A 278413-nucleotide genomic window follows, 5' to 3' on the forward strand; every position below is an offset into this window, starting at 1 on the left:
ACTTCAACCACAGCCTTTGGTCTCTAATACTTGGATTTAAAAGCTGCTGCCAAGGTCATGGCCTCAAGAGCAGGACATGACACTGCAGAGTTGTGGGGAGCAAACCACTCCTTACCTCAGCACTCACCAGGCCTGCAAAATGCCCCAAGGCCATGGCACAAGGCTGTCCCGCCTCTCCTGATCCAGCATAAAAGCCAGCCCAGAGCCTCTCTCCCTCACACACTCCTCCTGATTCCTGCCGACAACCAGGTGAGTCTCAAGCCCCTGACACTCCTGCTCCTGCATCCCTGGGCCCTCTCTGCCACCACGCTCAACCCCAGCCTCAGCAGCCCTCACACCTCCCCACAGCCCCACAACAGCCCCACACTCCTTCACTGCCCCTTGCTACCCCACATCCCTGCCCTGCCTCACCCCCCTCTCTTCCAGGACCCTCCACACCACACCCATGGCCTGCAACAGCCTCTGCCGACCCTGCGGACCCACCCCGCTGGCCAACAGCTGCAACGAGCCCTCTGTCCTGCAAATCGCCCCATGCCCCTGCCCTGCCTCACCCCTCTCTCTTCCAGGCACCCTCCACACCACACCCATGGCCTGCAACAGCCTCTGCCGACCCTACGGACCCACCCCACTGGCCAACAGCTGCAACGAGCCCTCTGTCCTGCAAATCCAGGATTCCCGTGTTGTTATCCAGCCTCCCCCTGTGACGGTCACCCTGCCAGGACCCATCATGACCTCCTTCCCCCAGAGCACCGCTGTCGGATCCACCTCCTCGGCTGCTCTGGGCACTGAGCTCAGTGCCCAGGGACAGCCCATCTCTGGTGGATTTGGCTTTGGCTTTAGCCTGGCAGGCCTGGGCTGCTCTGGCAGAAGGGGCTATGCCTCCATCTGCTAAGGGCCCTCAGCACCACCCCTGACACCACCAGCTCTGGCCTCTGGCAACAGCTCCTGTAACCAAAGCACCTTGGCTGATGGCTGCCCTACTTGAACTTGACATTGGATCTCTTCCACTTGCTGCTCCTGTCTATTCATTCTTTTGCCTAAATAAAATTTTCCTTCAGCATAGCCTCAGATGCCTCCCATTCTTATACCAGACTTCTTGCAGCTACACCCAGCACAGACACTTTGCTCCCAGCCTAAACAGCTGCAGTCTCCGTGACACCATCTTCACTTTCAGAGGGGTGCCTGGACCACCCAATGAAGGTCCCATTTCCTTGTCCCCTTTTCCTGCAAGGACCTTGGTTTACCAGTGTTTCCAGGCCATCACACCCCGTTCTGTGAGTTCCTCAGCTGATCCACATGATGGTCATTGTTGCATTCTCCACATGGCTGGACAGTCCCCATTCCACCTCCCTGGGACTTTCCAGGTCAAGATCTCACCTTGTTATGATGTCATCAACTGATCCCTGATGGAGATTCCCCTTTCTCTCCTCACTGCAGGGTCCCATGAAGGGAGCCTCCAGGGCATTCTTCTCCCTTTTCATGGTCCCTGGATCATCTGTGCTGGTGGCCCCAAGCCACCAACCCTCTGCTCTGAGGTCACACATCATGTGCCCATTATGACTTGACTCCCACCAAGTCACTGTGGACTCCTGAGGTGTAGCATGGAGACCTTGGAACAAGGTGGAGGAACAAGCCTGTGACCCTCCTGAGAAGATGGTGCCCCTTGTGCCACCTTCATGCCTCTTTGCCTCCCAGTTTTGATACTCCAACGTGGATTTTTGGGTCATAAAGATCTTTGGTCTCCCCACATTGCTTCTCACCAGTGACGTTCACTCTTTCTTCTCCTTTGATGTGTTTTTTTTTTTTTTTGTCTGTACAAAGGCTCCCGGCAAACAGGTGAGCTCTGGGCTGGCACACGAATTCAAAGTCTCCAGGGCTATTGGCAGCACTAAAATATTCATCAAAAGCAAATTAAAATAACATCTCTGGAGCAGCTGGAGCCCAGAGAGGCAGAGAACTCCATGCACAGCTGGAATCAGATTTGGTTCAAAGAGAAAGAGTTTGCTGAGGAACAAAGCCCTTCCTTAAAACCAAAACTAAACAGCCCCTGCAGCTGAGCTGGGAAAGGAGAGAGGGAATAGGTTTGGAACTGTTTGGCCTTTTTATTTCTCAGTTTAGTTAAATAGTGCATTTCCCCTGGCTGGCCTTGAGGCACCAACTTCAGCTCATCTTAAAGTAAAGTCTAGCCCACAAAAAGACAAATTTAAGTAATCCGTGTTCTTATACTCATTCACCTTGGAGTTCATCCAGCTTGACATCAACACTTGGACTGAAACAAGAGCAGGATTCCACCTTCCCAAGGTCCTGGGACATGCCCAAGCAGCCAGGCCCAGCGGGATGTCTGCCTCATCCCAAACCTGCGCCAGAGACGCTCTTTTTGGGCACAGTCAGCTCACGTGGGTGCCAGAGAACACTGGGAGGAGGCTCAGATCCACATCCACAGTGCCCTGTGCCCACATTCCTCTCTCCCATCCACCCTGGGAATTCCAGGTCCCCTGGGTCCTGCCCAGTTCTCTGTACTCCATCCAAAGAGACCCCAAGCAAATGGAAGAGGTGACATCTCTTCCAGTACTTCTCCCGATGGGATTCACACCCACCTAGCCAAGATCCCACTCCCAGAATAACCCCAAACCCCAACATGGAGCAGGGGTAGGTTCACCTCCCTCCTCCAGAGGACTGGACTCGACAAGACCAAATCTAAAATGATGGTGGAAGGGACATTCTTGTGTGGCAGCTGTTCCCAATCCCATGAACAGGATTTCTTGGAATATCTGTAGCCACCACCCCCATCCCAGTCTTTCCCCTCTGTGCTTTTGGATAAGTCCCATTGCCAAAGGGCTGCACATTGTGGGGAGCAACCCCCAATCCCTATGGAAATTGGCACAGGCCATCCTCTGGGACAAGGCCTGGAAAAAGGGTCACTGCTGGTGTGCTACTCCCTAAAAAAGAGCCACAAAACTGGAATTTTAGCAGGGAAGAGATGCTTAGAGTTGTCTCACCTGGCCTCCTGGAGCTTGGCTGCAGCTGTAAAGCATCATCCTCGGACAGCTTCCACCTGGGAGAGGCTCTACCTGGGAATCTCAGACCCATCTGCCCCACTTTCCTAGGAGGCACGGGGAGGGCAGAGCAGGGAGTGGGGCTGGACCCAAAACCGGGCCCGTTCCAGAGAAATAGGTCACCCACAAGGAAGCTTCGTTACGGAAACAACGCCTCACACGGAGCAGCGGTTCTCCGACAGGATCTGGCCAAGCCACCCAAGCTTTATCCTGCCGGCTGGAAGGTCCTGGGATGTCCTCTGGATCGTGTCACGCAGACGCCCTGCCCAGATGAGCTAATGGGTCTGCTCCAGGCTTTGATCCTCAAATCCCAAGGCCTTGTTAGATAACATCAGGAGCCTGGGTGATATTTCATTAACAAACGAGTCCATCCCATGTGGTCGCCGCAACTTTATCCCTTTCCCTTGTGATCTTCCCTCGTGCTCCAACATTTCTTTGGTAATTAGCCCCAGAATTAGCATATTTAAGCTCCAAAATTACTACATTTAATGCAACACCGTGGTTATTCGAGTGCTGTCACAGCAGCTCTTGGCTGCGCCACCTCCCAGCAATTCCTTGGCCGAAACATGGTTTTATCCCTAATTAGTCTCCCAAAACTTGCAGGAGGCAGCAGGAAGATCTTATCCTCCCACCAGCACGTGGAAAATCTTCCTTGGCTTTCCCCCCCCATCCCTGGGAGCATTCAAGGCCAGGTTGGAGCAACCTGGTCTAGTGGAAGGTGTCCCTGCCCACGGCAGGGGGTTGGAATGGGCTGACTTTTATTTACGGGAATGATTTTTTTCCAACCCAAACCTTTTTTTTTCCATAATTTTGCCGTGGAGTGAGGTGGAAGCGTGGATGCAGCTGGATCTGACTCATCCCAACATCAGCGTGAGGTTTCTTCTTGCCAAACCTCAGTGTCTCATGGAGGATGCAGGAGGGACGTAAAATTAGCTGGCCATGGAGAAGGAGCTTCAGCGTCCATCCCTGGCTCCGTGGGTGAGATCAGCCAGGGAATCCTGTAAAACATCAGGTGGGAACAACACCAAGACCCCCAGGAGTGGGATTTTGGAGCTGGGAAAGGCCTGGAAGGGCTGAGCACATGGTGGGGCTCAGCTGGGAGAGGGGATGGGCACTTCCAGGGGACAGAGGCACAAGGTGACATCTTTAAATATGCAAATTTCCAGGTCTCAGCCTGGAAAAAAGGAATGAAAAACTCCCATTCTATTGCTCCTCGACACTGGGGTTACCCGGGGCTTTGGCTGGAGGAATGTGGAAATTCCTGGCTGGGTCTCCCTTAATTCCACTTTTAAAATTTTAATTTAGGGCAAAGCCCTGCCTTTGCCTCGCAAAAATCCCGAGGGGAAAGCCAGCTGGATGTGGGGGTGGAGAGGGTGCCTTCGAAACCATCCCCCACACGCAGGAAAGCTCTGCTCATTTTTAATCTTGGCTTAAGCGCATTAAAAGTGATTAAAACATTTTCATATCGAAATCCATTTTGATTAGTCCCTTTGGGGGGGACACCTAGGATACCCCTTTCCCTGCATCCCCTTTCTTTCCTGCGCCCCTTTCCTTGCTTCTGCACCCCTTCCCATGAACCCACTTAAAAGCCCTGCAGCCTCTTCCCTTCTCCTTTCCTTTCCCCTGCACTTGCACCCCCTTCCCATCCACCCTTTCCTGTCCCTGTACCTCCATTCCCTACCCTGCACCCCATTTTCCGTGCACCTCCTTCCCTCCCCCTGCATCCATTTATCTTCCCTGCACTTCTTCCTTCCTTGCACCCCTTTCCCTCATCCCTTCCCAAAATCTTCTCCCCTGCGCCCTCTCCTTTCCCCTGCTCCCAGGCACGGACTACATTTCCCGACGAGCCAAGCGGCAGCGCCCGGTGACGGCGGCGGAAAAAGCCGAGTGTAGCCGAACCTTCACCGGGCCGAGACGAACCGAGTCGAGCGAAGCCGAACTCAGCCGAGACACCAACGAGCCTACCCGAGTGACTCCGAATCCAGCCGAGCCCCCACCGAGCCGAGAGCAACCGAAGCTAGCCGAAACTCCACGAAGCACTGCCGAGCAGCCCCGAGCGCAACCGAATCCAGCCGAGCCGAGCCGCGTACAGCCGAACATAGACGAGCCCCTCCCGACTCAACCCGAACTCAGCCGAGCCGAGGCGGCCGAACTCAGCCGAGCGGATCCGAGCGTACCCGAGTGGCCCCGAATCCAGCCGAGGGTGAGAGGCTCCCCTCACCCCATTAAGGGAAATTTGGGGGGACAGGAGCCCCCCCAGGCCTGTGGGGAGGAGAAGCGGGGGGTCCCCAGAGTGGGGGGACAGGGCGGTGGGGAGGGCAGGGAGACGGGAGGTTGTGGTTTGGGAGGGGGGACGCGCTGCGGGACGGGAGGGGGTGCGGGGAGACGGGGGTGCAGGAGAGGGATTTGGGGTGCAGGAGAGGTTGGGGGGGTTAGGACTGGGTTCAGAGCTGGGATCTGGGGAGCAGTGCTGGGGTTTGAGGGGCAGGGGAGGCGTGGGATGCAGTCCTGGGTGCGCAGCTGGGATTTGGGGTGCAGGGAAGGTTTAGGTTGCAAACACAAGATTTGGGGCGCGGGGGCAAATTTGGGCTTCAGGGGGAGATCTGGGGTGCAGAGGGAGATTTGGGGTACAGAAGGAGATTTGGGGTGCAGGTGGAGATTTGGGGTGCAGACACAAGATTCTGGGTTCGGGAGTAGATCTGGGGTTCATCCCCTGAGGTGCAGGGGGAGATTTGGGGTGTGGGAGGCAATTTGGGGGTGGAAAAGGAGATTTGGGGCACACACCTGGAGGTGCAGGTGCCCCTCCCTTTCCAGAGGCCGGGCAGTGCCACGTGGCAGGTCTGGCCCTGGCCCAGGTGGCCTCCACCTGAGGAGTTTCACAGCCAAACACGCCCCTTTTTGCCCAGAAACGCAGAAATTTCCCCCAAAAACCCCGATCCCACTTACCTGGGGCGTGGGCGATGCTCGTGGCTGCCCACACCAGGGTGGTCCATGCCGAGGTGATCCCAGCTTGTCCCCCCGGCTCCTCCCTGCAGGGTTTTGGCCATGACGGAGGTGACCAAGCGCATCCTGGTGACAGGTGGCACCGGCCTGGTGGGCAGAGCCATCGAGAAGGTGGTGGCCGATGGAGAGGGGCAGCCGGACGAGGAGTGGATCTTTGTGTCCTCCCGAGACGCTGACTTGACGTGAGTTGGGGTGTTTTCCCTTGGAAACCCCGGAATTTGCTCTATCAACCCCAAAAAAACCCATCCCTGCTCTTGGTTTTTCCTTGGAAACACCCCAATCTGCTCTGGTGACCCAAAATTTCCTATCCCTGGATTTGGTTTTTCCTTGGAAACACCCCAGTCTGCTCTGGTGACCCCAAAATTTCCTATCCCTGGATTTGGTTTTTCCTTGGAAACACTCCAGTCTGCTCTGGTGACCCCAAAATTTCCTATCCCTGGATTTGGCTTTTCCTTGGAAACACTCCAGTCTGCTCTGGTGACCCAAAATTTCCTATCCCTGGATTTGGCTTTTCCTTGGAAACACCCCAATCTGCTCTGGTGACCCCCAAAATTTCCTATCCCCGGATTTGGGTTTTCCTTGGAAACACCCCAATCTGCTCTGATGACCCCAAAATTTCCCATCTCAAGATTTTGCTTTTCCTTGGAAATGCCTCAATTTGCTGTGTCGACTCCACCAAATCCCAAATTTTCCCATTCCAGTGTTTGATTTTTCCTTGGAAAAAACTCGGTCTGTTCTGTTGACCCTGACAAACCCCAAAATTTCCCATCCCAGCATTGAGTTTTTCCTCAGAAACACCCCATTGTGCTCTGTTGACCTCACTCAATCCTAAATTTTCTCATCCCAGAATTTGGGTTTCCCTTGGAAACAGCCCAGTCTGCTCTGTTGACCCTGACAAACTCCAAAATTTTCCATCACAGAATTTGGTTTTCCCTTGGAAAGACCCCAGTCTGCTCTGTTGACCTCACTAAACTCCAAATATTCCTATCCCAGGATTGGGTTTTTCCTTAGAAACTCCCCAGTCTGCCCCCACCAAACCCCAACATTTCCTTTCTAAGGACTGGGTTTTTCCTCAGGAGCACCTCCATTTGCTCCGCTGACCCCACTGAATCCCAAAATTTCCCATTCCAGGAGCAGCTCTGAGACCAAAGCCCTGTTTGAGAGGCACAAACCCACCCACGTCATCCACCTGGCCGCCATGGTCGGAGGCCTCTTCAAAAACATCCGCTCCAACCTGGATTTTTGGGTGAGCACCCAGGGAATTGGCACTGCCGGGATCCCTGTGGGTGCTGCGCTCCCTAAATTGGGATATGGACACACAGGGATGTGGCTTGCTCTGCTCCCAGAGCCAAACCAGAGCTCCAGTGGTTTCTGGAGTTTTTAATGAGTTGTTATGAAGGGATCTGGGGATCCCCAGCTCCACGATCCTGATAAATGTCCCTTTTCCCAGAGGACAAACATCCACATCAACGACAACGTGCTGCACTCCGCCCACGAGCTGGGAGTGCAGAAGGTGGTCTCCTGCCTCTCCACCTGCATCTTCCCAGACAAGACCACCTATCCCATTGATGAGACCATGGTGAGAATCCCCATTCCCACACAAAATCCAGGGAAAACCCCTCCCCTGCTTAATTTATCCGCTCTGATATTCCCAGATCCACAACGGGCCACCTCACAGCTCCAACTTTGGCTACTCCTATGCCAAGAGGATGATTGATGTCCAAAACAGGTGAACTGGGGACATGGGAGCACAGCCTTTGGTTTTCAAGGCAAGGGGAATCCAGTGGGAATTCCAGGTGGAAGTTGGGGAAATACCTGGGCTCAGCAGGTGAAGGTCCTGCTGGCCGGCGTTTTTTGGGCACACATCAGTGCTGGAGGAAGGGGCTTGACAGCCCACCCACCATCCCTTCCCTGCTCTCATCCAGGGGTTATTCCGAGCAGCATGGCCGACGCTTCACCGCCGTCATTCCCACCAACGTCTTTGGGCCACACGACAACTTCAACATCGAGGATGGCCACGTCCTGCCAGGGCTCATCCACAAGGTCTACCTGGCCAAACGTGAGGGTGGCAGGACTTCCAGGGATTTTCTGGGGAGAAATGAGGGGTTTTTTTGTCTCTCACCTGCTTTGTGGGGTGGTTAGAGGTGGCTCTGGTGGTCATGGCTCCTTCCTCCTTCAGAGTCCGGCTCTGCTCTGACCGTCTGGGGAACGGGCAATCCCAGGAGACAGTTCATCTATTCCCTGGTAGGTGTGGCCTTGGGAAGCAGGGAATGGGGCTGGAAGACCCACTGTCAGCACCCCAGAGGGGTCTGAACCCCCCTGGCTTGTCCTGGGACATCCCCAGAGTTGTGTCCCCTTGGGATGGGAAGACTGGGAGATATCAGTGACCTCTCCAGGAGTTGTCTGCTCTTCCACAGGACCTGGCACGACTTTTCGTTTGGGTGCTGCGGGAATACGATGAGGTGGAACCAATCATTTTGTCAGGTAAGCCCTGGCTGTCCCCCAGGAGTCTTCTCTCCATGAGGGAACAGCCACAATCCTTCCCTTCTCCACAGTGGGAGAAGAAGATGAAGTCTCCATCCGGGAAGCGGCAGAGGCCATCGCAGAGGCTATGGAATTCAGGGGAGAGCTCGTTGTATCCTTCACAAAAGTCTAAGCCCCTCTTCCCACCAGCTCCCCTGGGAGATTCCATGATCCAGAGGATCCTTCCCACCCAAGGAGCAAAAGCAAGATGTGTTTTTCCTCCTTAATCATTCCCATCTCAGTTTGACACCACCAAGTCTGACGGGCAGTTCAAGAAGACAGCCAGCAATGCCAAGCTCCGGCGGTACCTGCCTGGATTCCAGTTCACACCTTTCAGGAAAGGTGAGATAGGGGAGTCTCCAGAAGACACCGGGGGTCCTACCCTGTGCCATCAGCCTTGGTGGCATCAAGGTGGTCCATCCTTTCTGGATGAGGAGTGGGGGTGGTGAAACGCTGGCACGTGTTGCCCAGGGAGGTGGTGGTTTCTCCATCCCTGGAAATATCCAAGATCAGGTTGGATAGGACATGGAGGAACCTGGTCTCCTGAGAGGTGTTTCGTTGCATGGTGGTTGGATGAGAAGACCTAAAAAAAGTCCCTTCCAACCCAACCTATCCCATGATTCTCTGACCAAAATCAATTCCCAATCCCAAAACCTGTCCCATGATTCTCTGACCAAAATCCATTCCCCATCCCCAAACCCATCCCACGAATCTATGACCAAAATCCATTCCCAATCCCCAAACCCATCCCATGATTCTGTGACCAAAATCTGTTCCCAAAATCCATTCCCAATCCCCAAACCCATCCCATCTTCTCCCTCCCCAGCTGTGAAGGAAACCTGTGCCTGGTTCAATGCCAACTATGCCAGCGCCAGGAAGTGACGGCACTGGGACCACCTGGCACCGGGATCATCCTCTTCAACTCAGGGTTGTCCTTTGCTGGGGCAGAGGACGGGGCTGGGTGGGGGGTGACAGTGACATTTCCAAAGTAAAAATGGGAGCCTGGGGAGCAGCTCCCACATTCCTGCCCCACTGCTGGGAGCGGCGCAGGACGCCCAGGGCAGCGGGGAGGAAAGTTGGGGCATCCCAAAAAGATCCCAGATCAAGTGGTAGGAGCCAACTGGAGCCATCACCATGGCTGTGTCCAAGAGGGTGGTGGCTCTGAGCTGTTAATGAGCTACACTAATTACCTGCAATTGGGTGTAATAAAGGGAAGGCAATCAGGAATCCAGGGCATGGAAATGGCAGCAGGGAATTTGCTGCTGTTCTTGGCACATGGGGATGATCCCACAGCCCCCTATCTCAGGATAGGAATGGGAAAGACTCCAGCTGTAAACGTGGCATTTATTAAAATATATGCAAATAGCATAAAACTGGTGGGATAATGAACATCTGCCCTGTACCCACATCCAGTGGCATCCTTAGGCTCCATGTTCTCCACCAGGATCTGGAATAGCTGTAAAAAGGGTTAAAACCCCTCAGGGAGGGGGTGGAGGGTCAAAAATGGGGGGATGAATCCATAGCCAAGTTACTGCTGGTGGTGTGGATGTGGCAGAATTCCAGCCCGGGAATCGCTTTCTTCCGGCATCGCTGTCCAGCCCTGGTGAGCCCCTGGCACAGGGACCTACAGAGGAGACACCCATCAGCACCCCAGGAAGCCACCAGCAGCAGGGTCTCCCCCTGAAGTGACACCAAGCCATGGAGAAGGGACATTCTGGGTGGTTGGTGCTCACATGTTGGCTTTTGGGCTGCAGGGTTTGGGCTCCCAGAGCTTCCCAGCATCCATGACCGGCTCCAGTGTCACCTGGTTTGGGAAGAAGAGGGTTCCTGCAGATGTCCCTTGTCCCCTGGGGTGCCTTGGCCATCCTTCAGGACACCCTTTTCCACCCCAAATTCCTCCCTGTGTGTCATGTCCCCCACCCTGTCTGTCAAGGGGTTGTCCCACACCCAGAGGTGCCACCATGGTGAGGACACCCCAACCTTGGAGGACCTGACCCTCAGGGAGACCCAGCTGGCCCCCAAGAGCAGGTTTTGGGGGACAACACCAACATGGGGACACCCCACCCAGCACCTTACCTCACATGAGCTCAGTGTTGTCCTCTGACCACCGGCGTCAGGTGACACCTGCCCTGTGAATTCGGGAATGTCCCTGGCCACCTCTTGGGGCTGCTCCAGGTGTGAGGGCTCTGCAAGAACATGGCAGGGGTGGAGATACCCTCCCACTGCTCCCAGGTGGAGGATGGGGACACTCTGGGGTGGTGGCATATGCCCTGGCAGAGCTTGGGGACACTCTGGGATAACACACATCCCAGCACAAAATGGGGATGTGGATCTGTGGGCTACAGCCATCACACCTCCCACCTTGTGGGCACCTCTCATTTTGCAGGCAGCTCATCTCCATCCTGTCCAGCTCCTCTTGCAGCAGCTCCATATCGCATTCCCTGTGTGGGAAGAAGGAAAACCGGACTCCTGTCACCTTGGTGGCTTCTGTGTCACCACCACCATGGAGACATGCACCTCTCCACACCCTTCTCTGAGCAGAAATAGGTCAGGGAGGTGGGAAGAGGTGCCCAAAAGCCATAGGAAAGCCATCAGGATGTATCCTGTCCCTTCCTGGAGACCTCTGCTAGATGGCTCCAGGATGGGACACCCAGGGATGTGACATTGAGCAGAAACAGGACATGGAGTTGGGATGAGATGCCCCAAAACTACAGAAAAGCCATCCAAGACATGTCCTGTCCTTCCCTGGAGACCTCTGCCAGATGGCTCCAGGGTGGAACATCCAGGATGGGAAATCCCGGATGAGACACCAAGGATGGGACATCCAGGATGGAACATCTGAACAGAAACGGTGCAAGGAGTTGGGATGAGGGGTCCAAAAGCTGTAGGGAAGCCACCAAGATGTGTCCTGTCCTTCTCTGGACACCTCTGCCAGATGTCTGCAGGGTGGAACATCCAGGATGGGAAATCCTGGATGAGGCACCAAGGATGGGACATGCAAGATGGATGAACAAAAATGGTGCAAGGAGTTGGGATGAGATGTCCAAAAGCTGTAGGGAAGCCACCAAGATGTGTCCTGTCCCTTCCTTAAAACTTCTGCCAGACGGCTCCAGGGTGGAACATCCAGGATGTGAAATCTAGGATGAGGCACCAAGGATGGAACACCCAGGATGGAACATCTGAACAGAAATGGAAGGAGTTGGGATGAGGTGTCCAAAAGGGAAGCCACCAAGATGTGTCCTGTCCCTTCCTGAGAACTTCTGCCAGATGTCTCCAGGGTGGAAAATCCAGGCTGGAAGATCCAGGGTGGGACCCAGCAGCTCCCCAGGGTTCCATGCCACCTCCTCAACCATCTCCTACCTCTCCGGGGTGGAGGTGAGCCGGTACCGAGCCTTTTCCCGGGGAATCACTGGCCGGATCCTTCCAGCACCACGGCAGGTGGATGCCAGCAGCCAGTGCCCTGTGGGAAAACGAGAGGTTGGGAGAGGACAGAGCCCTCCCCACAGGGTGGTCTGTCCCCCATCACTATCCCCACACTTGTCCCCACCTGCTGCAGCAAGGACCAGGAGAGTGAAGATTGCTGGAATGCTGAGGGCGCTGGAAGCGAGGAAGAGGAGGAGAAGGATGGTCTGGAATGGGGCTGGCACCAGCGGGAGAACCAGGAGCATGAAGAATGAGCCATGTGGGATGCAGGAAGAGGTGACACTTTGGCTCTGACCTGTGGGATGGGGAGGAAGAGCCCGGTGTTGGCACCCACCAGCTCCCATGGATCCTCCAGCCCCCATTCCCGCTCACCATCCAGGTCAGGGATGGCTTTGAGGTGCTCCAGGTGCTTTTCCAGCTGGCTTTGTGCGTCTTCCAAGGCCGTCAGCATCAGCTCCAGGCTCTGCTTGACCCTCTGCAGCTTCTCCAACACCTCCTGAAGGACCAGGATGCTCTCTGCATACAGGAAAGATGCAAACAGCAGTGGGATGAGCTGGGGAAGATGCATCCTGGTGTGAAAAAAGCTGGGAATGGGATTCACTGTGTTCCCACCTGGTTGGGGATGAACATCCTGAGGTCTTTCCTGCTCCTGATGGAGGTTGGATGGGACAACCTGGTGTCCACCCCAGAGCTCTGCAGCCCAACGGCTGCTCAGGTTCCCTGTGGGGTGGGAAAAGAGGTTGGATCAGTGCCAAAGTGGGATATGGGAATGTTGCAGCATCCCAACCCTGGCTCATACACATCTGGTGGGCGATGTCCTGCACGAGCTGGGCCACGGGGGTCTCATCCAGTGCTGACCTCATCCAGGTCTCCCAGAGCTCCTCCTGAGGTGAATATTTGGGGGGTGATGATGGGGGAATGCTGGATTTCCCCATGGACACCCCAAATGCACTCCTGGGTGCTCCCAGCACAGGATGGGGAACAGAGGAGGGGTTTTGGGGATGCAAAATATGGAAAAAGGTGTGAGCTCACCCCAGAGTTTGGCCTTCACCCCCCAAAAAACCATCCCAAGCAAAGAGACTGCCCAGGATGGGGGATCCCAGAACCCAAATTTCCCAGTCAGAGGGATTCCCACAGCCACCCGACAGTAACAGGAGTCCAGGTGTGACACCTCCTTGGATGTGGCTTCCTCCTGGAAGCAGCTGTCACCCGTGGTTGTCTCGAGGAGGATTTGTGAGGGGAACCCCAGCTCTGGGCGGCGGGAGGGGGGTCCCCACCTTCTCTGGGGGGGCAGCAAGGCCCAGCCACCCCAAAAACCCAGCAGTGGCGCAGAGGAGCAGCACAGCCCAGGAGCTCTGGAGCAGCATGATGGGAACAGAGGGGGTCCTGTGAGGAAAAACCCCCATATTCATGTACAAATTACAAAGCCCCCCCCTCCCCAAATTTCAGGGTTGCACCCCACTGAGGGAACCTCCCATAATCCCAGGGATGCCAGTGGGTGAGGAGCACCCTGGAGTGGGAAGCAGCTCCCACATCCACCGACAAATTAGGGGACACCCCCTCGGAGAGTCCCCCCACACAAACCCAAGGATGCCGGCGGGCGGGGGACCCCGTGGGGCCAGGAGAGTGGGAAGCACCTCCCACATCCACGGACAACTTTGGGGACCTCCCCCAGGCCAAATTTAGTCCCCCACCCCCGTGGTGGGGACCCCCTCGCGGTCCCAGGGGTGCCGGGGCTCCGCTGAGCCCTGCGGGGAAGGTTTGGGAAGGATTTGGAAAGGTTTTGGGAATTCCCTCCAGGACCCCCGCGCGTGCACCTGCGCAGACCACGTGGCGCCGGCGCCTGCGCAGTTCCCCCCTTTACACCGTTCACCCCGCCCCTTAAAGGTGGGTCCACCAATAGGAAAGAGGGGTGTGGCTGCTCGAGACCAATCAGCGCCGGGGGTGTGGTTGTGGGGGCGTGGCCTCGCGCAGCGATGGAGGCGTCCGAGCTCTGGGTCGGGTTCGTGGGCGCCGGGCGCATGGCCGGGGGGCTCGTCCGGGGGCTGCTGCAGGCGGGTACGGGACGGGGGAGCGACCGGAGGGTCCGTGACACACGGGCAGGGGAGGGGACATGGGGACAGTCCTGGTCTGGCGCCTTCCCGGCGTCCTGTGGCGCGGGGAAGTGTGGGGGGACATAGGGACAGCGCTGCTCTGGACGCTCCCTGCACTCCCTTCCCTGCTGTCCAGTGGAGGGACATGGGAACAGTCGCGTCCTGACCTGTTCCTAAAGTGCCAGCCCGCCCCCGGGTCCCTGTCCTCCAGCGCAGGGACGTGGGGACAATCCTGTCGTGGCTCGTTCCCAAGGTCCCAGCCCTTCCCCAGGTCCCTGTGCTCCATTGGAGGGACATGGGGACAGTCCTGCCTTGGCCTGTTCCCAAGGTCCCAGCCCTTCCCTGGGTTCCTGTCCTGCACTGGACGGACGTGGGGACAGCCCTTTCCTGCTGCTATTCCCCGGGAACCCTGCTCTTCCCTGGTGTCCCTATCCCACAGATCAGTGTGGGGACATGAGGACAGCCCTGTCCTGCCTCTCTCCCAACATCCCTGTCCCACAGACAGTGAGAGCATAGCCCTGTCTCTGCTCCCCGTGTGTCCCAGATTGTCCCTGTCCCATAGCACGGTGTGGGGACAGCCCTGCCCATTAGGGCCACCTCCATTGTCACTGCACCCTGACACGACTGGTGCCAGCCACACCAGCAGCATCCATCCCCAGCCCCCTTTGCCCCATGCCCCTCTTCGGGATCGTGCTGGGATTGTAGTAGTCACATTCCGGTGGAAATTGGGGTGTCTGGGCTGTGCTGGGGTATCCCCCCAACCCTGGGGCCACCCTGGCCACTAACCCCATTCCCTGTGTCCCCCCAGGGAAGGTTCCAGCCAGCAACGTCCTGGCCAGCGCTCCCTCGGACAAAAACCTGGATGCTTGGCGGGTGAGTGGAGCCAAGGGGGTGGGAGATTTTGGGGTGTCCCAAAACTGTGGGGTCAGAGCACCCTTTCTCCACACTGAGGTTTGGCTCATCCTTCCCAGATCTGGGTGAGATCCAGGCAGAGCCTCGGTGGCTTTGTGACCAGAGCAGGTCCCCAGGCCATGTCCCTGCCTCTGGACGTGCTGTTACCATGAGGGTGCTGGTTTTGGGATGTTTTTGGGGGTTCCAGCCTGTGAACTCTCTCCCTGTCCCTGGGCAGGAGTTGGGCTGCCGGACCACGCACTGCAACCTGGAAGTGGTGTACAGGAGCACCCTGGTCTTCCTGGCCACCAAACCCCACATCCTGCCGGGTGTCCTGGAGGAGATCCGTCCTGCTGTGGGGTCCCACCACATCGTCGTGTCCCTGGTGGCCGGCGTCACCATCCAGACACTGCAGCGGGTGAGACTCCTCCTTCTCCTTTTCCTTCTCCTTCTTTTCTCCTTCTCTCCTGCTCCTCCTTCTCTCCTGCTTCTCCTTTTCTCCTTCTCCTTTTCTCCTTCTCCTGCTCCACCTTCTCTCCTGCTCCTCCTTCTTCTCCTCCTTCTCCATTTCCTTCTTCTTCTTTTCTCCTTCTCTCCTTCTCCTTTTGCTTTTGTTTTCCCTTACTCTCCTCCTTCTCCTCCTCCTCTTCCTCCCCATCCACCTCCTACTTTTCTCCTCCTTTTTCCTTGTCCTCATCCTGGTTCTCCTTCTCCTCCTCCTCTTCCTCTCTTTTCTTTTTCCTCTTTCTCCTTCTCCTCTTCCTTCTCCTCCTTCTTCTCCTCCTCCTCTTCCTCCTCCTCCTCTTCCTCCTCATCCTCCTTCTCTCGTCCTTTTTCATTGTCCTCATCCTGGTCCTCTTTCTTCTCCTTCTCCTCCTCCTCCTCCTCTCTCCTTTCTTTTTCCTCTTCCTCCTTCTCCTTCTGCTCCTTCTCCTCCTTCTCTTCCTCCTTATCCACCTCCTCATCCTCCTCTCCTCCTTTTTCCTTGTCCTCATCCTCTTTCTCTTCCTTTCTCTCTTCCTTCTTTTTCATCTCTCATTCTCCTCTTCCTCCTTTCCTCCTCCTCCTCTCCTTTCTCCTCCATGTGCACCCAGGCCCACACAGCACACACCGCTGTGGCCTTGTCCCCACCCGGCTGCCCCTCCAGCTCCGTCCCCGTGCTCCTCACTTCTCCGCCAGCCTGATGGGTGACACACACCAGTGTCTCCACTCACCCTTGGGTTCTTCTCAGGGCTGGCACCCCTTCTCCCATCCCCATCTTTTCCCAGCTCCTCCCGCCCTGGACCAAAGTGCTGCGCATCATGCCCAACCTGCCCTGCGTGGTGCAGGCAGGGGCCATGGTTTTCTCCCGGGGCAGCAACGCGGGTGACGAGGAAGCCGCGCTCCTCAAGAGCCTCCTGTCCTCCTGCGGCCTCTGCGAGGAGGTCCCCGAGTCCTACATCGACATCCACACCGGGCTCAGCGGCAGCGGCGTGGCCTACGTAAGCCAGAGGGACAGGGGATGCTGTCCTGGGATTTGGGGTCCCCCCCTTGCTCCTGGCTCACCGCTGGATGATCTCCTTTTCCCAGGTGTACCTGTTTGCCGAGGCGCTGGCCGAGGGCGCGGTGAAGATGGGAATGCCGGGAGCCTTGGCCAGCAGGATCGCGGCACAGACGTTGCTGGTGAGTCCTTGGCATTGCCCCCCTTCCTTCCTGCCCCACAACATCCACTGGGATGAGGGAGGAGGTGCTGGATGCTGCTCTGCCTCAGTTTCCCCTCTTGGAAGCAAAAATGAAGCCACCAGAAGGGCGAAGGGCATGGTGGTGGGACAGTCCCTCTATGGTTGTGTTCAAGGGTCCCAGGATGAGGGAAGAGATGAGAATCTTGACTCCATGTTCAGAAGGCTGATTTATTATATTATGCTATTATATTATATTAAAATACTATACTAAAACTATACTAAAAAGAATATAAAGGATCCATCAGAAAGCTGGAAAGGAATAGAAAGGAATGGAATGATAACAAAAGCTGGTGACTCTCAGAGAGTCCAAGCCAGCTGACTGTGATTGGCCATTAATTAGAAACAGCCAACATGGACCAATCAAAGATGCACCTGTTGCATTCCACAGCTGCAGATAATTATTGTTTTTCTTTTCCTCTGAGGTTTCTTAGGAGAAAAAATCCTGGCAAAGGGATTATTCAGAAAATATCATGGCGACATTCCCTCACAATGGGGGTATTGGGATGATGATGCCATCCAACCATGGAAAGGGGAATTTGGGAAGTCCCAAATCTGACCTTCCTGGTGTCCTGGTGTCCCGCAGGGTGCAGCCAAGATGCTGCTGGAGACGGGAGAGCACCCGGCGAAGCTGCGGGGGGATGTCTGCACGCCCGGGGGCACCACGATCTACGCCCTGCACCAGCTGGAGAAGGGAGCGCTCCGGGCCACCGTCATGGATGCCGTGGAGGCGGCCACCAACCGGGCGTGTGACATGGCCAAGGACTAGTGGACAAACCCCTTCTGGGACAGGAGGGGTGACGGGGACCAAAGCGAGCTCCTCTGAGGAGCAGGATCCTGACATCTTCAGGAGAACGTGGATGAGGGTGGGAGGTGGTGTGGACACGTGTTACCTCAGCAGGGCTGGAACCAAATAAACGTGGCCAGAGCAATGGGGAGGGTGTGGATTTTTGTGGTTCCTCTGGTCCTGGGGGGCTGTGGAAGCCACCACGGGGTCACTTCCGTGGGGAGGTGACATCCATGATTTCTGGATGCCACGCTGGCTCCGTGGTCATTGAGGCCGGTGCTGGCACCCAGGTCACCAAGGACGAAGCTGGTGTGGGATGTGTGGCACTGGGGAGAGACTTTTGGGAATGAGGGGATCCCAATTTAACCCTGCTGGGGCTGGGAGAATGGCTGCATCCCTGTGGTCAGAGCCACATCCATGAGGAGGCTGCCCACATTCCAGAACTATGGGCAAGAGCTCAACCGGCCAAAAAAACTGCACCATGATCCTTCCCTGGCAGCAGGGAATGGGATGGAAGCCATGATCTGTTCCCATCTCCAGGAATATCGAGGGTGTAGAAACTCAAACTTACCCATCAGGAGAGGATCTGAGCCTTTTCCATGCCCTAATTAAGCTCTGCTTGCCTCCCAGCACCTGCACAGATGCAATTAGAGATGATTTTGGAACTGCTTTGAGCATGGAAAGGTTTTTTCCATGCAAAACATCACTGGTGGGAACATCTGGATGCTGAGCCCCTGACTTTGGATAAGGGCCTGGAGTGCCAGGGCACAGGAAATGGTTTTCCACTGCCAGAGGACAGGGTTAGATGGGATATTGGGAGGGAATTCCTCCCTGAGAGGGTGGTGAGGAACTGGAATGGAATTCCCAGAGAAGCTGTGGCTGCCCCATCCCTGGAGGTGTCCAAGGGCTTGGAGCACCTGGGACAGTGGAAAGTGTCCCTGACCACAGCAGAGGGCTGGAATTTGATGGCCTTGCAGGTCCCTTCCACCCCAAACCGTTCTATAATTTTATATTCTCACCTCTCCAAACCAGTTCAAAGACCTCCAGCCCAGCACCCACTGCTGATCTTTGCAACATTTTTGTCACACAACTGAAACTTTCTTTCATTCACAAACTCCCGTTTGAAATGAGCCACACCCAAGCTCCAGAATCTTTTTGTGGGGCGATTTTGGTGCAAAAGATAATAAACAGAAATGTGATTTTACACAATTACACCCCATTGGCGTGGAGAAAGCCACAGTGGAGAGGACACAACCCCAAGAAGATCCCCCTGGTGCCACCCCAAATCCCTCTGGGATGGATCCACGTGACAGTTCACAGACGACAACCTCCACATGGGAATAAAAATCCATTTAATTTCCATAAACTCTGCAGCAAGGAGACAAAGAACTGACAAGTAAAAACCCCCACCCATCCACTGACATGGGGCACAGCAGCACTGAGGAGTCAATTTCATTTCCCTCTTCCAGTAATTCAGTTAAATACCTTAAAATTTCATCCAAATCAGGTAAATTCCTATCAGATGCCTCCAATATTCCAAGGCAGTGCCAGGAGCCCTCCCTGCTCCAACCTCCACTCACCCAGATGTGTCCTCCAGCCCCGGCCACCCCACAAACCCCGTGAGGAACACCTCAACCCCATCCCTGGAGCCTTCAGCTCCACGAGGATGCTCCAATGATGGTACCTGGATCAGCAGGTCTCCGTGGTCCAGGTGTTCCCAGCTGCGATGGGAATGATGGAGGTGACTCTCTCTCATGGGTGCCACCCAAGTGTCCCTTTCCCAACCCAGTGCCTGAAGGAAATTGTCTTAAACCAGCCCCAAACCATCCTGATGTAACAGGATTCTGTTTTGGCAGTGGGAAGGGCGCCACCTGCCTCTTCCAAGGTGGAATATTTCCCCTGCAGCACCACAGGAGTGGCCCATGTCCAGCTGGCTGTGCCCACCTCAACCCTGCTCTGGGATCTGGGGATTTTTCAGTGTAACATCCCCCATTATCCCATGGACACTGAGCAGGTTCTTCCCTCACTCCTTCTCCCCATGGAACTGGGGGAACTGGGCAATTTGTGGGGGGGTCATCCACCCTCTTTCTGGCAGTGCCAGTGACCAGGGTCCACAAGGGATGTAAAAAATAGCACCTCCTAAGTATATTTAGGTAAGGAACAACCCTGGAATTCGAGTTGTTGCACAAAAATCCCCTGAATTGTGACCTACAGGCATCTGGGCTTCCTGATCACGGTCACAGAGGGGCGAGTGGCACCTCCACCACCATCCCCCTGGGACAACCGGGGTGTCCCCAGCTCCGTGGCCAACCAGGGGTGGTTGGTAGCCAAAAAGTGGCGGTCACCCCTGCCCTAGGATTGGGGGCTGCGGCCGCGGCGCAGCCGCTGGGCCATGGAGATGAGGGAGCGGAGCTGCACCAGCTTCAGCGGCCCCACTTCCCGGGGGTCCTGTCCCTCCAGCCAGCGCAGTGCTGTCTCCAGACCCTGGATGGCTTCCCGAGCCGTGGGCAGCAAAGGATCTCCTCCTTCCCCGCCCTTTTTGCCACCAGCCGCTTCCTCCTCCTCATCCTCCTCCGCCCCGCAGCCCTCGGCGCCTTCCTCCTCGACGTCCTCCTCACCATCATCGTCCTCCTCCGCACCTGGAGCCGCGTCGTCCAAGTGCAACCAGTCGGACACTTCCTCAGGAGCCAAGCGCTTGAAGGCCAAGGCAGCCAGGTGGGTCAGGTCACTGAAGACCTTGCTGTCCCCTCCACCTTCATCCCCTCCCGGGGTGTCGCCGTGCTCCTCCTCGCCGGGCTGGGGCTCGAAGGCGGCGCGCAGCCCCAGCAGCCAGCACTTCTCGATGGATCCTGGCGGGATGAGATCCCAGGAGAGGCCAGCCAGGTACAACATGTCCTTGAGGAGGAAGGAGCGCACAAAATCCGCGGGACTGCCGGGGCCGCCGCAGGACACGGCCAAGCGCAGCAATTCCCGCTTGTAGAGCTGCTTGAAGGCCGACACCACCCCTTGCTCCAGCGGCGCCGGGATTCGGCCTCCTGCTCCGGCCAAACCACTCCCAGAGGGACCCTTGGAGAGGAACAGCGCGCGGATGGACCCATCCGGAGTCTGGAGCGGCGGGGAATCCTCAGCCCCCGCTGCAGAACGGGATGGAGCGGAGCTGAGCAGCAGCACAGCCTTCTGCTGCAGGCAGCTCCGCCGCAGGTACCGCTTGACCCCCGGCACGAAGTCCTCAAAGAACCAAGCCCTCAGAAGCGCCGGCGCCAGCCGGGCCTCGGGGCTGTAGCGGTAACAAGCCGGGAATTTCTCCTGGTTGTGATGCCTGAGGCTGGCGGGATCGCGGAGACCCCCGACCACCAAGGGCTTGAGTTTGTGGGAGCCGGTCAAGTTGGCGGCCAGCAGCACCGTGACGCGCTCGCCGCGGGCCGGACGCCTCGCCGCGATTCCAGCACCGGGAAGAAGCTTCCAGAAGAGCCGGGTGATGTTGGCGTTGTAGATCTGCTCGTCCCCGTAGCCGCCGGCATCGGGCAGGACCTCGGCGCGGGCGGCCGGGGCGCGCTCGGGCTCAGCGGGAAGGCCGCCCTCACCGTAGATGCGTTGGCTGGAGATGCCGTGGCGCTTCTGCCAGCGCCAGAACCAGCCGTGGCTCGCCTTGAAGGTGCACTCAGGCCCGTAGATCTGCCGGGCGAAGGCTTCCGCCTGCGCCTGGATCAGGGGTCCGGAGAGCGGCACGCCGTGCTGGCGCAGGGCGAGGAACCAGGCGTAGACGGCGCGGTCGATCTCCTCCTCGTTGGCCAAGCGCATCTTCTTGCGCTGGGTGCCCACCTCGCCGCCGAGCTGCTCCAGGAACCAGCGGAGCTTCGCCTCGTCCTTCAGCCACCCCCGCAGCGTGCCCCCCGGCACCCCGAAAGCCCGGCACACCGACGCCTGGCGCTCGCCCTTCTTCACCCTCTCGATGGCCTGGAGCTTGTCCTTGATGGAGTAGGCGCGGCGAAGCGACATCTTCACCGACACCCCCCCGGGTGATGCGCTGCTGCCTCCACCTCCTCCTCCTCCTGCCCGCCGCCCTCCCGCCATTCCCCCGCCCTCCTCCTGCTCCACCCCGGGCATGGAGCGACCCCCGCATCCATGGGAATGGGGGGCGCGTTATAACCGGGGAGGGATGCGGGGATGGGGTGGGGGGGGCTCGGCGGCACCTTTGTCTCCGCTCCGGTCCCCCGCATGCGCGCACCTCACCACGGCCACTAAGTTTCGCCGCTTCCTCCCCCCTTTTCCTCGCCAAGTTGGATTCTTCCTCCTATCTCTACCAGCGCCTACGGGTTGTACCATTTTGCGAAAAGGCGGGAGAGCGACGCCCCGCTGTCCCCTCCCCTCATGTCGCTTTCCCCCTTGAGCTGTTCCACTTGGCTTTCAGGGGAGGGAGAAGAAGTGCGCGGAATGAGACAACTCGCCGCGCGCAGAGTGCGGAGCCTCCTCCGCCCTGTAACGCCCCCCGTGCAACACAGGGGATCATCCTGGGGAGGCAGGGAAGTAGCGTGGAGGAAGCAGGGAAGTGGCATATCCCCCTTTTCGCAGAGTGGTACAACCCACGGGCGCCAGCGGCGGTACAAGGGCGAATCCAACTTGGCAAGGAAAAGGGGGGCCGGCGCATCCTAATAGTTACAGAGGGGCGGTTGGCGCATCCCGCTCCCACCCTCCCGTGCTGTTCCACATGTCTCTTTTACTGTGAGGGGGACAGACCCAGCGCTGTGCGTGTGACACACTGTCTCCCCGCATCGCACTCCCTTCGCCACCCCCTGGCTCGCCACGTGTGGTACGCGCCGCCCCCATAACCCTCCGCGCGGCGCACGCCGCCCCTCTCTATCCCGGCGGCGGCCAAAGGGAGCGGAGGGGCTTTAAGGGGGCAAAGCTGCCGGTGAGTCCTGGTTTCCAGCCCCTTTCAGCCCCTAGGAAGCTTTATACTCCCAGTTAGGGTCTTTTATCCCCCTCCCTGAACCTCGGTAGTGGGAGTCCCGGGGGTCTTCGGGGCGTCCTTTATCCCTCTAGGGCGGGAGGTGGGGGAGCCGCCTCATGATAATTGTGGGGAAGAGGCTCGGGGGCCCTTTAGGGTGTGTAGGGCTCCTTTATCACCTTAGAATCCCTAAGAAGGAGGTTGTGGTCACCCCTTTTGTTCTCTTGAGGGCACTTTTCCTGCGGAAAGAGGGATTTGGGGGTCTGCTCATAGGAAATGGGGTTCCTTCCCTCACAGTGATGGGAAGAGGGGAGTTTTGAGGATCCTTCTTTGGGTGTGGGGGTCTCTCGCCCTGTAAAAACCTCAGAAAAGGGAGTTTGGGGGGGTTCACCCATTGTCTTTAGGGTTCATTCCATTCCCGGCCTGTAAAAACCTCAGAAAAGGGAGTTGGGGGGGGGGGTTCACCCATTGTCTTTAGGGTTCATTCCATTCCCCCAGAGTCCTGAGGGGAAAGATTTGGGGTGCTCTTGGCTTTTGGGATAATTTTTCCATGCCTAGAATCCTATGGAATACTGGGGTGACACCCCCCCCCCCCCCCTTTCCTCATGTTTTCGGTCCCTTTTCCCTTAGTAGGTCTGCAGAGGGGGTCATGGGAGTCCCTAAGAGTCCTGAAGGAAAGGATTTGGGGGTGCCCTTGTTCCTTGGGATTACTTTTCCCACTTAAAATCCCAGGGAATATCGTGGTGTCACTCCCCACGTTTTAGGTTCTTTTTCCCTTAAAAGTTTGGGAAAGGGGCATGTGGAAGCCCCCTCTGCATTCCCTCTGGGGTATTTCCTCCCCTCACATCCCAAAAAAGAGGATGTGGGAGATCCCCTCATTATCTGGGAGATCCCTTTCCCCTTGCCAGGCACAGGGAAGGGGGGATTTTAGGATTCTCCATGTCCTTGTGGTCCTTTTCCTTTCCCAGGATTTAGGAGCTCTCTGTTACAGGTAAGGGGGGGGGGGGTCTCCCTAAACCTTTGTGGACTTCCACAGATTTTTGGGGACATATTCCCTGCTTTTTTGGGAATATTCCTGGTGTAATAAAGCCTTGCCTTTTCAAGTCTGGATTGGGGGTGAGGGGGAAAGGGATCAATGTTATTCCTGCCCTGGTGAAGAAGGGAATTTACGGATCCCACACTTCCCCAGCTGCTCCAGGTGCCTCAAGGATCTGCTCCTCCCCCGATTCCTGGGATTTTTTTTGTCCAGTCACTTGCTGCAAAGGGAAACTGGAGCTGCTGCCGTGTCCTGGCACGGAGCAGCCGATCCATCCCATATCCCAACCCCCCTTGGCTGCCTTTCCAAACTTATCCTGGAGCTGGGAAACCTGGAAAATCAACTCCAGGTACACCTGGGCTCTGCTTATCTCACCTGTCCCTCTTTCCTCGTGCTGCTGTTCCCACATTTCCGTCACCTCGGTGGGATTTGTCCTGTCTTTTTTTTTTTTTTTTAAATCTCAATGCTCAGGGATCCATTTCCAAACTATTTTGGGAACAGGCAGAGCCTGCTGTTGTGCTCCATGGGGTTTTTGAAGGATTACATCCCTGACTAAACTTGCTGAGGCTGCCGCATCGGCGTTCCCAGAAATCCCGGATGGATTTGTTCTGTCGCATCCAGGTCACCGATGATTTGGGATTGATTGGGATCCCGATAATCACAATCCTTAGGGATGAGGAATTCCCTTTTTCTGAGCTGTTTTGCTGTAATTCTTTCCTTTTCCAGATGTGTCCCATTTCTCCCTGACCTTCAGGTAGGATTTTTCCTCACCTGAGCTGCTCGTTCCCAACTCTTTTTTTTTTTTTTCCCTATTTCTCCTGAAGGTGACACTTTCCAAGTCTTTCCCTTCTGCTGATTTCCCATATCCATGATTGTCTCATTAGGAATTTTCAGCTTGGAGCAGAAAGTCGTGGTTTTTAGGTGACCATCAGGGATGGGAATTGTATTTTCCTGGAATATGGAGCTTTGTCTCGTAGCAAAGGTAATGATAAGGGTCTGACTTAGGGAAGAGCCAATTTTAGGGAATGAAACCAGCAGAAAATCTACTTTTAAATGAACAAAATATTAGATACAAGTGTTAGTGTTTCCATTTGATTTCCCTGTGATGGTTCTTGAACTCATCCTGAATTTCTGGGCTGTGACTTTTCCCCAGTGGAGAATATTCCCAACGCCAAGCGTGGTTTTTAATCCTAAAACTTTGTGTTTGTGGAGGTAAAAATGGCAATTTTCAGTGGAAAATGTTGAAAGTTGATGGTTTGTGTGATTAAAATTCCTTTTTCCCAGGTTCTTCCAGGAAAACTGATGGACACAGAAGAGAAATTACTGGGTTTTTTTTCCCCAATTCTTCCTTGTTTAGAAGCTTTATTTCCTTGGAAATTTGGGGTTTTTCAGGACTGAACATAAGGTTTGGCTGCTCGTGGAAGCAAAAAGGTGCTACAGGAATGTTTGCAATCACCCAAAAATTGGGATCCTGAATTCCATCAACACATGCCAGGACTGGGATGGCAGGTTGGGAATTCTCAGGCTGCTGGGATGGGAAAATCCTTTTGGAAAACATCACAATAATGTTCTTTTCCTTGTTATTAAAATGAAAATAAACTCATTTTCTGTGGTGGTGTTCACAAACTTCATGGAGTTCTGGAAAGTTCATCAGCTCCAAACTTAATATGTTAATTAATTAACCCATTAATTATTTGGATGAGGAGCTGTTGCATCCATAAAAATTGGAATTCTTCTCTAAATTTATCCTGTGTTTTTTTTTTTTTTAATGCTGTCATAGGAGCAAAAAAAGTAAGTACCTTCTAATTGTTTGGTTTTTTTGGGAATTCTGGAAAATCCAGCAACAGTGGGATATTTATTAGATAAATTCCTGCAGAATTTTCTTGGAAATAATTAATTTTAAAGAGTTTTTTTAAAATCAATTTCAGCTCTGTCAATGGGAGGGAATCTCCTGGGAGTTCCTCATTATGGAACTCCAATTCCATAATTCACCTCATCCATGAGGGCTGCAATTCCAGGGCTTGGAGCTGCTTAAGAACTGGAGAAAAATCACTTAAAAATTTTTAAAAACAATTTAATTTTTAAAAATTTAATTTTTAAAAAGTGCAGATTTTAAATTTAGTTTAAAAAGAAAGAAATGGTAGGAATTTTTAATGCAAAATCCTATAATTCTTTTATTGTTTGTACTCATTATTTACTATAATAAATTTATTTCTATGTAAAGGTCCTAACAAAAATTTATTGCTCTACAAAATAAAACAAAAAAAACCATAAAATAAATTCAAAATCTGTTTTAATTTTTAATTTTTTATTTAAATTCAGAATTGAAATCTCAATTTTTAAGCATTTTTTAGCTGTATGAAAGTTTCCCAACTCCAGGGGAAAAAAAAGAAAAATCTCCTTTTGCCATTTTTAATAATTTGTCTAATTGGAATCTAATTCTTAAACTCTCATCAATTTAAATATTTAAAGGCAAAATATTATATAAGTTTAAATGGAAATATTGAAGACCTGAAGAAAACATTTGTGTAAATTTTATGTTAAATTTTAAATTCAAGTCCATAAATTTAAATTAAATGACAATTGAAAATTAAATTGAATTTTAAAGTTAAGCCTTGGACTTGAGGCTTCCAAAATCTCCCAGGAATTACTGGAATTATAAACTTTTGGGGATATTTCATCTGGCTGGGAATTTTATTTGGCAGTCTGCCACAGGTCAATTTTAATTAATTAATTATTGAATTAATAATGAGATTTCCAGCTCCTGGACAAGTTTAATTTGCCAATAACTTGGATTATATCCCAAAATTCAATCCTAGTTTTTCAGCAGCTGCCTTTTAGTATGAAAACCCAATCAAGAGTAAACCTCCAAAAACTCAAAAATTGGAGCCAGTTTTCCCAAAATTTTGCCTAATTGGGAATAAGTAACAAACAATTAATGACTAATCCACTAACTTGGAATAATATCCTGTTATTCCCAAGGATTTGAACAAAATCCTGTGGGTTTTTTTCCTGCCTTAAAATTTCAAATAACGAGGGGAATTCTTGGCAGGAATATTTTAGGAGGCGTTGAATTCCTTGGAATTCCAACTTCTCCCAAAAGGGAGAAATAAGTGGAATATTTGCGCTTTTTCCCGGGAATATTGACAGATAAAAACATCTCCTGCATGCCCTTGCTTTGCTCTGCTGCCACTACATTTGTTGTTATTATCTCTCCATGCTGCCCATTTATTTTTGGGAAGATGAGGACACGGAAAAATCCCTGCTCCGTGGACAAAGTTTGGCTGGAAAAACACCGGAACGACGAAGCCGAGCGGGAAGCGCCGGAGCGGGAAGCGCCGGAGCCCGAGGCCGTCAACGGGATCTGCCACGAGGATTCCATCGAGGGGGAGTTCAAGGGGGACCCGAAAAAACCCAGGAATGGCAAAAAGCAGCGGAAAAGGAAGCGCTCCCCGAAACCCAAAGCTCAGGATTCCAAGCTGGAGGCGATCCTGGCGGGAATGTCGGCGGAGCACGTGTGGTTTGACAAACCCTTGTATGACCGCGCCGAGAGCGCCTACAGGATAAAATTAGCGGGTTCCCAGAGTTGGGAATCAACTGAGACTGGAAAAATGGCTCAGGAATCTCCTGCCGTGGCCAGGAAATCCAGCCAAGATATTCCCAAGGTGAGGATGCTCCCGGCGTGTTCCCACGGAAGCCTGGCCGCCTGTCACCACGTTGTCCAAGGGGTTTGGATCAACAAGTTTGACTTCGATAAGGCCGAGAGGGCGTTCATGGAGAAATCCCAATTTTTCCTTCCTCCCAATGTCCTGGCCATCCCATCTGTGTGGGCGAATTCCAGGCTGGGAACGCCGGATGAGGGCTATGGCACGGCCTTGCCCACTCCTGCCACGCCAGGCTTGGCTCCTGGCATTCCCAACTCTCCCGTGGCTTCTGTTCCCAGTTTGCCCAGCTCCGACCAGCAGACGGTCAATGGGAAGCCGCAGATTTCCAACTGGGAAGTTCTGGCATCCGAGGTGTGGCTGGAAAAGCCTCTCTACGATGATGCTGAGAAGAATTTTTATGAGAAGATGTTGGATGAAACCCAACATGGCTGCCTGGAAGCATCCAAGAACCACAACCCTGGGAAGGAAACAGGAATCACCTCCACCAACCCTGAGCTCCCTGATATTCCCAAGGAAAATCCCACCTGCTTTTTCCTGCACAAGGACAGTGAATCCGTGTGGCTGAATAAGGTGACCTATGACAGGGCAGAATCCAGGTATTTTGCCCTGGAAGCGGCCAGAGCAGCGGAGAAAACAGGGATCCAGGAATCTGCTGTAGGAAATCCCTCCCATCCAGCTGCTCCGAGCATTCCCGCTCCGGAAACGAAGTAGGAGAAGTTTCTTTGGGGGTAACACCCATGCAAAAAAAAAAAAAAAAAAAAGCCAGCCAGGTCGGGATTGAGCCGGAAGGAATTTGCATGTGGAGAAGACTGGGTGGACTTGGAGATGATCCCTGTGGGCAGGGGACAGGGGGGAAAATCCTTCAAGGAATTCCCTTTTCCTGAGGAATTCTGGTGGATAAAGGCTGTGTTTGTGTGGAGCTAGAGGTTGAATGTTTAAAGGCAGGGCTGGGAAGTGAGCTCATTATCCCCCTTTTTGCATGGATTCAGCACCATCCTCCTTTCCATCCTCTCATTCCATATAAAAATCAGCATCATAACCGGGATCCAGCTTGAAGAAGGTTTGGAAGTGACTGGAATACAATTTAGGGAATCACTTTGGTGGGAGCATGTGCTGTAGTTTGTTTTTTTGAGGGAATTTTTATCCAGTCTGTTAATTTTTGGAATGCCCTTGCATCTTCTCCAAAGGCTGAGGTAGAGATGGATATTCCTGGAAAAAAAGACTCTTGGAGCATCCGTCCTTATTTCTGACGCTTCTGATCCATGAATTTTGTTGGGATTTGTTGGACAGCTTTTAGGATCTTTGTGTCAAGGGATTTAGGGGTCAGACACCTTTCACCTGGTCCTGTTTGGGATAATTTCCTCTTTAGTTGGTCACAGCTGGATATTTGGGAACATCCATGTGTCTCTGTAAAAAAGTGGGATAAATTTGTCTGCATTTGGGATTTTCTGCGGATGATCCTGGTTGGAATTCCAGCAGGTCTTGGAGATTTGGGTGTGGAAAGTGGTTTTGCTGCAGCTCCTGTGTCTGGCAGCCTTTGGTCTCTTCCGAGTGGGTAGATGAGATAAGGAAGGATTTGATTTCAGGAAAATAATCTCTGGCTACCCTGGAAGTGTTTTTTGGGAAACTGTGGGATTTGGGATGATGAGGAGAGCCTGCTCCAGTTCTGGTTTTCTGCTCTCCACCTCCTCAAACTTCTGCTGGCTCTGTCCCTGTCCCTTGCTGAAATTCAGGGCACTTCCTCTTTCCCTCTTTTTTTACGGGCTCTGTTTCCCTTCAAATTAAGAATTTAACCCACCTTTGGAAGCTGCTCCATAAAAATCCCCTGTTTCCCAGCAGGATTTGGGGTGTTTTTTGCTGTTTTTCCCTGTAGAGCCAGGCCTGTCCCTTCCAAGTATTGCTGATTTTTAATAAAGATTTCCCAGTGATCTTGTGGATTCCCCATCCTTTGAAGTATCCAGGGAAAATCTTGTGGATTCCCCATCCTTTGAAGGATCCAGGGAAAATTTGGATGAGGCTTGGAGCAACCTGGGATAGTGGAAGGTGTCCCATGGCAGGGGGTTGGAACTAAATTATTTTTATGGTCTTTTCCAACCCAAACCATTCCATTATTTCAATTCCCTTTTTATTCTCCTACACAAGACACTTTCCTTAGCATGAACTAGGAAATCCTGGTTTGTTTTTTTTTTTTTTGTGGAATAAAGTCTGGATCAGCTGATTCATCCCATCCCCACTCCACACCCAGGTCAGGCAGGTGGGTGATTAATCTGTCCTGCTTTTTTAAGAGGATCCTGGATACTTAAATCCGCAGCCAAGCCGGGCTGCAGGCACAGAAACCGCTCCTGACGAGCTGTTAACCTTCAATCCTTGCGGGAATTCAATTTTTGTGGATATTTTCCCCCCTCCTTTTCCCAGGAAAATGGCTGTGGATTACTTCCTGCACGACAAGATCTGGTTCGAGAAGTTCAAATACGACGACGCCGAGCGAAGGTTCTACGAGCAGATGAACGGCCCCATGGGTGGCCCCTCCCGCCAGCAGGTAATTCCCAATCCCAGGAATTCCAGAGTAAGTCAAAGGACATGACCCACCTGGATTTTTGTGGGATTTCCACTCTCAGTGCTATTTTTTTCCCCAAGTCTTCCTGGAGCTCTCTAAGCTGTTTAAGACCCATTTGGGGTTTTTTTTTCCCATTGTTTTCTGTGGAATCTGAAGGGATTTGATCCCAAGGAACTGGGAGATCAGTTGTCCTTCTAATAGGTGAATCAGTCCCAGCATCTAGAAGATATTCTTAATTTTGCTGGGATCTGTGGAGGCAGAGTTTGAGCTGGAAATCCCAAAATCCCCAATTTTATTAGCAAAGAGCGTCCCTGTCCCCTTTCATCCAGGGAAAATGCTGCTTTGCTTCCATTTTGGAGCAGTCCTTTGGGATATTCCAAGGGAATGCAAACCTAAAGTTTGAACAGAGGAACAACAGCTGCAAAGATTTTTGGGGGGAATTTTTTTATCCCTCTCTTTGCACTCCTGGAAATATTCCAGGTGTTCCAGTGGAAGATTCTGTTTGTGATACCGGTGAGTTGGAAAGGGGAAGGTGGAGGGGGAAGCATGATCCTGCTGAGCTGAAATATTTCCAGCTTCAATATTATCCCAAAATTATTCCTGTTCCAAGGTTCAGAGCTTTCCTAACCTCTTCCTGCTCCTAACTGCTTGTGCCTTTGGAATGCTCAGTGTTCAGTGCCTCTTTCCAAGTGTTTATGGGGAAGCTTTTTGCTGAAATTCTAACTTTTAGGCACATTCCAGCTATTCCTGCTGCCCATCCTGGCTTAGGTGCTGGCAAAGCACCTGGGAGACTGGGAATGGAAAAAAATTGGGAGCTCTGGATGAGTGCTGGAAGTAGGTTTTGGAGTGAAAACCTCTTGGAACAGTTCAACTATTTCAAGGCACATCAAGAGCTTCCAGTAAAGGAGTTTGGCCTGGGAGGAGAGGTGGTTTGAAAGATGTTTGGAGGAATTTATCAGGCACTTCCCCCATGGAAAAATAGTCTTAAAACTTCCTTGGAAGTAGCAGGAAGTGGAGCCCACTTGGATGTGTCCAGGCTGTTTTTCCTTTATCTTCTGTTTAACTCAGGATTTGGGGATTTGTGGGAAATTTCACATCTCGGATCTTGCTGATGGGAGCAGGTTGCAGTCTGGGAAAGGCAAGGAGTGAGCAGATGATGGAATTTCCAGGGAGGGAATCTTGAAATCCAGGCTAAGGCATGGCAGCAGGAGCATAGGGAAAAAATTCCTGGTGGTCTGGGTCCCACCTCTCTGGATAGAGCAGAATCAGGGTTGTCACTTCCTGCCTGAACTCAGGTAATAATATGGAAAAATCCTGCTGGAGGCTGGGTTTTTAAGGAGTTCTGGAGTCACTCCAACCTTCTGGCAGCATCCCAAACTTTTCAGGGTAATTATAGGGAATTTAAAAGCTCTTTGACTGGATGATCCTTCTGGACACGTGACCAGGGACTGCCCAATTTAGCCCCAATCCTTACCGCAAAAATCACTGAATCATGGAAAGGACAATTCCCAATTTTCCCAATTCCCTCGCTCCTCCTTCCTTTCATTGTTTTTTTTTAACTTCCCTGATGAATTTTTTTTTTCCCCCATGTTTCAATATTTTTTTTAAAAAAGAAACTCTTGGTTCTTTCTGCGCTGTTTGCAGGAGAACGGAGCCAGCACGATCCTCCGCGACATTGCCAGAGCCAGGGAGAATATCCAGAAATCGCTGGCCGGAGTGAGTACCCAAGCTCTCACCAGCTGGCTGCCTGCATCCCATTTTTTCTTTTTATGGAATTCTAATCCCATAGATCGTTTGGCTTCTTGGTTGGAAGCTAGAGGAGAAGACCAAGGTGTGCAGCGCCGTGTGCCACCAGCTCCGCCCCGTCCCCACGCGCTGCTCGCCTGCAGCGCTGCCAAAACTGGATTTGGGTTAAAAGAATTCCCTGAATTGGGCTTTTCCTTCCCTTTTTTCTTTTTTTTTTTTTTTTTTTTTTTTTTTTTTTTTCCTGGTGGGATGTTCCCATGGGTCTTAACTAACAGGTTCTAACTCGCTGAGCGTGTGGCTCTTTTTTGGGATACACTGGGCTGCCACCTTCTCTTCCCTGTTTTGCTTCCAGTTTAGGGGATGTGCAAAAAAAAAAAAAACCCAAAAAAGCTGTGTTTTCCATCCACTGCATCCAGGGAATTCAGCTTGGCTACAAGCTCCGAGGCTGGAGCATCCTGGAGGAGCTCAGGAATGTACTTTGTGGAGGTGTTTTTGTGCTGAGTGCAGACAAGACCGTTAAAAAAAAAATTAATTTTTGTAAAAGGAAATTAAAATACTGATGAGTGGATTTATGGGAAAGGAAAATCCATGGAATACAGTCCAGGTGTCTTGATTTCCTGCTTCTGCAGTGGGACTCCCAAAGGAATTCATCCATTACTTGGCCTCATAATTCCCAAGCATCCTCAGTTTCTGTCTTTGATCAGCCCAATATCAGGCAATAACAAGGAATTCCCCCTTTTCTGAGGGGAATATTCCATATTCCTCCTTATACCAGCAGAAAGGAGCCAGACATTTGGGATGAATGTAAGGAATCAGGATTTCAGTCAACAGCTTAAGGAAAAATTTTCCAGAACTGGCTCATTTTATGTAAAAAAAAAAAAGGCTAAAGGAGGCCCCCATCCCAAACAAGGTAAAAAGTTCCTTTGGGAAGAACTTTTGGAATTGGGCAAGGGGCAGGGAATCTAAACCCAAATCACCTGGAAGTGCTGCTCATCCTCATCTTCCAGAGTCTTTTGCCAAAGATGTGGAATTTCTTTCCTGACTCCTGTTAAAGAGCTTTTTTGGGAGAGAATCCCAGAAGTTTGGATTATCCAGGTGCTGTAACAGGGAATTGGTAAAGCAACAGCCCCAAGCCAGGATAGGAATTTTGCGATATAAATTGTTTGGAGACATTTTTGGGGATTAGTGCTGGATGTAAAAGATTGCTGAATATTTAATGTTCCTGGGAAAGGGGTTGGATCTTCCACATGGCTGAGAAATAGTTGGAATATCCCTCAAGGATCATCATTAATGTTGGATAAACAGGCTGGACTTCAGAGCATTCCTAAACTTCTTCCTTGCATTCCCAAACCCCAAATTTACACTGTGTGATCCAGGGAAAAGTGTGAAGAGCTAAAATCCCAGGATTTTTTGTCTTTCCTTTCTCCAGAGTTATTGTGAGGGCTCTTAGGATGTGGCAAGAGAAAAGCTGGGTGTGAAAAGCTGGGAAAATGGGAGTTGAATGCCTTTTTGCTGGGAATTTCAGGCTGGGTTTGTGTCATAAAATGCAGGAATGAGCACTTGGAATATGATGGGAGTCTGCAGTTCCTCGTTTAGGAGGAAAAGCAGGAAGTAGAACAGGAAATTCCACCTGAACATGAGAAAAAAATTTATTGTCTCTGATATTTAAAATGTATTTTAGGGATTCAAACTTCAGGGAATAACAGATGTTTATGTACCAAGTTGTTCTGCCAACGTCCTGTTTTGTACCCTTCATAATTCCCAGGGATTTGATTTGTTTGGATAATTAAGTTTATGCACAATTCCAGCTTTCCCAAGCACTTCAGCTGTCCAGAATATTTGAGATAGGCTGCAGCTTTGAGGTGGGTTCAGCACAAAAATCATGGATTAAAAATAAAGGATTTGAGGGTTTTCTACAAGAGTGCAGAGGAAGGGAGGGAAGTGATGATGTGGAACTCCCCACCTTGGGAATTTTGAATTCTTATCCCTGATAAAATTCAGGGATGCTTGTGTGGAGCTGGAAGTTGGAAGAGGAAGTGTTTTTTGTGTGCTATAATGGAGGTATGGTGTCCACATTCCCAAAGCTGGGAGCATCCTCTCCTCAGGGAAGACCTCACAGTCTCATAAAGGCAATTTTCCCATAATTGTTGAGGATTTGGGACATGGTTGTGCCTCTTGAATTGTCTTACGGGTTCCAATTAAGATCTCTTGATTGCTTCACCTTGGGACAGGTATCCCTTGTTCTTCCCATGCTTTTCCCTCTTTCTTTTTTTTTTTTTTTTTGGTTTTTTTTTTGAGGAATTATTATTAACAGGGAAGAGAAATCTCCTCTCCCTGTGCTGGCACTACTGGGCACCTCAAATCCTGGGATCAGTTTTGGGCACTTGTGACAAAAAGGACATTGAGGGGCTGGAATGTTTCCAGGGAAGGGAATGGATTGGGAAGGCTCTGGAGCACCAGGAGCAGCTGTGGGAGCTGGGAGGGCGCAGCCTGGAAAAAAAATGAGGTTCAGGGGGGACCTTCTCACTTCCACAAATCCCTGACAGGATTCCCAAGTGGGAATCAGGATCTGCTCCCAGGGAATGACAGGATGAGAGGAAACCACCAGAGGGGAAATTTAGCTGGAATATTAGGAAAATTCCTCGTGGAAAGGGCTGTCCAGCCCTGGCCCAGAGGTGGAGTCCCCATTCCTGGAGGGATTTAACATCCCCATGGATGTGGCACTTAGGGATGCGCTCAGTGGTGGCCTTGGGGGAACTGTTGGACCCGATGAGCTCAGAGGGATTTTCCCACCTCTGTAATTCCATGATTTCCATCCTTGGAGCATCAGGGCTGGCACGGTGTGATGAGCCCACAGCATTGCACGAGCTCCCTGCAGACACCAAGATGTTCCTGGAGAAGATCCCAGAATTCCTGGGGGAATGTTTGCAGTGCAAGGCTGTTTCCCACCGCTCCATAACTTCCCCTTGCATGCGGCTCTTCCCTGCGCTTGAGTTCCCTCTGGAATTGCGAAACCTTTTCCCATCTTCCCAAACTTTTTCCCACCCTGCAGCAGAAGACCCCTGCTCAGAGCAAGGAAGCTCCTTGTGCCCGTCCCAAGAAACAGTCGGGACGCTCCGCCGTAAGTGAGCCATGCATGGATGGAGCCTGTGGAAAAACGGGAGAGGATTTGGTGGGACGAGGATGGAGCAAGTTCTCCTTCCTCAGGGTTTGTCCTTAGGCACTGGGATAAACCTGGATAATGGGATCTCATCCCAGCTCCGTGTCCAGGGATCTGCACTCACCTTCCTGAGCCTGAATCCACAGCTGAGATGGAATTTTTTCCTGCCCCTTTTGGATTTCCCAGCCTCATCCCTTGAAGTGTCCAAGGCCAGATTGGACAGGGCTTGGAACAGCTTGGGATAGTGGAACATTGTCTGGATGATCCTTAAAATCCCAACCTAAACCATTCCATGATTCAGACCTTTCCTTGTGCCTTGTATTCTTCATCTTACCCCTGCGTTTCCGTCTTTCCATCTTACATGACTGCTGAGATTCCACACTGGAATAAAAGAGAATAAATTATTCTCTCTTCACTTAGAAATGACAATTCAAGGGCAAATCCTGTTATTTTCTTTCCCTTTGTTGCCTGGAATTGATGGATAAGGAACCCTCCTTAGCATTAAAAAAAAAAGAAAAAGCTCTTTTTTTTGCTGTCAAAAATCCATTGAAACTAGAGTTGGAATAATTATTCCCTCAGGATGTGTTAAAGCAGATTGAAATTGTTAGGAATTAAAAGCTGGGCTGGGGAAGGTAGGAGTGTAGAACTCCTGGGATCTTTCCAGTTTTCCCAGTGTTACCTTAGGCAGGTCATTCCTGTCCCTCAGTGGGTTGGGAGAGGAGACCAAGGGACTCCCGAGAGTTTTAAGGGGCTTTGTGTGAAATTTTATATAAATTTTATGTGGCTTTAGTGGCATTTTGGGATCTGAGAGTGGGAAAAGTGATTTTATCCTTTGGTCCTTGGTGCCAGCTGAAATTCCTCGGGATTTAGTCCATGCTTCATTTTGTAGAGCTGCTCCATTAGTTTCTATCCTAATTTAGAGAAAATATCCTTGGTTTTAGTTCAGCTCCTGAACTTCCTCTCTCCCTGAAGACATGCGACTGCTTTGCTTCATGGATTTTTCAGGAGGAGGGGAAACAACTCAACTTCATCCTTGTTTTCCTTCTTGCAGAGTGCAAGCACAACCTCCTCTGGAGCTGCTGGTGACCAAAATGAGCTCCTGTCCCGAATTTCCCACCTGGAAGTGGAAAACCAGAACCTCCGCAGTGGTGAGTGGAGAATTCCTTATCTTAGCTGGAGACCTGACATGCAGCTGGGAATTGAAGGTCATTTTTCCTATTTTTCCCTCCTTTTCCCAGTTGTTGCAGACCTCCAGATGGCCATTTTCAAGCTGGAAAGTCGCCTGAACGCTCTGGAGAAATCCTCAACTTCTCACCAGCCCTCATCTGTTCCTCCAACCCAGGTGAGCCTTGGAAAAATGCTGGAATTTTTCTCCAGGAATTATAACCAAAGACCCATGTGGACAAACGTCCTGTTCTGTTACATCCATATAAATCCCACAGCGTTTCCTGAGCAGTGGAGATTCCCATTCCTGAGCTTTTTTTGGCTGCTCTGCTCCAACTCCAGGTTAATTTTTTCCCTCTTTTTCCTCTTAAAAAACCCTGGATCTGGTGAAGAAAGTGGAACCGTTCAGCGTTCCCTCCAAAAAGGTGGAGCTCCCGGCCAAGAAAGCCGAGCCAGCTGCTGCTGAGGATGATGAGGATGATGACATTGACCTTTTTGGGAGCGATGATGAGGAGGAAGACCAGGAAGCTGCCAAAGTCCGGGAAGAGCGGCTCCGGCAGTACGCGGAGAAGAAGGCCAAGAAGCCGGGACTCATTGCCAAGTCTTCCATCCTGCTGGATGTGAAGCCAGTGAGTGGCCTTTGGGATTTGGGAGCTCTGGGAGTGGGGCTGGGAATCCTCTCTCTCGACCATGTGGGGGGTGGTGGCACCTGTGGAATTCCAGACAAGGGCTGGGAGTCAGGTGGGATTTGTTGCCATGGAAGCCTAGAATGGGTTTGGATGGATGTGACCTTAAATCCCATCTCATTCCATAGGCAGGGACACTTTCCACTATCCCAGGTTGCTCCAACCTGGCCTTGGACAGTTCCAGGGATGGGACAGTCAAAGCTTCTATGGGAATTCCATTCCAGGGCCTCACCACCCTCCCAGGGAGGAATTTATTCCCAATATCCCATCTAATATTACCCCATTCCAGTTTAAAACTATTGCCCCTTGTCCTTCACTCCATCCTTGTCCAAAGTCCCTCTCCAGCTTTCTTGGATCTCCTTGAGGCATTGGAAAGGGGCTCTGAGGTCTTCTGGAGCCTTTTCCAGCCAAGAAAGGGCACTTTGGATCAGTTGTGACATTCCCAGAGGTGTCACTTGGATACCTCTTGGAGCTGCTGATGATCTCCAGGAAAACCCTAAAACCTCCCAATTCCCACTTTTCCAGTGGGATGACGAGACTGACATGGCCAAGATGGAGGAGTGTGTCCGGTCCATCCACATGGATGGGTTGGTGTGGGGAGCCTCCAAACTGGTCCCAGTCGGATATGGCATCAAGAAACTCCAAATCCAGTGCGTGGTGGAGGACGAGAAAGTCGGGACAGACATCCTGGAGGAGGAGATCACCAAGTTTGAGGACTATGTAAGTGTTGGAATGGGATGTGGGAAGGGCCTGGAACCCGTGGGAGGGGGTTAACTCAGGTGTGTTTTACTGGGAACACCTGGATGACTCCAGCTTTTGTCCCCTTCCAGGTGCAGAGCGTGGATATTGCTGCTTTTAACAAGATTTAGAAGGGAAAACTGTATCCCCCCTCATCCGAACCTGGAATTAATAAAGATGAACATTGGGAGTGCATGTTGGGTCTTGGGTTTTTCCCTCAGGTGCAGCTTCTCCAGGGGGATTTGATGGGAGATTTTGGGATATTGGAGCAACCTGCGCTAGTGGAGGGGGATTGAAATGAGAGATATTTGAGGTCTCTTCCAACCTAAACCATTCCATGATTTCCCCGTCCTTCATGGAAGGAAAGGTCTCAAGACACGGACCTGAATTTTGGGGTTGGGCTGAAGGTCTCAGGGTGTTTCGTCACCTTTCCCAAGGTTTAGAGACCCCAGTCTCTCCCTACAAAAAACCAGGATGAATAACCAGAAAGCATCCAGGAATTGCTGGTTTGGGATGGATTTCATCCCTCTTTTCCCACTGACTCCCTGCACAGGTCACTTTAGCTGAGTGTGGCCTGGGGAGAGCACAGGTGACATTCCTGAGCGTGGCCTGGCATGGGGACAGGTGACATTCCTGACTTTGGGAACACGAGGTCTGTCCCAGTGCCAGAGTCCAAGGTCTGGGGCCACCAAGGGACGCTGGAAGCTCCATTGGACTGTGCTGTGAGGGGACAGGTGACATTCCTGACTTTGGGAACACGAGGTCTGTCCCAGTGCCAGAGTCCAAGGGCCACGGGAAGCTCCATGGGATTGTGCTGCAAGCCTGTCCCTTGTCCTGGTGGGGCCAGTCACTTGATATGTGACACGTGTCCCTCGCAGGGTCCTGCCACCCCCAGAGCACTGCTAGCAGTGCCCCTTGTCCCCTGTGCTGCCATCCTGAGTCCCTGCCGGTCCAGCCGGTGCCACGTGTGTCTTTTGTGTCCATTTCTGTGTCCCCCATGGACCACCATCCCTGTACCATTTCCTCCGTGTGCTGCCATCCCCTGTGGCCAGTGTCCTGCCTCTGTCACCATCCCAGTGTCCCCCGTGTGCTGCCATCCCTGCTGCCCTGTCCCGGTTGTCCCCCGTGTCCCACTGTCCCTGTATCCCCTACTGCTATCCCGGTGTCCCCCTTGTGCTGCCATCCCTGCGCCACATGTCCACTGTGCACTGCCACCCTGCGTGTCCAGCTGTGTCGCCAACCCTGTCCCATGTCCCCCTTGTGCTGCCATCCCCGCTGCCCCGCGTCCCCGTGTCGCCAGCCTTGTCCCGTGTCCCCTTTGTGCTGCCATCCCCGTGTCTCCCTTGTGCTTCCATCCCCGCTGCTCCGCGTCCCCGTGTCGCCAGCCCTGTCCCGCGTCCCCTTGTGCTGCCATCCCTGCTGCTCCGCGTCCCCGTGTCACTAACCCTGTCCTGTGTCCCCTTTGTGCTGCCATCTCCGTGTCCTTGTAGGGATGCCGAGGGAAGAGATGAAAATCTTGTCTCCATGTTTCAGAAGGCTGATCGCTGCCATCCCTGCTTCCCCGCGTCCCCGTGTCACCAACCCTGTCCCGCGTCCCCTCGTGCTGCCATCCCTGCTGCTCCGCGTCCCCGTGTCACTAACCCTGTCCTGTGTCCCCTTTGTGCTGCCATCCCCGTTCCCCCTTGTGCTGCCATCCCTGCTGCCCCGTGTCACCAACCCTGTCCCGTGTCCCCCTTGTCCTGCCATCCCCGCTGCCTCCCGTCCCGTGTCGCCATCCCCGCGTGCCCCCACCCCGCCCTTCCGTATCCCTCCTATTTCCCCGCTCCTCCCCGTGTCCCCACCCCTGTCCCCTTGTCCCCGCCCCGCCATGGCGCCGCTGGCGGACCTGTACCAGGTGTCCATGGCCTACGGGCACTGGCGGGCCGGGCGACACCGCGCCCCGGCCGCCGCCGAGCTCTTCTTCCGCCGCCCTCCCTTCCGCGGCTCCTTCGCGCTCGGCGCCGGCCTGGCCGAGGGGCTGCGGGGGCTCCGAGCCTTCCGCTTCTCCGCTGCCGGTGCGTGGTGACAGCGGGGGACAAGACGGGGACACGGGGGGAAAGAGACGGGGTTGTAGGGAGGAGCGATGGGCGAGGGGACCGTCCCAGTGGGATTTTGAGGGATAGGGAGCAACTCCAGCGGGCAGGGCGAGACAGAGGAGAGGATGAAGAAGGGACGGGAGAGAGTTAAGGGGGAGGGAGGCGGAACAACCCAAGGGGACAGTGGGGACAGGAGGGAGGATGAGGAAGGGACGGGAGAAGCGTTGTGGGGAGCGGTGGAGGGAGAGGGAGAAGGGAACCTTCCCAGGGAGGTTTTGGAATTACTCCAGGGGATAGGAGGGGAAAGGGCAGAGGATGAGGAAGGAATAGCGGGGAGCGGTGGGAGGGACGCGGGGGAAGGAGGGAAATTCCCCCCGGAGGAGGATGGGGGAGCAACTCAAGGAGACTTGTAAGGGATGGGACAGCATCCAGGGGGACTTAAGGCGGGCAGAGACATTTCTCAGAGTGATCTGGGGATGGGGAACCCCCCAAGGGGACTTGGGGAGGATGGGAATCCCTCAGGAGGACTTGATGGGGACAGAGACATCTCTCAGAGGGACCTGCGGGACTGGGAACCTGCGGTGGGGGAGGGACAGCATTTGAGGGGACTTGGGGGACAGGGGAACCCCCCTGGGGGACTGCAGAGGATCAGGACAACTCATAAAGGGACAGGGACGTCTCTCAGAGGAACTTAGGGGACAGGGAGACCCTTCAGGGGACACAGGGCAGAAGTGGACACAAAGAGCCCTCAGGGAAACTTGGGGAGACACTGGGACACCCTCCAGAGATGTCCCTCAGAGGGGATTTGAGCCACCCCACCCTGTCACACTCCATGCTGGGGGTGCTATCACCCTCCTGCTGTCACTCACCTGTCCAGGGGAGGCTCGGTGTCCCCCCCACCTCCCCCTGTGTCCCTTGTCCCTGGTGTCACCGCGCTGTCCCCGCAGACGTCGCCTACCTGCGCTCTGTCCTGCCCAGCACCATCGACGACGCCTTCTTTGACTACCTGGCCACCCTGGACGCCTCCGAGGTGACCGTCACCGCCATTCCCGAGGGCTCCGTCGTCTTCGCCAGGGTGGGACCCTCCTCCATCAACCATCCCATCTCTCCCAGCTCCCAGATCCCTTTTCCTTGAACCTGGGATCCCCTGGAACTCAATGCTGCTTTTCTCAGTGTCCCCCTTTTCCCTGACCCTGGGAGCCTCTGACTCCCATTCCCACCTTCCCACCTCACAGCACCCCCACACCCCCTTTCCTCAGCACCATGGACTTCTGGCACCCCCATCTGGCCATCCTCGTGTCCCCACCCTGTGACTGTGGTTGTGTTTGAGGGTCCCAGGACGAGGGAAGAGATGAAAATCTTGTCTCCATGTTTCAGAAGGCTGATTTATTATATTATGATATTATATTAAAATGCTATGCTAAAGCTATACTAAAATGAATAGAGAGAAAGGATCCAACAGAAAGCTGGAAAAGAAAGGAATGATAATAAAATCTTGTGACTGCTCACAGCCTTGACACAGGTGGCTGCCATTGGACATCAACTAAAAACAATTTCACATGCTGGGGAAACAATTCTCCAAATCACATTCCAAAGCAGCAGAATGTGGAGAAGCCAAAGCTTCCCAGCTTCTCAGGAGAAAAGATCCTGGCAAAAGGATTTTTCATAAAATCTGTCTGTGACACTGTGACCCCCTTTTCCTTCACACTGGGAACCCCTGGGACACCTTTTCTGGGCACAGGGACAATCTGGACCCTCATTCCTGGGCAAGAGGATCCCCCTGCACCCCCTTCCCTGGCATTGGAATTCCCTTGCACCCCCTTTTCCTTCACCGGTATCCCCCTGCAACCCCTTTCCTGACCATCCCACCTCTCCCAGGCCCAGGCCTTCCCTTTTCCTTGACTCTGGGATCCCCTGAACTCTCATTCCTGCCTTTCCCAGCTCCTCCCTGCTCCAGGGGGACTGGGATGTCACTGCTGTTCCCACAGGTGCCATTCCTGCAGGTGAAGGGGCCGCTCCTGGTGGTGCAACTGCTGGAGACCACCTTGCTGTGCCTGATCAACTACGCCAGGTATTTTGTGATGGGGATGATCCCAAAGCCCCTGGAAGGTGGATGAGGGCAGAGAAGGGAGTGCAGCACCCCGCAGTCTAGAGGGACACCCCAGTCCTGAGGGTACCATGACCCCACAAGTCCCCTATTGGGATTTAACTGCTGGAATTACACCAGTTGAATTTAACTACTGGAGGATGTCCCAGTGTCCCCCTAAGTTTTCCTGAGGGCTTCCCATGTCCAGCCCACCCTGTGGTCCCCTGAAGGGTCTCCCTGTCCCTCAGGTTCTCCTGAGAGATGTCCTGCTCCCCCACAGGTCACCTTTAGGATCTCCCTGTCCCCCAGGTCCCCTTGGTCAACCCCACCACATCCCTGTCCACCGAATCTCGTGGTGATCCCTGCCTCATCCAAGCAGGGAGAGTCCTGGAGCCCCTTCCCTTTGGCTCTGCTGGCTCTGTGTGACCTGTCCCCTTTGTCCTCCAGCCTGGTGGCCACCAACGCTGCCAGATTCCGTCTCCTCGCCGGCCCGGACATGAAGCTCATAGAGATGGGGCTCCGCCGCGCGCAGGGGCCGGATGGAGCCCTCTCAGCATCCAAATATTCCTACATTGGGGGTGAGTCCCACCCCACGGTGCCCGGTGCCACCACGGCCCTGCCATCACCTGGGTGTCCCCCCTGTCCCTCCTCGCAGGCTTCGACTGCACCAGCAACATCCTGGCGGGAAAACTCTACGGAATTCCCGTGCGCGGCACCATCGCCCACTCCTTCATCATGTCCTTCAGGTGCCTGGAGGAGGTGCAGCCACGGGTGAGCAGGGCCTGGGATGGGATGGAATGGGAATGGGAATGGAGATGAATATTGGATGGGCGTGGGATGAGGATAAGGTTGGGAGTGGTGCAGGTGAGGGGATAGGGATGGGATAGGGATCTCATGGGGTTGGGGATGTAGAGGGGGATAGGAATGGAGATGGGAATGGGTTGGGATTGAGTGGGGTTGGGGATGGGATGTGGATGAAGGTGGGATGTGATTGTGATTGGGATGGGGATAGGCACGGGCAGAGGGAAGTGGGATGGGGATGGGGTTTGTACGGAGTTAGGGATGGGAGGAGATGAAATGGAGATGGGATAGGGATGTGGTGGGAATTGGGGTAAAGTAGGATAGAGATGAAGATGGGGATGAGGATGTGGATAGGGGTGGGAATGGGATGTGGGATGAGATAGGGGTGGGATGGGGATGGGAATGCAGACAGGGATTTGAGTGGGATGGATGGAGAATGGAACACTCCACCTGTTCCCACACTCCTGGCACCTTGGATAATGCCACTGGCTGTGCAAATCCCATGTTCCCACACTTCTGGCACCTTAGATGACGCCATGGCTGTACAAATCCCATGTTCCCCTGGCAGGAGCTGCCACCTCGGGCTGGAGGAGATCCCGTGGATCTGGCCGGCCTGGCTGTGTCCTGGCTGCAGCGGGTTTGTGACCTGCTCCAGACTCCTCCCAGCAAGGCCAACCAGGGTGAGCTGGCCGCCTTCGTGTCCTATGCTGTCACCTTCCCCTGTGACTTCCAGGGATTACTGGACACCTATTGTGTCAGGAGGTGAGGGCACCAGGACTTTGCCACCGAGGCACAGGGGATGTCCCTCCTTGTTGGTGGCCTAAAGAAGGCATGTTGGCTCGTGCAGGGCTTGGAAATAATGCTGGATCCACCCTGGATCTGTTTTCCACTTGTCATTAAAGCTTTCCCTGCCCATTCCAGGAGTGGTTTGCCCAATTTCTGTGCCGTGGCCTTGGCACTGCACCAGCTGGGATACCAGGCCATCGGAGTGCGCCTGGACAGTGGGGACCTGGCCCAGCAATCCAAGGAAATCCGGGGAGTGTTCCAAGCCTGCGGAGCTCAGTGAGTCCTATGCCAGCTCTGGGATGGATGTCACTGATCCTTGTCATCCTCACCTGCACCCAGCCCCTCATCCTGCCAGGATTTGGGAGCCCTCATGGTTCTGGGTCCATGGATTCTCCCAAATCCTGCTCCTTGCAGCTTCCAGGTGCCCTGGTTTGGGACCATCCCCATCGCTGTCAGCAACGACATCAGCGAGCAGAGCCTGGAGGAGTTCAGGAGGGAGGTGAGGAACCTGTTGCCACGGCTGGGATGTCACCTGGGTGGTACTGGGATGTCACCTGGGCTGTCCCTGGTGCTGGCAGGGCTGGGATATCACCTGGGCAGTCAGTCCCTGGTGCTGGCAGGGCTGGGATGTCACCTGAGTGGTGCTGGCAGGGCTGGGATGTCACCTGGGCAGTCCCTGGTGCTGGCAGGGCTGGGATGTTGATGGTCTCTGTCTTCTCTGCTGCCTCAGGGGAGCGAGATCAACATGATCGGCATCGGGACCAACCTGGTGACGTGTCCCCTGCAGCCATCGCTGGGCTGTGTCTACAAGGTAAAGGTGGCAGCCTAAATCCCAAATATCCCAGTCCTCACTGAGCCACTTCCAGGTGGTCCACACCTGCTCCATGGCCATCCAGCCCCAGTGGAGTCACAGAGTCACAAAAGAATTTGCCTTGGAAGGGATTTTTGAAGGTCCTCCACCACCATGGGCAGGGACACCTTCCACTATCCTAGGTTTCTCCAAGCCCCATCCAACCTGGACTTGGACACTTTCAGGGATGGGGCAGTCACAGCTTCTCTGGGAATTCCATTCCAGCCCCTCACCACCCTCACAGAGTGGAATTCCTTCTCAGTATCCTATCCAGCCCTGCCCTCTGGCAGTGGGAAGCCATTCCCTGTGTCCTGTCTCTCCATCCCTTGTCCCAAGTCCCTCTCCAGCTCTCCTGGAGCCCCTTCAGGCACTGGAAGGGACTCTGAGGTCTCTGGAGCCTTCTCCAGGCTGGACATTCCCAGCTCTCCCAGCCTGGCTCCAGAGCAGAGGGGCTCCATCCCTTGGAGCATCTCTGTGGCCCGCTCTGGATCTGCTCCAGCATCTCCACATCCTCCTGATGTTGGACCCCAGGGCTGGAGCAGCTCTGCAGGTGGGGTCTCCCCTGAGCAGGGCAGAGGGCCAGAATTCCCCCCTCTCCTGCTGCCCATGCTGTGGGATCAGCCCAGGACATGGGGAAGTTCTGGGTGCCAGTGTTGGGTCATGGCCAATTCTTTGCCCACCAGAAGCCCCAAGTTCTCCACAGGTAGGAGGCAGAATGCCCAACTTTGGGTTGGTTTTAGGGTTTTTTTCCTTTTTCAGCTGATTTGCATCAGTTGCCTCCCCAGAGGAGTCACAGGTTCCCTTCCCTTCTCCCACAGCTGGTGGAGGTCAATGGCTCCCCGTGCCTGAAGCTGACGGAGGATGAGGAGAAGATGACAATCCCGGGGATGAAGACAATCTATCGGCTCTATGACGCTGCTGGTGAGTCTGGAGACCCTTCCCAGAGTCCTGGGGGAATCTCCTGCTCCATAATTCTCTCCCTGATGTCCTCCTGGCAGGTCACCCCTTCATGGACCTCATGGCCCTGGAAGAGGAGCCATCACCCAGTGCGGGGCAGGAGCTGGGGATCCGTGTCCTGGGGCGGCTTGAGGAGACCACCAAGGTCATTCCCACCACCGTGGAGCCCCTCCATCGCACCTACTTCAGGGATGGCCAGGTCAGGGGTGGTCCCATCTCCTGGGAGGTCTCCTCTTCCACGCTGGAGGACGGATCAAGGGCAGTGGTGGCTTCTGAGATGTGCCAACAACTCTGGTGCCAACCCGGTGGCTCCTTGGGATTGGTGCTGGGTGGTGGCTTCCCACACGGATCTTCCCACATGGATCTCCATCCCTGCAGGTGTGTGAACCCCTGCCCAGCCTGCCTGAGGTGAGGACCCATGCCCAGGTGTCCCTCAGCCTGCTCAGCCCCGCTCACCGCCGGCTCCACGAACCACAGCCCTACCCGGTATGTCCAGCACTTCCCACATCCCACCAGCACACACCTGGGAATGCCACTGGATTTGGTGGATTTGGTGGCCTGAGCAAAGTCCCCATGGAAGTGCTCCCTGACCTCTCTTGTTCCCATTCCCAGGTGGCCGTGACGGAAAGGCTGCACCAGCTCTTCCTGGAGCTGCGCCAGGGCAGCCTCTGAGCGGGTCCCTGCTCATCCCCAGCTCCTGCTCCGCTCTTTTTTGGGAAGCCCAGGTGCCTCGTTAGGAATTAATGGCTCTAATTTAGACTTTTCCTCTGCCGGGTGCTAACCCAAGGAACCTGCAGGAACTTGGGAGAGCACCCTGGGGTCCCAGTAGGGAAGCTGGGAACACAGGGATGGGGAAGGCAGAGCTGTCCCTGCATCCCCTGGAAGTGACAGTCCTGTGCCCAGCTTGGTGGCCCTGCCAGCCTTGTGCCTTATCTTGGTGGCTCTGCCACCCTTGTGCCTTCTTTGGTGGCCCTGCCAGCCCTGGAGCTCCTTGGTGGCACTAGAACAAAGTCTGGAGTGCCACCAAAAGGGTGACATGGGACAACCCATGACAGACACTCTTTGCTTTGGCAATTCCAAGCTTCATCTCTGTGGCCACATTCCAACTCTTTCCATTCCGGCCAAATTCCCTGGGATGTGGTGGTTGGCTCCAGGTTGATCCCAGCTCCAGGGGTTGATCCCAGCTCCAGGTTGCCACCTGCACTCTCTAACCCCTGTTCCCACAGGAAACGTGGCTCTAACCCACACTGAGCTTCAGACTAAGCAAAAAAATTAAAATAAAGGCCTTTTCCCACCACGGCTCTTACACTAATTCCAGTGAAAAACCCTTTGGAGCTCCATTGGGAATGGGAAGATGAGAGGGAAATCCCCAGGGATCAAACCTGTGCCTTTGCTGTCTGTCCTTCCCTCCATGGTTTGGATCTTGGCAGAAATTACAGGCAAGAAAACAATTAAGAGCTTAACAAAGCATGGCCTGCTGGTGTTGGATTTCTGGGAATTCCAACAGCATTGCATCCCATTTTAAGACAGGAAAAAAAAACCTCCAGGAAATCCAGGATCAGTTTGCTAAAAATGAGATTTTTTTTTTTTTTAAGCAAAGCACCAAAGATGAGGAGTCCATTGTACCTGAGTACAGATTTTCCTGAGTTTATGGGAGAGGAGGAATGAAGAACAAGGAGAGTGACCTGTGCCAGCATTTGTCACCCTCATGGATAAGATGCAATTCCTGATGTTTAGGAACAGTTTTGGTGGGCAGAGAAGCTCCTGGGTGTCTTTGCACTTTCTCCTCAGTTATTTATGGATATTGAGGAGATTTCCTGAGCCTTTTCTTCTCCAGGCTGGGCAATTCCAGCCCCCTCAGCATCTCCTCATAGGAGATACTCCAGTCCCTTCATCAGCTCTGTGGTTTTTCCTTGGATTTGGGGAGCTCCAAACTGGACTCAGTGTTCCAGGTGTGACCTATCAGAGCTGAGCAGAGGAAAAGAATCCCTCCAGGACCTGCTGGCAACACTTGGAATGCCAGAAAGATCCCAGACCACACAGCCCAAGCCACCAGGACCGATCCAAAGCTCCAGGCTTTGTTAAAATTATTCCACTCTACATTAAAGAGAGGGGGGAAAGAGCAGGAACGGGGTTAAACCTGCACATCTGGGACTCCTGAATGCTTTCCTTGAGATTTCTGTGGAATTTGGGCATCCCACTGACTCAACTTCCCACTTAATAGCCGATAACCCTAAAGTTTACAAACTTATTTAACTGAAGGACACCAGTTCCCACCCAAACCCTAAACTCTCCTGCAGAAAATCCCAGAGTGCTCCTTTCTTTTATTTTTTTTTCCTATTTTTGCCCTTGGAATTCTGGTATTTGACCCCAGAGCTTGGAAGTGGATGCAAAGATGGGACAGAAAGTGCTAAAAGTGAGGGTGTAACACTGAATCCTGTGCAGATTTTGCCAAAAAGAGGAAGCAGCAGGAGCCCAGATGTTGCTCCTCTGCTCCCATCCTCCTTCCAGTTTTGTTCTTGGAAAAATATCTATTTTTAAAGCAGAGCTTCAGCTCAGGATATCCATGACTGGAAATGAGGGTGGGTAAAAGTGCCAGTTAGTGCTGGATAAGGGAAGTGCAGGGAATTGAGGGACACAGGTGAGGAAAACCCATCCTGATCTGATTTTCCTCACTGCACAAATCCAGGTGAGGGTGTTTTAGGAAAGGTTGTGGTTTCTTGGTAAAGCTGTGGATAATTCCTTGTTTTTTGATTTCTGCTGGTCCCCAGCTTTGGAGGAAAGGGATGGCAGGGAAACAAGGATGTGGGGATGCTCCAGAGTACCCAGAGAGGGAGAATTGTGGAATGTGGGGAATGAGAATGAATTTGAGCATCAATAATTCCAAGTCCAGCTGTGCCCAAGGACCAACCACCACTGGATAAAGCCAGGATTTAACAATCCCAGCCTGACTTGGATAATTTGACACCAAGAGAGGCGAGAAGAGGCAGCTCAGAGCATCCAGACTTGGCTGCTTCCACCTTCTGGGATGATCCAAGCTCCCATTCCTGACATTGCTCCGTGCCATGGGCCCGGGATGGTGTCACTTGTAAAGTGCCATTTTCCTGCTCTGGTACAGGTACATGTAGGCATCACAAAAGAGGCGTTTGGCCACCCCATCCATGTCCCGAGGCTGCTCCAGGGCCAGCACAGCCAGGGGCAAGTCCAGGTATTTGGCAACTTCTGGGCACAGCGTCACCGTGGGAATGTTGAAGCCGTTTTCGCCACCTAAGGTGGAAAGGAGGAGAAAAGTCCCAAACCAGATCCCAAAGGGATGGATTCCCTGCAGCTCCAGCAGATCCCAGCACACTCAAGAGTCATGCAGAGCCTCAGCTGGGAGATGTGGAGGCCAAAAGCACGGGAAGAGGCTGGATGGGGGGAGGCCATCCAACCTAAAGGGGCTGCAGGAGAGGTGGAGAAGCATTTGGGACAAGATATGGAGGGAATGGCTTCCCACTGCCAGAGGGCAGGGATAGATGGGATATTGGGAAGGAATTCTCCTTGGGAGGTTGACGAGGGGCTGGAATGGAATTTCCAGAGGAGCTGTGGCTTCCCCATCACTGGAATTGTCCAAGTCCAGGTTGGATGAGGCTTGGAGCAACCTAGGATAGTGGAAGGTGCCCATGGCAGGGGTTGGAACTGGATGAGTTTTAAGGTCCCTTCCAACCCAAACCATTCCATGATTCTGTGATAAAAGCACAGTAGGGAAGGACAGGAGAAGCAATCTGTGCCCACAAGCTGGGATAGGATCCCAAATCTCTTGTCTGACCACAACCAGAAGCTGGAACCACCTGGAAAAACCCCTTTGGCCCCTGTAGAATCTAATTAAAGGAAAGCCAAATCCAGAGAAAGCCTGAATAGGGAAACTTGAGAGGAATAGGTGGACTGAGCAGGCCCAGGCAGCTTCCCACATCCCATTCCCACATCCCTTTGCCATTCCCTCACCGTGCCGGTCGGCCATGCTGTCGAAGAACATCCAGTGCTCGTTGCCAGGGCCGTATTTCACGAAGGACACGTAGTGACTGGTCTCGATGCAGAGCACTGCAAACAGCTCCAGCTTCTCCCGTGGGACCTGCTGGCAGCCCCGGGCGCTCCAGCTCTGGAATTCCTCTGGAATGTGCAGCCTCCTGGGTTTGTGCGCTTTGCGGCAGCGATGGGAGTGAACCTGGGGAGAGGGGACGGGGTGGCATTGGCAGAACTGGCCCTGGCCTGTCAGGAAGGTCAGATTCCCAATTTATTCCCTGTTGATGTGAGTCCTGTGCTCCCTGCTTGCCTGGGAATGGCATTGTGGGAACAGCCTGGCAGCAGGAAGCTGAAATGGGAGCTTGCCACCCTTCAAGAGGCAGAAACTGTGGGAATGCTCATGGAGAAGCAGCAAGGAGGGATCAGCACTCAGTTCCTGCAGGATTACACCTTATTTTTGGAACAGGTTGTCCAGGGAAGCTGTGGATGTCCCATCCCTGGAATCATCCAAGGCCAGGTAGGACAGAGCTTGGAGCAACCTGGGATAGTGAGCAGCGTCCAGGGGGTGGAATTGGAATGAGCTTCAAGGTCCTTTCCAATCCAAATTTTTCTATGATTCCATTATTATTAAGGCTCTGTGTAAGCAGAGGGTTCACAACCTGTGGCTCCTGCTGGGAATGACTCTCAGGAAAGGGCTGAGCAGCTGCAGGAACAGCCAGGAAAATGTGGGGATTTTGGAGGGTTCATTCCTCTGACAGCTCCCAAGGTGGATTTTGGGAATAGCCATGGAATACCTGTCTGGAGCAGGAGCTGCAGAACTGCTTCAGGCCCGTGGCTGCAAACACTTTGTCCTTGAAACACTCTGAGCATTCCAGAGTGGCAACATCCCCACACAGGCAGCATTCCCTGGGACCTGCCAGGGAAACAGAGCTCAGAGGGAGTGTCCCCTCCAGATCCCACCTAAAATCCAGCTTGTCCTGCCAAATCTGGGACTCAAGGAAGAGGAATCCCACCCCAGAGAGCCCAGAGCTGGTTGCTCACAGCCCATCATCATCACTCACTGTCCAGCAGCAGATCTGTTATATCCAGCTCCAAGGAGGGGATGATTTTGCTGAACATTTTATATTCCTTCCCAAAACGTGGCATTTGGATAATGAAGCAAGATGGGATCTGCGGGAAAAAAAAAAAAAAGGGAAAAGGAGTCATCCTGCCAGAATCTGCCAAATCCTCGAGATTTTTTTGCTGTCTAAATTTGTTGTCATTATTCACAGGACAAAAGGGAAACAGGGAAAGCAGAGGCCTTTTCCTAAGTCATGCCTGGATTCAGTGTTGGATATAAAACATCCAAAGCCTCGCAGGTATTTTGGGAAGCAAGGAAAGCAGAAGGAAACTGGACTCACCTCCACCAGCTTCAGATCTGAGGACAGGAAGGAGCGTTCCACCAACTGCTGCACGTCGGGAACCACCAAATCCTCCTGTTTGTCCATAAATATCTGGTAGCAGTAACATTCCTGCTCCTGGCCTCCTGACCTGCAAGGAGAGCTCATGGGACTGGGTATGTGGTGACACAAAAATTGGAATTTCCCAAAGTTTGACCTGGGAGAGCTCCTGGGCTCAATGCACTGAGGGTGTTTTGGTGCAACACAAAGCCCTTTTTCCACCAAAAAATATCAAATTTATGCCAGGGGAGCAGTAGATAAGTAGGAATTTTGACCTCATTATCCTTTTGGAGCAGCACATCCTATAAGCAAAATTCCATTTCCCCTCAATATCAATGTAAAAGATAATTTAGTGTAAGTAAATTTAGTATTTAAATTGACAAACGGATGCTTCGATGAAGGATTAATTTAAAAAGGCATCCAAAAAGCCAAACTCAAGGTGAGTTGTGTGCAGAACTCCCACAATCCCTAAAGAAAGCAAGGAAAGGATTTCCTTGGGATGACCCCGTGCAGGGGAGCTGCAGCACAGAGTCCTCTTTGTGCTCGGCCTTTCCCAGCACTCCACAATCCACGGCTCGAGCGGCAGCTCCACAAAGGAGCACAGAAATCCAACAATTCCCTTTCTGTGCTCACAAACAGCACAGTTATTTTTGGCTTCCTCCAGCCTCTCATCCTCTTTGTAGAGTCCCCAAAAAACTGGGACTGCATCCATGGGCTGCCTGTTTTGAGAGGCTGCGGGAGCTGAGCCAGCTTGGCAGCCTGGACACATCCCAAATTCATCCAAAGGCTGTCGGATACTGCTGGATCTGCCCCAAAGTCAGACATCACCTTTCTCAAACCCCTTCTGGCTCTCCCTGAGGATGGCACAAGGTTTTTATCCCAATTTTCTGAAGGCAGCACCCTCCAGGGAGGGCTAAGAAGCGTCTTTGCCCAGATGGCAAGATCACAACAAGCAGGATCAGAGTCTGTTCCTAAGGAGCTGTGAAAAACTCAGAGCTGCGATTCCAAAAAACTTTGGTGGAAAGGGACAAGTGACCCCCCGCCACCCAGGGATTCTGAGGTGGAAAATTAATGAGCCTGGCCCTGGGAATTGTATCCCTCAGCTGTGGAAACTTACTGGAGTTTCAATAGTGGCTCAATTCCCAGGATCTGCTGCATTATGAGATTGAGGAACTCCTCAGGATCTGGAAAGTGAAAGGAAAGGATGGATCAGACCATGCCAGGAACTGCCTTATCCCACTGCATCCAAGAGCTGCCAGGTAAACATGAGCCAGCATTCCAGGGGCCTGGAATTTCCTCTTCAGGTTAGGGGACAATTGGGATAAAGGCTGAGAGCACATGGTTAAGGCAAAAATCCCAAAGGGAACATGGAAAATGTCAAACACTGGAAAGGGCTCTGAGGATACAGAGAGATTTAAAAGCTGAAAGAATTTTACAAATGAATTTTTATACCAATTAACATCAGCACCTAATTAAAGCACATTCCCAGGAGAAACACAAAGGGAAGTGGCCAGCTGGTGCCTGGATGAGGCAAAACACAGGGAAGCAGCTTGGGAAAGGCCCCAGGGAGCTCCTTACCTTTCTCAGCATTGGTGAAACTGGAGCACTGGCCCTTGTCCGTGAGCTGCTCCCGGAGGTGCATCACACTGCTGGCCCTGACAAAGCCAGTCCTGGGAACAACAACCAGCTGCAGGTGAGGGAAATCATGGAATGGCTGGGCTTGGAAGGGATCTTCAACTTCATCCTGTTCAACCCTCTGCCATGGGCAGGGATGCCACCAACGAGACCAGGTTGCTCCAAGCCCCATCCAACCTGGCTTGGGACACTTCCAGGGATCGGGCAGCCACAGTTTCTTTGGGAATTCTATTCCAGCACCTCACCACCCTCACATGGAAAATTCCTTTCCAATATCCCATCTCAATCCACACTCTGTCAGTTTAAAACCATTCTTCCTTGTCCTGAACGCCTTTGGATGTGGCTGCCAGGTTTCCCTTAGTGCCAGGTGTCATCTTTAGGGCAGCAGGGAAGGAATGAAGGCAAATGGGACAAATTCCAGCATTTCCGACACTCACCTACGGAGGGGATTGACAATCTCATCCCGCAGAATTCCCTGGACATTCCTGTCACACAGTGGGAAGGGCATGAAGAGCATGGAGTCCAGCACGGAGGTACAGGAGAAGAGGCTGTGGGAAGAGTGGGATGGGTTTGAGTTTCAGGGCTTGGAAGCAACAGCTGGAACCAAAATGTGGTGGCTGGTGACAGTCAATGTATTTGATGCCCAACAATCCATGCATGGAATTACAGGGAGGTGAGGGAAGCACATCTGCACAGTGAGGCACATCTGGAACAATGAACACTGGGATAAAGCAAGGGAATAGCTCAGGAAGAAGGAAATTCCTACTTTGCAGCCAAAACTGCTCAGGGAAGGGCACCAATGAGCCTTTTCCTCTCCAAGCAGGGAAGTTGGGACCTCCTGGGTGGGTTCTTTGGAATGATTCCAGCCAGAACTTCCAGGGACAGAGTCAGCACAGTCCAAATCCAGAAAACTACGAGCTCTCAGCACTCTGAATGACAGACACAGGGGCACAGGGTGTCTTCAGGGCTGAAAAACCTGCTGGATTTGGGAAGGAGATCCAAAAGCACCATGGAGGTTGCACCTCCACACAGTTACATCCTGCTCTACACCAGGTAAACTTCCAGCCACCTTGAAAATCCAGGGAAATCCTGCAATTTGGGGCTTAGCTTAATTTAAAAGCCATTAATTTAAGAAGCCTGCACCACTCAAGCAGGTCCTTACCTGAAGAGAGCTGCATCCATGTAGCAGGAATTACAATGACCTTGGATGCCCTTCATCCGCCCTTGGAGAACACGGACTGCTGTCTCATTCCTGAGGGGAGGAAAACTCTCTGGACACTCTGGAAGAACTTCTTGTCCTCCTGCAAGGAAAGGAATTGCCTTCACCTTCTCATCTAGGTCAACTCTGCCCTTCCTTGATGCCTCAAAACTCTCAGACCTAAGGTGGCTTCTCAATCCAGCTTTTCATAAAACAGAATCTTTCAGACTTGAGGGATATTCCCTAAGGAATCATTTAGGTTGGGAGAAGATCACTAGGATTGAGTCCAGCTGTTAATCCAGCCAAAGATTTGGTGTGGGATAAACACCAAAAAACAAGACTTGAAGGAAGGGAAAAAACATTGCCGACGGGGTTTTTCCACATTCTTTTCCCATCCTTCGCCTGTTTTCCTGTTTCCCAGAGGACTCACTGTAATCCCCGAGGGATAGGTCAGAGTTGGGAAAGCTCTGGAAGCGCACGTCGGGCTGGCAGGAGTTCAGCCTCACGAAGAGGCCGCGCTTCGGGGCGCAGTGGAAGTAGGATTTGCCCAGCCACTCTCCAGCTGTGACCCCCTTGTCTTCATCCTGGGAAAACAGCACTAGAGATGAGCTTGAGAGCGGGATTTATGGAATTACGGGTGGAAAAGAGGTCTGAGATCCAGTCTAGCTATGCAATGCTGCTGAGGCCACCATGATGATGCCCCAAATGTCACATCCACAGGGATGGGGACCTCACCCCTGCCCTGGGCAGCTGTGCTAGGGCTGGACAACCCCATCCATAAAAGAATTTTCCCAATATCCAACCTAAACGCCCACTGGAGCAGTTTGAGGCTGTTTCCTGTCATTCTGTCCCTTGTTCCCTGGGAGCAGAGCCCAATTCCCACCTGGCCCCACCATCCTGTTAGGGAATTGTAGGGATCCAGAAGGTTCTCCCTGAGCCTCCATTTCTCCAGGATGAGCCCTCCCAGCTGCTCCAGACCCTTCCCAGCTCCTCAATATCCTTTACCTGGGGATCCCAAAATTCCACCCTCCATATTCAGCCACTGCCACCAGCCCGTCCCAGGTCCATTCCCAACTTTCCAGCCTCACCAGTTCAACTCCAGCCATTTTGTCCTTGATTTGGGGCAGGTAGCCCAACCAGCGGATGATTCCTGAAACTTGATTCCCCTTGTCCAAGGTAATCTGGACCATGGAATTCACTTCCAGGGGTGAATTCCCACCTTCCCCCTCCTCGCTGCTCTCGCTGATCTCTCGTTTCATTTGGTTTGGTTTTCCAAAGCCCACATCAGAGTTGAACATTGGGAAAAAACCTGATGGGCAACAAAAAACATCAGGAGAGCTGGGAACTGGATCCTCTGCATCTAATTCTGAAGAAATTCCAGGTCTATTTTGGAAATTCCAGGCTACACACACAAGCAGGAAGCTGAGCACCAGGGACACAAGGTGTAATTCCCAGTGTGTCCAAGCTGGTCTGACAGGAGGAGAGGGAATGATCCTGCTCAAAGCTTCACATTCCAACCTCTGGCTGACCCTGGAGCTAATCCAGCCCTTCCCAGGCTACTGAAATAGCAGCAGAGGGGTTGTTTCCTAATTTTTTCTACTAATTCCTTGTCTTGTCCAACAATTCCCACCATTGCTGCTGGCACATGAGCCTTTCCTACCAGGATGAGGCTCCTGCTCCATCTTTTACAGCTGAATTAAAGATTTTTTACCCAGTGGTGCCTCTTCCCTGAGGGAATTCTCTGCTACCATCAGCCTCTCCTTCCTGACAAATGGGTTTCAGCTTTAGCTTTGTGTGGAACTTGAGATTTTTCCATAAATCCCAGTCCACTAAGACAAGCTGTAGGTTTTTATTGGGATTTCAGCTCCTCAGTACCTGCAGAGAGGGAATAAATTCCAAATTCCCCCAGAAGGGGATCAGGAGAGACACATCCAAAGATCACCTACTTTGCAAGCTCTCCTTCACAACAGAATCCATGGGGATTTCCCTGAAAATGTCCGTCGTTCCTTCTTCTTCCTGAAAGCAGTGAAAAATCCATCAGTGGGGAAAAACCCACCAGCTAAACACTGGAATATACAGGATTTTTTAAAACAAAATTTGCACAGAACCTGACATCCCTTTTGGATATTCCATCTACTTCTCTTTCACGTCCAACCATAATGTGATTTTTTTTCTTTAAAATCCCAAAAAAACCATGGAAAAGCTGCTCTTACCGGGCAAACCTTCACAAACCACTGGCTCCCTTCCCTGTAAACTGCCATGGCAATTCCTTTGGTGGGGATCTCATCCACAAAGAAGCTGACGGCGTCTCCCACTTTCACGGGAACCACCTCCTCCGTGTCCTGTTTTCCCGGCTTCTGCTTCCCATAATCGTTGTCTGATGTGGGAATAAACTGGATTTTGCTGAAGGGAAGGAAGATCCCACAGTTCCTCTTGCACTTGAAGTACTCGGTGCCGTGGTAGGACCCGTCGCTTCTCCCTCTGTTTTCCCCCTCTCCCTGAAAACACGCCATGAAGGGATGTCACACACAGAAACTTCATGGAAAAACGTGGAATTCTCTGCTTTGGGTCCCCCTTACCTGCAACTCCACCCCGAAAAACACCGGAGTCAGCACAGCCAAGCTGGGCTTGTAGATGCTCCCGATGTAGCGCACGATTCCCGGGAAAAATTCCCTCTCCACCTCCACCATTACATTTTGACCCGGCACGGCTTGGAGAGCTCCATCCAGGCTCAGCCTCTCCAGGAAAAAATCCAAGCGCTCGCTGTGGCTCCCAATGGCCAGGAGGAATCCGGCGGCTTCCTGACGCACGGGCTGCAGGATTTCCAGGTTGATGGTGACCGTGGAGCTGTCATCCAGCATGACAACCTTCAGGAAGCAAGCTGGAGGCCCATCCTCAGAAAAATTCCTTAGGTAGCTCCTCTCGCTGCAGAAGCACAAGTTCCCAGCTTGGAAGTATTTGTTTCCATAGGCACAGTCCTCTGTCAGGATGTAGAAACAATTCCTGTCCGCTGCCAGAGGCGGGAGGTTGGACATGGCAGATTCCCCTGGGTTGGGAGAGTCACAGCAATGGAGATTTGTGAGTGTTGGTGAAGAATTCCCGAAGAATCCGGGGGTTGGAGGAGGTTTTGGATCCAGCCCCGAGCTCAAAGCCTCGCCCAGGTGAGTTTGAGCGTCTCCCAAAGCTTCCCTGCTCCCTTTTTCCAGGTGTTTAATCACCCTCGTGGTGATTCAAAATTCCACCTAACCCGGTTTCCCACATTCCTGCTCGTCCCTGTTCCCTGTGCTTCCATGGGAAAAGTCCAGCTCTGACTTCTCCACTAAACCCTCCCAGGATGAGATTTCACAAAAAAACCCCAAAACATGGAATGGTTTGGGTTGGGAGGAACCTTAAAGATCATCTCATTCCACAACACTTTTCCCTATGCCAAGCTCCATCCAGCCACACCTGGAATAATTCCAGGGATGGAGAGGCTGCTCCAGCTGGTCCAACCTGTTCTGACACCATCCAGCCTCGTTAAATTCCATGTTTTCTTTCCTTACTCACGGGAATGAGGCAAAGGATCAATCCTGCCTTTTAAAATTCCTTGGAAAAGGGATTCCCGCTCCTCGGTGGCACTACAGCTCATGAATATTCATGAATATTTTGAATATTCATTCAGAACACAAGCAAATCACCCCTTGAGGTACTAAAGACCTCCAGCTTTCCTAGCAAATATTTATTTATTATATAATTTATATTAAAAGAAATACAAGTATTTGGAAGCAGGAATATATTTTGGTTTTTTTTTTTTTTTGTTGAATTCTGACAAATGAAAATTCTTGTAGTTAAAATTCCAGTAGGTTAATCTGACTGGTGGAATTCCAGTTAAATTCCAGTGGTTACATTCTAATATTTAAATTCCAGTAGTAATTAAAATCCAGTCATTGAATTCAACTTTTTATCTTCTCCTTTGATGATTCCATGAAAAATCAGGACCCAAAAATTTTTGTTTCAGCATGAAGAAAGGGTGAATAAAAAAAAATTTAAAATAAACCATTTTCCTCACTAAAAGCCCAAAATAAATTGCTTTTTCTCATTAAATTCCCAATAATAATTTAATTAAACAAAACCCCAAGAGTAAATTTTCTTGTACAAATAACCAAGAACAAATTTTCCTCATCAAGCCCATTTTCCTCATGAAAGCTCCAGAATAAACCACTTAAACAAACAATTTTCCTCATAAAAAGCAAAAAATAAACACTTTTTTTATCACAAAACCCGCAAGCCTAAACAACTTTCCTCATCAAAAAGCAAGAATAAACCATTTTATTCATCAAACCCCAAGAATAAACCATTTTCCTCATCAAAACCATCCAAGAATAAGTAATTTTCCTCACAAAAACCCCACAAATAAACAATTTTGTTCTAAAAAGCCAAAAATGAACTTTTTTTTCCCCTCAAGAAAAACACAAAAATAAACCACTTTCCTCATAAAAAAGTACAAATAAATCATGTTCCTCATTTTCAAAAAAACAAAACTAATTTCTTTTCTTCATCAAAACTCCGGAAGAGACCCTTTTTCTCATTAAAAGAAGAGAGTATAAACAATTTTATTCGCCAAACCCCAAGAATAAATAGCTTTCCTCATAAAAATAAACAAGAATAAACTAATTTCCTCACCAAATCCGCCAAATAAACCATTTTCCTCGCGGAAACACAGCAATAAACCTTCCTCCTCATCAAACCCAAGTGCAACACGGGTATTTAAACCAAAATATTCCCAATTTTCTCCGATTTATGGGACTAAATCCCCGTTCCCAGAGCCCTCAGCGGGGTTTGGGCTCGACCCCTCCCCCCTCCCCTCACCGTCTCCTCCGCCGCCGCCAAAGCTCCGGCACTTCCGCGTCCGAGCGCGCCCGCGGCCCGCCAGCCAATAGGAAGCGGCAAGGAGAGGCGGACGACCAATAGGAGTGAGGGGGCGGGAGCACAAGGAGAGAGGGGGCGTGGCGCCGCAATAGGCCCCGCCCCCGGCCGGGCGGCCAAGGGGGAAGGCGGGAACTGCGTGAGGGGCGGCAGGCCGGGGGTGTTTCCTTGGACCCAAATCCTTTGGAATTCGCGTGTTTCCACGGTCTCAGAACCCTATGGACCCTGGAGTGTGTGTCCCCATGGACCCAAATCCCTATGGACTCGTGTGTATCCTAATGGACCCAAATTCCAATGCGTCTTTCCATGGGCCCAAACCCCTATGAATTCGTGTGTGTTTCCATGGATCCAAAGCCCTATGGATCCTGGAGTGTGTGTCTCCATGGACCCAAATCCCTACGGATTCACATGTTTCCATGGACCCAAATCCTTTGGAATTCGCGTGTGTTTCCAGGGTCCCAAAGCCCTATTGATCCTGGAGTGTGTGTCCCCATGGACCCAAATCCCTATGGACTCATGTGTATCCTAATGGACCCAAATTCCAATGCGTCTTTCCATGGGCCCAAACCCCTATGAATTCGTGTGTGTTTCCATGGATCCAAAGCCCTATGGATCCTGGAGTGTGTGTCTCCATGGACCCAAATCCCTACGGATTCACATGTTTCCATGGACCCAAATCCTTTGGAATTCGCGTGTGTTTCCAGGGTCCCAAAGCCCTATTGATCCTGGAGTGTGTGTCCCCATGGACCCAAATGCATATGGACCTCTGTATCCTAATGGACTCAAATTTTAGTGGGTTCACATGTGTTTTCATGGACCCAAATCCCAGTGGATTCACATGTGTTTCACAAAGCCCTATGGATCCTGGAGTGTGTCCCCAGGGACCCAAATCCCCATGGACTTGTGTGTATGCCAATGGACCCAAATTCTAGCGGATTCACATGTTTTTCCATGGACCCAAATCCCTGTGAATTCACGTGTGTTTCCATGGACGCAAAGCCCTATGGATCCTGGAGTGTGTGTCCCCAGGGACCCAAATCCCCATGGACTTGTGTGTATGCCAATGGACCCAAATTCTTGTGGGTTCACATGTGTTTTTCCATGGACCCAAATCCCTGTGAATTCACGTGTGTTTCCATGGATGCAAAGCCCTATGGATCCTGGAGTGTGTGTCCCCAGGGACCCAAATCCCCATGGACTTGTGTGTATGCCAATGGACCCAAATTCTTGTGGGTTCACATGTGTTTTTCCATGGACCCAAATCCCTGTGAATTCACGTGTGTTTCCATGGATGCAAAGCCCTATGGATCCTGGAGTGTGTGTTCCCATGGACCCAAATCCTTATGGACTTTTGTGTGTCCTAATGGACCCAAATTCTAGTGTGTTGACATGTGCTTCCATGGTCCCAAATCCTTTGGGATTCGTTTGTGTTTCCATGGTCCCAAAGCCCTATGGATCCTGGAGTGTGTGTCCCCATGGACGCAAATCCCTATGGATTCACATGTGTTTCACAAAGCCCTATGGATCCTGGAGTGTGTGGCCCCATGGACCCAAATCCCTATGGACTTGTGTGTATCCTAATGGACCCACATCCCAATGGATTCACATGTGTTTCCATGGACCCAAATCCCTGTGGATCTGTGTGTGTCCAATGGGCCCAAATCCCTATGGATTCATGTGTGTCCTCATGGTGCCATGTCCCTATGGATCTGTGTGTGCATTCCCATGGGCCCAAATCCCTATGGATCTGTGAATTTGTGTCCCCATGGACCCATGTCCCTATGGATCTGTGTGTGCGTCCCGACGGACCCAAATCCCCATGGATTTGTGCGTGTCCTAATGGACCCAAATCTCAATGGATTCATTTCCATGAACCCATGTCCCTGTGTCCTTATAGATCCACGTGTGTGTCTCCATGGACCCAAATCCCTACGGATCCATGTGTTTGTGTGCCCATGGCCCCATGTCCCTCTGTCTCCATGGATCCATGTGTGTCCCCATGTCCTTATGTCCCTATGGATCCATGTGTGTGTTCCCAAGGACCCAAATCCCTATGGACCCGTGTGTGTCCCCATGGCATGGCCCTGTGATCCTACACAGCTGTGCGTCCCCAGAGCCCTCTGTCCCCATGGCCTCATGCCCCTATGGCCCTGTGTCCCCACAACCTTGTATCCATTGTCCCTGTGTCCCTCTGCCTTGTGTCCTTCCTGGGTGGCCCTGTCTGCCACACCACACCCCCAAGTGTCCCCACTGCTGCTGGGACAAGGGTGGCACACTGGATCTGGGACTACCAAGCCACCTCCCGGGGGACATCACCCACACTGGAGACACTGAGGTGGCAGCAGAGCTGGGAGAGGACACCAGGTCACAGCAGCAGGGTATAAATATTGGCTAAATAGATTTATTTTCATACAAAGAATACACAGGTCCCCCTGCCAGGACACCCCAACCCTGGGGGACACCCCAAGATGTCCCCAGCCATTGCTGGGCTGGCCACCACCTCAGCTGGCTTTACTGGCAGGATCTGTCCCCATTCCCAGAGTTTGTTGACAACTCTGGGTCACCTTGGGGACATCCCTGTCCCCTCTGGGGCCATCTTGCTGCCTGTATTTACCAGGTGCCTACTCAGGGCACCCTGTCACAGGCCACTCTGCCTTGTAGGACAGCCCCAGACTTGGTCCCCTGCTCCCTTGGTCCCATGCTGGGACATCTCTGGACATTTTGGGGTCCCCCTTGTGCCCTAATACTGTGGCTGGTACAGACATTCCCTCCCCCCATGCCATATGTACACGCTGGATAAAAGAAGAAAATACAGATATTTATAGCGAGGGAGCAAAATACCCCCCTAACCCCCCCAAGAGTGTCCCCTGTGTCCCCATCCTGGTGCCGCACCACCAGCCAGTCCTGACACCTGTGCCCAGGATGGAGGTGGCTGGTCCTGCCCCATCCTGGGCCAGCTGGGCCCCTGTGCCTCAGTTTCCCCATCAGTCATGGGGCTGCCATGGGATGGTGGGACATTGAGAACGTTGGGTGAGGAAGAGCCACTGTGGCCGCCTCGTGGGGACATGGATGCAACCTTGAGCCCCAGGGAACATGGGATGAAGCTGGAGGCACCTGGGATTGAAGCCAGAGCGTCCCACCTCCCGCCTCACCCCTGTCACAGGCACAATTACCCAAGGCCCCCTTTCATCCCCAAATTTGTCACACTGCTGTCACCCAGCCCTGGGCGCGGTGGGAGGTCCGGATGTGGCCACCCCACCTCCCTTTGTGGCAGGAGAGGAGGTGGCTGGGGGAGCTCCTCAGCTCGAGTCCCTCCAGCTCAGCTGCGTTTGGTGACCATCTGCCGGTCCCTCTTCTTCTTCTCCATCAACCTGGTGGGGAGCAGGGTGGTGGCCTTAGAGACCCTCCCCCAAGAGGGACTTCCCGAAGCCACAGGGAGGGGACAACTCACTTGCGGTTGCGGACTTCAGTGAGCTCCATGAGCCGCTCCTGGGCCGCCCGGAGCTCGTCCAGGCGCTGCTGGTAGCGGGAATCGCAGCCGTTGGTGCGCTCGTAGCTGGAGACCTGGCTGGAGAGCTCGCTGGCACGGTCCCGGAGCTGCTGGATGGACGAGTAGAGGTTCTCCTCATCTTCCTCCTGCTCCAAAACAAGCGTGTGAGGCTGGTGTGGTGGGTAGGACACCCCAAAGAGTTGGTTCCCCTTGTTCCAGGTTTCCCAAGCTGCCTGGGCTACCTGCCTTGGCGTTGATGATTTCGATGTGGATGAGGAGGGAGGCAAGCTCCAGGTCCTCGGTGTAGCTGTTCTTCAACGGCACCGACCGATAGCCTGGACACAACATCACAACACAAGCTCAAAACCACAGCAGGGTCTAAGCCCCTCACCATGGCCAAGACCCCAGGGAGATAATGATGATGATTGCAGGGCTTTGCACTGGAAGACTTTTAGAGGTCCCTTTTGACCCAAACCCTTCTATGACTCCATGACTTAATAATGGAGGTCATGATGACGATGACAGTGCAGGGGAGTTGGACTCAATAACTTTTAGAGGTCCCTTCCAACCCAAACCCTTCTGTGATTCCAGGACTATGATGGAGATGATGATGATGATGGTTGAAGGGGATTTAGACTGGATGACCTTTAAAAGCCCCTTCCTACCCAAACCCTTCTATGATTCCATGACTCAGTGATGGAGATCACGATGATGACAATTGCAGGAGGGTTGCACTAGAAGAACTTTAAAAGTCCCTTCCAAACCAAACCCTTTTATGACTCCGTGACTTAATCATCGAGATCAAGATGATGATAATGATGGAGATCATGATGATTGCAGGGGGATTGGACAAGATGACATTTAAAGGCCCCTTCCAAACCAAACCCTTCTGTGATTCCATGACTATGATGGAGACGATGATGATGGAATGACCATACCTGTTTTGAGGCCCTTGACAGGGAAGGTGGCTTGTGCCAAGAAGTTGGGGTCACTGAACATGTCCTCCTCATACACCACAAACCGGAGGAAGGCAAACTCAGGGTTGTTGATGTCAAAGACGAACTGCTTGAAGAGCCAGACGGGGTTGAAGCCATTGTCAGCTGTGGGAGAGAGCACAAAACCCAGGCCCATCACCCACATGTCCTCTCAAGAGGACGACAGAGGGCAGAGTCAAGGTTGTCCCTAAGAGTGGGGACATCACCTGTGTGGTCTCTCACCTACGACATCCGTCTTGTTCTTGCTGTTATCATACTCGGAGCCACAAACCTCCACCTCCACGAAGGGGCACACGATGCTCCTCCCGTTCTTGGGCAGGTGCCGGGCACCAAGGATCTGTGGGAGAAAGGGGAGGAAGAAGAGGGTGAGGTCTGGCCACATTGGATGAAGAATTCTCAAGAGTACCAAGCTCCATGAAGAAAATATGTAGCTGGAACACATAAAAACCAACCCTGGTTGACCCAAAAATAAGGAAGGAGTTCCCATCTTGATGGTGACCACCTCAAGGTGGTCTTGCTGTCCTTGTACACTTGCCTGCAGCTGGACTGTGATGGGCTCCACAATCTTCAGGCTGTTCTTGTCGAAGGGGTCAAAGGTCTCGTCCCTCATGATGTCCGGCTGCAGGACGTAGCCGCTGCGGCCACCGAGCATGAAGAGCGCCTGGTTCAGCTGCATCGGTTTGTCTGTGGCCATGGGGACAGAGCAGATCTGAGTGTGGGGCTCAGGGACCTTCCCAAGGTCCTTGGTTAGAAGGTTCTACCCTGAAAACCCAACTAAGAGCCCCCAGCTGTGGTTGGAGGAGGGATGCAGCCAAGTTTTGCATGAATCACCCAAGGATTGCATGAAGATATCTCATCAGGACAAGGACAAAGACTTGAGAGCATCAAAACCCCCCCTTGTCCCCACCAGGGTAAGGACAAAGGTTGGAGAGATCTTTCAAACCACCCCCTGCATCCCCATCAGGATGAGGACAAAGCTTGGAAAGATCATCCAAACCACCTCCTGTGTCTCCATCAGGATGAGGACAAAGCTTGGAAAGATCATCCAAACCACCTCCTGTGTTCCCATCAGGATGAGGAAAAGGTTTAAGAGCATCCAAACCACTTGTGTCCCCATAAGGATGGAGACAAAGGTTGGGTTGAGATCACCCAAACCACCTCCAACAAGACGACCCAGGGTTGAGATCACCCAAACCACCTTCAACAAGATGACCCAGGGAATTTTGAGACAACCTTCAGGGATGAGACCAACAACAATCCCAGGAGCAGGATTTACCAGGCGTCTGGAAGTTGAGGGCCACGAGTTGGCTCCCACAGATCCACATGGGCAGTGGGTCGTAGTTGGAGGAGTCCAGGCGCTGTCCTTTGGGGTAGATGCGGCTCAGCTGGCGGCGGTTGTACTGCAGGAACTTCTTGCCCTTGCTGCGGTTGGCGTATTTCTCCGCCTTGGTCTCCGGGAAGGAGGACATATCCCGGTAACACGCCTTGTCTGTGCCAATCTCTGCAAGCACCAAGTGGCCATCAGGGAAGGAATGAGACCTGGATAGGTCTTCCCACCTGTCTCTTTCCATGCTTCATGCCTTTATCCCACTTCTCCAGGACTTACTGTCCTCATCGAATGGCACCGGCCGGCAATACACGACCAGCTCCGAGAGCTCCAGGGCGATCTTCTTCCTCCGCTCCATGATCTTCCCCTCTTGCATCTGCACCAGGAAAAACAGGAGCTGCAAGTCTTCCCCCAGACTCCTCTTGGAGATATTAGGAACAGTCTCCAAGAGAAAGGGACCATGCAGACCCATCCTCTGCATCCCCTCACCCTGGCGTCGGCGTTCTGCGTGGCCTCCCGGATCTTGGCCACCCACTCGCTGAGTTCCTCCTGCGTGTCTGCGGCCACGTCCAGCGACTGGGCTGCGTGGGACATCTGCTGGGAATGGATGGTGAAGACAAATGGTTTGGAGCTCCTCCCGTCTTTGGAGATAACTATAAGGACATCAGAGGGGGGCTTTACTCGAAGACATTCCCAACGGATGGCTCTGTGGAGCAAACGAAACCTCAGCGGTCCCGCTCCCAGGCCCCCACCAGCCCCTCCTGGCACCCCACCATCCATCAGGATCCTCCTCCTGTGAGGATCCCATTGTTTTCAATGTGTGGCTTCAGCTTTCCATGCTGAAACACGCCCTTGCAATCAAGGAAAAACATCCCCTGAATCATCTGGACATTCCAATTCCTCCAAATTACCCCCAAATCCCTAAGTAGGGACACTCACCGACATGGCAGGATGGGACATCAATGAAGCCCTTCAGGAAATTCCCCAGGGGGCTGTTTTCTGATGACTGCAAGAGAGGAAGGAAGAGGTAAAATGAGGGAGGACTGTGGGTTACAGGCAGCCACCACCCAGCCCTCCGAGTCGGACAAATCTGAGGAAAAGAAGGGAAAAAACACCCAGGAGCATCACCCCAAGAGCTGGATTGGAGCAAGACCAGGAGAATCCCCCAGCCTCTGGAAAAGGATCTGGGCTGGTGCAAGGCTGGGAGCATCCTCCAGTTTCCAGGCAAGGATCCAAGCTGGAGTGTGGCCAAGATTATCACCCAGCCTCCAGACAGAGATCAGGGCTGAGACAGGACTGGGAGCATCCCCCAGCTTCTAATAAATTGTCTAAGTGGGAGTGGGGCCAAGAACCTCCCTCAGCCTCCAGATAAGAATCTGGACTGGAGCAGGAACACGACCATCCCCCAGCCTCAGGGTAAGGGTCTGGGCTGGAGTGGACCAGGAGCATTCCTCAGCCACTGGATAAGGATCTGGACTTGTACAAGACTTGAAGTATCCTGGAGCTTCCAGAAAAGGGTCCAAGCTGGAGTGGGGCTTGGAACATCCCACAGCCTCTGGATAAAGATATGGGCTGGAAAAGGACCATGAGCATTTCCCAAGTCCCAGGAAGAGGTCCAAGTTGGAGTAGGGCCAGGAACGTTCCCTAGACTCTGGATAAGGGTCTAGGCTGGAGCAGAACCATGAGCATCCCCCAGCCTGTGGATAAGGATCCAAGGTGGAGCAGGATCGTGAGTATTTCCCCGCCTCAGGATAAGGGTGTGGATTTGGTCAATACTCTTGGGAGCTTCCAGTGTCCTCGCTCCCAGGATCCCAGAGAGGCAGCACTCACGGCCTCATCCTGCTCCTGTGCCTGGGTGCCGACGATCTCCTCCACGTAGTTAGCCGGGAACCAGAGCTGCTTCTTTCCTCCATAGTCCCCCCGCCACCTGCAAGGGGTGAGAGGATCAAGGCGAGCGGACAGATTTTGGGGAGGGGGGGACAGGGATGTCCCTGCTGCATGCGGTGCCAGGGGATGGTTGGAGAAAGGGTGGGGGGACAAAGAAGGAGGCTGAGTTAAAACCCGCTGAGGGAATACCCGGGGTGTCCCCTCCATGTCCCGCCCATGGTGACACCCAAGTGACCGCCCTCACCAGCCGCCGTCCTGCTTGTCCACGTTGTGGATGATGGCCTGCTTGCAGAATGACAGCTCGTCCTCCCGTTGTGCTTTGTAGTCATACAGAGCCTTCACCGTGCACTGGGGACACCAGGAAGAGGGACATGTGTGTCACCACCCAGTGCCTGGCACCCCACTCAGCCCAGCCCCTTGAGCCCCATAGTGGAGTGGGGGGGATCCTGACCCCAAATCATGGCATCACAGGATGTTAAGGGTTGGAATAGACCTTAAAGGTCATCACATTCCAACCCATTCCACCATGGGCAGAGACACCTTCCACTAGATACTCCAAGCTCTGTCCAGCCTGGCCTTGAGCACTTCCCGGGGTGGGGCATCCACAATTTCTCTATTCCAGTAGAGTATATTCTCTGCTGGAATATACTCTCTTCTCACCACCCTCGGACCTACTTTTTAGGTGTTTTCCAGTGCAGTGGGATTTCCTTGCTGTTGGGGCAAACTTGTGCCAGGTCCCTGCTCCAGGCTGGGGTCTTTCCAGCCCTGTCCCCCACCACAATGTGACAATGCTGTCACTGGAGCTCAGACTGTCTCCAAGTGATAGTAATGCTGGCTGGGTCCAGCTCCAGCATCACTTGAGGGTCAAAGAAACGGAGTACAACTGAACCATTTCTCTGGTCAGCGGTCACCCAGGAAACCCAGCACTCGAACTGCCATATCCCACCACACACCACCTCCCCAGGACATCAGCTTGGCCCCTTACCCTGGCCATTGGCATCTTGTTGGCCTCTACGTAGAAGTGGGGGGTCCGCACCTCATACAGGGCTCCATAGTCCAGTTCCTGCAAGGAGAAGTACCTGAGGGGGTCACCTGGGAGTGGGCAGGGGCTATGAGAGGATGAGAGGAGGTTGAGTGGGATCTAATATCCCCCTGCAACTTGTTGGAGAAGGGAGTTATGGTGGAGTTTTAATGGTGGGTGATGACAGCGCAACTAGCTTGGCCGGTTCTGGTTGGACTCCAACCAAAATTCTGGAAGATGATGGAGCTGGGGATGGGGCTTGGTTTCCTATGGCACAGAACCCCCACAATCCCCACTGCTGGGAGAACTCACAGTGGTGCCCATCTTCTCCAGGGTCTCCTCGTTGATGGGGTAGCGCAGCTTCATCTTACGGTACAGCGGGTGCTTCTCATAGTAGCTGATGAGGTCCACGAGGCTCTCGAACTCGGCCGAGCTGCCCAGCATGAAGAGCCGCCCTTCCTGCTGGATGCGGCAGTGCTTGATCTTCCCCTCCGCCCTGGGGCCACGAGAGATGGGAATGGGATGGGTGAGGGGTGGCCAAATCTTGTCTCCATGATTGGGATAGGCAGGTGATGTCTGGGAATGCCAGCAAGGTGACCACCCCCAGGAGGTCACAGAGAAGGTTTCCCCTTCATGACACCATCACGTGTCCCACCATGATACCCACAGCAAAGCCCTGCCACCTAGCTCGGGGTCACAACAGATAGGTTATCACAAATCCGCAGCTTGGCCAAGCCCAAGTGGCCTCGTGGTGGCCACACTCACCGGAAGGAGATGGCGTAGGAGTTGGGCTCGCTGCGCTTCCGCACCAGGAATGCTCCATCCCGCGGGACCCGCATCAGCATGTGCTCGGCCTGGAGACGCGTCAAGCTGGCATGGTACCACCTGCCCAGGGAGAACATGGAGACTGGGGGCTAGCATCGGCATCTCCACACCCTGCTGGGGCTGGAGGAGGCTGGTGGACCCACAGGATCAGGGGGATGTGGATTGGAAAGATTCTCACTCTTTGCTCTCGTGGGCGTTGGGTTGGGGGACAGGGTCGGTGAGGCGCATCTCAAATTCGTTGCAGCGCAGCGGCACCTCCCGGTAGTGGCAGATGAGGCTGTAGAGGCTGTCGAAGACCAGGTTGTCTGTCAGGTAGAATTTGGTGGCCCCAGCCTCCTGCCTCGAGTGAATCCTGCAGTGCTGCACCCGGCTGGACCTCCTGCCATGAGGGTGGGAGAAAGCCAAGTCAATCTGGGTCCACATCTCCACCACCCCACATTTGGGGTCTATGAGCTGCACAATAAGGTGACATTTCCCCCAGAAAAGCCATTTCAGCCACCAAATCAGGCGCTGACTGGAGGGTCACCCAGGGAGGGTGGGATCCTGCCTCCCTGCTGAAGCTCCTACCAGAAGGAGAGGGTGTAGTCACCCACGAAGGTCTCGCTCTCGCGCACCAGGAAGGTGCCGTCCTTGCCGCCTGTCTCAGTGCAGTACTCGTGCAGCAGCTTCTCTGCAATCTGCCGCCCGTCACGGCCACCCCCGAGCTTGCCGTGGAACCACTTCTCCGTGAAGTGCAGCTCGTTGTTGTTGAACTCCTGCAAGTTCATCCCAAAGTGGGTGTTGTCACCCTGTCACCCTCCCCATGGAGTTGTCGCCTCACCCTGTGGGTGCGTCCCGCCCCTCACGCACCTCCTTCTGCTCCACCTCCTCTTCATCCTCGTTGAACTGGTAGCGGGATGTCTCCTCTGAGTAGTAGATCTTGTTGCTTGTCAGGACAAAATAATGAGGGCTCCAGGTCTGGGAAGGAGGAAGAGCATCGGTGGAGTGAGGAAGAGGATGACATGGAGGGATGGAGCTTTGGGATGGGGTTTTTAATCCCTTTCTTCCCCCTCACTGCATCACAGTGGTCTAAGAGAGCCCATCTCAAGCCCCAGTGTCTGACAGATCCCACTCAGCCCCTGACGGCCTCCCTTACGTGGTCAATGGGGTCTTCAAGGTAGAGAATTCCATTCTTGATGGAGTTGCTGATGTCGTTCTCAGAGTAACTGGCAGTGGAGACCTCCTCGTACAGGTTCCCTTCGACCAGTTTCTTGTGCTGGGGGACACCCAGGGAGGAGAGCTCAGTGGTGGCCATGGGTCACACTGACCTCCCAACTCTCAGGATCAACCTCCCACAGGTGCCTTCCCACCATCCCTTGTTCCCCTTGATCATCTCTTGGTATAGAACCCAACACAATCTGTGTCCCTCCTGCAAAGAGGGGTTTTTCCTGCTCCACACCTTGATTAGAATTTTCTTCTTGAGTTGGGTGGGTGAGGGCAACTCATCGGCGTTGATGTCCACTGGCTTGGTGAGGAGCATGTCCCCAAAAACCTTCTTGAAGTGGCAGGCCATATTCCTCTGCTGGACAATGCTGCAGTGGTCTTCGATGGAGAGGATGATGGGGAACCTGCAGCAAGCAGGTGGAAATGGTGGCCTCAGATGAAGGGAAGGGAGAGGTTCCCAGAATTCAGAGATCATTGGGGGAGCTGGGGCTTACTCAGAGGTGACAAAGGCGTGCTCCTTGATGGTGTGCAGCACATCCAGGAATTTGATCTTGGAGGTGAGTGTGTGGCCGTGGTAGATGATGGGGAGATCATCTGGGCCATCCCAGCAATCCACTGAGAAGGAGAACACCTTGGTTCATTCATGTTTGCCACCAACTACGTGTTGGGAACCATTTTTTGAGCACCCAAATGAGGAGAAAGATACTCTGCCCTGGTGGCATGGGATGGGGGCAGGGAATGGTCTGTTTGATGGGACATGAGGGGTTCCAGCATCCCTGTGAAGGGCTCGTGGGACTCACACTCAATACAGCGGCAGCCCATCCGCAGGCACCGGGCGTACGCCTCCAGGGAGGACTCACTGGAGAACTGGTCTCCTGTCAGGTAGCTGCAGAGGAGAGACAAGGATGACAAGATGCTCATGGATGTCCCTGAGGAACGCCCATGTGGGGAAAAATTCCTTACGTGTTGTGGGATGAGGAGATCCAGTACTGGGACAATGGGTGGTTCATCTCCTCAGGCACCACACGCTCATACTTAGCATCCATCACCATGTTTTCCTTGGAGAAGAGGTATGTGAGGAACTGGGAGGGGGAGAAGCAGAGGTCAGAGCCTGATGGTGCCGGGGACATCCCTGTAGGGACACTGTGTGGGGACACCCACCTCATCCAGCTGGAAGGAGGGATCCGACGCTTCGTTGGAGCTCTCCTTGAGGTAGGAGCACATGTAGTCCCGCACCACGCCCACGTCACTGGCCCAGGATTCCTGGGATACAAACATGGCTGTTGTTAGGGGAGGAACTGGGCTGGAGCATCCCATGTGGGTTCCTTAGGCTGCAGAGTTCTCAGGGAAGCCCCACCTTCTGGTCATGCAGCAGGAACTTCTGGAAGTCGTAGAGGGACACCTGGCACAGCTCAGGGCGGTCCACATTCCTGGGACAAGGAGCAGCCACCAGTGAGGAGCAGGAGAAGGAATTGGGATAGATCCCACGGCAGAGTTGAAGCCAACAGTGCTCATCTGCAGCTCAGCTTCACCATGACCCCATTCCCACCAGTCCCTCCAAACCATGACTGGGAAAGGCCAGCACCAGCTGGAATGTGCAGTGTTATCAAAGGACACGGGGAGAAGGGCAGGGTGACATGTCCCTCCATCCCTGGCAGCTGCCGCATCTCCCATCCCTGCTCACCCCTTCTCCCATTCCTGCTCCTATCCTTGCTTCCATCCCAGCTCCCATCATTGCTCCCATCCCTTCTGCACCCATATGCCCATCTCTCCTCCCATGCCTGCTTCTATCCCCTGCCCCATCCCCTCTCCTATTCCTTCTCCCATCCCCATTCCCATTCTCTGCTCTGCCCCACAGCCTGGCTGTATTTCCCACTCTATGGATCAACTCTGGGAATATTGATTAGGATGGGAGCTGGGATCTCACCGCAAGGGGAAGGAGAGCTCCAGCTGCTCAATGACCTGGAAGGCAGAGAAGGAGTCGAGGCTTAGCTGGAGTGGGACTCATCCCACCAGGATGGGGACGTTTGGGAGGCCAAACCATGGATCTTACCGACTTCTGGGCATCAAACATCAGGTTTTTGTAGAACTGGATGAAGTGGGAGAAAGTCATCTCATTCCTGGCTTCCACTTCCTGTGGGAGACGGGGCTGGATGAGAGTGGGGCCACTCCATCGGAACCAGGGACACCACGGTGGCCCCAGCCCATGTGCGGCAGGTTGGAGAGCATCTCCCTCATAGCTGGGGTGTCCAGAGGGTCCTTACCACGAGTTTATCCCGCAGGAATCTCATGTTGGGAACACGGTAGTTGACCTGGGGCAGCATCGCCTTCAGGTCCTTCACTGTGATGCTGCCAGAGGGAAAACCAGAGTCAGGGTACTGCCAGATCCCTGGATGAGTCTCAGCTCCCAACACCAAGGGTCCCACCCCAAATCTTGGTGCCTGGCACAGGGATCCTACCCTCCTGGCCTGTGGATCCCTGCAGTGGCACAGGACCCAGGAAAATTGTGGATGTCTCATTCTGGGAGGTGTCCAAGGCCGGGTTGGATGGGGCTTGGAGCAACCTGGTCTAGTGGAAGCTGGAACTAGATGATTTTTAATGTCTTTTCCAACCCAAACCATTCCATGATTCCATGTTTCTGAGATTAATTACGTGGTGTCTAGCATGACTGTGAGCAGAGGGACAAGGAGAGGAAGTGCATCCAAGAACCAACTGGGCACTCTTAAGACATCATCCTACTTGGAGGTGATGCCCATTCCCATTCCCATAATAATTTAAGTCCAAATTCCCTTGGTTTGGGAAGATAATTATGGGCTGCATTAATGGCCTGGCACCTCTGGCACTGATGAAAATGTGGCATTGGGATAGGTCCCAGTGGTCCTCACAGTCACAAGGATGTGACCTGCACCCAATCTCTGATTTTTGGTGCCTTCAAGCATCCCAAAAACCCTGGTGCTCCCTTGTCCCACAAACCTCACCCCTAGCCTGGCTCAACCTGCAGATTTGGGATGCAACAGGGGGAACATGGTTCTGTCCAGCTGAACCCACTGTGCTGGTGGCTCACCTGCCTTCCCTGGCCCGATCCATCCCATCAAACTGCTTCCGTAGCCACCTGGGAAGGATGGACAGACAGTGCTCAATCCCAAAGAGGTCCAAGCCCAGGGCAGGTTTTCTTCCCAAAACAGGGACCAGGAAATGGGATCTGCTGGTCCTTCCTCACCTCTCGATCTGTAGTGGGGTCTGGGCTCTCTGGGTGTCAGCCACCAGCCAGTTGAGCCCTGTTATCCATAGGTTGATGTCCTCCTCGCAGAAAGCTGTTGGAGGAAGAAGAGGGCGATGAGGCTGGGATGGGGATGATGGGATGTTGGGAAGCAGGTGGGACCCCAAGGATGGACACAGGGAATGGGGAGGGACCCAACGCACCGGCCACGCTGAGCGTCCTCAGCCTGAAATCCATCCCGTAGAGGATGATGAAGCACATGGTGAAGTCCAGCTTGCGAGCGTCCTCGGGGTAGCGCTCGAAATCCCGGGAATTCTTCCCCAGGCGGATCTCCTTGATCTCCCGAATGTCGACTGCAGGGAGAGAGGAACATGAAAACCATCCCCTGCCACCACAGCCTCATGTGAGTGGCTCAGGGAAGTGGGAATTCCAGGAGAACATCTGTCCTTTGGAGAGCCTTTTTCCCAGGATGGGATAACTTCAGGAGTGTGTGATGGAATTATGGATGCTATGGCCTTGTGTCTTTGAGGGTGACATGTCCCCAGTGTCCTCCAGTGATATGCAATGGCACCATGGGTATGGCATGTCCATTCAGGGAACTGTTCCCAGGATGGGATGTCCCTGTGGCACTGCCCGCTGGAGTGGGATGGCACCAGGGTGCCACAGCCTTGTGTCCTCCAGGGATCTGTGTCCCAGGATGTCCCCAGGACGGGGTGTCCCAGCAGTGCTGCTGCAGCTGAATGTACCACCATGGATGCCACGGCCATGTGTCCTCCAGGGAATCGCATTCCCAGGATGGGGTGTCTCCATGGCACTCCTGGGCCACAGCCTTGTGTCCTCCAGGGATCTGTGTCCCAGGATGTCCCCAAGATGTGGTCCCTGCAGTGCTGCTACAGCTGTGTGAGAGGACCAGGATGACACAGCCTTGTGTCCTCCAGGGATCTGTGTCCCAGGATGTCCCCAGGACGGGGTGTCCCAGCAGTGCTGCTGCAGCTGAGTGCAACACCTTGGATGCCATGGCCACATGTCCTCTAGGGAATCGTATCCCCAGGATGGGGTGTCTCCATGGCATGGCCCATTGGAGTGGGATGGCACCAGGGTGCCACAGCCTTGTGTCCTCCAGGGATCTGTGTCCCAGGATGTCCCCAAGATGTGGTCCCTGCAGTGCTGCTACAGCTGTGTGAGAGGACCAGGATGACACAGCCACGTGTCCTCCAGGGATCTGTGTCTGAGGATGTCCCCAGGATGACGTCCCTGCAATGCTCCTGCAGCTGAGTGACAGCACCACGGATGCCACGGAAAAGTCTCATCCAGGGATCTGTGTCCCAAGGACAGGGTGCCCCTGCTGCCTTGCTTCCGTGTGCCTGATGGCCCCCATCCCTGTGTGTCCTCCAGGAACTCGTGTCCCCAGGACGTGGCATCCCAACAGCGCTGCCCACTCTTTTCCCAGCTTTGTGGCTGCCACGCATCCTCCAGGCTCATCCCACCCCATCCCAACCAGCAAATCTCCAGCCACCTTGTCCTCCCCAAGCCAGACCCTGCACTGGGATAGGCTGAGCTCGTGTTTTCCTTGGAGAACTCTTCCCTAAAGTGGCAATTTGGAGCCCCAGCAGCTGGGACCGCAGGGCGTTGCTTTCCTGCTGCTCTGCTCCCTCATTATCCCGCTAAATAAAGCTCCAACAGTGGCGGCAGGGCCGGGTTTCCGGACCACGCTCTTCCTCACTGCTACTCCACCAAGGGACATTTCCAATTTTCCCAGTGGACACATCCCACTGGGAGCAAGAATAATAACATAATATTAGAAACAACACACAAAATTGTTCTTGATCCCACAAGCATCACCCCCCGGGCAGGTTTGTCCTCTGGGAATGAGCCACCGACAGCGGAAAGGGCTTTGTGTGACCCAGGGTGGCCAGACCACTTCGCCAGGGGTATTGTCCTGCCGAGGAAATGGGTCATTTCCCGGAGAATTTCCAGCCCGGCTGTGTTTCCGATGTGGTGGTGGGGAAGGCTGCAGACGTGCCTTGGTGGAAACCCTCAGCTGAATCCAAAGGGGGGATCCAAAGGGGAAAGAAAAGCTGAATGCAGGGAGAAATAAGGGATGGGGGAGGAAATGGGCTGATTAAGCAAGAAAAGAGGAGAAGAATAGTTTTTCTTGGCGGAAAAGCACCAGAAAACAGTGGAGGCTTTATCCAGCCTTCCTTTGCTGGATGACTGCAAGCCAAATTTCATGGATCAGGGTGGGATTTTAGCACAAGTGACACACAGGAGCTCTCCACCCCACCACGAGCTTTGTTTTTGGGCAAGATCTCAAGGAATGAAACTGTGTTGTCACCGCATGGCTCCCGTGGCTCAGAGCAAAGTCTCTTCCATAAGAACAGGCAGATTTTGGGGATAAAAATGGGTTTATAGGTCAAAAAGCAGCCACTCAACCTCAAACCTGCCCATCCACAGGGTGCCAGGGAGTGGTGAAAAGTCAGTGGCTACCAAGGCTTTGCTAACAAGTTGCAATGCTGCTACTCCTTGGATTTAACTCCTCCAGGATCTGGCTTTCACCCGATCTCTGGGAGCTATTCCTAATTCCAGGAATGGTTTATGTTGGAAGGGACCTTAAAGCTCATCTCATTCCAAGGTGCCATAGGTAGGGACACCTTCCACTATCCCAGGCTGCTCCAAGCCCCATCCAGCCTGGCCTTGGACATGTCCAAGGATCCAGGAGCAGCCACAGCTTGTCTCAGCAACCTCTGCCAGGGCATCAGCACCCTCACAGGGAAGAATTTCTTCCCAATATCCCATCTAACCCTGCCCTCTGGCAGTAGGAAGCCATTCCCTGTGTCCTGGCACTCCATCCCTTGTCCCAAGTCCCTCTCCAGCTCTCCTGGATCCTCTTCAGGCACTGGAAGGGGCTCTGAGATCTCCATGGAGACTTCTCTTCTCCAGGATGGACATTCCCAGCTCTCCCAGCCTGGCTCCAGAGCAGAGGGGCTCCAGCCCTTGGAGCATCTCCACGGCTTCCTCTGGATTCACTCCAGCATCTCCATCCTGCTGTTGGACCCCAGAGCTGGAGGCAGCTCTGCAGGTGGAGTCTCACCTGAGCAGGGCAGAGGGGCAGAATTCCCATTTTCCTGCTGCCTGCTCTGTGGGATGAACTAGGACATGGGGAATTTCTGGGCTGCCAGCAGCAGTTTTTCATCCACCAACACCACGAAATCCTTCTCCCCCAGGGCAAACAGCCCATTCCCACGAAAAACCAGGGGAAAAGGGAGCGGTGAGGGGCTGCACAATACACCCGAGCAGCAGCTTCCTGGAAACCACATCTGCAGCGGATTTGCCTCGATCCTGTCAGAACTCTGTCTCCAAACTCCTCCCCGCATTGTCTCCATTGTCCTGGGCGATTAAAACACTCTGGAAGTCGGCTCCAGCTGCGAAAATCCCTTTTCTTTTCTAATGCAAAGCGAGCAGCGTGGTGCAAAAAAAGATTTGGAATGGTGGGGAGATGATGGAGGAGCAGGTTCTTCCCAGTGGGATTTTAGGGATGCTCAGAGCCTGGGAGATTTTTTTCAGGCATTAGGAGGGAAGCAAAGGCGTTGGAGGGAATGGTTGTGCTGGGAATTCCTGCTGGCCTGGGCACTGGGGTCATCCCTTTTTGCAGGATGTGGCAGCTCAGACCCTCCTAGACAAGGGAAATTGGAAGACTGTATCCTGCCTGGAATAAAGTATTTCTTCCTTGTCCAACAGTGATAAATCCCAACTGGATTTTCTCCTTCCAAAAAAGTCCTAATTCCAGTTATTTGCCATTAACAAGGTTGGAGGTGTTGTCAAACCACGTCTCCAAAATCCTCTTGGGTTTTTCACACTGCCTTCATCCCCATTTCCTTTAATTTCTTGTAAAGATTCTTTTTTTAGGGCTGTTTTCCACCAGATTCCTTGTGCTGGGAACTGGGGTCTGCTGAGGGCGAGGAGCTGGAAGCCCTCCAGGATGAGGTTAATTTTGGAGGCCATGCTCCAGGCATTCCCAGGCATGGACACGATCCCAGGCATGGACACATGGACACGTGTCCAGAGGCTGCTTAACAAAGCGTGTAATTATCCTGGGGGTCCAGGGGAGAGCCAGGATCTGTGTCCTGGCCCTGACAGTCCCTAACAGAGACATCAGCACTTCCCACTAATCCCTCTCCAAGGAGGATACTGGCTTGAAAGGGGGGATTTAAAATGGTCTGGGCAGGCGTGAGGTCTGGGAGATCCCGACACTTCCATAAAATCACAGAGAGTGGGAAGAGAGGGATGGACCATGGGTGAGGATGCTCCAGCCCAGCACCAGGAAGGGGATTTCTCCCACTCCAGACTAGGAAAAGTGAATGGTGGGATGGGATGGCAGGATTGAACATTTCCAAAAGGATTTTCCTCCTTTTTTCATCCTTCTGGATGACCTTGGAGGATGCCTACTCATTCCCATGGGGGAGATTGGGCTGCTGTATGGGAAAAGACAGATCCTATGGCTCCAGAGGGGAAACTGAGGCACAGCATCTGAGCAACCTGAGATCCTGATCTGGCAGTGCACAGCACTTCTGGAATAAACAAGGAGCTGGAAATGCATTATTTCCATGACTGGATAACAAGTTTCTCTCCATGAAGACCAAAAATACCTCTCCAAAACTGGGTGCCCTTCTTCCCATCACCTTCTGCTCCCAGAGATCTGCTCCTGTATCTGGAAAATCCAGACAAGCACAGATCCTGCTCATGCCTGTGCTCAGCTCTGAGTGCCACCCTCCTTCTCCTGGCTCAAAGCTGGAATTCCACCTCAGGATCAGCACCTCCAAGCAGGAGCTGAAGGTTCCAGGGGATTTTTCTGGATCTAGCACAGAATCAGCAGTAGGTGGTGATTTTTAGGAGAGGTCATTGGTGATTTTGGAGGAGGCTCTCCAGGAAGAAGACACCTCCCAAACCTCTGGGGTGGGTTTTGCCATCACCCAGGTGAGGTGATATCCCAAAACTGAGTTCCTTCCCTGCACAGAGATGTGGGATGATGGTGTAGCTCCAGGGCACCCCAATCCCTTAGTAGCTTCCTTCTACTGGATTTTTTTTTGCTCAATCAAAGCTTTGAGGTAATGACAACTCCCACTGTTGGGATAACATCCCAACAACCTCCTAACCACCAGTGAATCCACATGGAAGGGTGATTTTTATGGGTGCTCCAGTGGGGTTTTGGGGTTAAAAAAGCACCATGAGCAGGAACAGGGATGGCCATTTTTTTCCCTCCTTGCCAGGGAGGATATAAATTCCCAGGGATGAAACAGAAGCAGCTTGATCCCACAGAACAACTTCCAAGGTGGGATGGAGGAGGTGAGGGATGCTCAGCCCAGCAGCTCCTGCTTTTATGGGAATCACCCCATGGCCAGGCACCCTGACAAAGCAGGACACTCCACAGGGGTGAATATCCCACTGTGGTAGGACATTCCATGGGGGAGAACACCCCACTGTGGTAGGACATCCCCCTGTGGCCAGGAATTCCACAGCCAGTCACCCCGTCATGGTAGAACACACCACCACAGTCAGGCACCCCACAAACAGTCACCCCACCACTGTAGGACATCCCACCAAGACTAAACACCCACAACCAGTTATCCCACCACAGAAGGACATCCCACCACAGCCAGGAACCCCACAACCAGTTACCCCACCATGGAAGGACACCCCACCACAGCCAGGAACCCCACAACCAGTTATCCCACCACAGAAGGACATCCCACCACAGCCAGGAACCCCACAACCAGTTATCCCACCACAGAAGGACATCCCACCACAGCCAGGAACCTCAAAAACAATTACCTCACCACAGTGGAACCTCCCAACATGGCCACAAACCCCACAGGCAGACTCCCCATGGTAGGACATCCCAACACAACCAGAAATCCCACAACCAGTTACCCCACCAATGTAGGACACCCCAACACAGTCAGGCACCCCAAAAACAGTTACTCCATCATGGCTGGGAAACCCAGCACACCCAGAAATCCCCCCAACCAGTCACCCCACCATTGTAGCACACCCCAACAGACCCAGGCACCCCACAACCAATTACCCCACCACCACTGCAGGACATGCCACAAAACCCAGGCACCCCAACACATCCAGACACCCCACAATCAGCTTCCCCCACCACAGCAAGACATCCCAACACATCCAAGCACCCCACAACCACTTACCCCACTGTGGCAGGACACCCCCAGCCAGTCACCCCAATACAGCTCAGCATCCCACCAGCACATCCCCAGCCCCCCAACACCGCTGCCGCCACTGATACTCCTCTGTCTCCCCAGTCCTCCCTGTCCCCCTCAATCCTCCCTGTCCCCTCAATCCTCACTGTCCCCCCGATACTCACTGTCCCCCTCCACCTTCTCGGGCGTCCGGCTCCAGATGATCTGGCGAGTCTCCAGCTTCACCTGGAAGGTCCTTCTCTCCGGCCTCTGCGACTTCTTCTGGTAGAACAAGGTGAGGACGGTGCCCATCTCCAGGCAGCGCAGGATCCTGCCCATGTCCCCCGGCTCCATCCTGGTGTCCTCCAAGAAGCCATTGACGCTGTTGAGCCTGGCCATGGACATCTTCACTGCTCGGCCATCGCCCGGCGGAGCCGCACAGCCGGGATTGTCTCATGCAGGAGAGGACGGAACCAAAGGGCCGAAAGCTTCCCCTGGGGATTTTCTGGGATCGCCCCGGGCGTGGGTTTCCTCTACGGACGAGCGGAGCACGGCCAGGACACGCAGCCGGGATTGGCGAGAGCGGGGAGGAAAAGGCCGGGCTGGAGGTACCGTGACCTTCGTGTCACCAAGGCTGGATCCGGCCCTGGCGCTGGCATCCAGCGGCGGTGGGAAAAGACAACGCCGGCCTTGCTTGCGGATGAGTTTTTGGATGTGGGGCGGAAAAATCCAGCCCCACAATAAAAAAATTTAAAAAAAAAAAAAAAAAAAGCCAAGTCACCCCAAAAGTGATGGTGGTGAGGTGGCAAAAATCCTCCTCCCTCTCCCCGGCCTCCGGGCCAAGCGGGGCCGGGGTTGGGAATGGGGTGTGGAGAGAGGTGCTTGGGGAGGTTTGGGGAGCAGCGGGGTGGCGGTGGGAGGGGATGTGGGATGCGGGGTTGGGGTGGTCGGTGGTGGGTTTTTCCCCTGCTGCTCCTTAATTTCGGGCTGTTGAAATGGACGCCCGGAGGAAACTGCAATCACACATGGCCGGAAAGAGATCAGAAAGGAATTTAAAAAAAAAAAAAAAAAAAAAAAAAAAGATCTTGGAGAAAGGAAAATGCGAGCCGGGGGAGGGAGGGAGGGGGGTGTTTGTGTGGAAAAGATGGCTGAGGGTGACATCTAGAGGAATTCCAGATGGGAATCGCATTTGGGGGTGGGGGGTATCCCAGCGGATGGGATAGGGCTTCCTGGGTGGAAAAGGGGATTTTTTTTGGGGAATTTTTTTTTTTTTTGGGGAGAAAAAATGGGTTAAAGGAAAGCAGCTGCCGTGGGTTTAGTTCCTGGCTGTCCCTGCTGTGAGGCTGAGCTGGGAATGAAGCTCCAGGAGGGACCGGGATTGGAATCACTTCTGTCATGAGTTTTGTCCAGCCTCAGCTCGATGGGAAGGGGGTGGGAAGTGCAGGGTGGGGAAGGAACATATGGAGAGAGGGGGGAAGGCAGCAGGGCACAGGGATTGGTGTCACAGCCCCTGTTTTGTCCCTTTGATGGATTCCGGGTGGGAAAAGACCAGCTGGTGCTCTGAGAATTGTGCAGGGATTTGAGGGAGGCAGAGGGTGAGGGGGGACCAGGGTGGGCAGGGGATTCCTTCCTGGCTCCATGCTTTGGGAATTTGGACCAGGAGGGGATTTTGTGGTGCTGGGCTCTCCTGGGGAATATTTGGGATCCTAGCGATGGATGCTACAGGAGATGCTGATCCAGTGATGCACACAAGAACTTGGAGATCCCAGTGATGGAGGTTCAGGAATCCAGAGATCCAGGCTCACCCCACAGTGTGGGCAGAAGGAAAAGATGGAATTCTGTCCCTCTGCCTTGATTAGGTGAGGCCCCACCTGTAGAGCTGGCTCCAGCTCTGGGGTTCCAACAGCAGAAGGACCTGGAGCTGCTGGAGCAATTCCAGAGGAGGCCACGGAGATGCTCCAAGGGATGGAGCCCCTCTGCTCTGGAGCCAGGCTGGGAGAGCTGGGAATGTCCAGCCTGGAGAAGAGAAGGCTCCATGGAGACCTCAGAGCCCCTTCCAGTGCCTGAAGAGGTTCCAGAAGAGCTGGAGAGGGACTTGGGACAAGGGGTGGAGTGCCAGGACACAGGAAATAACTTCCCACTGCCAGAGGGTGGGGTTAGATGGAATATTGAGAAGGAATTATTCCCTGTGGGGATGCTAAGGTGATGGAATGGAATTTCCAGAGTAGTTGTGGCTGCTCCTGGATCCCTGGAAGTGTCCAAGGCCAGGTTGGATGGGGCTTGGAGCAGCCTGGGATAGTGGAAGGTGTCCCTACCCATGGCAGGGGTTTGGAATTGGATGATATTCAAAAATCCCTTCCAATCCAAATTGTTTTGTGATTGCATGACTCCAGTGGGGCTTGATGGCCATGGAGCAGGTTTGCACCACCTGGCAGTGGCTCAGAGAGGACTGGGATATTTAGGATTTTATCTCTATGAGGATTGGAGTTGCAGAGAGAGAGATCTCCATCTTTCCATTGGCTGCCTGCAAATCTCCACTTTCCCAAAGAACTTGGGGACATACAGGGTGGAAAGGAGATCATGAAGGGATTTTATTTCCCTTGCTTTATCCATGAATTAACTTCTGTTTCCCCCTCCCTCCGCGCTTCTCTGGAGCAGAATAAGCTTTTGTTCAGGGCAATAAGCTGCAGAGATAGTGGCTGCTTGTGTTTATGTTTTCCATTTCCAGGCAAATCCCATTTCAGAGCCCCCTGAATGCCAGGCTGGGAACTGAACATCCCGACTGGAGCGAGCTGCGGTGGATGGAGGATCAGAATAGAAGATTGTTTTTCCACATGGGGCTGAGCAGCCGGGGTTTGGCTTCTGATGTCCATCCAAAACACGTGGGTGGGGAAGGAATGCTCTGTTTTCAGTCAGCAATGGAATCACTCGTTTAATTTTAGCCTCTCTGGAGCAAAGCTTGAAGAAAGGAGTTCCCAGAGCAAAGCACCCTACGGAGGCTGGAAGGGGAAGAGGGGCTGGAGTCTCCCTGTAGCCCCCCAGGAGTAGTGGTGTGCCCCCAAACTGGTGCTGCTGAGCACCAAAAATTCATGGTTCTTCTTAAAAACCTGGATATGACTCATCTGTGCAGGGCAGGAGAAGCATTGGGACATCACAGAGCTGTTGGGAGGACAAGGAGAAGCCATGGATGTGCCAAGCTCCATCAAAAGGTGCTTCAACAATACACAGGGAGCTTCAGTGGATGAAATGTCAGGAAAAATTGGTCCCAGGAGGAATCAAGTAAGTTGAATTCCCTTTGTGACTTTTGGATGTGCATTCACCTCTGTTTTGTTGGGTGGTGCTGCCCACAGAACTCCAAAGAACCAGCTGGGAGAGGAATCAGGTAAAAAAAAAACCCAGAAAATTCTCAAAAATTCACCTCCTTCTTCCTGAACATCCTTCCCTCTCATCCAGGGCTTGCAAAGAAGCATCTGATACCACTTTCCCCTCAGCTTTTCCAGCAAAAGCCACGGCTCAGATTGTCAGGAAATTGCTTCCCCTCTCTTTGGTGCTGTTGTGAAATTTCCTGAAACCAAAAGGATTTGCAAATGTTTTTTGACAGGAACGCTGGAGCAGCAGGTCCTGCAAGGTGGGAACATTGCAATGGCAGCTGGTGGTGTAACTGCTTTAAATTGGGATAAAACCAGATCCCACATGCTCGTGGAAGAGCTCTGCTGGACAATGCTGAACATCCAAACCATATTCCCAATCCAAATATTTGCAATTGGCAGTGTATGGATTTTTTTTCTCAACCTTTCCAAGCAGGGAAAAGTCCAAGGCCCAAGCACTTGGGGAGCAAAGTCCTCTCCCCTTCACAGCTGAAGTTGGATCAATACAGATGTTTGCACATGAACAAATATTTTTGGGAATTCTGCCACGATTTCCTGGTGGATTGAATCTATCCTTTGGAATTGGCAAAGGAAAAGCCATGATTCCATTGCCAGGATATGGTGGAGTCATATCAGAATGATGGAATGGTTTGGGTTGGAAGGGACCTTCAAATTCACCCAGTTCCACCCCTTGCCATGGACAGGGACACCTTCTGTTATCCCAGGGTGCTCCAAACCTCATCCAGCCTGGACTTGGACACTTCCAGGGATGGGGCAGCCACAGCTTCTTTGGTTATTCCATCCCAGCCCCTCACCACCCTCTCAGAGAGGAATTTCTTCCCAGTATCCCATCTATCCCTGTCCTCTGACAGTAGGAAGCCATTCCCTGTGTCCTGGCACTTCAGGTCCTTATCCAAAGTCCCTCTCCCGCTCTTCTGGAACCCCTTCAGGCTCTGGAAGGGGCTCTGAGGTCTCCCTGGATCCTTCTCTTGTCCAGGCTGGACATTCCCAGCTCTCCCAGCCTGGCTCCAGAGCAGAGGGGCTCCAGCCCTTGGAGCATCTCCGTGGCCTCCTCTGGATTTGCTCCAGCAGCTCCAGGTCCTTCTGCTGTTGGAGACCACAGAGCTGGGTCCTGTGAGTCCCTGTGGTTTCCTTTCCTCACTCAACAAAGGAATCTCATTTTGCCATGGGGTGTCACATCCCCCACGATCCCATTCCCACAGAGTGGTAGATTTAGGATATTTTTGGATTAATTGATTTGTAGCTGAGGTTTTTGATCCACGGTTGGTCCTTCTGCCTCCATGGAATTGCCAAATGAGCCATCCTGGATTCAGTGGGTGAACAAAGAGGAGAAAGAAGAGGATTTGCTCTCTGTCCCCATTTGAAATACCTTGGAAAACAATTCCTGCTGGGAATGACAACGACATGGAAGCACAGAGGTCATCCCTCTGGTTTCACCCTTTCCCAAACACGTGGATTCAGGTCTGTGTGCAGCTTCTGCCTTGGCAGCGCCACCAGAGGCAAGAAACATCCCCAAAAACCAGACACCACAACAAAAAACCAGCACTTACTCAATAAATGACAGCAGCTTTTCCTTTAGGATCCTGCAGCCATTTCTTCACCTGTTCCTGACATTTTCCTCTCTGTTTTCCATCTAACCCAGGAGATATCTCCTTCCCTCTGGAGTCTTGCTGTTATCAGCAGAAAAATGTGAGTCAAGAGTTTGTTTGCCCTTGGGAAGCCCTTTTTTCCCCCCCCCCCCACTGGAGTTAAAATAGGAAAAACATTTTGTAGAAGAAGCAAATTTTTTCGGTGGTAAATAATTGCTGAGCTCCTCTCAGAGCTGGGGCTGTGTCCATGGATTTCTGTAGGAATGGGAGGAAGGGTTTTTAGTGGGGCCTGGATGGACAGGATGAGGGGTGATGGATTTAAACATAAGGGAGAGGTTTAGATTTGAGATAAAGACGAAATTGTTCACTGTGAGGATGGTGAGAGGCTGGATCGGGCTGCTCAGGGATGTTGTGGATGCTCCATCCCCAGAAATGTTGAGAAGAAAAAGCAGGAGAAGAGAAAGGAGAAAGAGGCAAAGAAAAGGAGAAGGAAAAGGAGGGTGGGGAGGAAGAGGAGGAGAGAGAGATGGGAAGGAGAAAGAAAAAGGAGAAAGAGAAGGAGAAGGAGAAAGGAGAAGGGGAAGGACAAGGAAATTAAAAGGAAAAAAGGAAAAGAAAAAGGAAAAGGAAAACTCCTGCATCCAGATCACATCCCATTATCCATGCCATGGATGGTGCTGGCACAGCAGGGAATGGGTCACTCATTCACCTCCAGACTCTTCCCAATCCTTCAGGAAAAGGATGCAGGGAACAACCACCAACCTTGGGACTACACAGGTTTTAAACCTTCACTCTCTTGATTTTCCACTTCCTCCTGGATTGTCTCTGTTTTTTTTACACTTTAATTAAGGCATCTCCCTGAAATCTTAATACAATGATCCCAGAGACTCACAAGTGCTGGAAGACATTCCAGGAAAGCTGTGGCTGCCCCCATCCCTGGAATTGTTCCAGGCCAGGTTGGACAGGGCTTGGAGCAGCCTGGGATAGTGGAAGGTGCCCATGGAAAGGGGTGCCCATGGAAAGGGGTGGAATTCCATGACTCTGAAGGTCCCTTCCAATCCAAACCATTCCATGATTCCATGATGTCCCACACATGCTGTTCCTGCAAATGGATCCCAGGCAGTACTGGGTGTTTCAGGATCCAGGGATCCTATGGCACACATGTCACTGGATGTTTTAGGACATTGAAAGGATTCATTTTTGGGCTGAATGAGATAATTTAATTCTTCTTCCCTGTGTTCCCTTCCCTGGGATGTTTACTCGCACTCAAAACCTCACACTTGATTTTTTTTCCCCTTCTTTTAAAAAAATTAAATTATTGACTTCCAAAGTGTCATAGAAACTTAGTGCTGTGAATTAAAAGTGCCATGAATTCTTTTTGGATATATTGCTTGTGACAGGAATGGGCTGGAAAGCCGGGGAGGAAAAAAATAAAAGAAGTTTATTTTAATATTTTAACATCTTCATCTGTCCTTTGCCCTCTGCACAAATCCCAGGGGAAATTTCTGCCAGCTGCTTGTCCCGAGGCAGGATGCTCCTCTCTATTCCCTGGAGAAGATCCAGTTCATGCTTAAAATGCTGCTTCTCCTCTGGATACCCCCATCCCAAAGCTCTCCTGATGGAAAACATCCAAGGATGACCCCAAGTGGTCCAAGATTCTCCAAGCTTTGCATTTTCTCCTTACAAATTTTGGCATAAATTGGTAAAACAGCTTTGAGTTCGCCTTTTCCCGAGGTTGGATTTTGTGGGAGTGGTGGATCCACGGCTTCCCTGGGTTAAAAATGAGCTTTTCCTCCACGTGTGCTGAATTAATTTCAATTCAGAGCAGCTCGTTCCGAGCTCTTTTATGCAAAGCACTCCACTCCCCGTGCCAGCACAAGGGAGGGAAGGAGCAGCTGGGAGTGGAGGAGGATTTTTTTTGGCACAAGTGCCAATTCCTGTCAGTTTAAAGCCATTATGAAACTCTGGGTGGGATTTGGGATCTATTGAAGCTGATCTGAGGCTGCCCAAAGGGAGGAGATCTGTCATTCCTGCCTGCCTGGTTCCCAGCCTGTTCCCATGTGTGCAAAACTTGGAAAAAAGAGAGGATTTGGGGTATTTTTTAGCAGTTTTAGGGTCAAACTCCCTAATTTTTTTTGTGTTTTGAAGCCTTTTCTCACAAAATAGTTTATCCTAACAAGCTGGTTCTTCCCACATTCCCCTTTAAAATGCCACAAAACACCAAAAATAATTTACTAAATCTCCCTTTCCAAGCAAGGAAATTGTGGGCTCGTCCCAGAGATGTCATTTGATCAGAGCTGGGACAGGCAGCACTCCCTGGCTGCATTAGGAAGTGAGATATCCCAAGGGACAGCGTCTGTTTTAAAGGATTTGAGGTTGATAATGGGTTGCTTTTCCAAATGTTCCATCCTGGTGTCGTGTTGCTCCAGCTCCTTGGCTCGGCTTTTTGTTCCCTGAATAATTTCAGGCTGGAGTTTTATCTCCTTTGCACACTTGAGGCTCTGCTGCTCTTTATTTAAGGGTTTATTCCCTTGAGGAAGAACGAAATTATTTGGAAAACAAGCTCCTTAAGGATTTTCTTCACTTCCACAGTAAATTTGAAGTTTTGAGACCAGTTTTCCTGTGAAACATTTTAAAAATGACAGCCAAAGTGTGGGAAATAGGGAATCACGAGGCTGATGGGTGGAATTAACATTTCCTTGCTGGAGATTTTCCTTTGGATCACCAGGAAAATCTCCCCCTCGTGCCTGGCTGTGGGAGGACACTGGTGATGGGAGAGGGGACAGGGGATGGGGACATGGACAGAGGTTTGGGACAGCTGGGAGAGATGGATAAGGCTGGAAAGAGGACAGAGAACAGGAGTCAGGGAATGGGAACAGCCAGGGCTGGGGACAGCTGGACCAAATTTACCTCGATGCAGGAGGTCCCAGAATTCTGGAATGGTTTCTGTTGGAAGAAACCTTGAAGATCATCCCATTCCAATCCTTGCCATGGGTAGGGACACCTTCCACTATCCCAGGTTTCTCCAAGCCCCATCTGACCTGGCCTTGAACACTTCCAGGAATGGGGCAGCCACAGCTTCGCCAGGAATTCCATTCCAGGACCTCACCACCCTCCCAGGGAAGAATGTTTTCCAGTATCCCATTTAATCCTGTCTTTTGTCAGTTTGAAGCCATTCCCTGTGTCCTGTCACTCCATCCCTTGTCCCATCTCTCTTAAAGCCCCTTTAAGCACTGGAAAGGGCTCTGAGGTCTCCCTGGAGCTTTCTGTTTTCCAGGCGGAACATTCCCAGCTCTCCCAGCCTGGCTCCAAGATTTCTACAGTTATCTACAGGTTTTTTTTAGATTTCTACAGATATCTACAGTTTCCAAGTAGATAATTTGTGTTTCACATGTCTCGGTAATTGCAGTCTTACTGAAGCCTCGGGAGCTGCAGATGTGGAGAAAGGAGAGAAGAAGAAACTTGGGATGAAATATCACCCAAACCCCAATCCAACTGAACATGGAACCAATGGACCAGGGAGAGGTGGAGGAACAACCAAGGCCAGGAGAAGGAAAAAACAGCTTCCCCTTTTCTGTGCAGAACTGTAAATAATTCCAGTATTTTGGCTCAGTTTGTGGATCAGGCTCTTGCACCCTGTGTTGAAGAACCTTTTTTTGGGACAACAGTCATAGGAAAAATGCTGCAGCCATCTGACCATTGGAGATGGGGACAACTGGGCCAGACTGGGATGGGGACAGGAGAAATGGGGACAGTTCCTGTCAAACAGCAACATCCTTAAAGCTTTACTTCAAATGCTTCTAAATCAACTTAAGACTTATAAAGGTTAATTGTGAACAAAGGATAGGTTCAAAGGCCTTCTTCCATGCTTTACTTCCTCAGTTATTTATTAGAATTCGTCTTTCTAACTGTCCCATGGTCGGTTTCCACACTTAGCATAATCACAAATACACACGTTGCCTGTATGTACCTGACACGAAACACAGCTTTGTATTTCACAGGGACAGGAGAAATGGGGACAGCTGGACCAGGCTGAGATGGTAACAGAGGACAACCAGGCTACTATCCCAGGCTGGGGACAGCCAGGCCGGGCTGGGTTAGGCCCAGTCCAGGCCCAGGCCCGGGCCCAGTTTAGGCCGCGCTGTCCCGACCCCGTTGCCCGGCAACGGTGGCGGGCATCACGTGACCGTTCAGGAGCGCTCACGTGGGTCCGTTGGCGTCGGGCGGCGCCGGTTGATGACGTCACAGCGCCGCGGAGCCGTGCGGGAGAGCTGCGGGAATGGAGGAACGGGAGCGGCTGTGCCGGGAGATCCGAGCGCTCCAGGGTGCGGGAACTGGGGGAATCGGGGGGAATCGGGAATGGGAGAGGCTGTGCCGGGAGAGGGAATCTTTCCAGGGTGCGGGAACTGGGGGGAATCGGGAATGGGAGAGGCTGTGCCGGGAGATCCGAGCGCTCCAGGGTGCGGGAACTGGGGGAATCGGGGGGAATCGGGAATGGGAGAGGCTGTGCCGGGAGATCCGAGCGTTCCAGGGTGTGAAGGGATCGGGGGGACACCGGGAAACGAGGGAACACCGAGGGGAACGGGGGAAAAAGGGAGGGAGGGAGGGAGGGAGGGAGGGAGGAGGAAAAGAGGCCGGGGTCGGGAAACAGGGAGTGGCTGGGAGCAATGTGAGAGGACCTGGAGGAGGGATAAGGGGAAATCTGGGCATCTTGGAGAGTGGTGCGGTGTTTTAAGGGAATTTTGGGAATGTGAGGTGGGACAGGGACAGGTTGTGATGGGACCTGGGGAGTCTCTGGTGGGGGAGGGACGAGCTGTGGAAGGGAAGTTGGATTTTAGGAGGGGAGTGTGAGTGGGATGGGGATGGAGAAGATCCCAGAGTGCTGGGAGAAGGAAGGAAAAGGGGAGAAGAGGGAAGTGATCCAGGGACTACTGGGAAAAGGTGGAAAGAGAAAAGACTCAGGAAAGCTGAGTGGGCCAAGGCAGGGAGGGAAAGGGAGGGAACAGAGCCCATGGAGTGCTGGGGGATTTTGGGATCCCCACACCAGGGAATTCCCACAGTGTTGCTCTCAGCAGGATCTGGGACTCTCCTGGCTTTGGGAAGGGGCTTTTCCCTGTCCCACAGCCCTGGGCTGGGAGCACAGAGGTGGGATATGGATCCATGTGCCCTTCCCAAGCTCTGGAAAGCACCAGAGCTTATTTTAGCACCAAATCCCTCTATGTTTTGTCCTTCAGAGTAAATTTTCCTTGTTAGTGAGGCCAGTCTCCACTCAGGACTTGGGATTTGCCTCTCCAGGAGCTCCTGCGTGGGGGAATGGTGAGAGGGAGGAAAAGAATCCTTGATTTTCCATGAGGAATGTGCTGACTCAGCTCTCCTGGCAGCACCGTGACCCCGGTGAAGGAAAAACTCTGCCTGAAATACCAGGCTCCAAATTCCTTTGGGAATCACTCATGGGAAAGGTTTTCTAAAGACTGAGCCTGGACAAGGGCAGAAATTCCCAAATTAACTGGGGTGTTGGCTTCCAGAGTGACACAACAGCAGAGCCTTGGAGTCTCCTTGTTGTTGCTTTGGAGGGAAGCAAGGAAGGGAACTTGGGAAGGGTCTGGAGCACCAGGAGCAGCTGAGGGAGCTGGGGGGCTCATCCTGGGGAAAAGGAGGCTCAGGGGGAACCTTCTGTCTCCCTAAAATCCCCTGGCAGGAGGGTGGAGTTCAGGTGGAATCAGGATCTGCCAGGACACAGGGAGTGGCTTCCCATTGCCAGAGCGCAGGGATAGATGGGATTTTAGGAAGGAATTCTCCCTGGGAGGGTGGTGAGGGGCTGGGATGGAATTCCCAGAGAAGCTGTGGCTGCTCCTGGATCCCTGGAAGTGTCCAGTGCCGAACTGGATGGGGCTCGGGGAATCCAGGGATGTGGCAGGGACGTGGAACCAGATTTTCTTGAAGGTCCTTTCCAACCCAAACCATTCCTGGACTGTGATTCCATGACTTCTCCTTCCACCCTGGCTCACCATCTGGAACCCGAGTGATGATGCAACTCCGGCACAAGGAAGAGCAGCTCTGTGTTGCTCTCAGATTCCCACGGGATCAGGGAATTAACGCTCTGTCTTCTCTCCCACAGGTCTCATAAACAGCCACAGGAACATGCACGGGAATGTCCCACGTCCGGCGCCATCGGCTCCTCCAAGGTGGAACAACCCCCACCAGCCTGGCTACACCAGGAGAGGAGCCTTTTCCACCAGGTACTCCCAGCAGGCTCCCAGGAATTTCCACCCACGCCAGACTCACTCCTGGAGGAAAAAATACTCCCTGGACAACCGGCTGCCGGGATCGGGGTATGACGCTGGAAGTGCTTCCAGCAATTCCCAGGGTTTTGGGAGCCTTGGGAACAGCCAGACTCCTGAGGCACCGGAATCGTCCCCGGAGAGACACGTGGACTTCACCACGGATGGGAACATCGTTGTGGATATCCAGGTGCCACAAAGGGCTGGCCAGGAAAACGTGGGTCCTTACGGAGATTTTTCCAGGCGGGGAGCGGCGGTGGCTCCTTCGGCGGATGGAAACATCCAGAAATCTCTTCTCCAGGAAGAAGAGAGAAGACCTTCCCTATCCATTTCCTTCAGTTCCACCTCGAGGACTGTGTGCCTGCCTGGCAGCGGAGCCGGGAGCTCCTTTTCCGCCTCTGGAAGCACCAGTGAAAGTGCCGTGGCGCTGAAGTCGGAGCCACAAAAACCTTTGGAATTTCCGGGTCAGGAGCCAGCCCAGCACTTGGTACAGATCAAGGCAGAACCACTCTCTCCAGGGCAGCCAAGTGGTGAGGATGCTTCCCTACATCCCAAACTCTTTGGGAACACTGAGTTGCTCTCTCGACCTGCTCAGGCTGCTGGGGTGGCTCTGGTGAAGAGCAGATTTCCCGTAATTCCCAAAGCTCCCACTCTCCAAAAAGCTGCCTCAGCACCCATCTCCAGCAAATCTCAGAAATTCAGGAAAAACAACTACACCTGGGTGGCAAACCCTGGGAAAAGCTCTCGGATTGTGAAGAGGTGGGCGAGCCCTCGAGCCGAAAATTCCAAGAAGGGAATTGCAGGAGCGGACAAAGGTGCTAAAATCTCCCCCAAAGCGGATTTGGGAGCGAAGATAAAGAAAGTGGGATTGCAGTCCAAGCTGGGGGTTTCTCCCAGTAAATATAAATGGAAAGCCTCCGGCTTGCAGGCTTTGCCTTCCACTTCCAAGTCAGCATTCCAGTGGAGATCCGAGGACCAGAGGAAGGCTCCAGCCCCAAGTATCCCTCGAACCGTCTGTGTCACGCCGGCTTCAAGCGCGGCGTCCGTTGTTCCCGGTGGGATGAAATCCTCTGGAGAGGCTGCACTGTCCAGTTACAAAGTGAAGAGTCGGACAAAAATCATCAAGAGGAAAGGGAATGTGGGGTGAGTTGTTGGTTTGGATTTTGCGTCCGTGGGTTTCAAGTTGTGGCTGTGGGGAGAAATTCCAGTGAGGGTTGTTGTGTGCTGGAGGATTTATGGAATCGTGGAGTGGTTTGGGTGGGAAGACCTTAAAAATCATGGAATTCCACACTCCTGCTATGAACAGGGACACCTTCCACTATCCCAGGCTGTTCCACGCCCCATCCAGCCTGGTCTTGGACACTTTAGGGATGGGGCAGCCAGAGCTTCTCTGGGGATTCCATTCCAGGGACTCAGCACCCTCCCAGTGAAGAATTCCTTCTCAATATCCCATCTATCCCTGCCCTCTGGCAGTAGGAAGCCATTCCCTGTGTCCTGGCACTTCAGGTCCTTATCCAAAGTCCCTCTCCCGCTCTTCTGGAACCCCTTCAGGCTCTGGAAGGGGCTCTGAGGTCTCCCTGGATCCTTCTCTTGTCCAGGCTGGACATTCCCAGCTCTCCCAGCCTGGCTCCAGAGCAGAGGGGCTCCATCCCTTGGAGCATCTCCATGGCCTCCTCTGGATTAGCTCCAGCAGTTCCATGTCCTCCTGATGTGGGGCGATCCGGAGCTGGATCCTGTGAATCCCTGTGGTCACTGACACTTCCTCACTCAGCAAAGGAATCTGCATTTTCCTTGATTTAATTTCAAATTCCCATAGTTGTTGTATTGATTCCTGCTTCTGTTTCCCACATCCTTTCAGTGCTTCCCAGCAGGTTTCCCTCCTTGCCTTGCCCTCCTGCTCTGCGTGGAGAACTATCAGTGGGTGGATTGTGCTGGGAAAATCACTCTGGAGCAGCCTGGAGAAGCTGGGAATGTTTGGGAATTTTTGGCAGTTCAGGGAGACGTCCCACACATTGGTAAATTCCAGCAGAACCAGGGAAGGGATCATCCCCCTGTGCTGGGCACTGCTGAGGCTCCTCAGATCCTGGGGGGAGGATATTGAGGATCTGGAGCATGTCCAGAGTTGGGAATGGAGGTGAGGAAGGGTCTGGAGCACCAGGAGCAGCTGAGGGAGCTCAGCCTGGAGAGAGGGAGGCTGAGGGTTGTGGCTCCCTAAATTCCCTGACAGGAGGGTGAAGTCAGGATCTCCCAGGGAACAAGGGACAGGACATGAGGAAACAGCCTCAAACTGCTCCACGGGAGGTTTAGTTTGGATATTGGGAAAATTCCTTCCTGTGGTGGTCAGGCATTGGGAATCCTGATCCCTGGAGGGATTTAAGATCCCTGTGGATGTGGAACTTAGGGACATGATCAGTGGTGTCCTTGACACTGCTGGGAAATGCTTGGATTTGACGATCTCAGAGGTCTTTTCCAACCTAAACCATTCCATGATCCCATGATTCAATCCCTCACATCTGTTGAGCAGAAGGCAGTGAGTAAGTTTGGCTGTCAAACACCTCATTCTCCATCTGTTCCTTGCCAGGAATTCCTCACGTTTGCCCGTTTCCTTGGAATTTTCTCTTCAGAGCTTCTCCTCTCCCCTCTCAGCCAGAGGAGAATCCTGGTGGGATTTGACTCTCTTGGAGCCCTGGAGAAGGACACCAGGAGCATTTTGGTCACTTCCCTACTCCCTCCTAACTGTGTGACGTTCCCTTTCCCAGTTCCCCCACGGATAAGAAGAACATCTCCCCCACCACAGCTCTGAAGAGTCGCTTCCACCTCCGGAGGAGAAATTCCATGCGGGGAAAACCTTTGGTGACGGTGAAGCGCTCCTCGCCCCGGGGCCTGGTGCAGATTTCCAAGCACCGGCTCTGCCGGATGCCGGCGACCAGGACACAGGCAGCCACCAAGGAAGGTAGGAACGGGCATTCCAAGGGCTCACTGGACTCGGTGGAGTCATTCCAAGGGTTCTTGGATTTGGGAATGTGTTGTTGCGTCCTCCTGGAGGTGTTGTTGGTCCTGGGGCAAACGCCGAGGAGAAGTTTGACTGCATATCTGTGTTGTCCTTTTGGCATCTCCACAAAAAAAAAACAAAAAAAAAAAAACCCTGGGGTTTCCCTGGATTTTCAGGAAGTTTTCCAAGCAGGAAGAGGTTGGCAGAGGCAGGAGTACACAAATCTCTCACCTGTATCCCAGTGTGGTGTCCAGTTTTGATCTAATTTGCTTAAAACACTAGTAATTAGTGGAATACTGAATCCATCATGTTTGGGAACAGGGAATTTGCATCCGTGTCCTGCTGTCTTGGAGCAGAACTCGGGGCTCAGAGTGGCACCACCATGTGTTTGGAATGTTCTTGGGATGTTGGTGGCTCCAAGTCTGGTTCTTCTGTTTGTTCCCTAGGGATATTTTTGTGGCTAAAAGGCTTCCCACACTTGGGATTCAGTTGTTTCAGATGGATATGAGGCACATTTTCCCTGTGGCCCTGTAAAATTCCCTGTGGGAATTGGTGGAGCTGGGAGAGGGGATCAGATGTAGCTGGGATTTGTCTCCAGTTATATTTTGGGATTATTTGGTGTTCAAACAGCTCCATTGAGATGTTGTCGAGTTTTCCTGGATGAGGGATTTTGGACAACGGATGGAGTGCCAGGCAAGGGAGAATGGCTTCCCACTGCCAGAGGGCAGGGATAGATGGGAAATTGGAAAGTAATTCTTGGGAGGGTGGTGAGGGGCTGGGATGGAATTTCCAGAGAAGCTGTGGCTGCCCCTGGATCCCTGGAATTGACCATGGCCAGCTGGGATGGGGATTGGAGCAACCTGGGATAGTGGAAGTTGTCCCTGTTCATAGCAGGGGTGTGGAATTCCATGATCTTTGAGTTCTTCCGACCCAAATCATTCCATGATTCTATGAAAAGACAGAAAGCTCTGGAGACACGGATTTGGGATTGCTACAGCATTTTAACTTTGGAGGGAATTGAGGCAGTGATGATTCCAGGGATATCAGCTTGTTTGGAATCCCAGTTCCTTGATTAAGGGGAATGTTCCCACACTGAAATCTTGATTTTAACTGGATAGGAATGAGAAGATAAAGCAGGAATGTGGTTTTGCTCCAGGCTTTAGGAATTTGGCAAATAAAAAAGGTCGGAGAGTGGAAGAAAAAAAAGGGCATAGGTCTGGAAATGACCTTGGGAAAGCAGGGAGTTCTTTCCCCCCTCCAAAAGTGGATCCAGTTATCCAGCCTTTCCTGGCAGATGCTTCTCTGTGTGGCACCTTCTCCTTTGCAGAGAAATTCAGGAAGAGCCTGGATTTCCGTGAAATTAAATTCAGTGAATTTTGGATTTGCTCCCTTTGATTAAAATTGACTTTCTGGATTTGAATCCTTTTGTACTTCAAGGTTTTTCTTGGAGAGCATCAATCCCAGGCAGAGGGTTTACAGCTTCAAGTGTTGGAATATTCTTAAACTCTGGCTTTGGAAAGCTGTGGAATTATTCCAGGGCTGTTCCTCTGTGTGCTCCAGGACTCCTGTTTGTTTTTTTTTTCTTCCAGGTTTAGTGGGAAAAGATTATTGGGTAGTGGATGGGGCAGGGATATTCCCAAGTCTGGGAGATCCTGGATGCTCACAGGGATTGGGACAACTCCCATGTTCCCTTTAAATGTATAATTATGGATGTGGAGCCAGTGTCTTCTGGTTCCACAGGAAGCTGGGAATAAACGAAGTCTTGTGGATTCAATTCCTGGCTCCCAGGTTATCCAAGAGGTTTTGGGAAGGTTGTTTTGGTTTCTTTTGGGGCAAAGTGTGGATATTATTCACCATAAAGCAGTGGAATTTCCAGTCTTTTCCATTTCCTCTTGGGCAGGTGTGAGGGAAGTAAATGGGGTTACTGGGATGCACTGGGGGCAGAGTGGGGTAGGAATGGAGCAGGGAGGTGGATCCATTTCTGGAGGGAAAGACAGAGGGGAGGAATGCTCCCAACTTCCTGCACGACAGCATGGCTGGAAAAGCTGGATCAACCCCTTCCGTCCCCATGGATGTGGGGCCTGTGGTGACACAGCCTGGCTGGTTTCCTGTTTGTCCTGTTCCACGGGATTTTGGGATCTGTGGCACAGCTCTGTGGGCTGTACAAAGACATTGCTCCTGCTTTTCCCAAGTGCTGGTCTGTCTCCTGACTTTCCAATTCCCTTCTTGGACCCAAGTGGATCTGTTTGGTCTCATCAGTAGGGAAGCTCTTCCAGACATTGCTGAGTCTTGAACTGGGATTGGTGTTTCCCAGTGCTCTGCCCAGTTCCCTCTGTGGGAATTGCTTTTATTTAGGGATCAGAGAGCCAATGGAAAGTGGCAGATTGGCAGGAATTTTCTTGGGATTATTTGGGCTGTTCTATGAGAGATCCACCTGCAGTTCTTATCGACTTAATTCCAAAATATTTGATTAAGTGGGATGTTTAATAACAGCTCAGATATTGGAGTGTGTCCCAAATGCAAGCTTTTCCAGTGGGATGGTGGAGCAGGGAGAAAGTTCCAGGTCAGGCTGCCTCCCTGGCCTCTGGGATCCTCAGGGATGTGATGGAAGAGGGATGAAAGGTGGTGGTGGTCTCCTTATCCAGGGAAAAGCTGGAGGACCAACAAGAATCATCAAGGTCTTGGGTGCCACTGTGTTGGATAAAACCAGGGAATGGTTTGGGTGGGAAGGAACATTTGAGATCATGGAATTCCAATCCCCACCCTGGGTAGGGACACCTTTCACTAGACCAGGTTGCTCCGAGCTGCATCCAAGCTGGCATTGGAAACTTCCAGGGATGGGGCAGCCACATCTTCTCTGGGAATTTCATTCCAGCACCTTCCCAATCTCACAGGGAGAAATTCCTTCCCAAATCCCATCTATCCCTGCCCTCTGGCAGTAGGAAGCCATTCCCTGTGTCCTGGCATTTCAGGTCCTTATCCAAAGTCCCTCTCTAGCTCTCCTGGAGCCCCTTCAGGCACTGGAAGAGGCTCTGAGGTCTCCCTGGATCCTTCCCTTCTCCGGGCTGGACATTCCCAGCTCTCCCAGCCAGTCTAAATGCCAAATGAGCTTTTTGTCCATGTCCTGTCCCGTTGCCTTTGGAATCCTTTATCCGCTTTCTGTAAACCGAAGATGGAGTATTCCCAAAAGTTCAGGGATGGCATCTTTTTCTCATCAGTTTTGAGAGAATATGCCAACTTTTAAATGAGGTTTGACTGATCCAGGTGTGATAACAACAGCAGGATATTTCAGCTTTTCCTATCCTAAAAGTCCCATGCCAGAGGATATGGGAATCCCACACTTTCCCAACAGCTTTTTCCTATCTTTTTCTGGGACTTCTTGCAGGATGAGGCTTATTCCCAACCTATTTTTTGTTGACAGACAAGTGAGTTCTGGTAGTTGGGAACTTTTCCTCAACATTCCTTGGCTCATCCTGCTTGGGCATCCGAGCTGTCATTTCTTATTCCCAGGATTTTTTCCTTGGAAAAAACTGGGAATAAGTGCTTCAAAGGAAGATTTCTTGATTTTTTTTCTGATTCATTTTAACGTCAGAGATGTGGCAAATGTATGGACAAGGAGAATGGGAATGACAACTGCGTGGTACATGTGGGAAAACTGGGATTTTTGCAGGAGAATCGGGGGTTTTTCCAGGAGAACTGGCGATTTTGGGAAGCGCACACAGCCCTGCAGAGGGCACTCGTGCCTCTCCCATCTCCTCAGTCCACCTTTTTCTGGTTATTGATGGCCTAATTTCGTCTTTATGTGAAAGAAAGCAGATCTGGAGTAATTTGCAGCAATAACCTGCTAATGCCGGGCCAGTATCAAAATTCCCATGTTCATTCCCGGTGGCAGATAAAACACTAATATATAATTATCCTTGCAAATTGGATTGTTTTAAATAACCAAAAGGCTACGGCCGGGGAGAAAACCATCCCATTTCCCTGGAGTTCCTATTGCGGGGTAATTGCTGCGTTCAATCAATTTCCTTGGCATTAGAAATTCCATCACAATCAACATTAAGCTTTATTCATTGTGATGGCAAAGAGCCGGATCATTTCTCCTCTTTTCCTTAACTGGCAAAATTAATCAGGGAAAAGATTTTAAACATTTACCCGTGCGAAAGAGGTCAGCTCTGCCACTATATTGCTCAGCAGATAAGGGGGCTAATAAAAAGAAAATTGAATTACTAATGATCGCCAGGAACAGAGTATATAAAACCTGGCAATCGCCCGGTGCAGGAAAAAAAGGGAATCAATTTTCTCCGGACAAGGTGCGCTCGTTTTTTATTTTGGCTCATATTATCAGCAATTTAATTGGAGAGAGCATAAACAGGAGGAAACAGTTAGGGAATAATGAGGCTGGAGGTGTAAAATCCTGCAGGATAGATGCTGGACACAATTTATTTGGCACAACAGATAATCACTTTAATTGAATCCAAAAGTGCAGCGTTCAGCAGCGCCGGCTCTGCGCCTCGCCCGGGGGGGATCATGGAATATTACAAAGAGGCTCCTCCGTGTCTTTTCCACCTCTGTAATGTCCCCTTCCAGGCAGGACTGCTCCAGGATTGCTTCGGCACAGTCACAGCTGGCTGGAAGCAGGAGATGGGGAAAGCAGGAGGGAGGTTCTCCAGGGACTTTTCCTTATTTATGTTGTGTTTATTCCTTACATAATTCGGGGCTTGCCAGGTTGGGTGGGTCCGTGTGAGACTGGTCATGTCCTGCTTGAGATGAACTAGGAATCATGGAATGGTTTGTGCTGGGAGGGATCTCAAAGATCAACTTATTTTGCCGTGTCCTGAGTTCAAAGCCTGGCTCCCTTTTCCTGCTGTGACCTCCAGGTCTGGGTATTAAAGGAACTTCTAAAGAGCTTTTGGATTTTTTTCCTGGGAGAGGTGGGTGGTTCATTGTGGAATTTAGATCCCAAAATAATTTGGATTGGGAGGGACCTTGAAGATCATCCAATCCCACCCCCCTGTCATGGGAAGGGACACCTTCCACTATCCTAGGTTGCTCCAAGCCCTGTCCAGCCTGGCCTTGGACATTTCCAGGGATCCAGCAGCAGCCGCAGCTTCTCTGGGAATTCTGTTCCGGTTCTTCACCACCTTCCCAGGGAAGATTCCTTCTCAATTTCCCACTAAACCTTCTCTCCTTCAGCTTAAGCAGATGAGGAATTTTTGCAATTCCCCATCTGTGGCTGTGCAAATCCAAGGCCAGAGGAGGAGTAATTTGGGAGCACGTCCTTGTCAAATCCACTACATCCAACCTGGATTTTTGTTGCTTCCCTTGAAAATATTCCTTCCCTGCTTATCTTCCCCTTTCTCCTGCTCCAAACTGAGATAAGCCAGTGGTTGGTGTTATCAGCTTCCTGCTTTTCCTGTGTTGCCACCCCAGTATTAAAACTGCCAAACAGAAGGAATCCTGTTTGTTTTCCCATCTTCCTAAAGAGAAATTCCGTAGGATTCAGAAAACCCACTTCACTCTGCATCTGTAGAAGCTTCTCCCAACTCTTTACTGCCAGAATCACCCTCCAAAAAATTCCCTAAACCCTCATTTCTATCCTCCTCACTCCACAGGATGTGACATGAGGGGGTTGGGATGGGCTAGGAGTGTTTGCTTGGAAAAACGCTGGAGGCAAAAGTGGCAGGAGCTGCTTTGCATTACTTGGGCGAGTAGAGGGGGTGTAAATGGTGAGGAGCAAGTTATGGGTGGCATCCAAATGCTCAGCTGCTGATAATTTTATTGACACCGGGTGTTTGGATCCCTCTGGCTGCTCTGAAAATCTCAGCCCTGGATTATTTACCCTCTCCTATTTTTTTTTCTTGATGTTTCCAGCGGGTTGATTCCTGGTGGGACAGCAATTGAGGGAATTTTGAAGGTTTTTTTCCTTGTTTGGTGTTTTATTGTATATTTATTTTATTTTTCTTCTGAGTTGCATGAGGTTTTACTGCTCTTCGAGGCGACGCCTCCGATCGCATTACGGCCGAGTTAAGCTCTTGATCCCTTCCCTCAGGGAAGCCCTTGGATCAACACACAGAACTCCTCAGAGTTCATCACATCTTTTTCTTTGCTCCATCATCACTCCCGTTTTCCCGAGTTCCTTCCAGCTGATCCAAACCCTTCCAAGGTCGCCGCTCTCTGTCGTTCCTCTGTCCCACCTAGGTTTGACCTTGCTCGGAAATCATTCCGTTGCCAGCTCCCTCTTCCCTTTGGCTTGTCCTTGGGAGCCAGGGGTGGAGCGTGGCTGGCGAGGTAGCTCCTCACTCCTTCAGGAATTGGGAAAAGTTCACATTCTTGGCTCTTTGCCGGCCCCGGTTACGTCAGTGGTCGTAAGTAACGGTTTTGGGTTTCCGCCTTGACTTGGCATTTCCAGGTGACTTGTCCCGAGCTGCAAGAGGAGCTGCAGGCGTGGAGCCAGGATTGGGAATTCTCTTTGCAGAGCCCTCTTTTAAAAATAACAGCCTGCTGGGAGCGAGGGGATGGGCCTTGCTCAAGGAAGTGTTCCCATGTAGACGTTGGATTTGGGATCGGGGAAATTGGTGACTACTACAGAGGGAACATCTAGAGGGAAATGGGGATCCTGAAGGTGACAATTCCTGGGTGTATCTTTCCCTGCAGAGTTTGACCTGCACACTCAATTTGTTATGGAAGCCACATCCCTGGAAGTATTCCAGGCCAGGTTGGATGGGACTTGGAGCAGCCTGGTCCAGTGGAATGGTGTCCCATGGAAGGAGATGACCTTGAAGGTCCCTTCCCACCCAAACCATTCCATGTTTTAATGGAAGTCACCTCTCAACCCCCATTTTATGTAGTTTTACCTCAATATTTTTACTTCAGTTCCTATTTTAGAGCCTGTCCTGTGCAGCTCCAGCTCAGTTGGATTGGGAAATTCCATTGGTAGCCAGCAGCTCTTTGGGGAATAGTCTATTTATACACTAATAGGAAAAATATTTGGCTTTGGGGGTGGATGAGATCCTTCCATTGGTTTGACCCTTGATATTTCCAGGTCTGTGGGGGGCTTTGTGTAAGACTCCAAACCTTTCAGGGATGTCATGGTGTGCAACTAAAATAGACAGGGGAAAAAAAAAAAAAAGTCAAAAAAAAGGAAACAGAGCAGTAGGTCCTGAACTCCTCATTTCACCTCCTGGGGCTTGCCTGGCCTTAAATATTTCCAGGGATGGAGCATCCACAAATTCTCTGGGCAGCCAGGACCTCACCACTCTCTCAGGGAAGAATTTCTACCCAATATTCCATCTGAACTTGCTCTCAGTTTGAAGCAAATTCCCCTTTTCCTGTCACTCCGTGCTCTTGGAAACAGATCTTTATCTTGGAAATAGATATTTATTTGTCCATGGAATGGTTTGGCCTGGAAGGGACCTCTAGGAGTCTCCTAATCCGACCAAAAATGAAGGTTTTAAACCAGTTTTGGACCTGCTGCTTGGAATTGGGCAGAATTTCAGTGCTGATCCCTCTTCTCCCTCTGCTCGTCTTTCCTTGGGCTCCTAAATAAAAATAAGGATAATAAAAGTGGGTTAAGGCACTTAAAAAAACCCATAACCTGAGAAGTGACAATGAGCCCCTTTCTCCTGTTTTTTTTTTTTTTTTTTTTTTCCTTCCTTTTGCTATTTTCTCCCACTTAATAAACTGTCTGATGGTATTCCCAGCACGGTCACAGTTGGAATTACTGATGCTGGCGTGGATGATCGGAGTATCCTCCACAGCTCTGTCAGGATTCCCAAAATCCCGCCCTGGCAGATGTTCAATTCCCTGTAAAACCTGTGTAGGTTTCTCTGTTCTGCTTTCTGCTTCCAGTTCTTTCCCAAATCCCGGTTTACACCCTTAGTTTTTAAATTTTCTCATGGAAATCTTCCCATTTGATTTTCCTTGTAACGACTCGGAAGTGTCGGAGGGAAATTCCTCTCCCTGGCTGCTGAGCTGAGTTAAGCCGTTCATTCCAGGACTTGCTGGATCACTCCGTGTGCTCTACAAAGCCCTGGAAATGAGCAAAAACCCCTTGGAATATGGAACAGATGCCAGAGTGCACCTGGAATAAGGGATTTGTGGACTCGGCAGCATCTCCTGAGTCCTACAAAACTCTGCTGTTCCAGCAGCTTTGCCGGAGTTTCTGCTTAAGCCTGAGGTGTGGAGAAATGCCTCGACTTTGCTTGTCAATGGGAATTTTGCTGTCATCCCTCAGGAAATCTGAGTTCAAGGAACGTTTCCTCCTCCCCTGTGCCCCTGGATAATCCCCACACGTGCGGTTTTCAGGGGGCTGTTTCTATTTTGGATTATTTGGAGCGGTGTCAGTAGGGGATTTTGTGTGGAGGTGTGGATGGGATCGGCTCCAAAGCTGATCCCATGTGTTATCAGCCCTTAAGCTGCCCTCGGGGGCTCTCCATTGGAAAAGGGCACGGGAATTCTTGGAGATTTAGTGTGGGCTGTAAACTCCAGTGTTGGTTGCGATGGGAAACTCCGTGTTGTTCCTCACAGCACCAGCAAATATCCTGGGACATCTTGTCCTTGGGTGAGGCAGAGAGAGCCCAGGGAAGGGTGAGGGGGTAGGGATGTGCCGTCAAACTTTTTTTATTTTCCCAATGGAATCACAGAATGGTTTGGGAAGGATCTTGAATATGATCCAGTTCCCATCCCCTGCCATGGGCAGGGACATCTTCCACTATCCCAGATTGCTCCAAGCACCATCCAACCTGGCTTGGATACTTCCAAGGATAGGGCAGCCACAGTTTCTCTGGGAATTCCATGGCAGGACTTCCCCACTCTTGCAGTAAAGAATTCCTTCCCAATATCCCATCTATCCCTGCTCTCTGGCAGTGGGAAGCCATTCCCTGTATCCCTGTCACTCCATTCATTGTCCCCAGTCCCTCTCCAGCTCTCTTGGAGCCCCTTCAGGCACTGGAAGGGGCTCTGAGGTCTCCCTGGATCCTTCTCTTCTCCAGGCTGGACATTCCCAGCTCTCCCAGCCTGGCTCCATCCCTTGGAACATCTCCTTGGCCTCCTCTGGCTCTGTTCCAGCATCTCCACATTCTTTTGATGTTGGATCCCAGAGCTGTGTGCAGAATTCCAGGTGGGATCTCGCCTGAGCAGGGCAGAGGGGCAGAATTTCACCTCTCCTGCTACCCACGCTGCGGAATGAGCCTGGGATATGGGGGATTTCTGGGACGTGAGCACACATGGATGGGGCACATCCAGTTTTTCATTCACCAAAAACCCCAATCCTTCTCCTTGGAGCTGCTCCCAATCCATTCTTTATCCCGCTTTGGGGTGGGAAAATGTGCTTGAATCCCAGGACTCAGGCGGATCAGTGTCAAATGCTCCTTTTGGGAATAAAAAAAGCAAGGAATTCTTTCTTTTTGAAGAAGAGCCCAACCTGCCACCCAAATAATGTTGGTTCCTGGCTGGGTCAAGGTGTTTGCAGTGATTGGTGACCTTAATTTAGCAGTGATGACTTCCAAATGCTTTCCCTGTTATCAGGAATCAAGGAGTGGAGCCCTCCCTTATCAGGAAGCAAATCAAAAGGGAATTTGATGGGGTGAGACAAGTCCATCAGAGATCCCACTCTGTTTTTAAAACAAGATTTACTCTGCTCTCTCCACATTAACTGGGGCATTTTACGGTGCTCCCCTTTCCATGAGCTTCCGTGATCCATCATTTCCCGGCTTGCCTGCCGGAGTGGCTGTTAGATTTTACTACAGCAAACACTGTAAAAGGGCATTAGAGCAGTTAAATCTGGAGTCTTGCTTCCATAAGGAAAAAGAAAATGCTGAATTAGGCACCAGAAAAGGCAACCACAGCGATACTTTAATCTTGCATAAATTATCAGAAGAGTCAGAGGCGAGTGATTTTATGTATTGTTAGAGCTTTGCTAATTAATTATTCCGGAATAATTGATGTTTAGAAGCACCAAAGTTGGGTCCTTTCCTGGCTTAATGGACTTTCAATATGGCAGCTGGATTTTTATTTCTTTCTTAATTTTAACCCTCCTGTCCATGGGGTTAATGAAGTTGCTTTCCTAAATATGAAGAAGTCTAAATAATAATTAATCAAGGAAATACCGCTCCACAAATTGTGGGTCTAAGTCAGTGGTGGTTTTGGAGACATTCCTGACATCCAGGGGAACTTGAGTCCCCAGTGGGAATATCTGAAGGATGAAATGCCCTAAAGAAATGGATAAATGTAAATAAGCTGAAGAAGAGCAGGGTTAGATGGGATATTGGGAAGGAATCCTTCCCTTTGATGGTGGTGAGGAACTGGAATAGAATTCCCAGAGAAGCTATGGCTGCCCCTGGATCCCTGGAAGTGTCCAAGGCCAGGTTAGATTTGGCTTGGAGCAATCTGGAATAGTGGAAGGTGTCCCTTTCCATGGCAGAGGGTGGAGCTAGATGGGCTTTAAGGTCCTTTCCAGCCCAAACCATTCCCAGATTCCCTTTGACAGGAAAAGATGGCCTTCCTTGGCTCACTGGGATTGGAAAGACCTTCTCATCAATTTCTTTATCTCTTTCTGGAGAGTTTGGATTCATTGTTGCCAAAGGAATTCAGATCCTGGTAAACCCAGAGCCCCGAAATGGGGCTTAGGAATCACAGAATTCCAGCTGGCATTAACCCTCTTTGTGGCACTGATGGGGCCATGCTGGTAACCAGTGGCTGCTTTGGGCCATCCCAGTTTGAGAAGGATACAAAGAGATGTTCCCAGTGGATCTTGGATTTACCTTGGGAATGTGACAGGGGATGGAGTGACAGGACACAGGGAATGGCTTGCCACTGCCAGAGGGTGGGGATAGATGGGATATTGGGAAGGAATTCTTCCCTTTGAGGGTGGTGAGGGGCTGGAATGGAATTCCCGGAGAAGCTGTGGCTGCCCCTGGATCCCTGGAAGTGTCCAAGGCCAGGTTGGATGGAAATTTGGACAACATAGTGGGATGTGGAAGGTGTCCCTGCCCATGGCAGGGAGTTGGAATATGATGATCTTTAAGATCCTTTCCAACCAAAACCATTCCATAATTTAATGATCACGACCCTGCAGGGATCCTACCCCTTCCTGCTGCCTCTGGACATGGAGGAATCAGTGATAAAATCCACCCAGGCGAACTGGAGTTTGCAGTTTCTTTCCAGAGCTTGGGAATCATTTGCTTGGTTGGATTTTGTAGCACATCCAGTTTTTTGGGATCGGGGAAGATGGGGCCTGCAAAGGACAGGTGAGGACAGGGCATGAAGTGAACAAACACTCGTTGAGCCGAAGTGGTTTAGGAAAACAATGTTGTATTTAGGACATACAATGCCAGTAAAGCGATCCCTGCTCCTGAGCAATTCCAGCCCCCAGAGCAGGGGGATGCCCAGCCCCAGCGACTCTCCCACTGTCACCACTCTCCTTGTGGGGCCGGGCAGGGCGTGGGTGACAGACATTCCATGGCCTGGACACAACGTGGGGAAAGCAGCTTTGTGGAAAAGCATCCTAAACTTGATATCCTTGTTTATCTCTTCTCAGGCCCTGCCTGGCCCCTCGAGATAAACAGGTGCCAGTGCTTGCGATTCCCAACAGCCGCTCCGCTGCCGGAATAATTCCAAAAGGAGGTTGTGTTTACGTGGGGAGTTATTCCTGCCTCCCTTCAGGGCTGGAGCATCCCTGTGGTAAATGGGCTGGGAGTGGACACAGCCCCAGGACCTGGAGTTGCTCCAAGCTGGCCTTGGATGCTTCCAGGGATGGGGCAGCCACAGCCTCTGGGAATCCTGTGCCAAGGCCTCACCACCCTCACAGAGAAGGATTTCTTCCCAATGTCCCATCTAACCCTGCCCTCTGGCAGTGGGAAGCCATTCCCTGTGTCCTGGCATTCTATCCATTATCCAAAGTCCCTCTCCAGCTCTCTTGGAGCTTCTTTAGGCACTGGAAGGGGCTCTGAGGTCTCCACAGAGTCTTCCCATTTCTCCCAGCCTGTCAGCCCCTGGAGTAGTAACTCCTTGGCTTTGTTTGCTTCCCTCACTTTCTGGACATATCCAAGACATTCCAGCCCCTTGGACTCATCAGTAACTTAAATCCAGGCACTGGACCCTGAGGTTTTTTTTCCTTTATTTCCCTTTTTCTGCTCGCTCCCTGCCTAGTGGGATCCCTGCTCCTTCTCCCTGCTCTGGCCCAGCTCTCACGTGCCTTGGCTTAGCACAGGGAATCCTCAGCTCCTCTCCTGGGAGCTCCCAGCATTGCTGTCATTCCCTGAGGGAACACGGTGCCCTGCTCCAGGGCTGTTTAGTGTCTTGAGTTAGAGACATTCCTGAATGGAACGTCCTTAATTCCCACACAGATGCTGCAGGAACAGCATCAAGCCCAGCAGTAAAATGTAGTGAAGAATTCCAGAGTGAAATCGAGATGGGAAAACTCTACTGCTGCCAGGCTGGAAATCTCCAGCCTGGAGTTTCCCTGGGCTTTTTAATGGAAGTAGGAGCTTGTTTTATTTTGTCTCATGTCATGGGCTCTGAAGTGAAGCTGGGATCAGTTCTGGAATTCTGGGATCAGTTCTGGCTCCTTATAACAAGAAAGACATTGAGGATTTGGAGCATATCCAGAGAAGAGCATGGAGCTGGGGAAGGGTCTGGAGCAACCAGGAGCAGCTGAGGGAACTGGAGAGGCTCAGCGTGGAGAAAAGGAGGCTCAGGAAGGACCTTTTCACTCTCCACAATTCCCTGAGGGTGGAATCAGGTGGAGATTGGGCTCTGCTTCCAGGGGATAGGGGACAGAACCACAGGAAATGGCCTCAAGTTGTGCCAGGGAAGCTTTAGTTTGGATATTGGGAAAATGTTTTTCATGGAAAGGTTGTAAAGCATTGGAACGGGCTTCTTGGGGGAGTGGGGGAGTTGCATCCCTGGAAGCATCCAAAAAATGTGTGGATGTGTGGATCTGGCTCTTGAGGACAGGGATTAGTGGTGCACTTGGTGGTGCTGGGCTGAGGTTTGGACTCGATCTTGGAGCTCTTTTCCAGCTTTCAGTTCCATGATTCCAGACTTAGCTCTCTGTTATTTCTGTTGCTCTCCCTCTCTGCTTTGACCTTGTTCCTGACATCAGTGGTTGGGAATTTGGACATGGAATTTGTTTTCTTTTTTGGAGTATCCCAGAATCACAGAATGGTGTGAGCTGGGAGGGACCTTCAAGACCATCCAGTCCCACCCCCTGCCATGGGCAGGGACACCTTCCACTATCCCAGGTTGTTCCAATTTCCATCCAGTCTGCCCTTGGACCCTTCCAGGGATGGGGCAGCCACAGCTTCTCTGGGAATTCCATTCGAGCTCCTCACCATCCTCACAAGGAAGAATTCCTTCTCAATATCCCATCTATCCCTGCCCTGTGGCAGTGGGAATCCATTCCCTGTGTCCTGACCCTCCATACCGTATCCAAAGTCTCTCTCCAGCTCTCCTGGAGCTCTTTAGGAACTGTAGGGAATAATTCAGATTTATTCCTGTTTTTTTTTTTTTTTTTTTAATTTAATTATTTAACATGTTCCCAGATACTTCTTGTAGTACATGATAGGAAACATCAATTCCAAATTTTTTTTGTTGGGTTATTCAAGCCCCACGATTCCCAGCCAGTTTTCCCTTTCAACTGAAAGGACATTTTCCTCTTTGTTGCATTTCCATTAATGGATTCTCACCATGGATCCACTTCCCATCGCGTGTCAGTCACTGCCTGTTCCAAAGGGCTCATTTCACACTAAGTGGTGTTGGAAAAGACTTTTTCCCTTCCCATTCCATCCTCTTAAAACCCAGTCCTGGACATCACAGCGGCCACTTTGGCTGTGCTGACACTTCCTTTGTCCTGTCCCCTCTTCCCAGGGATCTTAGTGCACATTCCAGGCTGCCTCATTCCCTAATGCTTTGCTTTTTCTCCTTTAAATATTCATGGGAGCAGAGTGGCTGGGTTACTTAATGGAGCAGCATTATCCTTGAAATTCAAAGTAGGAGTGTGCTTGTTGTCAATATGTTTTAAAAACTTTTCCCAAATCTTGAATCCTGTAGGATTGAGGTGTTTTCCCAATTTTTAAGTCAATTCTGGAGTTGATGGTTGTGAATATGCTGTGTTGGGAGAAGGAGAAATTCCATAAACTTCTAGTTTCTCCCTAGGCAAGGATGTTTTATCCTATGGAAAGGATCACTGACATTCCTGAGGGATTTTTAGTGGTTGGCTTTTCCTGTAAAACCTGGATAAGAAGTACCCAGAAGGAATTTAGAATCACAGAGTCATGGAATAGTTTGGATTGGAAGAGACCTTAAAGATCATGGAATTCCAGCCCCTGCTATGGGCAGGGACACCTTCCACTATCCCAGGTTGCTCTGCAGCCCATCCACCCTGGAATTTGGGCTCGAGTCAGGATTTGCAGCTCCAGATGCTCTTGGATATCCCAATGGATTACTGAAGAGCAAAATAAAGGAATGCCAGAGATTTTTCAGGGAATGTTATTTTCCTTCCAGCTTTGCCAACCAGTCAGCTCCCAGGTCATTTAGGTCGCTGGTGGGATGAGGGCTGGAAGTTTGGCTCTCCCGCTGCTTCAGTATTCCATATATTTAGGAGATGGTTCCTGACAAATGGCCAAGAGAGAATAATTGGATGTGGCAGCTGAGTGAAAAAGGCTGGATGGGATTTTTCCTTCCAGTGTGTGCGGACGGATGAAGTTTGGGGTGATTTGTTATATTTTTATTTATGGAAAAAATAAAGGGAAACAAAACAAATTCCTGCAAAACCACCAACAAAACATTTTATGTTCAAATCAACTGGGATCCAGTGTGGATTCAGCCAAGGCAGTGGGAGACAGGAGGGATTTCTTTTCCCTGTTCTGGAATTTCTGGTGGCCTAGAAAGGGGTTTACCATTTGGAGATACTCTTAAATTGGAATACCAGCAATCCCTGGAATACCTGGGGAATGTCCTTGAAATCCATTTTGAGATGATTAAAACCAAAGAGTCTTTACTGTTGATGGACCTCAATAACCTTGGGATAAATTTTTTTCTGCTGTTCCTGGGTTTTCCTGCATGGAAGATGGGAGCAGATCTGGGAAAAAGAGATCTGTGAGATCTGGGAAAAAAACCTTTGGCAGATCCCAGCACTGTGAGATCTGGGCAAAAATCCCACATATTGGGCAGGAATTCTTCCCTGTGAAGGTAGGGAGGCCCTGGCTCAGGTTTCACAGAGAAGCTGTGGTTGTCCCGTTTCTGGAAGCGTTCCAGGACGGGTTGGATGGGTCTTGGAGAAATCTGGGATAGTGGACAGTGTCCCTGACCGTGTCAGGGGTGGAACGGGATGAGCTTTAAGGTCCCTTCCAAAGCATTCCAAGATTCTGTTCCATGTGCTCTCACTCCCTCCTGGGTGTGGCAGGTGGTCCTTTAGGTCCCCATTCCTGTAGGATCAGAGTGTGTTGGGGAGATCAAGCAAAAAAAAAAAAAAAAAAAAAAAAAAAAAAAAAAAGCAGAAAAAAAAGAAAATGGGGAGAAAATCAAAAGGGTTTGGAGGTGGCAGAGGGACGTGGACGAGGGCCAAAGAAATCATGGAATCATTGAGGCTGGAAAAGGCCTTTAAGATCATTGAGTCCAGCCATTGACCAGCCCACGTTCCAAGTTCCACATCCACAAGTTTTTTGAATCCTTCCAGGGATTGTGTATTCCACCACTGCCCTGGGAATGCCATGCCAGGGCTTGTCAACTCTTCCCATGGAGACATTTTTCCCTGATATCCAAGCTGGACCTCCCCTGGTGTAATTTGAGGCTGTTCCCTCCCATCCTCGTTCCCTGGGAGCAGATCCCAACTCCCACCTGGCTCCACTCTCCTGTCAGGGAATTGCAGAGTGAAAAGGTCCTTCCAAAGCCTCCTTTTCTCTAGGCTGAGCCCCTTTCCCAGCTCTCTCAGCTGCTCCTGGTGCTCCAGACCCTTCCCAGCTCCATTCCCTTCTCTTGGACTCACTGCCCTTAGAGGGCTTTTCCAACCTTATTGATTCCATGAAAAAGAGGGACTCAGAATCAGTGCTGGGAAGAGCTGGATCAGTGAGAAATATGCTGAGGATATTTTGTGACCAGGATTTTAAGGAATGAGAGGAAACCTGGAGTTGCCACCCTTCTCCCTCAGGGATGATGGAGGGATTCAGGCGGGAAGGAAAAGCAGCAAAGCCTGGCTTGTTTTTCCTCCCCTCCAGTTTTCTCCAAGTTTGGAAAGTTTATTTCTGAGGGAGAAGAGCAGAGCAGCTTTTTTCCAGCCTGGAGTGGTGTTAATTGGTTTTTGTTTGAAATATTTACGGGATAGGAGCATCAAGGATGAGCCACTCTCCCTCTAAGTGGCCTTGACAGGTGACATTCCCTGGCAGCTCCAAGTCCCCACGGTGCAATCGGGTGGATTTGAGAAGTGCTGACTCTCCAAATAAACCAGGTTTATGGATTGGCCTCAGTCTTGTCCTAAATCTTGTTTTCTTCTGGATTTCATGGGAGTGTTTTGTGTGGACTGGTTGTGGTTTGGGATCTTTGGAAGTTTTTTTGTTCAAGTTGGTTTGTCTAAAATACAGTGCTAAAATCATAGAATTTAGGGAAAGGCTTTAATCTGGGAAGTTGGATCTGAGGATTGGTGGGATCTCAATATCCCACCACAAGGAGAAGGTGTGGTTTTAGGGACTGGAATGCGTTTGGAATGTGGAGTGGCCCTGGAAACAGCTGGGAAGTACCAGAGGACCGCAGTGAGCCAGAGCTGTGTCTGTCACAGCAAATCTGCACCTGGAAATGTGGGAATCTCTTGGAAAGGGTGTTAAAGGAATCTGTGCTCTATCATTTATTTTTTTGGCCTTTTCCAGGCCAGGTTGGACAGAGCTTGGAGCAACCTGGGATAATGGAAGGTGTCGCTGCCCATGGCACAGGAGTTGGAATGTGATGGTCTTGGGTCTGCCTTCCAGCCCAAAACCATTCCACGATTCTGTGAATTTTATTTTTTTTTTTTTCCCGTGGAACATTTTCATCCTGGAGTCTCCAGAGGAAGTGTGTCCCTTCTCCCAGAAATCTGAAAATTGAGAGGCTTGACTGGAGGGATATCCTTGGAGCAAACTTCCCTGTGTGTCCACCAGGATATTTCTTTCCTTTGCTCTGGTGCTGCCCGTGTTCTTTCCAGCCCTGGGAAGTTGCTGTGTGTATCCAGCACGTTCCTCTGGAATGTGGTAACCCCATTCCTTGGGAATACAATTTGAGCTATGACATAATCCCTGGAGCAAGTGAGGAGCCATTAGCAGCTTCTTCCTTACGGCAGTTGGTGGAGCGGAGCTGTGCCTTGGGATTCTGCTCATTCCTGGGTATTTTCTCAGGCTCCAAACTCCAACAGGTGGCACCCGGGAATGACTGGGCAAGGAATTCTGTTTTAAATCATTCAGCACCTCGGAATGGCTTCCCCTGTTTGCCTGAATTATAGCTTTGACCTCCAAAATTCCTTAGGAATATGCCCTTAATTGGCTCCGTGCAATGGGAGAATCCCAGTCTGGAGCGTGGCGTTATGTGTATCCCATCTGCTATCCAAAGGATCCCATCTTAGGAAATGGAAAATAGGGATAAATGAGAAGGAAAAGGAGCTTGAGGTGGTCCCAGCTTGGATTACAGCTGTGTCAGAAATGTTAAAAAACATTTATGGAGGAGATCCGGACCATATGGATGTGCTCCACGGATTCAGCGCGTTCCAAGGTCCATCTCCCAAGCTGGCACGTCCTACAACCCTCAAACCTGTTGGGATGTGAATGTGACCAATGGATCAGCATCTCCTCTCTCTGCCCAGCTTTCCCTTTGAAAATTTGGGGTAAAAAATAAATAATTAGGGATGTTAATGAGGGATCTTGGAGCACTTCACGGGAAGAGCTGCTGGTGTGGGAGTGGGGAAAAAGGACTGGAAGGAGCTGGCATTTCGCGTTCTAATTGGGAATTAGGGAACTGTTGGATTGATGTGGCCAAAATGCTGCTTTTCCCAGCTGTCCCTGCTGCCAACCAGTATCTTTCCTGGGATTTTCTCTGAATTTCCATGTCTGGAAGCAAATACGCATTTGAATTCCATAAGAATCTGTGCTCAGTCCTTCATCATCCCATTCCTGTGGGATTTTTGGTTGCTTCTTCCACAGCTCAAGAGAAAGGGACACGATGAGGTGGTGGTTTGGAACTTTATTACTAAAATTCTTGAATGTTGAGTCCTGAGAGAATGGGAATTGCATATGGGAAGTAAAAAGCTTAAGGTGAAAGTCAAGGAAGAGAGAAAAATGAGATATCCACCTGTGGGATGTTCCTGGTAGCCTGATCATGGAAGCATCACTTGGAGCTGGCTTGGAAGACAAGGGTTGGGAAGCAGCAGCATCTCCACAATTCTCCCTTCTTGCTGTCTCCAGGAGCTCCTTCCACGGGTGAAACAAGAGAGAATGGATTAAAAATTCCATAATTAGCACAGCCAGGGCTCTGCTCCAGGCTGCAGCCGGCATTAATTAGTTATCCCAACAATTATGGCATTGTTAGGAAAAATCAACTCATTCAAGCTCTTTGTTTTGGATTTGTTTGGCACCTCCTGGGATGGGATCCTGGACAATGACTGCAGGATGCTGAGCAGCTGCCAGTGGAGTGATCCCATTAAAATACGGAGATCTCATCTCCGATTCAATTCCAGCTCCAAAGACTATCCTGAGAAGTAATTTTGTTGCTCCCAAGAGTATCTGCAGTTCCAGTGTCACGTTGTCACCCCTTAGAATAGGCTGAGTTATGGCTGTTGTTATTTAAGGAGAAATATTAATGGAGCATTTCCTTTTAATCCCATAACTCTTCCTTATTTTCCCTCCTGTAAACTTGATTTTCCTTCTGCTCTTCCTTGCAGCATTCCCTGCTGGATTTCAGTGCAGGAGCAGGAAATTCACCCCTCTAAAATGCACTTTATTATCTTTATTTGCTCTCAGATTCTGGGTCACTGCTCCCTTCCCTCCCTGATACTTCCTAGGGACAAATGAATCCTTATGTTGTTCATCAGCTCTTGGGAATTGTTGGGAATCCTCCAAGTATTTTATACCTGTAATGGAAAATAATAAGTGTTGCTTTCCTGGGCTTTTGTGGGATTTCAGGGAATTTTTGTGCAGTGGAGGAGCAGAGGTTGAAGTAGTGATTCCTGTGATCCTTGGAATGCTGCTGATTGCATTGCAGCCAAGCTTTGACATTGGGAATATTCAGCATTTGTGGGAATATGTGTCTGTATTTGGTCCTGTGAACAAACCTCCTGTGAATAATTGAACTGATTTAGTACAATTTAGGATTTATTTCCAAGTGTCAGTTTGGCAATCCAGGAAAGTAAAGCCCTTCCTCATCCACAGGATGGGCAGAGGATGGTTTGGGAATTTTGAAGGTCATCCAGTTCCAACCCCTACCATGGGCAGGGACACCTTCCACTATCCCAGGTTGCTCCAAGCCCCACCCAACCTGGATTTCCAGGGATCCAGGGGCAGCCACATCTTCCCTGGGAATTCCATTCCAACTCCTCAACACCCTCACAAGGAATAATTTCTTCCCAATATCTGATCTATCCCTGCCCTCTGGCAGTGGGAAGCCATTCCCTGTGTCTTGTCCCTCCATCCCTTTTCCAAAGTCTCTTTGCAGCTCTCCTGGAGCCCCTTCAGGCACTGGAAGGGGTTCCAAGGTCTCTCTGGAGCCTTCCCTTCTCCAGGCTGGACATTCCCAGCTCTCCCAGCCTGGCTCCATCCCTTGGAGCATCTCCACGGCCTCCTCTGGACTCGCTCCAGGGTACCCACGGGTTGGGATGGAGCTGGAATTAGAACCAAGGTTATGACCCCCATCCCATGGTCTTGGCATGTCCTTGGGCTCCGTGGGTCTGGAAAAGGCTGGAATGATCCACCTCCGTGGCTGTGATGCTCCAGGATATTCTTCAGTGCAATTTTTGCATGTAACAGGAATATTTGCAGGTGTGAAGCGCCAGAGTGGAGGTACAGGAAAGTGTAGGAGAGGAAAGATCGTTCTCTTTTCTCTAGGATTACTTAGAGGAATTGGAATTCCTGCTAATTAAGACTTAATTCCTCCCCATGTTATTTCATATATTATTATTTTCCAATGGAGGGAAACTAATGGAATTTTTCTGTATCTGAACAGAAAAAAACATTCCAAGAGCATCCCACAGATTTGTAAGGTGACACTTGTGGTTCTTATTCCCTTGAGTGACATTTTCACATCTCCAGAGATTGTCTCATCCCTCAGCTCCAGAATCAGCCCATGGAAAAGGAACCAGGAATGTCCTGAGCTGCTCCTTTCCAGGGCCATGCCTTGAGTTTGACTCCTGGAAGTTGGCTTCGGCAGGCTGCGGAAATATTCCCGCTGAAATCCTTAATGAAAACACCTGTTCCGAGTCATCATCTTTTCCCTTTTCCATCTCTTGTGTCCATTTTTAACAGCAGGAGTGATGAAAATTCCCAATTAGCTGCCTGTGAGAAAACGAGGCAATGCCAGCTGTGAGCAAGCCACTTCTCCCTCCCTAGGGACAGAGTAACCTTATCCCATTCCCAACTTTCCTCCCAACACTCCCAAGCTGGGGGATCACTTGTGAGGGAGAACAGGGAGACAGCAGACGAGGAAAAAGGGGAAAACTGGGAACAAGAGGAGTTCCAACCATGGGTTGTCCTGGTGTGCTGGATCTATCTTTACCCTCCTTGGCTCGGGACAGCACTTGGATTTGTCGAGTCCCTACGGAAACATCCCACTTGGCATCCGACTCACGCCAGGAACGTCGGCCCTGGCTCGGCCTCCGCTCCGCGGCCTCGGGAAGCTCCTCGCTCCTTTCACAGGTGCCTTTCCAATTTTAAGATTCGGTTCGGATGCGTCGAATTGATGGGATTCGTCATGGAAAGCTCCGGGCAAGATGTGATTCCCGTAAATTAAAAAAGCATCCCAAGCTGGAGAGGGTGGCAGATCAGGGGCTCTTGAGGCCAACAGGGAATAGTGTGGGATTCGATTCCCGACACCTCCCGGGGTAATTTTTGCAGATGATCTCATCCTGGTTTTGTTGTTGATTTGCCACTTGGCTCATCTGATTCCTTGTGGATTGACCCCCCTTCCCTCATCATCTGTCATTCCATGAGGGTTGGGGAGGAGTTGAGGAGGTGATGGGAGATGGGTGTTGTTGCTGTGCTCCCTTCTCCTTTTCCCGGGATAAAATCCTTGCTCGCTGTCAGCTCGGTGACCCTCACCTTCCTAAAATCCTGGAATAGTTTGGGTTGGAAAGCTCCTTGAAGCTCATCCACTTTCACCCTGTGCCATGGGCAGGGACACATTCCACTATCCCAGGTGCTCCAAGCCCCATCCAACCTGGCCTGGAAAACTCCAGGAATGAGGACTCCGCACCTTCTCCAGATTCCTGTGTATCTCCCTCAAAAAGCACAGATAGTGTTGGGGAAAATCGAAAATCCCTGGAAGCTGTGTCACCATTGCATCCAATTCCAGAGCTCCTTTTTCCTTTCTTCCCTTTGAATGCAGTGCCAGGACACAGGAAATGGCTTCCCACTGCCAGAAGGCAGGGGTTAGATGGGAAATTGGGAAGGAATTCCTCCCTGGAGGCTGATGAGGGGCTGGAATGGAATTCCCAGAGAAGCTGCCCCATCTGTGGAAGTATCCAAGGCCAAGTTAGATTTGGCTTGGAGCAACCTGGGATAGTGGAAGGTGTTGATGCCCATAGCAGGGGTTGGAATTCCATGATCTTGAAGGTCCTTTCAAGCCCAAACCATTCCATAATCCTGTAATTTGGAGTCTGGATGTTCCAGTCAGGCTCTGGTACCACCTTGTTCCCTGCAGTGCCAAGAACTTCCCAGGTGCCACTTCCCAAAGGTGTTGTTCTAATACACACCCACAGCTGCAAATCCCCTTTCCCCTTTCTTTTTTTTTTTTTTCTTGGACCTTTCCCAAAGCTGCCAAACAAATGGGAAGCTCCCGGTGAGAATCTGCAGCTGTCCCTGAGCTCAGGCTGGTGGTGAAACAAGTGGGGTGGGGTTTATTTCCCCTCCCCTTTTCCCGCTGGGAATGTTCCAGGGCTGGATAATTCCAGGTGTCTGATTAGCTACGCTTAATTAAGAGCCAGGGATCTTGGATCGAGCCTGAGGGAGTCAGCTGAAGGAAGCCTGGAGGGAAGGCTCAGCTTGTTACCCTGTGGGAATGTCAGCTCCAGGCTACCCAGCCCTTTGCAATTGCTGTGTCCTCATCTTCCCAGTTCCATGGTTTTCTTGGAATAACAAGTTGGGAAAGGTGTCCTGAGAGCTTGGGGAAGTAGCAGAGTTGTTGCTGATGGCAGAGCAGGACATTCTTGTGCCCCATGGAAAGCACGGTTTGGGATTTGGGATAAACCAGGGCTGCTGCCTGTGCAGAATCTGGGATTTTTGGCTCCTTAAATTCCTGCAGGAAAACACTCCCCCCCAGTCCCTCCACCTTCCACACAGTACATTTAAATAGGAGCAAACATCCCTCTCCTTTTCTGTGGATGCTCCTTGAGCTCTATCCCGTGTCAGGATATTCCCTTTCCATCTCTTTCCCGGCATGGATCCTTCACCTTGGCAGCTCCCTGAGGCAGGAGCAGCTTTTTCCTTGTATTTCTGCGCCTCATTGACTCCCATCTGTTCCCACTCCCTGGCTTCAAACCTATTCCTTTTGGCTTTTCCCTGTTTTTCCCCTTCCACTTTCCCATTTAATTGTAGCTGTGTTGTTGGACTCAGCATTTTCCCAGCGCTGAAAAGCGGGAAGAAACTTGGGAATGGGAGATGGGGTGGTGAATAAACCCCCCGCTCCGCCCCGAGGCTTTCAGCAAGACCACATCCCAAAGGGATCCTTTTGGGATGATTTTTAGGGATAACTGGAGTCAGCCCAGCTTACCTGGAGAGCTTAATTCCATGTGTGTTTTGTTTGCAAAACCAAAAGGGATCTCTTCCCTGTATTCCTTGATTTGGGATAGATTTTTTTTCCCCTGAATTCATTGGTTTGGGGTTTAATTACACCAATTTCCCAGTTAGAAAGGAAAATTTGGGGGGGGATAAAATTTGGAGCCTGTACTGAAAAGTTTAAAATTCCTGGATGCGTTTCTCCTTTTCTTTTCCAATTCTTTACAAAGCATATTCAGGCACAGGTGTGGAAATCTATGGGAAGAAATTGAATTTTTCCTTCCATCTTTTTCCCGTTGGGATACAGAGAAGCAGGATCTGACACCAGGACCTGCCATGGTACCCTCTAGGGGGCACGATGCCTCTGCCGTTTTTCTGGAGAAAGGATTTTTTTTCCCACAGGGAAAAACGAACTGAGAGTTACAAGAAGCAGCAAAATATCTGTGTGTTCAGCAGGAATTGTGGCCGGGCCGGAGCTGCTTGGAATTTCCCCGGCAGTGGTGCCCTGCCTTCATTTTTGTGGGGCTTTGAGGGTAAACTTGGGTTTAATCTCTAATTCTGCCCTTCAGTCCCAAATAAAGTGAGGCGTATCCCAGCTCCTCTTTAGTTAAACCCTCTGGGATCTTCATGAATCCTGGATAATTTGGGATATCCTGGATAAGCTGTGAGGTGCAAGAATTGCATTTAAACACCGTGTTGGTTTTTTTTAACTCCTTCATTCCCACTATTCCTGAACTATCAGGAGTGAGAGCGGTATAAGATGCTGGGAAAATTATGCTCTGCAAAAAACCCCTTTGGGAATAAATCCTGTTTTCCAGTGCTCCTGTAATTACCTTTTCCCACTTCGTGTGGGATTCCTGCCTTAGGGACAGAGCTGGGGTTGCTTTTTTGCTGCCTCTGGGATGTTTCCCACACGGAGCCGATTCCTGTCTTGTTAATTGATTCCCAAGAATGGTGAGTTAACCGGGAATTTTTTATTGGATCAGTTTATTTTATTTTCCTGCCTTCCCAAAACTTTCGACCTGTCCTTAGCCACAATTAATTAATTAATTGCTGCTTTAATTGCTCCACAAGGGGAGGGAATGGGGTGGCATCACCTCCAGACCCTCGGGAGCAGAACAAGAGCGCGAAACGCTCCATCGGAAAATCAAATCCATCTTTTCCAATCGGACCCTGCCGACCTGGATTGTCTTGGATTTTCTGGCAAAGAGCTTTTTGCCGGAGTGACCAAATTGAGGAGTGAGAGGATCCCTGTAAAGGATAAAAATGGGATGTGCATTCCTGGCTTTTCACAGACAAAAATTCGGGATTTAAAAAAATCCCAAGCCACGTTCAGTTATAATTTGAGTAAATGGGAACATTCCCTTTTTATGATATAAAATTCCTCTTGCAAAATAAAAAAGCAACCTCCAAACCCTCGTTTTTCCATGAAATATCCTCGTGCTGGGAATTTTTTCCCCCCTTTTTCCCCTCTTTTATACATATCCAGGAGGATTTTGTTCCGTAGCGGGGAAATGTTGAGGCACAAGCTCCGTGCTGGAACTCCGCTCCAGCCCGATCCTGCTGCATCTGCTTCCCTCTGCCTCATCCTTCTCCACTTTTCCTGCTGGGTCAGGATTTTTCCAGCTCGTAATCATTCCAGCAGATGGTGGGATAAAGGGATGCTGACCAGGAAATTACCTGGGAGCCGGGAGCAGTGGCACCTTAATGTCACAGAGTGCCAAAAATCCGTTTTCAGCACGGCTGCGCTTGTCCAGGGAAGGCATGGATTTATGGAAAAGAGTGGGAAAAGCTCTCCAGTTCTTTTCTGGGAATCAGGATAAGGGCTTTTTGGAAAAAAGGCTGAATTGGTGATGTAAACCTGCTGTGGTGGTGATTTAAGGTGGGGTTTGGTGATGTCCTGCAAAGTTTTCAGAGGGAAAGTCGGCTGCTCTGTGACTTGAGGCTCCTGGAATTTCATGTGGGAGAGTGAGATTCCTGGTGGAGCAGGGCAGAGCCTTTGGGATTTGTTGTCCAGTCAGGAAAACTGGGCTATCCTGTGGATTCAGGTGTTTGGTGTAAGAGGGTGGGATCTCCAGGAGATTCCCAGAGAAGCAGGGCAGACCCTTTGGGATGTATCGTCCTGCCGGGAAAATTGTGTTCTCCCATGTTTTGAGGCTCCTGGTGTTTGATTTAGGGAAATTGGATTTCTAGGAGGTTCCTGGAAAAGCAGGCAGAGCCTTTGGGATGTGTTGTCCAGCCAGGAAAACTGAGCTGTCCTTGGATTCAGGCATTTGGTGTAGGAGAACAGGATCTGCAGATTCCCAGAGGAGCAGGGCAGTCCTTTTGGGATGTGTTATCCTTCCAGGGAGCGCATTTCTCCCAGGATTTTACCACCCAAAAAGAGGGAAGTTGGAAACCACATCATTCCAAAAGATGAATCCCTTCCTCTCTCCTGCCCTGTGCCCCTTTTTAAGGAATATCAACGGGGCAGGTGCTGCTTTGGGAATACAAAGCTCCGCTCCCATTTTCCCAGTGCCTTCCCCGGAGCTCAGGAAGTATCCGGTAAATCAGACACTCCCGGCTCACTCCATCCTGTAATGAAGTGGGAATGAACTCTGGAAAAGGGAAGGGGGGGATGAACTCCCCGGAGATTGATGGGATGTGCTGACGTCGGGGCCCAAACACGACCATCTCACTTTTCCAAGCAATCCATCTGGAGCTTCGGTGATCTGTCATCCCGGAGAGCGGGGAAATTCGTTAGGAGACTTGGAAAAGAGCTCCCACCTTTGCGTTTTTTCCGGCCGCTCGCTCCCTCCCTTTGGGAAAGAATTGAGGGGGGGATGCAAAGGAATCTTTGGAGCTTTTTCCCGGGACTCCTGAGGGTGTAAATTTGGTGGCACAGGAGTTTAAGTGGGCTTAAACACTTGGATAAATCAAGGAATTTCTTAATATTTGGTTATTAAAAATCGGTTTATTCAGGATTTTTTTTTTTTTTTAAAGCAGGGCCAGAATGGAGAATGGGAAGGAAATTCCTTAGGATTTAGGGCAGTTAAGGAAGTGTTAAAGCAGCTTTGGAAGGAAAAAAGGTGAACTGGGGAATTTTTTTTAGTTTTATCATTGTTTTTGCTTTTGATCCTTTTGTCTGCTCTAGGAAGAATCTGTTTGTCGTTCTGCTTCCTGGTTTTGTTGCTTTTAAATGAGGAAAAGTGGGACATTGAGGGCTGTGTTAAAAAATTCCTCTGAGGTATCCTAAGGGAAGACCAAAGTATTCCCCATTGTGCTCATTCCTGCCTGGATTTGCATCAAAATTAATCCCCAATTCCATGTAATGATCCAGATTAACCACTTTTTAAATGGAGAGAGAACAATTCCTGGAATCTGAGACCTGGGATGTGACAGGGTTTAAAACGCCTTTAAAACTGAATTTGAGATTTTCCTGCAAGGATTCGCAGGAGAATTAATCCCAAATTTTGTGTAAAAATTTGATCCAAAATGATCCAAATTTCTAAAGATGAATCTCTGGAAGTGAGGGGCAGAATGATCCCTGGAATCTGAGACCTGGGATGTGACAGAGGATAAAGCTGCTTTAAGCCTCATCTTGAGGTTTTCCTGCAGAGATTTGCAGCAGAATTAACCCCAGATTCCATGTAAGGATCCAGATTAATGAATTACAAAGCATGAAATTTTGGGAAGTGGAGAGCAGAGCAGTCCCTGGATCCTGAGAGCTGTCCCTAGATTCTGACGCTTGGAATCTGGCCAGGGCTAAAGCTCTTTTAGACTTCAGCTTGAGGTTTTTCTGCATGGATTTAGTGAAATTCCATGTAATGATCCAGATTATTAACCACTTTTTAAGGATGAATTTTGGGAGTTGGAGGGCAGAGCTATCCCTGGATCAGTGATGATCAGTGCTGGGGCTGGGACTGGTTTTATGGAAAGGGCCACACCGTCCTTGGTCCAGACTTGCAGCACGCAGTTGTTCCCAATCCAGAGGCACAGCTGGCATGCCATGGCCGTGTCCCAGCATCCCAGGATGTATTAATAGCCCCACAATTTGGGAATTCACGGCTGGACCGAAACCTGACTCCAGCCACTTTCCCACCCTGCACATGGACACAATTATCCTGGAGACTCCAACCATTTCCAGCACCCCTGCTGGAAAAGTGCAGCCCTTTTGTTGACATCCCACTTTTATCCTCTCTCCTGAATTCCTGGAGAAGGAATCAGGTGTTAATTGAAGGGAGGGAAATCCTGGGAAGTCAGGGCAGCACTGATGTCTCCTTTGCTTTTCCAGCAAAGTATCCTGGATGCTGCCTCAGTTTCCCCACCTGATTCCCTCCTTCCTAATCTTCCCACTTGGTTGCTCCCAGAAAGCTGCATGGAGAAAGGAATTTCTCCTTCATTCCATGAAAAGTGGTGGCTGGAGCCCTCAGGGACAAATCAGTGTGGAGATGGGTGCAAATATCAGGCGGCAAAATGCAAAGTCCGCGAGATAAAATCATGGAGTCATTAAAGTTGGAAAAAACCTCGAGCCCACCGAGTCCAGGTGTTCCCTCAGCATTTCCAGGGTCACCACTGACCACGTCCTGAAGTGCCACATCCACAGGGATTTTAAATTCTTCCAGGGATGGGGACTCCACCACTGCCCTGGGCAGCTATGCCAGTGCCTGACCACCTTTTCCATGAAGAAATTTTCCCAATATCCGACTTAAACCTCTCCTAGTGCTGCTTGAAGCTGTTTCCTCTCATCCTGTCCCCTGCTCCCTGGGAGCAGATCCTGATCCCACCTGGCTCCACCCTCCTGTCAGGGAGTTGCAGAGTGAGGAGGTCCCTCCTGAGCCTCCTTTTCTCCAGGCTGAGTCCCCCTCCAGCTTCCGTTTGTATTCCAGAGGTTTCCCACAGAAATTATCCCTGCAAATCTACCCTCATGCTCCCTTTTTCTTCCTGCAAATCCTGTAAATACCCTGAATCCCAGAATGGTTTGGAATGGTTTTGAGAGGGACCCTAAAGACCACCTCATTCCAACCCTTTCCATGGACAGGGACACCTTGCACTAGACTGGGTTTCTGGGATTCCCTTTTGTGGGAGTAGGGAATAGAATATTTATGGACTAAACACACCCATGGTGTATTTTGGTAGTGGCCCTGTCATTGCTTTGCATTCAGTTTGCTGCAAATTCCTGGTCCCTGTATCAATAATCACTTCCCAGCTCGTTATAAATTTCCATCAGATAAATATTGATATTCCATTCCAACTTTATGGATAAACATCCTCCCTGGCTTCCATATTGTCCCAGGTTTTATGAATAGGAAAAAAATCAAAGGTGGTTTATGATTTGAAACAGCCTCGAGTTGGTTTGGGTTGTTTTATGTCCACTTGTGTTAATCAAAGGGGAGGTTTGGGATCTATTCCAAGAGAGGTTTTGGTGGCATTTGAGGTATCAGATAGTGTTATCCATGAGGGAATCCAGAGGGATTCTGGGAAGTGGCAAGTTAACAGAGAAGCTCTGGAGTTTTGAGCAGGACGTGGATATTTTTTCCCACCTGAGAGCCACTTTGGGAACTTGGGGGGAGCCTGCGGCGCCACTTGGTGTTTGTGTCGCCCTCGGATCCAGAGGAGCTCCTGGAGGGGCTGGAAAACCTCTGGCTGCAAATGAAGCTCTGATGGAAGGTGCTGCTCCCGGGGTGCCTCTTCCCAGGTTCCTCAGGGCGGGAAGCAGATCCCGCGGGCACCTCCCGTGTGATGTCTGCACCCAGCAGGAAGGGAAAAAACTGAAGAGAAAGGATAAGAGGAGGTGTGCTCCACTGGCTCTCCCCAGCCTCAAATTGCTCGGAGACATGGTACTGGCTCCGTGGATTCCTGGGAGCCACCACCCTGAAGGAAGCACTTTTCTTCCCCTAAGAGCCGAGGGATGTCTGGGGACTTTCCTGACACTTTTGGGACTCACACAGGTACATCAAGAGGAGAAAATCAGCCTGGAGAAGCCTCTTCCTGAAGTTTGTGCTGAGCTTGGAGGAAGATTTTGCTTAGCTGATTGGCTTTTGTTATCCTCGAGGATGTTTAGCCCCCTCTGGAAGACTCATTCCTTGGGCTGGAGCTGGCGGGAGGAGGAGTTGGGGGGACACTTGGGACAGCACGTGTTGTGCTCCTGGAGAAAAACAGCTGGAACCTGTAATCCCAGAAATAAGGATATAAAGCTGTCCCAAAGGGACATGCTGAAGGGCCTGGAGGAGAAAAACCTGGAGAAGAGGAGACTGCAGGAAGAATCATTGGGAACTTGAGTTTCCTCAGGAGTGGCAGCTCCAATTTCTGCTCTCTGTGACCATGGCCAGGACCTGAGAGAATGGCTGGAAATGTAGCAGGGAAGGTTTATGTTGGATATCAGGAAAAGGTTCTTCCTCCAGAGGATGGTTGGGTGCTGGGACAAGATCCCGAGGGAATGGTCATGGCCCCAAGGCTGCCAGAGCCGTTGGAAAGGGCTCTCTGGCACAGGGTGGGATTTTTGGGATGTCCTATGTGGGGCCAGAAGTTGGACTCATTAATCCTCATGATTCCCTTCCTACTCAGGATGTCCTATGAATCCAGAGGGTGTTTTGGCTGGTGGACAAATCCCTTTGATCCTTTGACCCTGTCAGGCACAACTATCCAAGGAATATTTTAATGTGAGATTCAGTCATTTTCTGCCTTTAACACCTTAAAACCTGTGGTAAAATCACCACCTGCTCAGCTATTTTCTCCTCAAGCTCATCTTTTCCATGAGCATCTGATTCCCAAGTTCTCAGCTTTTTTTCCCCTCCTGTTAATTATTATAATTACTTTTAAAACCTGGCCCCTGATTAGGCACTAGGTGGACACAGTGGCTGGGTTTTATTGCAGAACCTGCTCCTGCTCAAGGAGTTATTTTTGCTGAAGGCTTTCCTGGAACTGCTGAGTCAAGACAACACTTTGATGGGATAAACATCTTCCCTCTCCCTTCTGTTCAGACCCTGGAGCCCCATTTGCCTGAGTAAAGACGTTGAGTTTCTTGGAATGCAGCTCCTGTTAAAGGAGCCCTGGAGCAAACACAGCAAGCTCTTGCTGTAATTTAAGAGTTTATCCCAAATCTATGAACCATGGACCCAAATTCGGGGGCTGAAAGTTGTTTCCTTGTCTTGACCAGATCTCTCCCAAGAAGACCTGCAGGTGGGTTTGAATTCCCAGTGATCTTGGAGCTGGTCAGTGCTTTCCTCATGGCGACACCACCTCGGAGCACTGGTGGTCACCTGCTCCTAATGTGGCTTTTCCAGAAAGGTTTGGCCAAGAGGTCAGCGCTCAACTGCTCAACGGAGCCATTCCTGATGGATGCACGGAGAGACTTCCAGGGGGAGCGCGTGGGGTTTACACAGAAATAGTTGCTCATCCGACTGAATCGTTAATGCCCGTTGCCCGCGGAGACTAATTAAGGAGAGCTGCAGCTGTTTTGGGAAGCACTTTGTGGGGATTACACGGCGAGCGCGGGCTGGAGGAGCTCTCGGAGTGTGAAACATTAGGAAAGGCGTTTTGTGCCGCCGCGCTCCGAGGAGTTAAGGGAAGGGGGGGGTTGTGGGGACAGAGTTTTCCAAACTGTTTTCTTGGAGAGGGTTTGAGTTTGGCCAAATAACGGGATGTGAGTGGTGACAGCCTGGCTTTGGTGTGGACATGTCAGGAACCCTGGGAGAGAAAGGTTAATGGGGTGTCCCTGCTGCCTTTCCCTAAAATCCTGCTGCCTTTTCCATGTGCTCCTGTGGGAATTGGGGCAGCTGGTGGGGGTTGGTGCTTTCCTCTGTCACTTAGGTGCCTCTGAAGAGCTCATGGGAAAGACTTTGGGTTTGTTGTTGTCCAGAGAAGGGAGCAGAGCTGGGAAACTGGTGGGGATTGGTGCTTTCCTCTGTCACTTTGAAGAGCTCATGGGAAAGACTTTGGGTTTGTTGTTGTCCAGAGAAGGGAGCAGAGCTGGGAAGGGTCTGGAGCACCAGGAGCAGCTGAGGGAGCTGGGAAAGGGGCTCAGCCTAGAGAAAAGGAGGCTCAGGGGGATCCTTCTGGCTCTCTACAACATCCTGCTCCAAGCCCCATGTCCAACCTGGACTTCAACACTTCCAGGGATGGGGCAGCCACAGCTTCTCTGGGAATTCCATCCCAGCCCCTCCCCACCTTCCCAGGGAAGAATTCTTTCCCAATATCCCGTCTAACCCTGCCCTCTGGCAGTGGAAACGCTCTACCCCATTATGCTAAAATTGTGCGATACAAGATTTCCTATGTTCCTCCTTTTGAATTTTCCAGTGGTTTTATTTGGTCATTTAATTTATGTATCTTCATTTACATAAGATCAAATTTTCCTGCACATGGGACATAAATTCTCCAAGACCATCTATCGCTTTGGGTTATTGTAAAAGAAAATACACAGACACTTTGTAAAACCTTTTACCTGGTTTTGTGGAACTCCTGAGCCATCCTGGAAATCTTTGATTCCTTGGTCATAAACCCTCCTGAAGGATTTGCTGTACTGGATTAAATCCCTGAGAAACAGCCAGTGCATGGATCTTCTGGGAGCCAAGGGGAGAACTTTGGGAGGCATTACTGCAGTTGAGATTCAGGCTGGGAGTCTGGCTGTTCACACTCCCAGTGGCATGTGCAGAATCCCTGGAGCTCCAGGGATTACGGCTTTACGGTTTGCATGTGGGATTTGCTGTGAGCTCCTGGTTCTTTTTATAGGGAGTCTATTCCGGGGGGATTTCGGAGAGGGAATTTCTGACCTTTGGACAAGAAGCCATCAAGCTGTGAACCAGCAGGAAATCCAAAGTGATTTAGCCTATGGTCCTTTTTAAAATCCAGCTGTTTCCTGGTTTAGGATGTTGTTTGTTGGGTGATTGTTGTTGCCAGGGGCTGGAGCTGTGCTGAGGCAGGGTCTTGGTGCCCTTGCCTTGTGTCTTCATGGAATCTACGAATGGTTTGGGTGGGAAGGGATCTTTCAAGACCCTCTCATTCCATCCCCTGCCATGGACAGGTATACCTTGCACTATCCCAGGGTGCTCCAAGCTCCATCCGGCCTGGCCTTGGACACTTCCAGGAATGAGGCAGCCACAGCTTCTCTGGAAAACCTGTGCAAGGTCCTCACCACTCTCGCAGAGAATTCCTTCCCAAATCCCATCTGTCCCTGCCCTCTAGCACTGGAAAGTGATTCCCCCTTTCCCTGGCACTCCATCCCATGTCCCAAGTCCCTCTCCAGCTCTTCTGGAGTCCCTTTAGGCACTGGAAGGTGCTCCAAGGTCTCCCTGGATACTTCTCTTCTCCTGGCTGGACTTTTCCATCTCTCCCAGCCTGGCTGCAGAGCAGAGAGGCTCCAGCCCTCGGAGCATGGTGATGGAATCGCCATCCCTGGAAGTGTTGAAGAAACGTGTGGGTGTGGCATGTGGGGACGTAGTTTAATGGTGAATGTGGCATTGCTGAGTTAACAGTGGGACTTGATGATCTTGGATGTATTTTCCAACCTCAACAATTCCATGATTCTGGGTTTATCTTCCCTCCATCATCCCTTCTGTGTCAGGGGACATGAACCAGGCTCCCACATGGCTTGTGAGGTGTATGGAATTCTGCAGGACTCATACCTGGAGGATTTGTGGTTTTTTTTTTGGAGGAGGTGGATTGTTTCTCCCTCCAAAATATGTATTTGGTATAATAACAAGCAAGAACATGTGCCCTTTTCCCTGACACTATGGGAAAAACCCTGGAGCACTGTCAATAAAAAAATTCCCTGATAGCTTCAGAAAGGAAATGAAAATTTATCACAGATTTCCCCCCCACGTCTGGAGCAGCTAGTCAGATGTGGAGGCTGGAAAAGGGAGATTTGTTGTTCTTTCCCTCTCCCTCACTGACACCCCTTGGTGATCCCAAGGGTGTGACAAAGGGAATGCTCTGCTCACCTATCACTCAGCCTTTGGAAAATGAATTTTTTGTTGGAATAGAATCCAGGGGCCTCCAGAGGTTTGAGTCACCGGAAAAGATTGAAGTAAAGTGATTTGGGTTGAAAGAGAACTCAAAGATCATCTTATTCTATCTGTCTTCTGTGGGTAGGGTCACCTTCCCTGAGTCCAGGTTGCTCCAAGCCCAATCCAACCTGGCCTTGGCCAGATGCCGTTTCCTTCAAGCTGTGCTGTTGAAGAGGCACATGCTCCAGCATGGGATGACACATGCTCCAGAATGATGCTCAGGGATGCAGGAGTAGAAACCTGAATGTAAAGCACTGGATCAGGGGGTATAGATGGGATTATGGACATTTTGGGTAAAAGAGCTTTTGCTTTCCACCAAAAATGGATTTTTTTTTTCATTTTTTTTGTTCCCTTCTCTGTTAGTAGCCTTGGATGTAGCAAAGTTGCTTCTTCTACTTGGGATCAGGTGACTTGGAGGTCTGAGCTTTCCTTATTATGATGTTGTTGACCTTGGGAGCTGAGGAGCCACCAATGCCAAAGCTTTCTTCTTTTCCCTTTCCTGAAAAAGTGATGTAGACTCATCTTTGTGCCTTTATGCTTCAAAACCATGGCTGAAAGGAATCATGGAATATCCTGAGTTGGAAGGCACCACACAGGTCATCCAGTCTAAGTTCTGGTCCTGCACAGGACACCCCATGAATTCCACCATGTGCCTGAGAGGACCTTGAATCAAAATTATTTCCAAGTTTTCTGGTGTAGTGCTTACTTGGGATTTTCTAAGGAGGATTGGCTCTCCTGAGCCACCTAGGTAGCAAATGGGAATTTCCTTCTTGTAATCCTGTTTTCCACATCATAAGTTTCAGTGACCCTGGTCCCCATGTGAATTTGGCCCAAGAGAAAGTCTTGGCATTGTATTTCCATGATTTAAGCTCCCTCTCACTGAACCCCATCCTGAAGAGGATGTTTTTTAGGATCAGACCTATGAGAAAATTCAATCTCTGGTGCAGGAATGGTGGTTTTGGGTCATCTGGTCCCATTTAAGCCCTAGTGGTCAATTCCTTAAGTTCTGCCCATGGAATGGGATGGTGGGTAGGGTTTGGGTGCCTCTTGGTGCTATCCAACCCCATGCTGAGCATGGAATGCCGTTGGTTTCTTTCTCCTCCAGCACAGCTGAAGCCGTGGTCTTTGGGGAGGTGGGAGAAATGGATGAGTGCCAAACCCATCCAGCTGGATCACCCAAATGGGCAATCCAAGGAAATCAACCACATGCCCTGATGCTCATGCACAGCTTAGGCTGTGAAATTCTTTATTTATAGGAACTTAACGGATCCTGTTTACGGCTTCAAGCAGATGAACGCATTTCTTTAAAGCAACAGCAATGTTCTTCCTCCTCAAGGGAGAAAGTTTTAACTGAAAGAGGGAAGATTTAGAGCAGAAATAAGGAAGGAATTCTTCCTTGGGAGGATAGGGAGGCCCTGGCACAGATTGTCCAGAGAAGCTATGGCTACCCCATCCCTGGAAGTGTTCAAGGCCAGGTTGGACATGGCTTGGAGCAATCTGGGATAGTGGAAGGTGTCCCTGCCTGTGGTAGGGCTTCAGAACTGGATGATCTTCAAAGTCTCTTCCCACCCAAACCATTGTGGGATTCTCTGAAGTTCCTTTGAAAGGAAAGAGTTGGGATAGAAACAGCACTGAAAAGACCGCACACGTTTTCCTCTTCTTCCTTCCCATCCATCCCAAGCTTTGTCGAGCGATGGATAAAAAGGGGGGAAAAAAAACAACCAACCCACCCACAATAATCTATAGCAACTGTCAGCCAGCAAACTACTCCCATTTCATAGGGATAGGTTGGATGTCAGCGCGGGATCGATGGCTCTCGCGCCGTAATTATAAAAACTCGTGGGTTGTGTTGCTTGAGTGAGTTTGGGAAGAGTAGGGTCTCAATCTTCCCTCTAATGGGGCTTTGGCAGTCGGTGGCGCAGCGGCTTCGTCTTAGTCTGACAGTGTTGTCATTAAACACCAGGTAGCGTGGAACAACAGGGAACACGGCTTCGGAGCGGCCGGGAACACGCGGCTTTGACAGGAGTGATTTGTCATCGAGGAGCTGCCCAAACTCCTGAGCCTGGAATACGGGCGGCTGCTTAAAGTGACTTATTGCCCCTGTCGGCGGCTGCAGTTGTGATTTGATAATCGGTAAATGTTTGTCAAAGATGAATTCCCTCCCTGATGCAGTGCAGTGCTGGAAAAGCAAATGAAAAGCGGGGAAAAAGAACATATTGGATGGATTAAAGACTAGGGCAGGATAAGGGTGATGGAAACAACAGGTTTCCCTGTTAACTTGGCATCCGTCCTTCAGGGAGGTGAACTGTTGAGGTTTGGGATACTGAGATGGGAACTCACTGTCGACATGGGTGCTGCGGGACTGGGTGTGCTGCAACATTAGCTCAATTTCAGGAAAAATTTTGTGATGGAAAGGGTTGTTAAGCATTGGAAGGGGCTGCCCAGGGAGCTGGTGGGGTCCCCGTCCCTAGAAGTGAACAAGGAATAACTGGATGTGGCACTCAAGGTTCTGGTCTGGATGACAAGGTGAGGATCGATCACAGGTTGGACTCAATGATCTTGAAGCAATTTTCCAACCTTAATGATTCTGTGATTATAAGGAGTGGGGTTTTTTCCAGATTTCAAAGATCCTAGAGCTGTGCTTGGTCTTGAGGGACTGTAGACTGATGTGGGGCAATGATTCTCCTTTTCTTAAGCACATGGAATCATGGAATGGTTTGAGTTGGAGGAGACTGTAAAGATCATCTCATTCCAACCCCACCTTCCATGGTTAGGGAACCATTGTGGTGTGTCTGACTTCAGCTCTGTTCTCTTCTGTCTGGGAGGTTTCAGGAGTGGTTTTTTGCTAAGGAAAACAACGTCCTGGTTCTTTATTTCCATGGATGTGATGCTTTTCTGGCTTTTTGGCAAATAGTTCCCTCAGCAATCCTGTGTGCCTCTACTCAATGGCTACAACTTGTAGTTGAATCCCTTTGTTTCTCGTAGGGATGGATTTTGAGCCTGTCCATCACCTGCTTTATATCAAAGTTTAGAAAGGAGAATTAAAAGGAACTTAATGAACCTTCTGCCTGCAAAGTTTTCCTCCCATCTCCCTGAGTTTATCCAAGTTCCTCTGCTGAATGCCAGAGACAGGTCAGGTTCTTTTTAAGTGGATGCTTAGAAAGCTGAAAGCTGGCCTTCTGTTGGATAAGTGGCTTTGAGGGTGGGGAATACCTAAGAGATTCAAATTTTTCCTTGTTAAATTTAAAAAAAATAAAAAAAAAAGAAAAAAAAAAAAAGAAGTCAATCCTAAAGCATGAATGCAAATGGAATTCCAGCCCGCCGAGCGCTCCCGAGGCAGAGCCACCTCTTCCCGTGTCACGGTGAGGCGTGAACACGAGATCCCTGAACCCATTTGATTATAGCCGGGGTTTTTCTGGTGTCTGAAGTGCTGGAAACGATCAAGAGCAGGAAAAGTGGAGTGATTTATTAGACTCATAAAAATTCATACTTTGTTATTCCAGTTGTCTTCCATCTGCAGCTTGTTAGAACGAGCACCCCTGGCAGCTCCTGCCGCGAGGCCGGGGGGAGGAGGGCATTTATCAGCTTTCCTCCTGCCATCCCGCTCTCATTTAGAGGAATGGATCCAGCTCCTGGAAACACATTAATAATCATTCACCAAGGGAAGGGGGGAAGGAAAACCCACCACCCTCTTTTGTTATAATAATAAGGGTTGTGTTTGAACAAGGGCCGATGCTCCAGAGACCCATTCAGGCTCTTTAACATGGGCTGGAGCTGGGAAAACGGTGTTCAGAGCCTTCAGTGTGACCTCCTCTTGCCAATCCTTGTGGATAATGTGGGCTCTCCTCATCCTTGGAAGGCTTTTCTGCTCCTGTGATGTTTGGAAGGGCTATCCTGCGGCTTTTTGGCAGTGGGGGTGAGGATGTGACAGCTTGTGGGGTTACTGGGGTTACTGGTGATGTGTCCTCTTGTCCCCACCAAGACCTTGTTGGACCCCTCTGTCTCTGCCTCTCTCTGTATTTTGGGATTGGAGGGAATAAACCAGGATATTTGCTGGTGTTGCTGTTGTAGTTGGAATACTGGTGTTGGAATTGTGTAGTCAAGGGCACAGTTCTTCCCATTATTTTCTAAGGCTTCCCAAATCACCTGGCTCTGGGGGCTGTCAGGACTGAAGTGACTCAGACCCCTTTGAAAAATGATATGGATTTGAATAAATGAAGGATGGCTTTGGTTGGGAAAGACCTCTGAGATCATCGAGTCCCAACCATTTCCCCTAGAACTGCCATGGCTACCACTAATCCATGTCCCCAAATGCCACATCCACGCATTCTTGAACACTTGCAGGCATGGTATTCCACGAAAAATGGAAGGGTCTGGAGCACCAGGAGCAGCTGAGGGTGCTGGAGGGGTTCAGCCTGGAGAAAAGGAGGCTCAGGGGGGACCTTGTGGCTCTGCACAACTCCCTGACAGGAGGGTGCAGCCAGATGGGGGTCAGGGTCAAGGGAAAGGACAAGAGGAAAGGACTTCACGTTATGCCAGGAGAGGTTTAGATTGGATATTGGAGAAAAAAATTGTTCATGGAAAAGTGGTCAGGTGTTAGAATAGGCTCCCTTGGCAGTGGTGGAGTTACCATCCCTAGAAGAGTTCAAAAAATGCGTGGATGTGGCACTTGGGGATGTGGTTTAGCGATGGCAGTGGCAGTACTGAACAGTTTGACTCAGTGGTCTTAGTGCTCTTTTCCAACCTAAACCATTCCATGATTCCATGCTGGATGTTGTGGTTTCCTGGGAATACCCAAACCCCAAAGACACCACATCCACTGAACCAGATCCACTAAAATCCATCCTGTGCAGCATCCCAGCTGCAGATTGAAGTTGGGATTGCACCAGTGGGCTGGAAAGAGAGTACAGGTCCTCAGCCTTTTGAGAGGCTCATCCTGAATGTCTTTTGCAGCAGCATTTTCCCAGGGAGTTTCTTGTAGCTCTGTGACTTTCACGTCTGCTGCTTTTCTTTCTGCATCTCTCCAGTCACGCTTGCTGCCAGTGTTTCCTCACTGTTGGATTTCTCCTGGCTGTGCCATCCCCAGCTTTTCCAGATGCTCTTCTCCTCGCTCCCCTTCTTTCTTCTCAACAGCTCAGGCATCACTTTGTTCCCCCATGACATCTCCAAGCATCATGGGGCTTTGCTAAACATTTGGATTTTTGAAAGGCTCTAATAAGGTCTGTCTGGAACCTTCCCTTCTCCAGGCTGGACATTCCCAGCTCTCCCAGCTGTCTCCAGAGCAGAAAGGCTTCAGCCCTTGGAGCATCTCCATGGCCTCCTCTGGACCTTCTCCAGCAGCTCCAGGTCCTTCTGCTGTTGAAGCAGAAGAGCCCAGAGCTGGGTGTATAATTCCAGGTGGGATCTCACCTGAGCAAAGCAGAGGGGCAGAATCCCTCCCTTTCCTGCTGCTGGAATTTTTCTCTTCAAGTTGGATGATGTTTTCCCATTCTTTATTTCCTGGAAACAAAAGAACCTAAACCCTGGAGTTTTGGATGCAGATCCAGACCCACAGGTTTTATTTGAGCAGGATATGTGGATTTGCCCAGAGAGGTTGTGAATCCTCATCCCTGGAAGTGTTCAAAGCCAGGCTGGACAAGGCTTGGAGCAACCTGTTCTAGTGGAAGGTGTCCCTGCCCATGGTAAGGGTTTTGGAATAAGGTGTTCTTAAAGGCCCCTTCCAAGCCAAACAATTTCATGAATTTAATACTTTGGCTGATAAAATGAGTGTTTCCTTACAGTTCATCTCCAAGTGCCAGCGCCCAATGCAGCCTCGCTCCTGGTGGATTCTGTGAACTTCCTCTTTTCCTGTGGTCCGATTGACATAACAGAATTAGCCAAGCAGATTTGGTATTAATTTCCCAAATATTCCCAGCTGAAAGCAGCTGCCATGCTAAGCAAATTTTCCAATGGTTTTGGAGTTATCTAAAATGTTTCAGCTCCAAATCCTGCCCTTCTTCCGTCCTCTCAAAATGTGACAACCGGAGCAGCTGTCGTGCTCCGGGTCCCAGGTAAAGCAGTTTGGATCAATTGGATTTATTTCCTATTAAGCAGCAGTTCATGATCATAAAGCATCGTTTACATGCCGGCATAAAGGGCCGAAGCTCTTGAAAGAGCTCGGAACTGAATGAGTGTGAAAATTAAATTCCCCTCTTAAACCTAAGGATGGTCCTTTTGGAAGCTGATTCCAGTCGCAACATAATTAACCTCTTGCTGTGCCATTCTGTGGGAACATATTGAACCTGCTCCGGGATAATCATCCCTAATACTGGTGTCTGCTTTCACACTGAATTCCTAACAGCATTACAGTAATCCCAAAGCTTTTGTTGACTCCAGGGACTTTGCCAAGTTGGCAGCCAGGACAAAAGGTGTCAGAGCTCCGTGGCTCAGGGGTGATGCCATCCAGGTGTGGTGGGATGGGAAACACCAGATCCATTTGCTTTTGGGTGGAGGAGCTGTAGTGGAACTTTATTCAGGTTTCCCATGGATTTATCCCTGTTGAAGGTCATTTCCATATGTTTGGAGCAACCTGGTCTAGTGGAAGGTGTCCCAGTCCATAGCAGAGGGTTGGAACTCTGTGGTGTTAAAGGTCCCTTCCAACCCAAACCATTTGATGATTCTTTCTTGTTTTAGCCCAACTTCTGTTTTCCTCAGTTTTCCCTCCATTGCTCTTCCCTTCCCATCCACAGTTTTTCTCATCCAGGGAAGCAAGTGGTGTTTGGGATAATCCCCATGAGGTTTGGATGTATTTCCACCTCTGTACCCAATGATGAGCTGAAGTCTGAGACTGGGGAAGAGAAGGGTTCAGGAGGACCTTTGAGCCCCTTCCAGTGCCTGAAGGGGCTCCAAGAGAGCCAGAGAGGGACTTCGGACAAGCAAATGGAGTGACAGGACAAGAGGGAATAGCTTCTCACTGCCAGAACGCAGAGACAGATAGGATATTGGTAAGGAATTCTTCCCTGTAAGGGTGGTGAGGGGCTGGAATTCCCAGAGAAGCTGTGGCTGCCCCTGGATCCCTGGAAGTGTCCAAGGCCAGGCTGAGTGGGGCTTGGAGTAACCTGGCTCTCATGTGAAGGGCAGTGATTGGGATTCCCAATCCCTTTAAGCTGCTGAGCAGGAGCGATCCATCCTGGCCATCAGAGCTTCCCATGGTGCTTCTGCTGTCAAGATTGCTCCTGGCTGCAAACTCCTCTGCTGCCCCCAAATTTGCCCTTGGACCTTCTTACTAAAATCCTGAAAAGCTCCTCCACCACCTTCCCTTCATCCACGAGGTGGGAGACAGTGCAAAAGGATCAGATCCATTAGGAAATGGTCTTGCAGGGATTTCACAAGGAGCAGATGTGGGGGTCTCATTCCATGCCTTGACATTGGTCATCCCAAAATCCACATAATAGAAGCCAGCAGCAAATTGTTTTTAGTCAGGGATGCCTTTCCCCATGGAAAAGAGGGAGATTGGATCCCATACCATCACAGAGCATCAGTGTATGATGGTCCTGCTGCAGCCTGGGATGTCTTTGGTTGAGCGTCTTCTTCCTTCAGGGAGATGGAATCTCCTTTGGCAGAGATTTTCAGTTCTTTTTGGAGCTGATTTGGGTTACAAGTGGGAGTTTTCTACCCCCTATCAGGAGCTGGGACATGCTGGTGGCTCCTTCACTCATGCTCTAATAGTCCTTAACCCTTCTGTTTTTTCCCCTCATGCCTGTTTGGAAAGAGCAATTTGGTTTTATCAGAGGTGTTTTGGTCTCTGCTTTGCTTTTTCCCTTGGGGGAGTTCTGCTGCATCCCTTTAATCTCTGAGGTTTTCCCCGCCGCTGGGGACAATCCTGGCAGTGTATCCAAGGTTCAGCTTCTGCTCCTCAATTTGCATTCGTCCCTGCTCCCGTCTCGCTTCCAAGTGCTGGAAGATCAATGTACCTGTCACTCACTGCTTCCCGTCTTGCCTCCGATTGGGATTAATGGCACAGCTTGGTACTGAGCCCCGATGGAGGCACACAGGAGGGGTCGTGGGGCCAAGGATTGACAATGGGTGACCTTGTGGCACGCAGGTCATGACTTAATTTAGTTCTTTTTCCCATTCCTGTGCCCATATAGGAAGCTTTTCTATCCCATATCCTGTTCCTGAAGCAACAGTAATCGTTTGGATTTGGGAATCTGCCCTCCTGAAGTTCCTGTTGTTTATTTAACTTCCTTTTTCCCATCAGTATCTGAACAGGATTTGCTCCACTGTTATTGTGGTTTCCCTCATCCAGCCTGAGCATCATCATCTTCCTCTTGCCTCATGGATTTAGAATCACAGAATTATGGAATAATCATTAAGGTTGGAAAAGAGCTCTGAGATCATCAAGTCCAAATGTTAACTCAGCACTTCCAAGGCCACCACTAAACTGTCCACAACTGCCACATCAACACGGCTTTTTGGGACATGTTTCACTGGACCAGGTTGCTCCAAGCCCCATCCAATCCATGGGTGGGGCAAGCACAATTTCTTTGGGTAACCTGTACCAGGGCCTCCCCACCCTCACATGGAAGAATTCCTTCCCAATATTCCATCTAACCCTGCCCTCTGGCAGTGGGAAGCCATTCCTCCATGTCGTTTCACTCCAGGACCATGTCTAAAGTAATTTTCCATCTTTCTTTTAAGCCTCCTTTAAAAGAAGGTTTCTCCAGACCCTTCTCCAGGTGAAATATTCCAGGAGCGAACTCTTTTTATTCCCTCCCTGCTTCAACTTCCCCAGGGGGCCAATTCTTGGTACTTCTCTCAGGAAAATAAGAGAAGGAATAATGACCCTTGCATCCAACCCCTTTCCTGAGGGATGCGTGTGCTGGTGGCTCCTGGATCCTACCTGCTTGAAGCACCCTGGTAAGAGATTTTGGCAACAAATTCCCATCTCAAGGTCAGCCTTGGACAAGAGGAAACAGCTTTAAGTTGTAGCAGGGGAAGTTTTGTTTGGATATTAGGAAAAATGTCTTCACTGAAGGGTTGCTTGGGCTGCCCAGGGAGGTGGTGGAATCATCATTCCTTGCGGGATTTAAAAGCCTGCGTGGATGTGACACTTGGGGACACGGTTTAGTGGTGGCCTTGGCAGCACTGGGTTGATGACCTTAGAGGTCTTTTCCAACCTTAACAATTCTACATTTGGAGTTTACACCAGGATTTTTTTTTCCCTGGGAACAGGAGGCGAGAGCGGCGCCCGTGGGATTCGCGGCTCCGCAGAAAGCCCCGAGCTCAGCAGCGCGCGGCCCTGGCTGATAAATGATGCTCATATCCCATTCGAATATGATGCAAGCAGTTTTTTTGTAGTTTGTCTTCCATGGCGGTAGTAAAGTTTTTAATTAGGAAAGCTAATGAGATCGATTAGTCATTAGAAGTGACCTCTGGATCGCGGCGAGGAGTGGGGATGTGTGCGCCGGGCTGATAACGGGGGACGCTGGGGTATTGTTTGTAATAAAAGCGTGAAGTGTTTGATTTGAGTGAAATGTGCCACGGGGAATACATCACGCGGAGAGGAAAAAATTACAACCCTGGGAGCCTGTAATGAAGGGAATTAAACCAACATCCTGTCTAAATAACATGATTATCTACACAAAACCCCTCAGCTAGCAAGTAATAATAGAAAACGGAGCTCTTCGGAGAGGCTCTTTGAGGAGGTGGTTAATGCCGGAGTCGCGCATCAGGCACTTTCCAAGGAGCAGCTTCGGAATGAATACACCATCCAATTACCTCTGGGAATAGAGTTTACCAGGTGCCAGCCTGTTTTGGGGAAGGAGGAGGAGGAGGGGGATGCCTGCAATAATTTGGGATCTCTCTTTCTTGTCAGGCAGGAGTTTGATGCAATTCTGGGTTGATTGGTGGCAGCTCAAGCTTGTGTGGGGGCAAAAAAATGTTAATTATGTATTCAGCAAATTCCCAGCTTAGTTATTCTGTGAGGTTGGAGTGGAGGAGGGAAAGGGGCAACTTCTGTTGTTGCTGGTTGGGGAGGATGTAAGACTGTGGCTCTCATCCCTTCCCCGGTGGGATGGAAGTGCTTTGGGTACGTGGTTGGTGCTGTATCTGTGTGAGGTTAGGTGTGTCCACATGTTCTGGGTGACAAAAGTGACAGAAGGCATATTTAGGTGGGATACTAGGGAGCAATTCTTCCCTGCAAGTGTGGTGAGGCCCTGGCAGATGTTACCCGGAGAAGCTTTGGCTGCTCCATCCATCCCTGGATGTGTCCAAGACCAGGTTGGATAGGGTTTGGAGCAGTCTGGGATGGTGGAAGATGTCCTTGCCCATGGCAGGGGGTTGAACTGGATGGTTTTCAAGTTCCCTTCCAATCCAAACCATTCCATGAGTCCATGATTTCAGGACAGTCCCACAATCACCATAGCTGGGATTTCATCGTGTGTGTGGTGTTGGTCCCTGCAGGGGTTAGCACCTCTTTCTTTTGTCCCCATTTTCCTGTCCTAAATACAGTCCCCTGAAAGAAAAAACTCCACGTTTGCTGGTACTTGGGAGCAATTTTAATTGTAATTAGAGCTTCAACTTTGCAAAGGCTTTAAAAGCCCACGCAGAGGTTTGGTCACTGCACTGAAGAATTTGATCTGCTACAAAAAAATCCTGAGGTAGGGAAAGAGCAGTGAGATCCCATTTGCTTTCCATGTTCTTTCCTCTCTCCCTTCTTGCCTCACCTCTAAAGTGACCTCTGAAGTGCCTCACTTGTAAAGTGGCTGCAGTTCCTCTAAGTCATTGAATCATCAGATGGTTTCTACTGGAAGAGAACTTGGAAGATCCTTTAGTTCCATGATTTATCCCATGGGTTCAGATTGCGGAACGTTGTGAGCGTCATCTTTACCACAAAAAATTCCAGTGATTTTTCTGTCACGGCAGAGCCTGGTTTTTGCCTTTTTCCATCACCAGGGGTTATAACTTTTTTTCTGAATTTGGGAATGGAAATTTGTGTTGCCTGATCCCTCCCAAAGCCAACACAAGTCATCAACTTGTTGGGAATGCTCAAGAAGGAAAGTATTCCCTATATGAAACTGTAAAGCTGTGGATTGGTGTTGCCACTGTTGCAGGGCAATGGGGGAGCTGTTCCCTCCTTTCTAGGGAATGGTGTCCATTCCCTAGAATAGACACCATAGGAATGTATTTCCCTATTTTTCCTAGTCTACCTGGGAATCCACCTTATTCTCCCTCCTCTCACAGAGATAAACATGGGGATGGGTTGAATGTTTTCAGTGGAAATAATGCTCCCACTTTCCCCCTCCCAACCTCTCCATAATTTTAATGAGAGGATCTCCAAGAAAAACAGCCAGCCCTTTAAATCAGTTATAAAACCCAGAGACCGAGGCTCAGCATGGAGTGTCAGCTTTAATTATCTGGGCAGTTACAGCTGTATGTTATAAAAGTCGGGCAATTAGGTGCATTCCTGAAAGGTTGGGGAAAAAAAAAAAAGGCTCGTGGAGGAAAACCACAGTCAAACATAGAACTGTTAATTGCACAAGACATTCTGCGAATAACCCGGGATGTAGATCATCCTGCAACATAGAGAATCTGGGAATGGGTAAGGTTGGAAGGGAGCTTAAAGCTCATCCAGTTCCCTGTCCATGGAAGGGACCTTCCATTATCCCACGTTGCTCCAAGTTTTGTCCAACCTGGACTTCAGCACTTCTGGGGATTAAAAGTATTTTGAAAATGCCAAGGATTAAAGGCATACTTTTATTTCCAGTGTGGATGTTGGGATCAAGGTGTTATTGGTGAATCCATTATTCCCGTGGTAGTGTTTTGCTGATGGGCTGGTGAACCAGTCCTAAGCACATCAAGACCTTTCTGTTACTCTGAAACTTCACCCCTTTTTTTTAGGTGCTAAAATGTTGGATGCAGGACTTAAGTTGGATGTGGGACCAATGACCGTTGAACTTGATGATCTTAAAGGTCTTTTCCAACCTTAAAAATTCTGTGATTCTGTGAGAATGTCCGTGAGGTCCCTCCTGTGCCCATCCACACCTAAATTTCAGGCCTGTTTTTCCATGTTTTTTTCTCCTAGGATCCAACTCACACTTCATAAGGAGTCCCCCAGCCAACAAGGTGATAAAGACGCGCTACAGGATCGTGAAGAAGAATGTGGTGTCTCCAGCCTTATCATCCTTCACCAGCCCCATTCCCACCTGGAAAACCAGGCGCCTTGTGACATCCAGGTAATTCTGCCATCCCTGGAATGCAGCTGCTTGGGATGTAGGAGCCACGGGAACTCCCACGTTGGCTCTGTGTTTTTCTGTTGCATCTTCACTGTTTAATTTCTCTCTTTGTTTGGTCTACTCTGAGTTTATTGACTTAAAGTGTAAAATCATATTAGGAATTGTGTTATCCTGAGCTGGTGCCAACAGCTTATGCCTTTGGCTTCCTATGTATTCCCTCTTGGAATTAATTGTTTCCATGGTGCAGTTAAATAAGCTGAAAAGAGGATGAATAAACTTGTGGATGTTGGTGATGAAGAGGAGCATGTTGGATGCTCCAGACTTCCACTAGAATGTAGGTGCTGTCCCAAACTAGTTTATTTCCAGTTATCTGGATGGGTGAAACATCCAGAAATATTTTGGCACTGAAGTTGCCGTAATCTTGTGTTGGAATATTCCTAAATCCACAGAGGTGGAGATGTTTCTAGGGAGTGTCTCAGAGACCAAGACAATACCGGGAGCTTGTGTAAAGCAGGAAGGTTGTTAAAATAATTGATTCTTTAGACCAAGGTGCAATTAGAAGTGATGGGTTTGGTGAAAATACAGATTTTGGCTGGTTTTAGGTCAGGAATATCTTGTCCTCCCACTGAAATGCCAGGAGTCATGGGAAGTATTTTGGGCAAAGAGAGTCTGTTCTGCTCTTCTCCAGCTTTTTACTCCCTGCTCCAGGTGGTTTCCTCCAAAAGTTATTCCCCATCAATGCCCTGGCTTTTATGGTAGAGATGTGGAGGGACAAAAATCGTGGTAATTGTTTTTAAAGCCTGACTTTGCCTGATATTTCTCTTTAAAAGTGAATTTTGGGATTCCCAAATCAGTATCTGAAGGGAGGGTTGGTTTTGGAAGAGTTCAGCGTGATGAAGCAAATGGGATAGACAGAGAGATTGGTAAAAAAGGTTGGGTCAATTATTGTGTGTATTTTCCAAGCTCTTGGTTGAGAAACTCCTTATCTCTCCTGTACTCTACTTGTCTCAAAGAGCTTCTTCCAGTATGGAAACTGGGATCCTTTTGGGCTCATGGTCAACCTTACCTGCACCACCTCCTCCTGTGTCTTCACATTCTACTTTTGCCTGTGGTATTTTCCTACCTGGGCATCATCCCTGAGATCCACAGGTTTTGTTCTGGGTTGCCACCTCCATTTTTACATGCTTGGGACCAAATTCCTGCATTTCCCTTTCCAGAAACAAACTGTATAATTTTTTGCCTGCTCCATCATCCTGCAATTTCATGGAATCACAGAATCATTTGAGTTGGGAGGGACCTTTAAGATCATCTTGTTTCAACCTTCTGCCATGGGCAGGGACACCTTCCACTACCCCAGGTTGCTCCAACCTGGCCTTGGACATTTCTAGGGATGAGGCAGCCACAGTTTCTCTGGGAAACTTGTGCCAGGGCCTTACCACCCTGGAAGTGCCCAGGGCCAGGTTGGATGGGGCTTGGAGCAACCTGAGATAGTGGAAAGTATCTCTGACCATGGCAGAAGGTTGAAACAAGATGATCTTGAAGGTCCCTCCCAACTCAAACGATTCTGTGACTTTGAGCCTTAATTAATAGAAAACAGCTCATCCTCCAGCTGTTGGTTTCAGCTTCTTCCCTCACTCCTTGTTACCTCAGATCTGGATGGTTGATGGATGGAGGATCCATGCTGAGAATCAAGGCAGGGATAAGCTTTGGGCATGGAATTCAGAGCAGGAATGTCTGGGGTCTGTGTGGTGGCTCTTGCTCAACCCATGGTGATTTTCCAAGGAACGACCTCGTTCTGCTGCGATTGGCTGAGAGCTCCCACTTGTAGGATCATTTTCTCTGTATTAATCTCCAACTTCATTAAATTGGTGTAGTTTAGATCTTACAGCTGCTTCAGACAAATCTTGATAAAATGCCATCAGCAAATTAAAACAATTACGTTTTAAAGAAGCCATAAATCTCCATCTCCCAATTACCTTCATTGGGGGTGATCAATCATCTGGCCTGTCTGGAGGAAGCACATGGCAAATGCTTCTCCTGGAGTTTTTACAGGATTTTTTGCTCCATCGTTCCTATCTTGGATCTGTCACAAGCAAGACGCCAGGATCTGCTTTTTTCCTGATTTTCTTTGCTCTTCCCGAAACAAGGAGAAGCTCTGGTGATAGTGGGACACCTCTTTAGTCACCTCAGTTTTATTTTTCATACTGAGTAGTCAATTATTTTTAATATTTATATATTTCATTTTAATAATTGTGTTTTTATATTAATTTGATATTTTTAATATCCTCTTCCAATTAAGCCAGCAGTGGGGTGTCAGCTGGTGGTGCTGCCCTCCAGTGCTACTCCCAAGCTTGTTCTGAGCTGGCACTAAGGAGCAATTTCTTCCATGAAGTCCAGGTTTTTGGGTATCTGGAAGTCATGTGCCAGGGTTTTATTTTGCTGGGACATCCACGATGTCGCCCTTTTTGCCAATAAATCCTCAAATCACCAGACTAAGATGAAGAGGGATGTGGCTTTGGGAAATGAGTGACAGGGAGAGTTGCTGGAGGTACCTGATGTTGATCCCTTGGGAATGAATTCCATCCTCCCCTTCTTGCTGGGTTGCATAAAACTGGTCCCTGCTGCTGACTTTTCTTCGAGGCGATAGGTGGGAGTATATTTTAAATTAATTTTACTCCACTTTTTGTAATATTTTTGTTTTAAATAGATTTATAAGCAACTCGGGGCCTATTTCTCCAAATTTATGAAGATAATTTTCACTCTCCTGATAAGGTGAAATTTACACCTGCTATTTCCATATTAATTCACATTGCTAAGTGGATCTAATTTTCTTCCGTTCTTCTATCTGGTGAGTGTGGCCTTTCCTAATGCAATTTCCCCCTCACTAAATCACTGTGATCGGGAGTCATGATCGAGTTAAATTAACTTAAATTAATTTACTTAATAAGAGCTCCAGATCATTGTGAATGAGGTTAAGATTTATTGATTCTCCTTTTCACTCCTCCCCCTTATCTCCCGCGGCTTTGCTGGGAGCGCAGCTCACAAGGGCTGTGATTTGCTGGCCTTAAATTTCAGTCGCTCCTGGTGACATTGAGGTTGATCATCTCTTAAAAATCCTCTCTCCTCACAGCCTCCCTCTGCTGGGAAAGGGATGAGGGATTTGCCATAGGGGAGTTGGGATGGATGAAGCGTTGTGCTGAGATTTGAGAGTGGTGCTTCTCCTGCTGCCAACCTCTTTCCATGGTCCATGTGGATGTGGCCACCAAAAAAATGGGGTGTCCACATGCCACAGACCTTGCACAGAGGCAGCAGAAGACTTCTGGGGTTGATGATTGGAGGGATGGAGCATCTTTCGTACAAGGAAGTGCTGAGAGAATTGGGATTGTTCAGCCTGGAGAAGAGAAGTTTCAGGGTGACCTCAATGCAGCCTTCCAGTCCCTGAAGGGGCTGACAGGAAAGATGAAGAGGGCATTTTTGCAAGGAGTGACAGGACAAGGGGGAATGGCTTCCCACTGAAAATAAGTAGTGTTAGATTGGATATCAGGAAGAAGTTCTTCCATGTGAGGGTGGTGAGGCCCTTGCACAGGTTTCCCAGAGAAGCTGGATCCCCAGGGAAGTGGTCCCAAAGCTTTCGGAGCTCAAGGAGCATTTGGACACTCTCAGGCACTGGGTGAGATTTTTGAGGTGTCGTGTGCAGGACCTGGAGTTGGACTAGATGATCCTTGTGTGTCCCTTCCAACTCAGAATATTCTAGGATTCTATAAACTCCTTCAGAAGACTCCAGTCTCTCTCTGTCTGGAGGGCCAGAACACTTTTAAGCCACATTTTTGGGAGCAGAGAGCCCTTTGAGTTGAGCTTATAGACCCTCAGTGGGGGAATGAAACACTGACCCACTTTGAGGAGTTTTCTTCTCAAATCCTGCTGCAAGTGTGCAAAACAAAAGTCACCTGTCTGCAAATAATGAGTTGTGTCTGGCACTGCTGGGGAAACTGATATTTCTTCCTGAAAACTTTGAGGTGCCCCTTGAGGGAGAATCCTACCCCTCCAGCACTATAAATAAGTAAAGAACAAGATAATCCAACATTTGTCAGAGAAATGCCAGCTCAGGAGAAAGGAACTTGTCAGTTGAGGATTTGCTCGTGTAGTTTAGTTTAGTTTTCTTTTTTCCTTTTATTTTCTTCTCTTTTGTTCTGTTTTGTGGCCTGGAGCGCATTGAACAGATTAAGATGGAAACAGTTGTCACCATCCCTGGGGGTGTTCAAGAAATGACTGGATGTGGCACTCAGCGCTCTGGTCTGGTTGACACGGCAGTCAAAGTTTGGACTTGATGGTCTTTTCCAGCCTAAAAGATTCTGTGATATGGTGATTACAAGGATTTCTTCCCCAGGTTTCAAAGATCTGAAGCTTTTAGGAATTCAAACTGAAAGATGAAGAGGGCGATGCAGGTTTTGAAATGGGGTTCAGCCACATTGGTGAGTGCAAGGACCACTTCCCTGGGAAAGGGGAGATACAGCTGAGCATCCAAGAGGAGGAGGAACCACCATCCCTTCCAGTCATCCTCTGCCGGAGGTTGGGATATTGTGTTCCAGGTCACTTGGACACACAAACCTCCTTGTCCCATCCTTTCCTTTCCTTCATAGTGGGTGGTTTTGGGTTTCCAATTTCCTTTTGCTCACTTAACAACATCTTTTAGACACTGATTGCGAGCTGGCTGACCCAACTCATGATCCAGTTCAGAGAATCATGGAATGGTTTGGCTTAGAAGGGACCTTGGAAGAGCATCTGGTCCTGCCATGGGCAGGGATGCCTTCCACTAGACCAGGTTTTTCCAATCCCTATCCACATTTCCATGGGATAGGACCATTTCATGCAGCCCCTGTCATCCATTCCCAGAGAAGCTTTCCTGATTTTCCATTCCATTTTTCCAGCATTCCTTGAGTGCTGTTACAAGTTTCCCTGTGGAAGTGATTTCACTTCCTTGAGACAACAGGATCTTGTGGTGGGGAAGGGCACTTGGCTTTCCTGTTATTTTCCATGTTATTCTGTAGTGGGTGGAGCCACAGGTGCCAGTCCTGGTGTGCTGTTACTGTGTAATTAATCCTTTCTCCCTAAATCCATGGGAATTTGGTAAGAATGGGAATCTTGGTTACGGAATAGAGTCCCGTGTTTCCCACTGGATGCATTCCAGTTCCTGTGACTCATTCCCACAAAACGGTGTGGTGGACTTGGCATGGATGGAATGAGTGCTAAAACTCAATATATCCCCTCTCTTTTGGGGAGGAGAATGTATCCTTGGGAATTCCGGGGAAGCTTTCTCATCCTTTCCATATTCCTCTTGTTGTGTTGGAGATTAGGGCAATCAGGATCTGCACTGACTCATCCACCATAATCCCAATGATGGACAGTATTGGGTTAAACCAGACTAAATCCATCACTTCTGAGCTTTTCAGTTACACTCTGAGGGTCCCTAAGAAGTCCATCCATTCAGGAAACGGGATGGGGTCACCCAACATCTGTGACTCCTCTGGGAGCTGTTAGGAAGCGCTTGGGATACTTTGGTTGCTCGTTGTACAACCCAGCATTGGGTTGGGGTGGTGGTGAGACCCTGGCACAAGCTGCCCAGGAAAGTTGTGTCTACCCCATCCCTGGAAGTCTTCCAGTTCAGGTTGGACAGGGCTTGGAGCAACCTGGGACACTGGAAGGTGTCCCTGTCCGTGGCTGGAACTCGATGGTTTTTAATGCCTGTTTCAACCCAAACTGTTCTGGGGTTCTTTGTTCACGATCCTGGAAGGTCAGCAGTTGGAGCTGAGAACAGAGAGCAGAGTGTGGGGCTGTAATTCAAAGTGGATGGAGCAAATCCACGTTTCTGCAATTCTGGGGTGTCATCTCAAAAGTTGCAGAGAAAAAAGGGAAAACTGTTAACGTCGGCTTCCACGGTGGAAAATTGCCAAGCGCTCCGACGGGAGAGGCTTTAATCGACGTTCCCATATATTGTGAGCAGACAGGGATGGGCATTTTAAAGATCTCAGCAAATGCTGTCTTTTCTCCTTGATCCATTTATTTTTTCCACCAGTCTGTACCTTCTAGGGTCCAAGAAGTGGGATCCCAACCTCCCAGAACCAGTTTGGAGCACAAACTGGACAGATTTGAGCCAGATGCTACTTTAAGTAGTTCAAGTGGTTCAATCTCCCAGTTTTGGGGGGTTTCAAGCACAGCTTTTTATGTTGTTTATTTAATTTGGATGATGCTCCAGTGGGATTTTACCTCTGGGTGCCGATTGCTCTGGGATATTCCCACATGGAGACGAGGGAATCGTGAGCAGAGGGCAGAGGTTGGGACACGGGGAGTTAATTTCCTTTTATCAAGATGATAAAATCCCCCCTCCGCCTTCCCGGCTTTTGCCGCGTTAATCTGCGAACAGAGTCGGAATGTGACGAATGGCCTTAAAGTTCCTGTCAATTTTTTTCTTCCCAAATTCATTTGACATGAAAGTGAGAAGTAAACAGAAAGCCTGTGGTTAAGCAGATAACTTGGAAAGCCTTTTCCATCACATTTAAAAACGGCCGTGTCATGGATTCTGCGAATTGGCGGCTCCTATTTTGTTTGATTTTATTTTGTCTGTGTGGTAAATTTTCTTTTAATAATCCCGACGTGGTTTGACGAGGTTTTAGGCCTCGGATTTTTTTTTGAAGGGATGTTAAACCATTCTCCAAAATGACATCTCATTAAAGCGAAATTCATCTGCTGGGATTGGAGCTGTTACAAGCAGGAGGGAACAGTAACTCCCATTTGGAAATCCATATTTTTTGTTTCTATAGGAAGTACTTTTAATCCCTTTAATGAGGCTGGGATGAGATGCACAGCCCGCATTGTTTTGGAGCAGCCCTGACATCTGGCCCAGCATAATCCAGTTTCTGTTCCGGACTGGTTTAGAGGCTTTAAAAAACAATGGCACCTCTTTGGGGCAAAGCTGGGGATTAATCCTCCCTGTTCTTGGTGCTCCCCTCCTTCCTGAGAGACGGACACTGGGGAAAAGTCACTCCTCTCTTCTGTCTTCCTTTGCTTTTTATTTCTTATTTCTGTTTCTTACCCATTTTCATTTTCTTTTCTCTTTTTCATCTTTCCCTTTTTCTTGTTATTTTCTTTTTCTTCTTCCTTTCCCCCTTTTCCTTTTCTTATTTTCCTTTATAAATTGTTTTGCCTTTGCTATCTTTTTTCTTTTCCCTTTTTCTAGATTTTCCCCCCTTTTACTTTTCATCTTTTTTTCTTTTTCCTTTTTTCATCTTCTTCCTTTTTCACCTTCTTGCCTTTTTCCTCTTTTCTTTTTCCTCCCTTTCCTTTTCTCATTTTTCCTTTTTTTGCCTTTCCCCTTTTTCTTTACTCCTTTTATCTCCTACCCTCCTTTCCCTTTTTTCCCATTTCCTTTGTTTTTTCTCTTTTGCTTTATTTCTTTTTTCTTTTCCCTATTTCCTCTTTCCTTTTTTCTTTTCTCCAGTTCCATCCTTTTTTACCTTTTTCCCTTTCCCCCCCTTTTCTTTTTTCTTCTTTTATTTTTCATTATTCTTTTGCCTTCTCCCTGCTTTTTCATTTCCTTTTTTCCTTTATTTCCCTCTTTTGACTTTTTCCTTTTCCTTTTTTCCATTTTATGTCTTTCTTTCCTTTTACTTTTCCCTTTTCTTCTTGTTTTTATTTTTCCTTTTTTTCCTTCTTCTTTTTCCTCTTTCATTTTTCTTTTTTCCTCTCCCCCCCTTTTACCCTTTTCCCCTTTCCTCCTTTTTTTCCTTTCTCTTTCTCCTTTTACCATTTTCCCCTTTTCACATTTTCCCATTTTCCCCTTTCCTCCTTTTTTTTTTCTTTCTCTTTCTCCTTTTCCATTTTCCCTTTTTTCTCATTTTCTCCTTTTTCTCATTTTCCTCTTTTTTCTCATTTTTCCCTTTTCCCTTTTTTGCTTTTCCTTTATAGTCTAATTTCCTTCCTCCCCTTTAAATATTTTTTTCATATTTTCTTTAATTTCTTTTTTCTCCTTCTCTTTTTCCCTTCTTCCTCCACTTTTCATTTTTTTTCTCCTCTTTTTTCCCTCTTTTTTTTTTCCCCCTCTTTTTTTCCCCCTTGTCCTTCTCCCAAACATCTCTCCCAAGTGGTTGATTTCCTACCTGGCAAACTCAGCAGCAAATCCAAGTTGTGCTGCTTCCAGTGGGATTCAGGGACTCCACCACTCCTACTCCCTGCCCTGACTGCCCCCATCCTCCCAGTCTCCCCAGTCCTGTCCAGTTCCCAGGCAACCTTATGAAGGGAGGTTTGATTTTTTCCTGCTTTTCCATGGATTCCAGGCTGCTGGTGCTGCAGGGAGGCGCTCCCATTCCCTCCTCCTGGGTCAGCCGCAGTAATCGAGCTCCACTTCGGAGGAAGTAATGAAACCAAAATAAAAGCGGGACTCAGGGGTTAATGACCAGCTCTAAATGCACATGAACATCCTTAGGAATAATGGGATTTTCCTTTTTTAATTTTGGTTAATGGAGTCGTCGCGTTTCGAATGGATTCCATTAAAAAGAAAACTGCCACATCCGATCCCGGGGACAGTGAGGGGTTATTTACTTGGCAGGATGTTGTGTGGATTCTGGATTAGCTTTTCCCTGGAGCCTGGAGCATTCTTGTTGGGGAACCCAGCATTCCGTAACCTGGATCTTTTCTTCCTGGGAAATCTTGCAGCTTCATCCCATGCTGGAGCTGTGTTGGATTTGATGATCTGGAAAGGCTTTTCCAACTCAATCCATTGAGAGCCCCCAACATGGCACCACTTTCCTGCCACATTAGATGTTGGATTTGCTGCACCCTTTGGCATGAGATCACAAAATCCCAGGATTATTTAGGTTGGAAAAGACCTCTAAGATCATCAAGTCCAACCTGAGACTGATCACCACCTTGTCACCCAGACCAGAGCACTGAGTGCCACATCCAGCTGTTCCTTGGATACCTCCAGGGATGGTGATTCCACCACCTCCCTGGCAGCCCATTCCAATTTTACTCTTTTTTTGGTGAAAAATTCCTTCTAAGATTCCCAAGTTGGATGGAAGTCATCTGGAAGTCATCCAGTCCATAGCATGGAAAACCTAATTGGACTGTCTTTCTTCTGCCTCATTTCCCCCCATCCCAAACCAAATTTGATGGTGCAAAATCACTGTCATGTTCCTGACTGGAATCGGTGGCATCCTCAGTGGGATTTTCACCTGGGTCAAGACAGAGTTTCAAAATTGGTCTCCTGAGTGAGACATCTTAAGTTGTTGGACTTCACAGACCAATCTTGGAAGTTCAAACTTGACCCATGGTAGATAAAACCATTCCCGAGGATATTCAGCAGCTCCTGGTGGACTTTGGATTGTCAAGGCCAGGCGGGAGCAAAGTAAGGGGTGTGGTTTTGTTGGAATGTCTTTGATTTGCAGTGTGAATTTTGGATCCTCAGCACCAGACTGGCTCTCTACATCTACTCAGAAGGGTCCCCACTACTTTTGGGATGCTGTGGGTCAGGGACAAGGAGATTCTGGAACCCTGATGGTGTTTGCAACCAAAAGATCCTCTGGAAAAAGATGAACTGAGATGATAAGTGAGATAAAAAAGGAGAGTCTGCATTCCAGGAAATGCTTGTTTGGAGAGGTGCAGGGGACTCATGAGTGTTTTGGGGTGAGGAACCGTGTCCCAGTTCCGTCAGGGTGCTCCCCAGTCATTCCCAGCCCCCTGGTCTGGACAAACCAGGTGGAAAGATCCCAGAGGAACTAAAACCAGGCTGGAGGTCATCACGTCTGTTGTGTCACAGAGCAGAGGTGCTTGTGTTGGTGCCACTTTTCAATGAGCTCCTGGGTAATGTCTTCCTGCCTGGCTGCTCCCACCATTCCATTCCCATGGAATTTTGGGTTAATATGTTTCCCTTAGTGTTTCTAGTAGGCTGAGTGCACCTGCAGGGGTGGCTGGAGGAGAATTTGCTCAGGAGTAGTTTTCATTAGCCAGGATTTCTTTTCCTCTGCTTTTTTGAGGTCTTTCTGTGTTTTCCGAGTCCAGCAGCTGTCAGAGAAAAGCAGAATATCCTTAGCAAGGAGCTTTAGAGGGATTAAAAGTTGAGAGTTTGCAGCTGTGGATCAGCAGTTTTGGGTTGGGGATGGATCAGCTGGAGCAGAAACTCAGGTGGGAGAGGTGAAAATGTAGGCTCAGGTAACTCAAGAGGTCTTATCTGATGTTGGGTGCCATCTCCAGGTGCTGGGACACCAGATTGGAGATGGTCCTGCCCATCCTATGATGGGAAAAGTCAATAATTCTCTGAGTGCTCTGGAGCCAGGGTGGGAGAGCTGGGAATGTCCAGCCTGGAATAGAGAAGGCACCAGGGAGACTTCAGAACCCCCTCCAGTGCCTAAAGGGGCTCCAAGAGAGCTGGAGAGGGACTTTGGACAAGGGATGGAGGGACAGGACGCAGGGAATGGTTTCCCACCGCCAGAGGGCAGGGATAGATGGGATATTGAGAAGGAATTCTTCCCTGTGAGGGTGGTGAGGGGCTGGGGTGAAATTCCTGGAGAAGCTGCGGCTGTCTGATCCCTGGAAGTGTCCAAGGCCAAGCTGAACAGGGTTTGGAGCAACCTGGGATAGTGGAAGATATCCCTGCCCATCTCAGGGGTTGGAACGGGATGGTTTTGAAGGTCCCTTCCCACTTGCAGCATTCCACAATTCCATAAAAAATGTTAATTATGGCTGTAATGCTATTTTTTGTGAATTAGTGCTTAGGGTCTGGGATGGGCTTTGGGCAGCCAGGAGAGATGTCCAGGTAAGGAAGCAGAGGATTGATCCTTCCCCTTCCAGTCTTGGGATTCATCTTGTTCAAAGTCCCCCAGGGACTGAGCATGGTTCTGTTGGGATTTGGAGCCGGTCTCTAAAACACTTTAACCCTCTTGGTGCTGCTCCCTCTTTCCCAAGGCATCCATTTATTCCTTCCCAGATACTCCAGGATGAAATCTCTCATGGGACCATGAAGTTCCAAGTTCAGCTCTTCCTTTTCTCCATCCAAATTCCCCAAACATCAGCTGTAATTATAAATAAGATAGATTTTCTGGGATGTTATTCACCTTTTCTAACCTAGGCTTCAATAGCAATGGAGTAGCTTGGCCAGATGAAATCTCTCTGTGGATAAAGTTCTCCAAATTGGCCACATGCTGTATTTAAAACTCATTTTGAAGTGGTTTAGACCCTTTGGAAGTGTTTTTTTTTTAAGGCTAATTATCCCTCCTAACAGCATCCCATTCAGAATATATTTTCTAGTGCTGGATATTTACACACTCCCTGTTTTTTCACCTGACAGTGACAGCTGTGGGAGTGAGGAATGTATTTAATTCCTAAATATCTGCTCTAATAAGAGATTAGTAATGGCAGAGCTGCTTTTTTTTCCACCCTTTTCCCAGATGGTTTTTCCTACAAAGGGTTGTAACTTCAGGCTTTCAGCAGATCAAATCCTGATGTTTTCCTGTGCCAATTCCAGTGTGAAAGTTGGGATTTAAAAGAAAAAGCACCCAAAAGAGGAGGAAGAGGGAAGCAGAGCATGGCTGAATGGCAGCTCCACAAGGCATAAATTCCCTGAATTACTTCTTATCCTGATAAAATTGGGATAAAATTGGGATAAATTCCTTTAAACTTTTCCATGAGCTGGTGCACTGAGCCGGGTCCAACTGGTGCCAGCATCTGGGCTGAGCTCCGGGCTGTGCCCGGGCAGGTCTCAGAGCTCAGGAATGAGCAATCTGGTTTTTGGGGGCAAAAAAGGTCACTTGGCAAGTGCTGGAGCATCGTTCTCCACTGATTAATTCTGTCCAGGCTAAATAAACATTTAGGCTTCTTTCAGACTGAAGGATGGATCCATCTGTTTCATCCTGGTGAAATCAGGGAGTATCCTGAACTGGAAGGACCATCAAATCCACCTCCTGGCCCTGCATGGGAACATCCCAAAAAAATAAAAAGCATAAAATACTCAAAAAAATCTGGAGAAAAGTCCTGAAATGACAAATGCAGAGGAATCCTAAATAAGATCTCGGGGAGCTTCACTGTACATCAGGATCCATTTTCCAGGAGCTGGAAAGGGCTTCATGCAATGAAGGAAAGGAAAGGAGGGAAGGAATTTGTACATCTCTCCCATGCGTCAAATTTCACCCTGGGCTGAGTTAATGAAATTTCTTGTTGAATTTAAGTGTTTGTTGCACTAAACATGGAGAAGAAATCCTAAATAATTATATATTCATACCCAAAACCTACATAATGTTTGGAACATCTACTGGAAGTTTCCTTACTCATGGCAGGGGGGTGGAATGAGATGATCTTTAAGGTCCTTTCCAACTCAAATTGTTCTGGGATTATGTAATCAGCTTTCTCAGTCCCTGGGTGTTTGTTTCCTTCTGCTGCCTTGGAAATAATTGGAATTAGCTCGTTAATACCGACTAATATCCCTCCTACCAGGTCTGGTCTCTCCCCAGCAGAGCACTGAGATTTCCTCTTCCTACACCCAAATTCTCTTGTCTGACGGAGCTTCCTTTGGGATGAAGCCATCATATTCCCTTCCAAACCTTGGTTTTATTCCATTAGGGAACGTGTGGATGATGCAGGACCATCCAGCCTCTCTTTGGCTCTTCCCAGGCTGGATCCTGGCACCTCTGTGTGGATTTCAGCCTGAGGCCGGATCCGCCACCGCCCTTGGCACCGGCAAAGCCGACCATCTGCATCCAGCAGCTTCCCTGTTCCCGGTCCATCCATCCATCCATCCCCAAGTGCCAGTCGGGCTCCGCAGCATCTGCAGCTCCTGCTGCCCTCCGGGATGGCCTGGGAGGAGGATTTGCAGGAGGATACGGGGAGGTCCGAGAGGTCACAGCTGTTAAAGCTGGGAAAGTGGGAAAAAAAGAGCAGAGGGATTCCCAAAGTTGGCACGGATCTCACGGCCACCTGTCCGTGAGCAGGAATGGTTTTCCGAGCTGAAATAATGTTTTGATTGCAGATAATTTCCTTTAATGCACCCCCCCCCACCCCCAAATTAGGGGAGATTTAATAATTGCTTCTGGAATTGTTGGTAGTGAATCCAGGTCTGTGTTCCTGCCATCCTCTGGTGTGGAAAGGAGTACATAAATGTAGGCAATGAAGGGTGAATCTCCAGGGAAACCCCAAAGCTATTCCAGTTCAGGATCTTTTGTATGGGAAAAGGTTTTATGGCTCAATAAGGAGGAGCAGGGAGTGTCGAAGGTGATGTCTCTGCTGCTTTAAATTCCTTTTTAAACCCAAGGATAAAAGTGGACAAAGGGGAAATGTTATTTGTGTCATGGGAAGGAACTTTGTGGGAGTTGTGGGAGATAGAGGGAATGTTTTTCTGTCCCCTCCCTCTAACAAATTCCTGGTCTCTTCTGCATCTAAAATAGTGCTGTTTCAACTCAAATCAGGGTGTGGAATCATGGAATCATTGAGGCTGGGTAAGCCATCATTGAGTTGAACCATTCCTTCAGCACTGCCAACGTCATCACTAAACCATGTCCCCAAGTGCCACATCCACACGGCTTTTAAATCCCTCCAGGAATGGTGATCCCACCCCTGCTTGGGGCAGCTGTGCCAGGGCTTGATAAATCTTTACATGAAAAAATTCATCCTGATGTCCATCCCGAACCTCTCCTGGCACAGCTTTGAGGTCATTTCCTCTTGTCCTGTCCCTTGTTCCCTGGAAACAGATCCTGAACCCAACTTGGCTGCAGGCTGCACCCTCCTGTCAGGGAGTTGTGGAGAGCCAGAAGGTCCCCACTGAGCCTCCTTTTCTCCAAGCTGAGCCTCCCCACCTCCCTCAGCAGTTCCTGGTGCTGCAGACCCTTCCCCAGCTCCATTCCCATCTCTGGACACTCTCCAGCTCCTCAATGTCTGTTTTTCTCAATTCCTGGATTTTTAAGAATAAAAAGCTGGTGAATAAGGAGGAAGAAAAAAGGACTTCCTTGTACAGCGTGTGAAGATGGGAAATTATAGAATGATTTGGGTTGGAAAGGAGATTTAAGACCAGTTTCACCTCCTGCCAAGGGCAGGGGGACACCTTCTACTATTCCAGGTTGCTCCAAGCCTTGTCCAACCTGGCCTTGGACACTTTGGATGGGAAAGTCCACACCCTCTCTGGGCAATCTGTTTCATTCCTATAGGATTGACCGGATGCACTGCCCCTGTTTGTAATCCCTGACATTAATCTTGTGTCATCCATGAGTTTGTGGATGGACAGGGAATTAGGCTGGATGAATCTTACCCTGGACGTGCTTTTTCATCCCAGGGTGGGCAGCTCCTCATGGATCTGCATCATTCCCACCTATGCACAGTTGACACCGGCCAACTTGCAAACATGAGGGAGGGTAGTGGTTTCATTGGCTGCATCCAGAGCTGTGGCAAAATCCTCTGGGGGCTGGGATCCATCTCGGAGGGCATCTTGGCAAATCCTCTGTGTGAAATCCAGTAGAAAACACTTTGTGGAGCGTCCAAGAATGCTCTGCTTGCCCAGGGAGCGCGGCTTTGGGAGTCTTTTTGCCTGCGTTGGTGAAACTCTCGCCTCCTATTTTTCCCCTCTTTTTTTTTTTCCCGTCGGCGCTGCTGAAGTGAGGCTTCCTCAGACAGGTTTTTTACAATTTGGATTTGATGAGAATAGTCGGTTACAACTCCCCGAGTGCCGTAAAAGTTGATGCGATGGTCGCTCCGCGCCTGTGCTCATTTTTATAATTTTTTATTTTATGAAACAGGACAGGGAGCTTAGTGACTTATTACTATTCATTTCGTTTCAACGCAGTAAATATTGATTCAGTTGGGGCTTTTCAATTTAAACCACTTGCCGATTATATAAAATATTACCAGCCTCTGGAATTATGCTTACGGATCCCTTTGGCTGCTCATTAGCGAAGGAGTGCAATTTTTAGATCCCTTTGCTTTCATCATCCAAATAAATGGGCCGAGCTGCCGCTTCCCAGGGAAGGTGCTGTAGACTCAGCTCGCAGGGGCTTGACAGCCTCGATGGAGCTCTTAATTTGGAGCCGCTTTCAAAGGATTTTGTACGTGGGGTTTTTTTTTCATTTTGAGACATTGAGGTGTCTTCCTCTGATTTTTCAGAGATGGAATGACAGCTGGGATTAATGGAGCTGGTTCATCCTGCTCAAAGCAGCTTCTCCTACTGGTGGTTCGTTGGATGTTGCTTGAGCTTCAAGGATTTCTGTTTACATGAGTAGTGAGAAGCAGGATCAGAGGTCTGGGGAGAGGGAGATGTGTGTAATTCCAGTGATGGAAGGGTCTTGTTAGCTGTGGTCACTTGGGGTCATCTGTGATGGACATTGCCATGGCAAAACTTCCCACAGAACCAGCTCGGACAACTCACAGAGTGTGGGTTCAACGTTGTGAGGAGGTGTTGGAGCCCATCCGTGTAGGGATGGGGTTAAATAAGCTTTGGGAAAATGCTGTTGGTGCCACCAGAGCTCACGGTGGTTGGACTGTGGGCATGGGATGTTGCCCATCTATAGATGAGCCCATTTCAGGAGTTTTTCCTTCCCATTGTTGGACCATTCCATCCCCACTGTCTCCTGTTGAGCCCTTTGGAGTGTGAGCTCCTTGCCATGCTCCTCCTGGCATCTCCTCACTAGAAGAACATGAGGTCAGGATCATGAAAATCAGGACAAGCTCCATCTCCAACCCGTTTATCCTGAGGACACGGAGAGTGGGACACGGGCAGATCAAGGATATTCTGATGGGATTTGAAAGAAATAAATCATACCTAGGGGAGCATCCCCACACTTAAGAATTGTCACTTTTGGGGGTCAATTATTGGGGAAGGAACCACCTTCACGTGGTTTCGGGTGCCATCAAGATGAAAAGACGGAAGAGTTGGGATTGATCTCAACTTCTTGACCACTTTTAAACACGCAATGTTCAGGAGGAGACTCAGAAATTGTCTGGTTTAGCAAGAGCTGCGTCAATTGGATCAATGTTAAAATGTGATTTAAACAACATTGTCAGTGGAGCAGGGGATTTGGCCGAGGACCTGGTTCCAAGGGTGAGGTACGATGCTGGATCTCAGGGCCGAGATGTTCTTCATGTTATTCTTTGTGCAGCACTCGTGGTGAATTCCCCCAATAATAACTAATGATGTGACCAGAAAGAACCTGGGTGAAGCTTTAGATTGGAAAAGGAAGAGCTAAAAACTCCACTGCTGTGGAGCCAGCTTACATAATTAAACACTGGTTTAAATGCTGCTTTTAGGCCAGGTTTAAGGGTGGTAGTAAACCAACTTTGCAATAATCAATAGTTTTTAGTCTGCCTGCATAATTCAAACTCATCAGCCCCTTCTCCCCCAGTGGTTCAGAGCTAATCTTACCAATTGGTTGCAGTAGGATGTCATGGTGAAGGTGACCTGGAATCCCTTTGTGTGAGTGGATTTTTGTCAGCTAAATTCAAGGAATTTATCCTTTTTAATGCAAAACCTTCGTGTAATGTATTCATCAGGTTGCTGGCTCACCTATTGCTGGAGATGAATGTGTATTATTTTAATGCTAAGATTAATAAGGACTTTCTGAAGTCCTGCTTGAAGTATTCCCTGATGGTATTTGAGGACTTAATTTGAGTGTAAAGCTGGGATAATTGTGTGGCATCGCAGCTCATGGAAAGCACTGGGAGTTTTGGAGCAGGGCAGTGCTTCCATGGGAGACTGGCACAAACTGGGTAAAGGCTTCCCCAGATCCCCTTGGAGTCCTTGTGTATATTTCAACCACTTCGGAATTTTAATTGGTTTGAAAAATCATGGAATCATCAGATGATACGGGATGGAAAGGACATCCTAAGATCATCTTGTTCCAAGCCCCTGCCATGGGCAGGGATTCCCTTCCACTATCCCAGGCTGATCCAAGCCTAGTCCATCCTGGCCTTGGACACTTCCAGGGATCAGGCAGCCACAGCTTCTCTGGAAAACCTGTGCCAGGGCCTCACCACCCTCACAACAAAGAATTTATTTTCAATATCCCGTCTATCCCTGCTCTCTGGCAGTGGGAAGCCATTCCCTGTGTCCTGTCCCTCCATCCCTTGTCCAAAGTCCCTCTCCTGCTCTCCTGGAGCCCCTTTAGGCACTGGAAGGGGCTCTGAGATTTCCTTGGATCCTTCTCTTCTGGACATTTCCAGCTCTCCCAGCTTGGCTCCAGAGCAGAGGGGCTCCAGCGCTTGAACATTTCTGCAGCCTTCTCTGGAGTCTCTCCAGCAACTCCACATCCTTCTGATGTTGGGCCCCAGAGCTGGAGGCAGCTCTGCAGGTGAGGCCTCACCTGAGTGGGGAAGAGGGGCAGAATTTCTCCCTCATCCGCTTTCCAATACGTGGGATGAGCCCAGGACATGGGGGAATTTCCAGGTTCCAGCACACATGGGCAAATGCTGGGGTTCATAGTAGCATCCCATTCCCGTCACTGCATTCTGGTGGTGTGGGTTGCCTAATATGCGAGGGAGCCACTTTGGGATTCCCAAGGCAAAGCAGAAAGCTGGGAGATTTTCCTTCTGCATTGCCAAGCCAGGTGGTTGCTCCCATTGTGCCACCTGGGAGAATTTCTTCCCAATATCCCATCTAACCCTGCCCTCTGGCAGTGGGAAGCAATTCCCTGTGTCCTGTCACTCCATTCCTTGTCCAAAGTCCCTCTTCAGCTCTCTTGGAGCCCCTTTAAGCACTGGAAGGGCTCTGAGATCTTCCTGGAGTCTCCTCTTCTTCAGGGACAAGTTCCTTTTATTGCGATGGAGACGCAGAGTTGTTTGTCCTCGTTGATTGAATATTTATGATGGGAGTTCTGGATGGTGTTTCCCTCAGATTGGATTTCTGCAGCTGGCAGGAATTGCTCCTGTCCCCCCCAAAGGTCCCTTTTCACCTGTCAGGGCACACTGCAGCCTTTTACCTGTTTATTCTTGTCCTTTGATTTAATCCCTGGCCATTGGGGTGGCTGTAACACTGTGATCTTCAGAACTTCCATTCTGCCCTTTATGTATAGGTTGGATTTCTCCTACTCTTTTATTTTTAATTATTTTTTAAATCCTGCTCAATATTCAAGGACCATAAAAACGTTCCCCACTTATCATGAGCTGTTATCTCAATGACTCCTCACCATTATTAATAATCATTCTCAGTGTCATGTATTGCTCTTCCTTATGGCTCCCGAGGCAAATCACGGATGCAGGGAAGGATTTCTAATGGTCGAGTCGCAGGCTGGGGAGGAGCAGAGCTCTTTTGCCTCTTTCTGAGAGCAGGACAACAGGTTTGGAGTAATTTTTGTGGCTCCTGGTGGCCACCTGCCAAAGGGGAACCTCCCGAATGTGGTCATGCCGTCCTCCTGCAGATGGTGACATCCATGGAGATGCTGCATGGGCATTTTGGTGCCTACCTGGCATAGGGATGTGCAAATGTGAGGTGGTATCCAGATGTATCCAAGGTGATGGAGCCTAGCCAGTCCCACTGGGGAACTGCCCCTAGTATTCCCTAGGATACTAGGGAATCCTAGAACCTCTCAAGCTTTGGTGTGAGATCTTCCCCCCTGAGATATTTGGAAGCCATAGAAAGGTTTGGGTGGGAAGAGACTTCCAAGATCGTTGAGTTCCACTCCCTGCCATGGGCAGAGATGCCTCCCATTATCCCAGGTTGCTCCAAGCCCCGTCCAACCTGGCCTTGGACACTTCCAGGGGTGGGGCAGCCACAGCTTCTCTGGGAATTCCATTTCAGGACCTCACCACCCTCCCTGGGAAGAATTCCTTCCCAATATCCCAACTAATCCTTCCCTCTGGCAGTTTGAAGTGATCATCTAGACCTGGATGCAACTGGTTCTGGATGTCCCTGCCTGAGCAGGGCATTGGGCCAGATTTCCAAGGATTCTTTCTAGCTTCAAACATTTTGTGATCTCTCCTGAAAACCTCTGGGCATTGCTGTTGTTGATCATGGCACATCCTTGTCTTGGGGCACTGGGACATCCAGAAGAATTTGAGATTTTTCCAGAGAAGCTTTGGCTGTCCCATCCCTGGAAGTGTCCAGGGCCAGGTTGGATGAGGCTTAGTGCAACCTGGTCTAGTGGAAGGTTCCACTCAACCAACTCATCTCATTCCAACCCCATGGCAGAGGGGTTGGAATGAGATGATCTTTAAGCTCTCTTTCAACCCAAACCATTCCTGGATTTTATTATTTCACATCAAAAATTAACCCTGGGCTGATGGTTGGACTTCCTACAAACCTGGAGACAACTTGATCTTTCATGAACTCTGGGATACCTGGAGTTGCTGGTGGATCAAAGAGCTTCCATTCCCACCTTTAATCTGCCAAATAGATATTTCCAAATTCACTCTTGAATTCCCAATCCATGCTCCTCCTGCTGCCTGGTTTTCATAGCAGATGATGGCCCCGAAAGCAATGACCCCCCCAAAGCTTGACTGATGAGCACCATCCCACTGGGAAAGGCAACTTCCTTCTTTTCTTCTCCAAGTCAGTGGTGGATTTTATTTTTTCCCGTTGTTTTGGGGGTTGTTTTTGTTTTCTGTTTTCCCAGCTTGGCATGGTTCAGCGCTTCGGCCTTGCGAACTTGAACGCCCGGATTAATTTGTGGTTAGATCTCTGTTAAGATTGCATCCACTTCCCCAGTCAGCACTTAATTGGCAGTCGCTTGATTTAACAGCGTGGGAGCCGGCTCCGGAAAAATGGCTTGGATAAATCACCGCCTGACGCCAGAAAATAGATATAATCTCAACATTAACTACATTAATAGTAGCAGGAGCCGAATTAAGAAAGCCATAAAGTAGAGGCAGGAGAGTATAAATTACAGCCATCTCACTGTCTTCTTCTCCAGGCTCTGCTTTCTGTCCTCTCCCTGCCGGTGGGATGGGATCGGTGCCGGTCTTGGGTCCAGTTGGATTGCAGTCAGCTCTGTTGGGGACAGGGAGAAGAGCAATTCACACCATTCCCAGCTCATGGCCCATCTTTGGGACAGCACCAGAGTGGGTTTAATTGTCTTTAGTGGCTTAGTTGATTACAGGGATCCAGAATGCTAAAGTCATGGATTTGATTTCTTCCCTCCGGAGTCCCAACCTGGGATGTGGGGTCTTTTATGGTCCTGTGGTCACAGGGATTTTTAGGATGATTATTTGGGGTTGGATAGGGGGAGAAAAGGCATTTCCTAATGATGTGGATGGAAATCTCTGTAGGGCATGTGGTGAGGTGGCCAACTCCCAGCTCCTGGAGAATCCCCAACAGATCCCCATTTGTGGGTGTCCATGCTGTTCTTCCCAGAGAAAGCTTTGCCTTTATTTCCCATCTGTGAAAACTGAGAAATCAGCTTAGGATAAAAACTGTGAGGGCATGTTTTTCCTGATGCTCTGGATAATGGTGAACTTCACAACTTCTGCTCTTCAGGAGTCCCAGGAAAAGTGTTCCTCCAGTTTTTGTGTGCCATGAGATGCCAAAAACTTTCCTGGCTCTTCCAGCTGTTGCTTCATCTATTTGTGCTGGTGCTGACTGTTTATAAATTCAGAAGGACATCTGGTTGGTTGTTCCTTTTTTCCCTTCAGTCAGGTGTTAGATCCAGTTTTGGTTCAGAAGGTGACATTTTAGGATTTTCTGTGGACATATTGGAGTGGAGATGCTCCATATGGAGATATTTGGGAGTCCTGGGATGGGGGTGGAGGCTGAGCAGCTTCATGAGGATCAAACTCTCAGTGTGAATTTAAGTGCTGGTGGTACCTCCCTGCTGGTGAGAGGGGTTCCAGAGCACATAATGATGGCCTAGAGCATCATAAAAATCCTTTTCCATCCACTTCTCAGTGAAAAAATGGGAAGAGGGGGATGATGATGCCAAGGAAGTCGCTTGGAAGTTGCAGCCCACCATCTGAAGGGTTGGGTCAGTACTACAAGCTGGTAGGCAAGTTTTGGGTTCATTTAGGAAGCTTTCCCCATTTTTTTGGTTGGCCTGGAGATTTTTGTGCGGTTTTTGGGAGTTTGGGAATTGCTCTGGGTCTGGTGTCAGCAGACGGAGAGAGCTCTGTACGAGTCTGGTAGGGGAAGGGCTAATTTGGACTTAATGAGAGAGCAAGAATTAATTTGTTTGGTCTTTGGGCACACATTGAATGCAATATGCCAAATTTTGATGAAGCCATCAAAATCCTATAAAATCCAACACTTGCCCAAATTTTCCCCCACAATCCCTGATTAAAAGCATTTCTGGGCTGTTTGGAAGTGCAAATGCTGCCAGGGGTTCAAATTTATTTATTATTTTAATTATTATTGTGTTTATTGATAAATTTATTTTATTTTCTGATAAATTATTTTATTTATTTATATTTATTTTATAAATGTAGCTTGTTATCATTCTCGAGGAAGCATCCACATTATAAAATCATGGAATAGTTTGGGTTGGAAGGGATTATCATCCCATTCCAAACCCCAGCCATGGGCAGGGACACCTTCCACTATCCCAGGTTGCTCCAAGCCCCATCCAACCCATCCCTGAACACTTCAGGGGGCAGCCACGGCTTCTCTGGGCATCCTGTGCCAGGGTCTCACCATCCTCACAGGGAAGGATTTCTTCCAGTATTCCATCTATCCCTGCCCTCTGGCAGTGGGAAGCCATTCCCTGTGTCCTGGCATTCCATCCCTTGTCCAAGTCCCTCTCCAGCTCTACTGGAGCTGCTTTAGGCTGGAAGGGGCTCTAAGCTCTCCCTGGAGCCTTCTTTTCTCCAGGCTGGACATTCCCAGCTCTCCCAGCCTGGCTCCAGAGCAGAGGGGCTCCATCCATTGGAGCATCTCCGTGGCTTCCTCTGGACTTGCTCCAGCAGCTCCACATCCTCCTGATGTTAGCCCCAGAGCTGGATGCAGAATTCCAGGTGGGATCTCACCTGAATGGGGCAGAAGGGCAGAATTCCCTTTTTTCTCAGGTTTCTCCTGACCTTTTCAACTTTATTTCCAGCTTTTTGGTTCAGTTGCACCCCCACTTCACCACGTCCCGTTTTCTCCCCTGGAAATGGATTTTTAAAAGCGTCATCTTCCAGCAAATTTTCCTTTCCATCTTGTTGTTTATTAGGCTCTTAAAGGCAAAGCTTGTAATGTATCCATTGATCCAAATTCCAATTGAAGAGATGTGAGCACATAAAATGGTCCCGACCCTTTAATAATAGAGCGATATCCTTTGGAATGTAGGCGATGCAATTAGGACACGGAACCAACCCCCTGCCCCTTGATGGGGCCTTTGAATCATTTTTATCCGTTCCATATATTCCAAGTCAGAGCTGAGTTCCTTTAAGTGTCTTCCTGGTGAGTATCTGATGGACTGACGCTCTCAGAAGTGTTGGACCTTTTTTTTTTCCCCCCCTCTTTCTCTTGGAAGCAGATCCAAATTTTTATAGATCCATATTTATTAATTATGCATATCTACATTTATAAAATATATATAGTATTTATTTCATATGTGGATAGAAATTGGGTTGATGGGCCGAGTCCAGCGGTGTGAAGGTCAACAAAGCCAAGTGTTGGATCCAGCACTTGGATCACAACCTCGTGGAATGCTCCAGTCTTATGGATAAAGGGCTGGAGGAATGGAAAGGGACTTGGAGGTGGCAGTGGCTGAACATGAGTCCTGGTGGGCAAGGAGGCCACTGGCACCTGCCTTGTAGCAGCCATGTTGTGTCCATAGGCCCAGGGCAGTGTCCATCGCCCTGTTCTGGTAATGCTGGGACACCTCCAGTTCTGGTGGGAGTTTGGGTTCCTCACAAGGCAGACATGGAAGGGCTGGAATGTATTCAGGGGAGGGAATGGAGCTGGGAAGAATCTGGGGTGCCAGGAGTGGCTGAGGGAGCTGGAGGGGCTCAGCCTGGAGAAAAGGAGGCTCAGGGGGGACCTTCAGCTCCCTGAGAGGAGGTAGATCCAGCAAGGAGTCAGAATCTGCTCCCAGGGAACAACGGACAGGACCAGAGGAAATGGCCACAAACTTCACCAGGAGAGGTTCAGGATGGACATCAAGAGGAATTTCTTCACAGAAAGAGTTGGAATGTGCTGCCCAGGGAGTCGCCATCCCTGGAGGTGTTCAAGGAATGCCTGGATGTGGCACTCAGTGCTCTGGGCTGGGTGACAAGTTTGGGGTCAGTCACAGGTTGGACTTCATCATCTTGGAATTCATGATCTTCATGATCTTTTCCAACTTAAATGATTCCATGATTCCATATATGTTATGTATACACTTATCCAGGTGTAGACAGCATTGATATAAAATATTTACTGGATCATGGAATTACAGGGATGCCGAGAATTCACACCAAGGAATCAGAGCTGACAACGCTGCTCTAGTTATTTTATGGGTCAGCTTATAAATGGTAAGGAGACCACCAGACAGATATACAAGCACCTGCTTAAAATTTGGAGAAATAAGCTTGGAGTCAACATCTGAATTTCTTATTTATTCCTTAAGTTTAATATAATGTCAGGAAAACCAGTTCTTTAGGGGGGAAAAATAATTTATACACTTTGTAGCTAAATTTATACACTTTGTAGCTAAATTTAAATTTTAATTAATGAATCAAATTTAAATTTAGTTTTCAAAATGCATCATCTGTGGATGTGTATCCATCCCCAGTCCAAGCTGTGGGCACAGGGTTTTCCAGAGGCAGCCAGTAGCTGGTGTTTTCCCAGCAGATAATTCCCTTTAACACAACGCCACTGAACTTCTTAACCTCTTCCATGCTGAGCTCCTGTTTTTCCATGGAATCCTGCTCCTTGTCCGAGATATTTGCTTTAATTAAAATGTATCAGCTGTTCTGGCTCTTCGTAGTATTATTGCTGTTTCCTGCGTGAGGAAAGGAGCATTTAAAGGGAAAATATCTTTGGAAAAAGCAATTATCCCAGGTATTTTTAGAAAGCAGGCAGGAGGGAAAGCCTCCAGTGGGATTTGGCTCCGTGTCTGAGTGATTATTGTGATAAATATTCAGAGTTGGAACCGTTTGGGCCGGGATATGGACGCAGCATTGGAATGATCCTCGGCAATTAGCCTTCCTGGGATATTCCAGTGCTTGGAGCACATCCAGAGCTCTGAAATGGGATTTACAGGGATGAGCAGAGGGAGGAATGTCACTTCTGTGCCAGGACAGGGGAAGGTCTAGGAGCTGCTCTCGCTTTCCCTCTGGTTTTAGCCCATCACTGAGGGTGGTAGGACACTGTCTGGGAGGGATTAAGGATTAATCCACGTGGACACAGGTCCTGGAGCTTCCCAAACGGAGCCACTGAATCCAGCAACACCTGCGTGGAGCGCCACGAGCTCCATTTCAGCTAATCAGAGTTAAACCCTAATGAACTTTGTCCAATCGCCTGAGCTAATGGGGGTAAAAGGAATCTAATTAACGGGACAATAGTTCCCGGTCTTCCCGGTGTAATCACTGATCCGCCGCCAGCATTAGAGCAGCGGGATGGAAAGCTGAGTATTAGGGACCGTCAGCATTTCCATTCTCTGGCTCAGCCTAAGCGGTTTAACGGGACCTAGGCAGGGGGGTTTGGGCTGAGACTTGACCTACCTTGAAAACAGCTTTATGCTGGGAAATTGTCTTCTCCAGAGGGGCTTTTGTCTCATCTCCAGGGAGGTGTTTTCATAGCGCAAACTTTGCTGGAGAAGTTGGAATTGTTTCTGAGGATCCTCCTGTGGCTTGCTGTGTGTGGGATCAGGCCCAGGGCTGGAGGGAAACCAAGGAGATGGTTTGGAATTGGGCTGTCAGGGAGTGGGGAGGACAAGAGGAAATGACCTGAAGCTGTGCCAAGGGAGGTTTAGATTGGATATCAGAGGGAATTTCTTCATGGAAAGGGTTGTCAAGCACTGGAACAGGGCAGTGATGGAGGAAGGAGGGCAGGATTAGATGGGATACTGGGGAAAAGTTCATCCCTGTGAGTGTGGTGATGCCCTAGCACAGGCTTAAAGAATTGTTTGGGTTGGAAGGGATCTTGAAGGTCCCAGCCTCCTGCCATAGGCAGGGACACCTTTCACTATCCCAGGTTGCTCCAAACCCCGTCCAACCTGGCCTTGGACACTTCCAGGGATGAGACAGCCACAGCTTCTCTGGACAACCTGTGCCAGGGCCTCCCCACCCTCACAGCCAAGAATTCCTTCCCAATATCCCATCTTTCCTTGCCCTCTGGTGGTGGGAAGCCATTCCGTGTCCCTCCATCTCTTGTCCCAAGTCCCTCTCCAGCTCTCCTGGAGCCCCTTTAGGCACTGGAAGAGGCTCTGAGGTCTCCCTGGAGCCTTCTCTTTCCCAGGCTGGACATTCCCAGCTCTCTGAGGACAGTTCCATCCCTGCACTCCTTACCTGGCCACAACCAAACCTTCAGCACAGCTGGTCACAAGTCAAATTCTTTCCCTGTTTTTTGTGCTTGGCACATGGAGCTGGGTTTGTATCCAGGCTCTCCATCTCCTGCAGGAATGAATTGGGTTACAAACAATAGTAGGGATTTAGGAAACAGAGGCAGGGAAAAGAGCTCTCCTCTCCCACTACTCTGAGCTCCTCGAGGTGTTACTGGATCTTGTGTGTTTTTTGGAAGATTTTGGCAGGATTTCAGGGCTTTCTCTGCCTTGAAGTGGGATCATGAGCCCTGCAGGATCTGCCAAGTGCCGTGAAGAGCTCTGGCTTTTCATGGACACAGTGAAGAGATGAAAGGGAATGGCAACATGGGGCTGAATGACTTTCAGAGGGAAATGGCAATAAATCCAGTGGGAGAGAATAATGACATTTGAGGGAAGAGATGGCATCCAGAGGGACTATTACAAGCTGGGCCAGTGCAAACCTTGGGAAGGCCAAGGCCAAGGTCCTGCAAGTGGATGGGACAGTCCCAAGGAAAGACCCAGGCTGGATGGGGAATGGATTGAGAGCAGCCCTGAGAAGGATTTGGGGGTGTTGATGGATGCAAAATTGAATATGCCTCATCTGTGTGTGCTGGAACCCAAAAATTCCCTGTGTCCTGCGCTCTTCCCACAGTGTGGGCAGCAGGAGAGGAGGAATTTCAGCCCCTCCACGCTGCTCAAGTGAGATCCCAGCTGCAGAGCCGCCTGCAGCTCTGGGGTGTAACAGCAAAGGGATGGGGAACTGCTGGAACAAATTCAGAGGAGGCCACAGAGATGCTCCAAGGGATGGAGCCATTCTCTGGGAGAACTGGGAATCTCTGGCCTGGGTAAGGGAAGTATTCAGGGAGAGCTTAGAGCCCCTTCCTGTGCCTGAAGAGACTCCAAGAGAGCTGGAGAGGGACTTTGGACAAAGGATGGAGAGACAGGACACAGGGAATGGCTTCCCATTGCCAGAGACCAGGGATATGTAGGATATTTGAAAAAATTCTTCCTTGTGAGAGTGGGAGTGAGAGTGGGCTGGGATGGAATTCCTGGAGAAGCTGTGGCTGCCCCATCCCTGGAAGTGTCCAAGGCCAGGTTGGATGGAGCTCGAAACAACCTGGGATAGTGGAAGGTGTCCCTGCCCATGGCAGGGGGTGGTAGTCGATGATCTTGAAAGTCCCTTCCCACCCAAACCATCCCATGATTCTATGGAATGTTCCCCCTCAGTTTAGCCCAAAGTTGCCTGTAAATTTTGCAGCCCTTTGAGAAGCCACTGCAAGGAGATCGGTATATTTTGTTCATACCTGGGTCTTTCCAGGTGGAATTATTTGAAAAGTTATCCAGTCTACGTAAGGATTGGCAAGAGACATCCTTCTATGGGATGTGGAAACTGGGGAAAACCATGAAAATCTCCTCCACAACACTTCATTGCAGGTGTAATGCCATGTTTCTTATTTTTTGGGTTTTTTTTTTTTTGTGGAGAAATCTCTGTTCTCATTGGTTGATAACCATTAAATTTATTTGCAACTATTTTCCTTTCCAGGTCAGGGGGATTTATTGGGAAGGTACGTCTTTATTTAGGTAATTAAGGAGCTTAATAGGTGCTCATTGAAATTCATAATTTTTTCCAGGTTTTGAAAATGCTAAATGAGATCTGGGCTGGATTATTATTTTTTTCCTTGAGATTAACATTAAGCTGCATTTGAATGGAAATTCAGATTCAATTGAACCAAATTAAAATAGGGGAGTTTTTTTAAGTGTTTGTTTCATAATTAGAAGTAATTATTGAAAGGAGGGAATTGTTTATGGGTAAATTAATGCGTTTTTGCCCGTCACTGTGTATTTAGAACTAATGGATCCTCTGTATTTATGGATGTATATGGGGAAAAGAGACATCTCTTTCTCTTTTTAATTTCCAATCACTCTTCCAACCTCAAATATCATCAACAGTGGACTGAATTATTTGAATTATCCCAATCAGGTTCTTTAAACAAATTAAATCTTAATTTAGAAAGTGTTTATTTGAGGTTTGACCTTCATTATTTTAAGGAGAAAGCATCAATGTTGATATAAATCCCAAAAATCAAACATTTTAGTGGAATTACTTGCTTTTAGCTGTAGATTTGGGGTCTTCAGGGATCTGGTGGGTCAGGATAGAGATGTAGAAGCTTCCAAGGGGCATCTTGGAGCATTCCTGGTGTGTTTGAAGAACACTTCTAGCCCTAAATCCTGTGTTGTTTGCTAAGGAATGTTGAATGACTGAGGAAAATGTGTTTTTTTGTTTTTTTTTTACCTTCTGAGTGAGGATTTTCCATTGCCACCTTCCAGGCTTGTGGCAGACGAGCTCCCTCCTTCCTCACCTCTCTCCCTGTTGCTTCCCATAACCATTGTCCCCGTGATGATCCGCTCTTTCCTCGGGATTCAAATGCCAGCATGCAAATGTGATTTCTGACTATATAAGGATTACTTTGAAAAAAAAAATATAAGCTAAGCCCAAAGAAGAAATCCAGTAGTAAAAGAAAACCATTCTTTAAGAGTCACTTGTATCGCCGCCAGTGCCAGGAAATCCTCTCCGTTTCAGCCGGCTGGAAACGCCGCTGGGATGTTCCTGCTCTGCTCGTGGGGTTGTGTTTAACTTAGAGACATCAAATACTCTAAAAGTATTACATTTCAAGTACAGGGGAATTTTTGCAGGGGTTTGGGTGGGGTTTTTGGATCATCTGGTCTTGTGTTGATGAGGGGATGGGGGTGTTTAAATATGAGCAGACTGGAGCAATTCATTCTTGTTTTTAACGTTTGTTTTCCATGTTGGTTTGGAAATCTCCGAGCTTTTTTCCTTTTTATGTAGATTAATATATAAAATAATAATCTTAAATATAGGTTATTTGAAGAGGGAATGTATCTTCCCAGCATCACTTGCTAGCTCCTGGCTGAAGTTTTGATGGTTTTACTCCATTCTGAGCAGGTTTGGAACTCCATTCTGAGAAGGGAATGGAGCTGGAGGCAGGTCTGGAGCACCAGGAAGTGCTGAGGGATCTGGTGAGGCTCAGCCTGGAGAAAAGGAGGCTCAGGGGGGACCTTCTGGCTCTCAGCAATTCCCTCACAGGATGGTAGATCCAGGTGGGGTTCAGGATCTGTTTCCAGGGAACAAGAGACAAGAAAAGAGGAAACAGCCTCAGGTTGTTCCAGGAAGGGTTTAGTTTGGATACTGGGAAGCTTTTTTTCGTGGAAAGGTTGGGCAGGCTGCCCAAGGCAGTGGTGGAATCCCCATCCCTGTAGGAATTTAACTTCTGTGTGGATGTGGCACTTTGAAATGTGGCTTAGCGGTGGCCTTGGCTGTGCTGGGGGAATGGTTGGGCTGGATGATCTTGGAGAGCTTTTCCCACCTAAATGCCTCTGGAATTCTCTGAAGGACACAGCAGGGTGATGTTTGATCCTGGGAAATCAGACTTGGTCAGCACAAGCACCTGCTAAGCAGCAGCACAAAATGTTCTGAGTGAAGTGAAGTTGCTGTTGCTTCAAGAAATGCAGTGGAAAATCCCAAACCTCATCCTACAGAATCATGGAATGTTTTGGGTTGGAAGGGACCTTAGAGATCATCTTATCCAAACCCCTTCCACTAGTCCAGGTTGCTCCAAGCCCCATCCCATCAGGCATTAAGTGTTTTATCAGCTTGGGACCTCCCTTTGTAACATTTTTAGCATCAAGCTCTGATTTTCCCCATAGTCGACGTCGAACCTGCGCCAGCTACGCTGCCATTTTTTAACATTTTTATGTCGTTCCTCCACCCCCCCTTCATTAAAAATTTTTCTTCCGCTGTCCACCCTGGGGGTGGGGGAAAGACAACCCTCAACCTTGTGTAGTCAAGGTTATGGCGATAAATTCCGGAGCATTGTCACTTCTATTCGGAGTAAATTGGCCAGCCGCTCTTGGGCTGAAGGGGAGATAATTTGCTGTAGTATTTCAAATGGATTAGAAATGGATTTGAAGGGAAAGTTCATGCCTCCCATTACAAAGGCTAGAAAGAAGACTATCTTAAGGCACTGTTCACACTCTAGCCTTCATTATCCACGCTTAATACCTTTCCTATTTTCCAGCGTTAATGAAATTTCCTGCCGGAGCGGGGCCTTGTGGACGGACGGGAGGACTCTTCAGATCCGCGGGATGCGTGGCAGAAAGGGAATTACAAGGCCCTCGTGTCGAGGGGCCCAGTGTATTCTTCAGGTCCTTGGCCCAGCTATTATCTCGTTAATTTTATCCTCTTTTGTCAATACAGTTCATTTCCAAAGGCCGTCCTTTCCATTAGGGTAACAATTCCACGGAGGGCTGGCATCCCGCCACCGATGAAAAGCGATGGGCGTTCGGCTCCGTGCCCTCACTGGTGGCTTTTCCCTGCCACCACCAGCTTGGATGTCACTAAGAGGGAGGGGGACACACACACAGCTGGCTGTGTTGGGGCCACACAAGCACTTGGGAGCAACAGCTTGGATTCAGAGGGAAGTAATAGTTCCTGCAAGTGAAGGTTGGGAAGTTGAGTTCCCTCCCTGCTCTTCTGTGTGGGCACAGTTTTTCCATAAAAACATAATTTCCCTTAAATTTTAAAACTCTTAAGGCTCCTATAATATAATAAATATCCTGCCTAATATAATAAATAATAAATACAATAAATATTCTAATAAATATTACTTTATATATAAAAAAGGATGAGGGGGCATTACTGCTGGGACATTTGCACCGCCCAGAAGTTGGAAATGGAGGTAGACAAGCCTCAAACTGAGCTCCTGGCTGGGACTCCCCATCCCTGGAAGTGTTCAAGGCCAGGTTGAATGGAGCCTGGAGTGACCTGTTCTCCTGCAAGGTGGTCCTGCCCATGGGGGTGGATTGGAACTTGTTGATTTTAAAAATGCCTTTCAACCCAGATAATTCTGTGATGATTCCATGGCTTCAGTCCGGTGGCCCTTGGGGCTTTGGCAGCCTGAGCAGATGTTCTGCTGAAGCTTTGCTTGGAGACCACCCAGAGGTCACTTGTCTCCCTCAAAAATACAAAAGCTCTAAATTAGAGGAGGTTCTGCCCCACTCCCTTTGGGGAATGAGATGAGTTTTGATGTTGTTTGTCAAAACCTTTGGAAAAATCATAGATTGGTGGAATGAATTGGAAGAAACCTTAAAAATCATCGTGTTCCAACTCCCTGCCTCAATGGGGATGTTCTGATACCACGCCTGCATTTGGAGGCTCCCTCAGTTTGGAGCTTGGCCATCCCTAAGGAATTCTAAAGAAGAGAGAGGTGATCTGAGAGCAGGAAGGCAGGAAAATGAATATCCTGAGGATCTTGGGGGATTCAACCAATTGGGTCTTAAACTGGTACTTAAACCAGTGAGTCAGGCTTAAGTGGTGTGAGCAGCCCTTGGGGCTGTGCAGGATTTGGGATGTGTTGGGTTTTATTAACATTACAGCCAAAACAGGTTTCACTTAATGTATTATCTCATGTATGTGTGTCTATGTGATAATATAATGTATTAGGGCATACTTGTGAATTTATATTCAATAGATATTGAATGGATCTCTACAGATAGAGAATATTTTTAATACATATGAATATATCTACATATAATATATAGATATAATTATATAGATACAATATCTATTTAAATACATAAAATATCTATTTAAATATGTTTATCCTATATGTATATATATGTCTGCATATACTATATATCTATATCTATATCTATCTATATCTTTGTCTATATATAGTGTATGTATGTATGTATGTATGTATCTATCTATCTATCTATCTATCTATCTATCATCTATCATCTGTAGATCTGTATGTCTGTATATCCATGCCCTGATTGCTTCCACAGCTGTGCCACATTCCAACCTTTCCCGACAAACCAGAGTGGGGAATGTTGGATGAACCCCTGACTTCTTCCCTCCCCTCTACTAGACTTAAGGAAAATATGAAATATGTAATATATAGAAAACAATATCTATATATTATATGTATTACCTATATATTAGTGAATATATGTAATTAAATATATGTTCTATATATTCAATAATATATAAGTAATATAAAGTGCTAAGAATAAAAATAGTATCTGGACCTCATATAAATTATCTCTAAGTAATAATAAATATATATATTGAACATATCTAGATGTTATTGAACATATATAATTCAATATATGCATTCAGTGCATATATTTAATAATATCTAGAGATAATTGATGGATACAGGAGGCCCAGAGAATACAGGTGATAATATATAGATTTATGTATGAAAGTATCAATATTTGTTATTCTATATACCATATAGATCTTGTATTTCAATACATACACTCAGGGTATATATATATTCAATTATGTGTGTGTCTATATGGAAATAGATGTGTGTGGGTATCTCTATGTATTACCCAGAGATAACATATAGGGAATATATATGGAATTACAGAAGTCCTTAAAGGGACTGATTCAGCTGGGAAAAAGAAACCCCAAACCCACTGGCACTACAGCCCCTGTGAGTGGAGGAATGGAGCATCCTGGGGTCCTCCCAGGGATGTGTCTGTGGGAGGAAGAGGAGATGGATGGAGCTGGGATGGGTCTTGTCACAACCATGGTGTCGTTTTGCAATACCTTCATTAGAATCCTGGAACGGGTTGGATTGGAAGGCTAAAGCTCATCCAGTTCCATGGAAGCCATGGGGAGGGACACCTTCCACTATCCCAGGTTGCTCCAAGCCCTGTCCAACTTGTCCTTGGACACTTCCAGGGATGGGGCAGCTGCAGCTTCTCCGGGAACTCCATTCCAGCACCTCACCAACCTCCCTGGGAAGAATTCTTTCCCAGTATCTTACCTAATTCTGCCCTCTGGCAGTGGGAAGCCATTCCCTATGTCTTGTCACTCTATCTCTTTTCCACAGTCTCTCTCCAGCTCTCCTGGAGTCCCTTTAGGCACAGCAAGGTCTCCCTGGATCCTTCCCTTCTCCAGGTTGAACACCCCCAGCTCTCCCAGCCTGGCTCCAGAGCAGAGGGTCTCCTCTGAAATAGCTCCAACAGGTCCACATCCTTTTGCTGGGACCCCAGAGCTGGACACAGAACTCCAAATGGGATCTCAGAAAAGCAGAGTAGAGGGGGAGAATCATCTCCGTCACCCTCTCAGCTGTTGGATATTTGATATTATTTTTATTGCCCCTGATATGGCCACAAGACCTTTCTTCGGGTCCTGCAGCCAATGCTGGATGCATCCTTGGCCTTGCTGGAGTTTTCTGGGATGTGCTGGGTGATCCATGAGTGACCCAAGTGTCCCTCATGCCACTGCCACCTTCACCCACCAATGCCACTGCCGTGACTCCTTTGCAAATCACTGAGACTTGGTGCTCCTCTCTGGAGCAGTTCCTTGAGGAGGAAACCCTGGGGGAACTGAAATGAGGAATTTATTGAGTTCCCATCCCCTTCCACAAAAACCAGGCAGCAAATTTTCCGAGCTCGGTAGCCAGTGGCAACAGCCCTCCAGAATGAATAGGCTGTCACGCTCAGCATTAGGAAATGTAACTATTCCATTTTCCAGCTCTCTTTTTCTTTGGAGCACATGTTCATTTAAAGGAAATGCTCATCGGGGTTTGCATTCCGCTGATAGGATAGCGGGATCTTAATTTACGGATATTCTCCGGTAATGCGCGGTTTATATACGTTCTGCTAATAGCATTATGAGCATAGTTTGGGCTAATACAAAATTAGAGCTCTAATTTGCATAAACAAATTACTGTTTGGATTAGCGCTAAATGAGGAAGGCGACTGATATTGGAGGAGATTTGATTTGGCTGCAGTGGCTCTGTTTGGATAATGGGGGATGGATAGGAATGAGCTGGGAGGCTGCGTTGTGGGTTGGGAGGGAGGTGGGATGGTGCAGGAGGTATCAGGTCCTGGAGTGGGCAGGATTTTGGGTGACAGTGGAGTCTCTCTGGAACATGTGGCATGGTGGGGGTTGGCCTCTTTTCCCTGTCAACCAGCAACAGGATGAGAGGAAATGGCCTCAAGCTGTGCCAGAGGAGGTTCTGGTTGGACATCAGAAGGAATTTCTTCATGGAAAGGGTTGTTAAACATTGGGATGAGCTGTCCATAGAGTGGAATGTAGTCCCCATACCTACAGGTGCTCAAGGAATGCTTGGATATGACACTCAGTGCTCTGGTCTAATTGACAAAGTGATGATCAGTCACAGGTTGGACTTCATGGCCTTGAAGGTCTTTTCAGACCTAAAAGATTTTGGGATTCTGTGATATTTATCCTTCAGGTGTCACTTTGGGACTTACTGGGTCCTTCAGAATAATGTTATGGGCAGCAGTAACTGGATCGTGATTCCTGATCCATCTCCATCCCACTGCCTCAATACCGGCTTTGTGAATTTAGGGAGAGATGAGGAGGTGGGAACGGGTCCCCAGCCCCACCCACTAGACCCTGCTGAGATCCAGCATCAGCTCCAGGTGGCAGGGGGGGGATAGAAATGCTCTTGGGTAATTTGTCCCATGCAGGGATTGAGGAAAATCCTTCCAAGAACCAGATTTGGGGGCAGAATAAAAATACTAAAGTTGTGTATCTGATTCATAATAGGAATAACGATACCAAAAATACATGGAATGTTTTGGGTTGGAATGGACCTTAAAGACAGGGATGCCACCCAGTGGATCAGGTTGCTCAGAGTCCCATCCCACCTGTCTTTGATGTGCTTCCAGGGATGTCAAAGCTTGTAGAGCTCCATAAAACTTGGCTAAGCTCAGTGAAGGTCCCACCTTGCTGATTCTCTCATGGGATTGCATCCACATTTCCTTGTTTCTGCTGGGGCTGGAGATGCAAGCAAGGGTGGGAGAAGTTGGGGGAGAGTCCCTGAAGTTAATTTTCTTTGTGTCAGTCATGAGGAATCAGAGCTTTTCCTCTGTCAACAGCAAGAACATCCCTCCTTCTTCCATACATCTCCTCCATTCTAGTGGGAGCTGTCCTTGCCCTTGGAAATGGGGTTGGAATTAGATGATCTTGAAGGTCCCTTTGAACCCAAAGCATTCCGTGAGTCTCCGATCCCATGGTTTGCTCATGAAGCAACACCTCCTTGTGACATTTTCCCAAATTTGGACTGACCTTGACTTTATTTTTCCTGCAGATCCCCATTGTTAAACCAAACCCGACCCTCACTCCAAGGTGGCAAATCCCAGCTCGTCCAGCAGCACTGGAGGAACAAAGGCTTCCGCTGCATCGGCGGCGTCATGTACCGGGTGTCGGCCAACAAACTCTCCAAAACTTCCAGCAGCCCTGTCCGGGCCAGGGACCTGAGCACCAAAACTCCCATTAGAGCAGGTGAGCGGGAATTTGTCCCAGTTCATGTCCAAAATCCACTGAGTTCAGTTTTTAGTTGTTTATTCCCAGCCTGTGGGTTGTGACTCATCCTCCAGCCTCACAGAATTCCAGACGTGAAGGTGGTGGACATCCCATGGTGCCAAGTGCTGTTCTTGCTTTATAGTAGCTCTGAAGGGGAAATAGTGTTGGGGAAATTAAAAGTTCAGGAGAATTGAGGTTTTCTTAAGTCAGACTTAATTCAAGCTTGTGGAGACACACCATTAAACTTGGTTTTCATGGGCAAAGTCTTGGATAACTTCAAACCAGCACCACAAGGTTGAATGTGCTTGAGATGCTCATCAAATTACATTCAATATGGACCTAAAAATTTGGAAAGATCATTCTGCAGATAACTGTGGAATGATGCCCGATTTTGATGAATTCCCAGCTTTGCATTGTGGCTTTGATTAAATTTGTGTTTCAGCTCCTCCTGTGTTTGACACCTCAAGGTTAAACTTGGTTTTCATGGGCACAGTCTTGGATAATTTCAAACAGCACCACAAGGTTGAATGTGCTTGAGATGCTCATCAAATTACATTCAATATGGACCTAAAAATTTGGAAAGATCATTCTGCAGATAACTGTGGAATGATGCCCGATTTTGATGAATTCCCAGCTTTGCATTGTGGCTTTGATTAAATTTGTGTTTCAGCTCCTCCTGTGTTTGACACCTCAAGTGTGACTCTTAAAAAAGAGCAGATTTTAACTGTGTTTGAAGTATTTTCAAAATTTCTTCTTGGTCTCAAATATTTTTGCACCCTAACTGTTTATTGAGAATTTTTGGGAATAGTTAAACTGGGGAAGGTGGACCAGAGTTTGGAGACTCACAAAAAATTCCAGATTTTTCCAAGAGCTTTGCTACTGGTACTAGGATTTTCCAGTCTCTGGATCAGGATAATCAGCTGCACAAAACCAGCTTGAGAGTGCTTCAATGCCTCAAGCACTATCTTTGGGCATTGAAGATGTCACCAAAGGCAGAAAGTATCCTGCAGGAATGGAAGAAAGGGGCTGAAACCCAGGACACGGACAGGGATGTTATTGGATGGAGCAGGGGATGGATTTCAGGACAGAGTTGGACCACTAGGAAGAGTCCTGGGGAGAAGTGATGTCTGGAAGGACTGGAAAAGTGGAAAATGCGGAGCTGCCAAGCAAAGGAAGAATGTCTCTCCATGGCCAGGTGGAGCAGCCAAAAACCAAGGGGCTTAAACTGGAGGGAGAGCTTTCCAAGGACAAGGATGTTGAAATGCTGGACTCATTTGGCTCTAAAATCTCCCATTATTTTAAAGATTTTTTTTTTTAAGAACAGGCTTAATTAACTTCTTTTTGGGGAGGACATGGGTGGAAGAGGTCCTGCCTCCCAGCAAGAAGGTGAATTTTTTTATTTATCCAAGTGCAAGGAAGACTAAATTTGTCTGGAAATAGACAAATGAGCAAAGTCTCATTTGGACAACTCAGCAAAGGCTGATGGATTTGCCCTGTCCGTGAATATCCATCACTGGATTGGGACCAAGCGGAGAAACACCAACTTAGAGGCAAATTTCTGGAAAAGGGATGAAGCCAAAGGTATCACGGGAGGATTTCTGCAGATCCAGGCCTTGGAATTGCTTGTGGGGGGTTTCTGAGGGGATTTGGGGTGACAAGGTGTAGAAGAGATGTGATGCCCCCATTTTTCCTTTCTCACTGAAACCATGTCTTCTAGTTAGGTCTCATTCAGAAAATTGGGTTTAATTAGTCCCACTTAGGCAGGGAAGATCCCTTCCAGGGTTATTCCCTATAAAATACAATCCCATCTAATTATTATTTTGAAGGTGTTCCTTATTTTACTGTTGCCTCTTTTCCCCTGCCACACAGCACACGTTGGCTTTGTAACCACAAAACCCGAGGAACTGCTGTGGATCAGTATTTTCATGTCATCTTTCATCTCTCCCCATAATTCATCCTCCTTCCCAAGGATGGATTCCACAGATTCCTCTTGCCTTAGGATAACTGGGCCTGGCAGGGCGGAAGATTTGTGTGTTCTCATCGGCTGCGAACGTTTGCTCAACGCTCTGTGTTTTCAACACTTGACAAAGTTTATTTAAAAGATGGAAAAAAACGGCTTTTCCTTTCCCTCTCAGTGTCAGGCACCGTGTGTTTGGAACAGTGGAGAGATAGGAAATGCTCCTGACAGTTTAATAGCTTGGAGTTTACTTCCAGTGGGTTATAATTCTGCTCTTTCCCTGGATTTATAGGGTTGGGGTTTTATCTCTACAGTACAAAATCTGATGCCGGGCACTGGGGCTGATCCATCCGCACCATCGTAGCATTCCCAAGCGATTTATTGATGGATGCTGGTGATGAGTTAAGATTTGATCCTGGGGATGCACTTCCTGCATCCCTGTACTGTATTGGGATCAATCCTGAGGCTACCAGGAGCAATGGGAAGAGCAGTTTTCAGTGGCTCTTGTGGAATGGGTTTTGTTAGTGGGTTTTTTGTTAGTGCTGGAGAGACAAGGAGGGCACATGGCTTGGGGACAAGGAAAGTATCACTGCAATCCCAGGAAAAATTTTTGGAGGTGGTTTCCACATAAAAAACCTCCCTGGAGCAATCACAGCATCACCATGGCCTGTGCAGCTGCTGAGAACTTTGCTCTTTGCTCTCATCTCATGTGTGGCTCTGCTCCCAGAGGATTCCTGTGCATTCCACACTTATCTCAGAAAAACTGCAAATAAAATACAGAAATATTTTTTTTTTAAATTTTTTTTTTTTCGCCTTTCCAGCTGGATAGGGACCTTGCATGTGGCATAATTCATTGCTCGGGCAAGGATGGAGAAAAAAACCCAGAGCTTAAACACTCTCTGCTCATCCCTGTGCAAGACAAAGATGTGGAATCACATATGGAAAGGCTCCTTCCCTTTGGGATAACTGGTATTTCAGCACCCACGTATTTTTTCACTTTGCAGAAGTCTTGGAAAATCGGCAGTGGGATGGTGTGGAAAGCATTAATTAAACAAGCAGAATAATTAGGTTTCTCCACTCACAAGGAACCTTTCCTTCATTTCTTTCTCCAGCTGCTAAGGCATTTTCCAGACTCTTGAGGAATTTCCATGAAATCAGGGAGAGAAGCAAAAGGTCCTGGGCAATGTAGAGTTTCACAAAGAAATACAGAAGGGGAAATACAAGATTGAAAACAGCAGAAAGCAAATTAAGGTTTGACATTGTCCGGAAACCAGCCCTGACCCCAATCTCTGCACGAGCCGCTGCTGCTGCCAAGAAAGGAATTTCACTCTGTGAGCTGGGGCTGGCTCCAGCAGGGTTTTCCAAGTGTCCAGGCTATTTTTCCATGGGCAAATCCTCACCTGCATGATTTCTTCATGCTGAGGTTTTAGCTCTTGTTTGGAGAAAGGCTGGTGGCTCTGGGGACTCCAGAGGTGACAACTGGCCCCTTGAACAATGTGATTTTATTTATTGGGGTTTTCGAATTGTCTCCGTGACTGTAGATTCCAGAGCCTTGGAGATACCCGGGATTGTTGAGCTCCCAAAGGTGGAGGCTTAAGAGGAGTTTTAAGTCCTCCTGAGCTGAGGCATCTCCCACATATTGTGATGGTGGCTCTGATCCCAGAGAAACAAATTATTAATTAAAACATGGTTGAGTTCAGCCTTCCAGAACTGGGGGGAATTTCCCTGCATGCATCCGGATGCACTTCCTGTCTCCATCCTGCTGTGTAGCATCCCCTTCTACCTCGGTTTCCCTTCTCTGCTGCAAAGGTGATTAGCTGGGGAGATGGAAGGTCATGGAATTATGGAATAGTTTGGGTCAGAAAGGAGCTTAAAGACAATTTCATTCCAAGCCCCTGCCATGGGCACGGACACCTTCCACTATCCCAGGCTGATCCAAGCCCCACATCCAACCTGGCCTTGGATGCTTCCAGGGATGAGACAACCACAGCTTCTCTGGGCGACCTGTGCCAGGGCCTCATCACCTTCACAGGGAAGAATTCCTTCCCAATATCCCATCTATCCCTGCCCTCTGGCAGTGGGAAGCCATTCCCTGTGTCCTGGCACTCCATCCCTTGTCCCAAGCCCCTCTCCAGCTCTCCTAGGGCCCCTTTAGGCACTGGAAGGGGCTCTAAGTTCTCCCCAGAGCCTTCTCTGCTCCAGGCTGGACATTCCCAGCTCTCCCAGCCTGGCTTCAGAGCAGAGGGGCTCCAGTCCTTGGAGCATCTCTGGATTCCCTCCTCCACTGCATCAGGCAGGGGACAGGTGATGGATGCTCCTGAACATGATTTGGGCTGCTGTGGGAGAGCTCAGAGATCTCCACAGAGCTGGAAGAAAGTGCTCTCTGGCCTCTCTGTTTACCAACTAATTTTGGAAGTGCTGAATGTCACGGAAATGTGTTTCCCACTTTTTCAAGGATGATGAAATGCTCAGCACTGCCATTGGCCCAGTGCTTGTGGGAATGAGGCTCCTTCCTCTGAGCCACTCCTTTTTACAGAAGGAAAGGAAGGATTCAGGACTGGAATGTTCCTACCACCCATCATCTGTCTCTGCTTTTAATTTTAAGAGGAATTAGGGAGGATTTGCTCTGGTGTGCCAGGCTTTGTGTTTTCCCCATGTCCATGGAAACATCAAGCTTTTTGTTTGTCCATCATGGCCCTATCTTCTGTCTTCAACACACCTTGAGTGTGTTGGGATCATACTGGAGGGATACGGAAGACTTTGGTGGTGAAGAGACCAGCCCAATGCACCATAATGTGAGAGCAGGGAAATTTGGAATGTTGCTGTCCTCAGATTTCCACTGGTTTTGGTTTTGCTGGTGCCAGGATCCCTTTGTGCTCACTCCCTTTGAAGTGAATTCCTTGGGTTTGGTATTGCTCAGTCTCTTGCCTCTTGTTAAGCTCAATTCCTTGGGTTCTTCAGGATCAGTCCCTTATTTTGGGATTGCTTAATCCCTCAGACACTTCAATCTCAATCTCTTGGTTTTGGGATTGCTCTGTCCCTTAGCCATCTTGAATTAAATCCCTTATCCTCTTTGGAAGTCATTCCCTTGGTTTTGGGGTTGCTCAGTCCCTTGCCTCTTCTGATCTCAGTTCCCTGGCTCCCTCAGTCTCAGTGCTTTTTTTTTTAGGATTATGGGAGCCCTTGGTCCCTTTTGATCTCAATCCCATGGCCCCTTTTTTACTCAAGCCTTTGTCTTGGGGATTCCTCAGTTCTTTCCTCTTTTCAGGTTAGTTCTTTCTCTCTGGGGTTGCTCAATCCCTTGGCCCCTTTTGAGCTCAGTTTCATGGTCCCTTCAATCTCAAGGCTTTTTCTTTGGGATTGGGGAATTCTTTCAATCTCAATCCCATGGTTTTGGGATTCTTCAACCCCTTACCCCTTTTGAGCTCAATTCCTTTGCACGTTCAATATCAATGCCTTTCTTGTCTTTGGGATTGAGGGATCCCTTGGCCCCTTCAATCTCAGTCCCTTGTTTGTAGAATTGTTCTGTGTCTTTGAGCTCAGTCCCTCAATTTCTTTAAACTCAATCCCTTGGTTTTGGGATTCCTCCTTCCCTTACCCCTTTTTAGCTCAATCTCTGCTTTTAGGGATGACTGAATCTCATACCCCTCTGGACTGCAGTCCCATGAATTTTGGGGTTTGATGAGACAATCCCTTACTCCTTTCAAACTCAATCCCTTGTTTTTGGGATTCCTCGGTTCCTTACCCTTTTTCAGATCAGTTCCATGGCCCCCTCAGTCTCAGTGCCTTGTCTTTGGGATTGTGGGATCTCTTGGGCCCTTTGATGCCAATCCCTTGATTTTGGGATTGTTCAATCCCTCAGCCCCTTTGAGCTCAATTCCTTGGCCCCTTTTGAGCTCTCTCCCTTGGTTTTGGGATTGTTCAATCCTTTTATCCCTCTGGAGCTCAATCCTTTGGCCCCTTAAATCTCATGCCTTGCATTTGGGATTGCTCAATCCCTTTTGCTTTATGAGCTCAATTCCTCAACTCTGGAATTGCAGGGATCAGATCCTGCTCCTGGCCCACATCTGCTCATACAACATCCAACGTGGAGCTGCTTCATTAATTGAAGCTGATTCATTAACTGAAGCTGCTTTGTTAATAAAACACTCTTGACCACCTGACTGAGGGACATTCATGGGATGCGGGGACAGTCAGGCAGGAAAACGGGAAAATCTCTGCTTGTTTAGAGGCAGCTCATCCCTTCTTTTTCCGTTGTCTTCTCCGGAATGAGGACTTGTGCTGTCCAGTGAGGGAAATAAATGACCCCCAGCAGCTGCGAGTGCTGATCCTCGAAATCCGCGGAACCCACTTAAATGAATAATAATTAAAGAAATAAATTTCCCCAAGTGCAGCCTCAAAACTTTCAGTTCAGCAATAAAGCCAAGGAGAGACTCGGAAAATGAATCGCTCGGCTCTTTCCGAAGGAGGCTGCAGTGGGAGAGGTGGGATGATAATGGAAACTGTTAAAGGAGCCAGTGTGCTTTAAGGAAGCCTTTTCCAGGTCGTGTGGAAACAGGCTGAAGAGAGTTTGTGTGGTGATATTGACAACTGAGGAATAAAAGGGTTGAGCAATCCCAAAATCATGGAATTGAGGGGGAAGGGCCAAGGGAATGAGGAACCGCAAAACTTAGGCATTGAGCTCGAAAAGGACCAAGGATATAAGGAATTGAGTAATCCGAAAGAGCAGGCACTGAGATTTAAGGGGCTATGGAATTGAGCTCAAAAGGAATAAGACATTGAGGAATCCCAAACCCAAGGAATTGTACTCAATGAGCCAAAGGACTGAGCTCAAAAGGGATAAGGGACTGAACAAATCCAGAACCTTGGGATTGATGAGCAAAAAATGGGATGACCCTGTTGTGGTCAGTTTGGAGCAGAGCTGATCACCTGCCTGTCACTGCTTGGACAAACCCCTGGTTGTTCCCTCTGTGTGTAAGATTTCCATAAATTATCCTTGATTTGGGATTGTGGAAGTAGATGGGAAGCAATGGGCTTGATACTCAATACTCGTCATTTTAACAGTGTTCTCACTCTCTTGCCCATTATTCCTTAGTCTTGGCTCACCCTAATTCTGGATTTCTCCCTTTTTTTTTTCAGTTTTTTACAGCTTTTCCACCATTTAAAACTAGTAAATTATGAGATAAGATGCTCCAACAGACCTTTCCACGAGATGAGGTCCTGATCCTTGAACTGTGCCTTGGAGCAATAAAGTCCTTCCTAAATAATTAAGCAGGTGATAATTAACTGTGATATTTGCAGCCAGTTTTTAACTCAGAATATTGTTTTCAGGGTGTGTTTGTTGCATCCCAAGCCCCTGGGTGATGGGAATCTGAGCAGGAGTGTTGGATTGAATGGGAGCATCCTGATACCCATGTGGGAATGCTGGAAAGCAGCGAGTGTTGCTCCTGAGTGCAGTCCCTGGGCTGCCAAGGTAAATCACTGCCAACCTTTCCCTGGAGGAGAAGGACCTTGAGCCTCAAGTTGTGTCTTGGGGTTATGGAAAAAAAAAACCCAGGATGCCAGAGATGGACCTGGATCTGCTTGAGATGAGTTTTAGGATTAAGGTTAAGAAAAGTTCCTAATAAACTTAGAGTTGGTGTAGGGGTGCAGCATCCAACCCGCTTGTTTTAAGCTTTTTTATTGTTTGACAAGGATAAATTTTGCCTTTCCCCCCTTTTCCATCAAAATCTGGAATTCCAAACGTCGATCCAAACGCTGCGGAAAACACCGCGGGACTGCTTGGCTGTGGATTCCTTCCTAGGAGCAGGGAAAAAAAAGAAGGAGTTAGGCTGTAGCCCCTGCTATTAATCATAGCTGTAATCATGCATTTAATGAACATGACAGCTCCCGCTCCCTCCGGAGAGACGCGCAGAGTCTCCCGGCTGGATTGGGAACAACAATCACTTCTCACCGCGAGCCACCGGAGCCACTGGAGCTGCCAGCGTCGGGCTGGGATGATGCATTAAGAGAAACAACCCTGTTTGCACGGGCTGTGGGTTTCCTTACGGATGATGCTCTTCCAAGCGACTGAATCATCAGGAAAGGGGGAGAGAAATCCACCTGTCCCTTCCACAGGGTGGAAAATATCCCGGCTGACGCCGCTGTGCTGGGTGTAATCACTTCAAAAGCCCTCAGTGTGCAGTCCTTGATGCTCTCTGTAGCAGCTTTTCTTTCTTTCCTGCTTTTTTCCCCCCTTCTTCATTGCGTTCCTGCTGCCTTGGAGCGTGCACATGGGAGGAATTTGCTGTGATACCACTTTAAATTTCCATAGTGAGGGACTTTGGCAATGCCAAAGATGTGGGAGTCACTCTCCTGATCTGACAGCACTGCTGTGTCCTCATGTTCTCCCAGGCTGGGAAGCGATTGAGGAGAAAAACGGGACAGATCTGGAGCTGGGATCTGCCCAGTGTTTTGTCTGGACCAAATGAGACTCCCAAAGTCGAGCCCTGGGGGCAGCGTTTCAGCTTTTTGTTTAATTTAGGCCAGACTGCAGCCAATTTTGGCTCCTGATATTGGAATTTAACCCTTATCCCATTTCTCAGAGTCTTTTGATGTCCCAGTTTCACCCCAATTTAAATAATACACACTCCAATGCCAGGAATATTTATTTATTAATTTATTTATTAATGCAAATATCTTGTAGTGACCAGTTGGGAATTCTGAGTTGACAAACACCCTAAAAATCCAAATTTAGGCTTCTGTGACCTCCTGAAAAGTTGGGAATAACCAGTCCCCTCTCCTGCACCCCCTTCTTGTTACTTGGATATACACAAAGATTTTACTTTTATTTAAACTTTTTTTTCCATGATGCAACAGCTTCAAAGAATATCCTCATGACAGATCCTGAGTTTTCTCTGTAAATCCCAATGGATGGGGAAATGTTTAATTACAGAGCTATCGTGGCTTGGCTTCTGGAGAAATATTTGGGTGATTTTCTAATAGTTTGGGGAGGATTTGCACACGGGATGAATAATTAGGAAGTGGAAAAATGTGGATGGGGGTTTTCTTTGCCGGCTTCCAGGTGCTTTGCCAGACCTGGATGGATCTCACATGGATTTTGTCATGGATGGGACCAGCTCTTGGATAGTTAAACTCCCTTTGGGATGCAAGTTAATTCCTGGAATGGGAGATTTACATCATATTATTGCATGGCTTCTTACTAGAAGATGAAAACTGGGGAAAACTAACCCCAAAAAAATAATTCCATTGATGTATTTTTGCTGCATAGAAATTCCAACCCACTGGCAGGAGGCTGTTGGCCCCTTTATTTATCCTCTATTTATCTCTTTAGTGATTCCTCCTTTCTGGCCAAGATGACCTTTAAAGGCCCTTCCAGCCCTAGCCATTCCGTGATTCTTTGATCCCAAACTTGTTCATCCCTGTGTATCTTTTATCCCCAAATATTAAATATTTAGAGGGGTTTTGTGCTGCCCTCAGGAGCTGATTTCTGGTGTAGCTTTAAGGAATATTATACAGAATTCCAGAGGGCTGAGGATGCTCCAGCCCTATCCTAATGGATTTTAATTTGGGGCTTTCTCCCCACGTTGTTTGGGAAGTCAACCTTGCACTTAATGGAGACTTTTCAGCAGCGTCTTTGGAGCATCCTAAAGTTGGAGAATGTTTATTCTAGAACAAAAAAAAAAAAGATGCTCCTACAGTTTGGGATGTGAAGGAATTTTAAAAAAACAGGGGAAAAAACCATCTCACTGGTGGCTCAAATGCCCCGTTGATGGTATTTGATGTGCAGAGGGAACAGATGGGGCTGCGCCGATGCCGGCAGCCGAGTGACAGCTCGCGGTGCCGTGCAATCAAATTCCACTCGCTCAACTTCCCAACACGCCCGGGCTGGCAGGTGAGTGACTGAGCCGCTCTCATCCCACCTGGAAAATGAAATCCAGCCTTCCTTTCCCCATTCGTTCTTCCCTGCACCAGTCAAGGATGATTTAATTCCATGCGTGCATGGGTGGGAGTGGGCGCTGGGCTTCCCTGTCCAGCTGGGGGGTGCGGCCAAGCCAAGCCTGGAAATTTGTTGGATTGATGATGGAAGCGTGGGATTTGCTTAGAGAAGTGTTCTGGCACGTTTTGGTGCTGAGAGGAAATATTCCTCCTGTGTTTGGGGCTAGCAAGGAGCATTTCTGCTGGGGCTGCTCCAGAGGTGGGAAGTCCCTGAAGGGCATCTTGGTCCCTTGGTTCTCTGGGAGCTCTGTGCTTTGGGTTAAATAAGATCCTGGAATCATGGAATGGTTTGGGTTGGGAGGGAGCTTGAAGATCATCCAGTTCCATCTCTCTGCAAGGGGCAAGGACGCCTTCCACTATTTCAGGTTGCTCCAAGCCCTGTCCAGCCTGGCCTTGGACACTTCCAGGGATGGGGCATTCATAGTTTCTCTGGGCAGTTTGTGCCAGGGCCTCTCCACTCTCCCAGGGAAGAATTTCCTCCTCATATCCCTTCTCTCCCTGCCCTCTGGCAGTGGGAAGCCATTCCCTCGGTTTTGCCACTGCAGGTTCTTGTCCAAAGTTCCTCTCCAGCACTCGTGGAGGCCCTTTAGGCAACGGAAGGGGCCCCAAGTTCTCCCTGGAGCCTTTTCTTTTCCAGGCTGCACACGCCCAGATCTCCCAGCTTTTCCTCATGGCAAAGGGTCTCCATCCCTCCAGTCATTTTTGTGGACATAAGGTACTGAGGGCTGTGTGAATTCCTGCAAAATTTCTCGATTCCAAGTGATGATCCATGTTTTTCTCTCTCTCCAGCCCTGAGATTGCACTCCACACCCAGTCCTGGGGTCTTTACACCCAGCCTGAGCAGATCCTCAACGTGCCGATACATTGCCAGGTCTGTATGGGCAACTTATGGGAAGCAGGAATGACATGCTCCATCTTTGGAATTATGCTCAGGAGGGAATCAGGAGCTTCAGGAGCTGCTGTTGAACTGGAGGATGATTTGGGGAAGCTCTGGCTGCTGCTTTTCCGCATAATCTACTTTGAGGTGGTTTTAAGCTCAGCCAGAGCCTCCCCCCTCTCCCAGGGAAGAATTTCTTCCCAATATCCCATCTATCACTGCCCTCTGGCAGTGGGAAACCATTCTCCCTTTTCCTGGCACTCCAGCCTTTATCCAGAGTCCCTCTCCAGCTCTCCTGGAGCCCCTTTAGGTACTGGAAGGGGCTCCAAGGTCTGCCTGGACAGCCAGGCTAGACATTCCCAGCTCTCCCAGCTTGACTCCAGAGCAGAGGTGCTTCAGCCATTGGAACATGTCCATGACCTCCTCTGGATCTGCTCCAGCAGCTCCACATCCCTCTGCTGCTGGACCCCAGAGCTGGAGGCAGCTCCACAGGTGGGATCTCACCTGAGTGACGCTGAGGAGCAGAAATTCCCCCTGTCCTGCTGCCCCTGCTGTGGGATGAGCCCAGGACATTCTGGGCTCCCATGGCTGGATCATGAGGAGCTTCTCATCCACCAACTCCCCCAAGTCCTCCTCAGGACTGTTCTCAATCCATTCTCCACCAGATTTGTGCTTGGGATTACCCACTACACATCCAGGACCTTACACTTGGCCTTGCATCTCCTTTTAATCCAGGAGCTGCAGACAACCAATAATTACAGAAGTAAAAATGTGCATTTCGTCTGAAATAATTTCTTTGAACCTGTGTTTTTCATGGCTAATGCACTGCATCCTTATCAAACTGGAGCTGACTGTGCCCTACCACTGATTTATCTACTTGGAGAGATCTGATATGCCCCCCATGATTTGTGTTCACCCAGATCTCAACACTTCCCCTCTTCCACCTGGTCCCACACATCACAAGAACTGCTGGATAATTCCCTCTCCAGCTGGAAGCTCATGGAAAACGTGCTAAGCAACTTCTGAGCTCCTTAAGTAGCTTCTAGTGGGACCAGGCAATTAAAAAGAAGTTTTTCTGCTCTTTGGTGGTACTTTTTGTTCCTGTGGCCATCATGTAGGTGCCCATTCTTTGAGGTTCATGACCAGGTGCCCACTTGAAGGCCGTGAATAGCATCAGGCCCAGCTGGTGGGACATGTGCTGAAGAGCCCTTCAAGTCATTCAGCCTTGGCATCCTGTGCTGCACAAGGAGAGGATGTTTCCTTCCTCACCATATTCCCCAAAAGCATGGGAAACCCACTCCACGCTCATAAAATCTGGGGAGAGAATCAGAGTTATGGGGGTGGGAAGGGATCTCAGTGGTGACTTCAGTGTTACCTTACAGATTTTTAATGATTTGGGGCAAAATCAGCCAAAAACTGAAAATATTTAAGTGCTTATATGCACGAACTTCCTAAATACTTCTCTGCAAAGATAGGCTTCTCTGTGGTTTCAGGTAGTGTTGGGGTGTCCTCTCCATGTTGTTGTGGGGTTGGAGCTGGAGGTTTTCCCTGATCTTGTCCCTTTTTCTCCCTCAGCCGTGCTGTGCAGAGGAGCTTGGCCATCATCCGTCAAGCCAAGCAGAAGAAGAAAAAGAAGGAATATTGTATGTATTACAACCGCTTCGGGAAGTGCAATCGCGGCGAGAGCTGCCCCTACATCCATGATCCAGAGAAAGTGGCTGTCTGCACCAGGTAGGGATGGACATGGAATTGTGGTGAACCGGAACATTGGGTGGCTTTGGTGCTTCCTTGTGGGGTATTCCTAAGGGAAACAAACTGATAACAGAGATGTAGGACAACAGGGATGGGAGTTCTGGGTCAGGTGTAAGTTCTGCACTGTTGGGTTGGAAGGAGGAGGACAAGAAGAGGCCAGAGAATCAAGGAATTGTTTTGGTTGGAAGGGGCATCAAAGATCATTGAATTCCAAACCGCTGACATAGGCAGGGACACCTTCCACTATCCCAGGTTGCTCCAAGCCCTGTCCAGCCTGGCCTGGAACACTTTTAGGGATGGGGCAGCCACAGTTTGGGAATTCCATTCCAGTCCCTCACCAGCCTCACAGGGAAAAGTATCTTCTTAATATCCTGTCTATCCCTCTGGCAGTAGGAAGCCATTCTCCTTGTCCTGTCACTCCATCCCTTGTCCCAAGTCCCTCTTTGGCTCTCTTGGAGCCTGTTTAGGCACTGGACAGGGCTCTAAGGTCCCTTTGGAGCCTTCTTTTCTGGGCTAGGTGACTTGAGCCCCTGCCCTGACCACACTCCAGGTTATTCCTTCAGGAGCATTCCTCAGATCCATTTGGATCAGTCCAGCAGGTTTGAATCCCTCAGCCTGTGACGTCGTGCAGCTCCGAGACTTGGTGATTTATTCCAGGAGAACTGATCTGTGTTGGCAGTTCATTAGACCTGCCCAAGAGTTGATTAAACTCTATTATGTGTCATTTAAAAAGTGCAGAAGAGCCAACTCCACTGATGAACTCCTGGAGTAATTTCTCCATAAAATTGCTGCTGTGCTGGAATCACTTGGAAGTTGCTCAAAGCTCAATGGGAGACAATAGAGGAGGGGAAAGTGATTTATTGGGTTTTTTTTAACTAATTTTAGTCCTCCTCACTCATTCTCCCATAACAAATCCCATAATTCCTTGGCTACTTTAAGAATTGTGCTGCTTGAAGTCTTTTGGGTCTCCATCCTGTCTCATTTCCATGGATCATTGGAGGACAACACTGATTTCTCCCAGTTTTACTCTCCTCATCCTTGTTCCTTTATCTCCAATCCTATTCTTTAGCTTTCCCTTATAAGTTTTTAATTTTGTTAATCTGCTCTCACAGTGGTCAATCCTAGGAAAACTCTTGACATCCTCATGTGCTTTGGGATCTTGTTTCCTGTTCTGGGCCTGTCTTTGCTCCTCCTGGTCATTGGCCACTCCCACCTGGAGCTTCATCCAGCATCTCATAGAATGGGATCATAGAATCCTGGAATGGGTTTGGATTGGAAAGGACCTTCAAGATCATCCAATCCACCCCTCTGACATAGCCAGGGACACTTTCCACTATCCAAGCTCCAAGCTTTGTCCAGCCTGGCCTTGAACACTTCCAGAGATGGGGAATCCACAGCTTTTCTTGGCAACCTGGAATAATCAGGGCTCTAGGGAGGACTTTTCTCCTTCTGGGAGCATCATGCCTGAATTTTGGGATACAAGCCTTGCTCTGCCTACTAATGAGCAGCCAAATGTGATGAAAGAATAAAATCTATCAGGAATCATCAGCTGCTCTTCCAACAAGGGGGATCTGTACTGATTTAGGGTGTGAAATGGGTTTATGGATGAGCTTGGTAGTGATTGTGTGGTGTTTGTGACCCACCTCCTGTCCAACCTGCTCCATCTGCTTTATCTCCAGGTTTCTCCGTGGCACGTGCAAGAAGACGGATGGGACCTGTCCGTTTTCCCACAAAGTGTCCAAGGACAAGGTCTGTGTGACTTCCCAACAGGAATGTGGCTCTGTGTGCAAAGGGGTGGTTGTAGGAAGGTACTTCCTCACTGAGTGCTTCCAGTGCTTCCTGGCCTTTAATTTTTCCAGGGATGGGGCATCCACAGCTTCTCTGGGCAACCTGTGCAGGGTCTCACCACCCTGTGGTTGAGGTCTAGAAAACACCTGGATGCCTAAGACCTGAGGTCTTAGAGGTCTAAAAAATACCTCCAAGATCATCAAGTCCATTTAGTTGTGTCTAATCCTTCCCTGCTTCCATAAGATCATATTTCCCTGGAAATTCCTCTGTGCTGGGGTCGGAGTATGTTTTAACAAACATAACTTGGAGGTATAAATTAATAAAAATCAATTCTTCCTCACTGAGTGCTTCCAGCTGAGTTTGGAGTTTCCTTGCTGAACTGTTCAGGCTCCTGAATTGTGACAGAATCATGAAGTGGTTTGGGATGGATGGGACCTTCAGGATCATCTCATTCCAACCTCTCTTCCATGGGCAGGAACACCTTCCACTACCCCAGGTTGCTCCAAGCCCCATCCAACCTGGCCTTTAATTTTTCCAGGGATGGGGCATCCACAGCTTCTCTGGGCAACCTGTGCAGGGTCTCACCACCCTGTGGTTGAGGTCTAGAAAACACCTGGATGCCTAAGACCTGAGGTCTTAGAGGTCTAAAAAATACCTCCAAGATCATCAAGTCCATTTAGTTGTGTCTAATCCTTCCCTGCTTCCATAAGATCATATTTCCCTGGAAATTCCTCTGTGCTGGGGTCGGAGTATGTTTTAACAAACATAACTTGGAGGTATAAATTAATAAAAATCAATTCTAAGTTGCCAAGAGGTAAAATCAGGTTGAAACCATGGCAAAACAACTCTGGAGTTCATTGTTTTCCACCTTCTTGATGTATTTGGAGCTCTGTGGTTTTATTGCACAAGGTGGAAAAATAATCCAGTGTTTTTATTTTGGGTTTATCAGTGATGATTTAGCACCTCAGCCTGTGTTTAGTGGCTGGGATCTCCACTTGGATGTAGCTTTGGAGACTCCAGCACAGAAGCTGAGGTGCCTGAGGCACGTTCCTTGTCCGTGGGGAGCTCATAAGTTATCTAGGAAGTCACTCTGAATGAGACACGGAGCACCAGATGTTTTTTACATGGATTTCTCTTCAGAGTCACTTAATCACAAGTACATAAAACAGGGACAGGGACAGCTGCATTCCCTCGCTCGTGGCGTGTCAGAGCAGGAATGGGGATGAGGATTGATAGATGGAAAAAAAGTTTGTTTTTTTTTTTTCATCCTGTAACAGCGTCAGACTTCAGAAATAAAGAAGCCAAGAATGAAGGAAGCTTTGCAGTGGGATTGGCTGTTGGTTTATCCAAAATTATTGTAATTAGTAAGGCCTACTACTTTTTGTCATCTGAGTAAATGATGTGCAACCCTCTGCCTGCACCTCTGAGATGAGGGATTGAAATTCATCCACAGAGCCAAAAACTCCAAATTAAATGGAATTTCAGAAGGTGGTGAAGTCTTTTTTGGGCCCCAGGGCAGAAAACCGAGATGAAACTTGGGAACTGGACACGCCCAAGGAGCTGTTGCAGTTGGTGGTTTATCCACCAAAGAATGTGATGGTCGGATGTGGATGAATTTGTGGTCTCTCTAGGAATATTCCTTGGCATGTTTAAATTCCTGGTGGAGATGTGGCCTCAGTTTCCCTTCTGGGAACACTTGGTTCCTCAAGGAGGACCTCCAGATTTGGCTTTTGGGCTCTGTTTTGGGTGAATAAATGGAGAATGATGGAAAACTCAACCTTTAGCAGCACCTCACCAGTTTGGGAAGAATAACAGTGATATTGTGGTAATAAAACTGAATTAAAAAGGAGTGACCATGTCAAGGATCTGTCTGCCAATAGCATTTTTTGGAAAGAATCCCTGGGATGGCACCCCATGGGATGCAATGACCTCAGCCCATCTCACCTTTTTCCTGAGCTAATGAAGCATCACCTAAACTCAAGATGAATCATTAATTAACAAACCAAAATCAAAGCAGGCAGTGCCAGCTCTGAAAAGCTTTCGGAGCACATTTTTCCTGCCATGCTCTATTGGGAAGGGGAATTATTTTTCACAGGATTAACCAACCTGAGGGTGGTTCAAAGGTCTCCCTGTTTGCCACCTTGTCATCAGCAAGGGCTGCAAGAGAAACAACCTCCTTCATGGAGTTCAAACTTGTTCCAGGGTGATTTATTGCCATGGGAATGCTGCTTCCTAAAGCGGGAAGCAACTTCACTTTCCAAGTCCTGGAGCTCCCCATTAAGCCGGGTGATTCTTGGCAAAGGTGGCTTTTCCCTCATTTATCAGGGCTGGGAAAAGCAGGTGGAGGCACTCAGCAGAGGAAGGAAGCAGTTTTCCTCCTGCTCGGGGAGTTTTTGGAGTAAATCTCACCTTTTCCTCAGGTGAGGGATTGTGCATGGTTGGTTTTTGGCTGTTTGAGTTGAGGTTTTAATGCAATCCATGTTTGTTTTTTTTTTTTCCATGGCATGATGTGGTGGTTTGGGGATTCCTGATTTTGCTGGTCCTGTCGATTTCTCTGTGTGGTTATTGGAGAGGGACACCCCAAAACCTCCTCATCAGAGAAATTTCATGTTGTTGTGTATCTCACCTTGGTGGGATTTTACTGGGATGGGATATCCAGATATCCAGTCCAGGAGGTGAAGGATCAAAGGCTGGCAGGGCTTGGCTCTTGGTTTCAGGACAAAACTGTTTCTCAGCCTTCGTGCATTCCCGTGCCTTGGTTTCCCCATTGAAAAATGGGAATAATCACTATTTCCTGGGAAAAATCAGTGTTTTGTATGGAAAAACTACATGGATTCAGCTGTCACAGCAGCAGGGAGCTCTTCCCCATCTTAGAGCAGCAAACCACTTGCTCCAAGCAGAGGATGGAGGATGGCTCCACTTTGTCACTGAGCTCTGCAGATCCATACCTCCAGTGGTTTTCATCACTCTCTAGTAATGGAAGAAAGAGCCTGGGGAAGAGGGAAAGCTATTCTTGTTCTGCCATGGGCAGGGACACCTTTCACTGTCCCAGGTTGCTCCAAGCCCTCTCCAGCCTGGCCTTGGGCATTTCCAGGGATGGGGCAGCCACAGCTTCTCTGGGCTTCCTGTGCCAGGGCCTCACACTTTAAAGAGTTTTGCTCCACAGGAGACTCAGGCAGAGCCTTTGGTGAGAAGTGACAGACAGGGAATTTTTCCACAGTGGATCAGAGCCACTGACACATCCCAGCAATGGGGAGAAACCAGGAAATCTGAAGGAAGCGAAGGTTGCGAGAGGCCGGGACTCGAGAAGCCGCCCGCTGCTGTTCCAACAGCTTTTCCCCTTGAGGAACTCAGAAAGAATCAGCATTTTTCTCCCTAATAGAGCTTCAAAACTCAGTTGTGAGCAATTTGGAGGCTCACGTGGAGTTTCGGGTTCATTTAGCTGCTGCCTCCAGAGCTTGTAGAGAGTCAAAGCTGTCGAAGGCGGCCGCAGCGCCCCAGTGCCTTGAATTAATGTTATTGTTATTTGTGTGGACGTGCTGGGGTGCAAACAAGGTTAATTGAAATGAGAGCGCTGCTTCCTCTTGATAATGGCTTGGGCTTGACAGCGAGGAGGAGTTTATTTTTGTCGGAGAGCTGCCTTTATTATCCCTTTTTATTAGAGCTAATTTGGGCTCTATATCAAAAACTACATTAAGGGAATCGTTTACGGTCACACCACCAGCACTGCCAAAGATCGCCCCAGAGCCCTGTCCTTTATGTTAATGTCTGCAGTTAAAAGACAATTAAAAATAAACTCTCCTCTTTTAAAGCACCCTTTGTTTTCTTTCCTCTCGGCCTCCAGCGAGGCAATTTAGTTCAACCCTTAATGTGCCCTTCAGGGATAAGGGATTTTTTCTGGATAGCCCTAGCCGTGGTTATTGCAGGATTGTAAATATTACTTGGGGATGCTTGAACTGGTGGGACCAGGATGCTACTGGTGAATGAGGAGATCAATACCATGCCGAGCAGTGAGGAAATTCGGGATGTAGGAGCAGGAGGAACCAGACCTTCGGGAAGCGCACATTCCAGGTGGCAGCTGCCTGGTCGGGGCGGGAAGTGGGAAGCTGCCTGTGGTTGCCGGTGAGTTAAGGATGCTGAAATATGGCAGCAGGCTGGTAATTTGTTTTTAATGATAACAGCTGGCAGAAGGTGAAGTTTGTGCTTTGAGGACGATGAGGAGAATCCTTGCTCCGTCAGTTTTCCCCGTCGGCTGTCACGCTGCAGAAACTCGGGAACACGGGAGCGCGGGATCAGGGGTCTGCTCTGTGTATCCCGCTGCTCTCCTTCTCCAATGCTCAGGGCAGGAACTGCTCTCCTCCTCATTTCACTCCCTGTCTGCCCAGTGTGCTGGGACAGGCATCACAGTCCTAGGGAATTCCAGGATAATGCCTTGGAATGATGGAGCCCCCCCAAAATCCTTGCAGAGGTGCTTTTTCCCCCTTTCTAGGAACCACCTTTTGGAGCCTTTATAAAACCCTCTTCCAGCCAGCTCCATATCCATGGAAGAGCCAAATGGGAAGCACCCCCAGGATGCTGTTTTGGCCTTTGTGATGGCCAAAATTTCCTCTGGAAATTGGGATTCCTTCTGAGAATTCCCTGTGGGATGTTGCAGCTGGGCTGGGTGTGTTCCTTGCGCCGCTGTTCCCATCTCCATCACTACATCATTCCTTGTGAAAAGTGTTCCCAGAATTTATGACATTTCCCCATCCCTTCCCTACACTGCCCAGAGGGAATTTTCTTCCTGGTGGCAGTTTCCAGCTTTTCACCCTCTCTCCAGCATCCTGAAGGATGCTGAGGGAAGCGCCTTCCCTCCCTGCGTATCCAAACACCGGGAACACGTAATACCAGGGAGCTGCCCTGCAGGAGACCAATGGAAGAGCTAGAAACACCTCTGGGATCGGTGGCTGGCAAAAGATTTCTATTTATTTTATACTTGTCACGCTTTTATTTCAGGTCTGGGGGTTGCAGTGATTCCGAGTCACGGGTTTAGGGAATTGCTGACGGATTTCTCCTCCTCTTGCAGATGCCGGTGTGTTCCTACTACTTGAAGGGGATCTGCAGCAACAGCAATTGCCCCTACAGCCACGTCTACGTGTCCAGGAAGGCAGAAGTGTGCCAGGATTTCCTCAAAGGATATTGTCCCATGGGAGAAAAGGTAAAGAGGGATTTATCCCAGCTGTTGTGGGCCAAAGCCAAAGCCATGAGCAGCGTCCTGCACCAACTGCGGCACCACAGGGAAAAGCTGGAAGCTGCTCAGCACCTGGATGTGATGAAGAACAGTCCTGTGCTTTTCCAAAGGGTTTTGGCAAAGTGGTTGGGTTGGGAAAAAAGGGAAAGAAGTCAAAGGCTTCAGCTCATCAACATGCTGGTGTTTCCCTGGTAAGAGCCTCCATAGGGTGTTTGTGTTATCAGTGTCTGAGCTGGAAGCAACTGCCCTGAAAACCCCTCACTAAAACAGAGAAAAAATGTAGGGAAATATTTAGGATTCTCTGTTTTATCTAGAAAATCCATAGCCATTAATGCTTATTTTCCACACTGGCTCTGTGATGGGTTAAAACTTGAGCCTTAAATCCTGTGGCTTAGTTTTAGGAGCAAGACCAGGCTTGCTCAGCATCCAGCTGTGCCTGGGGGATTCATGGAGCCACCTCCAGGTCCTGGGGATGGTTTGGATCTGTGCAGTGAAGTCCTACAGGACTTCATGTGCACCTTGGGGAGAGTTGCAACCACATCCATGAGCTTTTCGTGCTTGATGTAACATAGAAATTCTGGGAGCAGCTTTCCTGGAGCAGGGCTTGGAGCCAGCTGCCATTTGCTGTTCCAAAGGAATTTGGAACACACAGGATCTCACCTTTCTGTGTCATGGCTGAGAGGGTTGGCCATGCTGGTGTTACCTTGGGAATCCAAGTGTCTGTCCTGACTCCTCTTTGCCATTTTCCAAATGGGTTATGGGTTATGGTATGGGATTTCTGCTCATCCTTGGACAATTGTTACCAGCAGGAAAGGGGGGAATTCAGCCCCTCTGCCCCACTCGGGTGAGACCCCACCTGCAGAGGTGCCTCCAGCTCAGGATCCAATAGAAGAAGGAAGATGGGGAGCTGCTGGAATGAGTCCAGAGGAAGCCACGGAGATGCTCCGAGGACTGGAGCCCCTCTGCTCTGGAGCCAGGCTGAGAGAGCTGGGAATGTCCATCCTGGAAAAGGAAAGCCTCTGAGGAAACCTTAGAACCATTTCTAAGGGGCTCCAGGAGAGCTGGAGAGCGACTTTGGACAAAGACTCAGAGTGCCAGGACAAAGGGGAATGGCTTTCCACTGCCAGAGGGCAGGGATAGATGGCATATTGGGAAGAAACTATTCCCTGTGAAGGTGGTGAGGCTCTGGCACAGGTTGTCCAGCCCAGAGTGCTCTTCTCCTCCTTTTCTCCATCCTGGTAGTGCTCTTTTGCAGAGGTACAACCCATCAGGAGAAGCTGTAGGTGCTCAGATCCCACCAGCGTGGCCACCAGCCTGTCCCAGAATCCAAACACAACGTTGGATGGAATCCTAGTATCATTTAGGTTGGAAAAGACCTCTATGATCATTGAGCCCAGCTTTGAGCACAGCACTGTCGAGTCCCACTAAACCCCATCTGGTGTTTTCCCCATCCTTCCCGAGGAGAAAACACCAAAGAGCAAAAACCAGGGAAAAAAGCCAAAAGTGAGAGTTCTAAGGAAAGCAGGACATCAGCAACAGCAGAGGGAAGCTCTAATAAATTAGTCTGGGCCTAATTACTTTTTGTGGCAGCGCGTGGAGGGGGACTTGATGCAGGATAAACATTCCCTCAGAAGGAAAACACAGGCATCCTGCCACCTCCCTCCAGCGCAGCTCCAACCACGCAGGCAGGGTCCCGACAATTATTTTTAAAATATTCCAATTTAAATGAAAATATAAAAGAGATATTTAGAATATTTATTCTATTAGGAAAAGTGCTTACGGCGTCACTTTTGGAATGTCGGGAAAGCATTCTCCTCCAGATGATGGATAGCAGCCTGTAATTATATATGGGGAGAAATTGCTGAGCGGGCCATATTTAACTGGGGAGGAGAAATTCCAGCTTGGGCCATTAAGGGTTAATTTTATTCTCTAAATAATATAAAAAGTGCTGAGTCCGTGCCTTTGCTCCAAGTAGAAAGTCCTCAAATGGACCCCGGAGAGTTTATAATATTCTACTGAATCAAGGAAAAATGTTAACCTTGCTTCATAAAACGATGGCTTGTTAAAGATGCGCAGTCCCTTTTCTTGTGAATTATTTAGGATGGGAGTAAATCTTCCCTCGTTCTGCCTTTCCCTGTCCGAGCAATGTTGGTTTGAAGCACAAAGAGCACGGAATGCGAAGGCGTGCGACTCCGGTGGAGCATCCTGGGTGGATAAACTCCAACGAGGCTGGTCCATAATTAGGAGATTAGGTTGTTTTATGCTGATTTTTGGCATGCTGGGCTCTTCTTCCAGTTGCGTTTTCCTCTTTGTGCCCTCCCAGACAAACACAATTCCTGATTTTTAGCAGACCTCCATCAAAAATGTCCATTATTATCCATAATTTATGACATGTTGTTGGCAGCGTTGTCTCTTAAGGACTTCCTAGGATGTGTTGCAGCATTCTCAGGATAAGTTGATCCGCCTTTGACCCATTCCATGGACTGTAATTCCAGCTGCTCTTCGTACAAATGACGCCAGGACTGACTTACTCTGGCTTCACCAGGAATTTAGAATTAAGTGAGAAAGCTTTAATTTTGCATCCCTAATCCTTTTTCCAGGAATGTAGAGGGTCTAAATCCACCCTTGGGGAAGGGGACAGCTCCTGTACAAGACCATGAGCACGTCCTTCTTAAAGGGAATGTTACCCCCAGTATTAATTAATTGGTCAAAAGTTGGACCTGATGATTTTGGAGAGCTTTTCCAACCTAAATAATTCCAGGATTCTGTTTCCAGAAGGGAGCTGGTGGCACAGCTAGGACCTTGGTTTCCAGCATTTCTACAGGTTCCTTGGTCATGGGTTGGGAAGTTTCACCATTTGTGCTTCCTAAAGAGATCATCCCTAAACACAGTGATATATGTGTCCCTTAAAGCCATGGAGTGACTCCCACCTCGGAGATCTCTGTCCCAGTTTTCCTGGAGCATCCTGCCCTTCCCTGGCACCCTGACCTGGTCATGCTGGGAGGTCCCTCTGGGCTTGGCCACCTGCACTGGAGGAAGCCCCAAGAAGGAAGTGGGAAGAGAGGGAGAAATGGGGCCTCAGGTTCTTCCCAGGGTTTTCCAGAGATGTTTTCATGAGCTGCTCTGCGGTCAGAGTTCCTCTGTTGTTCCACATCCCTCCTCCCACAATGGAGCCTTGTGCAGGGGCTTGGAGGAGGAATTCTCTAGGAGAAGATGGGATGAGGCTGGTGGGTGTGAGGGATGTGGCAGCACCAGTAAGTGAAGTGTCTGTGGTGACGTGACCCCAGAGCAAGGGACAAGCAAGAGGAAACATTGGATGGAGACATTGTGGATGGCCCATCCCTGGAAGTGTTCAAGACCAGGTTGGATGGGCTTGGAGCAACCAGGAATAGTGGAAAGTGTCCCTACCTATGCCAGAGGGTTGGAACAGGATGGGCTTTAAGGACCTTTCCAACCCAAACCAGATTTGATGGCAAACCAGGGGCTGGGATCTCTGTGTGGCCGAGAGCCTGGAGCTGGGAGCTCATCCATAGATGATCCCAAGGACCACCTGCCTTGGGATTTTCTTCCCAAGCACAAAAGATGAAGGAGGAAAGATTTAGATGGAATATTGGGAAGAATGCCTTCCTGTGAGGGTGGTGAGGCCCTGGCAGAAGTTGTCCAGAGAAGCTGTGGCTGCCCTATCCCTGAAAGTGTCCAAGGCCAGGTTGGACAGATCTTGGAGCAACCTGGGATACTGGAAGGTATCCCTGCCAACAGCAGGGGTTTGGAATGAGATCATTGAGGTCCCTTCCAACTCAAACCACTCAACGATTCCATTGCTGCATCTGGAAAATTGTTTTGTATTAAATAATCTTCCCCCCTCCATGCCCATTAGCACCAGAGCCGCATTAAATCCCTCTCCCCGGATTGTTTCCATCGGCTGCCTGGGAGCCTGTGGGTAAAGTGTTCCCTCATGGGAGCTGTTAAACAGTGAGACACACTGAGATTAAACAACAAAGCTTCCCTGGAAAGGCACGGGGAGATGTACTGGAATAAATCATGGATAAGAGGAGAATCTGTTGCCATCCCTCTGAAATCCCAACTGGCACAAGCAGCCTTGTGATGGTGAGGCTTGACATGGGGACCTGCCATGGCAGGAGGCTTGAGCTGTGCTGGGACCACTCATCCCAGCTCATCTTATTCCTAAAATCCATCTTTTTATTGGACCAAGGGCTTTCACCAAAGCTCTAATTTCTGCCTTATCTATGTAAAAAATATGGGACAGGGGCAGCACTGCCTGAGGAAGTGCTGCTTCCTTGGGAAGAATAATTTTCCTCCCCCAGGTGGAGCTTGGTGGTTTTTGCAGTGGCAGCTGCTTGATTTTGCTGTAGAAAATCCAAATGTGGGGATTTTTTTCTCAGCTGAAACCTCGTTCTTGTGTGGTTTTTTGTGTGTTTGTTTGGTTATTTTTTTCCTTTTCTGGTGGAAGTTCAACTATTTCCCACCAGAAACGTAATGTTTTTGTGTGTCTGATACAGTTTAACAATTTAACACATTTCTTTAGAAAAAGCCATGTGAGCTGTGTTACAACAGTAAATATTAAATGTCTGTGGGGTTTTCTCTTAATTAGCCAGTGATGGAGAGCAGCAGCCTGGGATCATGGTTTTCCTTAATCTTTTATCATGGAAAGGTGAAGTTCAACACTTCATGCTTTCTGAGCTCAGCTGGCTTTTCTGGTTCAACCAGCATTTTTCTTTCCTCACAGCCATCAGGTCTTGGTATTTCTGGGTCTTTTTTTCCCCCTCCTTTGATCCCAGATTGACTCCCAACCAACTTGGCTTTTCCTTGAGGAACTCTTGAACAAAAGGTTGTCCAGCCCTGGCACAGGCTGACCTGGCAAGCTGTGGAATACTCATTCCTGGAGGGATTTAACAGCCCTGTGGAAGTGGCACTTGTGGACATGACTTAGTGGTGGCCTTGGCAGTGCTGGAGGAATGGGATTTTTCAACCTAAACAATTCCCTGATTCTATAATGATTTAGAAATAGCTGATGGAGAGCTCTGCCTTTGATAGCTCTTTTATAGTCCACTGCAGCTGTATGAAAATCAACTAGAAAAGCAACTTAATTTTGTTCATCCTTAATTTTGGCTCTGGCTGACAGATGTTTTCTGGGAGCTTGATTTGGGATTTTTTTCCCCCATAATGTGTAGCAGAAATCTTCAGTCATCAAACTGATGAGCAAGTGGAATTTTTATTTAAAATTAAGTATGGGTAGGATTGGTAATGAGGCTGTTTTTGAGGTCATCAGTAGTGTCCAGGATGGATTTGAGCTGGCTGAAATCTCTCCAGGTTCATCCCATTGGTTTGCTGGGAATGTTGAGTCCTTGTCCACATCCTCTGAGCAACAAATGCTGCTGATAATAAATGATAAATCCAGTCGTGGCAATGGGATCTTCCCATTGGAAGCAGTTTGTAGCCTTCAGAAGAGGTTTAAAACTGATCAGGATTCTTCCATGGCCAATCCTGTCCTCATATCTCTATGAAAATCTTGTGGGTTTCCAGTTGTATCTCATAGTTTGTAATGGGATAATGAAGGTTCTTATTGCTCCTTTAACTGTAGCATCTCCAATGGAATTCTGATCCTTACATTAAAGATGGGGCTTATCAGGATGCTGCTTAATAGCCTGGGATTGTTGATAACAGCACCAAGATAAATCCCAGGCTGAGATTTCCTCTTTCTTACACTTTAATATCTTTGTAGAAGGAGGTGGGGCACAAAATGTGAAAATTGGGAAGTCTGGGAGAAGAGCAGCCACAGAATCACAGCTCTAACGTGGGAGTGTAGTGACAAGGCAGAGACTTCCTGGTTTCAACCTGAACTTCTGAACACAAAACCCAGCAGATTGGGTTTTGCTTCTTGTCTGGAATCTCCCTTTAATTTGATCTGTTCTCTGTCAGAAAATCCCCACATCCCATGAGCAGTGGGTGATTCCCAGGATCACAGAATGGCTCCGGTTGGAAGGGACCACAATGGGGCATCTGGTCCAAGCTCCCTGTTCCAGCAGGGACATCCCAGAGCACATGCATTGTGTCCAGAGGGTTCTGGAATATCTCCAGTGAGGGAGACTCCCACCCTTTCTGATCTCTGTTCAGGGCTTGGTGACTGCATAGGGAGGATGTTCTGCCTCATATCCAGGTGGAATTTCCTGGGATCAGTTCCTGCCCATTCCTCTTGTGCCATTGCTGGGCCCCCCAGAGCAGAGCCTGGTCCATGCTCAGAGCCCTCCCTGCAGACAGGGACACACAGGGATGAGGTCCCCTCTCAGCTGTGTCTCCTCTCGAGGCTGAACAGCCCCAGCTCCCTCAAACTTTCCTTATCAGGGGTGCTCCAGTCCCTTCATCATCCTCACTGTCCTCCTCTGGACCTGCTCCAGGAGTTCCATGTCTCCAGCCCTGGACAGAGCACTCCAGATGTGCCCCATCTGTTCTGAGGAGAGAGACAGCATCACCTCCCTCGACTTTCCTAAGGCATCTCCCTTAATTTGCTCTTCCTAATGATCTCATTGGTGATTCTTTGAGCCACCTGGAACCAGGCATGTGGTGGAGCCCCATGATCCCTGATGGAAATGGTGCCATTGGGAATGCCCAGAGGGTGTCTGCCTCACTCCACACCCAACAGTGATGATTTGTGGTTGGGAATTACCATTGATGGGTAGACCATGTGAAAGTGGCTCTGTTGTGGCTTTCGAGTGGGATGGATGGGATCGTGGAGGTCCCTAATGGAAATGGGGTTCCTCAAAGCAGTGCAGGGGATGGTTGAATTCCATAGGCATTGCCGCTAAAGGATGAGTGCCGGGTTCAGATTTCACCTTTTGGATGTGCAAAAAGTTACAGCCAATGACTCAATTTCCAGTGGAAAACAGTGACAGGTGGTGGCCCTCAAGGGTCTGTATTGGGACCAATGCTAATTAATGCCTTCATTAATGACATAATGGGATTGGATGCCCCCTTGGCAAGTTTGCAGATGACACCAAGTGGGTGTTGCCGTTGTTTCACAGAATCCTGGGATTGCAGACTGGTTTGGGTTGGAAGAGGCCTTAAAGACCATCCAGTTCCAACCTCCTGCTTATGAGCAGGGATTCCCTCCCATCTCCTTTGCTGCCTCTTAAGTATGATTTTCCCAATGATTTTCAAAGCACCATCCTGGTCTTGCTCCAGCTCCAGAGGTATTTTAGCTCAAATGTTGTTTTATTTCCTGAAAATACCAAGTGAGAGGGTTTATGGATTTGCAGTGGATTCTGGAGAGATTTTAGATCCCAAATTCCTCTGATCATTTGGAGATGACCATCAGGAGTCATCCCTTCACTACAGGCATTTTGCTGGGCAAACTGTTTTGAGGGCAGAAACTTGTTTTGCAGCAAATTCCTTCGAATAACTACATTGGTTAAATTTCTCCATCATTATTCCAGGCTGGATGATGTTCGGATGTATTGTCCTCCAGGTTTTAATGACAGGGAGCCAGGATTGTTTTTTTTAAGGCTGTTTCCATCTGCACCCAATTATAAAAAAGCAATCGGAAAAAAGCCATTTACTGGCTGTCACTTTGGAGCGGCATCAAAACAGCTCCAGCACCTCCAGCCATCACTTCCCAACAGCCACTTAGAAGGACATTAAAACAGCCTGACATCCATCCACTCCATTAATCCCACTGCTTGGCCGTGGGGATACCTGGAATAGCTTCGGCAAAAGCTGCATGGATGCTCAAGAGGGCTTTAAAAAGTAGGAAACACTGGAGTTGAGGCACTTGAGTTTTGGGGATTTTAATGCTCCTCTTCCTGTGAAGGTCTGGTTGGTGGGATTTGTGTCCGTCATGATGGATAGTGGGATGGACATGGATCCCAAGGAGATGGGAAGAGTGCTTCAGCACCTTGTCATCTCTTCACTGAATCACTGAATATTCTGAGTTGGAAGGGACCCACAAGGATCATCAAAGTCCAGCCCTTGTCACCTGCTATTACACAGCACTGGGAAAGGAGCAGGGGGTGAGATTAAGCCAGGAGATACTTGAGAAGTTCAACCTGGCCAAACTGCTGCCCAGGAGCCAGGAATGTGAGGCTGGGTGGGATCTCTCCTCCCCACGCCATACGGTCAGTGGGTTGGTTGTTGGTTGGCCCAGTGACCCAGCTTCACCTTCCTCCCACCCTCCATCCCCTCCTGCCAAGCTTGTTCATGGAAAATGTTCATTAACATCATTCCCAAGACTGAGCCAGGACTTTCCACCAGTTGCTGCTTCCTCCTTTGCCAGCTTCGTGCTAAAGAAGGCTGGGCCCTGCAAACCTCCTCATCCCTGTCTCACTCCTGGAGCATGTTGGGCCCCGTTGGACCATTTAAGGCCTTGTGGATCCTTGACAGCACCTGGAATTTTACCCAAAGCTGCCCTGGCAGCCAAGGAGGAGTCCTGGACATAGGATCTGCCAGCTGGGCACCATCCCAACCCTGGGCACCGTTGCTGGACAGGCTGTGGGGGGAACCCCACAGCAGGGAGACTGGGACTGGGATATACCCATGGGGATGTTGGCAAGGAGCCAGAGTGGGGTGAGATTCCTCCCTGTGGCTTTTTAGGGATTCTCTGGGGTTTTCTCATCTCTTTGGTGGAAGGGACCAGAATTTTTTCCCTTTTTATGGCCCAACCTGTGGTCTGGCGGGGGTCCCGGGGGGGTATAATTAGCCACCCCAACAGGTGGCAGGGATCAGATGGCCCCCAGCACCACCCCACAGCCCCGCTAGGCTTCACCCCAGCTGACACGTGGCCAGCAGCAAAATTCCCTATGGAAACCCAGCCCCAGCGCGTTGGATCTGGCAGGAGCAGGAGAGCTACTGTAAATAAACAGAAGGGGCTTTTCCAGCCTCCAGAGGCAATTCCAGTCTCACCATCCCAGCTGTGGGACAACGAGGATGGACGGGGCCTTGCGGAAGAAGGGCCGGAGCGCTGGGAACAGTGTGGAAAAGCCATTAGAAACCCGAGCTGGGGACGTGGCCCTGGGATTAGTCGCACATGGTTTGTTTTCTTTATTAAGTATCTTTTTACCATGGAGCCAATAAACATGGGCTGCTCCAAGGATTCACTTGGAGGTTGGGGCTGGGTGGAGCACGGGGGAGGTGGCACATCCTGATCCTGGTGCCCAGTCGGGATCATGGCACTGTCCCACCCCGTAATCGGTGCCCCGCTGGGAAGGAACAGCCACGTTTCTTGGCCTTTTCCCAAAATAGCATAATTCCTCGATGTAGCAGTGATGCATTCATGTGGCTTTTTGAGGTCAGGGCTCTTTTTTTTCCTGCTCTTCTCCTTTCCAAGTCGATTTTGTGCTGGAAACCCTTTTACAGAAGAGGATTTCACATCCTTTTCAGGGATCGTCCAGGGCAGAGGCAGAATTTGGACTTGATGATCGCTGGGAGTCCCTTTCAATTCAGGATGTTCTGTGATTCCAGAAGCTGGGGATGGTCAGACCAGGACCTGGCACCAAGACACATCCCCGCAGTCTTGTGCTCCACTGGGACTGTCCCTTCCAGGTGGGCTTGGAAGCTCTGCCCATGCATTCAGTCTTTAATCCCTGATGGACTGTTCCGTGATTTTTTTCTCTTCCCTAATTTTGCCTCATTTATTTTAAAAGAAGTTATCAGGTTGAGGGATTTGCTTTTCTGTTTGCTGATATTTTGGGAGAAATTCCTGTGTTTGAAATCCTGTCTGGTTGCTGCCTTTTCCAAGCGTTTCTCTTTGGTCCAGGATGTATCCTATCTGTAGGTAAAATGAGAAAATGAAGAAAATGTCTTGTGGAGACAGGCTGGGAGAGCTGGGAATGTCCAGCCTAGAGACAAGCAGGTTCCAGGGAGACTTTAGAGGCTCTCCCAGTGTCTAAAGGGGCTCGAAGAGAGTTGGAGAGGGACTTTGCACAAGGGATGGAGTACAAGGAAAAGGGAGAATGGTTTCCCACTGCCAGAGGGCAGAGATAGATGGGATATTGGGAAGAAATCCTTCCCTGTGAGGGTGATGAGGCCCTGGCACAGGTTTCCCAGAGAAGCTGTGGTTGCCCCATCCCTAGAAGTGTCAAAGGCGAGGTTGGGTGGGGCATGGAGCAGCCTGGAATAGTGCAAGGTGTCCATGCCCATGGCAGGAGGTGGGAACGAGATGATTTCTAAGTCCCTTCCAGCCCAAAGCATTCCATGATTCCATGTGCCTATTAAAACACAGGATTTGGGAGTAACGGCAAAGCCAGGCACTGTTCAGACCTGACTCTACTTCCAGGTTGCCTATTGTTTGTATAGTTACTTCCCATTCCAGCTCCTTGAAATAAGAGGTGCAAAATCATAGGAATGGGAGTTTTAAATGTTTTTTTTTATGGAAAAGCAGCACTGTCACCGAGCTGTCCCCCGCATCGAGCCCATATCCATGTGTCCATGTGGATCCCAGCCCTCCTGCTGCTCAGCACCATCCCCAACCTCCAGCAAACGAGCTCCTTGCTCTGCTGCCGACTCCAGCGCTCAGCCCCGGGCGACGGAGCTGCCGAATCCTTCTGCTTCCCAAGGAGAGAGCTCGGCAGGGATCCCGCTTAATCCCAAAGGTCAGCACGGGGAGCTGCTCCCGTGTCCGCAAAGTAAAGTTGCATCAAAAGGGCAGGAAGTGACCTCTGTCCCGCATTGTCGGCAAGATGGATTTTTATAAACAGGCCGGAATAGTGTTGCTGAAACCCTCCCCTTGTTTCTTCCCCTATGGATTTATCTCATTTTCCCCAAAATCTGAGCTTGAAGGAATGGGATGCCTGGGCATCCGAGTGTGGAAGGACCCCCATTTCTCCTGGAGAAGGTCAACAAGGGAATGGATGTTGGAGTTGAGAATTTTTGGTTGTGCCACGTGTGTTGGATTGTCTCTCCATGGATATCACAATGTGATGCAAAAGCCAAACTGGTTGGGACGGAGCATCCTGGGTGGGAGTGGGTCCACATGGGACTTAGAGGGATCCAGGACTTGCTCCCACCCTTCATTCCTTGGGATATGCTGGGATGAGCTCTCTGGATTGCTGGGAACAGAGATTAGAGAAAGGCTGTTCTTTTTCCTTCCTCCCACCTTCATTCCCAAGAGCCCAGATAGAAATCCCAGCTGAAGACATCTCCTCTTTCCTGCCTGCCTCTCTTCCTGCCTTTCCCACTGCCAAAAAGTGCCATTTCCCAGCAGAAAACCTGATGGGGAAGCTCTGGGACACTGATGACACCTCATTCCCACCAGAACCACTGGTGGCTGCTGGGAGCTGCCAAAATCCGGAGCTGGGAGTGCAGGAGCCTTTTTAGGGATGAACGTCTCAATGCTGTTGTTTTAACAGCCCCATTCCACAGCCACACTGAGCTTCCCTGTATGGGAGAGCATCAACCAAGCCTTGGGAAGAGCAGGTTGAACTTCAGTCACGATTCATCTTCCTCAGGTGGCTGGTCCAGGCAGCAATCCCAAAATAAGTCCTGAAAGGATTTTGTTCTGACTCTTCCCTGTTCTTTCCCAAGTCCCAAGCATGTCTGGGACAACAAAACCCTGTGTTGTCTCCAAAACCAGCTTCTCCAGCCCAAATAACCTCCGTGGGACTTCTGCAGGGACAAATCATTGCTGTTAAAGCTTTGGTGGTTTTAATTCATAAAATCAAGCACTTGGAAAACTGTGGGCAGGTGTGGAATGTACCAGACCAGAATATTATTTTTGTAGTATTTTTTCTTGGAATATTATTTTGATGCGGAGAAGGAAATGCCAACACATCCCTCTCTCCCTTTAGCAAGGTGTTGATGCCACCTGAAGGAGCTCAGCTGTGGATTCCTGTGCTCTCACAGGGTTTTCCCTGCCTTTTCCAACTCTGCTTCCTCTTTCCCTGTCAGTGCAAGAAGAAGCACACGCTGGTTTGTCCCGACTTTGCCAAGAAAGGTGTCTGCCCCAAGGGTGCCCGGTGCAAACTCCTGCACCCCCATAAGAGACGTCACCAACAGCAGGTTGTAGGTGATGGAGACCACAACAACCCCCCTTCCAAGTGGAGACGGATCCAGGAGGCATCAGGCAGGTAGGAAAGAGTTCATTTTGCTTCATTTAACAGTTTTCTTCCCAACCTGTTCCATATTTTACCTCTTCCAGGCGTTTTCCATCTGTATCCTGGTTTATTTTAAGATGCGTTGGTGTGGGTCACTGTGGTGTTTTCTGATGGAGACACCTCTGGGATGGGCAGTGTCCATGCTTGAGGAAGAGCTGATTCATCCTTAGGAATGTTCCATCCAGGGCTTTAGCACCTCCAGGTATCTGAGACTTTTGTAGACCTTCCTCTTGGAGATGGAGGAGTTCTGATGGAGATACCACTGCTAAAAGTGGGTCCATGTTATCCATAGTTATGTGGGAAATGGGAAAACATCATCCCTCTTCCTTATGTCTATGTTGGAGAGCAGAGCTGAGCCCTCTCCATGGCATGGAGGGGCTGGAGAATCAGAAATAGGGATGGACATGGAGATAAGAGGCTTTGGAAAAGTTTGGTGCTGGGCTGGGCCCTTGGTTAATCCTTGGAAGTTCTCTGAGCTCTCCCTGATGTTTTTGGATGCCGGGATGGAGCCACAGGTTGATGATGGATGTGTCCATCCTCATCCTCACAGGGAGATGGATTTTACTGAGCTTGGCACATCCTCTACCCTCTCTCAAGTCCTGCAAGCAGGACAATAACATCCCAATGGAATTAGAACTAAAGCCAGATGGAATTAGTTTTAAAAGCCAAAATCTCCAAGTCCTGCTCAGTGGGAGGAGGAAGGATTGATTTGGGTGCAAGACTTCTCCATGGCTTTTTGCAGCCAGAGGTGGGAGTGAAGGTGGGATGGAAGGGGAGGGACCTGGGTGCTTTGCCAGGCTGGTCCATGCTCCTGGAATCCTCCATGGTCTGGGCCTGGGCCTCATCCTGGCCCTGCCTTGTAAGGTAGCAGAGGGGGACGAGCAGCTCCACGGGTTCTCCGAACTTATCCCGGGTGACAGAAGAGGCTTGGAATGACACCCAGCTCACGTTCCCGGTGTGAACGAGGTGTAAAATAGCTCCTTGCTCTTTTTAGGGAAGGAGGAATGAGTGCAGGCCTGCCTGGTTGGGAGGCTCCTGGCGTCCTCCGCTGGGAAGGGAGCACGCCCCAGCTTGGAAGCTGCTCCAGAGGGTTTTTTTTTCCTTTATTGGCACCGTCATGGGAGATGTCAAAGGAGCTGGAGTGTCAAGTTAGCTTGGAAGAGAGTGGCAGGGCTGGGAATGAGCCAAGCCCAGCAGGACACCTCCAAGCCATCCCAACTCCCCACGCCTTCCATCTCCCCTTCCCTCTGCTTGATCACAAGCAGGAGCCCAACACCTGCACAAGAATCTGAGGAGCTGGGAACCTTGCAGGGAAGTGTAGGACAGGGAATCCAGCTGGAGAGGGAGAAACTCCAGATGAATCTGTGCTGTCTCCAGGGAAATCAGGGATACAGCATGGCCTTGGATGGAGACCTGGGAGGTCCAAGCCTCTTCCATTGCATATGATGCCCTGTCTAGCATTGCCAAGTGGGATTGTTTTACTTTTCCTTATTATTTTTCCCATTCCTGTAGGAATGATCCAGCTCAGCTCCAGGATGATGGGGAAATTCCCGGACCCTCCAGTGCAGAGCAAGAGGTGAAGTTTTGGAAAGAGGAAGAGCCCAAGCCAAGCAGCTGCCTGCAAAAGCTGCCATCCTTCATCTCCCTCCGATCCCCGGAATCTCCCGGTTCCCTGGGCTGCAAAGAAGAGAGGGATGAGGATGAGCCAGAGGATGAACCAGGTAGGAATCACATCCTCCACTTGGAGCTGCTCTGGTTTTCCAAGAAAAAAAGTTATTCTCTGCTGTTCTCCGTGGTTTTTGATGGGATCCATGTTCTTTGTGAGTCACCAAACCTTTTAAGACTGGGAGTCCAAACTGGGATGGCAGAAAGGATTCCCATCTGGGCACAAATCCTTGTGTCTGTTCCTGAAATTGTGTGTCAGGACTTTGTCCCCTTATTTTATCAACTCCTTTCTTATCCTGTAAATTATCCAATGATGAATCTGGTCTCATTTCCATGACGGAATTACATCACTGCCCTGTAGAGAAGATGTTTAGTGGGATGCAAGGATGCTCTGCCTCTGGAGGACCTCTGGATCATCCATCACACCTGTTTCCCAGCAGGAAATAGCTTGGAAGCTTTCCAATAAAAACATTCTAGTGGGAGGTTGGGTGGAGTGTTTGCAGGTTGGAAGTTTGAAGGAAGAGCTGTTAGTCTGGAATTATCTACTTTGGAAGTCAGTAAAATTTTTGGAAATGTGGTTTAGGATGAGCAGAACTTTTTTTGGAATTCTGCCACATGAGAGCTAGTGGCTTCTGCTTCTCCAGTGTTCTTGGTTCCTCCTCTCCTCTTTCAGCTCTTCCATGGGAAAATCCCTAAAGGGATGGGATTTTGGAGTGCTCCAGGGATGTACCCCCAAAAGCAGAGGTGATGGAGATGGTGAGGCCAGGATTGTGCCTGGTTCTTCCCACCTCTGAGTGGGAGGTTTTTGGCTGGGTGATGCTCCACACTTAGTTTTCCTCTCCCATCCTTCTCCAGTGGGATGCACAGCCTCATCTCCAGAGCACCATCTAGGAATGGGCTCAGAAGTCACAATATTTTGTGGGAGTAACGATGAAATTCTCATTGCCAGCTCTGCTGGCACAAAATTTGGCTGCGTGTGAGCCTTTCCCATCTTTGATCCCAACTTTCCATGCAGCCGGAGCAGGATCCCACTGGGATAAGGGATGAATTCCATTGCAAAATCCAGGCTGAAGCATTCACAGGATCATCCATAAGGATCTGTGACGCTGTGCCTGGCTCAGCCACTTCAAGTCAGGGAGGGTTGAGATGCCTTAATGCTGTCAGAAAGAGAATTCCCAGGATTAGCAACATATTCCTGAAGTCACAGACGAGCGCGGGTGCTGTTGAACCACAGTGTGGTGGACACAGTGAGGGGACCATTCCAGCTGGGAATACTCCTCTCCACAACACGGAGTGAAACACTCAGCTTCCCTTTCCAGGGATTTCTTCTCCTCTTTTTCCTTTTCCTTGGCCCTGGTCCAACTCCCTTTTGACCTCGGGAAGTGTTCCCAAGGCAGTGACTTGACCGGGACTTTTGTCTCCACGGTGAAGTTGGAACAGTTAATTCATGGACAAGAAGACTGTTGAAGTGCCTTGGAATACACTTGGCAGCTGGGAATAACCCAGGAGCAAGGGCATCGTTTTCCTCTTAATTCTAGAGTGTGTATCCAAGGGAGGATGATTTCCAGGCGTTTTGGGTGGGAGGATGAGGAGGAGGAGCTGGTTCATTTGGGAATGTTGGCAGGAAGGCTGGGTGAAGCTGGCAGGTATGAGGTCGGGGCACTCATCCCTCTGTGCTCCTTTGCCCAGGGAGGCTCATGGAATTGGGAAAGCAGATGCTGGAGGATCCATAAGAGAGGAAAACCAGGCAGGAATTGCAGATAGCTGTAAAATCATCTGATGATGAAGCAATTTCCCTGCCAAAGCAATGGCATGCCGAGTCTGGACATGGGAATGGTTGATCCATGGGTTTGCCCATCCTTGGGTTTCATCTTAATCCTAGCCAAGGGATTTCAGGGCACAGCAGCACCTGGGAATCCCCAAATCCTATGGGATAAGAGGAGCCCTGGCCACCATCCTGAGAGGACATGGGATTGATGCTTCTAAAGGACCAAATGCTTTGTGGTGGCCACATCACTTGGACTGGACTCCATGACCCTTGTGGATCCCTTCCAATATTCCTATATTCCTTTGGAATATTTGGTGATCCTGAGATTGAGTTTGGAGCTGAGCAGGTGGTCAGGATGAGTCCATGCGTAGCTCTAGGAAGTAGCCAGAGTCTGTGGCAGGATTTGGGAGTGGGATCTGGGGAGCTTTGCCAGCGATAACATTGGGTTTGTGCTTGTGAAGCCTGAAGTTGACACACAAATTATTGGGATGGTAAATAAGGAGGAGAACAGGTTGTTATTAAGGAATGAGATTAATTCCTTGGTTAAACAGTCACAATTGGAGAAAATGCCCTTTTAATCCTGGGAAATGCAAGAGGAACAAGGAAAACCGGGGAGGGGCAGGGAGAGAGTTTGGAGATGACCTTTAAGGACCAGCGTGGGCAACAGCATGAGCTTGCAGGATCTCAGTGGGGGTCTGGGTCCAGGATATAGGGAAAGGCGACTGGAAAGAAGGGATGTGTTCTGTGTGCATGGTGCAGAGCCCCTTCATGTTCCCAGCCCTCCAGAGGAGCCTGGAAATTGGGGTTGGAAGAGTGATTTGTTGACAAGGTAGTGATCGGATAAAGGTTGATCTTGGAGGTCTTTTCCAACCTAAATGATTCCGGGATTCTGTAATTTGAGGGCACTGGTGCTTTCCAAGCATCCTCCAAAAAGCCAATCCGTGCAGCATGGGGACAGCCAACTGCTCCCAGCTGAGCATCCCAAATGGGAAGAGTGGGTTTGGTGGCATCCCATCCTTCACCTTGTGTTATCCACCCAGGAGCATGGAGCCGGAGGGAGAACAGGCTTCCCTACCCCTCCGACTCCTGTTTTCCAGGTAATGGGCTTTTCCATATTTCACCTTCCAGTTAAATCGCCTGTGCTGGAGCCTAACTGGCCTCCCCGTGCTAATTGCACCAATGCAAACCATTCCAATCGAGTGCTAATTTAATTAGAAAGCACCCATTTTAGTTAATTTGTTCGAGAAGATCACTGCAAACTCCTGGAGAGAACAGATGTTCCCCTCTCCCCCGATGAACATTCTGGGCTTTGTAAATGGCTCCGCTCAGCCTTGTTTAGGAGAGAAAAGAGGATTTTATAGCCGCAAACGACCCTTTCTGTAAACATTTTACAGCTCTCTGCACGTTTGAGTGACGATAAACCCCGAGCAGCTCGGCGGGCTGCAAATTTGGGACCATACGGCCGTCATTTTATTGTCATATTTCACGGTCGTAACGTTAATGGAAGATGCTCGCTCCAGTCTTTTTTAACGGCTCCGCTGAGCACGCTCAACCGCCTCGGCTTCCGAGGAATTTGGGGAGCTGCGGCGGCGGCTTCTGGGTTTGTTTACGGCTTCTACTTCTGAAGGGATAAGTTTGGGAATGTGGATTTTCGCCTCTTTTCTCACTGTGGATGAGAGGTGCCCAAGTGGGCACGGAACTGCCGCTGTCACTGCCCACTTGGTGGCTGGTCTTGATCCAACCATTCCCAGCTGCAGGAATCTGAGAATTAGAGAATATCCCAGTTTAGAAGGGCTGTCAAGTCCAGCTCCTGGTCCTGCATAGGACAACCCCAATTTAATTTAGGAGATGTCCAGTGCTGCCTCCCTGCATGTGGATATGGCCAGTCCCCCTTGGGTCCGATGGAATCTTCATTGTCTTCAGCATCTCCTTTGGTGCTTTTTCTGCCAACAGATCTTTGCTCCAGAACTTTTTTTGGTAGCCAGGTGAGGCAACCAAGCCTTTGATCAGTCAAGTCGGTGGCAGAAGATGCCCTGGAGATTTGCATGAAGCATCTGCATGGTTGGGGATGGCGGGCTTGGACACAACGGGATTGTCCTGGGATAACAGGAGCTGGCATCACTGTCAGATTTGACCCCAGCAGGACTTGGTGCGGTTTGTTCCTTTGAGAGGAAGCAATGGGGATAAAATACAGGGAATTGATTTCTCTGTGTGGTCCCAAACATCTCCAGAGTGGTAAGGCCTTGACAAAGGTTTTCCAGAGAAGTTGTAGATGCCTCATCCCTGAAAGTGTTCAAGGCCAGTTTGGATGAGGCCGGGTCTAGTGGAAGATGTCCCTGCCCATGGGAATTGGTCCTTAAGGTCCCTTCCAATACAAACTGTTTTAGGATTCCATGAAAAAATGGGCAAAAAATCAATATGGAAGAAAAATATTGCACTCCTGGCCAAGGAGTGAGACTTAGCAGGTCCTAAATTGGACACTTTGCAATGAGGAAATTAAATCACAGTGAAGTTCCTGACTTTTGGAGCTTCTCAGAGCCACCAGGACATGAGGAGATCCAACCCCAGCCTCCAGCAGCACCTGGGTCATCTGTGGCACCCCAGAGGCTGAAGGTATCCCACGCCCAAAGGTATCTGGTGGATGTAGGGGATGGAGATGGAAGGATCACAGAATCATTAAGGTTGGAAAAGACTTCTAAGATCATCAAGTCCAACCTGTGACCAATCCCCACCTTGTCAGCAGACCTGAGCCCTGAGTGCCACATCCAGTCATTCCTTGGACACCTCCAGGGACAGGGACTCCAAACCTCCCTGGACAGCCCCTTCCAATACCTGAAAACCCTTTCCATGAAGAAATTTTTCCTTGTGTTCAGCTTGAACCTCCCCAGTTTGATGGATCCATATTGTCCTGCTTGAGGGATGGGTGCATTTAGACTCGGTTTTTAGGGTCTCGTCCACCTGTGGCAGAAGGTTTGGGTGGAAGAGCAGCAGGATGAGTTTCTAGTGCGGATTGTCACCACATGGATCTAGTGCAGGATGGAGCTAAGGAGATCCAACCCTCCCTGTATGCTTTTTCCTTATGAAAAACCATTTGTGGAAAATGTTGGGATGTAGCCCTTGCTGCTGGGCTTTCTACCCCATCTTTTGTTGTTGAGTTTTATTTAAAAAAAAAACAACCAACATAATAATAATAATGTTAAAAAGGCATCTCCCAGCTCAAGTTTCTCCAGGAGCACTTTGGCAATGAAAGGAAAAGACCTTTCCAAGGCAGATTCAGCCTCTGGACTCCCCTGCGGTGTCCTGGAAACGGTTAAGGGATATTTATCTTTTGGGAATAAGCAGGGAAAGTGTGTTTGAAGAGAATTTCTCCTCGTGGTGTTAAACCTTGAGCATCCAGCAGGGGAATTCTGGAATGCATCTCAGTGCTCTGAACCTTCCTGGAGGAAGATGCAGGACAGGATGAAACCCTTTGGTGGCTTCAGGAGAATGACGGAGACAAACATTCCATCAGGCCAGAGGTTGCTGAGGAAAGGAGACCAACAAAATTCCAGCTGTTCTCCTGCTGGATGGTAAAGTTTGGAATGCTGCAAGGGAGTTACCTTTCCCTGCATCTTGCTGATTTAGGGTTTGGGAATCTTCATCCCTGATGTGGGGCATCTCCAGCTGCCTTCCACCTCCCCACCTTGCGGAGAAACCAAATTTTTTAATCCCTCAGGGATCAGGAATGATGAGCAGGGAGAGGATTTGGGCCCCAGGCCCAGACCCACCTCCTTGCACCCTTCATCTGAGAGGGTGATCCCACCTTGAAATCCCTTTCCATCCCTCTCAGATCAGCATCTGGATGAAACAAATTTGGTTTTAACTTCCCTGTTGGATGCAGCTGGAGCCGCTCGGCTCTGGCTGGGGGAAAACCAGGTTTTATTGAAAAATCTAATGGTGCCACCTGAAGTGTGATTTACTGCACTGTCCACTCCTCAGACTTGATAATATATTTCTATTAGATTTCCTCCTTTCCCCTCTTTTTTCCTGGAGAAGAGTGGCAAGTTTCTCCGTCTGCCTGACACCTTCTTAGGCTTAGGCAAAATAAATGTTGATTTCCATCAGGAGGAAGAGCGCTGGAAGTCCTAATTCTCCGACGAGCCTGACAAGCTCAGCGAAAACCGCCTGGGTTTCGATGGAAAACTCGTGATCCGGCCTCGGTTCTTCTCCTTCGGAAGCTGTTCAATCTTTGGAATGAAAAAGGGGTTGCTTTCGCTAACTAGAAATTATATACCTGGTTCCTTGGAAGATGGATTGCGCCGCTCCTGGAATGCCGGGAAAGGCGGCGGGGGGAGAGAGTGAAGGAGCTGGAGATGCAACCCAAGATTGATCACGCCATTTGCAGGGTCTCCCAAGCACAAAACTGGAAAAATATCTTTTCCTTTGCCAGGGTTGGCTGGAGTGACACCCAGGTTTGGTCCAGGTTTTCCCTCCTGGGGGTTTTTTGGGATGTGGTGTTCACCCCTTGGCTGCAACATCCTTCCTCCATCTCCTTCCATCCAAAGAGAGAAACGGAACCAGTTTAGCCCTCTCATGACCTATTTTGGGATTATTTTCTCATTCCTGCCTTGATTTTTTTTGAGGAATCTGTTGGAAATCAAGCATCGATGCTCTGAAAGTATCTTGGCCCCTTGCACTCTGTACTAAAGTCAGGAAGTTAATTATGGTAGATTTAAAAATCACCTTTTTTCTTGTTCTCCCAAAAAAATAAATCTGTGTTTCTACTTCTGTAATCATACCTGCTTTGAGCTGCCTCACAGATGTCGGCTAAGGAAGTTTTCCCTGGCTCATCCAAAGGGAATTGAGCCCTTCCCACGATTCCTATTGAACTCACACCACGGGGCAGGAATGTGGAGTTGCTGATTTTGACCCCTTGAGGTGACAACCACCAGCTCCGGACCCTCATTCCAGCAACCAGGCTGGGATTCACAGATCCCAGGCTGGAAAACCCACCTGGCTGGATGCCAAAGGGAAAAATAGGGAGGGTGGGGACGTGAGGGTGTTTGGCTCTGTGTCACCATTCCCAAAAGCTGGATTCGGCTGCTGTGCCAGTGAGGAATATCCAGATCCACCGTGTCTGCTGTGCATCCCGCTGATGTATGGGAGTTATATTAAGGGTGGAAAGGTGCTAAATGAGCCCTCTTTATTTTCCATAAATTAACTCTGGAGCGATGAATCACTGCCAGCGCGGCTTCGACTCCCAGCAAGTTTGTTTATCCCAGTTGGAAAGTGAAGGAAAACTCTTGGAGACTCCCCGCTGCTGGGTCCTCACCTGTCCTGCTCCCCCTGCCCCAAAAACTTTCTACTCTGGGCTCTCAAGGCTGCTCAAAGGTGTTCTTGGTCCCACCTCCAGGTTGGGTTCATTGTTTGGGAAGTGCCATGGAAAATTTTTTAGGAACATGAGCAACAGAACATCTGGAGGGGGTTTGGGCTGGATTCTCTCCATCTTCTCCATGACCTTCTCCACCTCCATTAATCCCTACTGAAGGGGAACTTTTCCCACTAAACCTGTGGGTCCTTTTTTTTCTGGGAAGTCTCCACTTTTTTCCATCCTCATTCATCTTGGTGGCCAAGTGGCCACCACTTTCCTTCCCACCCATCACTCTGGTACGTGGAATCCCATAGACACCTCTCCAAACCCTTTGGAGAGGGGAAATAGGAGAACCTGCAGAAAGGTACTCGTAATGTTGTGTTTGAAATGGAGAAGGATTTCAATGCTGGGCTTGTCCTACAAGGAGGTCACCTCCCAGAGGCACTTCATGGTGTTTTGGCTCTACATGAGCATCCAGAACCCTCTTTGGAGGAAGCACCGGGTTCCAGCAAGCAGGAGACATCACTTGGAGCATCCTAAATGGATGCTGGGAATGCTTGAAGGGATGATTGCTGGTGCTCAGCTCTTTCCAGCTCCATCCCAGCATCAAAGCAGGTCCTGATGTTCACCAATGGGAAGTTTGGATCCTTTTTAATTTTCTTTTTCACCCATAACTTGGGAATTTTGCAGCAGATTTGCTGCTCCATGGTGGGAAGCGACCTCTGAGTGCCACTTGTAGGGAGCTGGGGATGCTCAGGGATTTGGGGAATGAGCCACCTCCATCCTTGACATGGCCAAGGGGAATGTGAAGCAAAAGAGGAACTTAGGATCCTCCTACACCTGCATTCCAAGGGATTTCCAAGGTGACCTGAGCCAACCTCAGTGACTTTATCCTCTTTTCTTCCTTTCCTTCCCAGGCAACACCAAAAGGAGGAGAATATTCCCAAGGACATCCCTGCAGGATTCCGAGAACTCCCTTGTGGGTGGCAGAGGTGAGTCCAGTGGGTGTTACCAGGGTGGAGAACCATCCACATTCCCAATTTCCCAGTGCTTTAACCTCTTCCCATGACCAGGCAAGGAGAAGCCTGGGAATATCCAGCTGTGTTCTCCCCACTTCCCACCTTCACTATTCCCTTCCCTCCCTCCAGGGAAGCGGCTGCAGATCAAGCCCCGGCTGTGAATCCATCCCAATCCTGTGGCAGCCAACCAGCTCAGGAACTGGAGAGCCAGGGAACAACCTGGCACCTACCTCAGGATGCCATGTGCAGACATGGCACCCCCCCTCCTCCTCATGCTTTTCTGGGATGTCACTGGGACACGGAGTCGTGTGGCAGCGTGGGAATGCACCGCTCGTTCCTGCAGGGAGGCATCTTTGTTTGGAATCTTTGAATTGACCAATAAATGACCTTTTCAGCTGTTGTTGACGGCAAGTCCTGCCACCTCCTTGGATGCTTGTGGGGCTGGGAAGAGCTTCTCATCTCCATCCATCCTCCGGTGCTGTCCCAGCCACAAGGTGATAGGGAGACCTGAGGTGGTTTAATGCCATCCGGTGACATTCCCACATCCAGATTATTACGGACAAGTCACTGTGCTGGGATGTAATGGGTGTAAAGCCCCCACAGCCCTGATCCCACCATTCCAAGAGCCCATCCTGCTCCATCCCCTTGCTTTTGGGAGGAGATTTCCTGGAGCTGAGAGCAGCCCTCATGGAAATGTGTTGGGAGTGGGAGATCACAATCTGCATTTCGGGATCTCCCATGGCCCAGTTGCACCCGACCCCCACCGCTCCCTATCCCAGCAGGGGTCTGGGCTCCACTGGGAATGCCAAGCCAACTCTCCAGGGTTTGGGGGTTTTTGGGGACTCTCCAAATCCAAGTAGGAACAGAGTGAAGGAACACTGGAACCATGGGGTTTTGCATCCATAGGTAAAATTTCCAAGGGAATTTTGGGGTGGCAGGTGCTGTTCCCCCACAGAGATGCGATTTGTGAGATTTGCTCATCCACAGCCCCTCAGGGAAAATCCTGTGGGAAAAGGCATCAGAGGGATTTGGGAAGAACTGGGGCTCCCTGGGGATGCAGGATCCAGGTGTGATCAGAGATGGGGTAGGGAATGCCAAAGGATGGTGGCTTCACCCCCCAGACATATCCCCACAGCAGGGTTCCCTTCAGCACGTGACCCCCATGGAGGGGTTTTGTCACCATCCCAAATCCACAACATCCCCCAGGCACTGGAGGACCAGCAGATCCTCACCCTGGGATGTCACTTGTGCTCCAGGGTGTGTCCAACGAGTTGATTTTTAATAAAAACGTCGTGGTTTTCGTTGATATGAAAATGTCTTTTGTTAACTCCTGTGTTTTGATATGTAAATAAAAGTTTCCTCCCCTGGGATGGAGAATCCTCCCTGTGGCTTTCCTCTTTTTTCCAGCAGTGCATGAATATCCCATCAAATATCCATCCAAATCCAGTGGAGGAGTCACTCTGATCCCTAAATCCTTGGGTTTTTTTAATTATTAAAACTTTTCACCCAGAAACAATGATTCTTCAAATGGTGGTATCCTAAAAAAAACCCCAACTAAATTCCCTAAAAACCACCCTGGAGGAGACGGTGCTGTTGTGAATCCTCAGGGGTGCCCAGTGGTGGTGGCCGGGAGCTTTGGTTTTCCCTGGATCCCTAACGAGGATAATCCTTGTGCTGCATTAATTAAACGAGGCAATGAGCAGCTCCTCTCCGAGCCGCAGCTCCGCCGCCCACCGGCACCGCTGCTCCCTTCCCGGGGAGGATTGGAATTTCCAGCCGGCTGTCATTAAAGCTCTGCTTGGGGGTGATTAATTTCCAAGCAGGGATAAACGCGGCCCCTGGAGAGGTGTCACTGAACTCCAGTGGGTTCCCCCTCTGTCTCCAACATCCTCAATTCCTCCGCTGTGGGTTCCAGCGGGATTTATCCCACCTCGCTGTGAAGCTGGGGGGTGCGCTCTTGGTGCTCGGGGACCCGCCAAGGACATTCCCTGGGGGGTGCCGTGACTGGGAGGTTGGCACAGGGTGGAGTGTCTGGAGGACTCCATAAACATTTCCCGGAAAACCCTTCCTGCGGCGGCTGCTGCTGGCACCGCTCTTGGTCCCCTGCCGGGGAAGCAGGTGCCGGGTGAACGTCACCCGCCGGGATCAGTTTTCTGCCTGTCATCAGGGTGGCTGTTCCCTGCCCTCCTCCTCCTCCACCTTCTCCTCCTCAGCCTCATCCTCATCTTCATCGTCCTCCCAGCTTCTCCATGTGATTTCCCCCTTCCGCCCCAAAATTCCTGACCTTGCAGCAACGCTGGGTTGTGGGGCAGCATCACCAAGATGGTCCCACCCTCTCTCTGTGGGATGCATCGTGGTGGACACCACCCTCCCATGGGGTGAAGTCACTGTCCCCAAGCAAACGACACCCCAACTGGGAGCTGTGTGCCGTCCAGGGAAACTGAGGCAGCCCCAGGTGGGCACCCGGCCCTGCTCCAAGGGGTGATAGGGCACACGAGAGCTCTAAAAGTGAAAGGTGACGCCATCCTGCCACCATCCCGAGGGCCACCAACCTGGTTATGTCACTTGACCGCCTGTGAGTAAACTTAGCTGACGGGCCTGGCGTGGTGGGGAGGGTTGGGGACATGCCATGGGCATTTCCTAAAAATACCCCGGGGGTGTCGCTGGGGAGCCACGGCCCCATTGGAGCCCAGCCCACTCCTAATCCCTTGGTGGCTCCTGTCCCAGCGTGGGTAGCAGCTGCTGGTGGGGGCCAGGTGCCCCCAGGGTGGAGCAGCTCTGGGGAGGAATGTGGTGCCAGGGGAAAGGAGGTGGCACCCCATCTTTTCCCAGTGCAGGATCCAGGTATCCCACTACACTGGTGGGATGATGATGGATTTAGGGCGACACAATGAAGAAAAAGAGTTGGAACTACCTCACAAAAAAGGTTTTTTTGTTGTCCGCTTCTTTGCCCCCTCCCTTAAGTCATGCCCAAGTTTGGGGACTCCAAAGTGGGAAATCCGTGTCCAGGATGGGATAACATCCAGGATCACCAGGGAATGGGGGTCATGTTTAGGGCTTTGCCTGCATCCATGACCCTTCCCAAGGGGAATAAATTCCCCCCCTGCCTTGACCCAATTAGCAGCAGAAAGATGGACCCTCCCCAGAGGCTGGATCCACCATAGGCAATGACGTGGGATTTTAATTGCTGGAGTTGCAGCAGGATAAATGTTTTAATCCTCAAAACCCGCCTTTTTTGCATTAATTTGACCCTATATCCAAAGGGTCGGTTAGCAGCCATGGAGAGCAGTGTCCCCTGTGCCCAGGTCCCCAAGCAGCCATTGGCTGGATGAGGGGAATGTCACCCCCCACATCCCGAGGGATGTGGGATGCAGTAGGATGGGATGCAGCCGGGTTGGGATGCAGTGGAACCCAGGATGCATCCTGCAGATGACAGAGACAATCCTGGACCCCCAGAAGATGAGTGGGTGGGTGTTGCCAGCCTCTATGTGTTGCACCTGCTCATCCCTTGGGATTAGGTGGGACCACTCCATGGCAACTGCCCCGTGCCTCAGTTTCCCAGTCCTGTTCCTCCCAGGCTGCAGCAGCATGATGTTGCAGATGGAGCAGCAGGGCCACATCCCAAGCAGGGCCTCATCCAGGGGTGGCATGAGCACCCCAAAAACCCCCTGACCTGCTGCCTCTGGGTGCCAGTGACACCTTTTCCAGGTGCTGGGATGGCAATCCTGGTCCTCCATCTGGTGGCACTCCCATTCATGTGTCACGTGTGGCTGCCACCTGTGCCAGGTGCGATGCCACCTCCAAAACCAGAGGCAGCACTGGGGGACAGAGGTGCATGTGGCTGCAGCCTGACCACCAGTAGTTTATGGAAAATCCCGAAAAATCCCCCAAATTATATTTATTTGACTTTCTGCAAGGATGGAAGTGCTCCGAGAAGGATCCAGGGCTGTTCCTGAGGTGGGGAAGGGGCTGCATTCGGATGCTGTGGTCCCTCAGCGATGTGGCACCAAACCTGATTTAGGCTCAGTAACTCCTTTTAGGATATTTCCCCTTTTTGGGGAGTAGGAAATCAGGATTTCTAGGATGTTTCTCTCCACTCTACACTCAGTTCGGGACGGAGGGTGGGAGATGAAGCCCCACATCGGGATGCGAGAGCCGAGAGGGTCCAGGGGGTACCGGGAGCATTCCCCCCCTCCTGAGATTGACAGCTGCCCCGGGGGCGTTGCCATGGGGATATGAAAATCCAAGCGGGCTCTCGGGGTGCTGATAGGCTGGAAGAGCTTAGCCTCGCCTCAGTAGGCGGGGCCGTGCCTCGTTTTCCCCGTATAAAAGGCGGCGAGTTCCATTGAGCTCCCGGCGGCGGCGGCGCCGGTCGCGGGCAGGGGCGGGCAGGGGAGCGGCCCCCGCCCCCAGGGCGCCGTGTCCCGGCGGGAGGAGGAGGAGGCAGGAGAAGGCTCGGAGCCCGGGGAGGTGGGGCCGGGGCAGGTGCCAGGGGAGGCAGGAAGGGGCGGGCAGGGCGCTGCCCGCTCCTCGCCATTGGGAACCGGCCGCAGGCAGCGGCGGAGCCCGCCCGGCCCGAGCGCAGAGCCGTGGCGGTCGGAGGAGGGTCCCGCAGCCCAGCAGCGGAGCCGAGCCCCGACGGAGAGAGGTGGCTGCCCCGCAGCACTCAGAGGAGCCCCGGCTGGGGGTCCCGGAGCCCTGTGTCGGAGCCCGGCTGAACCGCAGTGCAAAGTCCCGTCGGAGGCGAGCACCGGAGCCCGGCTGAGCCCCGCAGCAGAGCCCCGCTGGAGGGTACCGGAGCCCGGCTGAGCCCCGCAGCAGAGCCCCGCTGGAGGGTACCGGAGCCCGGCTGAGCCCCGCAGCAGAGCCCCATCTCGGACGCCGCTGAGCCTCCCCGCAGAGTCCCATCGGAGAGTCCCATTGGAGAGTCCCGGAGCGCGGCTGAGCCCCGCAGCGGATCCCGGTCGGAGGAGCGTCCCGGAGCCCGACTGAACGCCACCGCAGAGCTCTGTCAGAAGGTCCCGGAGCCCGGCTGAATCCCACTGCAAAGTCCCGTCGGGAATTCCCGGAGCCCGGCTGAGCCCCGCCGGAGGATCCCGGTGCCCGGCAGCAGATTCCCCGTCCGAGGGTCCCGGAGCCCCGCTGAACCCCACGGCAAAGCCCCATCCGAAGGTCCCGGAGCCCCATCCGAGGGTCCCGGAGCCCCACTGAACCCCACGGCAAAGCCCCATCCGAGGGTCCCGGAGCCCGGTCTGGGCAGCCGCTTGCGCCGGAGCCCGCTCGGAGGAGGCTCTCGGAGCCCGCGGGACCCTCGGTGAGCGGCGGTGCCCGGGGGCTTCCCCCCCCGGTCCCTCCATGGACTGAGATGGCCTCGGAGCTGGCCATGAGCGCGGAGCTGCCCACGAGCCCCCTCGCCATCGAGTACGTGAACGATTTCGACCTGATGAAGTTCGAGGTGAAGAAGGAGCCGGCGGAGGCGGAGCGGCTGTGCCACCGCCTGCCCGCCGGCTCCCTGTCGTCCACCCCGCTCAGCACGCCCTGCTCCTCCGTGCCTTCCTCGCCCAGCTTCTGCGCTCCCAGCCCCGGTGGGCAACCGGCCCCCGGCCCCCCGGCTGCCACCGCCGCTTCCCTGGGCTCCAAACAGCAGCTGGAGGAGCTGTACTGGATGTCGGGTTACCAGCATCACCTCAACCCCGAAGCTCTCAACCTGACGCCGGAGGACGCGGTGGAGGCGTTGATCGGTGCCCCTCACCATCATCATCATCACCACCAAGGGTACGAGCCCTTCCGACCTCAGCCCTTCGGGGGCGAGGAGCTGCCGCCGGCCGCCCATCACCATCCCGGCCATCACCATCATCATCATCACCACCTACGCCTGGAGGACCGGTTCTCCGACGATCAGCTGGTGAGTATGTCCGTGCGGGAGCTGAACCGGCAGCTGCGGGGCTTCAGCAAGGAGGAGGTGATCCGCCTCAAGCAGAAGAGGAGGACCTTGAAGAACCGGGGCTACGCTCAATCCTGCCGCTACAAGCGGGTCCAGCAACGGCACATCCTGGAGAACGAGAAATGCCAACTGCAGAGCCAGGTGGAGCAGCTCAAGCAGGAGGTGACCCGCTTGGCCAAGGAAAGGGATCTGTACAAAGAAAAATATGAGAAGTTGGCCGGCCGGGGCTTCCCGAGGGAGCCCTCCCCATCTGCCGCCCCGAAAGCCACCGCTGACTTCTTCATGTGAGCCGGGCTGGTGGGATGGGGTGGGATCCCCTTTTTTTTTTTTTTTTTTTTTTTCCTCAGCCGGGGAGAGCAAACCCGCCGCTTATATTTAAAAAGAAAAAAAAATGGGGAAAAAATATTATGAAGTCCCCACTGAAATTTAGTGGAGGGGAAGTTGAACTCCCTACCTCCCACCCATCGGGACTCGGGGTGGGGGGTCCCGGGGTGGGGGAGTGGGGGGCAGCCCTGCATGCGGGACGTGTACGGCCACCCGCCCCCCTTCCCGGGAGCGCCATCCAGGTGGCTTCTCCCCACCTTTTCCTGCGGGTTTTCCCCTCCATTGGGATTTTTATTCTTCGAGGGATCCCCACGGATCGGCCGGGGGGGTCCCCGGCAGCGCTGCGCCCTGCCCGGCCCCTCCGCCCACCCCCCATTCCCGGCCGGCAAACCTGAGCCACATTTAACTTATTCACTCTTGTAAATATGTAGAAAATTAGTTCGTTTTTTGCCTTTTTTTTTTTTTTCCTTGAGCCTATATCTTGCTTGGTAATTTACGAGAAAAAGAAAACGAACAAAAAAAAGAAAAACCAACAAAAAAACCCTAAAATCCTTTAGAAAAGAGAAAAAAAATTACACGAGTCTTAAAAGTTTGTATGTAATAGCATGCAAATAATATCCGAGTTAATTTAACGATGTTGGGAAGAAGCCGAATGCACTATATACAGGAATCGATTGGGTGAAATAATACTGTTTTATAGAGATTTAAAATTATCTATGCTCTTAAAAATAGTGGGGAGGGGCGGGAGGGGAAGAGGTAACAATTTTAGGGTGACCTGAAAGGCAATATAGTAATATATGGACTGCAAACGGTTGGCTGCTATCTCACTATGCACCAGATTTATTTATTAACCCTCGGGAAACGGAAAATCTTATTTTAACCTCGATGTTTGGAGAAAAAGAAAAAAAAAACAGACGTCAAGAAAATGCACATTATTTGTTGTGGAAACAAGAGGAAAAAAAAGGATTAAGAATTCGTGCAATCGTTGGAGCGAAAGCGGGACCGATCCTGCGCGGAGGAGCGGGACGGGTTTGTTTGTTTGTTTTTTTTTTAAACGAGTTGCTTATTTAAAAAAGAAGAAAAAAATTTAAAAAAACCAAATTTTGGTGGGTGGGAGGGAAACAAAAGGGTCCTGCGGGCAAAGCGAGCTTGGGAGCCTGGTGCATTTTAGGGACTGATCGTGCGAAGCGTTTTTAACGACCTGTTGTTTCGATTTGTGACGGTTTTAATGATGTTGCATCAAGATAAAAACTTATATTCAACTAGAGCCTGGGTCGGGTTTTCTCTCAACTTTTGGGGGGGTCGCGTAGCATCGGGGTTTTGTTTGGGGGTTGTTTATTATCCCTTTGATTCCCGGTGCTGATGCAAAACCTTCCCCAAGCTCCCGCTGAGATAAGTCCGGTGTTGAGCGTCGCCTCTGCCTCATTGAACTCTGGCTTTTCACTTTTCCTGCCTTTTTTTTTGTTTTGTTTTGTTTTTTTTTTCAGCCGGGTTCTGGGTGGTTTTGATTTTCTTTCCCGGCTGGAGGGTCCTGGAGACCTTCATCCCTGCAGCTGCTGGAAAGTCACCGGGTCCAGTTTGGTTCCAGCTTGTCCGACACCGTCCTGATGAGCCGCTGGCTTGATTTTCAATGGTAATAAATTATTTTTCTTTCCTCTTTTGGCTTCTCCCTCTTGAATTTTTAATTTAAAAAGGACCCCTTAACAAACCAAGCCCACACCTTCCCTAATCCAAGCTTTTGGGCTGGTATTTTACTGAGATTTTGTGGGTTTTTGGGACTGTTTTTAAGGATATTTCTCCCTTTGCCGCAAACCCCAAGCGCGGCTGCATCTTTTCCCGGACTCAACGGGACAAATTCCAGCACAACCCTTGGTACAACGTATTTTTTTGGCATTTTATGTGCTTTTTAAATATTTAGGTGTATTTTCTGTCCTATATTTTTGCCCAGGCTCAACCGTGGCAGGTCCCCAAGCTGTGGCGTATTCCCTCCTGCCGCTTCCATAAATCTTCTCCATGCTCATGTAACCCCCTGGCTTTTCCTTGGATTTGTGGGGTGCCTGCAACTCCACAACCCTCTGGTCTTGCCTTTTCTGCACCCCCAAACCTCAATCCCCTTTTTCTTCATCTTTTTCTGGCTTTTTGGTGTCTTCTTTTGTGACCAGAGGATTTTTGAGCAGCCTGAGCTTGGCTCAATATCAGACTTGGATTTTGGGATGGGAGCTGGAATGCAAAGAGGGATATTTGTCCCAGGGCTGGACAAAAGGGGGGTTTGGAAGGTGGGGGATTCACCCCTTATTCCTGTATTTATTTAGATCCAGGGAAACTTTGAAAACCTGGCTCTAAATAAAATTAATCCGTGCAGCCGCTCGCGGGACATCGCGTCCCCGAATTTTTTGGAGGTGAATCACAGCTTCCTGGTGGGTTATTCCCTAATTTTCCTCCCAATATCCCTTTCTCTTGGCATATATTTCTGGGGGAAGAACACATCCAGCTGCCTGGTCATGATCAAATAAGAATTTGGGGAGGAAAAGGAATTTGGGGCTGGTACCTTCCCCAAACCAGGCTGGGGGATCTCAGTCCCCGCTGTCTTAAATCCTCACTCCTGGATCTTTCCGTGATCCCCATTCCCTGTGGGCACATCCTGGGGGTCATTGCCCCTTTTCCCAGCTGGGCTGGGGCTGGTTGGGAAAGCAGAGCTGACTTTGGGATCTGTGTGGGGTTTTGTGGGAGCGCTGTCCCATGGGGTGTTGCTCAGGACACAGCGTGTTGTCCGTGAGGTGACCGCGATCGTCTCCTGCTCCGGAATCCTTTCCCCGCTTCTATGGCCGAGCAAAGGCAGCAATTTCGGATTCCCAATTTTCCCCTTGCCCTCTCCTTTTGGTTTTATTTTGGGGTCCAACGACCTGGGAAAGATCCCAGATTATTTTGGCAGTCCAGGTATCATCCCTTCCTCTTTATCCCGAAGGGATCCCCAATTCCGTGCGCCACCGTGATTTATTTTTTTAGGTCCCCACTGATTTTTTTTTCCCCCAACCCTCCTTGAAATCCCCTAACAGGTGGAACAGGACACAGGGTGTTGCTGCCACCCATTAATGTTGGTTCTCCATGGGGGATCCCACCCCACAGTTTTTTGGGGAGATTTGAGGGTGGAATCGCACCCTTCTGCCCCATCATCCTGACCTTCTCCATGCTCCTGAAGCTCCCGGCTTTCTGGGATTTGGCTTTGCTGAATAAATAATAAAACCTAAAGTGGTTTAAGCCTAGATTGGGCTGGTTTATGACTCGTCTCCTTTTTGGGGCTGAGCCTCCTCTGCACCCTGGGCTCTGGGGGATATCTGGGTGGTATCTGGGCTATCCCTGTTTGGGTCTGCAGCTTTTTTGGGGGATGGCTGCAATATTTGCAGGATCATGTGTGTGCATTCCAAGTGTGTTGGCACATGTTTTGGGATGGGGATGTGGCGGGATGGGGTCATGTGTCACCCATGTGCCGCAGGGCTGCGGACATCCGCAGGTGCCACCACGTCTGCTGCAGGAGGACGTGTGGCACTTGGGGTCACTCTGACCTGGTTTCAAAGCTTTTCCCTCATTTTTCCTGATCCCTGAGCGGTGCTGGAGCCTCCTTCTCCATTTTCCTGCTGCTTTTTTGGGGTTGCAGCAGGACCTCAGGACACCACACTGTTCCCTCCTGTGAGGATCTGCGGTCCCGCCGCTCATCCTGGGCATCTCCTGCGTCCTCAGCTCCATCCTCAGCCTTTTCCAAGGGTGGAAACAGCAGCCCAATCCAAAAGGATGCTCCAAGGGCTGCCTGACACTTGGGATGGGGACAAGCCCTCTTGCTTGACATGGGGACTTGGGGGTCCTCTTCATGTCCCCCTCTTGCAGAGCTCCTTAATCCCATTTCTAAGCTTTTCTTGCCTGCTCAGTGGGCATCGCTGAGCTGGGAAATGGCTGGAATTCCTCCAGCTTCCCAGCCCGTGGGTTTTCCATGGGGCAGAGGGGTGATTTTGGGGGGTGCTCACCCCCAAACACAGCAGTACCCTGGAACACCTTATCCATGGATGCTTGGGATTGGGCACAGCCCCTGGCGAAGTCCCCTTGAAGAGGTGCAGGGTGTTCCGTGCCACCTCCAAGCAGGAATTACCAGGATCACTGGGATCGGGCAGAAAACCACAAGAAGATGATCAATCCAGCAGCTCCAAAGTGTCCTTCACTCCTTCTTCCTCAGTTATTGATGCTCCCACCCCACAGGTTTGTCCTAAAACTGCTCCAGTGTTCACACAAATACTGACATCTCCACAAATCCTGACATCTCTGTGAGGTGAGAACTCCAGTCCTGGAATTCAGTCCTGGGGTGGAAGCAGGTTGGGCTGCTGGGCATGGAGGAATCTGGGGTAATGTTCACTTAAAAAGCAGGAATTAATTCTAATCTTGGCCAAATTAATCCTGGACAGAAAAAAAAAAAATCTTGGATTTGGCTCCGAGCTCAGGGCTGAGCCACAGTGAGCACAGCCTGGGCTCGGTTTGGAGCTGGAATTTTTTGGCTCGAGTGGACCTTTATATTCTGGCTCCAGAGTTGGATTTTTTGCACACTTCCTTCTTTCCATGCTCTGTGTCTGCCTGCCTCTGCAATATTCCTGCATCCCTGGAACACAAACACCACCCTGCCCCTGTTATATAAAAATATATTTATATAAAATAAATTTATTTTATCATGGTGGTAGAACAGAGCTCTGCCATGGGGTCATGGCTTTGGCACTGCATGGCTCATCCTGAAGGCTGGAATTTTTTCCAGCTCTCTGTCTTCCCCCAGCCAGAGCATCCCAGTTCCACTGCTGTCATTCCTAAACTCAGCAGGAAGTGAAGTCCATCCTGAAATCCAGGACATGGAAACCCCCCCTGCATAACATGTACAGCATCACAGCTGGGATTTTGTCCCAAATTCCTTGGATTTGGGTGGGTTTGCTCCACCCAGGGGTGCTGCTGCTGTGGGAATTGGGATGCAGGTAGTTGGATCCAGAATATGGGTGTGGGATGCAGGAGGAGGGATATGGGATACAGGAGGTGGGATGCAGGATGCACAGATACAAGACAGCAGATGTGAGATGGAGGCGATACAGGGACACAGGACATTGGATGTGGGTTGGAGGTAGGGGGATTCAGGATATGGGATGCAGGATGTGGGATGGAGGATGCAGGATTTAGGATGTGGGATGTCAGGTGTGAGGATACAGGACACTGGGTGTGAGATGCAGGAGGTGGGGGGTGGGATGCAGATATTGGGATGAAGGATATGGGATGCAGGATGCAAGGATACAGGATGTGTCATTGGGTGTGAGATGCAGATGGGACATAGGGTACAGGATGCTAGGATGGAGAATGTTGGATGTGGGATGCAGGATGCGGGATAAAGGACATGACAAATAGGATATGAGAACTGGGATGCAGGATAGGGGGCGTAGGAGTTGGGATACGGAATGTGGGATATGGGATGCTCCCTGCAGCGGGCTGTGTGCTGGTTGTCACTGCCCCTTGATCCAGGAGGAAAGGGAAACTCTGGATTGTGAGGATCAAGAAGGAGCCTGGCACTGCCCAGCCCACCCTTCCCTGACTTGATAATCTCCATCGAGGATCCAACACCACCAAATCCCAGGAATTCCAACTCGTACCCATCACTGCCTCTGTGTGTGTGCAGGTGGTGGGATAAAGCAGGTGGGATATGGGATGCAAGCTGTGGGATGCAGGATGAACATCCACGTATGTGCAGGGAGAACAGCTCACTGCCAAGTGGGAAACACTCCAGGACAGTGTCAGTCCTCAGATCCAGACGTGATCAGATCCTGCCAGCCAATGCCCTTTGCTATCTCAGCTGTCTGGGAAATGCAGCTTTCCTTGGAGTCTCCATCCCCAATGCCTGGGAATGCCCTTCTTCCCTTCTCTATCCCCAAAACTCTGTATCCCTCCTTGCCAAGCTTCCAATTAAATCATCAACTCAGTGTTTAATTACCCACACCATAAAACCCAAAGGTTCCCTGGGTTTTAACCCCCCTCTAATCCTTCCTTTCCATGCATGAGAGTGGAGAGAAAGCAGAGGGAGCATCTTCCCACCCCCACCAGGTTATTTATTCATGGAAAAGGCCGAGGTTGGAGCGCAGCTCCAGCACAGCCCTGGCAGCTGGCAGCTCCCTGGGAGCTGTAATTTGCACAAGCAAAAATAAACTAATTGTTATTTTCCATTTACATAAAGGGAAGCAAAGAGAAGCTGGAAGAGAGGGGGAAGGAGGCCGGGAATGCAAAGGGAATGTGCTGCCAACCCCTTCTGGGAGAGCTGTGCCAAAGTACCGGCTCATTCCCTGCTCCCGTGGGGCTCATCCTGCCTGTCTGGTTGCTGGAGGAGTTGAAATTTATGGAAATGATGGTACTGGACCATCATCTTCCTCAGCATAGAGTCAGGGCCCACTTCCAGAGGTGTGAAGCCCATCCCGATGAAGGTGCAACACAACAGGAGAGAGAGGACAACCACTTCCATCAGCTGGGTGGGAGGAAAAACCTGCTGGCTTCAGGACAGATTTGAAGGATGGATGGAGATTTATTTGGAGTTTTCACTTTGGCCGTGGTGTGTGCATCCAAAAAAAAGGGTCTGGGCATAGAATCATGGAATGTTTTGGGTTGGGAAGGAAATTAAAGATCATCCAGTTCCAAACCCCTGCTGTGGGCAGGGATGCCTTCCACAGTCCCAGGTTGCTCCAAGCCCTGTCCAACCTGGCCTTGAACACTTCCAGTGATGGGGACAGACACAGCTTTTCTGGGCAATCTGTGCCAGGGTCTCCCTACCCTCTCAGGGAAGAATGTCTTCCCCATATCCCATCTAACCCTGCCCTCTGGCAATGGAAAACCTCGGATCTTTGAGACTTTAACCCTTTTCCCAAGTGCCCATTGCTGAAGGGCACCTGGTGGGGATGTGTTTGTGGATCTGGGTTTTGGATGGAGATGGGAGTGAGGACAAATAGCAGAGGGAGATGGTAGTGCTCCTCTCATCAACTCTGTGCAGCCCAAGGATTCCTTGGACCAGGGAGGAAGAAGAAGAGGTTTCCCAGAGAGGCTGTGGATTCCCCATCCCCAGAAGTGTCCAAAGCCAGGTTGGATGAGATTGGAGCAACCTGACCTAGTGGAAGTCATCCCTGCCCATCGCAATGTGGTTGGAACAAGATGACCCTTCAGGTCCATTCCAACCCAAGCCATTCCAACAATTTTATGAGGAACACATCCATGACCTCATGCATTGGATGGAGTGGAGACTGGAGGTGCTGTCGTCATCAGCATCAGCACAGGAGAGACCCCTTCCATGCTGCCACATCTTGGGAACCTTTGTCATAACACTTGGAACGAGACGTCGCGAGCGTTTAATTCCGATTTACGCCGACAGGTGCTGTCCGTTAATTAAATATCCATTGATTGTTCGGAGAACACTTCCTTGGGTTTATCGTGTTTCTCTGAGACAAATCAAATTGCCACGTCATTAACTTCCAGCTCTCCAATCCATACATAATTACTGCCTTATTAATACCTCCGAGTTACGAGGAAATTTGAGGCAATTAATATTTGTGGGATAGTTTGTATCAAGTTAATTCCGTCAGGGTTATGTTAATAATGTGGACATCTAATAAGCGGGATAATTAACGTCTTTCTCGTTAGCATCTTCTCAGGTGCCAGTTAAATGTCAGGCCAGGCTTTGTGGCCGGGCTGTGTTTAATTAAACTCGTTATTACAGAGGGATTCATGGCTGTTACATGTGAACGGAACAAGGTAGGACCTGCACGTGATTCCTGCCCTGCCTGGGCTTTGAATGCAAAATGGGTTTGGGGATGGGTTGGAAATGGGATTTAGGGGATGTTCCAAGGTTGGACACAGGAGAGTTTTTTACTTGTCAGGAAGGTCAGGATATGGTCCTGGTCAGTGTTGATCCATCTTGCTTGACTCAGAGCAGGGCTTGGATTGAAGGGATGTTCTTCCAAGAAAGTGGCAAATACCATGGACTCCCTGGTGTGGACATGATTAGTGGAGTGGGGAAAGTGCTGGGAGCATCTGTGACCAGATTCCCCAGCAAGCCCAAAAATGGTCCAAAACCTATCCCCATGAAAATTCAGACAAATTTTAGACTCAGCTTTAGCCCAAATTTGAAGCTTTGGCTTGGGTTTCTTCCTGAGCTAGCAGGAGTTTTTCCAATGCACCTGAGCCCTGGGATCATCTCACTCCACACTGCTTCCCTGGGGTTTTCCTGCTGCCTCATCCCTAGAGTTGGTGCCGTGGAGTTCTTGGTCATAAGAACTTCTCTGGGAGACATCCACGACCTGACTGAGCCTGTATCTCCCTGCCCACAGCCTTCCCTCCCCTGCTGCTCATGAATAAAAGATGGACCCCGTCTACCTGGCCTGTTTGTCCTCGTGAAAAATTCATCGGCTGCTGATTAAGTTTTAAGGAAGGGCCGTGTTGCTCAGGTGGGTCGATGTTCTTCAGCTGCCCAGAGGGGTGGGAAGCCTTGGAGTTGGGATTTGCCCCCTCTGCTTGCTCTGGGAAAGGAATGAGGGAGAGTTCTGCTCTTTCCCTGCCCCTGGCTGGGATCCCTGCAAGAAATCCTGGAATGGTGGGAAGAGAAAGACCCAGGCTGGGCTTGGCTCATTTTTGGGAAGGTGATGATCCACAGCAGCTCCAGAGCACACCAGAAATTTTGGAATTCAGGAAAGGAGACACAAGATATGACCACAGAGAGAAAAGAGGCCCCAGGTGACCTGAACAAGGTCTTCTATCCCTGGACAGTGTGGTGATCACTGAGGTTCTGCCTCAACAGAGGGACAGCATTTCCATTGGGAAAAAGAGGGAACAACCAAAATTAAAATACTTTTCCTTTAGGGATTATCCATAATCCCTAAAATAAAGGCTCTGCTGCTTATTTCTCCCCTCCCCTCCTCTTGTCTCACTCCAAGGGCACAGAGGAGATGCTCAGGAGCCCATTTTAATTGCATCTAGGAGGTAATTTAGTGTTATCCCTAAAAATGTTCTTGCTGGAGATGGCTCCTCATGTTCCCTCTTCTGGGACAGGCTGGGGAAGGAGAAGAGGGAAGGATCCTCCACCACTCCATGTGTGGGGGCCGTGCTCATGCTGGCATCACAAAGTTGCCTCCCTGGTCAGAGGTTCCTGCTCCATAAATATTTCAGGCAGTAGCGTGGGGGTCCCAAGGGTCTCCTGGGATGGGTCGTTAGTGCAGGATGAAGAAGCATCGGATAGAGAGCAGAGGAGGAGGGAAAAAACTGCAATGAAAACCAAGCAAAAGCTGCCAAAGCCACAAGGTCAGGGATGAAATATTCATGGAGCCATCCGTGCTGGAAGACAGGTGTGGCGGTCCTGGGGAGGCAATGGAAACCCCGCTCTGGCTTCCTTCTCTCTTGTCATCAATGCTCTGCCAGCAGATTTTGGGGAAGTGGTTAAAGATGTATGAGCCCAGTTGTGCAACAGCTGGAGACATCTGGCACCACATCCCCCTGGTACTCCTCTCCTGTGCTCTGTAGAAGGTGGGTGGTGGGATTGGGAGGGGACACTTGGTGCCCACTCTGTGGGCTGGCTCCTTTGGGAATCACAAGGAGAAATGGGATTTGGGATGGAGGTGGTTGGATAGGAGGGATGGGATGGAGATGTCTGGATGGGAGGGATGGGCTTTGGGATGGAGGTGGTTGAATGGGAGGGATGGGCAGTGGGATGGAGATGGTTAAATGGGAAGGATGGGCTTTGGGATGGAGGGGGTTGGATGGGAGGGATGGGATGTGGGATGGAAGATTTACCAGAGGGGATCTGCAATGGGAGGGATGAGTATGGTTGAGTTGGAGAGATGGGCTTTGGGCTGGGGTTGGTTTCTCTGGGATGGATGGATGGATGGATGGATGGATGGATGGATGGATGGATGGATGGAAGTGGTTGTGGTGTAGGAATAGGCAATGGAATTTAGGAGTTTGGGTTGGAGGTATGAGCAATGGGAGGCAGGCAGGCTGTGGGAGGAAGGGGTAATGGGATGGAGGTGGCTGGATGGGAAGGATGGAGCCTCAGATGGAGGTTTTTCCCTGCATTTCCCTTTTTGGAAAGTTGTGTGTCCTCTTTGGCCTCTCCATGTCCTGTCAGAGCATCCCACAGGCTCTACACCAGCCAGCCTTCTCAAATCCCATCTCCAGCTGGGAATTCAGCCCCCTGCCCATGGACCATCACCTTCCTTCCAGGTTACCACATCTCCTGGCAGCCCCTGACCACCCTAGCAATGAAATTCCTGAGCCGGTGTTGAACCACCTCTTCCTAGAAATAACATCCCATTTTCTTACACAAATTATTTCCTTTTGCCTCTGTGGAAGCTCATTAGAATTCCTAAATGTGACCACACGAATCAATGACGTGCCGGGCCAGCGCACGCCAGTCGATTCCTGTTTTCCAGGAGAATTTTCCTCCCTGTCTAATCAGGGAAGGCAACGTCTTTCTCCCTGATTTTTGCTCCAATATTGGTCCCCCACTGATTAATTTCCAATGGGTCACCTCAGCAGGGAAGGAGGCTCTCCAGTTTAATTAGGAATGGGTAATATGAGAGTGGATTATCCCGCAGCTGTCCAGTGTTATTGTGGATGAGTGCCAGGAGTTTCAACCTTTCCTAAAACAAAATTTAAAAAGAAAATACTTGGAATAAAAGGCTTTGTGCTTATCAGGACAATGTCCAGCTCAGGAGCTGATTAAGCGGCTTCATTGCCACCTGCCTGAGCCCACAGGCAGCTTATCCCAGACTTTTCCACAGGGAACTGAGGTCGGGATGCTGTTCCCAAAATGGTGAGTGCCACTAAATTGTAGAGGATGGAACAACTCTTTGCCTTATGGGAATTTATAGGATGGGAGGGCAATATCCTTGTCTTGCCCCTGTGCTTTGTTGTGCCCCAGGAGCATTGTGACACTCGGATCCATGCACACACACTCGCTCCCATCGGTTTTCCCAGCTCCAGGTCTCCTTGCCGGGAGCTGCCGAGTCAGCAGGCCACACATCTGCAGCGCGGGATCCACCGGAGGATGATATTAATCAGGATTTTTTTTCTCTTGGACTTTGGCAGCTTCCCGGCACCCGCAGCTGTGCCCGCGCCCTGGGAAATCAGCTCCGGTGACTCCTGCGCTGCCAGCTGGGAATGTTCCTCATCCCCAGGAGCTTTTAGGGCTGTGGGGACAGATGTGTCCCCTCCCATGGATGAGCAGGGAAGAGGGGAGGAGCTGTTAATTCCCTAATCCTAGCGGTGCTGTGCTGGCATCCCTTTCCATGCAGCTTCATCCCTTTCCATGCAGCTTCATCCCTATCCCTTCTCTTTGGTGCTCTTGGAGCACCTTTGGATGTTGTTTCCATCAAGGAGAACATCCTGGACCAAGCAGGGTCATCCTGGTCCCAAACCCTCCACACCATGCTCAGAATGTGGAATAAGGTGTTATGGAATGTGGGAAACCCGTTAGGATGGGGATCTCCTTTCCAAACGTGGGATCCCATGTGCCACTCATGACATCCCACATTCCTCATCTGGAAGCTGGATGAGGCCTGTCAGGTGGATAATTAGGATAATGAATTGCCCTAAGGCAGTGGTTACCCTCGGTGGGAATAACAGGAAGGCTGGAGGAAAATCTTCTCCCACTATGAACCTCTTATCCCATTCTTGGAGAATAAATTGTCCCAGTGCCTCAGTTTCCCTGGATGCAAACAGGGATGTGCGGGGTGGATCAGTGACATGGCTCACCCTGAGGGTCCTATTGTGTTTTCCAGGGGACTTTTGAGGCAGGGACTGACATGTGCCTGTTCTTTCATCCCAATTTTCCATCACCTGGATCTCCAACCCCTTTTCCCTGACATCCTAACAGAGGTTGTGATTAGGAGCAGATGGGAAAACAGGATCTGGAGAGGGATTTTGCTCAACCCTTCCTGGACCCATTAGTTTTGTTTTTGTGCTGTGTTCCCTTCCCTATGGACACGGGTTCTCCACAGGGGTTGGAAGCAGGAAAGGTGCAGGGAAGGGGGGGAATTCTCACTCTCTTGTGATCCCTTTGTGTCCCAGTGTAATCAGCTCTGATTTATTCTCTTTGATTTTTTTTTTTTTTGGTCCTTTTTGTTGTTATTTTTTATTTTTCCTCGGTGTCAGCATTTTTTCCCCCAATCTCCCCTTCCCCTGTGATTCATCAGAAACCTGAGACTGGGAATTATTCAGGATGCAAAGGGCTGTTAGTGGGTCACTGGTCTCCTTTGGTGGCATCTTCTAAATTCCAAGCTTTTAACCCTTCCCAAGCCACAAGAGGAACCCCACACACATCCCCCTTTCCCCCACACAGATCCCCATGGAAAAATCCTCATCGAGCCTGAAATTCTTCAGGCAGAAGGGCCAGATGGGATAGATTTTGGTGAAATTGGGCTGAAAAAAAACTACTTTGTGGCTATTGGAATTCTGGATGCTCTGCTGGGAGATGTCATGGGGAATTATTGCACCTTTGGGAATTTGGAATACCAGTTGTGGGTGGAATGAGGTTGGGATGGGAATGGGGCATTGGAAGATGCTTGGATAGGTTTGCAGGCAGCACAGCCCTATGGGCAAAGCCAGAGCAACAGGAAATTTTGGGGCTTTGGGAAGTGTTTTAAGCATTTAAAAACTGCGATAACAGGGAAATTGGTGCTGCCAGCAGCAAATCCTCCTGGGATGTTTGGGAGAGACTCGAGGGCACCAACAGAGTGGGAAATATTGGAGCAGGATTTGGGGCAGAAGTCTTTCCAGGGATGGAGATCTGAGGATCTAGCATCAGGGAGGTGTAGAGGGGTTGGAACATGTCCAGAGGAGGAGCTGGGGAGAGTCTGGAGCACCAGGAGTGGCTGAGGGAGCTGGAGCTGGAGAAAAGAAGGCTCAGGAGGGACCTTCTCCCTCTCTGCCGTTCTGAGAAAGGAGAGTGGAACCAGGTGGGGATTGGGCTCTGCTCCCGGGAACAAGAGACAGAACAACAAGAAATGGCCTCAAGTGGTGTCAGGGCAGGTTTAGGTTGGATGTCAGGGGAAATTTCTTCATGGAAAGAATTGGCACAGCTTGCCCAGGGCAGTGGTGTCACCATCCCTGGAGGGATTTAAATTCCATGTGGATGTGGCACTTGGGGCATGGTCAGTGGTGGCCTTGGCAGAACTGGACTTGATCTTGGAGGGCTTTTCCAAACTAAATCATTCCATGATTCCATGATGGGTGGACGACAGTGAGCTGTTGGCCACCATGTGTCCTCACCAAGCTCCTCTTGTCCCACAATCCTCAAAACTCCTCCAGCCCAAGGAGAAAAGCCCATTCCCTACAGCTTTGTCACCACGTCCCAAAATGAGAAGGAATAAATCCTCGAGGATATGGAAAAGCAAGAAAAAAATCCATCACTTTCAAAGGCAGCCTGGATGTTTTTCCAGCATTTGGAGGTGTGTGTTTCTCTCCTGACTTGTTCGGCACCCAAGGCTATTGGGAGCACTCAATCTCAACCTTTTTGATCTGCTCCCAAAAAATTCATCAGAGGATGCAGAAAAGTGGATCAGCTCTTAGGCACTGCATCATGAAAGTTTCAGCTTAAACAGATTTCATATTATTTTCTATATATATTTTTTTAATCACCAGAGTTTCTAGGAAATTTTAAAAAAAATTCCATGGAAATGAAGAACAAGGCAAATCTCCTGATAAGCAAATAAAATTATATGAGATAAACCTCCAAGGCCTCTTTAGCCACCACAGGTGAAACATCAAATTTTTAGAGTTCCCCTAGCCTGGATTGTGGGAAAAACAGAGGTGGAGGGACTGGAATATTTGCTGGTGGTTTTAAAAGCAGCCACTTTTTATACTGAAGGCTCCTCTGCACCTTGTGGTGACACAAGTACTGTGTGGCTAAAAAGTCACGAGGGGTGTCACTCTAATGCAGCTAAATTTGCTTGGAAAAAAAAAAAGAAAATAAAAATAGCCAGGAAAATATTTAAGAAAAAAAAAAAAAAAAAGAAAAGAGAAAAAAGAAAAGCAAACCTGGCCAGAGTCCATAAAGCAAAGAGCTGAGCAAATTGGGGCAATTGTCAAGGGAGGTCAAAGCTGTCACCTGTCAAGGTTGGCAGTTTCCTCTAGAAAGGACTTGATGTGAATCCTCCCCCCAGAACATGGGAAGTGTCCAGGGGCAGCTCTGCTTTCCTGATGTGCATCTTCTCTCTGGGATGAGTTTTGCCTACGCAGCCACTGCCGATTTTACATCACAGTGAGCATTCAGTAACTCCTCTCCTGCTCCTTTTCCTGGTTTTGTTTGGGTTCAGTTTGGGTGATCTTTGCTGGCGGGGTGGGAACGAGGAATATGGGATACAGGATCAGCAGCTGGCTCTGCTCGAATGTGCCGGAGAGAGGCAGGGATTAAAACAATCCCCACCTCAAAAAGGAGCCATGTAGCTCCTAAGGGCACCTAAAACTCCCACAAAAAGGAATTTTCGAGGAGACCACAGAGATGCTCCAAGGGATGGAGTCCCTCTGCTCTGGAGCCAGGCTGGGAGAGCTGGGGGTGTTTACCTGGAGAAGAGAAGATTCCAGGGAGACCTCAGAGCCCCTTCCAGTGCCTAAAAGATCTCGAAGAGAGCTGGAGATGAGGGCTGGAGTGGAAGGAAAGGAGGGAATAGCTTCCCACTGCCAGAGGGCAGGGTTGGATGGGATATTGGAAAGGAAGAGCCCCTCCTGCCAACCTCAGCAGAGAGGTGGAGGGAGGAAGAGGAGGAGGAAGGAAACAATTCCCCAACTGCTGGAGATGTTTCCTCCACGTGAACACTGCTGTGGCTCTAGGGGTTTGTCCAGCACATCATTCTCCTTGGCACTGGAATGACCTCAGCTCCCTCTTGACTGGCGCTCCGAACCCACGGCTGGCCTGTGAGAAAATAATAAAGAATTAATTAAGACCAAGCTCTCATCAGTGTTAATGCTTCAGAGCCCCTTTAGCCACTGTTCCAGGGCATTCCAGGTGCTTTTGCCTTATGAAATAATCAGGATGGAGATGCAGCCGGAGCAGTGGCCTCAGCCCTGGGCACTGATCCCAAAATGGGTCTGGAAAAATGGATTTCAAAGATTTCATTCCTTCATTTTCCTCATCATGCTGCTCTTCTCCCCTCCCCGCCAACATTTACTCTTTCTCTTCCTCTCCCCCAAGGAATTCTGGTGTTTCCCTGCTGTTTAAACTCCAAACGCACAAATCTCCTCCAGCACATGGCTCAAGGGTGTGACTGCTCCGGTGACATCCCCTAGGAGACATTCCCAAGCTCTGATGGCCCTGCAAACCTCCTTCAGAAGGTCACATCATTCCCACGGCATCTCTATCCACAGGATCCCCCACCACAGGGAAATCTCACTCCAAACAGATCCCACCATCACTGGGAGAAACAGCAAACCTTTGGAGCTCTCTCTGGACCATCAGGATAACTCTGGATCCACGGCTGACCCACCACACCTGAGTCCTCGGAGCATCTTTGTGGCTCACTGCTCACATGAGGTCACTGGAGATGGCCTGAAGGACTGGTTTAAGGGAATGTGAATTCCCGGTGGATAAAAACTCCTACAAGATGTAGGAAACTGTTGGCTGTGGATCCTAAGGGGTGCCAGTGTAAGTAACCACCAGGAGCATGGGAAGGGTTTTTTTTAATCCTGTGCAAGGTTTCCAGCTCTTCTCAGAAGAGGCCATGCTGCTCCAAAGGGTTTTCTGACTGAAAAATCCCTCTTTTTTTTCCTATTGGTAATTTTAAGAGTTCTACTCCCTGATGAGGCTTCCCACAGTCTCTTTCAGAGGAGCTGGAGGTGATGTGGGTTGAGGAATGTGGATTTCTTTCCATCAGGGATAGCAAGATAACTCTTGGATTAGAGAGTTGTCTGGACTTGAAGCACCCATGTCCTTATCCTGGACTGAGAGGGAATGAGGACTGGGAATGAGAAGGTCAGGAATTCAAAACTGTGGGGCAAAGCCTCAAGATCCAGTGCAGACAGAGCTGATTTCTCATCCCAGCAGAGCAAAAAGGACTCCAGGACCTTGCTTATTCCCAAAAGGAACTCCAAGAATGAGGATGGAATCAGGCTTTATCCTCAGAAATGTCTGTGTCTGCAAAATCTTTGGGAATATTCAGTGCAGCAACTGCTGGTGGCAAGAGGCAGCACAAAGAAACTCCATGGGGCATCACAGAACAAGCTGAGCTTGGGGAATTTTCTTGATCCCTCTCCTTACTCAAAGGCTGGATTTTGCCTTCTCCATCACTCTGGAGAAAGGAGCCTCGAGTGCTGCTGGCTTGGGATGGGACTTGGAGCCAGAGCCTGGTCTCAGAACGTGAGATCAGCTTGAGGAGGAGAAACAGAGCAGGGAAATGCTAAAAGAGCCATTAAATCATCTGCTCCATCCCCAGTAGGGCCGGCGGGATTGTCCCCCCGAGGTGGCTGGCAGGGAAATGCTGCTGTTGTGGGGCTTTCATGGAGATCCTCTGGGAACCACTCCCTGCCAGTGGAGGAAACTCTGTGAAATCTCTACCTTCTGCTTCTCGTTAGTGCAGCCTAATCATCCCCCTTTTCCCAGGAGGATTTCTGCCCTCCAGGTACACCAGACCTTTTTTCCATCTGCCTTCCCAGCTGTCTGCCTACCCAGGTCCCTGCAGGGTCGGTGCTTACCTGGAAGGGATTTTTCCAAGCCTTTGGGTCCTGGCAGCCCCCAGGGCAGGACAAGAGGCAGGAACAGCAGTTCAATGATCAGGCAGGATGCAAACAAAGAGAAACATGTCCAAGGAGGATTGTCCTGGCTCAGGAATTCCCCTGGAACACAGCAGGCAGTTTCATGTCTCGATGTCTGTGAGGCTGCATCCTCCTGAGGCCCAGCATTGCCTTTCCCAAGCTGTGCAGGAGCTGGAAGCCAGGATTGTCTCATTCCCTGTGGGACAGCAGAGGTGTTCATGTATTTGCTTCCCAATAGGCAGCTCCTGCCACTAAAGGGATCCGGATGTAGAGCCTGTGTCAGTGGAAGGCTGGGAATGGGGACTGGATGGTTCAACCCCAGAGCTGGGGGAAATTTGGGATGAGAAGGTTTGTGGCTTCTCTGGACAAGCAGGAAAGATGGATTCTCTGTAAGAGAGGAGGGAAAGGAACTGTGAGGCCTCAGGTGAGACATGATGGGTCTGCAGTGGGTTTGCCAGAGGGTTTGGAAAACTGTGCAGAGCCAGAAGAACAGGGAAAAGGATGTTGGTGCAACACCTCTGGATATGGGCTCACCATGACTGGAAATAATCCAGTAGCCACCCCAGTCTGGGAGGGAATTTTTTTCTAATCAAACCCAGAGCTGGCAGAGCTGGCAGGGGTCTCTCCCCTGATGGAAAAGCTGCTCCCATCACACCTCCTTCCACCGGGGAAACGGCCCACATTCCTAGGACCATTGCTTTGCTCGGACATGGAAACCATCCCCTGGTCCAGCAGCTCCTGTGCGGAACAAAACCAGGAGTGAAAGCTCCAATTACAGAGTCTAGCAACAAAAACACAATCCAGAAATAACCAAGGTGGACTTATACTGTGAATGTGTGCTGCAAATCAAATTTAAGTTGTAGAAGGTTTAGAAAGCTGCCTGCTGGTGACAAGGTCCTGCCCTGCCCTGCCTGCTGTGCTGCACAGAGCACTCCAGGGGATGGCCAGGTGCTGTCACTCCTCCTGTGACAAGGACAGCAATAACTGATCAAAACGCTCATTAAAAAAATCAAAATGGTAGCTCTAAGGGGTCCAGGGGCTGTTTATGTCCCAGAGAATGTGAATCCAACATGAGGCAACAGGAAGATGTGGATAACAACCAGCTGTGTCCCAAATCCCTGGAGCCACTTCCTCCTACTTGGTTTGGATCCTGCTCCATCACCTGCTGGCAGCACATTTATCCCTTCCCATATCCCACGGCAGGGGAGTTGGAACTGGATTATCTTTAAGGTCCCTTCCAACCCAATCCACTCTGCAATTCTGGGATCACTTCATAGACCCACAAGGGGTGAGGTGAGGCCAGGATGCCGCAGCTGCAATCCTAGAGGACTCCCCACGGCTCCCCATCCCTTGATCTCGGGATCAAGAAGCTCTGGGGCCGCATCTGCCAGCCTTGTGCTGGTGGCATCACGCTGCTGCCGAAGCAGCAGGATGGGGCAGCCCGTGGGAGCGACAGCACTGATCTCCCATCCCCAAAAAACATCCTGGGATCAAACGTGCTGATGTTTCTCCCTGTCCCATGGAGTGAGGTCCCCACTGCTTCCACCATCCCACGCCAGCATTTCCAGCCTTGCAGCCCCCCGAGTTAACCCGGGAGCATCCTCCTCCCTTCCCTCCCTTCCCTTCCCTCCTCTCCCCGTCTCGGCGCTCGCCCCCGCCGGCAGCCACGAGCCTCTTTCAGGTACCTCGGAGCTTTAATTGAAAGCAGCCGCCGCTGCACACAAAAACACGCCGAGACCCGGGAGCCACTCTGAAGCCTGACTCAGGATGGGGACCCTGCCGGCGCGACGCGGGGCGACAGATAATTAAAGTGACAATCGCGCACCGCACGCGGGGGATGCAGCGATGCCTCCCCCGAGGAAGCCGCGGCAGCATCGGGCGAGTCGTGGCTGCTTTTTGGCCACCTCCAGCCCGGCTATGCGGCCACCTCCACCTCCCAAGCCGAGTTTGAAGTCCCCCGGGTGCCGTCGGTGCGGGACAAACAGGCAGGGCTTGATCTCTGGAGGCTCGGGGCGTTGAAAAGCGGGAGCAGGAGCGAGAGTCGTGTGGGAGCGTGAAGACAGATGGGCTAAAATTTCTGAACGCTCATGAAAGATTCAGGGGCGTCACTTGTTAAATTTAATTGGGAGAAACCCGACTCGGTGCCTGACTGCACGGTTTGGTGGCTTTTGCTTAAGAAGTCAAGTGACAAGCTTGTCGTCTGTGTTTTCCCCTTCTTTCCTTCCCTCGCTTCCTCCCGGCTGCTTTTCCCAGCTCCTGCCATCGTGAATAATTTGGGGAGGATTATCTCCTGTCTCCTGTTGGGGCGAGCATCACTCCAGGGAGAGAGAGGTGGGATTTTGGTGATGCTGTCAGCTTGGGATGCAGGAGATGGGAGTTCAGGGGCTGCTGGGTTTTGATCCAGATCAGGAAGGGAAGTAGGGGCTTCAATAAATATCATTTGCCAGCAAAAATTTGGGATTCAATCCCTCTGCCATGGGGCTGGGACAATTTTCTTCCCCACATGAACACCTGGTGGGAGAGGGGGAGGTGATAAAACCCCTCTCCAAGGCAGGATCTCCTCTGGAGCTGAGTTTCCCAGAGGCTGGAGGAAAGTTGTGTGCCAACAGGGGTGACAATGAAATTTAATGGCTTCTTCTCCTGGGGGATTTTGAAAGTGATGGGTGTTTTCAGTGACTGGTTCTTCTTTTTAAAAAGGGAGATTCCAGGAGGGAATCATCCCTCCAAAAGCCAATTTCTGCTCTCACCGTGGCTGCCTCTGCTTCCAAAGAGAAAAGCAGTCCCTGCTGGAGGGTCAATTCATCTCCTGTGAACTTTGATGTCTGCAGGAAAGCAGATGAATCACACTTGAAAAATTCCTGCTTCTCCCAGATGACTCCAAGAGAAGCTGGAGTGACTCCGCAAGGTGTTCTCCTGCTCCACAGATATCCTCAGAGAGGTGATGCCACACTCAGGTGTGTGGCATCCTGGGCATAACCTGAACTCAGGGATAGTGGCAGGGCTCCCTAGGGCTGCTGGATGGGGATGGGAGTTCCTGGATAAATTGTGGGAGCAGTTTGGACCCTGTCAAGTGGCCTGGTTGTCACCTCAAATGCACCAACGATGTGGGACATGACCCTTTTTAATGGGGTTTTTCTGGTGGGATCTTTGAGCCTAAAGGGGAATTATCCACCATCCATCCATCCATCCATCCATCCATCCATCCATCCATCCATCCATCCACAGAATCATGGAATGGTTTGGGTTGGAAGAGACCCTCAAGGTCACCCAGTTCCAACCCCCTGACATGGTTCCAAACCCTGTCCAATGTGGCCTTGGACACTTCCAGGGATGGGGCAGCCACAGCTTCTCTGAGAATTCCATTCCAGGGCTTCCCCACCCTCACAGGGAAGAATTCTTTCCCAATATCCCGTCTCTCCCTGCCCTCTGGCACTGTGAAGTCATTCCTCCTTGTCCTGGCTTTCCAAGCTTAGGAAATGGGTTTATGGAATTAATTTCCTCTTTAATAAGTCTCAGTCCACAATTCCGGGGCCAAAAAAAGTGGCTTTGGATTAACATCTGGATGTGCTGGAGTGTCCCTGCATGGGGAGGCTTGGACATGAGCCTGGAGTTTGGACACAGAATTGGATTTTTGCTTGGCTTTAGGTGCTAAATTCTCACAAGCTTTACTTTGAGAGATCAGACTGGGCATCAAAATCTTCACCTCAGCTTTGTAGGACACCTCAAGTCACCCAAAATTTCACCTGAATGATGCTGATTTGGGTTTAATGAAGCCCCACAGAGGGATGGGCATCTCACTAAGCTGCTCTGAGTCTAAACTGGGTCAGGGGAGGTTTAGGCTCGGCATTAGGAAAATTTCTTTGCCCAGACTGTGGTTGGACACAGGAATAGGCTCCTCAGGGAAGTGATCACAATCCTAAGCCTGATGGAATTCAAGGAGTGTTTGGACAATGTCCTCAGGCACAGCATGGGGTTTTTGGGATGTGCTGGAGGCCAGGAATTGGTCTGGGTGATCATTGTGAGTCACTTCCAGGGAACATCCCTCAGGATGTTCCATGATTCCATGAAATAATTTATTTTTGTCATTTTCCTTCTCCATGATCTTTCCCTTGAACCCATTCCTGGCTTCTCAGGACCATCCCATGAACAGCAACATCCTCAAAAGCTGAAGGGACAGAAATTAAAGCAATGCCTCCTTCTTGCCACTGTTAATTACCCCCTTTGTTAACGATTTGCATTTCCAGAATCCACTGGTGAAGCTTTGCATTTGGATTTTGGAGGCTTGGTTCTGCTCTGAGAGAAATTTTATCCAACCAAGATGTCAGCACAAAGCCAGATTCCCACAGCTCCAGCGTGTCTCAGGTGCAGTTTCACAGGGATCCGAGTTCTGGCTTTGAATTTCTCAGGATGAGGATTCACATTTTAACAAAATAAAAGAGTGGAATTTGTTCACCACAGCTACCCCAGTGAGGAGCGGGGAGTTTGTTGCCTGTAATTAAAAAAAATTTGTCTTTTTGTGCTCATCCTGCCACAGCTGTCCTCTCTCCATGGGACCTCCAGGGGAGCCTCTCCTGCTCCTCAGGGGGGAATTCCCAACACATCCTCGTGCAAAAATTGGGAGGGGTTTCTGCCCCTCTGCTTTTCTCTGGTGAGATCCCACCTGGAATGCTGCCTCCAGCTCTGGATTCCCCAGCACAGGGAAGACATGGAGCTGTTGGAGAGAGTCCAGAGGAGACACCAAGGTGATCAGAGGGATGTGAGGGAAAACTGGGAGAGTTGGGTTTGTTCAGCCTGGAGAACAGAAGTTTTGGGGTGACCTAATTCTGCCTTCCAGGACCCAAAGGAGGTGACAAAAAAGATGGAAAGAAGCTTTTTACAAGGGCTTGGAGTGACAGCACAAGGGGGAATGGCTTCCCACTGCTACAGAGTTGATTTAGATGGGATATTGGGAAGAAATTATTCCCTGGCAGGGTGCTGAGGCCCTGGAATGGAATTCCCAGAGAAGCTGTGCCTGCCCCATCCCTGGAAGTGTCCAAGGCCAGGTTGGACAGGGCTTGGAACAACCTGGTCTGATGGAAGGTGTCCCTGCCCATGGCAAGGGGTTGGACTGGATGATCTTTAAGGTCCTTTCCAACCCAAACCATTCCATGATTTCATAAAAAAATACAGGTTCAGTGCAGTCCAGAGCACATCAGGCAGTGCCTACCTTTGGAGTCAATCCCAGCAGCAGCCAGGGAAGCTCCTGGATTTGAGTTCTGCTGGTGAAAGGGAAGAATTTCTGTGCAAAATCCCAAACAAAAAAGCAACTTTGTCTTTTGAACACTGCTAGGGATTGTCTCTGTACCTGTCCTTTGTTCTCTTTTTTTAATTCTTTGTCCCCCAGAACAAGGAAAAACAACCTTCCTTCTTCTCTCCATCAGCAAAGGAGGGGCAAAGGGAGGAAAATAATTATAAAAGGAAGAAAAATGCTCCCCATAATTTTTGTGTTGACAGTGCAATCTCCAAAAATCCCCTGCTTTGCTTTGATGCAGAATAAAAGAATTTTGAGTGACACAGAGACTTTTCTGTTGTTTTGCTCTCCATTTTTCATCTCAAAAATGCAACAGTGAAGAGCCTTTTATTCCTGACTCTCCACCAGGATTTATGGATCTGGAATTCAGATTCATCTGGTCAGAAGTCAGGGAAACATGGAATTATTTAGGTTGGGAAAGAGTGATTCCAACCATTCCCCCATCACTGTCAAGGCCACCACTGGCCATGTCCCCCAGAGTCACATCCACATGGATTTTGATTCACTCAGAGATGGGGATGCCACCACCTCCCTGGGTACAGCTCATTCCAATGGTTGACAACCTCTTCCACGAGGAAATTCTTCCTGAAATTGATTTAGGAGCTGCTTCCAACACAGCTGGTGCTTTTCAGGGATGTTTTTCTTCTTGTCTTCCAGGGTCAACTGCATCCTTTAATTCCAAGGGTGCTTGGTAGTGGAGTCAGGCTGTTGGAATGGGCTGGAACCCACAGAGGGATGTTCCAGGGATCTCTCCAGGTTGGTGGAGTCCCAGTCTCCTCCTTGCACTGCTCTGATTCATGGAATCATGGAATCACTCTCCAGCTCCCTCGTTCCAACCCCCTGCCATGGTCAGGGACACCTTCCACTATCCCAGGCTGTTCCAAGCCCCATCCAACATGGCCGTGGACAATTCCAGGGATGGGGAGTTTCCTACCAAGCTGCAATTCTCGGTATGGGAGAGGCAGGAGTCCTGCTCCAGGATGTGTCTGTTTTGGATTAATTTCCAGCTGAAACTGGTGTCCAGTGACAGGCAAGGATTCTGTCCCTCTGCCCCGCTCAGGTGAGACCCCACCTGCAGAGCTGCCTCCAGCCCTGGGATCCCACGTCAGAGTGGCTGGAGCAGACCCAGAGGAATCCACGGAGATGCTTCAAATGTTGGAGCCCCTCTGCTCTGGAGCCAGGCTGGGAGAGCTGGGAATGTCCAGCTTGGAGAAGAGAAGGCTCCAAGGAGGATTTAGAGCCCTTCCAGGGCCTAAAGGGGCTCAAAGAGAGCTGGAGAGGGACTTGGGACATGGAGTGACACAAGGGGGAATGGCTTCCCATTGCCAGAGGGCAGGAATAGATGGGGTATTGGGAAGGAATTTTTCCCTTTGAGGGTGCTGAGGGGCTGGAATAGAATTTCTAATGAAGCTGTGGCTGCTGCCCCATCCCTGGAATGCCTAAGGCCAAGTTGATGGGGCTTGGAATGACTTGGTCTAGTGGAAGGTGTCCCTGCCCATGGCAGGGCGTTGGACTGGATGGTCTTGAAGGTCCTTTCCAATCCAAACCATTCCATGATGCTGCGACCATCAAAGATGGGACTTAAATCCTTTTCCTGGGAGCACTCATTGAGCAGGATCTGTGGAAGGCTGGGAAAACCTGGCAGGGAGCAGAGCCTGAGCCAGGCAAGGGCCCAGTTTTAAGTTACTGCTGCTTAGGGGCAGAAATAGCTCCTATTAAGTTGCATTTAGAGATTTGGAGCCAGAAGATTGAGGTCACATCCACAGAGCAAGACCTGGTGTTTCATGTCCTCTGCAATTCCAAGATCTCTCCCCAAAAGCCATCCTGGGAATGGCATCCCCCTCCTCCTGCTCTATTGGGACACAACCTCTTCCAGGGGGGATTTTGCTGCCTGAAGTTTCACCCGGAAGGAAAATGTGGATGTGGGAAATGGAAAATCATCTCCTGCCTCAGTTTCTCTACACAAAGCAAGAGAAGATTTTCCCCATCCCATAAGGGCTGGTACATCCCACCAGGAGCTGGTGGCAATCTCACTGAACACCAGCATGGAGCTGCTCTTTGAAATCACCCTGTTCTGCATGGGAGGAGAATTCCCCTCCATGGAGAGGGGCCAGGCATCCCTGGAAAGGGATGGGTTTAAAGGTCAGGGATATGGGTTGGATCCAGACCAAAATCTTTTTCCCTCAACCACCTGCTCTTGCTAGAAGGATAAAAAGTTGTCCCCCTGCCTCCCTGGTTCTCATCCAGCCTCACCCCAGAGCCCAATTTAATAGGCATTCTGGGATATTTGAAACGTCTGGCCAGGATCCTCCTGCTGATTTCTACATGGATGAATCCCACTGCAAAAAGCCCTCTGGAGGTGCTTATCTCACCTCCCCAGCCAGAAGAAATGATGGAAAAATTTCCAGGGTTTGAAGGATTCAGGAAAGTCTGATGGCCTCAGACAATGAGATTCATCTCCACACGGAATTGATTTCAGGCAGGGATGAGAAGATCCTTGTCAGTGGACAATGCAGCAAAAGGGGAAGCCTTAAAATCATGGAATGGTTTGGGTTGGAAAGGACTTTGAAGACCATCTTATTCCAACCCCCGGCCAGGGGGGACACCTTCCACTATCCCAGGTTGCTCCAAGCCCTGTCCAACCTGGCCTTGGGATGCGGCAGCCACAGCTTCTCTAGGAATTCTGTGCCAGAGCCTCAGCTCCCTCACAGCCAGGAATTCCTTCTCAATATCCCATCTATCCCTGCCCTCTGGCAGTGGGAAGCCATTCCCTGTGTCCTGTCCCTCCATCCATTGTCCCACGTCCCTCTCCGACTCTCCTGGAGCCCCTTCAGGCACTGGAAGGGGGTCTGAGGTCTCCCTAGAGACTTCCCTTCTCCAGGCTGGACATTCCCAGCTCCCAGCCAGTCTCCAGAGCAGAGGGGCTCCAGCCCTCGGAGCATCTCTGTGGCCTCCTCTGGAATTGCTCCAGCAACTCCACATCCTCCTGATACTGGAGGCTTCTTGTTCCTCCTCTGCTTTTTGGGCTGAGGAACCATTTCCATGCAATCACAACAATGCTTTCCTCATCCAGACATACCCTGGGATCACTTTTCCTATTTCTCACTGCTCCTGAAGGGATTCTGATTTTCGGGAATTGCACCGCTGTCATTGCTCTGCCCAGATTTCTTCTCTTTGTTCCCCCCACGGCACATGAAGAGAATTTAGGGTGTCCTGGGAATGGTGTCCGTGCATCTCTGAGGTCGTGATGGCAGAAAGGTGGATTATCCCTCTCTTAATCATCCCGAGGTGAATTCATGCCATCCACAGAGCTCTGTGTGCCCATTCCTTGGTTTTCCAAAACACTTTTACAGGGAAGGGGATATCCAGAGCTCCAGGGAGCTCTGGGGAGTTTTGGGGAGTTCCAGGCATCAATAACACCCCTGAGCTTCCCAAATTCTTCCCTCTTCACCTCTTGCCAACCTCCTGTCCTTACAGCTGTGACAGAGGGCTCCAGAGGAGGCCATTCCAGTGGAAGCAGCCACTTGAATTTCCCCCCTTTCCCTCAAAGTGGTTTTTCTCCCACTTCCGCGCAGCATGTGGAGGGAATTTTCGCACCCGTAAACACTTTGCGCTGCTGGCTCCCGGCTAATTGAGTCTGACAGTTCGTGTAGTCAGCAGCTGAATGGTGTCACTGGGAATTAGGCTGCCGGGATAGACTGCCAGGAGCAAATTACTTTGTCACTTCTCAGCTGACTTGAAAATATGGGGCGCTTTTTTTTTTTTATTCTTTTTATTTTTGATTTTGTTCCCCAGGTTTCAGTTTAGTTTTGGAGGTTTTTGTGTGAGAGCGTTTGAAGCCCCCCTAAACCCGAGCCTGGTTTGCTTAAGGAGCATTTTCTTGTTGGTAACAAACTCCTTACTTTCTGAACACCCCCCTGGAATGTTTATGGAGCAGGTTCTGAAAATGATTTTTAAAGGGGATCCAGGGGGATTGAAGGGAAGTGACTCAGAGAGCGGGAAAGGGATTAAACACATCCCTCCTCCTCTCTGTGGTATCCATCCAATGCCATGGATCCATCACTCATCCATCCACCTCCACCAGGCAGCTTCCATTTGTTTGTTCATCCCCCTGACATGTTCCTTTTGCTGTGCAGAATTCCAGGATTGCATCCAATTGCCAACTGGTTATCCATCATCTGGCCGTGGGGTGTCTCTGGTCCATCCTTATTTGTCTGTTTGCTGAGTTCATCCCTTTACCCTTTCCCAAATTCCTCCCATGATGCCATGATCCCATGTTGGGACAGTTGTCAAGCTCTCCCTCAGCCCCTTTGGAGGTCCTGTTGGAAAATTGTTGGAAAGCTGTTGGATGTGAAAAGCTGTTGTTTGGATATTCTGCATCTGCTGGTGGCAATACAATTCCAGCCTCCCTGAAAAAACAGGATGAGTGGGATTTTAACCAGTCAAAAGCAGGTAATTCCTGAGGTGACGGAGCCAAGCCTTGTTTCCATGTCACACTGATGCCAACGTGGGCTCTCCCAAACTCTGTCACAATCATGTCCAACAGGTTTTTTCCCTGAAAACATTCCTCTGCTTCCACACCGAACCTTGGAGTGCCACCCAGACCAGCTCAAGGCCAGGGGACAAAGTCATGGAGCAACTTCCCAGCTCCATGTGACTGGGAAGTGAAGGAGAACCCTGGACCAGGTTCATCCAGCTGGAACACTTTTCTGGGAAAGATCCAGAGTTTTGGTTCTATTAAATTAACCCTGCACTGGAAGGGCTTTTCATCCAGGTGGGAGTGAGGGAAGGGTTGGTGCACCTGATTTTTAGGGATTTTTTGGTAATGTTTTCATAAAAGACATTTCCACTCCCTGATGCTTCTGCATCCTTAGCCCAGCACTGCTCGTGCATCGCTGCTCCGGGGACAATTTGCATTTTTTCAAGTGTGATCCCACTCCCTAAAAATCGTGATTTCACATTTATGGTGACAAAACCACACTTTTTAAATGATTATCACCTGTGCAACATCTCCCCCCAGTCTCCCTTGCTGTCATCCTGGGGCTGAGGGTACTCTGAATGTTCCTCTCTTATATCTTCCAGTACTTTGGATTTGTGAGTCACTGTTGTAAATTTTATAGGAATCTTTTATCAAATTCTTTAACTTAAGCTGTCAATTAAATTTAAACACTGTGAAACCTTTAGGCTTAAACTGCTGGTCAAGCCCAGGGCTCAGTTTAACAACAAGGTTTGGTAAGCTTGTGCCTCAGTGGAATGGTTTTCCTTATTCCTTTTTATCCTTACCCTTTTCCATGCACTCCCCCACACCTCTCCTTGCTCTTCCAGGGGGTGATTTCCTATTCCTCAGCTTTCCCAAAGCCCAAAGCACCTGGACACCAATATTCCCTACCAGAGAGGAACCCAGTGGCCAGGACCTTGAAGCCAGGTCCTGCTGCAAGGCCAGGAAAACCGGGATAGTCCCACCTGGAAGTGCCTTCACACAGCCAGATTTATCCTGGGCAGATAGCAGAGATGCTGCAGGAGGTAAATCCTCCATGGAAACACCAACTCTGGCTCTGCTTCCCAACAATAAATCCAAGTTTAATCCTCAAATTGCCTGGGCCTCCCTCCTGCCAGGCTCTGGCTCCTACACAAAATGTACATCAACCCTAAGTAGGATTTCTTGGCCACACAAAAAAAGAGGCACCACAGCTGCCATGGAAGGGGAAATAAATGCAAGGATGGTGGGATGGGGCTGCTGGGCTCCCTCTGGATATTTTTGGCCAGGTCCTTTCTCATGGATGCTTTGAAAAGAGGTCATTATCTGCCCAGCCTGTTGGAATGGATCCTCTTGATCCGATTTAGCTGAGGCTAGGAACTCCCACTCCTGTGTCAGGGAAGAAACCACAATTTCTGCCCATTCCCAGTGGATTGTGGACTCCTGACGGATTAGCTGGGTGTTCCAAGGTCTGGAACACCTAAAATCCTGGAATGGTTTGGGTTGGAAAGGACCTTCAGGACCATCCAACATCCTCCCTCAGTCAGGGACACCTCCCACCATCCCAGGTTGCTGCAAGCTCCATCCAACCTGGCCTTGAACTGGTCTGGATTTGTCTCCCAGACCAGACAGTTTTGTTGGAGTCTCAAAAGGAGCTGACTGTCCTCCAGGATGCTCCAATCCTTCCCACTGGTCCTTCAGGTGCAAAAAATCTTGTGTAGATTGCTGGGAGAAGGGAAAAACCTGGAAGATCATCCCATCCAAAGCAGGAATTTTGTCTTTGCCCACTGCCTGCCCAGGCAGGAAGGTCATGGTGATCTGATCCTTGGGAATTTGAGAAGGTGGATAGGGATTCCGCCCCTCTGCTCTCTGGTGGCATCCCATCTGGAAGGTTGCATCCAGCTCTGGTGTCCCAGCACAGGAAGGATGTGGAGCTGTGGGATTGAGTCCAGAGGAGGCACCAAGATGATCAGAGGGATGGAGAACCTCTAGAAAAGCTGGGATAGTTGGGAATGCTCAGCCTGGAAAAGACAAGTTTCGGGGTGACTTAACTGTGGCCTTTCAGGACCTGAAGGACGTGACAAAACAGATGGAGAAGAACTGTTTCCAAGGATTTGGAGTGATGGGGTGAGGGGAAATGTCTTCCCACTGATGGAGAGTAGGGTTAGACAGGATACTGGGGAGAAATGAAGTTTGATAGATGGAAGGACTAGCCTGATGGCTCCAAAATGGAAAAGACATCCCTGAAAAGCAGCATCCTGAGGAATTTGTGAGCACTGACCTTGTTTATGCAACTGCCGTAGGCAAATCCAATCTAACCATGAATTTTGGTCTCTAATTCGTCTTGGAAGGGGTGGAATGACATGAGGAGAATGAGGAATATTTCATAAATCTGGCAAAATGTGGATGTTCCTCAACTGCTCCTACAGAGCAGAACCTTTCATCTTTCCAAGATTCCTTATTTTGGCGACCACTTCTTCCTTTCCAGAGCTCAGGGGTGGAGGCACCTTTGGCTCCAGGGAATGCTGACGTGAGTGGTGGGTGCTCAGAGCTTCCTGGGACCCATGGAAAGGATGGTTTGGAGATTGGATGACCTTGGGAGGGGAAGAACAACTCCAGCCTGTCAAGAGGAGAGCTGTGTTTTTTGGGAAGGAGCCAAAGGAAAACTGATCAACGGAGCACGGGAGAGAAAATGAGACACCCAGAATAGCTCCGGGTCTGGTTCTGTGCCTTGCAGGGAAAGCCTGAACATCCACAGGATTTTCCCACCTTCCTGGCTGCTTCACCATCCCCAGGGGCTCTCCTGATGTGCCAAGGTCCTGTGACCCTGTGACAAGGCCATGGCACCCTCAACTGTGATCCCTGGCAGATGCAGAACTGGGGAGAACAATCCCTCAGGAAGAACTGAGATGAGGCCAAGTTTTTTAAGTGGGATTTTTCTTATCGGGAGGATTAATCCTCATAAATTTGTGTGGAGGGAAGTGTGGAATCTGCATCTGCCGTTTAAATGTGCCCATCCTTGTGGTATTCTGCCCCACAGAGCACCTGATTTTCCCTCTGCAGGGCAGCGACGTCTCCAAATGGAATTTTCTCTCCCTTTTCTGCTCCACTTCCCCCATTTCTCCCGAAATCCTTGTAGTGCCCTGCACATTGCAAGGAGTTTTGGGGCTCCATGTCCTGGTAAACTCAGGTTTTGCAACAAATCTTGTTCCTTCCATCAGCTACTCGAAATAATTCCCTGTGCACCAAATGAATCAGGGAGGGATGGGGGGAACAGGGACTTTGTGGAACAGAGCCAAAATCAACTCTGGATAAAAAGTCCTGACCAGAAAGAAACAGGAAGTTTTGAGGAATGATGAGTGGAGAAAATGAAGAGCAAATTACCCCCAGGGCAGGAATGGGAAGCACCCCGGGGCTGGCTGGGCTCCTTGGCTTTGTTTATTCCTGGGACTCTCCCGGCCAGGGCCTCCAGGCGATGAGTTCCTCACTTCACAGTTTTGGGAGCACATGTCATGGTTGAGGTTCATTAATCTCCTCCCGCCAGTGTCCTTGATGAGTGATTTTAATTTTGCTGCCTCTCGGGTTACCCTGAGCCTTGAGAAGGTTTAAAAACATCCCTGGGTTGGGACATTTTGATTTTCCATTTAGGACTGAGGTGCAACCTCTCTGAGTTTGGATCCTACTCCTTTACTCTGCAGCTGTGATGGCAACACGGGGAGATCTCAGATCCCTGAGAATCAGTTTTTGCACAGGAGCTGCCTTGGAGGAGACTTAAAGGTCACATCTGATGGAATTCTGCCCTGTCTGCCACCACTGATAGCTCTGAACATCCTGTTCAGAGTAAGGAAAGGGCTCTGACACATAAGAAGCAGCAGCATCCTCTAAAACCACATCAGAGTCAGGCCTGTCCCAGAAAACTTCATCCTTGTCCTGCATCCCCTTGAATTCCAAGCACATATGAATCCCTGTAGGGCCACAGCCACATACAAAAATTCAGGAGCCGTTTTTCTCTCCTCCCTCTGCTCAAGCGCACTCGTTTTCCTAGGAAAATCCCTCTCTTTAGGTTTCTTCAGCCTCACAGCCTTTAGGGGTCACTCCTAGCAAGATTTCCATCATTTCCCTGCAGCCTCGCAAGGTGGAAATGTCCTGGAAGAGCCAGCGGTGGCATCAGGACTCCTGGTGTCCCAGCGTGTCTTGTGCTAAGTATTCCCAGTTTCCTGTGGATTTACCTGGGCATGATCCTTCCTTTCTCTTCTCCTGAGGAAGGAGGAAGATGGAAATTGCTTCCTCCCTGGCTCCAGAAGGTGAAGGATGAACAACCCAGGGCATTTGATGCTGGTGTTATTTTGAGATGAAAAACCTCGCAGTGCCGCTCTAAGGACATCCCAAATTCCATCTCCGTGCTGTCCAGCTTGAGATGGGCTCAGTAAAGAGGGATGAACTGGCTGGGAATGGGAATAACAGCAGGGATCATGCACCTTTCCCAGCATGACATGAGGGCAGGGATTTGCCTGCTTTATCCCCTCTGTGGCTGCCATTTGCTACAGCCAGAGTGAGGATTCCAACAGCGGGAGACAATGTTCCTGGGCAGTGGAATTTGATCACCTGTTCTTTTCCATTGGGCCCAGGCCAGAACATTCTATCTCTATAGGAATTTGGGATGGGGGTTCTGCTCTGAACTGCCTTATCTGGTTGAAGATATCCCTGATCTTGCAGGGGGACCAAGTTGTTCCAAGCCCCGTCTGACATGGCCCTGGACACTTCCAGAGGGGCAGCAGCCACAGCTTCTCTGGGAATTCTATTCTAGAACCTCACCACCCTCACAGGGAAGAATTTCTTCCCAATATCTCATCTATCCCTGCCCTCTGGCAGTGGGAAGCCATTCCCCTTGTGCTGCCACTCCAGACCCTTGTCTGAAGTCCTTCTCCAGCTCATCTGGAGCCTCTTCAGGCATTGGAAGAGGCTCCATGTCTTTTCTTCTCCAGGTGAGCAACCCCAGTCCTTCCAGCCTGTCTCCAGAGAATTCCCTATCCCTGCACATCTTCCTCCCAGAATCATAAAGAAAGAAAGAAAGAAACAGGAGGTTTTGAGGAATGATTAGTGGAGAAAACTATGATTAGCGGGAAAAACCCCTATAACCCTCAGGGAGTGGTTATCACCCTTGGAGAAGCAGCTCCCATCCTGGGAAGGCAGCATTCCCAGAGGCACAGCACTCAAAACAGCCAGAGATCCCCTCCAGCTCCCAAACTTCTGGCTCCAGTGATGTCAACGAGGTTGTCAGGCACAGAGGGATGGCAGGAGAGAAAGAGGATGCAAAGCCAGTGTTTGCCTTGGGATCCCTATTGACTGGATTTCCTGGAGAGCCCAAAAGCCCAAATAAAGGGAATTGTGCAATAATGAGAAACAATTAGACTCTACAAAGTGTCAGAGCCAGACACCTCCAGCAGCAGCCAGAGGCTGGCTCAGGATCCCTACTTGCTCCCAGAGGAGAAGTGGCTGTGGAACAGAGAAAGGTCAGGAAAACTGGTGTTGGTACCAGTTTGCCAAGGATAGTTTGGGCTGCCCCAGGCCCTGAAAGTGAGACAGTGGCTCCTGGCAGAGCTCCAGGCCTGGCACAACAGCACTGGATCATGAAAGCTCTGGCAGGAGTGATATCCAAGGACTGTCCATGCATCCTTGATGTGGGATACAGGATGGTGTAGCTGTGCATGTGTAGGAATGGTGAGATGGGAGATCCAACAGCCTGGAAAAGGGACAGGCAGCATTTAAAACCCCACTGCCACATCCCTGGAAGTGTCCAAGGCCAGGCTGGATGGGGTTTGGAGCAAACTGGTCTAGTGGAGAGTATTCGTGCCCATGGCAGGAGGGTGGAACTCCATGAGTTTGAAGGTCCCTTCCAACCCAAAACATTCCATAATTATTATATGGAAAGCAGGGAGACCGAGGGATGTGGTGAGGTCTGATTTGCTCTCTCCCGGTGTTGCAGTGACCCTCAGTGTCACTCGACCGTCCCCTCCAGATGAGCGATTGTCCTGATCCCGCACCTCTCTGCTGCTGAATGGCCCAATCAGGTGGAATTCCACTGATCCCAGCCCCACCTGTCCCTCCTTAACTCAGTGCTGGACTCTCTAGCTGTGCTCCTTTGGAGCCTGATAGATTTTGTCCCCCTGCCTGAGCAGGATCCGCCGCCGGAGCCTCGCGCTTCCCTGTGCCAGGTCCCGGCGGTGTAAGCGGATCCCTGCAGCTCATGGCTTGTTACGTTTCCCAGCACAGTCTGTGCCGGTTAATTTGTACCTCCAGGAATTTGGAGATGCTCCTTCCAGCAGGGAGGCCCCTGGGTGAGACATGGCATCTTCTCTCCATGACGTAAGCCCTTCCTGAGCCAAATAGCTCTGCGCCCCAGCACGGATCACGGAATCGTTTAGGCTGGAAAACTCCTTTAAGACCATCACGCTTCCTGCTGTAAAACTGTACCTTGAAACCTTCACCCTTCTCCACCCTGGGGATGTAAAACTTCATTATCGAGGTGCAGGAATGGTGGGAATAATGTGATTGCCTCGTGGTTGGGGTGCTTCCTTTGGGATAACTCAGTGCTCTGGTGGATCTCCTGCTGCAGGACCACTGGTAACCCTGGGGGAAGCCCGTGGGTGGGGGCTGAGGTCCCAGCAGGAGGTGGGGATGCATCAGGTGTCAGCCCTGGGTGCCAGCCAAGGTGTCTTCTAACAGCACCCTGGGGACCTGGCGCTGCCCTCGGGGCGAGGGAGCCAAGCAGTCCCAGTGTGAGGAGCCCGCAGGAGGGGAGGAGCAGCTGGGGGACAGGCAGGGGACATTTGAGAACCAGCTCCCGGCACCCCAGGGGGCCCTGGCCGAGATGAAGCTGCCAAGCAGGTCAGGAAGGATGGATACCTCCCCTCTCCAGCACTGGGAAAGGACCAAAAGGGTTTCTGTATGGCTTGGATAAATGTGCAGGGGTCTGGAGGATGGTTTGGAGCAGATTTCCCCCTGAGGTCAGGTACACATTAAATTTGGAGCCTGGGCTTCCCTGCAAAATCCCACAAACTTCCCCACAAAGCCTGTCTGTGATCCTCTCCTGTCCTTTGCAATTCCCTGAAAATAAGACCGGAATGTTCCTCCTTTTGCTGTTTTCTTCTCCCACCATCCCTGACTTGCCTGTGTTCAACAGGGTCCACCTGAAGTGCTGATGTTCGTCTGCCAAGGCCTTTCTTGTCACTCTAAAGGTTTTTATTCTCGTCCCATTTCCTGTTTTTCTCCCAGTCAGTATTCCTGAAGTGGTCACTCCTCCATGAGATAAGTCCATGGTTTCTGTAGAATCATAATAATGGAGTTGTTTGGGTTGGAAGGGACCTTTAAAGTTCATGTAATTCCAAACCCCAAAGCCTCTTTGCTTCAATTAAATTGTTCAAGAAATCATGGAATAATTTGTGTTGGAAGGGGCCTTAAAGATCATCTTGTTCCATCTCTCTGGCATGCCCCCCTGCAGGGACAACTTCCACTATTCCAGGTTGCTCCAAGCCCTGTCCAACCTGGCCTTGAGCAGTTCCAGGGATCCAGGGGCAGCCACAGCTTCGCTGGGCAATCTGTGCCCATGCTTCACCACCCTCACATGGAGGATTCTTTTCCTGATATCCAATCTAAACTTACTTTCTGACAGTATGAAATCATTCTCTCTTTTTCTGTCATTCCAGGCCCTTGTAAATTGTTCCTTTTTGTCTTTTTGCAGATCCCTCCAGGTACTGGAAAACTGCAATTAGGTCACCCTAAAATCTTCTCATTTTCTTGTTTTATGATCATCCAGACCCTCCCATTCAAGATTTCATCAGGGTTAAACCAAGCACCAAATAAATCACTCCTGGCTCCTTCTGCAGGAGTGTCCCCATCATCCCATCCTCAGGTTGGAATTCTGTGGAGGCTGTTAATTATAGCTGCAATTCCCTCTGGAATAATGACATTTCCCTGTCCTCTCACCGGTCCTTTGTGTTTCCACATCACCCTCCACCCCAGCAGCATCTCTCCAGCAGGGAAGTCGAAAATCCAGGTCTCCTGAAGGAAGTGGAATCTCAAGGGTCATTTTCGCCTCTGCAGATGCTAAATCGTGCTCTGCTGACTGCTGGAAAACCTTTCCCTCCCCCTCCCAATCCATGCAGAAGTTTTGCAACAGCAGCAAATCCCTTGATAACCTGCCTGTGCTGGAAGCAAAGCCCTCCCCAACTCAGCGCACCAAGAAGTGCAGAACATCAGCTTCCGTGATATCCCTCTGTTTCCCTCTTTTTCTCTGGAGCTCCAGGCAAGGGACAGACTTCTGAGCCAGGCTCTTTCTTCAGGTCCTAATTCAGGGCCCTTTGCAAAAGGATTAGTTTCTGTTTGAAGGGGTTTTTTCCTGCTCCGGGGTAGTATCCAGGCAGGAGAAGCCAGCTAAGGGAGAGAGGAGCCTCACAGAGACCATTTCTGCTCCCTTTTCCCAGCCAAACTGGCAGCCTGGGATGGATCAGTGGGACCAGGATGCTGGACCCAATATCTTCTCTCTGCTCTTCTCTGGGGGTTGACTTGGGGCTGGTGAGAAGAAAAGTGGGGACTCAACATATCTGTACCTCAACCCACTTCCAGCTGTCTTTCAGGTCCCTCCACATCCTCTCACCCTTCATTTTTCCCTGGATGGGACTAATCTTTCCCTGCTGTTGCATTTCTATTCCCAGCCCCTATCAACATTCCCTAACCCTGGTGCCAAGTGCATGGTCCAGCCCATTTCGGTGTTGCCAAGCTGCCTCACATCCCAAATCCCAGTCGTTCCATCCATGTGGCCTCTTGGGACAGCCCCAAATTCCCTTTTGGGAACAGCCCCATCCAGCAGTGGTGCCAGAGACTTTATCCATAGTCCCAGCTGCCCAAGCATCTTCCATGCTTTGCAAGCCAGGCTTCTCATTTTTTCCAGCAGAGAGATCCATGTTTTTGGGCACAGCACATGGTCTCTTGTTGGATCTCCATGGATGAACATCTGCAAGATTAAATCCAGTCATGAATCCATAAGCTCATCCATGGCTTCTTTTCCTCATTGTTGGCTTCTGGTGGAAACTCCTGGCTCGAAGCCTTAAATCCAGACCTTGTGCTAGTTTAGGATAAAGGATTGCAATTCCAAGGATAGGCCTGTGGACATAAATTGGCTGTGAGAAAGTCCTCTTCAATATTTTCCAGAGGCGTCTTCATCTGGGCTCTCATGTTTAGTGCATGGACTGTTCTTATCCAAAGGAAAGTCCTGCAGAAGGGTTTGATGGAGACTGGGATCATCATCCTGAGACTGAGCTTGAAGGAGCAGGAGAGAGAGACAGCCCCTCTCACAACAATTCCATGGATTCCACAGTGGAATATTGCTTGTGCTTTCCTGCTGTTTTGTTCCAACTCCTCTGTCCTTCCACACTGTCCCAACGATCTCAAGCATTCCCAAGGAGTCCTCCTAAGAAGGGACACTTGGGCTGGGCTGTCTGGCTGCTATTCTGGTCTTGCTACTTATGGATTCATGGTTGGACTCAGTGATTCTAGAGGTATTTTCCAGCCTAAAGGATTCTGTGATTTCTGTGGTGATTCCTGTTTCTTCTCCCTCGTTCTTCCCAGGTTTTTAGTGCTGGTGGGAAGCAATTGTTACAATCCCAAAGCTTCTCCAGGGCCACCAGCAACCACCTCTCCATTCTCCCACATTCACACCTGAATTTACAGCACAAAATCATGGAATAGGAAGCAATCACTACGATATGGAAGCTTCTCCAGGGCCACCACCAGCCAGGTCTCCATCCTCCCACATTCACACTCTGAATTCATAGCACAAAATCATGGAATCTCCTGAACTGGGAGGGTCCCACAAGGATCACTGAGTCCAGCTCCTGGCCTTGCACAGGACAACCCCAACAATCCCACCATGTCAAACTCCATTATAATCTAAATTTCTGGAAGTTTCTGAACTGCCTAGAAGATTCTACCTTTGGCCAAAACTGCTTTAAACCCTCAGCTCAAATCCCTGTAGCCCCACAACAATTCAGCGGCTCCATCAGGTGAATGTTTTCCCATTTCCATCCTGCCCAAAGGGAAGAAACCTCCGGCTTTTATCTTTGAACAAACCTTCCAACACCCTGTGGAATTTCCTTTCCTCCCTCCTCAGCTTGTGCCTGGCTCTTCCTGCTCTCCAGCTGAGGCGAGTGCAGCCTTGGGTCAAGTGTAATCATTTTTATAGAGCTGGGGATCAATAACTGCTGGAGAGAAATGCTGTATGTTAGAGTCCTCTCGGATCCTGGAAAACCAAAGGAACACTACATGGAAGAGCACTTACTGTATTACTGCTGCAGGCAGATGGAGCTCTGTGCCAGAGGCTTGGCAGAGCTTTGGAAGTGCTGGAAGGATTCATGCCCAGCTTCTCTGGGAATAGGGAGAACATCCCCACCCTGCACAGCCCCTCCTTCTCCCCATCTTTCCTAAGGAACATCCCAGTTTTACAAACACCAACTGCAAGAACACCTGGGAATCAGTGGCTTTATCCCAAGCTGATGGATAAAGCAAGGAGAACATGGATACACACTGATTTAACACCATTCTGCCCCAAAACGTCTCATTGGGAAGTTTTTTTTAATGGTTTGTAGTTTTTATTGCCTGTTTGGGTCTGCTCTGTTGCTGTGGGATGCTGGAAAAGCTGGAATTTCCAGGCATAAACACCTAGATCCAATCCCTGCAAAACCCTTTGGGACAAGGTGTTGGATAAATGTCAACAGAAAAACTCAGGGAATAATCTAAGCTGGCAAAAAATTCTCCTGGGATGTAACCAAACTTAATTTGAGTAAATGGTGGCTTGAAGAGCAGGAAGTGGGAATGAGATGGAAGTGCCACCAGGGGACAAGTGTCCCTGTCCTCCAACATGACACTTCCTTGGTGCACCACAGGTGATCTGGGGGTTGTTAAGGATGTGTGGGATTTGTCCAAGCATTCCCAGAGCCTTGCCACCTGTGTCTTTTGCCTCCCTCTCCTTTTCCCATCTCTGTCCTCTCTGTAGTTATTCCAGTGGAGTTAGGCTCAGGAGATCACTGACGGAGATTTCCAAGAGATTCCTCCTCTTCACGGAGAGGAAGAGCTTGCATCCCTTTCCTCACCACATTCATGGATGTGCTCTCCAGACTATCCTGAGGATGAATCCAGCTTTAGCCCTCCATGGCCTGACCCAGCTTAATTTGGGAAATGAAAATTGATGCTTGGCTTGGTCAGATGCAGCATCATCAGGTGAGTGTAGGAATCCAAGAAATGAGCAATTAGTCATGGATGGGACTGTCACCCATCCCTGGGTATCTTCCTCTTTCTTTCTGGTTTTCCATGGTGGTGGTTTTGTGTCCCTGCAGTGGGAGTGGAGGAACTGGAGAATCAGAAATAATTTCCAGGTATATTGAGTCTCTTTGGGTTAGAATTAGGGTTTGCACAAGCGGAATTTTACAGGCCCATCCTTTGGAAATGGAAATTTTTCCTCCATTCCAAGAGAGATCAGGTCCTAAGCTTTGTCTGCTCCTATCATGTTGCTCAGAATGGGGAATATCAGAATGGGGATAGAGTCCTAAAATCCTGGAATAATTTGTGTTACAAAGGAACTTTAAAGACCATCTGCAAGAAGCAATAAGACCCTCAATCAGATCAGGTTGCTCGGAGCCCCATCCAACCTGACTCTGAATTTTTCCAAGGGTGGGGCATCCACCCTGCTGGAATTGTTCTAGTGTTTTTCCACCCTTTCCAAGCAGGAAAAGCTTTAGGGACCCTAAATGTTTCAGGTCTGTCTGAGAACTGAAATGTACTGACAGGAGTCGGGGTGGGATTTGGAACCCATTGATCCTGTCTCCATCCATTTCTGTAGAGTTTTTCCATTCACCCATCCATACATCCATCAAACCATCTCCAATCTATCCCTTCGGTGCTGCACAGGAAGTTTTGACAGGCGGAGACGCGAAAGTGCCAGGTCATCACTTCTGTTACTGTTGCAAATGAATTTTATGGATGGATACTTACATCTGACTTTATGACCCACTGCTTTCTACTAAGGAAAGACATTTAAATCCATAGGAAAAATCTCCAGGGCCATGGTTTTATCAGACAGAAGAAATCTGATCAGGGCAGATCTTCAAGCCTGGAGCTCCACTGGTTCTGTTTCCTTCCAACGCCACCATGCAATGATTTTGGAGGAATTTCCATGCAGATTCCTTGTGCCAGAGGTTTAGCTCCATTAACATGCTTGAATCACAACTGGGAATGTGCCTCCTGTCCCTCTTTGCCCCCATGAGACCCTTTTAGGACACCTGAACCTTGTACCTGCTCTGACCAAGGTTGGTGTCAGCCATGGATTCATTACCATGGGATATTCTGCCCATGGGATATTTTGCCAATGAAATCTTCCTCCCCACTTCTCCCTCTCCTGCTGGATTGGCAGGTCAAGGCGGGACTTGTTCCTCCACCTGTCTCCCTAAGCTCCCCTTCCGACCTGGATGGTGTTTTCCGAGTCTGAATCCACCTCCTAAGAACAGGATGGGTTTCTCCTGCTCATTCCTCCTTTGGTCCTGATTCCCTCATCCCTAGTGCCAATGAACTCCGTATTCCATCTCATCTTTATACAAGAGAGTTTGGTTCTTCCATGATGAACAAAAAAGACTAAACTTCATCACTTTCCCTTCTCCTTCTCCTTGCTGGAGCTCAGTCAATGGACATCCAAATCCTGGCCCCAATCCTGATGGATTCAGGAGACCCAGGCTGTGTCCAGGGTCCAAACCAGGCTCTGGAGTGGGAGATGTTGTCCCAGGGCATCCTGCTCATACAGCTGTCCCCTCACCTGATGTCCCCAAACCTTGAGCAGCTCACATCATCCAGCTGTGCTCCCTCAGCATCTCCTCAGCCCCAGTGAGGAACATCTGGCTGCCGTGTCCAGTTCTGGGCTCCTCAGGACAGGAGGAACAGGGAGCTCCTGGAGCAGGTCCAGAGGAGGACAACAAAAATGATGAAGGGACTGGAGCATCCCTGATAAGGAAAGGCTGAGGGAGCTGGGGCTGTTCAGCCATGAGAGGAGACCCAGCTGAGAGGGGACCTCATCCCTGTCTGTCCTTGTCTGCAGGGAGGGCTCTGAGCAGGGCCCAGGCTCTGCTCTAGGGGGCCCAGCAGTGGCACAAGAGGAAGGGGCAGGAATTGATCCCAGGAAATTCCACTTGGACACGAGGCAGAACTTCATCCCTGGGCAGTGACCAAGCCCCGAACAGAGATCAGAGAGGGTGGGAGTCTTCCTCACTGGAGATATTCCAGAACCCTCTGGGCACAATCCTGTGCTGGGTGCTCTGGGATGACCCTGCTTGAGAAGGGAGGTGAGACCAGATGATTCCACTGTGGTCCCTTCCAGCCTGACCCATTCCATGATTCTGCGATCAGATTCACTGCAACATCTGGCATGAGCCAGCAGCGACCATGGCCATGCCATGGGCAGCTTTGGAGCTGGTGGGGGAGATCCTGACCAGGCTGGGACAGCAATATCCAAACCCACAACCTGCTCTGCAGGCATTGGAAGCAGCAGGAAGCTGGGCACGGCCTCTCCCCCTCAGAGCCTGCAGTTAAATATTGACAAGGGAGGGCTGTTTTTAAGGGATGACTGATTTTATGAGCAATCATCAAGGAACGTGGGGATGCCACGAGCTCATCCAATATCCTGTCTCTGAGAGCATCCCCTCCCAGCTGCCTGGGAGGAAGGAGTCAGCCCCTGTAATGGACACTTATCCAATAATTTGCCAAAGGGGGCAGTTTCTTGCTAACCTCTAGTGGTTTCTGTTTGGCGTGTGGCCTGAAACACAACCCTGACATCTCTCATAAATATTTATCCCAGCTGCCGGAGCAGTGGAGGAGATGTTTGACCACATCCAGCCTTTGTGGGAGTTTTCCAAAGCACTTGTTTCAGAGAGCCCCCATGTGCTCAGGGCAAAGGGCAGCTCCTGAGTCAGCTCCAATGTCCTGCCAGGGAAGACTCCCGGGAGGAAATGCACCTGGGAACACATTGGGGTGCAGTGGATCCTCTGGATTTGAATACTGAGCAGGATCAGGGCATGGAATATTCAGTCACTGTCCCTAATTGTCAGCATAGGGTTTGACACCCTTTTCTTCCTGGCTGCTCCAGACCCTGGTGGCTTGAGGACACAGGGGCTGGCAGAGGCCAGGGTGATCTCTCTATCAGTGGCTGATGCCACCATGCCACCAAATGCGACTCTCCAGGGCTCCACCTGTGTGTCTCCAGGGATCAGGATGGAAATTGGTCACCAGGACTGCGAGGCCAGGGAGCAGGGATGAGGCTGGGGCTCCAAAGACCCTGTTTTTCCTGTGTTAGAGGCTCTTCTGGCAAGGTGTGGGAACACCCTGAGCTCCATGGCAAGGCTCTGTCCTGTCCCAGACCCTGCTGTGTTTTTTAACACCCAGGCTGAAGGACCTGGGACGATCCTCGCATTCCCATCTGCTGGCACTTTGTGGTAATATTGCTTTGGTTTCTGCTCCCTGTTTTCCTGCCTGGGGTGCTCTGAGTTCCCCCTCAAGGGACACACAGTGGGGAGCCACAGCAGAGCCCCAGGGGATCCTGAGCAGATACCAGCCTTGCCCACGTCCTAAAACTGTCCCAAAACTCCCCTCCTGTTTTTGGACTCATCCAGGCTCATTTGAGGTGTGGGGGTGCAAGGGTTAAGCCCTTGTCCTTTAGGAGCAATGAATTTATCTCATCACTCTGTCCAGGTCCTCCACCCCCGGAGCAGCATCCAAGGAAAGCCTCCCTCCCCCAGTTCCTGGGGGCAGCCAAGCCTGAAGACCCTCTCTCTTCCCACCAGCGGGAACTATGTTATCCTGCACCGAGGCAATTACAGCCATCTAATTAAAACCGAGGCGCGTGCAATCCCTCAATGACACGGCAGTGGAGGTGGCAGGGAGGGGTGAAGGCAGGGAACAGGGAAAGCGGCTGCTCTGCCTTATCCCCCCCTTTTCCAGACCTCCCTCCCTACTTCCCTTGGGACTTTGCTGTGGGGCCGCTCCCCAGGAAGCTCAGGAAGGTGGGGAGGAGGGAGGGGGAATGGGAGGAAGGACAGAAAAGAGATGGATGTCGATGATTTTGCGGGAGGTGCCTCTGGAGAGTAAGCGTGTAAGCTCCGGGGGGCTTTGTCCCATCCTCTCCTCCCACCCCTCTCCTCCAACCTTTTAACTGCCACTCAGCTCCAGAGGCTCTTGATTGACTTTAAATGTAATTAAATCGCAGGCACGCCGAGGATAATTCAGGGAGGTTTCATTGCTTGTCGGAGGGAGCGAGGCAGTGGAGACAGAGGGGTGTTAATAATGCACTTTTTATTGCCGAGCAGTTGGAAGAGGTTCAGGGAATTTGTGGAGAGGGAGGAGCCTTGAACCAGGCAGTGGAATTTGATCAGGGTGGGGTAGTCTGGGATTTTTAGATTTGATCCCAAAAGTCCTCAGAGGGATGGTGGAATGCCCCATGGTCAGTCACTTGGGGCTTCCCTGCCACATTATCCCGTGGGAGGGCTGCATCTTTGGATCAATCCCCAAGGGATGAGAAGGCTCTCCCAGGCAATTAGTGCCAGGAAAAGAGGAAACAGGCTCACATTCTGCCAGGGGAGCTTCAGGCTGGACATCTGGAAGAATTTCTTCAGGGTTGTCAGACATTGGATTGGGCTGCCCAGGGACATGGTGGAGTCACTATCCATGGATGATTGGATGTGGCAGGGGATCAGTCACAGGTTGGAAGATCTTGGAGGTGTTTTCCAAGATTCTGTGAGAATTCTCTGAGAAAAGAGTGAATTCACCTTGCATAGTCAGGAATGAGAACTCCTGTTTCTTTCATGGCACCTTGTGGATTCTTGCTGTGTCCCATCTCATGGGGAGACAACCTTGCTTTAGGTCCTCTGGGTAATCCCAATTTTTCTGAACACCAAATTGGGTGATTTTTCCTGAACCAGTTGTTCAGCTGATGCTGATTTTTCCCACTTATCGATTTTATCTCTCTCCTTTTTTCTTTCTTCCACCAGAAATCACTTCCACGGCTTCCTCTAGAAGAAAAATTGGGTAAATATGTCCTTTGGGAAGAAATTCTTTCATGAGTTTATCTGGGCTTCAGGCTGCCCCAAATCCAGGTCTGATAGCTCCATGCTTGGCTCGATCCAGAGAACATCTGGAGAACTCCTGCATGGCAAGGAAAGACCCAGGGCTTCACTTAGTGTGAACCTGGTGGCACATCCAAACTTCTTGCTGGAGAAACAAGAAGAACAATCTAGATTTCATCAATATGGAAAAATTCCCAACAGAAATGAAGTAGTTGAAGGTGACTTTGAGGTCCATAAATGTTGGAGGCTTTGCTGTCATTGCTTTGTTTGGGGATGATGTTTGTTGCAAAGAAGGGTCCAGTGGTGCCATTGCATCCTCCTGTCTCTATCTGGTTCTACACTATCCTAGGTGAGTCTTACTAAGCTATGCTCACATCTGGGTCTGGTGAGACGTGAGGAATGTGTTGTTGGTCCACAGTGATGGACTCTGACAATTGCATGAGACAGAACCTCCTCTTCCACGTCATTTTTGTCATTTGTCACATCCGGCCACGCTGCCTCAGTTTGAGATTCACAGGTAAAAACATGGGATGGGGATGTGGATGAATATTTCCTTGGAAAGAGGGCATGGCTGAAAGGTTTGGAAGTACAGGTGGTTTGGCTTTCATCAAGGAGGCATCTCAAATAGCATTTCTTGTGGTGGAAGCTGGTTTAGGGGCAGTTTCCAGAGGAAGGAACATTTCACAATTTGTTGCATGAGAAGAAGAAGTTGCTTGCAAGGGGGATCTCTGACCCCCTGCAGAATTGGAATTGTCCTTCAGAGGGAACCGACAGGGTGTTAAGACCCAACAAGTCCATCTCCTCTCACCTGCTGGCTGGTCCTCTTCCTAAATTCCCAGGTTTGGAGGCCTGGCTGGGCCAATGCGGCACCTTGCATGGTACTTTGTTGTTTGCTACAGTAAAATCTCCTCTCCACTGGTGTCTCAATTTGGAAGAAGATCCTTAGACCAACCCAGAGCAATCAGTTGAACTCCCTCAAGAGTCATTTCCCCTTGATGCTCTTGGTATTTTTTTCCTCTGGCCACCACAGGACCACCCACAGCTCATGGAGCAGAACGCGGGAGCTGCAGCTCCCATCTTCTCCCAGGTCCCAGAGAGCTGGTCAAAGGTTCCAGGAAAAGCAATTCCAGGTGTGCAGTGGGTCCCCATGCCTGGTTAGGCCAGGCAGAGCCCTCTGGAGCATCTGATGGGGTGGGGAGGGGGTGGAGAGCGGATTAAAATTCTCGTTTCTTCACGCTGGGTGAGAACGCTACAGTGGATTAGGCCGGGAGCTGCTCCTGGCTGCGGTGCTGTGCTGAATTAGCAACATGTTTGAATGAGATAAAAGGGGCAGCTTTACCCCAGCGCCCTCGTTCCACTAATCCCACTACAGCTGTGAAATGAAGAGCAGCAGATCGGCTTTACTCCCTTCCCTGACTATTTCCTACCCTTGAGACCGAGGCAGCTCCTCACAGATTTACCAAACCTGGCCCCGCAGGCAGATTCCTGCTCCGTCCGGATGCTCCTTTTGCTGTGCCAGGCCCTATCCCAGGACTTCATGGGATGGGAGACTCTTGGAGAATTGGAGAGTGGGGTTGGTTGCCCTGGGAGGGGTTTGACCACCTCGCCAAGCTTTACAAGATTCCGTGTTGCCACGGTGTGTTGCCACAGATGTGCTGGAGGAGGGAAAACTCATTCCTGTTCCAGCAGGTCACCTCAGCAGCATGGAACAGGTGGGGTTTTCTCTTGCTTTTCCCTGGGAATGTGTCAGGCAACTAAATGGAGGATGCTCTTTGGTCCTGCAGCTGGGGCTGTGCCCACCCAACCTCCACTTCACTGATGACACTTTACCCTATGGTGGCACCTCTTGCTGGTTCATGGATATCCCAGTCTGGGACTGGTCACAGCTCCAGGGACATGGGCAATGTCTCCTGGTGCTGGAAGTGATCCCACCAGTGCAACTTCATCTTTCAAGTGGTTCTGACCCCTTTTTCACACAAGGATATTGCAATGTTGGGATAACTTGGGACCACGAGTCCCATCTCCTCTCATGCAAAGTGGTAGAGGGTGAAGAGAGAAGGAGAGCATAAATAGCCAAGTAAAGATCTGAGAAGTCCTTAAAAATAATCTTAACAATGTTTGAAAAGGATCTTGGAGGTCTTTTCCAACCTCGATGACTTGGAGGTGATAGAACTTGGAGGAAAGGGTTGCAACCAATCTTTGGGTCTGTTGACCTACTCCTGAAATGGGAGTATTATCTTCTTCTTATCAGTGAGCCAGGAGTCACAACAGCTGGATATCACTTCCCTGGAGCCAGAGAGCTCAGACATGTCCTTGTCCCAGTTACTTAAAGGCTGGAATTCATCCCTTCTGTTTTGGGAGTTGTCACACAGGTGCAGCCATTGGAATGGTGATTTTATGCTCCTGCACATCCAGGAGTTTAAATCTGTCCCATCCATAGAGCTGAGGGAATAAATTGTCCACTTGGATAGAATTTTCTGCCTTAGGAAGAGTGGAAAAATTCCCTCATCTCTGCTAACTGGATCAGCTTGTTGTGCAGCCATGGGGAAGAGAAATCTCCACTACACACAACCTGTTTAATCCCATCAAAACACCTTTTATCCCTATCTCCATAACATGGGTAGGAAAACAAACCTGCTGTAGGATCGGATCCATCTGTTTCCACAGCAGTCACAAAGATTTGGAAGATGGATGAAGTTTGGTGTGTTTTTCCTCAAATAATCTGTTTGTGTGGATGCTGAACTAGTTCAGCTGGAAATTGTTCTTCCAGAGGAAGGTTCAAGAGAGTGCACAAGGAATCTCATGGAGCTTCATCCTTACTCCTGCCAAATGAGAGACTTGCCCTTTCTTGAATTACTCCTCTTCTGCAATAACTTCAAAATCCAAAGGTTTTCATGTTCCATGTTTTCAACTCTGGAGGAACCCCACTGCCTTTCCCTTCATGGCTCTGTGTCTTTTGATCACTGTTTAGAAGGTCAACCACAAAAATGGGGCTTCCATCCCCATCCCTGCTTAAATCCTGGCATTTCTCAACAAGATAATTGTGCAGAGAGAATTAATTTGGGTGATCTGAACATCCAGGATATCTCTTGTTGACTCATTTTTCTCCTTGTGTGAGGGACACTTGAGCTTCTTAACCTCCAAACCAGCAAATCTGATGTGTGAAATGAAAGCTGAGCTTCTCAGCCTCCAAAACCTCAATTCCCACCTGGGAAGTGGGAGTTGAGCTTTCTAGCCTCCAGAACAGCAATTCCCACCTGTGAAGATGGAGGTTGAGCATCCCAGAATCCAAGAGTGCACAAACAAATCACCTTTTCTTACCCAGAGCTGGAATTAGTTGGTGTTTTCCTGAAGTGGTGGCCTAGTTTGAGCACAATGAGCACCAGAATGTTTCTACAATGAGGAACTCTGATCCCACCTTCTCCAGTCATGGTTGATCCTTGATGGAGCCATTGAAAAGCCTCCTTTAAGCAAAGTGAGGATGATGAGGGTGATCTGGCCTTGACTTGGGTTTGCATTTTGGGTTGGATTCATAGAATCATGGAATCATTGAGCCTGGAAAAGCTCTGCAAGATCATTAAATCCAGCATTTGACAGAAACCACATCAAACAATCTGGATTTCAACTCCCTGAAAATTATTTTGGTGCTGAGTTTAAAGCTGAAGGTGACAATGGATCCCTTGGGAAGAAGGGATGGTGCTGTGATGGTGTCCTGAGCAGAAATGACACCTTGCACAAGAATCCCATCTCCTCATCCACTGCTTGGATAATCAGACTAAGGCAGGGATCTGAATTTCCACTTCCATCCCAAAAGATGGAGTCTGTGTGTGATCACCCACAGTTCCCCTCTGCATCCCACATTCCTGGGGGTGGTAGAATCCTTCACATCCTCCATTTCAAAGATGTCTCTATTAACAGGACAATGGGAGAATAAGCACTTTCCTTTATTCATTTCCCTGCTGTCTGATAAAATCATATTGATGATAATTTTCCTTTAATGGACCATTTGCAGTAATTATGATGCAGAGGGTGAGTAATTGGAGCTGACTGCCCGATGCCTCCTATGGAACTCGGCAAACTTAATTCACTCCATTGTCTGGGAGAAAGGGAGAGAGAGGAGGGAGACAGGGGGGAGAGGCCAATCCCACAAGCCCCTCTCCCCTCCCAAATGGTCAGCAGAGCAAATTATTGCTTCTTCTGCCTCTGCAGGATTTGCTTCAGTGCATCAATTTGTGCCGTTCCCTTTCCTTCCCTTTCCTACCAGTTCCCAAATTTGCATTCTCTGTCCTGTTGTCTCCATGTTCCCGGTTTTTGAGCTCCAGAATGATTTCTTCTGTGTTGTCTGTTAAGTGCTTTTCCCCATCACTTACCAGCACATTCTTCTCTTGGATGTGCCATGAAATAACAGAATTATTTAGGTTGGAAAAGTTCTCCAAGATCATTGAGCCCAACCATCCCTCAGCACAGCCAAAGCCAGCACTAAACTGTCCCCAAGTGCCACATCCATGTGGCTTTTAAATCCCTCCTGAGATAGTGCACAGCCTGTGCCAGGGCTGGAGAGCCTTTCAGTGAGGAATTTTTCCCTAATATCCAACCTAAACCTGCAATAGCAGAACTTGAGGCCATTTCCTTCTGTCTTGTGGTTTTCTCCCTGGGAGCAGATCCCAACCCCCACCTGGCTCCATCCTCTTTTCAGGGAATTGCAGAGTGAAAAGGTCTTTCCTGAGCCTATTTTTCTCCATGCTTTTTTTTTTTTTCCTCCCCAGGTCCCACAGCTGCTCCTCATCAGATTTATGCTCCAGACCTTTGTCTTCCTTTAAAAAAATCAAATATTCTTAGGATAGGCCCATGCACAGACTCCCTGTAGAATTATCTCATCCTGAAGGTCCTTCCCTCTGGGTCCTTCTCTGCCTCTGGAAGGCACCTTGGTGGAAAACCACATTTCCCTGCTGTGGTCCAGCCCTGAATTCCATGGGAAAGCTCTGGCTGTGGCCAGAACAAGGAGCTGTGCTCCAGGGAAAAATAAGGCATGGAATGATCTGATTATTTGTGAGTAGAAAACATCCTTGAGTGGGAGAAGGGAATTGGGAAACATTCCATCCTGGATTTGAAGGTGTTGGTCTAAGTGTCTTTGGAAGTGTCCTGGATTAACCTGTCAATGTCACGCAGGCACTTCCTCAATCCCCCTCAATTAAGTGGGATAGGGACAGAATTAGGAAAAATAAGTAAATTTGGGTAATTGAGATAAAAAACTGTTTAATAGGACAGAAAAGGAAGGGAAAATAATGACAATAATCCTAGAATTCCAGAATGGTTTGGGTTGGAAGGGACCTTAAAACTCATCCAGTTCCAACTCTCCATGGACAGGGACACCTTGATCCCTTGAAGCTGGAGATGGGATGAAGTTGTGGAGGGATGAACCTGGATGCTCTTGGTAGTGATGCAACCAGCCAGCCCAAATCCATGGGATCATCCAATGGGAGGTGGGGCTACAGGGAGAACAAGGAAATTTGGACAGGGAGACAATCCTTGTATCTCCTTAAAGCAGAACAGATAATAAAAACAGTTCATCAGTATTCTTGGAACTGGGTTGGGATGGAAATGAACATTTCTCTATGCATTCTGGCAGACTGACTCCTTGGAAAAAAAATTATGGAGGCCAGTTGAGCAATTGGCTCCCAACAATTGGTTGCAATATTTTGTTTCAGTAGGGAGCGCTCCAAGTTGGCTCCAAGTTTGGTATTTTTATTTTTTTTTAAATTCAAGATGAATTTCAAGAGTTGTTCTCAGCTGCAAAATGAAAATGTCTCTTTTAATGCATTTCCTTCTATTTTTAATTTCTTGGAATCAGAAAGGCATTTTAAGCACCGAAAATTCAATGGAATTGAAATGTGGCTGAGAAATGCTTCAATATTGTTAAAACTCCTTTTTTTTTTTTTTTTTTTTTTTTTCCTCTAAGAGATTTTTTTCAAGAGAAAACTTCTCCCCAAGCTCTGCTCTATGAGAAATTTGGAGTGATAAATTTTGTAGTTACAAAACAGCAATGGATGTCTTTGTGGAGAAATGTGGGAGAAGAGCAACCCTCCTCCCATCTCCTGATTTCTACCTCATTCTCACTGAGGAATTGTCTCTGAGTTCAGTGTTTTCTCCCAGGTTTCATTTCTGGAAATTGGCTGTTAAGAGGAATGAAACTCTTGGATTTTCTCCCATGTGTGGATCCAAGTCTCTGCCCATCCATCTCTCTCCATTTTACAGAGCTAAAGCAGCTGTTTGGCCAACTTTCCTTATCCATGGGAAATAAATAATGGAAAAATGAAATGTGGTGCTCTTGGAGACAGTGGTTGAGTTTTCCCTCTGTTTTTTGGGGAACAAATCCTGAAACAAGGAATTTAGGGGACTTGGAGTGGGGTCTTCATGGTTCAGAGAGTTCCTGGAAAACTGGGCATGGATTAGACCTGACAAGTGTTCTCTCCACTTGGGACAAACTCTGCCAAGCATGAGTGGCTTGAGGTGGCTAGACTCAAGTCTTCATCCCTGGAAATTGTTCACAGAAAGGCTGGATGGGTTTGGATCAACCTGGGATAGTGGAAAGTGTTCAAGGTCAGGTTGCTCCAAACCCCATCCAACTTGGCCTTGAACACTTCCAGGGGTGGACCATCCCCAGTGCATTCACTTCTCATGGGAGAGGCAGCAGCTGATGTTTGCTTTGGAAACACATCTGGCTTTCCCATCCCATGCATGGGATATGACCAGTCCCTCCCAAATCCCAGTGCTTGTTCTGTGGGAACCAGCAATATTTCCAAGAATTAGCAGGAAACCTGTTCGTTAGCCCAGGAATTTAATAGAAATTTAGCCTGGTGTTGGATGCCAATTATTTTCATCTTTGCCCTTGGTGATGTTGATGGGGAAAGGTGGATCTGGACCCTGTGTATGGCTGAAATTCCGTTCAAAACTGGGCATGTGTTGTGTTGGAATAGGATTTCTTTAGGATTAATGGTTATTCCTCCTCTTCTCCATTACTCTTTATAACCAGAAGATTCTCCTTCAGGGAAGGCTGAAGGATACAGCCTTTTCCAAGGCTCCTTTGTTGTTTCTGACAGGACCAAAGCCAGCCCTGCCTTTAGTCCAGAGCAATTTTGAAAAAAAAAATTATGGATGCCCTTTATTTTTCCAAATGGGACCAAGCCATTCACAACAAAAGGGATCATCACCTTCTCTCACGGGATTGTGGCATCAGTCCTAAAACCCTGTGGAAGTTGGCAGTGAATATCAGTAATTATGGAGAAATAAATTATAGGGATGGTACAATTATCCCAGAGCCAAAGGCAATAAACCCAGACACGCAGAGTTAATGTGAAACTTTAAAGAAATCCAATATTTTAAGGTGGTATTTCCCAGGATCCAAAGAGCCCTTGGCCAGCCCCTCTGGACTTCCAATCACATTTCAAGTAATTGGAAATTGGGATACAATCTATGTTTGCTTTTTGCAGGATGAATAGGATTATTCTCCCTTTTTGATTTTTCACTTGGAAAAGCCTTTTAAAAATAACTAAGTTCATTTTCTTCTCTAATTTTTAGGTTCCTGATGAGGGAACCTAAATATTTCTATTTTGTATGGCAAATAATGGCAAAAAAATTCCCAAGAAGCTTAAAAAAAATCATAAAATGAAATAGGATATATTAAAATTTTCCATAATTTGGGATAAAGGATGAATTGGAGAAAACTGCAGCAGTTTATTTTGGGAAACTCTCCTTGGATAAATCTAGATTTGTTGTCCTGTGGAAATCATCCACCTTGCACATCCCAGGCCAAGACATCTGGATGGCAAACATCTCCTGGGATGGAAGTGGGAATAGGTAGGAAAGGATTAGGAGTGGCTGGGAACAGGCTGGAATGTGCTGAGATACTTGGATATGGTTTGGGATAAGTCCCTAATGGTGAATAGACAGAGCTGGGTCCTGAGGGAAATCTGTCTGTGTGGTTAATCCTGCAGCAGGATGATCCCATCCAATCTGCCAGGAAAGTGGAATTTTGGGCTGTTTTCCTCAGCCTGGAAGGCCCATCTGGGCCCCATCTGATTAAAGTGAAAACTTTAATCTGTGGAGTTTTGAGATACATGCAGGAGATCCACAAATGTAGGAGCCTTCCAACTTTTTGGCCACCACAGCCAGGACAAAGGGGGAAAACAAGCGTGCTGGAAATTCCAGATTTCCCAGTGGATCCCTTATTTTCCTTTTCCCACATGAGGAACTGCTTTTTTCCATGTTTCTGTTTGTTTAGTTGTCTATTTGGGTGTTTTGTTTGGGGGGCACTTTTTATTTGTTCTTTTGGGTTTTTTGTTGTATTGATTGGGTTGGTTTTGGGTTTTTTCCCATGCGTGTTATCCCCGGATATGCTGACTATGGAATGTCACCCAGTTTAGGTTCCAGTTCTCTCAGCTTTGGTCATTTCATTGATTTCTTTCCATGGAAGAGTGGAAAATCAGGAAACTGACTCTGGACTAATCCTGGGGTAGCAAATCCATCCTATGAATTCAAAGGAAGGAGCCTTATTCCATTCATTTATTGATTCTGAGGAAAATCATCATAGAATCATGAACAAGTTCAGGATGGAAAAGCCCTCTAAGATCATCAAGTCCAACCATTCCTCATCACAGCCAAGGCTAGTTTAGGATGGAAAAGCCCTCTAAGATCATCAAGTCCAACCATTCCTCATCACAGCCAAGGCCACCACTAAACAATGTTCCCAAGTGTCACATCCACATGGATGTTAAATCCCTCCAGGAATGGTGACTCCACTAATACCTTGAGCTGGGCCACGCTTTCCATGAAGAATTTTTCTCTAATATCCAACCTAAAGCTCCTCTGGTGCAACTTGTGGCCATTTCCTCTTGTCCTGTCCCTTGTTCCCTGGGAGCAGATCCTGATCCCACCTGGCTCCACACTCCTGTCAGGGAGTTGTGCAGAGCCAGAAGGTCCCCCCTGAGCCTCCTTTTCTCCAGGCTGAGCTTCCTCAGCCTCTCTTGGTGCTCCAGATTCTTTCCCAGCTCCATTCCCTTCTTGGGACATGCTCCAGCATGTTTCTCCAGTGGGAATATTGTGGGAAATGCATCAAAGGCTTACCTAAAATCCAGGTAGATTCCACAGCTTTTCCCTCATCCATTATATGTCACCTTGTCAGAAGGAAGTGTCACCTGTGACCCTTTTGGGACGCTGCTATTTGGGACAGATTTTTTTTCTTTTGGGTAAAAGGAGTTGCTTTCCCAAGGGATGCTTGGACATGGTGAACCCTTTTTCCGCTCTGGGGTTTTCTTTTGGAAAGGGCAGAATCCTCACTGAGAGAAAACCCCAACCCTCCATGTCACACCTTGTTTGGGATCCTCTCAAAGCTTGGCTGCCTCTGTCTTCCCAAAATCTTCCCATTCCTGCTGTTAATGAGGATGGAGCGACTCATTTGGGACACTGGATATCTTTATAACCCGAGCCCATGGCTCGGAGCTGCTTCTCCTGATGATTTTAATCTCCTCATCCATCTTTTCTGGTCAATAAACTCCCTCTCGAATCAAATTGTTACCGAACATATCCCGACGCTGATGTCCATCGGACTCCGGGCTCCAGCAGATAATGGAGTTTGTCATAATTAAGTGTCCTTCTTAATTAATTGAGTGGTCAGGATGCTAATTAGCCAGGTTTATTGAGACTGGAGGAGTATGAAGGGCAATACCGCAGCTCATCAAAAGCACTGGGACTAGGAATAAAGTGCAGCTCCCTTCCCTCTCCAGACAAATCCGTGGCTCTGGAGATTTATGGATTGGGAGATGGGGATGAGCAGGGTTGTGCTGGGCTTTGTTTCAGTGTGCCCAAGGTTTCCCAGCCTTTGCTCCCATTTTCCACACGTTCCTGAAGCTCATCCATCACTACAGCCCTGACTCAGGTGTCTCCTCATTCCCCATCCGATGCTCATTCCTGATTCCCTGCCCAGACAAAGCAGGACTTCCAATAGAAATTTGGGACACCTGATGGCTCATATTAACATTCCCTGAGCTGGAGTTCCTTGACTTTTCTGCCCTATCTGGTTTCTATCCTTTAATTCCCAATTCTCACATCCTCTTCTTTTTTTGGAAAGCGTTAATCTGACCTGAATTCTTGAACTTCCTGGTCTATCTCCATGATCCATTAAAAAAAAAAAAAAAAAAAAAAAAAAAATTGTCTCTTTATATCCAAAACCAGAACAGGGATTTTCATAAGGAATCAAGAAAAAATTTGGGATCATGCAGATGAAGCAGGATCTTCGTCTGGGATTTGGAATGAAGTCGAGGCTCTCTCACTGGGTATCTGGATTGTTTTAGGGAGTAATCCTTAGGGAATTTGAGTATTGTGTCCCAGTTCCTCAACCAACCGAAGCCCAAGAAATCTTTCTGGAACTCCCAAGTTGGTTTACATGAGTGGCAGGATTGGGAAGAGAGGGAGTGCACTTAGGAAGTGAAGGAATACTTAATATGGATTTGCAATTCTCTTTTTTTGCAGCATGAAGACTGGAGCATTCCCAGGGGGATTGAAGTGAGAATTCCCCTTGGAGACACCCAAGGAGAACCAGGCCAAGCTCAATACCAGTATAGGGAGTGAGGAGTTTTTTATTCTAACTTTGCTTTTCTTTGGGAACGCTTAAAACTAGAGAAGTGGGATCTGTGGAGGCTTTCAAAAATGAGTGTTGGAAGTGCACCTGGAAATCTGTGACGAATCCTGGAGTTGAGGATGCAAGAATTCCTCAGGATTACAGCCTCCCACATGATAGAGGTGGACTTTGGCATTTCCCTGGGAGATCTTTTTGCAGAATTCCCTACATTTCTGGGCTCAAGGAGCATAGAGTCAGAAGCCTTTCATCCCCTAACACATCTTGCATCCTTTGTATGCTTAAAAACATGGAATTTACCCTATCAAAAATTGGTTTACATCACATTTTTACTCCAAGTGATGAGATTTTGGCCCTATTTTGGCTGGAATAATTCTGTGCCCAGGAAGGAGTCATCCACCCTGCCCTGATTTTGGGGGCAACATCCATAAAAGTCCATAACTCCTGCTCTCCAGTATTTATTTTGGTGGCTTTGGCACTGGGGTTTGGCTGTTTTGTGGGGAGAGCAGGCAAGGATGAAACCTCTGGAAGGAAACTTCCCATGCCTGGCTTATTTTGAGAAATTCCTGGTGGAGATGGCAGTGCAAGGCCAAGATTGTCAAGGAATAAGAACAGAGGGAGAATGTGGAGCTGCTGAGGCAGATCCAGAGGAGGCCCTGGAGATGCTCCAAGGGCTGGAGCCCTTCTGCTCTGGAGACTGGCTGGGAGAGCTAGGAATGTCCAGCCTGGAGAAAAGAAGGCTCCAGGGAGACCTCAGAGCCCCTTCCAGTGCCTGAAGGGGCTCCAGGAGAGCTGGAGAGGGACTTGAGACAAGGGATGGAGTGACAGGACACAGGGAATGGCTTCCCACTGCCAGAGGGCAGGGATAGATGGGATATTGGGAAGGAATTCTTCCCTGGGAGGGTGGTGAGGGGCTGGGATGGAATTCCCAGAGAAGCTGTGGCTACTCCATCCCTGGAAGTGTCCAAGGCCAGGCTGGACAGGGCTTGGAGCAACCTGGGATAGTGGAAGGTGTCCCTACCCATGGAATGGATTATCCTGAATGTCCATCCCATTCCAAACCATCCAATCACTCCATGATTATCCCTAACTTGCAGAACAGTCTTTGAAATAAGAAAGAACCAAGTTCCTCATAGCAAACATCCTCACTTTTTAGTGGAACAGCAGGAATTTGGCTCCCTGTCCCTGAGAACTGAAGGGATCAAAGTGATCCAATGATCCATAATCCACTCACTGAATGGAGTTGGAATGATCTGTCCAGAAAAGGATTGCTCTGCACTTCCCCTGTTCCATCTATTCTCTCCCAAAATATCCAACCCCAAAATTTTGGGGGATGTGACAAGATTTGGTTTATCTCCATGTCCTAAAATTTAGGGGAAGATTAATTGTGTAAATTAGGAGTTAAGAAGTTTTCCTGATAATTTTCCTTCTTCCTAATGGGATAGGCAAAATGAGGATTAAATCCTGGTCTTAAACATATTAATGATATTTATAAATATTTATAGGTTTTTAAAATATCTGTTTGGGTCTAGTAATGCCAAAATTCAGCCAGATGATCCTGGTTTAAGGATTTGCCTTAAAATCTACATGGGTGTGTCCTATTCCACTTTTTCTTTGTGGAAAACCAATCTTAAGCAGACTTAAAAAATAACATTGAATAAATACATTAATTAAATAACAAAAAAATAAATATAATTTGCATTAATTGAACAGAGCTTGCAGAGCATATTCCAGTGGGAGATTTCCATTAGGATAGGGCAGCTTGATAGAAATTAGGGAAAACCCAGCTTTTGCCAGGACACATCCCTGTATTTTTATGGCTTTTTGATGAGTCAGGAAGGTTCCTTTTGATTTTATGATTTCCAGAATGTTTTAATGGACAGAAACATCAAAGCAGAGATGGCTTGAGGGGTATTTTTAGGAATGTGCCTTCCCTAAAAATTCCATGTATTTCTATATATACACACCTAAAAATATAATTATAAATGCATTTCTATTTCTCCATGCCCTTTTTATAAAAATAAATATAAACATCTTGACTTGGTATGAAGCAGGAGAGGGAATTTGAAAGTGTGACCCCGCCTAATTCCAAAGTATCCTTTTCTTGATGTATTTTCAGTCCTAGATTTAATAAACCAGCTTATTCCTGGTCAAATTCCTGAGGTGGTACATTTTGGGATTTTCTTTTCTTTGCTCTGCAATTCAGCTCCCGACAAATAGGTTATACCTGGATGAGGGAGGCTGTTAGAAATGAATTATGGGAGTGTTTTAAAGTGAAATTATCCCATTCCTAAAATCCTTTAGTTTGTTTATTTGCCCAAAATCAAATTCCAGTTTTATTGGAATATTACTGTGTATTTGGGAATGAAAAATTTCTTCCCCCTCTTCCCAAATTCATGATTTTTGGGATAAGAAATAAAACTAGATCTGGCAGTGGATTCCTGATATTTCTCAGTTCCCAGCTGGCGGGATGAGATCCTGGTACCAAACCCCTGATCCATTTCGAGGGATAATTTCCCCACCTGATGGATGCTTTTTTTCCTGGAAAAAAACAGCTGAACACAACATCTCTCCCCACTTCAGGGGTGGCTGGGGTTAAAAATAAATCCCAAAGCGGCCAGAGGATCCCAGGATGGAGAGAGGGTGGAATTAATTCCTCAAGAGATGGATTGAGGAAGGAATTTCCAGGACCTCACACTTCCCTGGTGAGGTGAGAACTGCCCTCATGGGGGGCATATTTTTGGGAATATAGTTGGCATTCCGGGGAGGAATGTCCCTAAGCCCCCTCCAGCATCCCAGTGGGGTCCAATCCTGTCCCTCCCCAAGGAGGGGGACATTTTTCCAGTGGCACTTCCTCACCGCTGTCACCCCCAGCTAAAAGATGTTAAACGGCTCCACAGGACCTCCCACCTCCCTCGGATCCATCTTCCCTGGAATCGCTGCATACAACCAAACAGGATTTGTTCCACTCCAATTTTTCAAGATTGGACAAGGCCTCAAAGTTGGTGGAGATGTTTATTAAAGGTTTTCCAGGGGTTGGAGCAGGGGAGGTAATTTCCTTCCTGGGCTTGGAGCACAGCTCCCATCCCTGTTCCGTAGTGTGGAAGGGATGAGGGGGTTTCTCTTCCTTCTCTGCCAGTCAAAACTAGATCAAATCCCTCTTCTCCATCCCAAAATCACCAGCTAAGAGGGATCAATATTTTTATATTATTGTTATCCTCCTTTTCCAGCTGCAGGAAGAGGGGAAAGATGATGGAGTGGGGACACGGGGATGTGTCAGGGAGGGATGAGCCACATGTGCCACCCTAGGATGGTGTGACCATCCCAAAGCTTTTAATTTTAGGGAAGAGGGAAATGCCTGCACAGACACCCCTCAGGAGGCAGATTTGGGAATCTGACAGGGTAGTTCTGGGAAGGTGGGGGAATGAGATCACGGCTCTGGAGGGATGCCAGCTCCCTCGGGATTGGGATTGGGCATTTTGTGCCAGCTGAACCACTCTGCTTCCACAGTGACACTTTTAGGGGAATTCTGTTCCTTAGAGCTTCCCTCCTTCCTCATTTTTTTCCCCCTCCAAAATTAATTTCCAGAGTTTTCCCACCCTGGGAAGAGTGGGAAGCAGGGGAAGGTGACTGCAGAAAAGAGGTTGTGTCTGAGGGAAGGTGACTGACAATACCTCCTCCTCATCCAGGTGAATGTTCCTGGGGCTGACTCATTTTGGATAATCTGGAATAACTCCAGGCAAGTCACCAGGGATGGCAGAGGAGCAAACCCAGCAGGAAGTGAAACAGAAATTAACCCTTGGCACATGCCCATGGATTTATCTGAAGGCAAAGGATTTTATTACACTGGCTTAAGTGAGCTTTGGATGGAGCCTCTGGAAAAAGCAGGGAAAGGTTGCTAGAATCCTAATTAATCAAATATATAATAAATAAATCACCTGCAGTCACAGTCACCTGCCTGGAATGGAGGCTGCACAGCTTTAAGCAGAATTTCAGGCTTTGTATCTTCGGGATTATTGTTATTTAATTATATTGGAGCTGCCTTTGGAAACTGGTGGGCAGCAGGTACCAGGCGAGAGCTCCCTGCTTTATTCTGAGGCAAGATTTGATCTCTCTGTTCCAGTGATTAATTTTCCCTGATGAAATTAAACTTATTTCAGATTAAGGGGGGGAAAAAAAGTGTTTTCTATTTTGAGCTGTAAGAGAAGCAAAGAAATAACTCCCTACTGAGATTAATTCTTATCATTTTAAGATATGATGACAGATAAAAAAGAACTTCAGAGCTGATATGAAATGAGATTGTGAGCTTTGCAGGGGAAAAAGGGCAAATATTTTGTGGAAATTTTCATGGAAATACCTTCCTGTATTTTTGTTGACAAAACATGGATTTGAAAGGCTTTGATTGCCCCAGTCACATCTGACAATTGTACAACTCCTGGGGTTAATTTTTAGGGATTGTCAAGGAGAACTGAAAGCCAAACCCATCAACAGGACAAGAGGGAGAAAGATGGGTTTAACTTCCCCTTTTATTTTGTTTATTAAGGTGGAACATTTCCCTTCTTTGGATTCTGGCTGGAGACTGCAATTCCTTTCTTTCTGAGTGATGAACTCCTGCTGACTTCCAGGCTGAACCTCTTTTCCAGCCTCATTTCAGCACCCTCGGATGCAGGAGAATGAGGGTTAGAGCACCAGAACTGGGAGGATTTTGCTTTTTTTTTTTTTTTTTTTTTTTTTTTTTTTGCTTTGGGGGCTTTTTTTTTCTTTCTGGGTTTGGAGGCTCTGCTTTTCCTGCTGGTGATGTGGCCTCCATCCCTGAGCATCCTCATCCTCATGGGAGTAATTAATGGAATGTTACAGCTCCAGACCCTCTTCTCAGGCAAAATTCTTACACAGTTGGTAAAACTGAAATTACACCCAGGACAGGATTCCCTCCCTGGCAAGGCAAAGTCAACCCCATTTCCTGATTTTTCACATTTTAATTTCACTTCCCAGGTGCTGCTGGGTTTCCTGCTAAAGGAGGAGAGCTTGTCCCATGACTATGTGAATCAGTGGGGGCTTAGGAGATTGGATGTGACACCT

General features: G+C 49.7%; 11 protein-coding genes across 27 annotated transcripts; 7 read left to right on the forward strand and 4 right to left on the reverse strand.

The window, feature by feature from the left end:
- Positions 1–4957: 4957 nt before the first annotated feature.
- On the forward strand, positions 4958–9955 carry GFUS (GDP-L-fucose synthase). Its single transcript, XM_041399660.1, has 11 exons — positions 4958–5259; positions 6092–6241; positions 7191–7305; positions 7510–7638; positions 7715–7788; positions 7985–8118; positions 8239–8303; positions 8477–8543; positions 8615–8694; positions 8825–8924; positions 9409–9955. The coding sequence occupies exons 2-11, from the start codon at positions 6102–6104 to the stop codon at positions 9462–9464; spliced, it is 960 nt and encodes a 319-aa protein (XP_041255594.1). The 5' UTR covers positions 4958–5259; positions 6092–6101; the 3' UTR covers positions 9465–9955.
- A 13-nt stretch (positions 9956–9968) lies between these two features.
- LOC121333377 (protein brambleberry-like) lies at positions 9969–13832 on the reverse strand. Its single transcript, XM_041399658.1, has 12 exons — positions 13823–13832; positions 13283–13391; positions 12805–12889; positions 12618–12725; positions 12378–12521; positions 12130–12300; positions 11943–12042; positions 10944–11023; positions 10659–10768; positions 10316–10386; positions 10115–10206; positions 9969–10029 (listed from the first exon to the last, which is right to left on the reverse strand). Exons 2-12 carry the CDS (start codon positions 13370–13372, stop codon positions 10004–10006), a joined length of 1077 nt encoding a protein of 358 aa, XP_041255592.1. The 5' UTR covers positions 13373–13391; positions 13823–13832; the 3' UTR covers positions 9969–10003.
- Positions 13833–13965: 133 nt separating this feature from the next.
- PYCR3 (pyrroline-5-carboxylate reductase 3) lies at positions 13966–17637 on the forward strand. Of its 2 annotated transcripts, none has more exons than XM_041399653.1 (6): positions 13966–14063; positions 14907–14971; positions 15228–15407; positions 16258–16470; positions 16559–16651; positions 17294–17637. In XM_041399653.1, exons 1-6 carry the CDS (start codon positions 13982–13984, stop codon positions 17474–17476), a joined length of 816 nt encoding a protein of 271 aa, XP_041255587.1. In that variant the 5' UTR covers positions 13966–13981; the 3' UTR covers positions 17477–17637. The 2 variants fall into 2 exon arrangements, with proteins under 2 accessions (XP_041255587.1, XP_041255588.1); XM_041399654.1 differs by having other exon boundaries at positions 16318–16470.
- Positions 17638–18829: 1192 nt separating this feature from the next.
- On the reverse strand, positions 18830–22161 carry TIGD5 (tigger transposable element derived 5). Its single transcript, XM_041399641.1, has one exon. The coding sequence runs from the start codon at positions 21599–21601 to the stop codon at positions 19847–19849; it is 1755 nt and encodes a 584-aa protein (XP_041255575.1). The 5' UTR covers positions 21602–22161; the 3' UTR covers positions 18830–19846.
- A 143-nt stretch (positions 22162–22304) lies between these two features.
- Positions 22305–37389, forward strand: LOC121333372 (elongation factor 1-delta-like). 6 transcript variants are annotated; one of them, XM_041399647.1, is made up of 9 exons: positions 22305–22406; positions 29559–29682; positions 31345–31416; positions 34502–34567; positions 35658–35754; positions 35845–35948; positions 36163–36399; positions 36982–37176; positions 37287–37389. In XM_041399647.1, the coding sequence occupies exons 2-9, from the start codon at positions 29563–29565 to the stop codon at positions 37323–37325; spliced, it is 930 nt and encodes a 309-aa protein (XP_041255581.1). In that variant the 5' UTR covers positions 22305–22406; positions 29559–29562; the 3' UTR covers positions 37326–37389. The 6 variants fall into 6 exon arrangements, with proteins under 6 accessions (XP_041255581.1, XP_041255585.1, XP_041255580.1 ...); XM_041399646.1 differs by having other exon boundaries at positions 22306–22406; positions 34499–34567; XM_041399651.1 differs by lacking the exon at positions 31345–31416.
- LOC121333371 lies at positions 22877–29552 on the forward strand. 4 transcript variants are annotated; one of them, XM_041399644.1, is made up of 4 exons: positions 22877–24460; positions 24763–24987; positions 25259–25269; positions 26721–29552. In XM_041399644.1, the coding sequence occupies exons 2-4, from the start codon at positions 24981–24983 to the stop codon at positions 27852–27854; spliced, it is 1152 nt and encodes a 383-aa protein (XP_041255578.1). In that variant the 5' UTR covers positions 22877–24460; positions 24763–24980; the 3' UTR covers positions 27855–29552. The 4 variants fall into 4 exon arrangements, with proteins under 4 accessions (XP_041255578.1, XP_041255577.1, XP_041255579.1 ...); XM_041399643.1 differs by lacking the exon at positions 25259–25269; XM_041399645.1 differs by lacking the exon at positions 25259–25269 and having other exon boundaries at positions 24763–24909.
- Positions 37390–39053: 1664 nt separating the features above from the next.
- On the forward strand, positions 39054–46044 carry NAPRT (nicotinate phosphoribosyltransferase). 2 transcript variants are annotated; one of them, XM_041399681.1, is made up of 13 exons: positions 39054–39248; positions 40217–40344; positions 41258–41340; positions 41803–41933; positions 42011–42126; positions 42725–42918; positions 43078–43218; positions 43357–43441; positions 43673–43753; positions 44611–44713; positions 44791–44948; positions 45128–45235; positions 45362–46044. In XM_041399681.1, the coding sequence occupies exons 1-13, from the start codon at positions 39062–39064 to the stop codon at positions 45419–45421; spliced, it is 1575 nt and encodes a 524-aa protein (XP_041255615.1). In that variant the 5' UTR covers positions 39054–39061; the 3' UTR covers positions 45422–46044. The 2 variants fall into 2 exon arrangements, with proteins under 2 accessions (XP_041255615.1, XP_041255616.1); XM_041399682.1 differs by having other exon boundaries at positions 40217–40299.
- Positions 46045–46349: 305 nt separating this feature from the next.
- Positions 46350–57894, reverse strand: LOC121333400 (ubiquitin carboxyl-terminal hydrolase CYLD-like). 3 transcript variants are annotated; one of them, XM_041399684.1, is made up of 15 exons: positions 57872–57894; positions 55603–56069; positions 55237–55521; positions 54970–55039; positions 54112–54332; positions 53454–53607; positions 52988–53126; positions 52263–52373; positions 51769–51860; positions 51308–51374; positions 50152–50281; positions 49813–49921; positions 49546–49664; positions 48734–48953; positions 46350–48016 (listed from the first exon to the last, which is right to left on the reverse strand). In XM_041399684.1, the coding sequence occupies exons 2-15, from the start codon at positions 56056–56058 to the stop codon at positions 47832–47834; spliced, it is 2358 nt and encodes a 785-aa protein (XP_041255618.1). In that variant the 5' UTR covers positions 56059–56069; positions 57872–57894; the 3' UTR covers positions 46350–47831. The 3 variants fall into 3 exon arrangements, with proteins under 3 accessions (XP_041255618.1, XP_041255617.1, XP_041255619.1); XM_041399683.1 differs by lacking the exon at positions 57872–57894 and adding an exon at positions 57686–57812; XM_041399685.1 differs by lacking the exons at positions 49546–49664; positions 57872–57894 and adding an exon at positions 57686–57812.
- Positions 57895–60307: 2413 nt separating this feature from the next.
- On the reverse strand, positions 60308–79028 carry LOC121333386 (1-phosphatidylinositol 4,5-bisphosphate phosphodiesterase gamma-1-like). Its single transcript, XM_041399668.1, has 32 exons — positions 78279–79028; positions 72100–72249; positions 71897–71990; positions 71741–71788; positions 70941–71025; positions 70730–70810; positions 70604–70638; positions 70034–70106; positions 69838–69939; positions 69640–69758; positions 69477–69562; positions 69171–69291; positions 68912–69080; positions 68609–68728; positions 68323–68430; positions 68041–68228; positions 67652–67852; positions 67414–67533; positions 66961–67144; positions 66613–66690; positions 65872–65975; positions 65571–65667; positions 64680–64746; positions 64230–64393; positions 64020–64116; positions 63690–63914; positions 62949–63097; positions 62636–62750; positions 62357–62518; positions 61665–61753; positions 61380–61564; positions 60308–61299 (listed from the first exon to the last, which is right to left on the reverse strand). The coding sequence occupies exons 1-32, from the start codon at positions 78496–78498 to the stop codon at positions 61248–61250; spliced, it is 3888 nt and encodes a 1295-aa protein (XP_041255602.1). The 5' UTR covers positions 78499–79028; the 3' UTR covers positions 60308–61247.
- Positions 79029–86827: 7799 nt separating this feature from the next.
- ZC3H3 (zinc finger CCCH-type containing 3) lies at positions 86828–215092 on the forward strand. 4 transcript variants are annotated; one of them, XM_041399661.1, is made up of 13 exons: positions 86828–87396; positions 89190–90495; positions 92112–92305; positions 137329–137479; positions 172005–172198; positions 182964–183045; positions 184627–184782; positions 186483–186552; positions 191657–191788; positions 203717–203895; positions 205435–205643; positions 213623–213697; positions 213854–215092. In XM_041399661.1, the coding sequence occupies exons 1-13, from the start codon at positions 87351–87353 to the stop codon at positions 213883–213885; spliced, it is 2826 nt and encodes a 941-aa protein (XP_041255595.1). In that variant the 5' UTR covers positions 86828–87350; the 3' UTR covers positions 213886–215092. The 4 variants fall into 4 exon arrangements, 2 of the variants coding, with proteins under 2 accessions (XP_041255595.1, XP_041255596.1); XR_005952279.1 differs by lacking the exons at positions 205435–205643; positions 213623–213697; positions 213854–215092 and adding an exon at positions 192628–201373 and having other exon boundaries at positions 203717–203841; XR_005952280.1 differs by lacking the exons at positions 203717–203895; positions 205435–205643; positions 213623–213697; positions 213854–215092 and adding exons at positions 192628–193015; positions 203617–203710.
- A 3989-nt stretch (positions 215093–219081) lies between these two features.
- MAFA (MAF bZIP transcription factor A) lies at positions 219082–223214 on the forward strand. Of its 2 annotated transcripts, XR_005952281.1 has the most exons (2): positions 219082–221021; positions 221480–223214. XR_005952281.1 is itself a non-coding variant. In XM_041399676.1 (1 exon), exon 1 carries the CDS (start codon positions 219090–219092, stop codon positions 219954–219956), a length of 867 nt encoding a protein of 288 aa, XP_041255610.1. In that variant the 5' UTR covers positions 219082–219089; the 3' UTR covers positions 219957–221259. The 2 variants fall into 2 exon arrangements, 1 of the variants encoding a protein (XP_041255610.1); XM_041399676.1 differs by lacking the exon at positions 221480–223214 and having other exon boundaries at positions 219082–221259.
- Positions 223215–278413: the final 55199 nt, after the last annotated feature.

This window comes from Onychostruthus taczanowskii, unplaced genomic scaffold (genome assembly GCF_017590055.1).
Source record: "Onychostruthus taczanowskii isolate IOZ18803 unplaced genomic scaffold, ASM1759005v1 scaffold169, whole genome shotgun sequence".
NCBI classification, from domain to species: Eukaryota; Metazoa; Chordata; class Aves; order Passeriformes; family Passeridae; genus Onychostruthus; species Onychostruthus taczanowskii.

Excerpts from the sequence above, each read along its gene's own strand:
- LOC121333372 (XM_041399646.1), top strand. The coding sequence starts at position 29,563 with ATGGCTGTGGATTACTTCCTGCACGACAAGATCTGGTTCGAGAAGTTC. Across the intron at positions 29,683-31,344 it reads GTGGCCCCTCCCGCCAGCAG|GAGAACGGAGCCAGCACGAT; the intron begins GTAATTCCCAAT and ends CGCTGTTTGCAG. Across the intron at positions 35,949-36,162 it reads CATCTGTTCCTCCAACCCAG|AAAGTGGAACCGTTCAGCGT; the intron begins GTGAGCCTTGGA and ends GATCTGGTGAAG.
- NAPRT (XM_041399681.1), top strand. The coding sequence starts at position 39,062 with ATGGCGCCGCTGGCGGACCTGTACCAGGTGTCCATGGCCTACGGGCAC. Across the intron at positions 40,345-41,257 it reads GCTCCGTCGTCTTCGCCAGG|GTGCCATTCCTGCAGGTGAA; the intron begins GTGGGACCCTCC and ends CTGTTCCCACAG. Across the intron at positions 44,714-44,790 it reads TCGGCTCTATGACGCTGCTG|GTCACCCCTTCATGGACCTC; the intron begins GTGAGTCTGGAG and ends TCCTCCTGGCAG.
- MAFA (XM_041399676.1), top strand. The coding sequence starts at position 219,090 with ATGGCCTCGGAGCTGGCCATGAGCGCGGAGCTGCCCACGAGCCCCCTC.
- LOC121333386 (XM_041399668.1), bottom strand. The coding sequence starts at position 78,498 with ATGTCCATGGCCAGGCTCAACAGCGTCAATGGCTTCTTGGAGGACACC. Across the intron at positions 69,081-69,170 it reads CACGCCTTTGTCACCTCTGA|GTTCCCCATCATCCTCTCCA; the intron begins GTAAGCCCCAGC and ends TGCTTGCTGCAG. Across the intron at positions 64,747-65,570 it reads CACAGGAGCAGGATGAGGCC|TCATCAGAAAACAGCCCCCT; the intron begins GTGAGTGCTGCC and ends CCTCTCTTGCAG.
- PYCR3 (XM_041399653.1), top strand. The coding sequence starts at position 13,982 with ATGGAGGCGTCCGAGCTCTGGGTCGGGTTCGTGGGCGCCGGGCGCATG. Across the intron at positions 15,408-16,257 it reads CCATCCAGACACTGCAGCGG|CTCCTCCCGCCCTGGACCAA; the intron begins GTGAGACTCCTC and ends ATCTTTTCCCAG. Across the intron at positions 16,471-16,558 it reads GCGGCAGCGGCGTGGCCTAC|GTGTACCTGTTTGCCGAGGC; the intron begins GTAAGCCAGAGG and ends TCCTTTTCCCAG.
- LOC121333400 (XM_041399684.1), bottom strand. The coding sequence starts at position 56,058 with ATGTCCAACCTCCCGCCTCTGGCAGCGGACAGGAATTGTTTCTACATC. Across the intron at positions 49,922-50,151 it reads CAGATCTGAAGCTGGTGGAG|ATCCCATCTTGCTTCATTAT; the intron begins GTGAGTCCAGTT and ends TTTTTCCCGCAG. Across the intron at positions 49,665-49,812 it reads AACAGATCTGCTGCTGGACA|GTCCCAGGGAATGCTGCCTG; the intron begins GTGAGTGATGAT and ends TTTCCCTGGCAG.
- TIGD5 (XM_041399641.1), bottom strand. The coding sequence starts at position 21,601 with ATGCCCGGGGTGGAGCAGGAGGAGGGCGGGGGAATGGCGGGAGGGCGG.
- ZC3H3 (XM_041399661.1), top strand. The coding sequence starts at position 87,351 with ATGGAGGAACGGGAGCGGCTGTGCCGGGAGATCCGAGCGCTCCAGG. Across the intron at positions 186,553-191,656 it reads ACAAAGTGTCCAAGGACAAG|ATGCCGGTGTGTTCCTACTA; the intron begins GTCTGTGTGACT and ends CTCCTCTTGCAG. Across the intron at positions 203,896-205,434 it reads ATCCAGGAGGCATCAGGCAG|GAATGATCCAGCTCAGCTCC; the intron begins GTAGGAAAGAGT and ends CCATTCCTGTAG.
- LOC121333377 (XM_041399658.1), bottom strand. The coding sequence starts at position 13,372 with ATGCTGCTCCAGAGCTCCTGGGCTGTGCTGCTCCTCTGCGCCACTGCT. Across the intron at positions 12,890-13,282 it reads TTGCTGCCCCCCCAGAGAAG|GAGGAGCTCTGGGAGACCTG; the intron begins GTGGGGACCCCC and ends TATTCACCTCAG. Across the intron at positions 12,726-12,804 it reads GGACATCGCCCACCAGATGT|GGAACCTGAGCAGCCGTTGG; the intron begins GTATGAGCCAGG and ends CCCACCCCACAG.
- GFUS (XM_041399660.1), top strand. The coding sequence starts at position 6,102 with ATGACGGAGGTGACCAAGCGCATCCTGGTGACAGGTGGCACCGGCCTG. Across the intron at positions 8,119-8,238 it reads CAAGGTCTACCTGGCCAAAC|AGTCCGGCTCTGCTCTGACC; the intron begins GTGAGGGTGGCA and ends TTCCTCCTTCAG. Across the intron at positions 8,304-8,476 it reads GACAGTTCATCTATTCCCTG|GACCTGGCACGACTTTTCGT; the intron begins GTAGGTGTGGCC and ends GCTCTTCCACAG.
- LOC121333371 (XM_041399642.1), top strand. The coding sequence starts at position 24,413 with ATGGGAATTGTATTTTCCTGGAATATGGAGCTTTGTCTCGTAGCAAAG. Across the intron at positions 24,461-26,720 it reads AGCTTTGTCTCGTAGCAAAG|ATGAGGACACGGAAAAATCC; the intron begins GTAATGATAAGG and ends ATTTTTGGGAAG.